This window comes from Rissa tridactyla, chromosome 9 (genome assembly GCF_028500815.1).
Source record: "Rissa tridactyla isolate bRisTri1 chromosome 9, bRisTri1.patW.cur.20221130, whole genome shotgun sequence".
NCBI classification, from domain to species: domain Eukaryota; kingdom Metazoa; phylum Chordata; class Aves; order Charadriiformes; family Laridae; genus Rissa; species Rissa tridactyla.
Genome location: NC_071474.1, coordinates 18,197,214 through 18,485,571, shown reverse-complemented (window position 1 = coordinate 18,485,571; position 288,358 = coordinate 18,197,214). Strand labels below are relative to the sequence as shown.

Genomic DNA, 288,358 nt, shown 5'->3' with positions numbered 1-288,358 from the left:
CTTGTGCGATTTGAGGATGCACGTTTGTATCGCAAGAGAGTTTCTTCTCCTGGGCTTCCTGACTGTGAAACATTAGAGCTCTAATGCACCTTGATTCTCCAGCCTCCTTTAAGTTTTAAATGTCTGTCTTTTGGGTATGGTCTTAATAGACTAGGGCTTTAGGACCAGTTTCTCTGAGAAGTGGTACTGTTCAAGAAGGGCCCTTGACACCATTCTGACTTAATGCTAGACACATCTGCCGCCACTTGGACAAAATTGACATTGTCTAGAGAGCAAAGCAATCACCTAGTGTAGCATTACAGAGCATTTACACTTGAGCCATGTTACCAGGCAGTAAATCTTGACCTTTAGGAGTTCAGAGATTAGATTTCTTTGCTACAAGCGCTCAAGATACTGTTGGGCATTTGTTGCTATTCAAAGCAGATTTCAGGGGTTACCTATGGGTTTAAATCATAGCATCAATCATTTTTGGAAGGTTCTTTTAAAGCTGAGATAGCTTCAAATGAAAACTAGGATTACTTTTACATTTATTGTTAGTAGTTGGCAAGAAGCAAAGGCAGGGGGAGGAAGGGGTTGTGGAGGCATAAGACATTGCTGTAAGTTTCAGTGTTTATTTCTATGCAAACAGTTATTTTACAGCGTTTAGAAGGAAATGGCTTCTTTTCAATGGTGTGAACTGATGCACTCACTCCAATGGGATAATAAACTGAAATTCGCATTCAAAATAGGACTGAAGACAAGCAGCGTTTAAAAGAAACATATTTTTGAAATAGCAGCCCCTCAAATTATCACTGACTTACAAGTAGGCACTGTGTTAATCATCTGTTAATACCAAGAAATGCTTGAAAGCTCATGCTTTATAATTGTGTACAAACCAAGCACTTCAGAAGGGGAGGTCAGGATGATGCTGAACCAGGGCAATGAGCCTCCACTACCGTCAGGAATCCTTCCTTCCCATAACAGAAAAGCACTGATGATCAAACCTGGGTAGGTGCATGTAGCATCTAACTGGGAATCTCATCTCCTTTTTCAGTGAGATGGAAGGATCAAACCTCATAAGACATTTTCACCTTTCTTTCTCCCCTTTTCTCAAACCATTGGAGTGGTCTCAAATCCATTTTCTGTCTTTTTATCCCAAGCTTATTGTTCCAAAATAGTGAGTTACAGCCATAAAAGAAGTCCAGGATTTCATCCAGAGTTTTGAAAAAAAAAAAATAAAAAAAAAAATTGTGAAATCTAACTGAAAAACCCAGATACAAAATGGAAGGCTAATGACTGAGAAGCAATAAATTAAGATCCTGTTGTAATTGTTAGCAAAAGCATGTTCTGCATAGGGCTGGAGTTAAAATATGGTGGTGATCCTGAAACTTATTTGGAAGAAAATCAGCCACAAGAGTTAAGGGATTTTTGCCCTTTGCCCAGGCCAATGTTCCAGTGTGGAACACGCTCTAACCCTCTGGGCATTGTGTTAGAGAAGGACTGGAGAGCGCTTGGAGAGTACACATAGGGAAACTTCTATTGAGGAAAGGAAGCACAATTAAAGTTATTAACTACCATAAAACAGTTCATTATAGAGTCCTTTAAAGTGCAAGTCTCCCAGCCCCAAGGGTTTCCCTTCCTTGCTTTTTTTAAACCTGTGAAGTAAAATAATAGTGATTTTTCTCTGAAGAAAGGAAGGGAAAGCTTGAAAAGTGGGAGGAGCTCAGAACAGGGCAGAACCTTTTGCTCTTTGAAATCTGTAACTGATATTATAAAACTGATGAAATATGCTCTTCCAGGCCTTTAGAGGGCAAAACCTCCAAAGTTATTTTGCTAACGTTTGGTTCCTAGGCAAGCCTCATAAATGTCAAGTGTAAGAATGTTCTAGAACTGTCTGTGCAACCTTCAGTTGAGCAGTTCCCACTCCTCTGTGCAGCTGATAAGCACCATCCTCATGACTCCTGGGTCTTGTTACCAATTCTGAGATAACCAGGCATTAAAAACAGCAGATGGAAGCTTAATTGGCTTTCTAGAATCTAGGTTTCTAGTCTAGGTTTCTTTGGGCACTTTAAACGTCTCACAAGGTATTGGAGTCTGGCCTTTCACAGTTCGTTCTGCAGACTTTGAAATCCTGGCCAGTGGAAACAGATTTGGGCCTTGGAAGGTAATAAAAGCTCTCAGCAAGTTCCATAGGAACATGAAGTGGTAGGAACATAAAGGTGATGGTGGCTGAGGTAGCTTAAGACAACTGAGCTATTACCAGTTTATCTCTACTTCTGTTTTTCACATTGTTGAAGATGTCTTGTCTAGACCTGAACTCCCCCACTTTGTTTTCTGTACAACTCTTTTGGCTCTGGTTCTGCATCAATCTTTATCATGCTGTTGTGTGATTCCACTGCTCTGAGCATCTGAGCATGTCACAGTCTAGTACGTTTGCAATAAAGCAGTTAGGGCAGTGCCGTTCCCATGTCTGTGGATGAGAAATTGCATTTTGTTTTCTGTGACTGGGTCCTCTAAGGTACTGGGACTCAGGCAACTAAATATCTTTTGAGTGTTTAGGTTAAAATGAGAGTTACATAGGAGTTCCGATACAGAGAGGACAAGACAAGACAAGACCAAACAACACCAAAAAACAAGGCCAGGCTCCTCAAGGCTTCAGCTAGCAGCCTAGCTTGCCTCTGCATCAGAAGTGAAATCAGGTGAATTGGAGTAAGCGTAGTGCTATTTTAAGTAAAAGCACTAAAGGGCTTTGGTACAGAGCTTTGTGAAATGTTGACACGCTTCGTCATATTTACAAATTCTGAAATGTTTGCTGCTTGATTGAAACAGTATACTTAATATAGGAAACATTCTTTTGATGAAAATAAAAGAAAAACAGGAAAACATAAACATTTGTGACTGACTATGCTAAACCTCTCTAGAAGTTTTTGTTTTGACTTGTTTCCCTCCCACTTCCTCCCCCAAGAAGACACACTGCTGTTTGTGCTAGCAAATGCATGGTGTGCAGTGGTTGCTATGGTAATTATTTCTTGTAATGAGTTAGTGTTATAAATGGCTAGGATTTAATGAAGAGTTCCCTCAGGATTATCTTGATCAGTTCAGATTGCCTTCTTTGGGCTATGCATCCCTGTGAGACGCGCCAGGGTGCTAGGCATTCATACATTGCAGCAGAACCAGGATAGCGGCGGTGTTTCATCACTCCTGAAATCTCCCATGCTTTTTGCAAGCTAATTCTGTAGGAAACACAAGTAAACGATGCAGAACTTCCTAATGAATTGGGCTGGGAATCTGCATGGTTCTGCTTCCCTGTACTGAGGGGAGTATTCGGTGTGGCTATGTGCCAAGTGCACTGCGGATTCGGAGTGGCAGTAAGATTTTCAGGTTTACAAAAGCTGAAAGAATACTTGGTTCTGTTTCAAATAGAACAATTCCCTTGTTGTGTATACAAGCGCTTTGTACCATCCTAAAGGGCCCATACACTGTGCAAAAGCAAGTGATATCTTAATGTGGGAAATCTGCAAACCTCAAAGCAAATTTAAAATTTGTGCTTTTATCAAAATTTTGTATTTTAGATTTTTATAGAAACTCATTAGACTATGCTATTAAAACAAGTGTCTCTTCAAAATTTGAATCTTTAAAAATCCTTAATTTCATTTTGAGACTGTGAAGAAACAGTTAACTTGGTCCAGCAGTCAGTAATGTACTCCTTTCTGAAAGTCCAGAGACTGAAATGAAGGCTGCCAAACACTAATGAGGCTGCTACCGAATATGTTAGGAACCAGCGTACAAGTGATTGTGATGGTTAGCTCCTGTCAAATGTATGAATAAAGGTTACAGCACTGGTCCTTTTATGAGGCCACATAGGGGTTCTCCTGCAGTTTTGCCATACAGAAAATGGCTTAGTCTGTTGAGCAGAGGAGATTCAATGTGGTGTTTATTTTTGGAAAATAGTAGACTTGAGAACTGGGGGAAAAAAAATAACATGGGGTTTAATGTGTCAAATACAGATATGGCTCTACTTCTATTTTCCTCAGGGCAGTTTCTGTAACGGTACTTTGTAAGCCGAGATTGGTTCATACCAAAATAAAAGATCCGAACAGCTGCTTCTCTCTGAAGACACGCTAATTATTAGGGGCGTGGCCTGGACTGAATCAATATCTCACTAGCTGCTGATTTTTGTGGTTGGAATTTTTTCCGACCAAGAGTTGAGACCAAAGGCACAAGCTGCAGGAGAAGTGATGTGTTGTGAGATGTTATGAGGCAATGGATAATTTCAGCACAGGTTACAAAACTGCACTCCGAACTTTCAGAGCAACCACATTGTAAGGAAGAAAAAAGCAGTAGTGGGGGGGGGATTTTCAATGTGTTGTATGTTAATTTACTTGAAATAAAAGCATCTGGGTCGTACTTAATACATTTTTGGTTATTCGACATGCCACATTTAATAGCTAAGCTGGTTAATTAGGAAAAGGGGTTTTTTTCCTAGACATAAAACCCTTTTCGGAAGTGATTTATTTTAAAGTGAGATTGTTTTAAAATTGACTTTGTCTGAACAGAAACATTTACATCTCAAGCATTTCAAAGAGAATCAGAGCCGCTCAAATTCTTCATCTGTCTCTAATTCAGCTAATCTCTGTGCTGCTCCCCTTTTACCAGAGGTACCAAGGGTTCTTTTGTGGAGAGCGTTGTTTTTCAGGCTGTGCTAATGCATCTTTAATCATTCTTCTTTATCTTTCTTATGCATTTGCTGTATAGTTCTAGGTGGAATTGCCTCTTCAGATTTTTTCTGTCTTGCACTGGCACATTCAGACTCAAATTGTTGTGCTCAGTAGTGCCATTGTCACATTATAACAAGGAAGATGCTTCATCATGTGTCATAAAATGAGTTGAAATCTTCAGTAAGGAGCTGAGGGATCATGTTGGAGAAAAACACTCATTTTTATGCACCAAGCCATTACACTGGAAAAGGACACATTAAAGCTGTCAAAGTATTTTCAATCTGTGATACCAGCGTATCATGTTAACAAGTTGTGGTGCATGAGGTTTTCAGTATTCTGGTTTATGAAGGTAGAAAATGTAGATGTTTCTAAATGGGCAGTTTGCTTCTGGATTATGAGTTTGGCAATCACTAACAGCAAAGTTTGGTTTCAAAGTATTAGTAAATTAGATGATATTATTTGTCTAGTCTAATTAATACAGTCAGGTCAGGCACTGTCTCTTTTACCGTTGCTCCTATGTAATTATGATGCTAATTTGTCTACATGTTCAAGTAATTCCATAAAAGGTGGCAAGTAATATAGATTGTTTCATTGTTAATCAGCAGCTCAATATTTTTGTTTACATGTTGGTCAGAAAAAGAAAAAGGGATTTAAGTGAAAGATGGTGTGGGGAAAAAATACATATATCCAGAGACAGAAAAGACTGTATTGATGTATGAAAAGAAAAAAGATGCTCAAGTGGAAGTTGAATTACAAAAGTGTCAGTTTGCATTAAAAAAAGCCCCATTAAATCTGTGAAAATATCTGCTTAAACCATCTTCCTATGCTTGTTAGTGCAAACAGTTTTGAAATATTAACACCATCACAGCATATCTCTGTCTCTGTAAGAACTAGTGTAAGCAGGAAAGTATCTGTTGTTTAAACCATTTCTGTGGTATCACGAGTGTATGCTTATGACTTTGCTGGGTAAGCAAAGAGATTAGGGTGTTTGCTTACAGTCCTCGTGTTTCAGTGCTCCGTGGCTGTCAGGGCTTTACAGTTGCCTTTAACTGTGGGTTACTGGGATCAGCTTCCAAAGTAAAGGCCTGTTTGAGATGAGTGTCATTGTCTTTTTGGAGTCTTGTGCTGTGAAGATTTTGAGAGCCTTTTAATAGCCAAAACATGGGTCAAAACCTTCATTTTTACTCATTTGAAAGTTCACCTAATTCCAAGAATGCCTTTTGCCATGTTAGGAGAATGAGCTGGGTTAGACACCTGGCCTTTAGGCTAGCGGTGCATTTTAAAAGGAAGCTGAAACCTTTGCTTTCACTTATTTTGTACTCCTCCTCCTTGTTTTGTGGGGAGAAAACTTTACTAGTTTCATGAGTGTCTTAAAGACCCCTTTTAATTTTGTGGGATAAAAGCTACTGTTTAACTATGGAATAGCATGTAGCATAGTTTATGCCTTGCCATACTACCTGCTGCTTCAGCTCTCCTTGGAGAGACAGCGGTGTGTTCTTCAGAGGTGGAGGGACTTCCTGCAAGGGACAGAAGAAAATTCACGGAAGCTCTTGGGCAGTAGTTATCTCTTCAGTTCCTTGAGTTTTACCAGCCTTCAGGATAAGTAAACGTACTTGGTATAGCTTTGTGTCACAGTACGGTCTCTTAGGGTTGTCTCTCGAGGCTATCTGATTCTTGTTAGTTCTACCCTTTCCAGTGAAACTGCCAGTAGTATAGCAATGTTTAATTTTTTTTTGAGAGGGAAGGGGCAGATACTCTGTTATGGACACTGCAGTAAAATACATAGACAGGCTTCTTCCCACAAATGCTGTTTAGTAAGCTGCTGCTCTTCCTCACCCCAGATATCGGAGAGCACTTCGGCTCTTTTCTAGGTAATTCCTAGGTATTTTTTCTAGCTTTTTGTTTTGTTTTGTTTTTCCTAGGTTATTTTCCTTAAGCTCTTTCACCTGATGATTTTTGGCTTTCCTCATCTGGCAAAGTGGGGCCACTTGGACTATAGATTCTCCTGTGTCTTGCTTGGGATTTTAGTTTGGGTTGTAGGCTCAAACCAATTGGACTGGAATGAACGATTTTCACTCTTAAGCAGGAAGTTGAAAATTGTTCTTGTATTTAAACCCCATTTTTTTCTCATCCATCCACTTCCGTTAAACTGCAGTTAAAATGGAGTAAGACTCTGCGATGAAAAGCTGAGCCAAGAAGAGAGTTCTGTAAAGAAAAAGCAAAATTTCACTTAAGTGCTAAAGGTAATACCCTGAGGGGTGTATTTGATTGATGTTAAAGGATGCAGAGTGCTTCTGAGGAGCAGAACTGTAGGTTGAAAACGACAATGTTGTTGCTAGGCTCAAGAATTTGAGAATATCTGCTTTTTAAATTTGTCTTTAGATATTCAGGCAATATTGCTGCAGTATTTTCTGTGTATCTAAATCAACTGATTGCAGGCATCATCTGATATGAGTGATGTTGTGCACCTGCATGTAATGGGGTCATCTCAAGAGGCTTTTATATTAGGACTTCTATACACATCATATAATTTCTTCAATGGTAAAAGCAAATACCAGAAGCTGTAAATATTTTTCATGTATCCATTTGATCTCATGTTCTTTTCCGCTACTCTAACAACTTAGAAGTCAGTAAAGCAGTTCCGTCAAATCTCATCATTTTAAACATATAACACAAAGAATATTGTTTAGCAGGTTGAGTATTACAGTCTTAATTTGAGATCTTGTGTGGTAGTCTAGAATGAGGTTTTTTATGTGTGTTGTTTTTTTGTTTTTTTTTTCTCTTTAGGATTGGCTCCTTTTATTCAGAAAAGAAACCCTAAACAGAATTTCATATGTTTACTCAGCAAACTAAGGAAAATATGTTCGTGTATACATACTTTCCAGATTTTAATACATAGAGGAATATCTTCAGTTGACCCATATGTGTTTCCACATCTGGCTCATCCCCTGTTGATACTTTGCTCGACACCTTTCTGTGTGATGTATAAGGAGCTCTGACCATGCAGTTGTAGAACTGAGGTAACAAGACCTCAGTCAGTGAAGAATGTTCATTTGAAAACTGGGATATTTCCAGCTGAACTACAATGCTGAAGTGCTTCAGCACAAAGCAGTTGGGACCTAACGTTGATTACAGAGCAGAGAACTGATGGTTTCTCTGTTTGAGACACCCTATAGATTAGCATTGTACACTTGCTTCCATCTTCCCGGTGTCCCACAGGACTCATTTTAGCCTTGTCTTCATATTACACAAGGCAGGTGTTACCTTATCTTCCAGAAACAGGTGCCCCCACTTTGGCTTACCGTTACATTTGAGCTGTCTGCCATGGCAAGCTACTCATTGTTAAAAAAAGCTTTTTTGTTAAGTGTACTATCTGACTAATACTCTGACCAAATAAGAGTAAGGTAACATCTGAAGAAAGACGAGGTTAAAGAATCCTGAGGACACCAACCAAATCTTTGATAGATGAAGATGACAAAAGGGACAATTTCTGAGGTGAGATACAGAGAAAATGCAGGCTTTTTACTGTGAGATTGGATTCCAGAATATCCTTCTAGCTGATTAATAAAAATTGAAAGCAAGGAAACAGGGTGTAAGGCACTGGAACTGAAAGCCTGTGATGTCTGTAGTTGTGAGATCAGAAAAGAGAAAGCAGGTTTCCTGTCAAGGTATAAATAGGCCTTTCCTTTGTACGCGCCAAGATACTTCTTCAGGGGGCAGGTGAGACACAAGTGGACCAGAATAAGGATAACAATTAAAGGAAGAGATCTAGGGTTCCTAGGAATACTGTAGGCACTAGTAGGGTGGAGAGAATTTCCTGAGGAAAGGATTGGATGTTGATGTCAGTGGCCACAATTCGGTCCAGTTTGACCAGCTAACAGATGAAGAATACAATCAGAACCATTAGAAGCAGTGAGATGACTGTGTTTAGTATTATGGGAAGAATAGCCAGAGGATTAAATGGCAGCGAATCTATACTGTAGAAAGTAAGCAGAAAAAACGGGGAATTCCTGTGGTGTTGTCAGAATGCGAGCTGGAAGTATGGGGAGAGCAGAGGTCATTTTTTTTAGATCATGTCCTGAAGAGACGTATGTGGTGATATAATATTAATTGCCTAAATGTAGTATAAAGAATCCCACCCTTGTACACTTATCTTCCAGGCAAAACTAGGTGCTATAGAGAATGTAGTACTGATGATAATGACGAGGGAATGTGCTACTGATCGGTGACTCACAAAGGACTTTTTTAGGGGGAGCAGAACTAGAGCCTACAGACTATTTGCTGCTTTTCTCTTTCCCATATTGTATCCCTTCTGTATGAGACATGTCAGAAGAGATCAATCAGCCAGCAAAGAATCCAGCTTGATAGCAAGCTAGACCATAAATAATGCCCTCTGCCAAAGCATAGACAATTCTCAAACTGATGAGAACAAAACAATACAGAAGTATTAATTGCCTCTTTAAGAGTATAAAACCACTCTGCTGCTTGGAGCAGTGCAGCTCTTTAGAATCTTTAGCTGCTAATGACCACTGGATTCTGAGGGGCTACAGTTGTCTTCCCAATTATTTAAGAACCTGAAGCAGTCTCCGAGTGGCGAGTATTAAAAAGGAAAATCAAAGCAATGTGCTATATTGTGCATTAAAATGATTGGTGTACGGTACTGTGTTTTTATATAATTTAACATTTAGAAAACTAAAGACAATTAAGTAAAAATAACCTGGTTTCCCCTATTTCCGAGTAAAAAATACTTTTATTATTATTTTGAACAAATCTTTAAGGAGATTTTTCTCCCAAATAGGGAATATACTATTCCTTTATTTCTCTTTGAGATATAAATTTTAAAAAGCTTGGCCTACCATGGAGAAAAGCAGTGCTGAAGGTCCTGTGCTGCTGTTTGTACAGACACATGAATGGAAATTCAAGCTGAGCAGAACCACTGTTGCTGCTGCCTTTCCTTTGCTGAATGTTAGCTGTGTGCTGGTTCAATAACAGCTGGTTGTTGAGTAGTTTCCCTGCCTTGGCCCTGGGTATTCCTGCTCACTCCTTCCTGCCCCCAGCAGTTAAGCTCTGGAAAAAGAGGCTTCTCACCTTCAACTGACTGGCTTGCTTATACCCATGCCTCAAGTAAAGGCAGGGGCACTTCCAGTAATACCAATACTTCCAATAAACACAAAAGACGACAGGATAATTCAAGTTGAGAGGAACCTTTGGATGCAAGGTTGATTTCAGAGCTGGATAGGGTTGCTCATGGCCTTGTCCAGTCAAGTTTTGAACATCTCTAGAGCTGGAGACTCCACAGCCCTCCTCTGGCACAGAGGGGAGAGGGAGGATTCCGTGTTCCAAGGCAACGAGGTGAGGGAAGAGGATCTTCTTTTGTTGTGGTTGCGTTGGATGGGTCTGTGAATTATGTGAGCATTCATTTCAGAGTCTGGATTCAATGTTGTGTCCACCAGAATTTAAGAACTTGGAAAAAGAAAATCTTCCCTCAAGACTAGTACCAAACATCACCTTTCAGAAATGAGTAGTAATCTTCATAAATACTTCTGTGGTTGGACTGAACTCTGTTTGGGTGTGGGTATAACAACCACCAACTCATCTGAAATGCTGCGAATTGGAAATTAGTAGCTGAGACAAATGAGTAGTCTCCAAACTAAAACATAGCTATATACTTCTACCCTGGCTGAAGGCTGAGAAACATTTGCTTGATATTTGCCTGGGTGGATAAAGGTAAAGCACTTATTGAAGACATAGCTTGTAGTAGAGGAGAAGCAGTCTGAGCTCTTCATCAGACCAAGAAAACAACTTGGGCTGGTTTTAGCATGTGGTTCCAAGAAGGGCCTGGAAAGGAGCTTTTTTCTGAAAGAGTTTTGGAGTCACAAAGAAAAGGCACTATCTTGGTATCTTTGTGCTCATAGAACTGAACTTGCCACGTTTTGCACTGCAGCAGAGCTGCACCAAAATGCCTCATTCCAGCACGTATTTGCTGTCTGATCATCACTAGTATTTGTGATTTGCAACCACCAGTGATTTAGAAAGAAAAAAGGCAAATTAAACCATATTAGGTAGACATCTGGTTCATATTTATAGAGGTAAAGGTGTTTCTGGCATGAGAAAAGGGTGGTTTGGGAATGGGGTATAATAAAAATACTCATCCAGAGAGGTACTGAACACTGAGATATTGCTGCATGTAATGAGGTTGAATGAAGTCAGTGATGTTTGACTGTAAAATGAATTGCTGAAGATTTGGGTTTAACCACTTGGCCAGGCTGTTCCACTGCACTACAGATTTTTAAATAGCACGGGAGTTCATCTTTCTGTAAGAAGGGGGAAACAGCAACTCTCCCGCTTTATGAAACATCAGCTAGAATAAAAGTGGCCAGTGTTGCACCTGAAGGAGCATTGGTAATCACCCCACATCCAAATGAGTAATTAGCTGAAATAATTACCAGCCTTGAGATGAATTCACACACTTTTTTGCCTGTGACAGTATCAAGGATAACAGGTGTTGAGAGTGCCTTGAAGGGACAGAGATTAAAGATTATTTCATTATCTGGATTCCTTTAGGCAGAGAAGTCTTGCATTTTATCCTGTCATGCACAGAAAGGTCTAAGCAGCACCTCTTTCGCCTCATGCTTTGGCAGTTTTGAAGCTGAGCTTTTGACAGAGAGTGAATATTGTTTAATCTGGGAGAATGGTCTGTCCTTGAGAATTCAGTAAACTACCTCTGTGTCTCTGCACACTCTGATTCCTGCTCAGGGGCCCAAGGAAAAAACTGCAAGTAAGGATGCCAAAGAGACACTGAGCAAAAGTCATCTTTTACTGAGGTTTTAGGTTAATTAGGAAAGAAAGTATTTGAACAGTTACTTTACTTGGAGACTTGCTGATGAAATACTGCGCATGTTCCCAACTCATTGTTTCAATATTTGCAAAGTAGCATGATAAGGAGTACTTTTAGATAGCTTTGTTTTGTTAGTTATACCCAGAGGCCAGACTGCATCAGGACAAATATCCATACGGTGTGTGCCCTAGAAAATGTCAACTTTTACTTCCTCACTGGAAGGCTGTGTCAGAACCAGCAAACTTTCCGAAGCAGAATAACCCCTTCTCAGCTAGACATTCTGCTATTCCAAATACTCTGCAACTATTATAATAATTTCCTTTTTTTTTTTCTACTTCACAGCAGTGACCTGCAGGAATAACGTCTCTCAAAACTGTCACTAGTTTGATATATTTTTTACAGTACTATATCCATGGCAGATCTGTGCAAGTTAGTGTTTGAATCCCAGTGGAACATGGGAGAGATGGGATGGGTGGAACTGGTGGAAACTGGCTGTTGCAATAGTTTGTCTGCATAAACGTTTTTCAACTTAAAGCTTTACTGTTTATAATTGTAATTTGAAGGACATTTTTGCCTGGCTGGTGCATGTTTGATTAATGATCTTTCTTTTATCTGCTCTCATTTTATTCCTCACCAGGATGCCAGTATTTGCCCATTTAGGTGTTATGCATTTTTCTGATTCGTGATCCTTTACTTTGTTTTCCACTAATCTGTTTGTTGCTGCTTTTTTTTTTTGTTGGTGTGTTTTGTTTTGTATTCTATATTTCTCAGTTACAATTTATGATTCCCCAGAGTTGAAGCAAGTTAGGAATAAGACGTGTCTTCAGCCCCAGCTAAATTATTCTTAATGGCAATCCCTAACATCCTGTAGTTCAAAGGCCCATAAGTAGTTCTAAGTGTCTTATGACTTTACTACTGTTCATGGAGCAAGGTACATCATGGCATTATATATTCAGCGTGCTATGTGTAATAGATCTGCTTTTAAGAAGAACATACTTCATGCTGATGATACAGCTGTGCAGCACTAAAGTACATGGATCTTTGTTACTATAAACTGCCCTCTCTGAAGTTAATCAGTGTTGCTTTAGGAGTTTTCCAGAAGAAACTATGGAAAGAAGTTCTTTTCAACGGTGAAGTTATCAATTCAACCTGGCCACAACCAAGGATTTTTGCTTAAGAATACTGTATAAATTTGTGGTGCATTCTGCTGCAGTACACTGGTTCTGTTAATGGTCCATATTCCTGCTGACTGCTCTAGTGCAGACCAGCATTTACACATGAAGAAATACTTTCTTTCCTTTTGTTTGGTTTCAGTTTTGAGAGCTGTCTCTGTTTTTTCTTTGCAAAACCCCTGCGTGTTTGATCACACTTTTTTTAAGCTAGCAGCTAGCCCCTTTCTTCCATTTGACATTCACCTGCAACTATCTTTGTCTTCAAGAATGGTCATGAATGCATATCCACTGGCATGGAATAGCAACAAACAGGAAGAGCTACACACACACAGTTACAGATGCAAAATTGGACTAAAGATTGCGTTGAGATGCTTTCCAGTGAGAGGAAGTGTTTCTACTTTCTGCCAAGGTGGCATCAGAAGACAGTGAAGATTAGTCAGATGCTTGTGAGCAGGTTAAGTCTGAAGAAAGTTCAGGATGGCTCCTCTTTTCCATTGAAAGCAGCTTCCTCATGTCTACTTGTGCTTCTCTCTGCATTTCATGTAGTACTGCTGCCATAGTTTTGAAGATGCTTTTTTCTTTTTTGTTTCTCTCCCTATGGTTACTTAAGAAAACCCCTAGATAATTAATTTGGAACATAAATATTCATCGTTAATTTATATTTTCAGTATGGATATGTAGTACACTTGCTGAGAAAAGCTAGCTACAATAAATAAATAAATAAAGCTAAGGATAAATTGAGCATGCAGAACTCCTGGATTTTACCAGGGAGTGACTTAAGTGCAAATGGATGGTTTGAAATTCCAGTACCCACAGGTCTTCGTAAACTGGAGTTCTTAGTAGTCTCTACGTTCAAGGAACCAGGCTGTAATGAAAATATTTTTATATTCAGTAAAAAAACTGAAAACTTCACAACATGTCAGCCAAAAAGATCAAAGTCTTGTTTGAATAAATGTTGCTGCATTTTGCCTTTCAGGGACTGAACTGATCTGTCTTCCCAGAGATAATTCCTCCACCTCTCGTGGGACTCTCCCTTTCGTGTTCATGGGTTGTGCTTGTAGACCATGAATTTTTTTCACTCTAACACTGTAGTCTGATGGCAATTGATGGCATGTTAAAGAAAGGACAGGTTGTGCAACGTTTTTTTGCAAACACTATGAACAGTCACAGTGACTGTCAATGAGTTGCTTGTTCAAGAGTTTGTAAGTTTTAACTGCTGTTTTAGTCCTAGAATTATGCTGTCTTGAACTAGGTCAACGTGACAGAAAAAAATAAACCTTTATAAACTTTTCCTGAATATCTAGGGAAGTGGAGAGTAGCCTGTGGAACTCCACCATTGATTGAGGAAAACAGAGGGAAAGACACTATATTTGAAATAAATATAAGATCTCATGCTGTTTATTTACAGAGGCTGCTATAAGAAAATGGAAGTACTTAATGTGTAGGTGGGATTAACCTGGATAATATTGAACATCTGTAATGCAGTTTATAAATCAAACAATTTAATACTGCTGGAGAAGTCAGAGATACTTCCCCAAAGGTAGAGAAGACAGATGTCTAACCTCCCCAAGGCTTCCCATAGAGCAGGGTACTTCAGGGTACTCAGCACAGTGCAATTTTCATGTCTACATGCCTTAAGGAAAAGTGGAAATATTTTTCCACTCTTATCTATTGAAGATAGTTACATGTTACTCAAAAAGTCCCAAACCCTCTTAGTGACCTCCCCAAATTCCTTTTCTTAAAGACTTATACACCCATAAAACAGACAGAGGATACTGAGGCAGATGGTCAAGGGAAAGCAAAACAATGGCAACTACGTTAAAACCTACTATTGGTGTTCAGGACCGATGAAGAGTAATCCGAGGCATCCCTGCAGGTTCCAGCATGGAACCCGCTCCTCTGCCTGCCAAGGCGTTCCCAGCAGACAGGATGTTACCAGGGAGCTTATTTGCTGGTCTCTGCTTTGTACTGCATTTCAAATCTAACACCTGCTTCGTAATCCATTTCAAAAACACACAATGCAGATATCTTTTAAGAAGGAAATTGAGCATGCAAAGAATTAAGGTAGCGCATTGATGAGACTGAAGCTATTTTGAATAAGAACAAACACCCTTAGGCTTTTGGGATTTTAGTACAGAATTTTGAAAAAACATCAAAGGGGGAAAAGTAAATACTGGTTTTGCAGCTATTGACACTTCAAATTCCATTTAACAACAGCAATATCAATTGGATGTTTCACACAGTGTGATTTCCTTAGCAAGATAAGCATTTGCTCTTGAATGTAGAATCAGACTTTTTGCATTGAACTCTAGAAAATGTAGGAAAGTTGGTCTCATTTCAGTAGTAGTAACCACAGTTCCAGAATGTTTGCCTTTACTGTACCTGATCTTAAACCTTCAGTTACACAAGAAATGTGTGAGCTAGGAACTCAAGATACTCCAGTCATACTCCATACTCCACTCCAGGTAAGGTGACTTAGGCTTAGAGTGCCTTATGCTTTTTGTGAAGTTTTTGTACTTCTGCATGTTTGTATAAATGCAGTGTAACAAACAAAACTTCAGCCACCTGTGATTTATGCATTTACTTTTTAAAAATATGCAGAATTTTTGATGGCAAATATTATCAGCTATTTTTCATCCTGATCACTAATAAAAGATTTTATGTATCTACTGTCAGAATTTGGCAAGGTTAATAATGTAGGGGTTTTTACAGGCTTTCAATGAAGAAAGTATTTTTCCTAGTAAGCGCCCTATTTGGGTCTTAGTGGGTTTACCTAATGTCATTTTCCTTCAATATATGAAGGCTTCCACTGACGGACATAAGCTGATTTTTCCATGCATTAGAAAATGTAGTATACAGACAGATGGTATTCTGTCTAATACTGTGTGTAGAACAATATATAACACAACCACAAAGATGGGCTTTCATACGACTGCAGTACATCTAGAGAATTTACCATCTCAGTAAGGAATCCACATGAAGCTATTCTTTTACGACTTGGCTCAAATAGAATCATAGAATGGTTTGGGTTGGAAGGGACCTTACTATTTTGATTTCATTTGATGTCTAGTAGTCATGATGTCACACAAAGTATAAAGACTTCACTATAATATTTCAAAATATGTGATTAGTACTTTTTTCTTATGTTCTTCAAGGTGCCTTGGAGTGCCTTTCAACTTTAGCTGGTTCAATCCTAGGGGCCAGGGAATAGAAAGAAGGGAAGAATATGGAAAACATTTTCTGTTTCAAGATGCTTTTGTTTCACCTTCCCATGTAAAATTCCCCTCAAAAAAACCCAAAGCCCTGGCACATCAATTCTAGTAATTCCTGTCTTTTTTCTTTTTCCTGTTTGTTTTTGTTGGTTTTTTTTTTAAGAGACTGATTGTTTGTCATTTTGCCTCCCCTTGTACCACCCCAGTCATTGTCCATACACAAATCACTATTCCTCCAGCATCTAGAACTCAGAACCCAGAAAAACAATGACATTGCTGGGAAATCCCATTCATGTCAGAGGCCTGTTACAATTTTAACTGTTGTCTCTGGTGTGGTTTGGAGAAGCAAACCACCAAAGATTTCCAAAACTCTATGGTGTAGTTTGGGAAATACTTCAAGCAATAGATGCTACTGAAAGAAGTTGTTCTGTGAACCTGCTGCTTCCAATTGGTTTTGTCCCTCATGTTTGTTTGTGCAGTCATGCAGTAAACAAGATCAAGAATCAGCCAGGCCCTTACTGCTCATTAACTTCTGATCATAAATCTTTTGAGTAGACCTAAATGCTATATAGTTCATTCTTGATCCCCACACCTCTCGGGATGCCTGTGCAGGCAGGTGTCATCTGAGGAGCCGGGATCTGAACGCTCACAAAGTCTAGGGAGTGGGGCTTAGATGTGTGTGAGCATTTGCATACATGATGGTGAGAGATTCTCCTGAATTTGTATGGTATTTTTGTATAAGGAATGGAATGAGTTGAAGGAAGTATGTATTGTCTACTTCAACTCGTCATTCAGTCTCAAAGTATGATGACTTTTTTGGACTTGGGCCCGGGATCTTGGGGTCCCATCACAGTAATTATCCTGCATGAATATCCTGACCTGGGCAGTGTGCTTGTTTGGGCTGTCTTTTTACATACATTTTGTAATACCATTATTAGTATTGTAATAGAGTACTATTATTTTATAATAAAGTACTCATTTTCATTACTGAAAGGGCCTATGGAAAAGCTAAGCATAGTTGGTGTAAATACTTTTAAAATCTAGGGAATAGTTAAGTTATGCAAAGCTTGGACATTTTAAAGAGAGGTATGAGTCTTTTGATGAATAGGAAATGTGTTAGAAAATTCTGATTAATTATTAATCTATTGAAAAAGGAGCTAGTAATATTAATATTTTATATCACAGAGATATATTTATATAAAATAATTTTGTAGTTGGTTAGTTAGCTGGTTAGAGTACTGCTTCAACCAATCCACAGAAACAAGTGAATCCTCCTTTATCTCAAATATAATTAGCCATTTAAACGTCTTGGGTCAATTTATTAACACTTTATTCATCGGGGTGTAACTTTTATTAGGCTTTATTGCTATCAGAAATTATATCCTACACAAATACAATAGAGATTTAAATGTTCTGTAGAATGAGCCAATGCTTCCTGACTTTATTGCACAGTATTGTAATGAACCTTGACCAGCTGTAGATTTGATAAGTGTAAAATATTACTGCTTGCTGCTAATTTTGTTCCTTTTTAATGACTGATAATCCATGTCGATTTAGTGTGATAGTCACAATCCAATACTGTTTTCCTGCTATAAATGTGATTGTAACAGGAGCTATTAAGTGTGTCTGCATAATAAAATTAGTCAGGGAAGCTCTGTATATTGTTTCCAGGTCTTTGGATTTTCATTATAGTAGTGGAACTTGTTAGACTGTAAAGCTTGATGGTTGCCAGCTCAGACAAGCTCTTTTCTACTTCTCTGCCAAGCAAAGGGGTAATGATGCTGCACTAAGAAGTCTGTTCTCACTGTTCTGGAAAATGCATCATATATAAACATAGGGTATCACTTTGGGGAGAGCGTGAAAGGTGTCACAAGGGAAGAAAGGGGAAACTCATCTGGGCAACAAAGTATTACAACTGTGTAAGAGTTGCTTAAAGAGACGAAGTTGGCAGCTGAATGTCTGTGTTGGGAAAAGGTAGCCGTGGTATCTCTTAGTAATCCCGCAACACCAACAAATCAAATGTTTGTGTTTGTCAGGACGCCAAAGCGTTTGAAAGGATGCTAGTGAAGAAACCTCGGTAGCAGCCTCTCCTTTCCTTTATCACTCTGTCCAGCAGCAGACTCCACCTTTAGATAATGAACTGTTGCATCAGAGCAATTCTAAGAAACACACAGTTCCTCATAGACTTGCTTTTGGTCTCATTTGATCTCACCTAACCTGAAGGCTTCTGTTTCAGTTCTTGGGCCTCTAGGTTTGAAGTGGAGATATTTTTATAAGAGTGGATGAAATGCCAACTGTGAGAATAATCAAAAAGCAGTTTCTGTAGCTTAATATAATTTTCTGGAGGGTTTTTTTTTTAAGTGAATATTATGTGATTTCTACTGATATCTTGGCAGAACAGTAACTAAAAACTTTACACATATCTGGGTAGTATCTCAAAAGAAACTACCGTGCAGTAAAGGAGATATTTAATGCCTGAGTTTTTCTTACTTAACTTATTAAAAAGGTAACAGAAATCTGTCATTGACATCCGTATAGGCAGTGGACCACGGTAATTTTTGGCTGGGAAAGCCACTGCTCCACTGGTGTGAGAACTTTGCTGTGCTCTCTTTAACTGTCCAGGTAGACTGAGCTGTACTGACCACTGGGGTAGGACATCAGAACTATTTTCACACACACACTGAGCATAGGCTTCTATTTAATTAGGAGTTTATAGGGGACAGTTTATAACTTTTCACTGACAAAATAATACTTCATAGCTTCCAATACAAGGTAGGAGTAAATCTAAGGATTCATAACCTTCTACAGTATTTATTTCCAATATTCCCTCCAACACTTGGAAAAGCTCCCCAAGAAAAAAAAAATGCAGAAAGCAAGCTGACAGGTATGTGCAGAGATAACTATTTTAGCCTAAGGTTTACTATAGCATCTTTGCATTTTGGTGGCTGCATGGTAGAAGCTGTGAGGCCCTTCTGACTTTGAGTTCATGCTTACAGGGATGTTTAAGTGTCATCACTCAGTCTCTGCATTATTCAGTCCTGCTAGACTAGGTCCCACATGCCTGCAATTTCTATGAAGGCTTTCAATGCATATGAAACACAACAAAACGGTGGTATAAAATAAATTTATTATCAGCCTTTCCGCAGAGATCTTTAGGCTGTCATTATGGCTGATATATACTCCTTTGTGGAGGATTTCTGCAAGTATCTCTAGGAGCCAAAGGGGTTTCTGCTTTGCTGGCTCAATCCTCTACCCAGCACTACTTGAATCAGGCTCTGGGCAATAGTTTTGGGGAATGCTGGCTGGTACAGGGCTGCTTCGTGCCAGAGGACAAAATGCCAAGAGACTAGTCAAAATGTAATAAGTATCCGAAATCTGGCCAACATCAGTGGGAGGTTAAGAGGGTAGTCAGTGCATCTGCAAATTAGTGCATCTATCCATAATTGGGGCTATTTCATCAGTATTCCTAGGGGACTTTGTGGGAGAAGTTCAGTAACTGGTTCCTTTATGCCTCTAGAGCAGAACATCTTTTGGGTGGGGAGAAGACATTCCCTGTGCTCAAAGACATAAAGAAAAGGGAACTATTCACTTCACCAATTTATAATTCAAGTTATTGGAATAAGTTCCTAGGGCCCGATTCAATTCTTTGGAGATGAAGATGTCCCATATAGATTTAACTCTGGTCTTTTGCTCCAGTTCAGCAAGAACACTAATACAAAAGGTATTCTTGCAAATAAACACTGGACAGATACAAAGAAACACCGTGCAAAACCTACGCCACGCAATGAGCTTCAGAAAGATCAGATCCACAGATGTGCTGACTGAAGTTTAAGAGGCAACTTAACAGATGTACAAAGCTGTAGATCAGAGGGGATATAAAACAGTTAAACTTGCTTAAAGGCACAATGTGTCACAATCTAACGATTACATGCATCCTAAGCCCGACAGAAGAGGGAACATACGCTCAGCTATGTGCTCTTGGCTGTAGGCATGCCAAGAAGATTATAAAAATGCCATGCTGTGATATGTTGCCCTCCTGCCTGAAAGGCTACCATTAAGCTGCTTATTTACTGCACCTATTCAGGCAGCAGTGCGGTTCAGAGTGCTACCTGTCTTCTTGCTGGATAAATTAGTTGTGGATATCACAGGATTATTGCTGCCTATTGTTCAGTCTGGTGAAGGTGGGAAGAGATGAAAGACGTTGATCTGACCTTGTAATGTTTTGTGTAAAATACGAGATGCTTTTTCTTCATAGTGAGTGTCATAGTTGATCTTGGTAGGACTGATTGCGATAGCAAGTTTAGAATCTAAATTAAAAAGGCTAACATACTAATGAAGGCAAAAATTTCATCTCGTTCATAGATATATAAATATATAAAGGGAGAAAGATGGAGGGGGGAAAGATATGGAGGTGTGGAGGAAAGTGCATGTCACTAGAGCTTTGTACTCTCTTTCCAGCTTTGTAAATCAGCACTGCTTGAAATGAAATCTTCAAGAGAACACACAGGAAAACTTAGCCACCCCCTCAACTCAAAACGTTTTTTTATATAAATTGTTTTGCCCTCATATTTTTATGATATATGGAGCTGTGAACTTTAAATTAGTGATAACAGAAATTGACAAGTACAGCATTAAAAAATAAACCATGCAGCCCTACAGGCTTAATTATGAAGTGAGCAGGAAGATAGACAGAGAAAATCCTGTTTCAAAATTTTACCTCACATAATATAAATAAAAGATTATGTCTTCCACTGGTAGCCTACAGATCAAAAGGATAATATAAAATTACTACCCTGGTATTTATTTTGCCTTTATTATGTGTATAGATAAACTATACATTTCTTATTTTCTTATGTATTTTAGCTATACACAGTTAGAGACACGTAGATATAATTATAGATACATAGCTATAAATGAGTACCTGTAATTATTTTTACATTTTTATATAATCATTAGAAAGACGTGCTTTTTCATTGTCAAAACATAAAAATAGGAAAAATTTTAAAAAGTATTCCAATCGATAATATGGCAAGTTGAATATAAATTAAGAAAATAATAAAATAACTATTGATTGGAATTTATTTTAGAAATTGTGATTCTGAAGATATCTTTAGGTAATCACTAAATATCAGACACTAGATATGATAGTATTTATTGCATAGATGTAAATATGTTATAATACAAACACGTCTTCACCATCAGGTACCATGTGTGCTGAACTGATAATTTTCATTGCTGTTCTAAAAAACTTCTACTTGTTAAGTTTGGATAAGGCACTGGAGAGGGTTTTCTTTTCCTGATGAACCATTACTAACTCAAACTGTTTTACATGGCTTCATCTTTTAGTGGCCAAAAGTTGAATTATAATGGCAGCAATCAGTAACTATAATGTCATTGATGGTTACACCAAAACATTCCTGAAGTCTGTGTCAGGATATCTGAAGTGAAGATCTGAAATGTTCTGAATTTCGAGCTATACGTTTTTTATTACTGGCAAAAAAAAGGAGCAGGAATGAATCTGAAAGTAGCAGGTGTAACTTTCTCCTTCCTTCCTCGAATGGCAGTATAAAACCTGCTAGAATAGCAACTGATGCTCAGCCAGTAACATTTGGTCACATTAAAAGTGGCTGCCTTGTGACAGGAAGTCAGGCTCAGAGTCAGGAAATACAGCACCTTTTAATAAGGGTTTACTAAAACTAAACATCAGTATTTTTCCTTGTTACGTCTCAGAATGCATGGTGCCCCTGGTGATGGGATTATTGTAAAAGTGTCAGGCTGTAATTTCTAATAAAGTAATTCCCCATTTCCGTATTTTTTTTCTCATGATTTAGGACCATTTCATGCAAAGCCTTAGTTTGTAAAAGTAGCCCTGTTAACATCAGTCGGGATTGGGGCTGAAGCTGAGCTTTTCTGATGCTGGCTTACAGCACTGAGCCCTCTTGGAGTGGTACTTTAACTGGCAATTATTGTATTTGATTATGATCAATCAGGATGAAAATTGACTTGACTCCTTAAAGTCTAAATCTCTTTATATCATTATTAGCCCTGCATTTTCTTCCTTGTCCCTCCCTCTCACTCTGCCTCCACCACACATGCTGGATAAAGATAGCCCTTTGCAGAAATTTAAAGGAAAATGTCATATCAGTCCTAAATTTAATTTAGTATAGAAGATATATTATAAAAATTTAGTAATGTTTTAATTTGTCATTTTCTGTTATGTTTGAAATTGATAATCTTTCAGAAACTTCTGTAAAGTTAATGCTGCATTGTCATGATAACTCATGAGAAAAAGAAGTAGAAGCAAAAGTCTGTCAACTGTACTAATATTTTTTCCTTAAAATACTGCTAGTCTGGGGCTAACACTAGCAGTTTTTATCTGCCAGCACAGCCAGACTGTGGTCTCCTCTCCCTTTTGGAGAGGTATCTCCTCTCTGCAGTTATTTTTTGCCATTTCCCAACTCCCCGATCTTTGGGGAAGATGATGTAGGAATACGCACAGCTACATCACAGCAGATTTCTGATTCCTACCTGTCTTTACAGTAATACAACCCCACAGCCAAGTTCTTAATTCCCTAAAACAGCTGCTGTACACCACACTTGCTTTGTGTGAACTGAAATGATGATGCACCTGTGAAATCAGCTCGTATCACTTTTTTTAGCTGCTCCAGGTAGAATGGTTCTAAGCGCTACGATATATCTCTAATGTAGTTCAGAAATTTATAAAATCTGCTTATTTCATGACAAGGTGACAGAGTGCAGAGAGCATCACCAGTATTGCCAATCTGAACAGTGCATAATTACATCTCTGGAATTCATAAGATTTAACAGCAGTAGCACAGCTGTGTCTTGAGACATTAGGGGTTTTGTTAGCTTTTTGGGAAACTATGAATTGAAGGAGGCATTTGGTTTAAATAAAAAGAAAAAAAGTAATGACGAAGAAGGCATATGCACTTATGCTAACTCTCATAGAAGGACCTAAATCACTGCAGTTGCAATTAATGGTAATCACTGGCAAATCTTCCTTAAATGTGTAATTAATCCTAAGCATGTAAGTAGTCTGACTGATGTAAATGGAACTGCTCAGGCACTCATGTACTCACATGCACAAAATTAGTCAGGCACTTGGCTTCTACACTAGGGCCGGATGGAAATGCAAAACTCTTCTGTTAAATCGCCATGGGCTCAAGAGAATCATGCAGTTTAATTATCTTCAACCAGGGTTAAAGAGGGATGGAAATATCCTTTTGTGCCAGAGAAATTCATCCAGATGTCATTTGTAATGGCAGGAACGACCAGCTCAAGGGAACAAGCATAGGTGAGGTTTTGTTGCATGGCAGTTACTGGTGATGCCAAGCTACTTTAGGATATTAATGCAAGCCCAGGGTAATCAGCCTAGGATGAGGTTGAGATTGTTCGTTCAAATTGAGAGATGTCTTTCTGTTTGAAAGTATTGAGGGGAAAATTAACTAGGTCATGTAAATGAGAGTAGGAATCATTTGGGGAGACTTCAAGTACTGCAGTACTAATAGGTAAGATTTCAGTAGACTTCTCATTTTTCACGTGTACCAGTCACCTGAAGCATCAACCAGCTGCACATCCCCAGAACAAAGGGGTGGTGGAGAAGGGGAAAGGTGGGAAAAATCCCAGAGCTGTAAAGACCAGAACAAAGTTAGAACTGGATCCTGTGAAAAAATCAGGGTAATAGGTGGGCAGAAGTATTAAAAAGCATGGCTAGAAGTTTGGCAGCACTGAGTAACGAAGTTGCTTTTTCCCAAACCTGCTAATAAATTGCGACAGCACAGACAGATGCCGATGCACTTTGACCCCTGTAACTGTCTGAGAAAGAGGCTTTTAGAAAGAATATAGTTCTTAAGAGCTTGGGGGGTGGGAATGGGAGGGAATATTGGTCAGAAATTAAAAACTGATTAAGAAAATTGGAAGTCATTGTGGGTTTGGTGTGTGATAATCCTACAAAAATTTGTGCCTAATTCTACCACCGCTAACATGGATAATTAAAAAATAAATGTATTGGACGGTTAAGCCTGGAGAATATTTTTGTGTTAGTTATATACTGTAATAGCCTTTATTGTCTATATAAATGTGTTCCATATATTTTACGATATAAAAATATAAGTGCATGCTGATCTTCAGTTAAATCTGCTAAATCTTCAGTTAAATCTTCAGTTATTGCTTCAAAAAGCATGTTTTTCTGGTTGAACAGCCAGTAGTTCTGATAGAGGACTAAACCACTGCCATGTAATGTACACTTGAAAAATAAGCAAAAATTGCTGTGATACTGAGCTGAAGAATATTTAAAGATTCATCTTCCTTTGAAGGGAAAGTCTATGAGGCTTTGCTCTACAGAACACCTTTCTCCAAAACGTAACATAATTCAGTGAACTAATGTATATACAGCATTTTTTACTTCATTTCTTTTTATCTGCATATTTCCAGAAGAAACCAGAAGTAACCTCAACAAAAGATGTTCAGCATAGTTAGATCTTCAGAATCCTGAAGATAACTGCAGTTGTTTAAGATAGCTTTATTTTGTCCTGCTTTGTGTTAACCAGGATTTGGCATAGAGTCCTGGGCCATACAGATTTTTTTGAGAACTTTGAGAAAGCAGATATTTTTGTTCAGAAATTTTGCAAAGCTTGTAAAGTTTTATGGTTCCTCCCACAATGCCCAATAGCTGGTAAATGGTGCCTGGGAGTGATTGGGAAGCCAACATCTTGTGCAGCTCTAGCCCGAATCCAGAAAAGTGTATATAAGTACAAAGAAAATATCTGGCTTTGACAGTCTTTCTGGCACCTAAACAGCGAGACAAAACAGTCTCATTTTTAAGTGACTTTTTTAGTATTTATCCAGTCAATGCAAGCTGGTCTAATAAGGTACTCCGAGAGCTTTGCCTTTCTGAAAACTGCAGTTCTGGGCGTGCTGTTACTCAGAGCGGTGCAGCGCAATGTTACATGTCCAGAAAGAAAAATGGTGATATGAGGTCAGCTTGGCTCCAGCCTAGTGATGCTTTGTCAATATTGTATTGGCAATCCAGTTACTATAAGAAACAAGGACATTATGTAGCTGTTAGGAGCTAGAAAATAGATTGTTTACTCTGTTACATGCCATCAATCAGGTTAGTGAGTAAACTTGAGCGCTGGCTGACTGGCATAATTTCTCTCAAAAAGCCCCAACTGTCGCTGTTGCTTAATATTTATTTAGATTAAATTAACAGCAAATTAAAGCTATTAGGGTTTTTTTTAATGTGAAAGCATTTAGAACATTAAAACAGCTTTGAAACTGACATTGTTTTAATTCTGATTGGAGTAATCAAATTGACACGATGATTACAAAAACAAGTATAGAAAAGTCAGTGCAGGAAAGCCATACACAATGAATGTGTAAATTTTGAGTTTAATTCAAATTGGAGATTAGTAATATAATTTGATTTCTTTAGTAAGGTATTTGTCAGTAATAATGCAACAGATAAATTAAATTTATAAAGGTTAGTTTCTTTGAAATATTCCTCTCTGTTTGCAGTGTATCTGCAGACAAAATCTTATTCAGCATTCTGCAATACTAGACCAAGTCTTTTACATTCGCAGTGTTTGCTTTGCTATGTAAATTCAAAGTTTGAAAAGCTGTTGCCTTCCAAGTCCTCTGTATAATTAAAGGAATCTAAGCAGCCCCACTCTCCAATAAGACTCCTTTCTGATCAGCTGTGTAGCATAAATATTGAAGGTGAGAGATTTAAAATTCATCCTAGAAAGAAAGCACTAACGTCTTAGGACTTAGAAAATGTCCTTTAAAAGCTCACTGTGTTGAATGACCTTAGTTAAGTGACATCCTCCATTTAGACAACAGAATAATTGCATCATATATCAAATGTTTGCATTCAAAACCAGCATATTTTAAGACAGGACCAAGGATCAGGTTGATGTGTCTCAGTAAGAAGGAAAAATGAGGCTTATAGTTTCTGCAAACCTTGCGTTCAGCCATGTTATTTTTCTTAAAGCCTAAAAGGTTTGATCATGGCCATTGGCTAATACAAGGTCTAGTGAAGTTGATCAAGTGCCTCCACCTGGAAAATAAAACCAATGAAAAAAAGAAAAAAAAAAAAAAGGGCAAAAAAAAAAAAGCTGATAATTGGTTAGCTTTCAGATGAAAATCTGTAATGGATTAGTAAATAAAAACAATGGTAGGAGTTAAATACCTTGCCTTCAATTAAGTCAGGAAATTTTATCTCTAAGTGCCACTTTATGGTGCCTTTTGGTATCCTGTGTGTTGGGCTGCTGACTTTGCATACAGTTTTTTAAACAAGTTAGTGTATCTGAAGCAATCAAACCACCAGAAGTTAGAGCTTAAATCTGGGGTTTTGTGCATGTCCAGCATGCTGGGTGGAAAACGGAGCCTTACGCATTTCCGTGCAGCGTGGCTGCCTCCTGAACCGTAGCTTCAAGTTGTCCAGGTGTGCTTAGATGAGCTACAGTTGTATTTCTGAACTGCACGGTCAACATTCCCCTAAGGAGATGAAGGTCGTCAAGAAAGGGTGGTGACAGCTTTTGTTAAGGACTCAAGTCTACTGTGTTAGAACATGGGGAAAGGAACTCGCTGTGGAGGTTGTTAAAAATCAAGATTTTTTTTCATCATTTCTGCTCCTCAAAAATATTAATCCAGTCAGTGTGAATGAAAAATTCCTCCAAGACTGTGATTGCGACAAGCTTTCCATCAGCCTATCAGGAATACTGAGGTTGTTGGATTCTCTCACCAGTTTAACAGGTTCCCTGACACTGGTTTGGTTTGTATCCTCAGGGAAGTGTGTTTACCTTTATTCTTTCCAGTTCCTCAGTTAAAAAGTCAGTTACGCACTGACAAATGCGCACCTTGTGCAGACTCTTTTGCAATGCTGAAGGAACTATATACACGCTAAGTGCAGCGCACCATCCTTCTTCCCAAGGGAAAAAATTCAGGTTACTTTATGCTAAATCTGCTTTGCATATAAGCGTAAATATCTAAAAAACATTGTCTTGGTCTTTGTTTTAATGAACATCCAAATCTGTGATGTTACTGCCAGTGAAATGTTTGTGTGCACATTGCATTTATATGTGTCTGTCTTTTAACATCAATCATCCTTTCTTCCCTGAGAGCTTTTGTGTAATAATACCATTAGGACCTCGGTGTAATAAAATTTTAACTTAAAATAGAGGTGTCTTATTTAGTAGACAATTTTGTACTCTGTAAATACCAAGAAAAGGAATATTGGGGTGAATGACCAGATTGTGGACTACTGAAAGGGCTGGTACATGGACCTGCCTGCAGATTAAGCAGTTACTCCCAGCAAGTCTGGAATGGGAGAGGCTGCAGGACACCCAAGCAAATCAGAACTGAAGAGGTAGGAATAAAATGCAGAGACAGGTGAAAAAGATCTTTACACACATTGGATTTGGAAGGTTGGATTTGCCGTGTTGATCAGTTAGCATTCTTCCTCTACCAGATCAATCACTCTTTATTTTCAGGTGTGATCATACAGTAAAACAAAAAGAAGGCATGACTAATTTTTGCATAATGTTCCATAGCTTGAAGTTTAGGTTTGGGATTTAATAGAAGTTGATCAAATGGGGACAGAAATGAACTCATGAAATACAGAGGTTGCTCTTCTGAGTTTTAGCTGCAGGGGAATGAATGAGGTAGAAAATTTGCTGTTATGGTCAGGGAAGCTTTTCTGAGCAAGCCTTTGTGGGTCTGGGATCTTTGGGGTTGGTGCATTTGATTGTCATATCTCAGGTTTATAACCGTTGACCAGTGTAGCCTTCCTCGTCATTTTAATTCTCATGTGGCATGATCTGTTCCTTAAAGTCTACCCAGCCTAATCCCTCTCTGTGAGCAGGCAGCAGGGCATGCAGATATTTTTTAGGGAAGACAATGCCTATGTGCATAGGTAACAACTGTCTGCTGTGAGTTGAGTGTCTATTCAGAGGTGTTCTTCAAACTACTTGACCTGGAAGCGGATATGAAAACTACCTTCTTAGTGGAGAGCCAAGTGTTCCCATGCTCTAAAGCTAGCCACACTTCCCTAAACACGTCCTTAATTGGTATTCAATCTTAAAAAATGTCTTTCATTAAAAATATAATTTGACGAAGTGGGTAATTGACTTGCATTTGATTAAGGCAGATTCTATTGGATTAACATGATTAATAGATAAAATTATAATCAAACAGAAAGCAGTACAAAAGGTGACTTAAGTCATGGGTCATATTAACATACTAAATTTAAAAAAGATTGATATGGTAGGAATATTCATTTCACAGTAGGTATCATGCTCTTCCCTTGCAGACAGTGATGTAATTCAAATGATTTTTGTAGTCAGAATCAGGGCTTGTTCCAAAGCCCTTTGAAGTTGATGAGAGTCGATATACCAGAGAAGTGTGTTTATCATAAAACTTTTTACCTACAATGTACATATTCACTGCTCCCATATCAATAGCAGCAAAATGCTGTGTTACTATTAGAAAAACCAGTTCTGAACTCTGGAGGGGAAAAAAATAGCTTAATGGTCTTACAATGAAAAAAAAACTTATCCAAAGAAGAACAGCTGTCTTCTAAGACTTTCTGTTACATAGCTCGGGAATACAATGTAGCATTTCATTGTAGACATCTATTAGGAAAATAAGTTAAAATTTGGAATGAAATTTGACCCAACAATACATAGGACACACTGACTCAGAAAAGGTTATTCAGAATAAAATAAAAAAATCCAGTATTAAAACTATAGTTTTCCTTTTAAGAGAAGAAGTAAAGATCATAGACAGCAGCCTCATCTTAAGATAGCTGTAAAGATGGAGGTAAACCATTAAAGATACACTGTCCCAAACTGGATGCATTGTCAGCATTGATGTATGTATCTGGCTTGTACTTTACTTTGAAACAGCAAGATTAATTAATTAATGTTTATGTAACAGCTAGAGTACTCCTTTGCTGAAGTTAAATTTTCCTTCCTTGCCAACCATGGAAAACAGATTTTATTGGCTCCTTAAGTGTGACAAGCCAATAGAGTGGTCCATGTGTGGTGGGTAAAAGTCATCATGACTTGAAATGCATGAGGTGGCCCACTGGATGGATTAGATCGGCAACGAGTTACATTCTGATATTGGAATATAATCTAAAGATAATGTTTTCCGTCAGCTTCTGTTGTATTTCAAAAGGATAGAACCAGAAGAAATAACTAAACGTACAGTTAACTAACCTTCCTAGATCAGCAGCTTGTTAGTAATTAGATCACTAATTAGATCAGATTAGTTAGTAATTAGATCAGCATTTTGTCTGCTAGTGGAGTTAGTGCGTGTGTGTTGCATCCACTAAGTTTTTTGAAACAAAAAAATTACTACTAAATTGCAGATACTGGTAAAACATAAGCAGTAAATTCTCACTATGGGATGAAAACTATTGGCTGTTTCAAGTTGCAATAGACGTGCTTTCATTGATGTGTCTGTAAGATAAGAAGAAACAGATGAATTAAAGACTTTATTATAAGCATTTGATCTCGGGAAGATGTAAAATCTTTAAGACATCTTCAGCATTATCTTGTGATTCACTAAAAAAGAATCTAAGTCTGGCAAAGTATATTGAGTATTTCTGCAAGTTCAAAGCACCCTGGGAGTTACGAGATCTGGTTGCCTACGAAACCCATCCAGGGGACCCACTTTGTATTTAAAATCATGATCATTTTAGACTAGTCAAGTGGGGGATGGTGATGCCAAAGTAATGTGGAAAAACTGTCATTGCAAGATAGCTTTCCATCAATTGGCTTACGGGATCCCAAATACATCAACAAATTAGAATCTCTTTGTTGCCTAAAGGAGAAGTTCTTGTACTCTGGTCTCATGCTCTAATAAAAAGGAGTACAAAAAGACCGCCACTTAGTTTCCTGAAGGTTCCAGTAGGCACCAAATGATTTAGAAGTGAAATATGGCTGTATTTAACATCCTGAAGATTGTTCCACAAGGAAAAAAAAGAGTTATTGTACCAGTGACACAGCATACCAGAAAATCTGTAGTAGGTTGGAAGTGATCATTATAACTCTAGAGAGATTACTTGGTCAAACGGCACAGGTCCCACTGCAAGAAATAGCACTTTTTTTTTTTTTTTTTAAATTAAAGATTCACCTCAAGTGCTGCTCTGAAAAGAAATGGGCTTGCTTATTTTTCTTAATTGAGGCTAAAGTAATGCCTGCCATTTAGTGACTGCTGCCTCTAATAGACTGGATTTATAAATTTAGAAAAGTGGCATTACAGAAATGGCATAAACAGTGCTACATTCCTTCAGAATAGCTTCTGCTGATGAGAGCTTACTTTCAGCATACTGAAATTTAGAGTTTAAAAGATCCACCAAAAGGAGAATAGCTACTATTGTTTGGGTCATTCTTGTTTAGCTTTAGACAGTGTGGCTCAGTCATATGTATAATATTTGCCTATTAGAAGGAAAAAAAAAAATCTCGTTTCACTTCCAAGCTTACTTGAAATCTCTTGAACTGCTGGCGCATGATATTGCTATTTTAGTGCCAGAGGTAATAAATTCTGTGGTCCTTGTGACATGTTTGGGAATAGCTTTAGCACTGGAGACAGAAGAGCTGAGCTGGACTCTTGTCTCTGTACTAGGACGATCAGTTAATAAAACCAAAGAAATTAATAAAATTCAGCAGATCTATTTTTCAGTCAGTTCATTGCTATTTTCTGGATACCCTGAATCTCAGTACGTGTTACCTCTGTGAGTCAGTCTTCACTGATGAACAGCACGCTTGTCAAGGCAAACTCTAAATTAAAAGCTATGCACAAATACACTTTGTTTAATGAAAATTGTAAGAAAACATAAGAAAGAAGGAAGAGTACGCCATTTTCAATGTCATTTAACTTAGGCAGAACACTTCACATAACTTTAAACCGTTAATTTGAAACCACTTGACTAGCTTACTGCAGAAAGGGTATTTTGTTATGAGTGAACTTAGCAATGACTGACTGGGGATCACTGTACGCAGATTTTCTATTTTATTTAAGAGTAAAGTCATATTTAGATGGATGGATGAATTTGGAACACTGTTGCTTCATCTTTATCTCTAATTGAGATACTACCATGGATTGTAAGGCTCTGGAGTATAATGATTTGTCAGCACAGGACACAGAGTGGACCAATTTAATAGTTGCTGGAGGGATTAGGATTCCAGCAGCCTTTGATGAAATCTTTTTTAGGTCAGTAACATTTAGAGATATAGAAAAAAAAAATCAAGTAATTGGAGAGAAACCAGATGGTTTGTGGCTAATTTGGAAAAGTACAGATTATATTGTTGTGCAGCATCTTATTCATTAAATGAAAAGGTCTTAAGATTTGATAAGGGATAGATTAATATTGATATCGTGTTATGATTCACACTGGTGTGCAAACATCAGCCATCCTTTATTTTTTTTCTGCACATGCCCAGTGCTATCGCTGAAACCACTGTATCAGGAATTACCATGGTGAGTCAGTAGATGACAGCCTTATACGTACATTTCTTGTTTATGTTTTTCGCTGCAGAAAAACATTTGCATGTCTGTAAAACGTGAATTCAAATATTACAGAAGTAGCTAAATTTATGCATATAAGGGAAATAACATGGGTGAGTGAAGTTTCATAAACATAAGCTGATCTCTCTGCATTCCCTACCATTTTTCAGAGCATCTTACTCTATTTGCATAGGCTCCTATTCATCGCAATTACATCTATTAAAGATGTGTACATTTTGAAGCTTATTTACTGTTACATTCTGAGTGAATATTGACACACTAGTTAAGAATTGAGCTGCGTTGTTTACTTTAAGGTGATAAAGGTAAAATATTTACCTGTATCTAACTGGGTAAATATTATTTTTTTCATGTTTATTACAGTAGTGCCCAGGGGCTCTGAATGAAATTGCTGAACATTTCATAGATACTGCAAGGGGCAACTCTTGCCTCACACAATTTGTAGCATAAATAAGCAAGACAGACAAAAGATAGGACTGCACACAGACTTGGGAAGTGACTGACTTAGAGTGACTTTGCAAGGGAGAGGCAGAACACAGAGTTGTGCCGTGAGATCACGCTATCTTACACAAGAAAGGGCTACGTGTCCCAGCAGTCTTATACATGTGTCATAAAATATATTTAGTACATTAATATATTTTGTATTTATTTGTTAATGTATATCTGGGTCTAATTTTACAGATATTTCAAGACGTCATTGTAAATCGTTCCTGGTACTTTGCAACTAGTACAGGGGATTTCTTGGCTCCCATTAGCTTACTTGGTGTTCTTAAGGCCTTAAGCTTCTGTTGTGGGATGAAGAGATTTAAACTTCACAGTACCTTGCTGTGGCTTGCTGGAATACTTGAGAATATTGCCTGAGAGTTTTGGAGAATCCTTCCATTTGGCAGAGATGTTTGGATACGCTTTTTAGGAACTGAACACTACAAAATAGATGGTCAGCTCTGGAGGGGATCCTTCAACGCGGGAATAGCTGTAGGAAAACAGTGCCAAACAAGCAACATTTTTCTGAGAGGTTTTCAGAATAACATTCTTGACTTAGAGCCCATTATCTAACAGATGTGTATTGATTTAATAAGCCTCCCTACTGTTTCACTGTAAGCACTTAGTTCTCTCATCTTCAGTGTGGAACGTGGAGCAGGAATCTATTAATAAAAAGTCTCTCATTCCAGCAAAACATGTTGATGCCCATATTTGCCAAGGACAGTGAATTATTTCAAAGCTAATTAAAGCTTCATTTTTTGATTGGGATGCTGAAGGCAAGTCCCTCAGCTGGGACAGTACCTGATACATATATTGATATCCTTTTGCTTGACCAAAGAATAACATTACAAATTATTTCATCTACTCTGTTTTTTCCCCAGTGTACCCCAAAATAATCTTACAAAATATTATGTCTTTCTGTGTCTACAGAAGTAAGGAATTGACACCCTGCTACTGTCATTTCCTTCTCTAGGTGATGTATTTACTAACTGTATTGGAGAGTGCCCTTCCTTTACGTTATTTTTAGTATCACAGGCTTCATTTGCCATCTAACAGTAATAACAGTAATGTTCTGGTGAAAACGAAAGTATGAACTAGTAAGGTAAATCCCTCTGCAGTCACAGAATAAATGACAGGACAGAATGACATCATTGTACAAACACAAGGTCTCTGTCTTTCCTGGGCTTTAGTTGCACTTTCTCTAACGCTGAGGCTGGCTGTAGACTCTGCCTGGACTGTCATAAAAACTCACAGGCAGCTGACAGTGAAGCTGAATATGGTCAGTCCGCAAACCAAGGCATTCGCTACGCCAGCACTGCAACAGCTGTGACAACTGCTTGCCTCTGCTGCCTCTGAAAGTGGTTCCCTTAGGAAGAAGGCAGTAGCCCAGCCAGTTTCCCTACCTTCCACCCTGTTTTATTTTAAACTACAGCAAGAGATAATAAACATGAGAGACTAAAATAGCGGGGATTTGGCACAAAATATGTTGTGACAATGCCTAAGTGCAGGAAGGAACAGGGAAAGCCAGCTCTGCTGTGGCTGCATAGTTCTGTCAGGTTGAGCAAATATTGCTGTGTTGGAATGCAGCTGTGAGGAATGGAGCCGGCTGCCACCGAGCTGGGGACGGCAAGTCATGCTCAGCACTATACAGCTTTCTCAACAGTTCACAACCTCTGTTGTACGCAGAGCCATCTTCTGTCCTACACGCCCACATACTCATGCTTAAAATGAAGGTGGTTACAGTAAGATGTGACTTTATATACAATGAGCATAGCCGTTGTAATACTCAAATTTTAAAAACTATGTAAATTATGAGTTAAGCTGTGCATTTATTCTGATACTTTGCATGTTCATTCATTGCTATCAAGAAGCTCAAATGAAAAATTGTGTGTTGAAAAGCAACTAACAATTTTACACTACGTTTTTTTGGTGCTGAGCTCAAAGTATTTTAGAAGTGTCTGCAAGTAGGAAAACTGATTGTCTGTGTCTCCTCAGCCTCTTGAAAAGGAGTATTCTTGATGTTTCTACATGCACGTCACCAGAGAGACATGCAAAAGTAACAAGTCACTTTTGAAAATCTTAGCCTTCAAGTGTTATATTCTTTCTTACAGCTGCATCAGTTAAAAACACTCGATTTGCATCTCCATATTCCCGTACTGCATATGTTGTAAAGTTCTGTAAGTCTAACACAGGAAGCATCCTATACAACACATCTTTTTTAAGGTAAGAAATGCTTGTGTGAGGAGTTCAGCAAGTGTTCTGAACGCAGGACCTCTTATTTCATAATCTATTACTATTTTCTGCAAAGTTTCAAGTAATTTGCTTTTCTGAATCAAGCTATAAAACTTTTAACTGTAAAATTGATCTTCTCATAAAGTACATGTGTTCTAATGCTGTAATTACCTGAGGCTTGATCTTCCAACCCTTGACAGCGTAAGTAATCTTTACCTATCTGTCTAATCTTATTGATTGAATATAGGAGGAGTCAAGTGACTCCAGCCTATCTGCTAGGTCTCTACTCAACTTTCCTAAATCACAATTTGTTTTCACATGGGTAAGTGATCTAAGTGAAGGGTTAACAGTGTTCTGTCTCTCTTAATTTGAGATTTGGAAGACAATTATAATTCAAAATGCTTCTTCTACTTGAGACTCCTTAGGAAAGACACATATGTAGCCTAGAGCTAGAAGTCCAACTTTGCTTTTAAATGCAAATATTTTAACAAGTATAACACACAGAAGCATGAACTATCAATTATTCCTACTAGGCATATGTAAAACATCTTGTTTATCACAAAGAGACCAAATTAGGCTAAAATGTAAAATAAAAATTTGTAATTGAAATGTTGCCTGTTCTCCTTTGAAACTGCCCATTGTTGTTATCAGAAGTAGCCTTCAGGTTGTCTTGATGCATCTGAATGGATCTTTCAATAAGAAAAGATGGGAACTACCAGTATTGGCAGTCTGTGGCATTTGTCATGCAATGACATCGGTCATGCAATGTGACTTCTTGAGAATGGTGTTAAAACAGTGCATTATTTACAGCACTAGACTGTCAGATAAGAGTAAAGACTTTGTTTCCTCTTGCTTTCATTCTCTAAATGTCTTACTGGTACATACAAAATGACAGGAAGAAAAGTTTCCAGTCAGGCAGCGGATTTCCCAGTTTACCTACACAATAATATAGCCAAAAATCCATGGAAATTTTGGAAGTGTTAACTTCAGTAGATTTTTTTTAATCCAGCTTCAACTGCATTAGACTGAAGGCAGATCAACTACAAGTTTCAACAAATGTTGGGTTTTATTTCCAGTATAGTATTGTCTCAGCCTAAGTCAAGTCAAATTCTACTGTTTATCTCCATTCCCCAGAAGATTTTGGTCTAAGACAGCAATACCTTGGACCTTTGGTTTGTTTGTGTTTTTTTTTTTTTTTTTTTCCAGGCTGGTACTACCTATCTTTCAGAGCTACAGCTGGATTGAGTCCTCAAGGTGATTTCGTTGCATTATTTTGTAGACGTAATAGCTGTCTTACCAAGACTTTCCCTTTCTCAAGGGTAATTAGTAGTTTTTGACCAGGAAATAATTGTCCTAACCACCCTCAGTGTGTTTTCAGTTTTTACACATGTGCATCCACACTAGCAGGATTAATGCAAATGTTGACTACATATATGGCACAGTCCTGTGACTCATATGCCCAGAAAACATGCCCTCGTGGTAGTTATCTCTGGGAAACTTTCAGTGAAGTTAATGTTACATCGCAGCAGCTTATATGTTATTCTCTCTGTCTCTTCCCATGTTCGGAGCTCTTTTGTAACTGAAGTCTCTAATCCCTGGTCGTTGGTGGAATGTTCTGTTTTGTCCCCTTTTGGTTTTGGTACAAATTTTTGTACACTGGTCTTACTGGCATGGGGCGATTTCAGAGCTCTATATGATCTTTGTTTCTGACACCACTGGGGTTTTGTATATCACCCAGCCCCCTGCATTTGCTTGTGATGTTTATAGATATTATTTCTATTATATCAGTTGCATTTTAACCTTGTAATTTATAGTGGTTCATAATTTAATCTATTTGATGTTGAGAGAATTGATAAAGATTGTTTTTTTACAAAAATATTTTACAAAAAAATATGTCCAGATGCTATTTTTTAAAGATCTGTTGTCTACATAGTTTCACAGTTTCATCTCTCTGTCCTCTTACTGATGGCTTCTCTGTTTTTTAAAGTTATGAGATTTAGGTGTCAGAACACATGCTTTTTTTTTCCTCCAGGCTTCTTGGAACGAAAGGAAGCCTACCTCTACCTAAGGGTGGTGTCAAAAAGTTCAAAAATCCTATTTTTTTTTAAACATACCACCATAAACATACCACCCCCCCTGCTACCATACAGCATACAATTAAGGACACTTGACTTAGCTGCAGCGACTCTTTCACTTCAACTCCTTAAGTGCATGACAACCCCAATAATATTTCCTTCTGTTAAAATAACAGGTTCTCTACTAGGTGGTGCTATGTATTTATGGTGGTGTTATATATTTAGATATTTATATATTTATCAGGCACCATGTATATATGGTGTCTGATTTAGCACTCAGTGAAGTCCAACAGTGGAAGTCAGACCATATCCTTTGTGTCACTCAGACTTCAAAAGGACACAGAATAGCCTTCACATCTTTGTATCTCTAGCCAAAATATCTCCTTTTTGTTTGGTTTCTTGCATTAGAGAGGAAGAAGTGTACCTGAAGCAGTCAGTTATTTCTTGTCTTTGTATTGTTTGATGTGTAATGAGCTTGGTTATCAGATCTCAGTGGGTTACTGAATTTGGCTTCATTTGCTACAAAAAGTGGCAAATACACAAATATAGGAAATCTGCTACAAGGAGGTAAACATGCCCTCTACTGACTTCATCTGTGGCTAGAGTTTAAAAGCTGCTGTCAGATAGTATACAATGGAACTGTTGTTTGCAAATAAAGCAAATTAAAGTAAACATCTTTTATCATAAGAAAGCAATTAGTGTTGATTCGCAGCTTCACTTGGGTTTTCTTTCCTGACCTTGACTATATTGTGATGGTTTTGTGCTTCCTTGGACAGTTTCTACTTGCATCTGCATCGATTAAACCTTGATCTCATTTATTATCTCAGGAAATGGTCTCAAGGTCACAGGGCTGGAAATTTAATTATGGTGGCAGTATATTAAGTGGCACATTTAAAGATGCTGAATCGTAGTAATTAATTTTTTGGATGGTGGTCTCTAGGGAAAAGGTTTTCTCTACACTGGGTGTTTAGACATCCATCATGGCCATTCAGCTTGGCAGCTGTCTTTTAGCTTTAAACTGCGTCATTATTCATCTTTTACGACTGACTTTAAAAACACTAGACAACTATATCCTTTTTTATTGTAATATATGTCAGATGCTTGTATTAAGCTATACTTCACCTTTGCTATAAAACATTAACAGAGGTTGCTAGTAGCTACCTGGGCTGGCCTCTAAATTGAGACAACAATTACCCTTCGCTGACATCTAGTGTCAAGACATGAGATATAGCTGGAGTGCTGAATCCATTGGCCTGGAAATCCTGCACTTCCCCAGCGATTCAGGCTCACCCAAGAAGCTGCAGCACCGGACATAATTAGTGGACACGAGGGATTAACTTGGCACTCAGTGTTGACTTTGTAGCAGCACTAGGTTATTGAATGAAATGCAGCACTGCCAAGGTCTTAAAAAGCTTGTAATGTTTAATGAAGGAATGGTCATTAAACTTGCTGGATCAAATATTAGGCAAGATGGAACTGGGAGGTATTTAATAAAGAGACCTGAAAATATGAACTAAATCACATATACTCATTTAAATTGCTGGCTAAAGCCCAGCATATTTCAAAATTGCTCTGTGCTGGTTTAAGCTAGATGGTATGAACTGGGAAGGAGAACAGTAAGCAGGTTTTAGCTTTCTGTGTAACTTCACAGAAAGTTTTTCTACTCTAGAATTATTTTTCTTAAATGAAACACTTCAAAATTCACACATTCTGCTGGGATTGCAAAGTGATGTTCTCTAGGGAGTGGGGGGGTATTGGAGTTCTCAAAGTGAACAATATCCACGGATTTTAAGTGATATCTTTCATACCCTTTGTCAAGCTGAATCTTCCAGAATGAAGACCAAAATATTAAACAGTGGGTTTTCAGAATATTATTACATGAGTTGATCCTCACACCACTTATTAGTAATACTATTTTTAGAGGCTGAGATAGAGAAGAAAATCTCTTAAAGCTGTTGGGATAGTCAGAGAATGGAATTAAATTTTAGGTACAGAATATTGGGTGTAGCATTCTTCCTGCACCTTGTCACCTCTCGGTCACTTTAGACATAGCTCTCCAGCAGTGAAAGCCTTTGTGCTTGCAGTATTTGATCTTCTCTTAAATTCTTGCCATGAGCCCATCTAGGTCTTTATGGTATTTGGCCTTTCTGTAACAGTAGTGTGTCTTCTACAGCAATCAGATCTCATTTTTGTACTGTGTTTTGTAATTAGAGTTTTGTGATTGTGGTTTAAATGCTATTCCTGTGCAGTGGAACTGATGAAGACTATTTTTCCTAGGTGTATGTGTCTTTTGCGTGCATCTTACTTCACTGAGCTAACTCAAGCAGCACGGTATGCTGTGGCTTAGAAAGTAACACCCTGTTGTTCATGTTAATTCAGAGGTTTTATAGGCAGTATTACTAAATGCTGAGCATGTAAATCCTTCACCCATGGTCTGTGTTCCCATAGTTTGAAAAGGAAAATAGCAAGTAGAACAGCAAGCACATAATGAGAGTAGTAGAAGAGGGATCTCTGAAGTCAGATGTACAAAGGCATATAGCGTTTCTTAGCTTTACTTTAGTTTGATTGCAAACTTACTGGTGTGAAGGACATCTGCCAGAAATGTCAAACATTGTAGCTGTTCTCAAGGCTGGAGCATGAAAACAGCAGATAATTTTGACCAGGGGAATTAAGTAGGCTTGCATGTGACTTAGAAATGGAAATGAATGATCACACAGTGGCTGCTTACAGAGCTGCATATAGAGCTTTGTAGCTGTCTAAATCTCATCTAATTTAACAGGTACTACAAAGGGAAACAAAATGGAGAAACAGGCTGGCCCTTCTCGTGAAGTAAGGAATGTTCAGGGTATCTGTGGTGGTGCATGGGGATAGTTTGGGTCCCTCTTTATGTCTCTCCTCACTTCCTAAAGATGCTTTTCTAGTCAGTAGGATTCTTGCGTGTCCTTTGTGATCTAGATCTGGTGGCTTCTCTGCATGTAGCCTGTAAGGTATGTTTTCCAGAATACGGGAATGATATTTAACCTGGCACATATGACATCAGAAAGGTTTAGAAGCAAGTGAAGTGGGAAGAGGGCTTCTGTCTGGCCAAGAGTCACTTCTAACATATCGTGTTTGCAAGTATAATGCTCAGTCTGGCCAGCTGATTTCCAGACAAGAGGAAATGGCCTCAAATTGTGCCAGGAGAGGTTTAGGATGGATATTAAGAAAAATTTCTTCACAGAAAGGGTTATCAAACATTGGAACAGGCTGCCCAGGGAAGTGGTGGAATCACCATCCCTGGAGGTATTTAAAAGACGGGGAGACGTGGTGCTGAGGGACATGGTTTAGTGGTGGTTTTGGCAGTGTTGGGTTGATGGTTGGACTCGATGATCTTAAAGGTCCCTTCCAACCTAGACAATTCTATGATTCTATGTGTGGTTGACAATTCCTTTGTCATTTCCTCTTGAAAACAGCCTATATGCTTGTAAATTAGCACACTCCTACTTTCAGATATTGCAATAGAATATAAAAATGGGAATACGGTATCCTGAACATTCATGATTATTTTCCAAGTGCCCTAGTCTACTCATATGGTATTAAAATTGGATAAACTGCATGTATATATGGTTGTACATCTATCCAGGCAAAGCAGAGCAAATCAGGGCTATCTACAGGTGCAAGAACAGGATAGTCAAAATGGTTAATTTTTCTCCCCACGAGTTTCTGAAGAAGCCCCTCTGTTCAGAATCCACTGTATTTTGTGAAGAAACAAACATCACAATATTAAGAAATAAGGTGGAATTGCAGTAGTTGATGGAGGATTATATTTGGAGCTTAATAAGTATCAAAAAAATTAAAGAGGACATATGGATATTCTTTTTGTCAAGCTTATGTTTTCTCACTTCCTGTACCCCATTCTAATGAGGAACATTTAGATGTTTGAGTTGTTATTCTCCATGTTATTGATGGATTCAAAAGTGATTTGAATATATCTGCTTGTAAATATTGCTATCAGTATGTATGTACATGAGTATTCACAATGGAATGGGTACTAGCCATGTAGAAAGTTTAAATTTTGGAACATGTAGAAGAGAGAAAATCAGTATAGCTTAGGTTACCACTGTAGGAAGAGTGATGGATGTATCATAAATAATCCAAAGGTTAAGATAAGTTTATGCAAGTGATTAGGTGAGCAGCTGTGCACAATAAACGGAGGAACAGAAGAAAAAATCATTAATGATAATTTCATAAGAGGCTAATGGTACCAAATTAAGTATTCGTCATGAACTGCTTCTTCAGCTGTAGTCATGATATACATTTTATTCATATTAGTTTACTGTTAGATTAAGTCACTCGCATTTTTGTTGAAACCAGGCTAGCAAACGTTCCTGTAATTCATGTGGAGTGATGTACTACACGAATGGCAAAATTAGTCTGTTTCATGTCTTTTTATGTCAACAAGCTCAACAAAACCACTTATTGTTCATGTCTGGAGGCTATTTTATCTAAAAAGCTACAGTAGAAGGGCAGCAATGATACAAAATGGTTGCACTTTACCTCCTTTTGTAACAGATTTGTATATGTTTGGTCAATCAGAATTTCTCTTACTGAAAGGCTGCATTTATAAAACCAAGCATGGGAAGTTTGGATCTGAGCCGTACATCATCAGAACCTTCAAATGATATATCAGGATTTTTTCCCCTGCTTTTGAACTATCTCTTATTAGCATTAAACACCATGTTATTCTTGTAATGTCTTATTGTAAATGTAAAATCTTGTTTGAGTAAAGATTTCCTTAAAACTTTATTTAAAATAGTGTTATTCAGTATACTTCCTTTATTTTTTTCCGGTTCTGAATGCCACAGTTTTAGCCCATATCAGCATAAGTTTCTTTCACGAGGTATGCAATAATTGAATTTCTACATATAAGAACTGTCTTTGAAAACTGTTTTAGTGCATACTCACATGACTGATACCCTCATAACCATCCACCCTGAACTACACTCAACTTTCCTAAATGAGATTTTATTGGAACTGATTATGATTAGATAAATGGGTGACTTCACTAATGTATAATACACTTTTCAATTATAGAGTATGTATGATAATTTACACTTCTTGTTTGATAGTATGATATTTATGTGACATATTCTGGATGAGGTCTGCTGCTGTTTATATAATGGCCTTACTTTTCTCTTAAATTAAATCTGCTTTCAAGTTCTTTCAATATATTTAAATTTTTCAGATAAACAAAGACGTTACTAATCCACCTTAATTTACCCTTCAGTGGAATGAAACCTAGTGGTGGATAAATTCTAGTCCCCAGATTTGTTGCCTAAGGAGACAAATTCTGTCATCAGATTAACAGATGAACATAATGTAGATTGGAATAGGACTTGTCCCCAGTTACGTGAGTGCAGAATCAAGCAGCCCTGATCAAATTGACAGCTGAGAGACTGTTAAAGAAAAATCGAATTTGACAAAGAAACAGTGTTTCTTCTTTCTTGCAGTGAATCTGATTTATGCCTCCTGGGTTAACAGTTTTCTTTACGTGTAGAGGTTTTGCAGGATGCATTGCTAATTTTGAGATATGTGAGAATTAGAGCATCTTCCCTGGCAAAGGACCTCTGGGCAGTGGAAGAAAGAAAAGTATTTAATGTACTTTTTTTTTTCTTCCTAATAACCTATATAACTTTTCATTTGGTGTCAACACCCAGAGAGACAGCACTCAGTCAGAAAACAGAAACTCTCTCTATATATATCAATAGATTGTATCACTAAATAGCTTTTAAACTTTATATTTTAAAAACAAAAAAAGCTAAAATGAAAATTGTGGGTCACATCTTTAAGGTCTAATAAATCACGAATTTTGAAAACTATCATGTTACAGAATTTAATTTCAAAGTGGGCAACATATTACAGGAATATATTTTTCTAATTTAACCTAAACTCTCTGAATGCCTCCAGAAGATCAAGAAGATTTCATCAAAGAAAACAACTCAGCATGTAATATAGTGTAAGAAAGTTCAAGATGGAGGTTGGTTCTGTTGGAAAATGCTCCGTAACAGTCTTCCCAAAAGGGTTTAATGAAAAAAGAAAACAAATGCAAAACCCCAAATAAGCCATGCAATTGTGGTGAGGTGTCCCCTTCATGTTCCATTGCTCAGTATTGGTCTCTTTTGGAAGTGTCTCCCTTTGGAAGTAGTAGTTTTCCCAGTCATGCACTATTTGCACGCCTTACATGTGGCAATACTGATATTGCTAATCTCTGTGTGTGTATATATATATATATACAATATACACTATATACAGTATATATAGTGTATATGTATTTACACACACACAATTGGCAGAATTCCAGCATCCCTACAACAACATGTATGATGAATTTATGCTTAGTCAGTATGGAGCTGACGTATGATACATTGATATTGGGCTTCTAATTCTTTGAAAGCTTTTTTTTTTAAAAAAATGTACCTGATGCTTCTGCAGAAGCCAAAATGCCCTGCAAAGAACAGAGGACTCAAAGCTGTGTTTTTAATAAACTTTGAAGACTGAGAAAACTTCCCCCCCCCTTTAATGGCAAACAACAGAGGCAAGTGGTAATATATCCACTTCACATTACAAATTTTCGGTTGTTTTGAGTATCCTTTTGCTTTAATCATTTCTGACACAACTCCACTGGACTTAGAAAAGGAATGAGGCCAGCTCTGGGGTTAGCTGAACAGTAACATTTTGGATATGGACACTGAAATTTTTAAGATCAAGAGTTTGTTAATAAAACGTAACTGTGTGTACTTTTTGCTTCCATAAAATGTTTCATAAAATGATCACTTTATTCCAGTTAATATTCTTGTTGTGCAGAGATTGCTGCCTTGGGTCTGTAATTTGTAAAACTATGTGAGTTGATGAGCAACTTGCATGGCCTTTGCTAAGTTTTACTGGGTTATATTTAATATCTGATCACAGCCTACTGTTTTATTAGGGTGGTATTTTATAAGCTATTGACAGATATATTAATGACATTGGCTGATGAATAAACTAGCAGTTTTAGACTGAAGTTAGGAATTACTTTTGTAGAGGAAATTCATTTTTTTCACAGTAAAAAGTTTATTAGCCCATAGGACAAAGGGTATTCTATGATTCTAACTCACTGTAATTAATTTGAATGAAGATATCCATGTAATGCTTTTCGTGAAAGAGGGAAGAATAAGATAAACAGTTGTGGACTTCTGTTGATTTAACTGGCACAGCTCTTTGGGGAGGAGCATCCTCCTCCTTCCCTTTCTTAAAGCTCCCAGAAGTGCGAGAGAAAGACACAGAGCCCAAGAAGTGTCGTTGTCCTGAAACTGCCGTAACACACTCAAGCTATGCAGTCGGAAGTCCTTGAGGTTTTTCGTTATGTAGGATTTGGATTGGGAAACAGGAGTCTACAAAATGTTAAGCTGGGGGGAAGCTATGCTATGAAACACTGTTGTGGAGGCAATCTGTATCTGAATTCTGGTGGCTTTCTGCAGCTCAGTGACAGGTTCTGTTCCTTCTGGTTTCTATAATAGGGAGAGGACAAAGACATGAACGAGAGATCATGTCAACAAGGCTTTTAAGGAAGATGCAGTGTCTGTGGAGAAATGCCATGCAGCACATATCAGTGAGTGGGGGGAAAAAAAAACTTAACTGGCATCAATCTGGAGATCGTGCTATTACATCTGCAAGTCCCTCACTTTAAGGTCAAAGATCGTCTTATAGGAGCAAGTAACTCCAAGCTCCTCTGGTATGACAGGTGGATGCTGCCCTTCAGAGAAAAAAGGGATGTAAAAATCTAGGCAGTGGTTTGAGAAGCCCTGAAGAAAGCTTGCAGAGCAGGCTGAATCTCATCTTTGTTCTCTTGCTATAAGAAAAATCAAATTACAGAAATGATGTAATTTTGGGCTTCGGTGAGTAAGCACAGAACATCTGCATATGTAGGCTTGAAATGATACATAGTTTCATGCATGCTGCAATTTGTACAGTTAGAAATGTTAGTTGGGAGGAGTGAAAGTGTTTTCACCTTTGATTGTGTTTGAAAGTATGAAAACTGCCCTGTGTTTGAAAGTATGAAAACAACCTGCCCAAGGATACCACGCAAAGGACCGAGTTGTGTGTGCTTTGTAATTACACTGTGCATCATAATTATACTGTGCACCATACTACAATGAAACACATAGTTTCTTCTGTATTAAGAAATAAAGTTAAAATACAGACAAAATGTCAAATGTATAGAGAACAAGAAAAAGGTTTGGGCATCAATGTACACAACGGACTGTTCGTTTCCTTGGAACGCTGAACAGCAGAGCTCCAGAGTGTGGATGGGCCCTCACATCCACGGCTTTTATCAGAAGCCTGAACAGGCTTACAGTTTCTGTCTGAACAGTGATTTGGAGTCATACTGTCATAGGATAACTCAGGCTGTAATGACTCTCTGGAGGTAGTCTGGTCTCCTCATCGAAGTAGGGTCAGCTGTGAGATTAGACCAGGTTACTCAGGGCTTTATCCAGCTTTGTCTTGAAAACCTCTAAGGAATTGCCGGATTCTTCTTTTCCCACACTTTCACATGTTTGTATTATTGCTCATTTTTCTTAAACTTCAGATGTTTTATTTGTAGATCTTAGGAATTCTATATGTCAAGTAGTGAAAGCTGAGGGAAGGAAGTCAAGGCACTTGCTGTATGAGGTAACTATAAATGTGCATGCTCTTGCACTCAAGATTTGTGACCTTAATCTGACTTCTCTCTCTAAACTAGTTCATTGCCTTTCAGTAGCAAACTACTGAAAATGCGGGTAATCTGATTATGAAAAATCAACCGCTGTGTAAAAGTAGACTATACACTTAAACCCCTATGAGGCAAAGCAGCTATATGAGTATTCAAAACATAACCGTAATTTCTTTCCACCTGCTATGTAAGTCACTAACTATTCTGATTATTTTAGACAAATTTCAGTGTGCATTTTCCTTGTGTCTCAGTATCAAGGAGTGTGTTTGTTCCAAAATCACTCTACTACAGCTAAATGTGAAAGCATGTGTATTTGATTCATATTGTGCTTGGAGTTTCTTGTACTAAAATAAAATGGGAATGCTCTCAAGAAGTAAATACTTACATAAACAATAAAGCTGATGCAAGTAAGAGGAATGCTGAGTCCACAAAATGCATTATTAACAGCATATTAGTACGCACATTGTCTGAGACACATAGGTGGTTGTGCATGCTGTAAATAATTCTCTGGGTGTCAAAGTAGTAGTGCGCAAGATAATTGAATACATTGCAGGCAAAATGGAATGACCCGTTTTCTTTTCTTTTAAAATCATGATTCATTCATGAATCAGTGGATAGCTGTTCTTAGATTTTAACAATCTATTAAAGCAGTTGGGCAAAATCCTTCTGACTGGAGGATTACTGATGACCTCTGTTCCTGTTGTCCTCATCTAAATTGGTGGTGGGAGTGTGTATGTACCTATATGAAGCCTTTACTATCCATTTAGATTTCCTTTCAGAAATTTCAATGCATGGTTGCTTTGCCCCATCGACTTCAGTTTTGTTCTTGTGCTTCTCCACAAAAATAACTTCTTATCTAGCCTATCTTCGACTCTATAAGAACTTCCCAAGGACCAGCCAAAAAGAAATCTGTTTCATATGCAAATTATTGAATTCAGGTATGATCATGCAACCAACCAGGCAGAATTTATTTAACCTTCAGCCAGCTGCTTAACCAAGTTGAAATTATTGATAGCCCATCAGCAATGATCAAGATGGAGAGACTAAATGAAGACGTGCCTTTGCTTTTTCTTCTCCAGTCGCCCCCCCCCCTTTTTTTTTTTTAATAAGAGAACCATTGAGCTGGTAACAAGACCAGCCGTCTTGAAATGCCATGTCAGCTCAGCTAGCATGGTCAAGGAGCTCAGCTGTAGAAGGGAAATAAAACTGTTAAGTTATGGCTGCCCTCCAATCAGTCACAGGGGTAATGATGTTTGGCTTTAGTCAGGTTATATGTCAGTAAATATACATCTCTCAGACAGCCTTTAAGACAGCCTTAAGCTCATGCTTATTGTTTTATATAGATAGGGGTCGGATGCTGATATATGGTGGTCATAGGCCACTGAAATAAATTTCACAACATTCAGCAGGTAAAGTTAATCTCAATAGAACAGAATGTGACTGCAGTTTTGATAGAATATTCATTCCATCAACAGTGATGGGGCATTTTTTCTCTGTTAGGTTTTGTGCAAATCACTCAATGCACATTTTTTTTTTTTTTACCCTGCCTTGATTCTAAATTTATCACTACCTGAAGTGACCAATTATATTCAGTCTTTAGTGTAGAGCCTTGGCAAATTCAAAATTCCAGTTTATAAACACACTGGAAGCTATATTCTGTTCACCCGCCCTGCTCACACATACATCTGAATTAAATTCAAAGGTAAGGAGAGCTCAGAATTCCAAGTTCTGCCAAGTACTGGAAAATCCACATGTCATCTCTTTCATGTGAGTGATAGTGTGAACTCTGTTTCAGGAGCAAAGGAATGAGACAAGACCACACCAAAACAGACATTCTAGTCTTACAGCACTATGAATTAAAATTTTTTAAAATTAATTAATTAAAATTCATTTAAAAAATTAATTAAAATCTTACTGTAGACTTAGACAAATATTTTTTACCATATTTTTTCTGATAATAATCTTTATGTTTCTACTTAAGCTTACTGCTAAGGAATTTGTATCTATTTGCAAATATTGGACCATGCCTTCCATCACTGTAGATTGATGTAAGTCATTAAATTCTGCAAAGTCTCTCAATAGCGTTTTAGAGTAAATATGCACCACTCAACTTCTTCAATAACATACACTGGGTTGTTATAAAAAGCAGAAGGTCCCATTATGCCAGGCTCTGCTCTTACTAGCATCCAGTATTACCATTCCACAGAGTTAGAAAATGTAGAAATACAGCTCACATGCACTTCATGTAACACCAATACAATTAGACTAGAATTTGATAAAGCTGTATGTGGTATTTATTCCGTAAATAAAACTTGCTTTGGGTCTTAGTGTATAATGTAGTGTTCATTTTTAATTTGGCAAAAATGTGGCTGTAAGTCTAGGGTTAAACTAAAGAACCAAGATGCCCTATGGTGTAGCAGCCTTTAATCCAGATCTAGAATAACAAAACTGGTTTAGTTTACTTTAGTAGGATTTATCAGAGCAATGGCTTAATCCTAGAGCTTTATTTTGTGTTTTAATTGTCAAATATGCATTGAATTCAGGGAGAATTTGTCTGGATGAAGACCAAGCATGGAAAAACAACAGGATTGCAGACAGAAATTGTTTGTAAATTGATTGTATATCTGGCTTTCAATGTTAAGCTTTGTTGACATTGTTTTGCTGCTGGTTTGTTGTTTTTTTTTTTTTTTTAAAGTTACTGTAGTCAGTGAACAGTCCTTTGACAACGAAAAAACCTAAACCCCTCCAGAGATCCGGGTAAGCCCAAGTTCATTACCAGTGAGAGCATGGCACAAACATTGTTTGTATGTTTAAGACTGATGGAAATTTAGGAAGTGGGTGTGAATTCAGTTTATATATGACGCTGAATTTATTCTTCATAATACTTCCATATGTCTGATTATAAGCATATATATACTGGTGATAATGTTTAGTTAACTAAGTGTTAAAATGTTTGTTTTTCTATTACTTGAATTCTGGATTGCTTCTCTGAGAGCCCCAGCATGCAGTCTATAGTCTAAGTGGACTTACTAAAGGATTTGCCTAATATTATTATCTTCCAAAAGAAAATTTTTTTCTGTGATCTAGTCAAGCTCCACAGCTTTCGTAGTGCTGGTTTTCTTATGCATTCCATCTCATGGATTCTAACACCTGAAAGCTTACTGCTTTAAGCCCCCAAGCACATGGTGTAGAAGGCATTGCACTCTGAGTTCCACCATGTCCTTACATGAGCATTTCCAGTGGGGTCCGTTGAAATACAGCCTAAAATTCCATTAAGAAAGAACTTCAGGTTCTGCATGCACAAAAATATCTTGGATTATTTGCCTTCTAAACACAATGTAGAATTATACATGTGAGCTGGCCCGCACGTAACACTAAGCTGACGTTTCCTAATGGAATAATGCCCCTTCTGAAAACTTTTGACAGACTGGTCCAAACTCCATATTAGCAACAAGCCTACCACCTTTCTTTCCCTTGGGCCAGTTATTGACTTCAATAGCAGAGAAGTCAGGCTAATGCTGAACAGTTTTGGAAACCCCAAACTAATTGTATAGTTATGGTCTCTGATATTTTTATTAAAGGAAATTCCTTTGTTTGCTTGGGATTTTATTTACCAGTGATTAAAATAATGTGTACAACAGTGGTTTGATTCTATAAATGCATGACCACCTTTTTTTTTCAGAAATTTCTTGATGGATTTTACTTATGGTGTTACGGTATTCTGTAGTGTTATCAGATCAGTGTGGAAAACAAATGTTTTCTCATAGATATCAGGATATCGAAGCAAAATTCTCACAAGTCTGATAAATTTGCCTTTAGGTAGCATTTATACAAGTAGGCATTTAACAAGCAGGCCTTATTCACAAGATTATTAATTGAAGAGTTTTAAAGAGTTTTTAGAAATGTTCTATGCTCATCTATCTAGCTGATGTTTTTTCACCCCCTGCCCCTTAATGTTATTAAGAGGCTCTTCAAAGGTAGACAACTAGAGTATATAGATGATACCAATTTGTAAAACCAAGACCACTGGATTTGCTTCATATTTCAGGGCACAGGAAACATGCAAACAAAAACAATTTACCTGGTCCACAGCCAATTTGTTTTTGAGAAAACATGCTACAGATTATGTAATCTATATTCTACAGCTATTTCATTTTTAAGATTTCGAGTTAAGCTCAGAGACTGTAATATTCATAGTACAGCTGTTATATTCGATAAATGCTGATCCAGGTCCTAAGAGAAAGTGGTTATATCATCAACATAAACATAACAGATTTTACCTTTTAAATATTCTAAAAGAATTTTTATGAGACTCTAAAATGTTGAAGAAGCTTTTTTTTTATCCTAGGTAGTATTAACTAGTCTATATTCACTACAAGAGGATTTTTAATTTTGTTCCCAATAGCTAATTTCCACTCAAAGAAGATGCTCTAGTATTCTGGGCTTGTATAGCACTTTTTAAGCTAAGGTTTTCTAAGATGTCACACATAGAGAATGATGTTTCATAAGCTTTTTGATGCAATGTCATAAGCTGAAAAATTCAAACTATTACCAGAACCCCAAAGTTAAATGAAATCGTTTACATGTGAAAACTGAGTAAGAAATGAGAGTTCATGTTTGTCTGGACTATAAATAGGCATGAAATTATTCAGATACTTCCCATATGATCATTGTATGTTAACTTTTACCTAGTAAGGCCTGTTTCAGGAAAGTGCTTAGACAGGTATTTCAAGCTATCGACTTCTGTAAGCATGTGATTAAGAGCTTTGCTGAAGAGCGACCCTAATTATCATTCTTATGACTTAAATAAGGTTGGCTATGTCTGCACACCTACTTAACTTGGGGAACAAAGATTCAGCTTTTCAAATTAACATATTAAAGGTTTGCAGTTTCCTCATTTAATATATTAAGTTCCTTCAGAGAAGGAGAAACATTTTAAACTATTTTTGAACAGTTTGTCAGGGACTGCTGTTTTTTAACTCCTCTTCCCCTCTTGGTCAGGTTTAAAAAGCATTAAGTTATAGGTCTGAATTTTCTATTACAGATTTTACTATCGGCCAATTCTGACTGTTCTTCTGTTTAATATTTGATTAGTGTCTGGAAAGACTTTCGTCTGAAGGGAACATATGATCAGTAATGACTTTGATATTTTTTGTCTTGCTGAAAGTTGTCTATCTTTTAGCAATGCTTTTAAGGCTACGCAATTGCTTCTGTGTTTTGCAGTAGTGTACCTTGTATTGAGTTTCAAAAGCTTTAAGTCCATACATGGCATCCCTAATGTCAATATTTCTTTATCTTTTTTTTTTCCACCTTTTCCTAATTACATGTATGCTAGCATCCAGTATTATAAGCAGTTCTCTTAAAAGCTCACTTTTCAGATTTTTTTTCCTATTTTCTTTTGCTGATTTAAAGAAAATGCGTTAAAACAATTCTGATGTAAAAAGCAGGTCTCATTTAGGGCTTGTCTCTAGCTTAGAAATATTTAAAAAAAGCTCCTACTGCTTTATAATGATTTCATGAAAAGTAAAAAAAAGTTCCCTTAATGTGGATGGGGATCTGTGTGAATTTTTTTACACTGATACAGTTTATTCCCATGAAGGAAACACAAGTCCTTTAAAGTCTTTAAAGGCACCTTTTAAAGCACTGTACACTTTAAAGCACAATGTATGCCAAAATGTTTGCTGGTGTGATAACGTCAGAAAAGAAACAAGTCACAGCCTTTCCTGTAACAACATTACTGTGACTGTTCAATATTGATTATTACTTCTGATTCTTCATTGCCACATGATGATCTGTAGAAGACCACGGAAATAAATATTTGGGTTTTCTTACTGATTATTTTTGAAGAAGAAAAAAAACTTCTGCAGCTTTTTTTTTTTAAATACAATCTGTTCCAACACAAAGATGTCTTCAAGAGCTACGAATATAGGTAATTGTTTAACATTTCATAATAGGCTACTCAAGAACTACACTGACGTCAAGACAATACAAGGCAACTAGTCAAGTAGTAGATTTCTAAGTCCACATAAATGATCTCATAGTATAGATTCAAATCTATGCAAAAATTATTAATTCAGCATTTTACTGAGGCTGATAAATGAGATCTTAGCAATATCTGTGTATGGGTTTTTGGATTACGCTTTTTCTACTTATGTTATATCTTCACTGAACAGATTTTCAACCCCTGTAGGTAAAGTATCTCTTATTTTTTCTTACTGGTGCTTAACAACGTACAGCTTATTCCAATAACAGGAAAAAAAAAATGAAAATGTTAGGGAAAAAAAATCATGAAAAGTACTTCATTAATGCATATCCAGAATTCAAACACCCTTTAAAATGTTGATCTATTTTTTTTTGTGTTTGTGCCTTGGCAGGCTTCATGCCAAGTTTGGAAGGTACTCTGGGAGGAATGAAACTTGGTAACTCTTTATATTATGTACTTCTAAACACTGAGTAGAAAGCAATTTATTAGCTACTTAACATGGAAGTTAATCAAATCAAAGCTGGCTAGAGCCAGGACAGATATGCCAAACAATCTTTTGCCAACCTGTCCATTTCAAATACAGCTAACTGATGTACAAAGTTATCTTATGACTATGAAGATGGTAAGTTTCAGCATTAAAAGGAGACATTTTCATGGGTTACTGGTACAAGTTCAATGTGACTGGTTTAAATGTAAAGTATTAACTGCAATGAATACTTTTGCCCAGTTATTCTTGAAGGTTTTACTATGAACATTAGTTGATGATTCTTCTCAGTAAGCACTTCCTAGGCTGTCTTTGCACGGTGGAAGACTAAAAGAGTCAAGTGTGTTACAAGACACAATTTCTGATTTTGCTTTTAATGTCTACTGGTTCCGTGGTGATTGGCAGATTTGGCTCTGAAAAACACACTATTTAAAGATTTCAAATTAAAAATATCTCATGGAGCACTGAAAAACACATCCAGAGATAAACTGCAGTCTTTAATCACATTAGGCATCATTGTGCACACAAGTGATCTTTTGGAATTTAGTGGGATACTCTCATGAATAAAGGTTTCTGGAACCGACCTCTATTTTTCTTGCACTTGATTGCTGAAACATAGAGGTATTTTTATTAATTAAGATTAATTATTCTGATATTTGCAATAGGCAAAGTTTCTGAAAGCAACTATAACATTATTTTCTGAGATATTTGTCTTGCCTTATAGGTGGTGTTTCATCACTGTCAGAAAAGCTCCCTGTGTAGTTCCCAATGAAGCCTCAAAAACATTTAAATCCCCTACTGGAGGAAAAGTTGATTTAATTGGGAGTCAACATACTTTTTAAACCTCACTACACACACAAAAAAAATTCCAAAAATCCACAATTTTTTTTTTTTAAATCAACTCTGGACCTGAGCATGATTAACAGGAAAATCTCTCTACAGCACTATAAGGAATAATTAAGCTGTAAATTTAGTCTCTGTTTGCCAAATGGGAAACAGTATTTTTTACCACAGGCTCCCCCCACCCCAACTTTATCCATCTAGATAAACATAATTAAGTAATGGGTGATGGTTTGTTAGCATTTTATTATACATGTTTGCAAGGGCATTAAGAATAATAATAAAATGCACAACAAATATTATATGTATTGAGGTTTTCAGCAGTGGAAACGTGACTTTTTCAAATCTGGGCTGGAAACATGTATTCCTACAAATTAACTATTCCTCTATGCAGAACAGCAATTGAGATATTGCTGTCTTAGTTGATTTACATACACTAATTGCTAGTTCCTACTAAGCACTGAGTGGTCCCCTGCCCAATAATATTCATAAATTAATATTTTCAGATAGCAGTTATTCACAAATAGTAGGAAACACTAAATTCACTTCAGACTTTGACAGTGAAATTGCATTATCCTTTCATTTAGGAACCTGTTTGCTGTTTTGCTATTCAAACAAAATGACCTAGTAAAGCTGTCAAAATTTGCAATACTTTGTATGTGTATATTATGTAAATGTATGTGTATGTATATATTTATATAATGGTAAAAGTTTCAAGCAGACAGGGATGGAAATATTTAATTTTTTCTGCACTTCAACTAAGTCACATGATCAAAATGTCTCTACTAAAGTGACTCATTTATCTGGCTGGGAAATAATTATGTTCATATTTTGCTGCTGAACCTTTAAAGCAGATTGAATTCTCCATATACAGGACCTACAGGAATAATCCATATTTATGGCTAATGCAGTTCAAAGGAGAATCTGAGCTGGCACTTGTAAAATTCCTTGCAGCTGAACTTCCCCAAAAATCCATTTAACAGCTTAGTTCACTAGCATATGGCTCATCTGTATCTTAATCAATGCACAGATGACAAATCAGAAGACAACATTATAGGCACAATATGCCTTCCCAGCCTGTGGCAAAGGGAAGCCATAGTCTTTACAGAAAACGAAGACTGGAAATGCTCAGCCATAGCACAGTTGACATAACCTATACAGGCTTCACAACATCATATGTAAATTCACATCACTGTGTTGGCCTCGATTCAGCAAGGAACTCGCAGCCAGTGAGACTAACGCACAGCAACGGCCCTTCTGCTTCTGACTGGATGGCTGCACTCAAAGAGTTGCGGTCAATGGCTCGATGTCCAAGTGGCAACCAGTGATGAGTGGTGTTCCTCAGGGATCAGTACTGGGACCAGTGCTGTTTAACATCTTTGTTGGTAACATGGACAGTGGGATCAAGTGCACCCTCAGCAAATTTACCAACGACACCAAGCTGTGTGGTGCGGTCGACATGCTGGAGGCAAGGGAAGCCATCCAGAGGGACCTGGACAGGCTTGAGAGGTTGGCCCATGAAAACCTCATGAAATTCAGCAAGACCAAGCGCAAGGTACTCCACGTGAGTCAGGGCAATCCCAAGCACAGATACAGGCTGGGCAGAGAATGGATGGAGAGCAGCCCTGAGGAGAAGGACTTGGGGGTGTTGGTTGATGAGAATCATAGAATGGTAGGGTTAGAAGGGACCTTCGGAGATTATCTAGTTCAACCCCCCTGCCAAAGCAGGTTCACCTGGAGCAGGCTGAACAGGAATGCATCCAGGTGGGTTTGGAATGTCTCCAGAGAAGGAGACTCCACAACCTCTCTGGGCAGCCTGTTCCAGTGCTCTGGCACCCTCAGAATAAAGAAGTTTTTCCTCATGTTGAGATGGAATTTTCCTGCGTGCCAGTTTGTGTCCATTGCCCCTTGTCCTGTTGACAGACAGGGGGCCTGCACCTAAAGGTAAAGAAGTAAAGGACAGGAAAGATGAGGAGGGACTCTTTATCAGGGAGTGTAGCAATAGGACAATGGGTAACGGTTTTAAACAGGAAGAGGGTAGATTTAGATTAGATGCTAGGAAGAAATTACTCCAAGAGTGGCGAGACTCTGGAAAAGGTTGCCCAGGGAAGCTGTGGATGCCCTGTCCCTGGAGGTGTCCAAGGCCAGGCTGGATGGGGCTTTGAGCAACCTGATCTAGTGGAAGATGTCCCCGCCCACGGCAGGGGGGTAGGGACTAGAGGATCTTTAAGGTCCCTTCCAACTCTAACCATTCTATGATTCCATGGATTACTCAGTTAAATATTACACTGAGTTGAGGCCTTTATATGGGACTACTTTGGGTCCTATTTACCAAATATATGTGCCAAATTATTAGTAGTCAACAGTGGTAAAAACCTCTCAGTTTTACAACAACAGTAACTGACAGGCTCTTTTTCTTTCTTCTAGGTTTGGTAAAAACACTTCAAGTCCAGTGCAGAAAATGCGGGAGATTCAAGTACAACTTTTGGTACATGCTGGAAAAACATACAGGAATTCCATATTCTGCTTCAATGACAGTGTGGAGGGATTGTTTTAGGAACAACAAGTTCCTCAATTTTAGAGACTCAGTTCTGTATCTGATGTCTGAAGATAAGATGGTTTTGTTGTTGTTATACTGATACTTGTCATTTAAGAATTTCTTGATTTTTCAAAACAAAAAAAACCCAACCCTGACAGTGTCTTTCCTTTCTTGAAGGAATTCTTGATTCTGTACATATGTAATTTTCTAGAAAACAAAAGATCTAGTAAAAGAAGTAGATTTTTACCTGTATTTAGTTCTTTGTGTTTTGAGGAGTATGTTCAGACGTAAGAGGGTCTCTGTGCTCTTGCCAAAGGTATGAACATGTAAGATATGATGGAAAGAAGCATTAATACCCTGCCATATGAAGGTGACAAATGTAGACCTTAGAAAATGCTTTTAAAGATAAGCATTATTTCTGTTATGCCAAGACACTTGCTCAAATGAAGTGGCACAAAAGCGCCACTACTGGAGCTTCAAGTGAAACGTCAATTTACTCCTAGAAGTTAGTGATTTTCAGAGTCTCATCTGTGGCCAAAGGGCCTGAATTCTGCTCCTGTTGTGTTTCTGTTGACTCCACTGAGAACAGACTGGAGTCCAAGAAGCCGTAATTAAGGAGGAAGGAAATGCAAATGACCCTACAGGATGACTCTGAATTTAGGACATTATTGTGGAGTATTTCTGTACAGTTTTGATGATAAACGTTGTCCTGCATAAAGCAAAATAGTTATAACTCAATCCGATGGATGTAATTAGTTCTCTTTTTACGTTGGGGGTGTGTGTGTGTTTGTAACTTTGTAATTTTGATACTTCTAATGTTAATTATTACTATTGATTAGCTTGACAGTACTTCATCTTGAAAAGGTGTGTAAAAAACGTGCATCAATCTTAAGCTTGAAAGCATTGATGCAAGGATTCTGAATTTCCTCCATCATAGAAACATAAAATTTCAAAGATTTTAAATTATTTCAACTAATAGGATAAAGACAGCAATTCATGATATCACTCAATTCTGGGCTGACCTTTCATAACTCAGTATGACTTAGCTTTTTTTTTTTCCCCCTTAAATGGATAGTACCTTCACGCTGCCTGAAATGTTTAGAACAGTGTAAATCTCACAAAGAACCTCCAAATGAAAGACGTCAAAGCCAAGTTCATGGTTCTTGCTGAAAATAGATAAGTTCTGATTCTGGTAAAGTTTAATTTTGAATTTGTTTAAACCCAACTCCCCAAGCAAAAACTATAGTGGCACAATTTATAAAGGACAAAACCTAAAAGACGTGTTCACTAGGAGCAGGTGTATTATTTTACATATGTCTTTATATGTCTTCATAATAATGGTGTCTAAACTCCAACAATTATAGCAGTTGATTCTCAAGATCTGTAATGAGAGATAGTTATGGCTGTCATGTTTTGTGTCTCCAGTTCTGAAAATACTTTGAGGTGGATACCTGGGGCTACTGAAGATGAGCACTAGCTTTCAGCATAGTTTCGATGCTATATATATATATATCTAAAATTTAGGCTTTATCTAATTTTTGGACTGCTAAAATCAGAAGCACTTTAAAAAACAAAACAAAACAACCAACAAAAACATAACTGTTTGTGTGTCATTGAAGGTACTATATGGGTTAAGTTCAGAAAATAACAAGAGGAGGAGAATTAAGGTACTTGTTTCTGATTTGCATAAACATTCAGATGATGTTTTCAATTTTTGTTCTTTTGAAATGCTCATGTGGTCGTATAAAGGCTATAAATCATTCTTGTGAGCCAAAATACCATTTGCTACTGTCAGAAGACAAGTTAACGGTATTACAGCTTTGGTGAAATTTGAATGTGTTCCACGTTCAATTTTTTTAATAAGAACTGTAAATAACAGACCATTTTGGAGCATAATAAACGATCCCTTCCAAAGTCTAATGATAGGTTACTTTAGTTATAGCCATTCTTTTATAGCAATAGACAGCTTTAAAAAAATCATTCTTACAGCATACACATAATTTTAAAGAGCTGGAATAAAGTTTTGGAGCAAGCCTATTCATTTAATTTATTCAAGTATGACAAGTACTAGGGATATCTTTGATGACCTAAATCTCATCTTACACAGGAAGCTGCCTTATCTTTTGGGATTTCAGTTTGCACATAGTATTCTCTTCACAGGTATTTCATATTCTGTAGGTTTCCTTTCTACTTGGAGTATTGCTTGTCCTCATTGATCAAACCTCATCAATCAGATGCTAAAGATTTATAATGTAGGTTTAAAAGCAATAAGATCTGTAAAATTAATGAAGTCTATATTAAAAATTTTCCTCTGAATTTGAAGTTTCTGAAGAATCACATTTTCCAGATTTTTACTGGAAACCTGAAGAGTAATGTTTAATTTTCTTTAATTAAGTAAAACACGAACTCCTACTTATCACACAGCTTTGGAAGTTGCAAATTTAAAAACACAGCAAGATTTATGATATAATTGAGAGGTCAAAATAATACAGCCATATTATTAGCACTAATTGCGGCATTGTAGTGTTCTTTACCTATATTCTAAGCAGATAACTATTTTCAAGCAAACTGAGCTTCAACTGTTCTGAAAAAAGATAGAGAAGAAGAAAAATCAAGTCCCCTTCAAAGAAATACATTCATCTTTCTGCCTCTGGTGAGGCTGTCATTTTGTGTTCAGCCTAACACATGGAAAGCAGTTGGATAAAAAATACCACACGTTAATGCTGTTCATCATGAAAAGAAATGAGAAGATGAACTTCAGTTTGAAACCACAAATATCTAGCTTGGAAAGAAAAAACAAATGCTCTTTTATTATAATGTTTTGCTTGCTTGTTGGTCCTGCTCTTGCTGTTAGTTATAACAGTGTCCCATCTCCACAATATGTGAGCATGTTATTCAGAGACTACAGCCACGCAAAAACTCACCAGTTAAGAGCTGTGTCCAAGGAAAAAAAAAAAGAAAATTACTTATTCTGGGTGGACATTTTTTTCCTCCAAAGTTTACTGTGTGGCCAGATCTATTCTTGAAGAGAAAGGTAAGACATTCTTGCTTCCCAGCTTCGTGCTACAGGCTAACCATCAACTGCTGCAGCCTATATTGTGCTTTATGCACCACTGTATTTTTTTACAGAGTTTAACTTTTCCTGATAGTTGAAAAGATGAAAAGCTATTTATGGAATAAATGGCAACAAAAGCTAGCCAACTCTGCATAGCATAATGGGATTTTAATGTATTCTTCTTGTCGGCATAGTGTATTTCTGTGATAATTTTATGTGACAGCATAATTAAACTGGAAAACAATTTCCATTTCCTATGTATTTTATCTATTTATCATCATTTATTTCTTTACTTTCTTGCTCTGCTATAAATATTATTGTAAGGAGAGTTAAATAAGTTAAACCAATGCAATTACTTTTACAGATTGAAATTAACTTCATGTATCAATTTATACTGGTTTGTATACCGCATCTACTATTTGCCCTGTACAAATAAATGCATTTGTTGCAGTATATTTATAGTGTCACTATGGTTTCCATGTTTGCACTCCTTTTGACTAATGTTCCATATGTTAAAACTTGACATTTTAACAGTATTTTCAAACAATTTCATTCATTATCAAATAACCATTTATTACATTGTGGCAATTTCAAACCGTTTACTGGACCCTCTAGATGTTGCTAAACAATGATTTATCAAGGAGTGTGCAAATTTTAGTGCTTATCACAGCAAATACAAAAAGTAACATTAAATAGTGACTTGACAACAGCTCTGACTAAATTATTTTCCCTTTTTCATCTTGATGAGTCATATTTAGTAATAGCACTTTGTAAATGCACTGGAAATTGAGGGCAATATTCTAGACTGCTCCATTGTAGAAGGTGCTCTTTGGTTTCTCAAATCTTTTGCATGCTTGGGGGATAAACTGAGGACTGTGGGACACCATCATGTCTCTTACTGCCTTTTTATTTTCTTATGGTGCCTACGATGCCCCAACATTGTTACTCATGACAGTGCTTTCACATTTTATTTTACCATGAATCTAACAAAATCCACCTCTAGCCAAATCCATATTGATTTTTGCTTCCCTCGAGCGAATAGCAGTGATGCAAAGGATTTTCAGTTCAGTTTTCAGGAAAAATCTTCTCCTTCACAATGTTCTAGCCAACAAATAGGACGGATTTAATTTTATATGCAACCGCTTGGCTGCAAAATGCTGTGCTTGTATCTCAATTCCGTATGTTCCCTAATTCTATTGAACTTGAGATCCACAGTATGTTTGTGAGAGAACAGACTGATACCCACAAATGATAATTAAGTCTCTGGAAGCACTCAGGTGCAAACTTTACACGGCAACAGTATTTGAGGGAGACATCCCCATTCTCAGGGATCTCATTAATCACTGCAGAGCTCACACATTCAACTCAACATTAAGTAAATTGAAAGGCTTAAATATTACAGAGGATATTCATAGGAGTTTCAATGACTTGGGGGGAATCCTCATTTGTGAGGTTCATACATGGACTATAGGTGAACAAGTATCATTAACACTGAATTTAAATGATCCCTAAATCAATCGGTTGGTATTGCTGATTTCTACTACAGTAACATTAGCTCCAGGTAAAGCCAAGGCCTCACTGTGCAAAACTAACAGCTTAACATCATCGTTGCTCAGAAGAATTTATAGGCTACACAGTTTGTTTATGAATTGGAGTAGTAAGGAACCACACCTTAGATTGTGATCTTCCTTGGCAAAGGGCACAAAAAGAGCAGAACTGGAAATTACACACAGATTTTCTATACGTCAGTCTCAATTTCAAAGGCATCCAAAAGGTTTTGATTAGTTATCTCCAATTCAGGCGTGGTTATCAGAATGACTTGTTCTGTTACTGCTTCCATGGTAGAGCCAGCAAAGACAGCATTTACTCATTAACCTAATAATGTAATAATTTAGTTTAAATTGCCACAGCTTTCAATTTGTGCTGGTAAAACAGGCTGTAAACTGTAGTAGAAAAGAAACACTGTTTTGTTCTACAGCCTGTGTCACAGCCTGGCAAGAAAGCTGCAACGAGGCCTGGTAACTTCAGCAGCAACAGCCGAGATGCATCACAAATTGGGGCCCTTGTACATGCAGAAAGGTAAAATCTTGTTTGCTTGCTGAAGGTCTCGCTATCCCTTAAGGACTTCAGTTCTTTAATTTTATCCATGAGTATCTTCTGTGTTTAATTCCTACGATCTCAAAAGTTTATGTGTTTACTTGTGATAGCAGTAGCTAATGTTTGGGGGTTTTTTTGGTGCTTGGTTTCTTGAGCTCTTTTGTTTGCTTTCTTTTTTTGTTGTTGATTTTTGTTACCCGGCTCTATTAGTATTCTGTGAGAATTTTGCTAGACTAGTAGGATGTCACCAAGCCCAAAGTACATCTACAGAGTATGTGAGGAAAGCTCATCCAAAACCAGTAAAAAATAACCAGTAAACAATAACAAAACAGAACTGTTTACTTATCTTCTCAAACTTCAGAGACGGTGTTCAGAAATTCTTCGTCTATTCCTGAATCACAGTAATTCTTAACACACTACTACTTTAAACAAAACTGTCACTGAAGTCAGGTAGGCCAGATCAGGCACAAAAAGAAGTTTTTGCTTAAACCAATCACATAAGTGATGCTATATGATGCCAGAACAAATGAACAATTACAGCCATGTTCCTCATTATTTAAAAAAAAAAAAAAAATCTTAGAAAATGAAAGCGACCAAGGGCCCAGTGCAGACAAGAGTAAGCATTTAATCATTGGAGAAAGTCAAGCTGACTTCAATCACAGGTCAGAGCTGAAGGTGTGCTCAGAATCAGGTACCTCAAATTAAAGCACTTTGGGCACAGATGTGTCTATAGCTAAACACTCAAATGAGCCTAACAGAAGTACCAGTGTGTTTGCTTCCTTTCGCTTTAATCAGTCTAAATTACAAAGTGTTAAGATACTGAGGTATGTTCAGACTCAAGTCTTGTTGATTCAGGAAGCGATCCTGAGATGACTGGTTTTGTTATCCCATTTTCAGCCTCCTTCTCTCCACTAGTCTGTCTACTGGAGATTACTATCCCTTGATTTCCACCAGTTAAACTGATCGTTTGGCTTCTTTTTCACCTATCTCTATTAAATCAAATACAAAAAAATATATTTGTGGTAGACTTTTTATGTTACAGTCCATGGAGGTTCAGCTATCAAGTGCCACAGATAAGGCCTGAAAATGGCAAAACATGTTTTTTAATACAATCAGGGTTAACAACACTCCCTCGCAGAATTCAGAAATGTAAAAAGAGATTTAGTTTTCCCCGTAATCAAAGATATTACTTCTATGTGACCAGCAGACTAGGTGTGAGGGAAGGAAGTCATCAAGGCGAGCTCTTTGCTCACTTAAGGAGATATTATACAAAACATTAAACCCAATGAGGGTATCTGTCAAAATCTAAGAGACTCCATCTCTGCCATTATCTACCTTCCATTATGGATTAATTTGACACTAATTGCAAAAATGATTTAATTTAGCTAATCTTCAAAAAATACTGTTTGAAAATTAAAATTAATGGCTAGGATAAAATCTAAGTATCATCCTAACTGAATAAAAGCTTAGAGATGAAGGGCCAGGGACTGACAGAGAAAGCTTACATGGGAATTACTTCAAAAAATTGCATTTAATACATAAAGCAACAGAGAACCACAAACGGATTTAAAGAAGAATGTGACCGGTATCAGTGGAGGAAATGTCAAAGAAATTGTGTACTGATGGAGAGGGATGGAAAAAACAAATTTGAAGCATTTTAGCTCTAAAAAGGACTTTGGGTCTATATTTTGTTATATCTAAAAAACCACAAGAAATTACACACTTTTTAAAGTTGTATTCAATTATCAGAACCTAGATAATGAACTATTTATCAGCTATGCATTGGACAAACTGGAGAATGTGAGTGTTGGAAGTTGTCAGCCTCTCCATATGAGGTTTGTAGTTCAAAAGTTAAATTTGCAGCAGCAAACTAATCATAGCTTTGTGATGTTCTTCCAAGTCCCCGTTTCTGATAAAGACACTGTGTAACATGATAGACTCTCATCTGTACCAGATGGTACAAGTCCCTGATGAATCATATGCCAGCTGTGCACAGCCGGAATTACAACACACTCCAATCACGCTTCCTCTTCCCTCTTGCTGCACACCCAGCACAGCAAGGCCACATTGACACTGGGGCTCATGAGCATTTAAAGCAGCCGAACGCGTGTCGGAGGCTCTCTGTATAGCAAGCATATGAAAGATGGCAGCTTCCAGAGCTGCGTGCTTTGTGCTCTACCTGCTAGTTTTTTCATTTGCCAAACCTAACAAGGGAAGGGAATGCAAAGACAGCCTCCTTTGTCTGTTGTGCCTGTTTTGTCCAGGAGGCTGGAAGGGTAATATTCTCCAGCATATAAACAGTATGGTTCCCCTTACCCTTATGTTTGCATTAAATGAAAGGGTGCTGTTTCAACATCACCCCAGTACCACCAGACTTGCTTTGCTATACAGTACAGTAGGAAACGTAACTGCCCCACCACAGCACTAATGCCTGCTTCCCTTGTGCTCTTGTGTGCTTACCTAATGTAATTAGCAATGTGTACAGCTTGCAAGGGAGAATAAGGTTGATTCTAACACATGGTTAATTAAGATATTACAGTTAGCTATTTGCTAGGCTGACTCAGGGGAGTAGTAATAGGATATGGAGTCTTTCACCTTAAGTTCAGCTGTTCTTACCCCCAAATTCCCAGGTAGTGATCAGTAATTTCTCATTAACCCTGGTACAAGATGAATCTGATTACACTCAGGCATGTGGATGAGTTTTGAGCACATGTCTGTCAACAAGGAGTGTCAGTGTCTCTGATAATTAAATTTCGAAGTGAAGACCCCACTGCTGTGAGTGAATAGCAGAAGTTGATGCCTCCCTGTGGCATTATTTTAACTCCTCTTTACTTTTTCCACCCCCCCCCCCCTCTCCAGACTCAACAAGCTATCATAAACTATCACAATATCAGCAGATAAGAGATTTAGGTTTTGAAGACTACAAATTGACTGTTGTCCTTAGGTTCCCCTGCAAGACAAACAATTAATAGTAATACAACCATAAAAGCTGGGAAAACAAAGTTTAAAAAATACCCAACCCAACACCTAAATTATAATGAATCTGCAAGAGGCCCCTTATTTCATGATCCTACCTGCACTGCCAAGAATGTAAAGAATCATTGGTTCTTGACATCATTCTCTTGCCAAAGGGCAACTACCTCTTCTGTATGCATTGCCTTAATCATGTCAAGTTGTGTCCCATAAATTTGCATGTCTCCCAAGGAAGCACAGTGCATTGCCAGCAGCCTGATGGGCCAGATCAAAACAATTTCCTAATGTATGTTTACATCAACTTTGGCTCCTGAGCTGCTTTTGCTCTAGTTGTTCCTCAAAACAGAGCAAATTCCCCTTCTCTAAATTGTGCGTTGCGCTGGGGATAGGAGGCAGAATAAGCGGAATATGGATGGATATGTTGTCCTTACCAGAACTGGGCAATGCTTTCTAGATTAATAAACTACAAATCAGCTACACAAATGAAACCACGTTAGGTACAAACACAGTCCTCTGAGATGGGCTTGTTGTCATAGTCAGAGAGGGGAAAAAGGGAAAGAGGGAGGGAGCGCACAGGCGTGTATGGTGGGGGGTGTAATGAATGCCAGCTCCCCTCCCGACTCTCTGGGATACGTGAGGATGACAAACTCTCTGAGGAACAATTCCTTTGACTGGTTCGTTGAGGAAAGGAAACTTGTCACGCTGCCAAGAATAAAACTGCTTCTGGGCTTAGTTTTGAATTTTATAAAGTGAATAAGTGAAAAACGTATACACATTCACTTCAGACCCAAGTCATGAATAATTAAAAGAATATATAATTGTACCCAGTTTTCCCCTCAAGCTCAACCAGCACAGATATCTTCTCTCCATGTAACAGGGTACTTCATGTTTTTTTCAGAAACTGTAAGAAGTGAGCTGAACCAAGTATCACTGAATTCATACTGCATGCAAGTATGAATAACAGCCTGGCCATCAGAACACACAGAAACACAAATTGAGAATTCAACAGTTCCATATGATGGAAGTTGCAAATTTTTTGATTATGCATAAATATTTTCCTGGTGTGATTCATCCACACTTGATATTGGATTCTGACCGCAATGTGATAAAAAATGATATTATTAACACAGCATTATGGTAGACATTAAGCTGATACAGCAAATGGCAAAGATCGGACGTTTTTTATGAGATACAGTAAGATAAGAACGTTTACCATGTCAAAAATACGTATGAAGAAAATACCCTCTGAAAATAGCAGTCATCTGTGACTATGTGTAACTATGTCCTTTTTCTGAGATAGGCAGACTTTCTTGTACAAATTAAGAAATGTGAGTTGATCGTATACAGCCACACGCTTGTCTGCAATTCTACTGGTGCACCTGGTGAGGCACTGGAACAGGTTGCCCGGGGAAGCTGTGGGTGCCCCATCCCTGGAGGTGTTCAAGGGAACATTACTTTTATTTTTCAATATTATTCCCACAGTTAATGGGTCCCTCAGTTTTCAACCAAAGTGAAATTTAGGATTGATACCTTTTTTTCTTGAGGGCATAGTATTTAGCAAATATGGTATAAATAGCAATGTATTTAGAACCTTTCACTTGCAGATACAGAAATCTTATTTAAATACTAATGAAGAACATAAAATCATAGAATGGTTTGCGTTGGAAGGGACCTTAAAGGCCATCTAGTTGCAACCCCCCTGCCCTGGGCAGGGACACCTCCCACTAGACCAGGCTGCTCAAAGCCCCATCCAGCCTGGCCTTGAACACCGCCAGGGATGGGGCACCCACAACTTCCCTGGGCAACCTGTTCCAGTGCCTCACCACCCTCACAGTAAAGAATTTCTTACTAATATCTCATCTAAATCTCTCCTTTTTCAGTTTAAAACCGTTACCTGTTGTCCTATCATTACACTCCCTGATAAAGAGTCCCTCCCCATGCTTCCTGTAGGCCCCCTTTAGGTACTGGAAGGCTGCTATAAGGTCTCCCCGGAGCCTTCTCTTCTCCAGGCTGAAAAACCCCAACTCTCTCAGCCTGCCCTCATAGCAGAGGTGCAACAACTTCCATAAACAAGATAGTCATAATATCCGCTCTGTGCACGCGTGCGCGTGCGCACACACACACACACAAGTGCAGACATGAAGACTCTCATGCCTAGCAAGCTGGCTCTTGCTTTCTCTCATACCAGTATGGCTGTTTGTACCCAACAAACTGCAATACTCTCTGATAGGAAAAATATATTAAAAAAACCCCAAAAATCATACACACAGAGGATAAACAGGTTCTCTTTTCTATGTAGATAATAGCTATATCCTGGAAATGGCAAAGGTCTGGGGTTTGGTTTGACTGTTATGAAAGATGCTCATTCTTTGTATTTTTGGACTTCCAAACATAAGATCTTCACTTAGACCTGACTTAGGCCTTGACTTCTTTTCAACAACTAGGTATTTGTTCAGATAGAAAAAGGTAAAATGTCAGGGAGGAGGGCTAGGAGGTGTGAAGTGTAAGTCTGCTCAAGAGGAACTAGTCCACTACAGCATCATGGGTTGTATGTGAAGCAGGTCAGAGAAGCTTGGGAGAAAGTACACAGAGACATAGAAGGACTGTGGTAAGGGTCACTTTCTGCGCAATAATTCACCCCATGGTATGCAAAGGCGATGCAACTATGAAACTCAGCTAGCTACAGTAGCGTGACAACTGATGCCAACAGAATGGCTTTAAAGAGGTAATGATGTAGCCAACAGGAATATCAGAAGTGAGGCAAAATATTCCACACTACCTACTTCCTGTCCACACATCTGAAAGCTACTACTCTATAATGCGTTGCTCTTGTCATTTTGTACCACAGTTGCCTGAGATAGGAGCCAAATTATGTGCATGCACTACAAAAGCAGAAGTAAACTGCAGCCCGAAGCCCTTATAATCAAAAAAGGGCAAGATAAAATTGGAAAAAAACACCAGTATTCGTACTTTCTGTATAGGGAAAATGGCAAGGAGGAATTTTATACAAATGTAGTATCTACACATAACCCCACAGAGACAGACTTTCAAATGAATGTTTTAAAATGCCAACATTTCTGAGCTGTTGCTTGAACCACTTGAGGGGGGGGGCATTTTTAATCTAGTTGTTTTTTGTTTTGTTTTGTTTTATATATTACTAGAAAGTTTGTTTACTAAGCAAAATGGGAAAAGAATGTTTTGGTATTCTGTTGCTTTTGATTACTATTTTCTATTTAAAGGTTAATTGTGAATTATTTCAGACACGAAATGGTGTATCAGTTGATTTTTCCCATGTACAGGACAAAATTCATGCGACAGTGCAATGCGACAGACGTTCCTTCAAGCCTGTTCTCTTTGGTAAAGCTTTCATGTGAGAATCTGCTTATATTTGCAATTGTCTGATGTTTAAAAATAGAATTATTCAACATTCTCTAGTAGTTGGCTCTGACCTCTTGTTTGCTTGTTTTCTAGGTTACATTTGAACACTTGATAGATTTCCAGCTATATTGTGCCACCCCGTGTAAGAGACGGGAAACTGCACAACTTTGCTGACCATCATGACGAGTTTGGCGCTGGTGTCCTGCAGATGACATTTGTGCATTTTGAAGAGAGTTTTGAGTTTATCAACAATTGAGGCACATTTAGAAAAGCATTAAAAGTATTTAATATGAGACTTAATTTTTCTTAAAACATTAATTTGCTGGAAAACTTTCAACCTTTTGCCTTAATAAATAAGTCGTGGTAGCCCTTTATTTATGACTGTTTTGTTGAAAGACAAGGAAGATTATCTATTGGGTATTAAAATGATTTATTACCATAATTAAATCTCATTTTCTACTTTTCCTAAGCCAGAACAGAACAGTCCTGATGCAAAATCTATACTCTGGCACTTTGTAAACGTACGCTTGCTTATAAAATAAGGGGTGTTTAGGCATAAAACTAATAGATAAGTTTTGATCCATGTTAACCGAGCAGCCCATAAAAGGGAACTTCTCTTTTCTGTAATGCAATGTGCCACTCTAGGAATCACAGACACCCTTGATCTTTAGAGCTCAGTTAGACCCATCTCATTCTGGACTAATTCCAACTGTTCACAGATAGTCCAAATCAGCAGGCTGAGAGCTCTTGCCACTCAGTCGCCAACACCTACGCAAGTACCTTACAAACTAATCACATAATCAGATCTTCACTAAAAGCTGGGGTGCCACAGGCATAGGAAGTTAAAAAGTAGGTACGCTAGTAACAGTAAGTTCGCTGTGCTGCTGGAAGCAGATAGAAAGATATAATGTCCTTAAGCATGGAGTATTTGGTCATCTTCTGTGGCATTCTTACTTCCACAGACAAAAAAAGGGTGACATAACAAAGGTGTCAGGATACCATATTTTTTCCCTTTTGCTGTTTCCCCTCGCTGGTGTACTGTATTTCTCCTACCAGTAGTCACACACCCTTTCTTTACATTTAAACTAGCTCTTGCTTTACATTTTTAACTATTAGCTGTGATGTTACAATAATGCCTAAAGGCCTCAGGCCATTTGCTGTGCTTGATGCTAATTGTTTATAAATATATTTTCAATGCTGTAATTAATTTACCTTAATAATTGGGGGATATTCGTGTTACTTGTAGATTTTTATCTTTGCTGGCTGGGGACGCCTGTGCATCCTGTTCTTCTCTGGTGGTATTTTTCTTTCTCGTGTTTTTCTCCATTCATTTTGTGTCCCCTTATATCACTTTTTAATTCTTTCCACACCTGCCACATTTATTCCAAGCTCCTTCAGTACTCTTCAATAACACCAACTTTGTTGCTATTGTTCCATTGTTCCCCTTTGGGCAATAGATCAGCTGTGAGTGATTAGCTGTGATCAAGTTAGCAGCTGCCTCTATATTATGGCAAATTCTAAACTGTAGCCAAAACCTTCCTTCCATCTTGATCTCCTCTCCTCTTAGTAACGTTGACTACCATTACCAGTATTAGGTATGTGAAAAAGGTGAAAACGGGATTTACCTAACTTCCTGCGCTTCTGTTGTGTAATATCACTGCATCATGTCATGAAGAAGGACTGTATTTTGGATGCCATATTCATACAGCCGAAGTTCTAATTTCAAATGATGTGCAGATTCAGGGGCTTTTGCTCAGTGACGCTGCTACCGCTGCCTCAACAGTATGTAATACTGATATTATCTGATCTCTTTTTCCTCCTGGAGAAGGTTCAGCTCTTATTCCTGGCACTGATGTCGTACTTCCCTGAGCACCTAAAGAATCACAGCGCACTGGTCCCGCACACAGAATTCAGTGACTGGACTCTAATTTCCATTCAGTGCCGCGTTCACCGCCGCCCAGGACTCGGCCCCTCGCTATCATTCCTCTGACAAGCCGCCGCCCCGGCCGGAAGGGCGGCGGGGGAGAGAGCCGTCGGTGCCTAGGGACAGCAGCGGCGCCGTTCGTCATCTCGACCCCAGGGCTGCACGGGCCGCGGGACTCAACCTGGCCGCGGCCCAGGGAAGAGAGGACAACGCGAGGGACGGCCACCAGGCAGGCCGGCCACCGCCTCTCCTCAGCGCGGCGCGAGCCCCGCCCCGCGCGCGGGGAGTGCGCATGCACCAACCGTACGGAGAGGAGGGGCGGTGCGGCAGCCGCGTCGTTTTGCGCATGTGCTTGAGCGCGAGGGGCTGTCACGTGAGTCCGGCGGCGGATGCGCTTCCGGGTGAGCCGGGGCGCGCAGCGGAGCGGGCCGTTTCCGCGGCGGCGCGGGCGAGGCCGCGGCCCGTCCCCCCGCCCCGTCCATCTCCCACCAGGTACGGCCGCGCAGGCGGCGGTAACGGCGAGCTGGCAGCCGCGGACAGGTTGAGCGGGCGCAGGGCGGGGCCGTGGCCCAGCCGCCCGCCGGTGCGCGAGTGGTGGCGGGGCCCAGTCAGGAGCCCTCCGGGGCCGCGCTCGGGCCTGAGAGCCGCTGCCAGGCCGCGGCGGGGACTGGCTCAGCGGTCGCGGGGGGGCGGCGAGCGCGGACCAGCTCAGGCCGCCCCGCCGGGAGCTGCGGCGCCGCTCGGCCGGGCGCGCCGCTTCCGCAGCCGGTCTCGCTGTGCAGCGCCTCTGGCTGGCGCTGGGAGCGGCGGAAGGAAGAGCTTGGAGCACGTAAATGTTAAACTTGAAAATCCTTCCCCTGCCCCCATAGGGTAGTCGTGCCAGAGCAGCACAAACCTCATCCTTGTTTTCGCTAATGAGGCAAGGGTTTGTCTGCGGTTACGGACACTCTTCCCCGCCTCCCCCCCCGCCCCCTTTCTCTTGTGTGGCTGAATAACGAGTAGGGGGGATGTGCGCGGAATTGCTTTTTCCCATGTAGGTTTAGCAAATGCAGAGTATAGAGTTCTGTCGTAGAACTTAGAGTTGCTTTCTAGTGCCTTTTATTTTAGTTCTGCCTTATTTCCAGCTACTAATGTAATACGCTAACTAGTAATTATTTCTGGTTAACTTATATGCGTATTTAAATCTTACGAAGGAATATTGATTGTATTTAGGTAAGGTATAAATTCGTTTTGGCTGTTGTCTGACAAGTTAGTATTTAGCTTTAAATGAATCTCAGTGATTCAGGAATGCAGATTCTTCTGTTGCTCCGAATGCGGAGTTTAAAGTAGTATCCTTGCAGATGAAAGCAAGAGTGTTTTCAAAAGTCCTCTTTCAGCTGACAGATTTCTCAGTGCTTTGATGCAGAGAGAGGAGAGTAAAAGGAGATGAAGAATTGATTTTTTTTATTAATTAAAGTCTTTGCATCGCATCATTATGCGAACTTGCAAGTGATAAAGTTTGGATGTCTGTCTTCAGATCTGGGAAATGTTTCCTGGGGTTGTGGCTAGCGTGGCCACATTCTAAAAGCCAATGAGGTTAGAAAAAGATTTATATGTATTTATAAAAACATTATAGTGAGCTGCACCATGTGAATGTGTGTACCAGAAAATATATCTATTCCTTACTTTTGGCTTGCTGTTAAATCAAACTTGAAAATATTCTTAGAGGTACCTCTTTAATGCCTGGAACCTGGAATTCATGTAACTAAGACACAGTTAATGTTTCTGTTGAAATAGTGAAGATGAAATGTAGAAAAAAGTAGACTGACCTTTTTTTGAATTCGATTTCAGCTTTCTGAGAGTGAAACAGTATGCTGTTCTTTGCCAGTCAGGTACATGGTTCACTAGCGTGCTCATCATTGCAGTTATCTTGCAGAATAAACTTTGTGCTTACTCTGTTTCAAATGCTGAGGAGCTGATCAAGGACTGAAAATAGGTCTTTGTATTGGATAGGCAGATATGACCATGTAAATGCGTAACTCTCATTTATCTGTGTATTATTCTGAGAACTCAAGGTTGAAAACCTAAAAAGTAATGTTTGCAAGGGGTTTTTAACTTCATGAATGAAATAATCTCATGTATTCTGTTGAGTTTTTTCCTTTTTAAGTATCTGGGACAGGCTAGAGTCTCTGTTCATCTGTAAACTATATTTTTTTTAAATGGCCATTTGTAATAGGCTTCTAAACGCTGTTGTATTTAGTATTCTGTCACCTGCCAACTCGGTATTAATGAGAGAACTCTGTAAATTATCTCTTTTTACAGGAAAAAGGATGAGAACCCTGATGTTTGACTTCTGGTACAAGCAGTAATACTCTTCAGATGAGAACTTAAGTAGGTTTAACCTGGTGTTCTGGAAATGGAGATCCCTTCATTATAGCTGTAGTGGAAGAGTAGTGGGTTTTAGTGACCTGTTCCCTTGTGATACTTTCTTTTCTTTTTGTAATATCATAATTTGGCTGTTGAGGTACTTAGAAGTATAAAAGGCATCGTTGAGCACCAAAGTCCAGTGGTTCCAGTAAGAGAGCAGAATCACGTGGCAATCCTGCATGAGGATGTTCTTTGATGTGCTGAAGTTTCTGATACTTCAGATAGCTCACGATTCCATTTCTTTAAATAAAATGGAAAGTAATGAGCAATGGAGAGTAAAAATGATCAGGCTTGCTGTTCTCAGAAACCATGACTTTTTGGGTTGGCCGTGAAGAGTGCTAGGATCAGGTAGAAATTAATTGCTTTTCTTCTGCATGACTAATAAATACTTGCATTATTAAAATATATTACATTTTTCAAGTTAAGTTTTTAGATCTTTGATTTACACCTTAATTTTAAAAAGAGACTTTGGCATAATAGAAACAGAAGCTGTCAGCACTACTACAGCAGCTGTAGGAAGACTACTCTAAACTCTGCTTTAGTTTGTATAAGCAGAAATAGTAGACTTTTCCCCCTGCTTTGTACGCATTTATATTAATGATGCAAAATTATTCAGTAGTTAACTTTAAAGTCAGCACTTTTCTAACTCTCCTGAGAAGATTACCCTTCCTCCTTAACTTCTCATTCTTCTAGTTGACAAATGATAGTGCTTTTGTACATGAGACACCTAAACATCCATCGAAACATCCAAAACAACTACTTAGTCTGCATGTTAAGTAGGATGCTGAAAATCTAAATTCAAGCTTATCTGATGTTGAACTTGGAACTTACCTTGTAAGTTGTTTGCAGTTGTACTATGCAGTATTTAGTGAATGACTGCTTTCAAATCTACCTTAATAAGTTGCTGATGAGGATTCTATAAGTAATGTGAGAAGTGTTTTGTACAAGTGTCTTAAACTTTGACTACAGCATGAGTAACCTTTTAAACTCTGTGCCTGTCGTAGTGTATCAGGTTTATCTCAATGCAGCAAAATACATGCAGGTCAGAATTGTTTCTGTACTGAAATGCTGTACTTCTGAAACTAATAGATGTTACTTGGTGTTTGGTATTCTTCAAAAGTGCGATGAGAATGCTGTTTGAGTCTTGGAGCAAAGCCCTACTTTAAACCGTCTTGTGAGAAGTGTATTGTGAACGCAGTGCAGGTGGGCTCAAGTGTAGGATCTTATAGCCACCAGCACAGTGATAGCGTTGGTTTGTGGTGGTATTTTGGTTTGGGTTTTTTTAACTGTCAGTTTTCTTCATTTCTTTGTCTGTCACTTAAGAGTAGTTTAGGGGTTTAGGTTTTCTTTTACGTTTAGTGTCTGTTTACAGCGAGCTGTGTGTTTGCATCAGATGGTCTGTTCCATCCTGATAATAACCACTGTATTCTCTGGACTATGTATGGTACCTTGTGAAATTTCTCCTGCTTCATCTCAGTGTTCTGACACAAGTGCATAAAGAACTATGCACATATTCACTGTTACTACTGATCACAATATGACTTTATCTCCAACCAAAGATTTAAATTTTGTTGTTGCAAACAGTCAGCAGGTTAGTACCCAGCAGAAACTGTATGGTGAGAATATCAACATCTTAATGAAAGAGAGGACGTGTTTTATGAGGAAAGATTCGAGCAGCAAATAACTACCCCAAACAGCATATTGATCAAAAAGGGCAAACAGAAAGAGGGGAGAGCTGGGAGGAGAATTGCTGGGGGCAACCTCTTGGAGACTTTGTGCACAGGCAGATGCTGCCAGCAGCTGAGCAGTGCAGAGGCTGATTGATTCAAACAAGGAGTCTGACTCTCAAGAGGAACCAGGTTGTTACCTGCTAGAAACTTTATTTCTGTTTCCTGGGTGAGGGAAGCAGGGAGATGTCAGTAAAATAAGCTTAAATTTTGGTCATTAGTGTTTAATTTTTCTCTGGTACTGCAGTTTTACAAAAAATCAGTCTTTTAAATTGTTTTCATTAATTGGCTTGTGTAGTGTAGCTTTAAGAATTGCAGGACATTTTAAAATCAGTCTGTGGTTGTAATCAGGTCAGGAGAAGAGAAACTGAGATTTGTTGTGAAAGGTGATCCTACAGAACAGTAAGTGTAACTTGTTTCTTTTTAGCCACATAAAAAATAAACTTTCTGTCTGAATTAACAGTATGATTGCATTCAAACTTTGTACATACTGGTGTTCTGTGTTGATTGCTTCTTTGTATTTAAAAATATCATTCAGTTTCCTGTTTGATTAGTCTGGATTTTCTTAACATTTTCATTGATAAGTTTACTTCTTCCTGCCAATCTTTAGAGCCAACGCAGCCAAGAGCTTCAACTGACTTGGACTTGTATGTCAGCAGAATGGTTTATTATGTTCCATTACTGGGGATTCCTTGTTGCTGGTGATGGGTGAGCCTGAAAAAACACAGCGTGACTTGCACATCACAGGGTGAGTTCTCTGAAAACACTTCCTGAAATAGTTATCTTTAAAGTGTTTGGTTTTTTTAAGAACTGGGTTGTATTTTAGATCTGACCGTCTGGGGGGTGGCGTTCTTGAAATATATACTTACTCAATATCTCCTATACAATCTAGAGAGCCGTCGGGTTTTTTACAGTTTGAATTGATTGTAATCCTAAATGAAAGATCAGGTTGCTCATGGCCTTGATTTTAACCAAGAGGTTGATCCTGCTTGAGCAGGGCATTGGACTACCTGAGATCCCTTCCAACCTAAATTATTGTATGATAAACCATTGCATAAGCAGCTTTGTATGGAAAAAAAAAAAAGTAAAGGAAACAACCCATAAACTTCCCTTTTTTTTTATTTCCTTTCTGCACTGATAAGTGATAAGTGAAGGATGTGTTGCGAGTATGGGAATTACAATAGTGTTGGACTAACATCTTCTGCTGTGTTCCTGCAGCTCCTCTTCAGCTCACTGGCCTAAAGACAAGAGGTTCTGGCTGATCAGGAGTACCCATTAGCAATTTAAGTTGGCTGGAGAATGGAAGGTGTTGAGTTTAAGGAGGAATGGCAAGATGAAGATTTTCCAAGGTTTTTATTTTTTTAAAGTAATTCAAATCAAATGCATAACACCTGGAATAAGCTACCTCTTTAACTAACACTCAATAATAATCTTGAAGTGATTTCCATTAATATAGTAGCCTTGAGCAGGTTTTGTAGCATGTTTCTTTGTGGTCTGGAAAGGGATCGCTTCGTGTTCATCTGTAAGTTAAGTAATACAGGAATGCCACTGGTGAAGTTGCCAGAGTTAATCAAGTGAAAATTTCTAAGTTTGGCTTTGTTTGCTTTCTGTGGTAATCTTCTGCAACTACATTGTTTGCATGTTATTACCAGTGTCTGAAGGCCCAAATATTTCATTAAGCAACATTTCTGAGCAAAATTTTTAACAGTTAAGACTGCTAGCGATGCTTGGGCCTACAAACTAAAACAGCTTACTTCAGAGGCATTATATAATAACATGACTAAACTCCTTCTGTAATGTATTTAATGTCAAATTTTCTACAGCAAGAATATGACAAGTTTTCTTAAGGCTGACATACACTAGTGGCAACCTGTATTTTGGCATTTGTCACGTTGACAGATGGTCACTTGAATGCTGTAAAGGAGTTTTCTGCTACTGTGGTGCTTTGTTTACTGGAATCTTGAACTTAGGCTATAAGTCAATTTAGTTCAGTACTATCCCACGGTAGTTTTTTTAAGCAGTACGTAAGTCTAAATATTTGGTATTTAGCTAGCTATTTTAAAAATTCCAAAAAAGTTTTGTAACAATAGTTTCTACTTTGTGCACCAGGCCCCTGCCAGAGGATGATCCAGTTGAGTCAGATATATTGGCTGCAGCCGGAACAGAATGTGAAGCTGGTAAGAACATTCCACTCCAGTCAAGCTGAATGCTTCCTACTAAGATGGCTGTTCTAAAGGTTCAATTCGTTTTGGGGTGATTTTTGGTGGCTTTTTTTTTTTATGTGGGGTGTTCATTTTATTTTATTCCCTGCTTTCAACTGCTGTCTAAATCACACAAGTATTTGCCTTCTGTCTCAAAAGTGTGCTGTGTATTCACCTAATAGTTTATTTAATTTTCTCTCCTCGCTGTTGTCTGTCAGCCACTTTGGTTTTTTTTGCAGCTTGTATATTATTTTTTATTTCATCAAAGATAGTTATGATGCTACCAATACCTAACAAGGGCTAGGGACATGAATTTATTGGATTATTTGCAAGACCTATTTCGTACAATACGTAGAACAACTCGTGGTGCACTTTGATTTAGCTAGCATGGCTTATAGTTGCTTAGGTGGTGGCAGCACTTCAGGTTTTTCTTCTGTAGGGAGTGTGGTGGTCAACTATTGTGATCATAGTGTGTATGCCATCGGGTTGACTTAGTCTTGAAGACTTGGACCTCCAAATGCTGATCTTTTCACCCTGTGTCTAATTTTTATTCCAGATACATTGCCTAAATTATGGTCGTTAATTTACAATGCATTCTGAGGAAGGACTGTGCTCTTGTGTCTTGTTAATATGCTTATCTAAACTCATTCTAGCTTTGAAAATAAATTATTTGCTTTTTTAAATAACAGAGGTTAATGGAACCAAAGTAAGGAAGAAACTAATGGCTCCAGATATTAGCTTAACTTTGGATCACAGTGGGGAATCTGTTTTGTCTGATGACTTGGATGAGAGTGGAGAGATTGATTTGGACAATTTAGACACTCCTTCAGAAAATAGCAATGAGTTTGAATGGGAAGGTAAGTATATTGTTACTTTGGTCTGATGCCTTAAAATATTTCTGTTTTCTTACGTGCAGATCAACAGTTTCTCAGGTGGGAAATGACTACGACTCAATATTACAAGAGGAAGAATATAAAGGGAGTGATTACATTAGAAATTAGAAATAGGCGCAATGAATTTTTAAAGAGCAAATCAGCTCAACTGATTAGTAAGCAGGCAACATAATAGCCATAAATCCAGATAAACTTAGGTGAATGTCATTAAACACCTATAAGACCCAAAGTTATGGAAAATCCTCTCCATTGCAGTATTGTTTTAAGAACCAACCTGGGGGAAAAAAAATCAGAGGTGTTTTACGTGTATTATAGATCAGTTTTAAATGGAGGTGAACCATATAAAGGGATATAGATTATAGATTAGCTAGTCAGAAATCGATGAATTGCAAGCCTTTGTATTTAAGGAGGACTGAATGGTATTTATTAAAATATTGAGTAATACCTGATCTCATATCTTACTGTGGTGAGAATGGCAAAAGTTCAGTAGCCTTAGAGTTTGCATGCTTTCCAGATGGACTGGAAGTGGCAGAAGAGCCTCTATTTTGTGTCAAGGGGCTCTGAAAGGACTTGATAGGAAGTTAACTTAGCTATAGCCACACTAGTAATGGTCTTACTTTTAAGAAATTAATAGATGCTTCATCTTATTCTTATAGGCTAAACCTGGAGATTCTAACAAATTTTATTTGAGGTAAAAAAGTTCTGTGTAGAAGTTAAAGCATAAGTTTTAAACTTGCAGTTTAATTATGTTTTAAGGCCCTTTTATGTCAGCCAAGAACTGTTGTGTTGGTCAAACAGTTGGAGTCTTGAACTTCTGTAAACTTCATGACTTAAGAATGTCTCTAATAAGTAAACATGTAAACTCAGTTGTTATTTTTTTATTTGTCCTGGAAATAAAATAATTTTAATTCCTGAGTAAACAGGAAGCTCTCTTTTCACTGTTAAGTATGAAACACTACCTGTTCTTCATTCCATGGTAGCTTGTAAATGGAGAAGGAAACACACTTCAGAATAAGGGGGTTTTGGGTTTGTTTTTTTCTTTTTTTAAAGTAGCTAAAGACATATTGCAGGTAAAGTTTTTGTAACAGAGACTCTGGTTTTACCTGTGTAAAAGGATTTTCATCATTTTAGTGAAGAAGAATTGGTATTTAGGGTTAGTTTTGCAATGATGTGAAGGAAATGTTCCGGATGTTTGTGCCTTGTTTTTAAAAGTGCTGAAAAGGGTTTCTGTCTTTTCTTCCTTTAATGCTGCTGCCTTCATTTTCCTGGAAGGATAGTTTCAATTAACAGCTTTGTCTTGGGAACAGACAACTAACTTGCAGTAGGTTTTTCTCGCTTTGGGTAAGGTCTACGCAACAAAATTAAGAATCGTAATTTAATTGGAGCAAATTGTTTTACAGATTGCTGTCAGCACAAATTTCATATGTATTGATTGCACACACATGAATTAGATTTAATTTCTAATAGATTTGCCTGCATGCCTGCTTGCAAGGTACTGTCAATGTTTGAAATCATGCTTTTATGTAAATCTGTGATCAAGCAACCTGTGTAATTATTGTTGGAGTTAACCACTTTGTCTATTTTAGTGAGATTCATCATGGTCTGTGTTCTAAAAGCCTACAATTAAATAGGCTTCCTATGTGAACTGAAATTTGTTATGTACTTCAACATAGAATATTACAGTCAATGGATAACTTCCAACATAGAGGATTTTGTTAAAACATATGATGCCCATAAGATCCTATTTTGTAATGACTGAAGGAACTAAGTCAGCTGGTATGTTTGACTGGCTAAAGAATGTTAAAATAGATTAAATAGCAAAGTGGTTAACCTGTGTTGTAATTGATTGTCACTATACATAGTATTCATAATGGATCTTGAACATGTTTTAACTTTGGCAGATGATCTTCCAAAACCAAAAACTACTGATGTAATTAGGAAAGGATCACTTACTGAATACACTGCAGCAGAGGACAAAGATGATGGTCGACGCTGGCGAATGTTTAGGATTGGAGAACAGGACCACAGGGTGGACATGAAGGCAATTGAACCCTATAAAAAAGTTATCAGTCATGGCGGTAAGAATTAGCGATGTGCTGAGGGGAACTGTTGAGATGCTACTTCTTTAAGCTGAGTTGGGGTGGCACGAGAAGAGCTTTGGGCATAAAGACTCACGTGATGATTCATTTATTGCAGAATTAAGGCATATGGTTGACTTAATATTTTTTCCCTATTAAAGTTCCAAAATGTATATGTTTTGATGAACCTGCTAAGATACACATAGGTGACAAGATGTACTTATCTGTTCTACAGTCTCCGTGCTACCGGTATAATTTTTTGGTTTTAAGAGCGTTGAAAGCGTTAACTGTAGACCTACTAAGGCATAAATTAATTTAATGACTCTTCCCAGCGTTCTGTGGAGTTAAGAAAGAAAAGTTGACTGTATAAAATGTTATTAAATATACTGAGATTCTGTACTGAGATGTTGATTGTAGGTACACCATTTGATTTACATCAACTTCAGCTATTTCTTTAGAAGTAGACAAACTTGAAAAAGAAATCTTAAGGTTTTCTGTAACTGTGAATCCATCCATATAGAATAGATATTTGTAAAACTTTTTAAGGTAAATAATGAAAAAGCTTACTGAATGTGCTTGACTTTCTGTAAATGTAATCAATGTGTAGTCACCTTTGTCACTGTTGCTGCTTTTTTCTTTGTTTCTAGGTTATTATGGCGATGGGCTAAATGCCATTGTTGTGTTTGCTGTTTGCTTTATGCCTGAAAGCAGCCAGCCTAACTACAGATACCTAATGGACAATCTATTTAAGTAAGTCGTCATCTGCCTCTGAATACTGTCTTAATTTCGCATTGGGAAACTTAGTGTTTTAATGTAAGGGCAATTACTTCTCTTTTTTTTTTTTTTTTTTTAAATGAAGCTTTTTATATTTCAGATGAGGGAAAGATAACAAATAGAAAAGCAACTAACCTGCTTCCAGGGGAAGGAAAAAAATTATTAGATGTTGCTCAACACTATTGCCAACCCTGTATTTTTAAATATATTGAGCACTACTAGGAATTATTTTAATATCCACAGATCTTCACTTGAAAGTTTTCTTTGCATGTCTCTGCAGGTATGTAATTGGCACTTTAGAGCTGTTAGTAGCAGAGAACTATATGATAGTTTACCTGAATGGTGCAACAACACGGAGAAAAATGCCAAGTTTAGGCTGGCTTAGGAAATGTTACCAGCAAATTGATAGAAGGTAAGCAGCTCTGCAGTGTTTTCTTACAACATTCATATGCTCGGTGATACGCATATTTAGGAAAAATTGCTGTTTAATGTGGTGTCTGGTACGTACTGGTTAAGATTCCATTAAACAAATTGCTTGCTGTATTGAAAACCTCTTCCTAAGCTAGGCCATGTGGAGTAATGCTGTAGGCATGCCTGGGTTTTTTTTTTTTTTTGTTGCCTTTTCTTTTTCTTTTTTTTTTTTTTGAAAGTAGTAATTAGAATACTGAATACTGTTACCATGTAGACCATCCTTAAAACTTCACATATTAATATGATAAGGTAATAGGAGGGGTTCCTTTGTGAACCACTTCATCATTAGTTGTGTATAAAGATCCAAAGAAGCTTCTCTTTGGAATGTTATTTCCTTGTCATTGTTGGCAAACGGATACTACATCTTAAATTTTGACTATAGAGTTGTGTGGGTGATTTTTTTTTTTTTCTTCTGGCAGCTGGTAATTTCTGATAATGGAACGCTGTGCTTGCAAAAACATACTTTTTATATATTAAAGAAACCTTGTCATGCTACCTTTTTGTTCTAGTAATTATGTCCACTTATGTTTGAATTCTCCAGGTTAAGGAAAAATCTGAAATCGTTGATCATAGTTCATCCTTCTTGGTTCATCAGAACACTTCTGGCCATCACAAAACCTTTTATTAGGTAATACTCTGGAAGCTATTCTTGCTATTCCTTTTTTCTTTTTTTTTTTTAAATAATCCTAACAACTGTTTACTTTAAATTTCAAAAACTGTTTTAATATTGAGCTACTGAAAAAAATTAAGTTGTAACTGTACCCTGCATTTGTTCTTCCACAGCTCAAAATTCAGCCAAAAAATTAGGTATGTCTTTACCCTGGCAGAACTAGCTGAACTCATCCCCATGGAATACGTTGGCATCCCAGAATGCATAAAACAGTACGTTTTATTATTCAAACATGTTCTACACTGATCATGTTTTAGAACCAGTATATATTGTATTCAATGATTGGTTTGAATGTAATACTTTGCATTTAATAAAATTGAACTTAATTCAGATCACTGTTATCTCTAGGAGGAGTATCCATATTTGATGACATTGCTAACTACAGTTCGGTATGCGGTTGGATAGTCAAAATGTAAATGTATAGGGATTTTCACAGATAGTGCCTTACGTAATTACGAAGTTATGGTGTGTGAATTAGTCTTCTAGAGATGAGGCCTCATTGCAGTTGATTTACCCCTTAGTATACTAAACTGGTTTGTGAGTGAGAAATTCTGCGCATGTTGATACTGAAGTTACAGTATCTTCAGTGTTCATGCTAAAATGCAGAACAAGTTGAGTTGTGAAATATTACTTGGGTTGGGATGTCATTTAAAAGAAGTGCTGTGGTGGAAAAATGCTAAATCCCTACCCGTAACAGTTCTAGAACTACTTTGGTGAAGAGGTGAGGGCAGCATCAATGTCCTTGGTTTTCTCTTCTTCCTTCCCTCCAGGTATAAATATCCATTTTAACCTCAGCACAACTCTGCTTTCAAATATTATGGTGATACTTTTGTCAATAGCATTTGTGGGTGCAGTAATAGAGTAGAAACCATAAACTTGGGTCTTAAAAAATCCAGATGAAAACACTAACAATTCTGATGATAAACTGATCAGACTATGAGAGGGTATAAGATACAAAACCTGTAGAGTATGCATCACAATATGGGACTGCAAACTGGGAGCTCCATAAGGAAAGATGGCATAGTCTCACTGTGTGGACAGAAGGGCACATACATGTTAGACAAATCTGCAAATCCCCCTCCCCCCCCCGCAAATCTATTGCAGTAAACATTCAGCTGGTATTGGTTGCACAATTTAACTTTTTATGAGATAGAGAAAACAGTTTTCTTGGGGTGGGGAGGAAGGACGTGACAATGCTGAAGCAGCCTTGTGCTGTCTTTAGAATATTTTTTTTTTTTTTACTGGGGCTTTTGAAGGATGTGTAATGAATATTCAGACTGTCGTTTCAAGTCTTGAAACTCCTTTCTGTACTGATGAACCTTTAACTGTTCCGCAAAGGCTGAACTTGACTGACTTACGGAGTTAATTCTCAGACTTCTGTGGAGGATTATATCTGTCTTCAAACTGTTACAAGTACAGATTGTTAATACTGTACAAGAAGTTGTATTGAATTCATATGTTATGTCATAGTAACTAAATCTTAATGCTTCTTGTTTAATGCTTATAAATGTTGGACGAATAATATATTTTTTCTTAATTACATCAGCTTCAAAAGTTGGTATGTTTCTACAAACTGTATTGACACTAATACCAGTTTGCAGCTTCTGTTGAATTTGGCCTTCATATGTTATATTTACTGAATCAAACTTTTCCTCACCAAGGTATGAAGAAGAAAAGTTTAGAAAGAAACAGAAAAGGTATATTCATATTTTGATTAGGGTTGCATTAGATAAGACGATTTGCACTGCAACTAACTCCCAGTTGATTGGCTTGCATAAAGGAATAAGCATTTGTAAATATAAACATGCACTAGTGACAAAGTTCTTGTACATTAAAGTAACTATACTGTCTGCAAGTACAGTTCATCTGTGTAGTATCATCTAAAAGAACTTGTCCTGGATGTTCAAAGTTATTTGTGAGTAGTCTCTATTACTCTTACATGAGTTGCTCACTTGTAAGGGGATACATGGATTCTCAACTAAATCTTCAAGAGGCAAAAGTGGTGCTTCTGTATGAATTGGTTAAATCAAGTTTCACTGTCTCTAACAAGAAGTGATACCTGAAGGAAGAGCTGGTTTTAGGTGCTAAGCTGTAGCTATGCATGAGCAGGGATGCAACTCTGGAAGAAAGTTCTAATGAATCTTGTATTAAGTATTTTTGGTATTTACTACTTTTTTAGTTATTAACTTGCACAGATGCGATCTGAATTAGTATTTTTAGTGCTGTTTGTATTTGCAGTGCCTATGTTCCTTGCTAATAAACATTGGATTTTCGTTTTTTTTAATTTTCAGTCTCCTGCTAACTATTCAAGCTATTCCAGCAGCTGATGAAACTTTTTGAATGGATATGTTATTTTTTCACTCTATCACTAACAAATGTACTGAAAGGTTTTGCTACTAACTTTGCTTTGTTTTTTTAATGATTTTTCCTGTGCGCGCATAACTATTGAGGGAGGTTTATTGTGTAAATTGGGTAATGGATGTACAGAGGAACACTGAGAGGTTAAAAGAAAAGGAATTTAAATTCCTTCTGAAAGCTAGCAGGTAAAGCTAGTGACATATGTTCAATATTTTCTAGGAATTCCAATTAAGTGATAATCTTGCAGTTTGTAACCTGAAGTAGTAAGCCTGTCAAATTTAAGAAGCCCTTTCAGTACATATTGAACAACAGCTCTGCTTGGGTTTTTTTTTCCCCCCCAGTGTGCATAATTTGGCCCAATTCTGTCGCAAGGCCCATTGTATTCAGGATGCAAACCTGAGACATTCAAACAAACAGTAATGTAAAAACTATTTAAAATCTCCAGTACAACAATCACAATAATACTACCATCACTTTTGTAAAAAGTAGCGTGTTCCTAAATGAAACTTCTGTATAGAGGAGAGGTCACAGGCGCTATTTGATACTGAGACTTTAATCGGGTTGAAAGCAGTTTTAGGCATTATTTATTATAATGGGGGGGAAAGGACCTGTTGAAGTTTAGTTATGAAATTTGTTGAGGGTGGCAGTGGGAGTTCTTTGGCTGTGTGTATGAGTCACCTTGGAAGCTGGAATATGATATACTTCTATGGAATTATATTGTCAGCTGTATGTTTATGCATAGCTTGTTTGCATTAGCTTACCATATTTTCTTAGCTTTCTGTGATTAGTCCTGTAAGTCATGTCAAAATGTGCTTTCCTAAGATACTGCAGTGAGGGCAGGGATGAGTTGCAGCTGCATACGGTGCAGGTGAACAGGTATTCGACCAGGACTGTTGCTTCTAGAGAACACTGCTCCAGACCTATTGGATCCTTATGTACTAGATTCAGTTCTTACAGCTGCAAAAAAAACCCTCAAAAACTTGCCTCCCTTTTCTTATGGGTTCATGGCCTTAGAAGAGCTGTCATTGTTTTTATAATTTTGAAAAACTGTCTGGTTATAGTTTGAGAGACTGGCCAGGTAGGTCAGACAATTAGGTTGTTAGGAGAGAAACTTGGCCTTAGCTTTCCCTCAATTTGGAACTGCTGTTGGTTTTAAAAGTAACTTACCTCCATGCAAAACTTATTTTCCAGAAGATACAGTTAAGACTGTAGCTTGTTCTTACTGTAAAGAGGAAAAGTACATCTCCTGCAGGACTATCAACCATCCACTGGTTTCTGCAAAGCAGCATTTTGTTTGCTAGTCCCAAGGCAGAGATAAAGGAAAAAAAAACAAAAACACAAAAATACAAAACCCTAAATCAAAAAGACCCACAAACAAATAAAAAACCGCTTTAGCAGCACGATGGTGATTTTTTTCCTGGGTAATTACAAGAGTCTTAGAAATTAAAGTATTATTAAGGAGCCACTTAACTTTTGTTGATTCATCTAGTGCTGTTACCTTCTTGGCTTAGCTACTATAACATGAAAGATAATTCTGTGCCTACTCTGCAGTGTATAACTTCATCAAAGTAGTAATGCTTGACAGTATTGTCATGTTACCTGTAAACTTGTATTCCTGCTTGCATTCATTAATAAAAGCCCAGAACCTGCTTTTTTTCTTCTGTGCAAAAGCACTTCCACTTTTCAAATGCTTCCTTTTGAATGCTATAGTAATTTAAATGGTTTCTTAACAATTTTAATTAATTTCTAGGGGGAAGTAGGAAAACAGATTTTTTCTTTTTTTAAAAAAAAAAGTATTGTTATGACTGCATTCAATAAAAATCTTAATTTAATATTTACTTACTAAAACTTTTTCCGTGTAAAACCTTTGTGTTTTCCTGTTAAGATTAATACTTTTTGCTTAATATATGAGCTATCAAACTAAACTACTTCTTAACATGGTTTTAATTTTTTTCTTTGCTAAGCAGAGTTGACCAAGAGCTGAATGGAAAACAAGAGCAGAAAAGTGAACAGTAAGTGCGGAGTCCAAACAAGACTGAAGAATATGCAGATGGAAGGATCCTGGTTTTGCTCCATTTACAAAGCATTCTCTGTGTGTGTATATATTATATAGCCTGTTGCAAAAGGTGCTTAATTTCGTTGGACTAGCACACAACGGACTGCTTACTGCTGTATTGGTTTGTCTTGACTTTAATAGCTATGTTTATGTAATCATTTTATACTGCTAAACGTCAAAGAACCCTACGTTGTCAGAGGATGTTCTTGCAGTTGTTTATCTAAATGATGCATGTTCTTCAGTAAAATATTTATATACCTAAATGTTAAAGGAAAGAGATAATATATATTTTTATGATTGAGCAATATATTGTGTGTACCTGCTGAAGGAATTCATTTGCAGGTAGACAAGGCCATAAGTTACTTGTTATTGTATAAATCCGTTTTGCTGTAAATGGTCAAGTGCATTTCTTTGTTGTCACAGAAGCCTTAATTTTTTTGGATATTAACAATCACATAATGTAGTGTTTCACAAGTGTGAAGATCCTTATTTTTGTTCACATACCTAATACAAGCAGTACTCATTTACCTCACTAGAGTGAGCTTGAGCTTTGGTGTCTTTTAGTCCACTTTTCAGAATGCAGAACTGCAGTTCTGTGAATTTCAGGCTGTTGGCCAAAGGGTTTAAGCCTAAGCTGCAATAGAAGCTGAACTGTTTCAATGACTAGTAAGATATCAAACCTTTCTCAGTTAAGTTGTGAATTTAGATTCTGCTTCAGTAAATCGAGGCTATCTCAGCTACCAGTAGGAAATGAGTTCATTGCAGTTCTTCCTGAATCAATATTGGTTGTCACCAGGAGGAACTCTGGTCATACTCAGTATAGCTTGGGAGTTAGATATTCTAGTCATAATATCCATTGTTTGCAGAGCTACGGGGAGTATTATGCTACCTGTGTCACCCTTTTAAGTAAATCATCCATTTCTAAAGCTCTTAGTTTGGCATATGACACCAGCGCTAATTTCACTTAACAACAACAATGAAAATTATTTAAAGGTTGGGGGGTTTTTTTATCCCTACAATGGTGGTAAACTTGTGTCTCTAAGAGGTGTTTTGGACACAGAGCTAGTTTTTATAGGTTTGTCAGGGCAACAACAATTCACTGGTTGATATGTTGTAAAAGTTTGTAACATCTTTTGATAATCATTGCTATTTCCTGGTAAGGACAGGTGTATACAAATAAATCCATTCAGGAGTTGAGCAATATAATATTGTAGCAAATATGTTAAATCTTCACTTCTGTTTTTTATTGTGCTCACAATTTTGTCTTAATGCCAAAAATATCAGTTCTTAATTGTATTAAAAGTTAGTGTTATACAGTTCTCTTATTTAAAAAAAAAAAAAAGGTGTTCAACCAGATTACTACCTGACACTGAGAAACAGCTGTCAAGAGAGTTCCATGATCAAGATTTACTATCAGTTAACAATTAATCTACTGTCTCTAATGACATGTGTATAGACTCTGAGAGCATATTCATGTCAGATGAGGGCAAATTGCCCATGTCTCTGGGAGTTTTAAGTCTGCAATTCAGAGACTCATCTCAAGATCTAGGTACTTTTGTTCTAGTAGCTTTGTATCGCAGTTTCAGAGAGATTAATGTGCAGGATGTTCTGTTTCAGCAGGCAATGCTGGTTTCGAGTTGCCTTGCATCCATTTCATCAGGTTTGGATCTTGCTCTGAAAGCAGAACACAAATGGGAACAGTTTCTTTGGGGCTATCTTATCTCCTGCTTCAGTTTCGATGTTGACCCAGGTTATTGTAAAGTTCTGGGCAGTGAATTGGACACTTACATCCTGTTTACTTCTGATACTTTCACAGTGCAGCGTGTATGAACATGCAAACCTGTAAACCTTCCTGACTCTCTGTGGATCCTAAGCTAGATACTGAGCATTCTGATCATCTCATTTCAAATTTTTACTAATTAAAAAAATTATTCTCAGTAAAAATCATATTCTTAGTGGAAGGATTGTAGTTCTATATGTCCTGTTGCTTCCTATGCATATAGTGCAGTATGGAGTAGCCGGTCCTCTGTATAGGCCATATTATCAAGTGATGGGATTGTTACTGTTGTCTTCCCTGTGGGCTGAGTGATTCTACCATTTCATGCTGCAGTAGCACTACTTCTTTTGGAAACATGTATGTGGTTACCTAATGGTTTATTTCTCTAGCATGAGTTTTTGTGAATGAATATACAGCACAACAGTTCTTCTTTCCCAGAGATAAGCAGCTTGAGAAACAGGTGTACTAAAGAATTAGTCCCCTCTGACCTTTTGCAGCTCATCATTTAATGGTGAGGTGGATGTTTACAAAAAGCAAAGAGGTCCCCCAAGTTATCTTGAACAAAAAGGGGTAACTTTTTGTCAAACGTCTGTTTTTCTAAATCTAAAAAAATAATTTATTTTAATATTTAAAACCATGAAAAGTTGGAATGTCATACTTTAATAAAAGTTATTTCAAAACCTGAATCACTTTGTGATAAGATAGAGTATGTAGGGAATTCGCCTTTCAATGGCACTTCCTTCTAAAAGTAAAGCTTATGTTGCTAGAATACGGTTTGAGCCCTGTCAAGAAAAGATAATTTAATGAGTCATTAATTTACCTTTGATTTGGAGGTCTCATTAGTTTATTTATATATGTGGTAATAAGTTGTTAGTTATCTTTTGTTACTGCTCTGTGCAACTGCAATAGAAATGTTTGGGCCAGTGGCCTCTCTGTGTGTGGATGTGACATTTTGTCAGTTGGATTTCTACAACAGGATAAGTGTTCCGAAGTGGCAAAGATATTTTGGAGAAAGTGTCATTAAAACTTGATGTGAGCATACTTTAGATTGCTTGAATGTTCTTGATGTGCTGTGTAGTACAGCAAAGCCATGTTCTGTTAGAAAGGAATGGAGAGGGGATGTATATGGATTTAGTGCTGAAGCGGATTGAAATCTTTGAGGTTCTGGGATGTTAAAATGGAGAATTTTTGGTTCCAAAAAGCCTAGAACTTGTTAGAATACTATGTAACCTTGTTCATAACAATTCAGATTAGCATTTTTTCCCCTTTTTTTCAGTGAAGGATAGCACTTCTACTGTGAGGAACTTTGTCCTGAGAAGCAGGAGTTATATTCCGAATTGCACACAATTAGTATATAGCCTGTGTTTGTCAGCGTGTTTCAGCAGGTTTGTTGCATCATACACTTAAATGCTCCAATGACAGTTTAAAACCTTTCAACAGTTAATTTGTGTCAGACTTCCAGATTAGATACATGTTGGTGGTAATGGAATCTTTTATGAAATGACCTTGAAGTGTGTCACAGGGAGGAGAGGGCAGCATTGGTGCCTTGTCATATGTCAGCTTCACTGGGGTCACCTACTGAAATGTCTGTAGTTAACAGAAAATAATGGAACTGCATTGTGAATGGGCACTTTCTAAACTAAATCTGTCACAAAGAAGTAAGTTTCTTGGTGAAAAGCGTATTTCTTCCAGTGCCAAATTTTTGTCTGTGTATCCTACGGATTTATACAATATTTATTAAGTAGAAAGATGGCTTAAATGCATCTCTTATCAAATGCTGTTGTCTTTGGAGATGACTTTAATTCTCGAGTCATTCCAGTCTCCCTCAGAAAAGTCCTCCTGTGAGGAAGAGAGGGGAGAGTGGTAATAGCTTGTCTGCTTCTTGCAGCTGCAGAAGTCTTACAAAGCTTTTGGTGAAAATTCTTATTCAGTCCTTGTGGATGCAGGTCATTCTCTAGAGGATTTGTTTCACCAACTGGTTGTCACAGACACTTGAAGTAAGTGCTTTAATTATACTTTTCAAGGATAGCTGGTTTTAGTCAGGGTAGCACTCTGAAATATAAGGAATATTTAAATATTGATATTCTGAAAGACAAATTTTGCAGCTTTCCTAGCTTCAAAATTTTAAGTTGAACTACATTGTTTCCCTTGTAGCATCTTGTTCCCTGTATTGCGCTAACAGGAAAAAAAGGGCATTTGTGAAGTGAAGAGGGTGCAGTCATGTTACAGTTTTTCATCATTCCCTTGAAGCATGATTGAGATCAGTAAAATTAAAGGCATTGCTCAACTAGATCTTTTTTCAGTTTTGTAATCTGGACTGCCCAGGTAACTCTGAAACATACTGATTTTTTTTTCTTTTTTCAGTATTGAAAATGTTCTGAGGAGAAGCTGCTGGAGTGTTTTCAGAAAGTCAGGTCCTTATCTTACTGTGCTCCTTACTCTAGCTTGCTCAGCTGCTAGTTAGTATTTATGACATGGAATTCCAGGTTAGTAATTACAAAAAATATTCATGGAAAGTTTACTTTCCCCATGGTTCTGCAGTGTTTCTTATTCACTCATCTGAACAAAGGCTTTTTATGGAGAAGAAGAGGCTGAGTCATAGGGTGCTCTACCAGTTGAGTGGTGGATGGAAGGGTTAAGGCATTGCCTGTTAGCACACATATTAACCTTTACTGATCCTATGTGAAAGGTGCAGTGTTTAACAAAACGAAGCTGCAGTACTCATGCAAAAACACGGGTTGTGAAACACAGATGATATAACTGGCTTAAAGTGACTACTCTTCACAGATGTGACTATTTTCCTTTGGCCCTTTACTATAAAGCTACGTAAGTACAAGACTTCACCTACCTCTTAAGAATGTTACGATCCTTTCTTTTTAAGTGAGCATGTTTTCTGTTTGCATTCCACTGTGTCATGGAGTAATGTGATAAACACGTCTCTGAATGTGCCAGCTGTTAATACTTACAGGAAACTTCTTAATTAGGAAAAAAAATAAATACTATATGCAATAAATACCTTTGGAAAAGGTCTTAATGTCTTATTTTCCTGCTTAGGAATACATGGACACTACGCGAGTCTGTTGTGGTTGTACGCACCGCCGACATGAGATCTGACTTTGGTTCCCGGAGCCCTGGAAGTGCCGGTTCCCCGATGGCAGTGAAATTCAGCGATTATTTCGAAGCCCCCGCAGCCCGGGACGGCAGCGGGCTCTGCCCCAGGGGCGGGGCGGGGCTAGGCCCTGTTGCCACCCTCGCCCTTCCGCTTCCGGGCCACAAGGGGCCGGAAGGGCCAGCCTCTTCCGGCGGCCGGGAGCGGGTGAGGCCGGGGACCGGCGGGGGCCGCCCCCAATGGGGGCTCCGGAGCCGGGGCTGCCCGCGGCTGGGGGGCGGCGGCCGGCATCTTCCCCTGGGTTTGCTGGGGCCGGGGAGGGGGGGCGGCGGGGCCCGGCCCGACGGGACGCAAGGCCGGTGGGTCCCGGCGCTGGCCGGCCGTCGCCGTAACGGCCTCCCGCGAGGGGCGGTTTGGACGCCGAGCGGGCGGCGAGCGCCCCGCTGGCCGGTCCTCCCCCGGTCATAGGTGCTTCGCGCTCCCGAGCCCTCTTAAGTGTCGGTCGGTGTTTGGGAGTGGTTTTTAAACACTGTTTGTTCTTGCTGTGCGTTGTACGTTAAGGGCTCTGTGGTGGTGTTAATATATATATTATATTTATATATATATATACTATTTTTTTTTTTAATGAGTGCGGGGACCTAGCCGACGTGCAGCGCGGTGGATGAGCAGGCAGGTGTCCAGCCATGGCCTATCAGCTGTACAGGAACACCACGCTGGGGAACAGTCTCCAGGAGAGTCTGGATGAGCTGATACAGGTGCCTGCGGGGTGAGGGTCTGGGGAATTCGCGTCAGAGAAAGAGAGGTTAGTTAGTTAGTAAAACGGGCTTGTGGTTGCTGTGTCGGGGTACTTATGGCCAATGTTTGGAAAACTTATTGATTTAAATCAAAAGCTATTGGTACTCCATGTGGGAAGTCTTTTTGTTAACGTTCTAGATGAAGGAAAATGTTTTATCTAAGTGACATAATCCCCTGTTGTGTGGCCCAGTAAATGAATCAATAAATAATAAATCAGTTAATCTGAAATGCTCTAATCGATTTCCTGCTCTTCTGTTGTTTCCATTGAATGTTTATCAGAAGAAATCTTTGTGTAGCACAAAAAAATTACATTAGCACATTGTTTCTTCTCTGAGAATTAATAGCAAAAAGGAAGTAAACACAGGAATGTAATACTTCTGTAAGTTGTTCTTGTGGAGATCTGCTTCCTGTGAACTTAGTTTTGATGTTTTTAATTTTTTTACTGCATTTTTGTGTTTACTTTGAAACAATGCAAAACTTTTTTTTTTTAAACTACTTTAGTCACAGCAAATCACACCTCAGCTGGCCCTTCAGGTGCTACTTCAGTTTGACAAAGCTATAAATTCGGCACTGGCACAACGAGTCAGGAACAGAGTCAATTTCAGGGTAAGATAACAATGTATAAAAGTTGTTCATTGAAGTACAGTAAGTGTTGATGCAGAAATGTCCTTAAAAGCTGTGCGTTCTAAGCAGAAACTTGCAAAGGTCCATTTTGAGTCTGAAATAATGACTGTTTATGTGTATATTCTGTATGCAGTTGTAAGGCTTACTATCTTTGTATTCTGCCGGGGATCTTTTCAACGAATGCAAAAATCAGAAATGGATTTGGTGGGTGGATGAAAGCAGGGGAAGAGGGAAATGCTTAGATAGGTAGCATTGCAATCCTCAGTGTCTTGCAGATGGGGAAGGAGACTTTTGCTTCTCTTCGTTGTACCCAGCAGAAGTGAGATGAGGCCAGATTCTCAGCCACACCTATAACGTGAAGAGAAACTAGAGAGTTGTAGATCTACCCCCTATGCAAGTCACTGGATCATTTTGTAGCTACTTTCTGTAGGTATCGTAGATAAAAAGTTTGGTGTTTTTTCCCAGCTAGCCATCCTAATTAATGTCAGGTAGCCAGAAAATTGTTAAATGTCAAATTGATTGTAATTTTGAGGAAAAAAACAAAACAACCCTTCCCTGTTAACTTAGGTCCTAATATTTCCTCTACAGTCTATGCAGAATGCATCAGTGAAGTGAGCTCTTAAGATTTGAGATTTTTAAACCATATAGATATGTTAAAAAGAACATAACTTCTTTAACACACATAACTTGCTTTGTGTATGTAACACAGCATAGAAAACTGTTCAGCATGTGTGTAGTGGATAAATTAAAAAAATGTTACTTGGGAGCTTCACTTCAAGAATAACAGATTAAAATATCTGAAGATGAAGGCTAAAAGGTTTAGATACCAACATCCTCAGTAATACATCAAACGTGAGGGATATCCCTTTATGTCACACAGGTCAGTTTTGTCATGATGTTTTATTTAAACTATCGATTTATTTAAACAGTTGCAGAATTCACATCTTGTTATGATCACTGCTATAACTGATTTTTCTTATGGCCTGTGTTTTAAGAAATCTTTTCTAATACTGATTCTTTATACATATTAGAAAAGTTAAAAAATTTCTTAGCGTACCTGTGAAGCTGCTCCTGGGATAGACTATAACATCACTACACGGTCTTGAAAATTTCAGCCACTGGAGGGCATTTAAACTACAGTTTTGTCAGAGTTGCTTGATTGCCGAGTTTATGTGCGTTCAGGTTCACAGTTGGCTTTATGGCAAATCTAGTTCTAGCAGGTATGTAGTTCAGTAAGTAGTAAACATCATATTTTCTGCTACTTTTGGGATGCATCCTATAGAAAATGTCTCTTGTCTTTTTAAAGGGGTCTCTGAATACATACCGGTTCTGTGACAACGTATGGACATTCGTACTGAATGATGTTGAATTTAGGGAGGTCACTGAACTTGTGAAAGTGGATAAAGTGAAAATTGTAGCATGTGATGGAAAAAGTAAGTACGGAATAGGATATAAATAAGCTGAGACACAAGACTTGAGCATTTATAAAAAGCTTTGACCAAATGTCTGATTAAAGCTAGATGGATTGTATTATTCAGACAAAAGCAGGGCCCTGTACTCCCTTGTACATATGATGAGAAATGAAACAAAAGCAAGCTAAATGCTTCCCTAACTCATAAGCACTGAAATAGGAAGGTGTTAGAGACCGCTGTACACCTGTTGTTGGGAAGTACATAATACTAGAGCAATTAGAAAGCCAGAAGTAATCTTAATTGAATTTCTGTATGGTAATTTTTCTAGTATTAACCTGTTTGTTAATACAAAGGAGTGATGGTAAAAGGAAGAACTGAGAACGGAAAAGGCTTTATTTAAATATACCCTAGACCTCTGAAACAGATTCTTCATGGCTTCCTGATCCTGGCATGATTACAGTAGTCACTTCAAGTTGTAGTTCTAAAGAGTTGACAGAACTTAGTGTTTGCTCAACTTTGGTAGTAGCCAAGCTTGCTCTGTTTGGTTTTTGTGTGCTTATTGTAGCTAGTAGAGGAAACCTTACTTTCCAAGTATTAAATCGTTTTCAGTCATGATAAGGTATGCAGATAAGATTTAAAAAACTGGGTGACTTAAAGTTGCTATTAACGTTACAGCCTTGTTATCCCACAGGAAGTTGACTTGCTAAAGGCATGTAGTAAGCAGTGACTTGTCTTTGTCCGTATCCAAGTTATGTATTTTTTCCATTGCTCTAAGAATAAGAAAGCAGTAATGGTAGTAATACCAGAAATTGCACTGGCGTTAATTGGCGCTTCTGACAAAAGCTCAGAACAGAGAATTGCTCTTAGTTGTTTTATAAAGATCATGCTCATTCTTGCGTCTATTTCAAAATGCATAATAAACTATAGACCATGCTCCATAGCAGCTTATGCTACTGTATGTGCAAAACTTTCTTTTTAGTGGATCCTGTGATTTAGCTAGATGTGCTTGTGGCTGACTGCAATAAAGTGTTTGTGTATCACTACAAGTCAGCAAAGCTGCTTATATTTTTAGTGCCTTAATAGAAAATGACGTTTATGCACAACCTTGTGGTTTTGTGCTGTCTCTTTTCAACGTTGCTAACTGAAGTGAAACAGCACAAGCAGTTCATGTATCGCATTGGTAGCAATGGAGGGAATTGAGTAGGTACAGAACATGTTCTAAAATGCTTGGGGAATGCTTCTGAGATTGGGGAAGGTATTAGATAATAGTAATGGTTCTCTTTAATTTATACTCACACTTTCTTTTTTCTTTCCTAGACACTGGTTCCAATACTGCAGAATGAATAGAACTGTGGTTTGTCTGCAATATTTTCTGTTAATATGCAGCACTTTCTGGAGAAAAGCACGGAAAGGACTGTGTTCATACTTAATTCTTGTGATGCAGATGTGAGTTAATCCATACAAGAAAGCATCACAAACAGCAGCGGAAGAAATAACTGTAGCATTTCTTCAGTTCACCTTACAGGGCATGAATACAAGTTACTTTTTTTTTTTAAACTACAAAAGATACTGTTGCCTTTTTTTGTTCAAAATAATTTCTTTAATAAACTTTTATTTAAAAACTTGTGAAAACTTTGTTTAAAACAATCATTAATATAATACGTTTCCCAATGTTGTTAAAGTATGTTTAGAGTAATGTGGCAAATGCACAGCTCTTTCAGCTACAGGTTTCTGAGTATGGTTGCACTGATTAGTATTGCAAGAAATGGCTGTTTTAGAATGAGGGAGGTGTCCATGACCAAAAACTTAGCAACTCATGCTGGACAGTGTAGTTTTCTGTTTGTTACTGCATCTTTCTCTATATAAATTTGTCTGTTTGGTAGCCTCTGCTAATAATACACTAACCCAAGTATTAAAGTTATTGCACATCTAATCAAATTGAAATAATGAAACTGAGTCTCATAAGATTGCACTACATCTCAACAAATGTTAGTGCTGCTTGTTTTAATGTTTTTCTATTTGTTTTTTGCATTTATGTTGGACGCCTGGGCAACAGGATTTCAGTGAAAGAGTAGAACTATGAATGTTGAGAGATCAAATCAAAAACTTTGTTCCTTTTAGACTTGCACATTCCACTAAATAACTCCAATCAAGAAACCCTTAAAATAGTTTCTTCACTAGAAGTATGAATATAATATACTGACAGCTCATTTTTCTGACTTAACAGCAGTGACTGTTGGAGTGTGGTCATAGAAATGCTGGCTGCCTCAGCTGTGTCAAATTATTTATTTTTGACAAGGGGCTACTTACAGATCACTAGAAACTGGAAACCGTATGGAAGAAAAGTTGCGGGTAACTGATTTCAGATCAATGTAAATCTTTAGTTTGTGCTGAAATGAACATAATTTACATGTTGAAACCTTTCTTTATGTGTCAGTGGCCCAGTCTATTAAAGTAATAAAGCTTTAGTATCTCTTCTAATACCTTTCCAGACTGATATGTTATGGTTCTCTAAATCCTACCTTTGGTCATCAAAGAACATATATTTGAGGTTTGGTTAACTTCTGCTTCCCTCACTTCAAGTGAGAAAGGAGTTCACAAACTTGCTTGCTAGGCTGTTCGAAGTATTATGCTTACCATTAATTTTTTTGCTCTTGTATCTATGCTAAATGTCCTTGGCTGCAAACTGCAGATTTGTAAGTAACCATTTTTGAAACCAGAAGAAAAGACTATTGCTCTCATTTGAACAGCACAACACAATAAGTATCTGTTGAGGTCATTATCTTAAAGGATGCAAATGTATATCAGTAATGTGTTTTTTTCTTTTTCTACACCAGACTCAAATCTTTTAGGTTTAAATGTTTTTTTGTTCTCTAATAATCATGTGGTAAACTGAATTTCAGCCCTTGCAAGTATAAAACTTTGCTGTCTCTACCTCCGAGGCTTTGCAGTCTCATCCTGTGTCTGGACAGAAACTTCTCAATCTCCAGTTCTCCGTGGCCTTTGCACTCCCTCCTAATGCAAATAATTATATATCTGATTTTGTTCCAATTAAGTGTGTATTAGCATATTTACTATAGTATTTTTCCATTATAAACCAATTTAATAGAGAAGCACAATTGTACTAATGACGTGAGATTACTGTGTGGAATGGATTTATGGTTACATTTCATTGATACTCAGCTCTGTCAGATTTCTCTTGTCTTTCAACAGTTGTATACTACTACTTTAGCACTCCCAGACTTAGTGCTACTTTAGCTGTTAATTGAAAGGAAAAGTAATATTTAACTGAAAAAGAAAATAATGTAACGAATGTATATACTAAGAAAAATTACAAATGAAAAGAGAAATAATTTTGTTGACAAAGATGTCTGCTACATAGTAATCAAATTCAAATAGAATGGGAAATTCTTTCAAATTTTATAAATTCAGGAAATTCAAATCAATGTGAGCAGGAACCAGAAAGGGCTTATGTTCATAATTCAAGACAACTTTACTGACTTGTTTAAAAAAAGTAGTAGCAATAGTCCCATTGAAGCACTAGACTTGGTCCTTTGCATGGAGAAGGTCATGGGATATTCCCTGTGCTGATGTGTAACAGTAGTACTTTGAATTGTATACCCTACTTATCAGGTGGGTCCTATTTGGCGTGAAAACTGAGATTTTAATGTTGCCTTGCCTTGTAAGGAAGCATTTTAAAAGGAAATGGACATTCTGAAATGAATTTGAATGCTCTGTACCGGAGTCTTCCTGTACCAAAAAAATATGCAAACTTAAGTGGCACCAATGTTCTTGATTAGCTTGTTGTTCAGCCTGAGTTAAGTGAGTGGCAAAAAGTGACATAGATGAAAAACACATTAAATGTTGTGTATGCTTCTGAACTCTTACAAGATTTTTCTCCTTTTGCTAATAATAATATCTTAAAAGAAACGCACAGCAGAGTTTCAAGATTTTTGGAGCAACTGGAATGGCTGTGGACAGGAAGCAATCTGTTCCTGGGCTCAGTGATAACAAAGGGACCATGCTGAGGGAATCTGTGTAATTTAGGCTGTGTGAAAGGCTAGAAAGCATGCGCGAATGGAGAGTAAGGGACCATTTAAGGTGAAACAGCAAAGAACTGAGTAGGAACAAGTGGGTGTTCATAACATATGTTTCTGTAATCTAGACATTCCTTTCCTCTCTCAAGCTGGAAGTCTGAGAAGGCCTTTCATACAGAACAGAAAGAAGAAGTTACCCAACAAAAATAAAAACTGAAGGAAAGGCAGGCAAGCACATACCCTGAACCTTCTGTATTGCTACTGCCTGGCTAATTACTAGTGGTATTTGAAATTTTATTTTGCATACGATTAATGTTTTAGTAACACTGTTTAAAATTTTCTGGTAACATAGGCTAGCTCAGTTTGGTTATGGCAAATGCATCGAGCTGTTGGTCTGCAAGCCACTTGTTTTCTGTTCTCATGGCAGAATCCTCCTTATTTTCTGTGTACTCCATATTTAATTTACAAAATAGATATTTTGTTACAAGTTTGACGACTTACTGTTCCTAAAATTAGCTTACATATGCATCTTCTGTCTCCTTCATGACTCTGCAGTGTTAGGCAATGCAGGTATCTGGTATTTTTATATCTGTGGGATGTTTCTAGGACATGGAATTTAAATCTGGATACATACAGACTACTGAGTTTACCTAGGCGCACAAAGAATACTTGAACTTTTATGATCAATGCTATTTTTTGCTCCTGTAGCCTGTTGTCTTTGAGAGCCAAAAGGCAATCTGCGCACATGCAACAGAGAAGCATTTGGCAGCCTTGCTCCTTGCACCGTTACGTTACAGTGCAGAAGCTCCAGGTACCACTTCTTCAGTGTTTGTTTGTTCAGTGAATATACTGTTGAAAAGTAAGAACATGAATAAGGGTTGCTTTATGGTTTCTAAAGCTTCTAAAGTAAACCTCACACAGGTCTGATGTTGCAACCTTATCTGACATTTTTCTGTATTGTGTTATTATGTTTGGAAATACTCTCTGTTCCCAGCTTACCCCTAGTTTTTCTCTCTCGCTTTTTTTTTTTGTTTGTTTGTTGTCGTTGCTGTTTCTAAACTATCCTTTTTTCTTAAACATCCCATTCAGCGTAAGGCATTTACCCTGTTAACTCTGCTGTCTCTTTAGAAAACAACTCTTGAGGCATACTGAGGTGTAAATAATTCTTGGGAATAACCTTTTTGATGTATAGAATTGCTCCAGTGGTGCCTCAGGGAGTATCTGCCTATAGGGTGAAGACTGCTGCCTGCACACTGCAGGAAAGAAGCTTGCCCATGCTTCTGGAGGAATTAATTCCTGCAAACTTCACAGCTGTCAACACAAGCTCTGACACTAGCTTGGCATCACACATTCTTTTTGGCTCTAACCATGTTTCTGGTATGGTGTTTGTCCAGGCCCCGGATCCGCTACATCTGTGGAGGCTGTTTCAGTTCACTGAAGGAGAGGGGAGCAAAGAGAAGGTATGGGGATCTGGTGCCAAATCCTGCTTTTTATCGCGTTACTCTCCATAACTTTCTTGCCCCTTGCTCTTTTTTGTGTTTGAATTTCAGCTAATCCCTCCATGCTCATATGATTAATGTGCTTTGTTATCTTAGAAAATTTGTTAACTTACACCTAAAAGTGTTAACTGCACTTTTGTTATACTAAGCTATTTTAATATCCAGCGGAGGACAAACCATCTCTCTTGCTACAGCATCAACATACTTGCTGCTGCCTATTTGGTTCTTCCTTGCCTGTAGTGTTATAGACCAATTCTTTTTTCTTTTTTTTTTTGTTGATTTTCTTCAGAAATGTCACGGTTGCTTCCACCTATCCGTAGCAGAGAGACAGTAAAAGATACCTTTGCACCTTGACCTTGAGCTGGAATGGATATTTCTATTTAGAAAGTGAATTAACTAAAAGAAAGTGAAGAAAAGGGAAGAATAAACGCCAATACAGAAGTGGCTGTGGGTGACTGCCTGCGCTTAAACGTGGCTTCCAAGAAAAAGGATTCTGTGAATTCCTTAAGTGTGCACAACAGGATGTTACCTGAAGTAAGCTGTTTCTTCACTCACGGATGTCAATACTTGACTTTAAATGTTATGAGAGAGACACAAATTAAAGGAAGGTGCGGAGCAGGAAGAATTTATGATGAATTCCCAGAAGACAAGTTTAATCAGGATCATATGTCAATTTACGCAATGACTAGGTACAGTGAGGTAGATGAGAGTTACTCAAAACACAGATATTTGCTTTTAAGGATCTCAGCAGCTTAGGAGGTAGTATTTCAGTTACTAGTAGTACTGAACTAGTACTTCAGGTACTAGTGACTTTTGCTTTTCTGTACTCTAAAAGTTCTTGGGAGTAGGGGGAAGAAAAGTAGGAGCATGGTAAAAAAGCATTTGAACTTTAATAAGACTGTACTGGGAGAAGTGGACTTTTCCTTCACTGTAACTTAAAGGGTGATCTTTGTTAGGAAAATAACTTTGCTCAAAGATAAATTTACTGCATAAATTACCCATTATGGCTTAATAGGTAGAAAGTCACAGATATATTAATATTTTGGTTTTTCAACTTGTGCTAAAAGAGCCTGCGCTCTCCAAGAAAGTGGAAAATAATTCACTGAGAGTCTAGTTAATGTTTCATGGTCACTGCTGTTGCAGTCAGAAGAAAAAGGACACCCTAACCCTGTTCCTTGAATCAGTTTTACTCATGACTGCAAATACTTTACTGATATTTTGTTCCTATAGGACATGTTTGCTTCTAGTTTATTCGGAATTTGTTACCTGGTTTCCTCAATTGGCCCATCTCTTTATTATAGAACATTTCAGAGATTATCATATAGAGTACGAAAGAAATGCAAAGCAAGAAGGAAACAGACTCTCCTAACTGGAGTTAAGGAGAGCTGTTCATGGACCCACTGTGTAAATATGTACTATGACAGTTCCAGTTTGCGTTAGGTTGTTCTTGTAAAAATAAAGTGAGAACCACTTGGAAATAAAATATAAATTAAAGCCATGTGAGTTTAAAAAAAATAAATCTGTTATTAGATTTCAGAATTACGGTTTCACCTTTTCCTGTGCATATCTTGAAAGGCAAATGGCATTTTGCAACATATTTCCTCCTTAAACAACTGGTGGTTTATTTAAAGTTCAGGATGTTATTTAACAGTTGATCATAGACAGAAGTGTCAGAAGTAGATTTTCATCCTCTCACTAGACAAAGTTAACACTAATATTTCTGATATGACTGTATTTCCAATTTGAATAGCTGAAGATTTTACCGATGAAGTTCATACAGGGTTTGACCTGTTTTTTGGAGGTGATCCTATATGCTGATATGCCAGTGCTACTTTGTGCACTGTGTGTGTCCTACTCTATTTGAAGTTTTTGCTTTTTTAAGTTCTTCACCTAACCTTGGCCAGTGACATCTTTTCATTGTGCCCTGTTGTCAGATGCTAGCTATTTCTAAGATACTTTAAGATCTCTGGAATACAAAGTTCTGTATTAGAATTGGGTGACACTTTTTATTGTTATTTTTAATGATAAGGAGACATAAATTTTGTGTGTGTGTGTCACTGCTTTGACATGTAACTACACTCATAAAAATGACATTTCTAATATCTTTGGAAGAGGAAATGCTGAAAACATTCCTTTGTAAGAATATTTTTGTCTTAGTTCACCTTCTGAACTTGGGAGTAGTCTCGTTCTTTCAGAATAAATTAAGTCACTACTAAAAGGAGAGGGTGAGTTGAAAATAAATTTGCACAAGATACGCCTTTGTATTTGGAACCAAATCATCTGAGATAAAGTGTGAGTAATAACGCCAACATAAACTGAAAAATTTCTTCGAATCAAGAGAATTGGATGTAGAAGTTTACAAGTTGCTTACATCTCCAAGATCATAATGCCAGAACATTTGTTTTGATACAAATCAGTGATCTCTCTGAAAGGGGAAGGTTGTGTGGGCTATGTTGTTAGGTAACTGCTGTCCCTCTTGGTGTGTCACCAAGCTGGGTTTTAGGTATGCTGGTTTCACTTGAGGCCTTCGTATTCGATGGGCAAGCTCTTTCAAATGTGGATAAATACTTTGATCCTGTCTCCAGGTCTAACCAGGAAGAGCATAGATTGCAACAAGTAACACTGAAAGAAAAATTATTTTGCCTTTGCTCAAAGACTTACTGTGGAACAGATTTGAAGTGGCACTTCCCCCTCAGGTCTAAATACTTGTCTCTGTCTCTCCATCTGTAACATTTTTTTGCCAGGGCAGTGCCTGTCAATGATAGATGAAGCACTGTTACTTAAATAGTGTATAGAAGCAATACTTCATATTTCTGCAAGAAGAAACAGCTGAAGAAGTTAAACATATTTACAGAGTGAAGGGGATAAAAATTACTGTTAACAAATCTGGAAGTATGTATCTTTCTTTACGGGTACATTTACAAAATAAGAGAGGTCCCTCTTTCAAAATCTTTCACTATTTCAGGCTGGGGTTCCTTCCACTCCCCAAACACCTTTTTGCTTTTTGTAGGTGCTCAGAAGGTTCTTTGAAAAAGAAATTATTTAGATCTCCTGCAGACATCTGTCTCATGGACGGGATTGGTTTTCATGCGATAGGGGTGTGTGTGTCTGTCTTTCTCTGTGAATATGCACCTTTTTCCTCCATTTTCCAAGGGAAAAAGACAACATCTTGCCATAGTCAGAAACACCAACCCTCCTCTGCCTGATTTAGTCCAGAAACTTGGACGTATCCCAGGCCCCCAGTGAACCACTGGCAGTAGTTTAGTACACATTAGCCCAAAACAGTAATTTAAAGTGAATGAAAGAGCTCCAAGCAGCAAAATCAGCTTAGGCAGCAGTGGTTAGAAGCAGTCTTCTATGTTGGGAGACTTAAGTTCTTACCCTGAGTCAGCAAAGAATTTTTGTTTTTCTACAAGAATATATTAGACATGGAGATATTTGCGATATTTGCTATTTAATGCTGAAACCATTTTTACATTTTCTATGTTACTATCAGGTTAGCATAAAGCTTTAATCTCTGTTGTAGCACATGTCTGTTTACGTAAGTTGGAAAGTTTCTCCCTGGGACCAGCAATCCTAGTACTTTATTTGCTCTTTTTGAATAAACAAATGCCCATACATTGGGTATTTGAGAGCTTTTCTTACCAGTAGTTGGGGGTTTTGCCTATAATGTTTGCTGTGAAATCACAGTGGCATTTTAAGAATCAGCATTTTACAACAAAGTTCATTTTAAAATGTCTAATAAAATTGCAATGACGCACCTTTGCAAGTCAGTTATTCCATCTTCTCATCCTATTTAAATCAATGTTTTAAAGATCTGTGTGATTGCAGTCATAACTTAACTTCATCTAAATGTAGCCTGGTGGTATGCATATAAATGCTAATCTTCCACCCGAGACCTTGAATTTATAAAGGTAAAAGAGTGTTTACTGAGAAAAGAACTACTTGAAGATTTTTTGGGTAGTACAAAGACAACTGAATTAATTCCTCAGCATTAAAGGTAGTGAAAAGCTGTTGGATCCATGGAAAGTGGCTGGCTTTAATGTGAGAAGGTGGGAAAAATACATTGGGCAAAATACAGAAGCTCACAAATCTTTCCTTCAGCTTTTAGAAACTTAAGAAAACACGTTGGATGATTGTTTTGTTCATCTGAAGGCAAAATAAACCATTAGATACAGCAATTATATTACCAAGAGCTCTCCCCACACAAATCTCTTTTCCGGGGCGAAGGGAAAAGAGAGGAAGATGCTATAAAAATGTAGGTTTGCACACCATGACATGAGCATCCCTCTCCCTGTGTTACAGATGGAGAAGTGGGGTGCAGAGGGGTTAATTGGTTTAATGGCTCTGCCCAGGAGCACAACCAGAAATACAAAATACCAAAGAGCCATCTATTTTAGTATACTTGATTTTATTGAAGGATTTTTTTTTTAACGGTTATTGATAGAAATTAAACTTTAGAGCGATGCAAATGCAGCAGACAGATGTTAAGCTGAGCAGTGCAGCAGGTGCCAGGAGCAGGTGGCCTGCCAGGTGCTTTGTAGAAAAGCAAATTAATTAGTTTCTGCTCTGCTTGTAGCAGGATGCAGAGTCACCGTGGCCCATGACCTGGCCCTGCCGCTCTATAACAAGAAGCCTTGGGGTCCATGTAAAAGGAGAATGGAAAAATACCCTACCCCCGTCTCTTCAAGAGAGTCTGTGAGGAAGCGGCCCGGGAGGGCCGGCGCTCGCACGGTGTCTCTGAGGAGCAGCCGGCGGGCGGGCCGGGGTGCGGTGTTCAACACTGGCCATTCCCTGAGGCGGCCGTTACGACCGTTAGTCCCTTCCCGCGCCCGGCGGCTTCTTCTGCTCGGGGGGGGCCGCTGCGGCGCCTTTCCCTGCCGCCCCGCGGAGGGATCCCTCCGCCAGCGCGGGTAACACGAATCCGCCCTCCACTCCGCTCCTCAGGGCGCGGATCTCCGGCCGCTTCCGCCGCCCCTGAGGCGACGCCGTGCCTGAATCACCTGAGGCTGGCGAGGGTCTCCGCCGCCTCCCCTCAGAGCCCCCGGCCGTAGAGGGCACTGTGGCGCAGATGCTCCTCGAGGCACTGGATGGCGACATCGTCCACCATAGGGTCGAACTTGTTGGCCAAGAGATGGTGCTGCTGGAGCATCCAGGGCAGGTCGCCCGCCCCGTAGATGCAGACGGAGCGCTGGTGCGTGCCGGTGCAGGGCGGGTATGGCGCATCTTTGCTGGTGTCGCCCTCCAGGTACTGCCACTTGACCAGTCGGGGCAGGGCGTTCATGTCTGAGAGCTGGTACTTGTCGTTCGGGGGTGTGGCACCCGGCACACCAGGCATGCGGTTGAGGGTGGCCCAGATGTGCTCGTCAGGGCTGTAGGTGTCCTTGGCCCACTCGAAGAACCGCTGCACCGTGGGGTTCTTGAAGATGTGCTGCACGAAGGCCCGTGTGACCACAATGTATGCGTTGCCTGTGAACATGGGAGAGCTGAGGGGTGGCGGCAGTTTCTGCACAGTTGTTCGAGAGATGGCCGTCCCCACTGTGTGGTGGTATTTCCAGCGCGCCTGCTTGAAGGCCGAGGGCTTCTCCGACTCCATGCTGTTCTGCCCCTGCAGCACCTTCAGGGCACGGATGATCTCGGCATTGGTCTTGATGGGGAAATCGGAGCCGCAGGTATTGAGGATGTAGCGCCATTGCACGGGGCTCTGCAACAGGTCCTGCATGCAGTTGAGGTCAGCCTGCACTCGGGACCAGGAGGCATAGACCACACTTTCCAGGCGGCTAGCCACAAAGACATTGGACAAGCAGGCTGCGATGGCCCGCACGGCCTCCTGGAAGTCAGCCGGGGACTTGCTGTCAACGTGGACGCAGTAGACGTTCTGGGGGGTGTAGATGGACCGCAGGAGCCGCTCGAACATCTCAATTTTGTTGTGGATGACCATGGAGTAGGCGATGGGGAACTCTGCCTCCTCCTGGCTCAGCGGGAACTCGATGAACCGCCGGGTCGCCCTGAAGTTGCTGCAGTCCTTCGTCATGTTCAGGTAGTCGCCGGGCAACAGGGGAGCCCTTTTGTTCGCCACCTCCAGGCGGCCGAGCTGGGCCTCCTGCATAGCCTTCTCATCCCCGTGGATGATCCCCGAGCAGTTGATCCTCCAGCCGGGGGAGAGCTCCAGCGCCCGGTAGAGGCGCTGGCGGCAGTGGGGTTGGTTTGGGGCGGCGGACTGGTGGCCGTCGGGGCAGGTCCGGCTGACGCTGCGGAGGCCTAGGGCGGCCACCAGCAGCAGTGCGGCCACCAGTAGCGGGCCGCGCCGCCGCCCCGGCGGGAGACTCCGCTGGCACAGCCGCATCCCACCCCCCGCGGCGGGCACAGCCGCCGGCGTCGCGCCCCGCGCCGCCACGTGCCGCCCGCCCGCCCCCCCCCGCCGCTCCCGCCGCTCCCGCCGGTCGGAGGGCGAAGCGTTGCCCGATCCCCACCCTACCCCGCGCCCCTTCCCCTCGACGGGCCCGGTCTTGCCTCTTCGGAGGGCGCCGGAGCCGGCGGTGCGCAGGGAGTGAGCAAGTGACCTGGCTGCCCGGGTGCCTGCTTCCTGGCTAGTGGTGAAACAGTGGCAGGGAGATCACAGCGTAACTGGCAGGTGAATAATAAGTGAATAAAAGGAAGTCTCCTCCCTTCCCGAGGCGTGACTGCATTCAGGTTTATCAACACTGGAGGTGGTTGTATATCTTGTATGGCTCTTTAAAAGAAGGTATTTTACCCTACCCCTGTCCAGTGTGTAACACAAGGAAAATCCCTCAACCCCATATAACATGCTTTTAAAAAAGACTTTACTAGACAGATAACTTTGGGATCTAACCTGCTTTTCCAGCGTTCAGATCATTCCACCTCACAGGTCAAGGGAGTGACAGCAATAGCGCTGTAGTGTAGAAGCCCCACTGCAGCAAGCTTTCTGCTGGCCTGGAGCATTTTGAGCTTTAGTAAAGGATTATTGCAAAAGATAACTGTGCAAAGTGCAATCTCTGCTTTTACAGTGGAAGCAGAGGGTGAAGGCAGAGGCCATGGTTCATGGTTCATAAATAATTTGCCACAAAGTATCCGCTTAAATGAAGGAGTGAGAGAATGTTGGTGGAGAGTGTCAGGGCCTCCTGTATGCGCCTACATGCACGGCCTAAGTATCACTTAATAGAAAAAGAGGGATAACTGCGAGTGACTAAAATGTGCCTTGAGCTGTGATGAACAAAATAATGTCTCCTAGGTTTTGCAGTCATCCTGAACCACTTTGTGGTTTGAACGAAACATGGGATTTGGTACCATGTTTATGAAAAAGGGCCAGTTTCAATGATGAGTCAAAATTTCCAAGAGGGGTTTTCTAAGATACAAAGGTGTCTTCCTTCCTCCCTCCCTTCCTCCCTCCCTTCCTCCCTCCCTTCCTCTTTCTCTTTCCTCCTTTCTTTCTCCAGATGTATCAAGGAACCAAACTTACAGAATCTGCAGCTGGACTGAGGACAGTTGGTGTAAGTGTAGTTTTACACAGGTTCTATAAAACAGCAGCAGTTACTTCCCCAATTTCAAAACTGAGATTCTTTGTTGAATTACTAGCTTTACCCAATTCAGTAAATAATTGTCTTAGACATCTGTGGTCCAGAAATTCTAACAGGCATTATGAAAGGCAATGATGTGATACCTATAGTATTTCCCATATGCACAGCTGTCAGTTTGCCTGTGCTAAGTACCAAAGCAAATGTGCATGGGAGAAACATGGTGAAAAAAGGCCAGGGGAACGTAAACAAGATGCTAGATGGGCCAGCTGCCTCTCAGTGCAAGGAAGACATTAGTCCCATTTATATGTATAGTTTGCTTCTGAAACTTGTTTCTAAGCTATGTTCAGTTTGCACCAGAGAGCTTGTTCACCTAGACAATTTCAAAGCGTCCCGAGGAAAGGTGCTTTCCAAGAAACTTTTGGAATAGGGCAATAATAATAAGTGCTTCTTCTGTACTTCCAAGCAGCTCTTCCCCTCCAGGTCATCTCTGCTAGACTGTATCCTTGTAGTATTGTATTGAGGGATGGCAAGTTCATGTAGTCTTGGGATTTTCTTTTTCAAAAGCAATGTCTTTATATCAATCCTCTACTGTGATTTCAGTATGCAGATATCCTCTCTTGTACAGCCACTGCTTGTGGACTAGGAAAACAACAGCATATTTTATATATTGTGTAGCATTGTAAACAATTGTTTCTACTTTAAGGTTCTAGCTGTTCTGTATGTGTTGTGCCTTGTAATGGTATGGTGGAAGAAATCCTCAAATTCTTAATCCCACAGGAAATGCTGAAAACGTGATGACTCCACGTAAGAGCTCTTAAATGGGCTATAGTTATTTCCAGTTATGTGCATTTTTGAGTAACTTTTCAAAAATTACGGTGATGTGATTCAGAAATGCCATGTTGGTTTTCCCAAAGGTGTTTTTCAGGAATTTGAAAAGAAACTGTAACTCATTAATCACATTTTTACCATCTGTAATTGTTTGTTAGGAGTCAATAATTGCTAAGTCTAACCCCAGACTTGAAAAATGTGTTTTCAGTGTTCTCAGTTATACTCTTAAAGACAACAGTGTATTCGGTCTCTGAGCAGTGCCAAAAGCTAAAAAACACCCCAAAACCATGCCAAAACTGTGTGAAATGACAGCAAATTGCTGCTGTTTTTCATTTTATGCTGGCCAATTGGCTGAAGTTACATGCATGGACAGATAGAGAGTAGGTTGTAGGAGTAATACACTTCTTGAAAATGATGTCATACACATGGATGAATATCAGCCACATGGAATATTATTTTTGGAAAAGTTATCTTTGTTGATAACTTTATCTGACAGTAAATGTTTTTTCAAGGAAAGCCCAATACTGAGTAAGGAAACAAATGATTTTGGATTAATTTGTCAACATTCTGTAAGTTTAGTCACAGGTTCATCAACATGAAACTCCTTTGGAAGAAGTGTGTCACTTAGCATTAACGTCTTGAACTTGTTCAGTGCAAGAAACTTGAAACTTTTGAATGTTTCTATGGTTGGCAGCGTGGCCATAGGACAACACATCATCTGCTCTGTGGTATGTAGCCCTTCATCTATACGGTCTTATCTCAAGTTAAGAAAAGCGCAGCAAACCCAAGTAGCCTGAAGTCCTCTACTGACGGAAATATCTTCCTTGCCTAGTTTCTGGGTGAATTTTGAAAATCGTCTCCTTTGGAAAGTATGACACGTAAATGTTCAGCTAAACAATTAGCTGAAAACCCTCCATAATAGTTATCAGCTGATCACACTATACGTACTGACCAACCCTCTCTGAATGACTTCTTTGTTATTTGGCATGACAATTTTTCCTGTGTTTTGATATTATTCTTTATGCATTCTCTTAAGAGCAAGTGGTAATCCACATGATAAACACAGGTAAACATTTGCTTTATTCTCTGCTAAGTGGGTCTGCTGCATAACCACAGCAGACGAGCTGTGGTTTATGGCTGCAGACTTTACAGTTTCTGTGAAGCTTGGTATCTAACTTGTCTGATATGAATATTATGTATTGCAGACAAGATATATACATCTAAAAAACTTAATGAAAATGATTTTGTGTCCTTAGTGACGGTTTAGAGAAATAGTTGCTATTTCAGTTCTGTAACAGAATACAGATGCTAACATCTCACTGTACAGGAATTTGGTTTTTTTCCTGTTTTTTTCTTTTCATGATGAAATAACTTAGTCCGTAAAGACACATGGAAAAGAATTAAATAAAACATGATTAACAGCATGCTTTCTGCAAAGCTGCTTTTTTCCATGAGAGAAGTGTTAGCCTACACAAAATATTTTATTGGTAAAGTTCAAGACTTGAGAACTTGTTTTTGTACTAAATAGGGATTAAAAACTATTTAATATTGATATTCTTTTGTGTAACCGTGACTTCCAAAATACTTCACTTTGAACTGTGGGCTCAAGTCATTGGCTTTGACTTTGTTTAATGATGATCGTGTCTCAGTGAATACAAAAGTAACTCTGTTTAAAAGTGAGTGTAAAACAACTGTCCTACGGTAAGGATGCTATAGTACAAGCACTGTCTACAGGGTAACGATAAAGAGATAATAGCCTGGAGATATGACAGTAAATTACAATGCAAGAGGAGGATGATTCAATCCTATTTAGATAATAATCTTTCAGAGCACTATACGCGAGAAGTTACATAATGTAAGATTCTTGTGGTGTGCTTTTTGCAGAAACATACCAGAGGCCGCAACCCTCTAAAGTTGTTTATATTTGAAATGGCAAAGGAATGGCATAGAGAGGAGTTCAGGGGCTTGGCAGGGATGCCTGTGGCTTAAAGATCACTGCGCTGTCATAAGACAGACTGGTGTTTCTGTTTGCTTCCAGAATTCCGCTGTTAAAGTCAAGCAATAAAGAGTCCTTCATCAGTGCGAAGACTCTCAGTTAAAACAATTTTGTGAAGTCTAAGTGCCACATCTCTTTAGTGCTTTTTTGTACCTGCTTCCATTTTAATAAGGCATATCAATCAGAAGTTCCTGCTTTTTTAGCTTTGCTGTTAAGGGTTAAAAGGAATCATCACAAGGTGACCTGTTACCTACTTGCCTAATTGCACAATTTTTAGGTTGTGGTTCAGATAAACGCATGGGAGAGTGGAGAAGAAACATGTATTCTACTTGTTTCTCCAAGGGGAAAAAAAAATGCCATGTGATTGTTTGCTGATGGTGCCACACCTGGTGAAGCACCTGGTAGAAATGTAGATTGTGATGGCGAGACTCATAGTCTCAGTGGGTTCACCTGTACACAGTTAGCTTGTAGAAGGAATAGGGTTTTCCCTAGGAAAGCATCATTAATAAAGAGGGACAAACGGAACTTACTCAGAGGAATGAGCCTGAAGTGCTGGTGACAAATGTGTAAGGAAAGGATTTTTATATATGTAGATACACTGTCAGCTTCTTTAGCATGACTTTTAAGAAATATGTGGAAGTAGTAAGTTCTGTAAACCTAATCAAATAGACATCTGAGACCTGGCTTGTATGTGCTACAAAAGCTCTTGTGTGTTATACTCCGTTGCTTGGGTGAGCTTAGAATTTTGTTTTTTAGCTTCTTATTCACAAATGGTTTGATGGTGGTGTTCTTTTTTTTTTTTTTTAAAGTTAGAATCTGTGCAGTCTGTTACAGACTAGCCTGCGGGGACTCCACTGCTAAGCTATAATTTTATAAATATAATTTAAATAAATATAAATATAATTTAAAAGGTACTTTTAAGCTTCTAGGGCATTGTTGTCTTTATTGTTTTGCTGCTTTTGTATTTTATGTCCCTTGGTTTTCAGAAGAGAGCCTTATTTCCTACTGATTCAGTTGGAGGCATAGTATGCATTGTGGTGCGGTTTCTCCGACGTTGGCTAACTGCTCTGTAGGCATTACTAGCTCGCAGCTAACTTCTGTGTTCTCCAGGATGTTTGTGTCAACAGGAGGAATCTTATAGTCACAGCACAATGACGTTCGTTTAACCTTTGTTTCTGATAGTTGTTTGTTTTTTATGTGTCATCTAGATAGTGAAGAGTTAAAATAGAAGGAAGTACATGCATGGGGTGCAATTGTAATCAGAAAGCAATGTACTTTCCTTCGCAAACTGTTCTAGTGTAGGTCCTCTGCACAGGCTATAGTCTTTGGGATAAATCTACCCCAGTGTGGGTCCTTCACAGGCACCAGTTTCTGTCAGAAAACCTGCTTCTGTGTGGGCTTCTCTCCACTGGCTGCACCTTCCTTCAGGGCATGCACCCCACACCACTCCCCCGCCTTCTTCATTGGCCTTGGGGTCTGCAAGATTGCTTCTCACGCTTTCTCCACTCCACCAACTGTTGAGCAGCTGCTTTTTTTTAATAAAAAAAACACTTTTCTGAAACATGTTTTCACAGAGGCACTACCAGCTTCACAGATTGGCTCAGCTTTTTATGTCTGGCATGGCGTAGCTTCTGGTCTTTTACCACAGAGGCCGCCTCTGCCTCCTTACCAAATCATTGCCATGCTAACCCAGTAGATGAACCTTTGTTCCTCTTATACTAATGGCAAGGAGGAAGTGTGCAGAGGTGAGTGATAAGGGTGTGACTTAAATAAGGAAAAGGTTATATATGACTTTTTTCTTGGTTTTGTCTTTCCCTTATTCCCCCTCTTACCTTCAGCTGGCTTACATACTTGCATAGAGAGGCTGACGGCTCTAGTCTTCTCAGTGTCCACTAGTATATTTTACAGCTATAAGATGATTTGTGATACAGTTAACATGTCAAAGACATGTAGATGAGTATCCAGGTTTACAGATAAGAGGTAGCCTAAACCTGTGGAGAATCAGCTTGCTGGTTCTTTCCAAGGTTACTTAGATTAGTTACGTGAGAAATACCTACTGGACTGAGGCCTGTAAAATTATTTTGTAGGCACACGCCTAAAAATACTTAGGGCTTGCTCTGATCTTCCTGTAATTTTTGGTTATGTAATAAGGTATCATTAAACAAAATCAGTGATATTCTCACTGACTGCTACTTAGGCAAAACTGGTCCTAAACATATTCTATGCATATTTGTTAAGTACACACCTTGTGTTTAAAATGCAGTATTCTGTTGTGAAGAGCTGCATTCCACTTTTTTCATGTGTGTTCACATAGGGCATTTTTTATTTGTGTCAAGTAGAAATGGATACTTTCCAAAAGAATTGTTCTTTTTTTCATCAATACTTCCTTTGAACTACCCTGACAAGAAATAAGATTTCTGTCATCTTGGCTTTTCAGACCTCCTTTTTTTACTGACTGTGCTGGTATACTTATCTACCAAATCGTAGAATCTTATTTGGCTTATAATTTTAAGATTTATAGGTTTAAAATTACTGACAAACATTTGGAAAACAGTATGATAACCTTCCCATTATATATCTTCGGAGACTAAAAGTTCAGTGTTCCTCTTGTATGGAGTCTTTGGCGCCTCTTGCTTTCCAGTGGCGGGGGTAGGGAGCGAACAAGGAAGTCGTGAGGTTTCAAAATAAATATAATAAACCTTTTGCAAATATTTATGCATTATATGTGTACACTTTATCTGTAAAACTTGAACATGATGAACATGGTCTTTTGCAGGTTTTACTTTTTGAAATTGAAAACTGTGTAATTACAGACTTTAGCTTTGGTTTTCTTTCCATTTAATTTCAACTGAATTCTGTGGCTCAGTCCTGTACTCTGTAACAGGTTGACCTGTATCTTTAGAAGCTACTAACACTGCATCCACACTAGCATCATCTTTGGTCATTTTGATGATTAATTAGAGATTAAGTCACTCTTTGAGGAAACTGTTGGATGTCAATTTTGGTTTTAGAGTTCTACTTCATTGCCAGTTTGTGACAAATGGTTTCAAAGCACTATGTGCAATACCTCTGGGTCTGCCACTACATGGACATCATTCAAAAAGAACATGAAAAATCAAAACACAATAATTTTTCTAGCCTGCATACCGGTTCCTGTTTTGTAACTGATCACTGCTTGATGCTAAATCACCTTACAGTTGCAGGCTCGGCTGTTTTAGAACCTCTGTGGAAATCTTACTGGAGGGGAGAAGGATTTCTACTTTTTCTACTTTCATCCAAGGCAAAATAGCGGGACTTTATGGAGTAACAGTGACTATGGCTTTGAAGAAAGCTTAAGCAGATAGTCATATCATAAATCGTAACATTTAGTCAGCAGGCTGTTATTTATTACCTGATGCTTTACACAAAAGCTGAACTCTGCTGATAAGGTATAATGAGTTTCCTAAATCACATTTTGCATAATACAGCAAAATAGGGGGATAAGGCATTACTCACCTTATGCAGCTTGCTGAAGAGACAGGCAAGTAAGTGGGACGATGCTGGTAAAGGTGTTTTTAAAAAAAAAAAAAAAAAAATTCCTTTAAACCACTCTTAAAACTGGCACTGTTTCTGACTGTGGTGCCCAACACTGGAAACTGGACTGTGTCCTGCGGGAAGAAAATAACCTGATTTTTCTTGAAGGATGTAACAAAGAAAACACAGTGATACTGGGGAAAATAAATACATTATCTCATGCCTCATTGTTCTAGAAAAGGATTGCTTCATTCAGCATGGGAAATGTAAACAAAACAGCAAACAAAACGCTTTTAGATAGATGATAGAGAGATGATAAAGAGTTCGGTGTCATAGGAATAAAGAACCAAAAAGAATGAAATTTAAATTTATATGTTTCTTACAATGAAGAACCCATGATAACTAGCCTATTGAAGAGATTATTTGTTAACAGATAAAGGACTTCCTGAAATAGACAGAAGTGTTACTGAGAGAGTTTTTGTCTGAACAAAAAATAACATTAAGAGCATGTTAGCTTTGTTCCTTGCCTTGTTGGCAGCTGTCTAAATAGCATTCTGAATGTTAGGTGTTTGTCTTGTGTGGCAGAACTGTATTGATTTATCAATGTTCTGTGCAGTTTGCTTTGGTCATAAATAAAGAGTCTGCCATCATGATATTTATGCACAGAGTGAAGGCTAATGTACAGATTGTGTCCAAAGCTTCTGTGTAAGGTAATACTTTTCTTTCATGTCTCTGTGGTTGCCCAGAAATGCATCTGTGTATATTTAGAGCTACAATTAATCTAATTGCCTTTGAACATCCCGCAGCTGGATAAGAATACTTTGGGCAGGGAGTTTATCCAGTTGCTGAATAGGTGTGTCCTAGGCTTAGTAAACCCAGTAAATTTTCCTTCAATGCCTGTAGGATTCATGCAGAACGCTTCTTACCTTCACGCTCATGAAATGCAATATAAGCAAAGCCACAAGAGGAATCAGCAGAGGAAAGGGGATTGTTACTCTAGAACTGTTGTTGTGGGCTGTTCAGCTCCATCTGAGGTTCCTGCAGCGTACTGTCCTTGTTTTGGCTGCTGTTCAGCAAAGAAACCCAAGTATTTCATAGTAGTTTGAGTGCCCCTGCCTTCTCTGCCATACAGGCTGCTACACAGCAACAGTCAAACATGAAATTGCTTTGGGGGTTGTGGGGGAGTGTTGTACTACTTTTTTCCTTATTGCAGGTGATCTATTTGCTTCCCGGTTTTCACCCTTTAATAATCTCTTGCACACTTGACGTTTTTCCTTCCTCTCATGCAAAGCTAGAAGAAATATTAGCTGCGCTTATTTCACGTCAGAGAAAAAGTCCTGAAGGTTTTTACTGGTTATTATTTCATTCCTTCCATGTTCATAGCATGTGTCCATAGTATTTCTCTGTCCGTGGACACTGTTCCACACCCCTGTGAACTAACTCCAGGCAAAAAGGTAGCAATAAACTTTCTGTACATTAGGTAAGCAACTGAGTTCTATAACCACTAAGGTATTTGAGCATTCCACTTGAAAATAATGAGAAGTGTCTGAATACATGGACCTGGATTGTGGGACTGTTCTGTACAAGTATTGCTACTGAGACAGGCAGCAATTTCATCCTTCTGGCATCTATTATGTGCTGGTGCGTCCTGCCCCAACAGAAGGGGCCCAAGGTGAAAGTGGTTTTTGAGGAGCAATTACTGTTGAAAGTCTGAGATGTTGATGGCTGCTGACTGAAGGTTGTGTTTGCTAGTGCTTGCAGGTGAGCATATCTTCATTTGAACAAATCAGTTTATGGTAGTGCTAGGGATCAGCATTTCCCAACTCATGAATCAAAGAATAGCATATGTATTTTTACTTAGTAAGCCTATTAAAAAAAAAAAAGGCACACACCCCCCCCAACCAACAACTAACATTCTAACTTTTATTTTCTGCTTAGAAGAAAATGCCCTTCCTTATGATTTTGGCACTTGATTTAGGTCAATAGTTAGCCCTGCAAAAATAGTAAACTGTAGGCCTATGGGAAACACCTAAATGGCAAATTCAGGGGTGGGGGAGCTGAGTAGTAGTTCATTCTCTAAAAGGTACAACACTGGCATGCTCCTGTATTCATGTTACTTTCAGTTCAAAACTTGAATGAAGTGTGTTTTCCTGCTTCTGTGTTCAGCAGTGATGGTGTTAGTCCAATATATGAAGCAGTGACAATAAATCTGAATTGAGGTATGTGAACCTAAGCACTTTTCCACTGAAGACAGGCAGAGAGGGGAGAGGAAGAACAGTGAAGTTGGTTTGTGTTTTACTTCAAACAGGGATGATTTCACTAGTTTATACCTGAACCTCTTAGTTCTAGCTTTCTCAGTCGTTAGCTAGCTAAAAAATGTGCAGTGTCTTAACTCCTCTTGTTGGAATAGACCATATACCTGAATGAGAGAGAATTTCAGCAATTAGCCATTTCTGCTGTTTTTTAGATGACGTTAATATTGTCTAATGGCAACAATGAACAGTATTTCCAGGTCATTTCACCTACCTATTTAAAACAATTGTGCTGCTGTCATGAGTAGCAATTAATCACTTTACCTTTGGACTGTGTTACAGCAACTGAAAGTCATAGAGCCAAAGTCTTTAAGGTTAGGGAATAAAAATATATACTTCAGTAGGTATTTGCATCTCTAGTTATTAGGCGGCTTGCAGAAGAGTGAGAGGGTACTATAAAATATATTTTCAGCTAAAAATTGATTCACATGAGTTAAATGAGCTAACTTATGTGGCCATTTTCTTAGTCGCAACTGAAATGAAATTTTGCAGGTTGTTTCAGAGAAGAGCTGCTAGAATTCTCACTAAAACCATAAAAACCACCACCACCCCCCCTTTTCCTCCGTCAAGATTCCTGAGGTACATATATAAAAAAAAGTTTAGGCTAGAAAGATTTTGACATGTGTAAGCACATAAAAGATGAGAATGTTTGGAAAAATGTGTGTTTGACTAATTGTAGAGCAATTCTCAGTCAGTAAAGGCTGGGTTCAACCAAGATGGTAAGTCTGAACTGTTCCTTCCCTCCCCTTCCCCAGTTAGACTTAGAAAAAACAATAACAAACCCCCCACGCTTTGCAAGGGTATATTTTAGCAAACAATAGATTACATACTGAAACAATGTGTTCTTTAAGAGTACTAATGTTCCTTTATTTCAGGAAGGTTATGGTTCATGATCTTCTAGAAACTACTGGAAAATAATACAGCAGAAAGTGCTACAGTGTTCTGCATTTAAAATGGTGAGATCCTAGCACTGATGTATAAATACTGACGGATGCTATGGCATGATGCCCTTTGCCATGCTGCTGCTGCAGGACAGAATTGCTATAATACTGATAACATTGTCCCTCTGCTGCTGACACACTGTGTTAGCCATTATTGCTAAAGCTAATAGACAAGAGAAAATGGAGGGTATCTGTACTGTAATCAAAAGTTTGGTGTTTTATTGTTTGTTCTGTTGGGGTTTTTTGTTGTTGTTCTGGTTTGGTGTTGTGTTTTGGTTTTTTTTTTTTTCTTAAATACATCGTTATATTGTTTCTTGTAAGGTTGTTTAATTGAAACCATAAGTCTGACTAGTGTTTTTTACTGCTGAGATTTGACAGGCATATTCGTCCTTACTAATGTGAATATTTAGCACATAGCAGAAAGTTGGATCAGTAAATGTGATGTTTGTGGTTGTGTTCGTTTGAATAAAAAATACACATCACAGACTAAACTCTCTTAACCAAAGAAGAGGAAAAAACGTCCTACCGTCTTTCACATACAGAAGGATATGAACTACGTTTTTTGTATCTGGGTAATTTTGTCATAATTTCACAGAATCATGGAATTTTCAGAGTTGTGAGGGACCTCTAGAGATCATCTAGTCCAACTCCTCTGCTAAAGCAGGATTGCCCAGAGCACGTTACTCAGGACTGCATCCAGGCGAGTCTTGAAAGTCTCCAGAGAAGGGGACTCCACAACCTCCCTGGGCAGCCTGTTCCAGTGCTCTGTCACCCTCTCCGTAAAGAGGTTTTTTCTCATATTTCATTGGATACTTCATCATCTTCGTCCTGGAGCATGTTGAAAATATAGTTGACTCTAACAGGACCTAAAACGACACAGTTTTTATCAGTCAGTGGGAGCTAACTCTTCTGGTTTTTGAAGTACCAGAAGTGACCAAATGTAACGTTAAAGCAAATGCTTGCCAACGTCTGAGATAAAAATGCAGCAAAACCACACACAGGGTTCCTAAAAGGTTTTGCGTGCCTGAGTGAAAAGGTTTTAGCTAGAAAATGATGGTGCATGCCTCTAGGCCTTAAGGAATTACATGTTTTTGATATGTATGTTCTCACCTCAGATTAGTAGAGAGCAATAGGTGACAGCAATGCACTTTCTCCTTTGTGATTGCCATATTTATACTGTTTATAGAGTTGCGAATGCTGGGGGTGTGTGAGGGAATGGACCACAGAAGATGGTGGGCTTGTGACCAGCGTTCACAGCTGAGCCTGTGATGAACACTTGAGAACCCTGTCCTTTCATAGAGGAGGCAGTGCTCAGTCTCTAGCCTAGCAGTAGGCAGGAAAACTTGCATTAGCAACTGCAGAAAAAGACCAAAAGAGTACGGGCAATTTGCAACAAACAATTGAGCTTTTGAGAAGGGAATAGTCCTTGACTCACAGTGAGTTTACAGTACTCTTCCAGTTGTGTAGTCTTGCCTAGCTTCCCTTTCACACGGTTCCTGTGGGTAAAATAGACTTCATTGGTGTTTGCTTGCAGTGTACATGTATGTCAAAGAGAGGAAGCAAGTCCTGCTTTTTTTTGTTGTTGTTGTTGAAACACATGCACAGTCTTTGTGATTGCAGTGCAGTCCAGTAGTATAATCTCTCTGAAAAGAGTTTTAAAGGAATAAGGAACTTGCTGTCATACAGGTATTTTTTTCTGACGTGCTATGTTTGGCCCCCCACCCTTTTGAATTAAACTTCAGCGTTAATATTGTATCACTGGATTTGATAACAGAATTTTCATGTGCAAGCTAAACTAGAGAAAAGTCTGCCATTCTCTAAACATTTTGCTTTAGGAGCAGCACTAGCTTGCTTAATCAAGCAAAGCCACTTCTCTCTGAGATGGGAAGTTTAGGTGACAAACGTTTATTCCTTAAAAAAGCTTTAGTCATGAATGAAGGAATAAATCAGAGCAAAGCCCTGAAGCAGATTGTATGTGTATGCCTTGATGTACACTTTATGTACGAGAGGGGGGCAGCTGAAGAAGTGAAGGATAAAACCATTGTGACTATGCAAACTAGTGGGGAAAATGAAAAGTTGTGTTTGGCTGCTTCTCAGATAGGTAGTATTTCTCTGGGAAATGTATTTGAGTGTGTTGCATCAATTCAATTTTTATTCAATGCAGACACCAAAATACATAATGTTCTTGATGTTTTTCATATGCTGTGACTGTTTATTTTTACCTTGCCTTTTAAATAATGTTCTGAGTGTCATTGTCTTAGAGAAATTAAATAGCTGATGGAGTGCAAGAAAAGAAACGGAAGCGTCAAGTGAGTCTAGATTAAGACCAGTGTCTTTGAATGTTTGAGTTGCATCAGGCTTTTATACTAGCATAGGAATGGAAAATATCTTGTCAGAAACCAAATGGTAAAAATGTCCAAGTACAGTTTTCCAAAAATCTCTGATCTCAATCAGGCTCATGGTTAACTTATGGAGAATGTTGGTGATTTTTTTTTTTTAACAACTGAGTGAGTGTGTCTCACCTGCAAGAGAAAAGATCAGTAGGCCTGCATGCTTTCTTTAACTTCTGTCAGTAATGGCGTTAGGCATGAGATTTTTCGTTAGATATTAGTGACTCCTGTGTTTTGAAGGAACAGATAAATACAGCATATCGAGAATACAGCACTGGAATTCAGGGCTACAGCATATTTTCGTACCTGTTTTTTTTGTTTGTTTTGGGTTTTTTTTTTTGTTTTTTTGGGGTTTGGTTTTTGTTTAGTTGGTTGGTTTGGGTTAGTGGGGTTTTGATTATTCCCCCCCCCCCCCCCCCCCCCCCCCGGTGTTTTTGGTGTGGGCTGTGGGTTTTTTGGTTTGGTTTGGGTTTTTTTTGGGTGGGGGCATGGAGATGCCTCCATAGACACAGAGAAAAGAGAGCCCCCTAGCTACTGGTAAAACACAGTTACAGAGTTGCCCTGGATTTCCCAGTGGGGAGATAAATCGGTGTGCTTAATATCCGATGAGGTCTTTGATTTGATAGGTATGTAGGTGAGGTGGATTCTCACTGACAGAGAACACACCCAGCTGGGCAACCCACAGCTGTGTATATTCTCTGTCAGTGAGAACTTAAACACTGGTTTTGGGTGGGTAGTCTTGTTGGACTTTGTGCATAAATGCAGTGATTCTACTCAAACTCTCTGTGCTTGAACACTGTTTCTGATACAGTCAGAATTGTAAGCTTCAATATTCTTATTTACGTTCAAAAATAAAGATATGGAGAGGCATTAATTAAAGAAGAGACATGAGAGGAACGCAACAGTGGTGCATGTGGAGAGATGAGCAGGTATTAATTGTCTATCACCTCCATAACAGGTGTGGTGACCTGCATGCTGGGTTAGAAAAATGGGTTATTTTTTGAAACAAGGTACTGAAATAACCCATAACAAATGCTAAATAGTCAGAATCTATAGAGTTTTCTCAGTAGGACTGAGCAAGAGATTTTCTTTTCACAGCTGACAGCAGAAGTCAGGTTTTCTTTCCTCCCTTCATAAGGGGACTGATCTAAATTGCTTGTCCAACTCTGGCTTCCAGTTGTGTTTGGGGCTTCCATTAATGGTTAACTTGGGATTATCTGTACTGCCATCAGTTTTCTGTTTGCTGCTAATTTTTTGCGCGTGTTTAAAACTGCATATGTGGTCAAAAGATTTTTAGATGGAGTGCCAAGTTACAAATGTAGATACGAATAATACCTTCAAAGTGCATATGTCCCACTTTACACCTGTTTCTCTATCATTTTTAGTGCAAGGTGAATAAAGATGAGGGGAGGATAGAAATCTTCAAAAAAAAAAAAAAAAAAAGTTGTTTTGTCTTTTTTTTTTTTTCCAAATCCCCCAGGGAAGCACGCTTGAACCATATCATACTTGTTAACAAGCAATTTCTGAGTCATCGTGATATTGTTTGCTTTTCCTTTCAACTTCAGGATCCATGAAAAATTGGCAGAGTTCCAGTGCTGGGGGATATCTCTGCAACCTCCAAGACCAAGTGAATGGGCTAAATAGCGGGACTAAATTAGACAAAGACCCATCTGAAGTAGATGTAGCATTTCCAACTTACTGGCTCTGTCATCAAGAGCTGCTGTGTGCCAGCTGAGTTAGAGGAATCTGGCAAATCCCGTATATATTGCAGGATCTACCTCTAATACTGTTCCGCTGTCAACCCATATTTCTAACTAAACTGAAGTTAATTTACAGCTCAGGGAACTGGCTATGTTCCCTGAACTAGCCCTGTTCTTCAATTGCAGGTGAAGAGTTCAACTCTAGTTGAAATTCTTCTATTGTTTCCAGCAGATGATTCAAATAATGAGTGTGAGACATTCTGCCAGTTGCTAATTTTGAACTTCAATTAAATAATTTTTATATTGTGTACATGTAAGTATACTTAACATAAAAAGCCTCTTCTGAGCAATGTCAGATGTGTGATAGTCAATAGTATTACATTCTTTAATGGTGAAAAAACTGTATGCATGTTATTCGTTAATATAAATGTAACCTAGTTATTCCCTACATTCCTTTGTAGCCTGTACGAGGTTTCTAATATGCTATTGAGTACCACCAGTACAAAAGTATTATGAGAGAGAACTTTCGTCCATAATCAACAAATCCTGTTCTGTCTCAATGAATATTTGAAATAGATACTGTCTCTAGCACTGAAGTTATGTATTTGCCTGTTATTTGCCTGTTAACATTTTTGTTCTCAGTATATATCCATGAATATTCTCCCTCAGGTAGGTATGACTTTGTTTTCTCTATACGCATGCTCTTATCTGTCCGTACCTCTACCCTATTGAGTCACAAGACTCTAGGTTCTTTTTAGTATGGGGTAATTTCTGAGTTTGAATAAGTTCTACTGGAAACAAAAGGAAAAAGAAGTTATTTTTTTCAACGGGGAAAAATAAATAATCCCTCACTAAAATAACTACCAAGACCAGTACTGCTGGTTAGAAAGGTAGAACAACTTTGTGTCAAAACTCTTCTCAAACATTACATATTGATTTATTTGCTTTGTGCAGCATTGTTTTTGAATCGAATCACAAAGTACTCTGACTATCTTTTTAAGATAAAAACTACTGTTGGCTGTATACATGTGCTCCAGGCAAAACCAGGTGTATTTTCTCTTGCAGATCTATAATTCATTCTGTGAAATGATTAGACAAAGTTAATTCGTTTTTGTCACCTTGCAGAATCATAAATTACTACAGAACAAGTTTTGTGTTTTTAAAATATGTGAATACAATGTTCTTGGGCAAGTGCCTGCTTAGTAATGCAGGAATAACTTAATGTCTCTCTTTTTCTTTTCTTTTTTCTTTTTTTTTTTTTTCTCCTAAAAAATGCCATGGGTTTTAGCATAGCACTTATCTGGATGAAATAAGCCCACTCACCTGTTGGTTAAAGGAAGTGGGTAGATCTGCTTGTTCCGTGTTCTCTTCTCTATGCTAGCACTGGAAAGGATGACTGTAATGATGGCAGTCATTCATACCAGAAAAGGAGTCAAGATTTCAACTTGATGAAGAAGCCAGTCAGCAGCTGCAGACTATATTCTTTATATATTTACTTATCTGTACCAGATTATTTTAGTGACCTAGAAGTCAGAGTTACATAAGCCCTTTTCTGGGAGGGAGGGACAGGGACAACAGACTGTTTTTCCTCTGCATTCCATGTGGTTTCTCCCACAAGTATTTGACTGAACTCCAGAAAGGAATACACTGGAAATGCTTTCTTTCGTATGAGTTCATCAGTTCATTCCTATACTTACTTAGAAAATCTTTCTTTTAATGTTATTGGAATAACTAAAATGAAGCTCTTTTTCAGATAGATTACACTTCGGTTCTTTCCGTCTTTTCTTATACTTTGCCGTCCTTTTTATTAGAAAACAAAACTTTTGGATTAAAAAGAAAAAGTGGGGGGAGGAAGAGATAGGGGAAGCCTTTCAGTTGCCGCCTCTTATGTCTATTTAGATAGCAGTTACAAGTCCGCATTCATGACCAGTTAAATACAAGTGTGCACATATACTGGGCTAAAGTCTGAACCTCTAACAGGCTGAAAGTTGTATATTTTTCAGTTAATAGAGAAAATGCTTTTCAGATTTCTCTTTATAGCTATGTTGACTAACCTTGCTCTATCCTAATTAATGACTGACATAAATTTTGGTCATGCCATCTTTCAATTAGGTATCCTACAGATTTCACAGAATACTAATCTGGAATCAAGAAAAGGTGCGGTTTGGGTACAATCTGTACATGTATTTCGGTATTCTTCCAGTGCTGTTACTCTCCTTATCAATAAAAAGATAAGGTAAGCAAAAAGAAAAGAGATGATTTCTAAGAGAAGACCAGGATGTTCAGAGTGCTAGAGTGCTTGGAGAGTAAGATTCAATTTCGTGTTTAGTGGCAGACTTTGCCATGGTGAAAAGCAATGTAATTTAATTTTTTGAAACTTTTGTGGAATTGATTTTTCCAAGTCTCACAGGGCTTTTCTGAGGTTAAATATTTTCACTATGTAATCTCTTTTACAGTATGAGGTGCAGTACAAGTATTTAGGCCTTAATTGTAAAGATAATCTTCCTCATTTAGATTGGCATTTTGGCTCATGAATATTCTTGGGTACCCACAGGGATCAGGTCTGCAAATGTTAAGTGATCTGCTGAAAAATGTGCAGTAGTATCTTCCCTGACTACGACCTATGAACTTAACTAGAACTTTGGAACAATACAATACAGGCTTTCAAATTCTCCGTCTCCTTCAAAACCTGTTGTAGTCTCTTTGTGACCCCTCTTCATTCTTTGCGGTCTTATGCAAAGCACAGACTCCCATGGAAATTGCGTCTCTCGTCTGGAGTTTCCTTGTTTGCTTTTGTGACAGCTGTGTATCAGCCAGCAGATTTCCTAAGAATGGCTTATATAAAATGAAGTTGACAGCTATTTTTCCTGCTATTCTCTGTGTGCTGCGAGGATGGGGGGGGTCCAGCAAAAGCGCAAGTGCCAGGCTCAGACCTCTATTTGTTCCAACGTGCTGTATGTAATTCCTTGTGGGTTGACCTGGGGTGCAGGTCACGCAATACTTTCTGATACAGCTTCTCTTTGGTTGCAAGACTGGGTCGCACCTGTATTCTTGCTGCTGTGCAGAATGGCCATAAGTGTCATCCTGCCTGCGGACAATTAAGCTAAAATTCTGTCAATTGGTGGCTGATCTTCAAAGCAACAGCCTGGCCTTGGAAGATAACTGCCACTAGTCATGCTCATGGGACAACAAAGATGACTTTCCCACAGCAGATATAGGGATTAGCTGAGCCTGGGATTCAGAGTGGTCTGGAGTCCCTCGTTCCTTGTATCTCTTCAACTGGTCCTCTACTCTGTGTAGTGCCCTGTCTACAGTAAGAATATGTTGCTGTGTGTGCAGCAGCATTAGAGCAAAGAGGATAGAGGCCAAATTCACAACCAAGTGGCAGGAGCCCTGTTAGGAAAGGAAAAGGGAGTAAGTAGAACAGGGTTCTCATCCAATTTGGATGTTAAGAGTATTACAAAGGACAGATCTTGCTGAAATGGCTTCATCCTCCATCTCAGAGGAAGTGAGGTGTGCTGAGCTAGGGAGGTGCCCTAGCAGTACTTTGGCCTGAAGATACTGAAGGTGGCACTTCATTAACCATAGTGAGTAGTTGCATTTGTGTGAACTTCAGTTTAGGCTTGGCCTGGCAAAATCCCCATCTTAAACCCTCCAGTGTAAACACAATTTTGCCAGCATAGAAGGATGTGATTAGATCATCTCTCCTTTTGGCATTTAAGGAGGTGTCATAATAGTTAATTTCAGGATAAACTGCCTCTCAGTACAGAAGTTGTCCAACAGCTATTCTGGTGTAGTGATACAGGCTGTTCTTTGTATAATACTAGTGGCATAGGTCACTTGCTATGCTAGTAAAGGCCTTGTAGTGTAGATGTGCCCTCAATATTTATTTGTTTTGTGTTTTGGTCATCCTTAAATGAAAAGGAGATTATCTTCTGCTTCCTATGGGAACAGTACTAACTAAAAGAGGCTACATCACTATTTCTGAACTTTATACAGTCAAGCTATTTAGTAACTATATAGCTGCATTACTCTATTGTATAAAGAATTTATACTGTGTATGAAAAAGGAATTGACTCTAATTTAATTATTATTATTATTATGTATTTTCCCTCATGAATAATCAAGCTTCTGGGTTATTGTTGGACTTTCATTCTATCTCTTTGCAGCTGTATTCATGTCTGTTGTTTATATTGTTGACGTATTTTTTACACACTTCTTGTTAGTGCAGTGCAGGGGGAAAAGGGTACACTTGCTATCCCTTTTGGGCAGTTTAATTCCTGATAAATCCTGTGGTACCTTTCTGAGGTTGCCAGTTCCCTTTCCCTTTGGCAATCTGTCAAAGAGTTACAGACTTGATTATTGATTTTTTTATTTTTTTTTTTTTAAAGCAGAGTAAATGTGTTCATGATGATACTTCCATCAAAGTTTTAGCTCAGCTTAGGGGAGGTTCTGTCGTCTTCTGGGGGAATTTTATCCCATGATGCATTCAGAGTGGGAAGAGTCTTCTGTTATCTTGGTTTTCAGGTCATAGTTATTAATGTATTAGGTGCCGCCTACTTTCCTTTTCAAACCTGTTTTCTAACCTAGTGTTCTTTCTCCCAGTTGTATGTGCTGTAGGGGGATTTCTCATAGTTCCTGTAGCAGTTCCTGGTCTATTTCATACGTTTATATGTTACTCAGCCTTTTTTTTTTTCTTCTCCTAATGTTCATGCTGAGGGTAGCTATGGCTGGGTGGAGGTTTCTTCCCTGTGAAATGAGGGAGTGTACTTTCTGTGTGTTATCTCACATACTTGATTAATCAAATAGTCTGTCTGACGTCTACTAGCTAATAGAAAATTTACCTTGTCTACATGACAGACTTCTAATGTTACCTACACAACACTTTCCTTTTTCTTATAGGCTTAAACACACGTTACTCAAACTTTGGTTATAATCTGTTTACTGACGTTCATTAAAAAACGTGTTTTGGAATAACATACACTTGAGACTTCTAGATCTGCTGGTTGTGAACAAAGTAAGCCCAGAACTTCTAGAACTGGAGAAGACATTTTGTTTTATTTATTGGTTTAATTTAATTTATAATAAATAATTCCTGGCACTCTTGATAAATATTTAAACAAAATTACTAAAATTAAAATCCAGTCATACTTGACCACCAGGATAGGCATACCTAACCTTTTTAGTTGCATAGTACTACATTTGACCCACCGTGCTTCCTTCAAAATCCAGAGCTTCAGGAGATGAAATAGTAGGCCCTACTATTCCTAGAGGTAAGGGCACAGTAAAAGCATTTCCAGAGTAACTGTGTCCGATCCCCTGCAGTAGCAGGTAAGAGACTTCTGAAAGTCATCATAGTTCATTTTAAAACTAATCAAAATGCACCTGTTTCAGAGTAGTGTAGGCCAAGGGAAAGTGAATGCCAAAGCTGTTACGTGCCTCTCATACATATATTAAACTACTTCACAGTTCTGTAATATGGCATAATTTAAAAATGTATTTGTCCTTTCAGCATCTATCTGACGTTGCAAGCAATAAACAAACAGCTTCGTAATTTTTACTTCCAGATGAGAACTGAGGCGCAGTGCAGTTAATGAGACTTGCTTTTGTGTTTGTTTAGTTAGTCTGTCCAGCAGAAGAGGGAGCTGAATTTGCGTTTCTCAAGTCCAAGAACAGCATTCTGGGTACCCTGATCTGCAGTGGTTACTCACTTCCCTCCTCCTGTAGCTCTCAGTCAGAGAGCCATAGGCAGTCATAGTGATTTCATTACCATTCCATTTTCCCTCAGGTGAGCAACTCTTGTTCCCTCCTGTTTAAAAGAAATGCCAAAGAAGGAAGTGAATTATTATATCTAGGGGAAAGCTAGTTTTGACTGCTATTTTGACAAATACAAATTACAAAAGGTAGGTCCGTTTCCTTCCCAGGTGTGTGTTGTCTCCCGCTGTTGCTGAGTGCTCTTTATTGGGGTCGGGGAAGGAAGAGACATGAGGAAGTGCTGTAGATTTGTGAATTATTTAAGTTATTGCACCATCTAGTGGTAGCTTTTTTAAAAAAAATCTCAATTACATAGTAAGTTAAAAGCAGATAATTATTTAACTTTTTCTTTCAAATTCCAACTGCATGTATAAATAAAAGCATGTAGCTATGTAAAAGCATCATCTTTCCCCTAAGGAAGTCTGATGTTATATTCCTTCTTAACATGTGTTTACACCTTTCTTGCAGGTAACATAACTCTTAGTTTTATCTTCTCATGCAAGATGCTCTTCGTTGCAGAAGTTAGCTTTTCAGAGAAGGAAAAGAAAATTATCTTGTTGTAAACCAAAAATAGTTTGTGCATTAAATAATATTCATTCTTAGTTCACAAGGTCAAGTGTTCTTTTTAAAAGTATGACTGTAAGAGAAGCTGGACTAGCATTCTGAAGAGTAAGAATATCCATGGCATAGAAAGAGCAGTGAAAGTGGTATTGCATATTTTTTCCATGCAAAACTGTGTGCAGGGATGTGCCTTACATCTGCCCTGTAGAGATTCCAGTGGACAGTCGGCTGTGAGGAGTTGACGCATTACCTAGTTCCTGACACTCTAAGGAATCAGCTTAGAAATCACGAGGTTTTTCTAAAACAAAACTCACCATGAATTTCTTGTATTCTAGTTTTTCAGCCTGTAGGCTACACTGGTTTCCCACTTTCAAGCTTTTCTCAGGATGCAGGGGAGTGGAAATCTTTTCTTTTAAAATTAATGCTAAGGCTCTCAGGCATGATTCCAGCAGCAGAGGCTCTAAGAAAAGCACTAAAAGTAGTGAGAGTCATGATAAAATTGAGAGAGCAGGAAGTGTTGCCTCTGAGAGGAGTGGGGAGGAATCTCAATTTGTATGCATTCATTAACTTGGCTTCTGAAGTTACAACTTCTTTTTCTAGGATGCTGATTCTTGCATTGCTGAAAGAATTATAAAAACTGTTCAGAAACCAACTCCTGGCTGAGTGCTCTGAGGTAGTTTATAATCATTACAATAACTTGCTATTTACAACTCATTATTGCAGATCTAACATATAATCTAGATTATTTCTAATTTCCTGTATGGCTTTGTTTTTGCAGGTAGACTGAAGCTGTTTGCATGCTTAATTTTTTGGATAAAATGTCATGGGTGCTAATCTCTGGTTAGTGGTAATGATCTGGAGCGTGTTGGAAAGATATCTGCATGCTAGGCACAATGCTATCACTGAAATTAATGATTGTGCTACTTTGTCTCCTATGGCTTAAAAAGATGTTATAATAGTACTTCTGCATAGAGTATACTGGCTTTGTATCTGGCAAGAACATTCTACTGACATGCAGCTATCTGTGCTTGTAATATTTTTGTTATCATTAAGGTATAAATGCTTTATGATCGCTGCCAGGTGTAATGCAAATAAAATGCAGTTACATCTCACTTCAAAGGAAGGAGGGCACGAGGGTGCTCATAATTCTACAAAACAACATGGAAGAAGATATGGAAACAAATTTGGCCAGCAACTTGGTTTGGGGATTTGTTCCACCCAGGGACCTTAGATGTGTAAGGCCAAGGACTGAATCAAGTCCTTTTTACTTGCAAATTGGAATGCTTCGTTATGACACCTTCTACCCCAGGTAAACAGGTAGAGTATGTGAATTTTAACAGTTGTACCTTATAAAGGAAATGCCCTTGAAAGCGGAAATGGCTATGCCAAAGGTTATGAAAGTAGGTACTGCAACAAGAACATCTAATCTGCTTTCCCATTACTGCCAGATGTTTAGTAACCACAGAAAGAAGCTTTTCCGGTTGTAATGCATAGAAACTTCTCCTCCAGATCAAAACCATACTTGTCACAACAGCAAAAAATCTCAGAATTTAAGTTTTTGAAGAGTGAGTTGTGTGATGTCTATAGGAAGGTAGGTAAGTTTACTTACTATATAAATTTGTTGTTAACAAAGAAAGTGTATTTAACTCTGTCCAAGGTAATACAGTAAAATAAGAATGTGAAAGGTCATGTATTACACTTGTAAGATGGTTCCCATGGATATTTTTATGGTCCATTTTTTATTCAATTAACTTGTTACGGTTTTTTTTTTGTACCCTCATTTTGCTCGGTACTTCCATACTCCCATTGCCTTGGTGATTGTTGTGCATAAAATGCTACCATTTGTCTTAAAGTTCACTAAGATTATGACACTGAACTATGATGAGGCCATTATGTAAGTAATGGGTTTTTCCTGTTCGCCATATTTTAATCTTTCTTAGCAAGTGATCTGTTTTTTCTAGACTTTGTAGTGCAGCGGCATGTTAGTGGTAAGGTTTTCAAGGGAGCTGAAGCCTTTTCCCACAGGTCCATCCTTGTATTAGTACACAGGGCAATTCTGAAGTAAGTAATAATCACATTCCTTTCTGCACATCAGAATTATTTTTGTGGAAATGCTCTTTTAAGTGTTGCTGAACCGATTGATTATGGTTGTTATTTTTCAACATGTACAGGAGTGAAATACAAGCAAGGTCAAAATGAAATCTAACCAATCACTTTTTAAATCTCAAAGTAATACATAAGTATAGTGTCAAAATTATATTCGGCGTTCTTGAGTTATGATTAATTATATAACCAGCTGATGAAATATTGTCTGTTATTACCTTTTCATTCCTTCTTGGTACTAATTTGGAATTTGAAACGTTATTTATTTGAGTGCTTAAGCAGATGAAAATCCTGTTGTAGTTTGGAAAATTTCTAGCTGTTGCAGTTTTAAAGCAATTCTTGGAAATAAGGCAATGCCTCTCTCCTAATGTGATGTCCATTTTTAGTAAAGTTCAGCTCCTAATACAAGTAATGACATGTATCATAAACATCTTTACAGCCCTTCTATTTGCATTTCTTTGGACGAATTGGAATATTCTATCTATTTCTTTATTTTCATAGATTTTTTTTTTTTTAATTCCACACTAGCTGTTTAAATAACATTTAAATAACATTGACTAAATATGTTAGCTGGCTAGTGGCATTCATGTTCCTGAAATAGCATGACAATCTAATTTCAATAGACTTCGAGCTACATAAATGATTTGATGTAGTAACCAAAATTCTACGTTTGCTTTTGTAGGGATTTTGGAGGAGGGAGAAAAGGAGCTAGGGATGCAAATACTCCTGAAATTAATTAAGAATTGGTTAGCAAGATTCAGTTTTTGCTTAGTTCTCAGGAATTCAAGCAACCCTGACAGTAAAACTATGTTATTGAGTAGAGAAATGAAAGAAACAAAGATTTAGTATAACCATGGGTTTTTTTTTTCCAAAATGCCCAATATTACATATAGTTTTCTTGTCCTTTATATCTTCCATTTTCAGAGTCAAACGTGTGCTTCTACAGCTTCTACTAATGATGGCAACCCCATAGCAATACCATCTGTTTATTCAAAGGATGTTTCCTCATAAGTGAAACACGGTAGTTAAATATAGCTTGACAGTTACCTGACACTTTCGGAGTTTAAGCTGATTTTCATTGCAACATAGTAAAAAACAAAACTGGAATTTATTTGACTGTCATAAGCTAATTACGTTGTAAATAATCTTTTGCAAAACCAAACCCCCCAATTTTCTGTGACGAAATGCTGATCTTATGTCAAGTTCACTGATGTCCTGGTTACCGTAGGTGGCTGTATGATATAGATCATTGAGTTAAGCATGTAGAGTAGAAAGTATACTATATTCATAAATGTCAAAGTGCCTAGAGCAGCTAGCTTTGGTTTGCTTTTGGAAAACAGGTACTATATGCTAGTATGTCACGTACTCGCTTTTCCTCTCTCACGTTTTTTTGGATGCATGAGAAGAGAACTTGGTTCATGTTACCACTGTAGACTTGCATGTTTGTAAGTGTAAGTCCACAAATGTCAAAGAATATGAAAGAGTATGAGAGTAAATTTTTTAGATCCCACCGTCTTTTAAACAACTAGTTCTGAAAGAAGTACCAGAATTTTCCAGGAACTTTCTGGTTTTTTGGTTGTATTGTTTTTTTTTAAAGAAGACTAGATGTTTTGGAGGCCTGCCTCCACACTGGAGTTCATGTGGCTGTGTTTAAGTATCTAAACCTAATCTAAGTCAGAGGCAGCTGCAGATGCTTAATGGAAATACATAACATGGACAGATAAAAGATATTTCTGTTGAGTTCCAGTCTCTACCAAAACACGACAACATTAAACTGGTCTGACCTTTAAATGACTAATGAAAAAACAAACTGGTATGGCTATCTGAAATAACATAAATGACAGAGCAGCCTTAATCATGGCCGCATATAAGTGTAGTCATTCTGTTGGAGCAGGAAAGTAAAAAGAACCCCTCAATATCAAGCACTCAGGTCTTAGATTTGAATGTCTGTTTTCGTTCTGTTTAATGCACAGCTTAAAACGGGAATTCCCATTGGAACTGTGGCTATTCCTCTAGTTTCTACAGACTTCAGCATCATAGGGAAGGAAGCAAGAGGAAAGAGGAAACAAGATACTTCCTTTTTAAACCTTACTACTCTCTGGCAAGCAAAGTGCATTACTGACAGTTGTAAATTGTTAAATCCTGCTATCGCAATAGCACAAATGCTGTTACTGACAGCCAGTATGGGCTTTTCCTACTTGTTCCTACTTAGTTTTAGGCATATAAGAGCAGGCTATAATGAAACTGTAAAATTTCAGGTCCTCAACATGAAAGGAGATTAAAGTGGAATAAAACACGTGAGCAATCAAACTGACATGCACCGTTTGATTTAGCAGTCAGTATCAGTTGGGTTTTCTGTAGGAAAACCTGTGGTGTTTTTGGCTATTGCTGTCCATAGCTGTCAGAAGAGTTGGACCGAGCAAAATGAGATAAAAAGGAAGACTATAATATGGAAGGGAAGTTTAAAAAAGCAAAGAATCTGCCTAATTATTTGTGGCCTACTTATATATTCATTAACTGCTATTATGAGTCAATCTTTCTCTCCTTCAGATTTCCATTTTGGAGGTATAAGATAGATAGCAAAGCAACTGTTCTCCAGTCACTTCCTAATACTGTTTTACATTTTGTATCACGTTTTTCTGCCTCTGATTTAAATAGTATAATACAATTTTAAGTGCTTAAGAAAAAAAATCTTATGGGAGAAATATGACTGGTATTTATACAAGAAGAGTAAGTGCTATAGTTGAGAATCGTGCAGTCATGATGACATGGACTCTCTGATCATGCTTTTAAATAAGCAACTATCCATTCATTATGAACTCCATTAGAAAATATTAGCACTAGAATTGTGTGTGTGCACGTGTGAGAAATAAGACTTGAAAAAATTCTGCAAACTTTCTTTTTAATTGAGAAATGCCATTTTAATTTTTTTCCCCAAATTTTGAAATAGTTGATTCTAAAAATTCTGCTCACTTTTTGCTGTTAAGGATGACCCTAAAAAAAAAAAAAAAAATAAAGGTCTATCATGGATTGTGTCAGATGGAGTTAAAGTTCAGATAGCATTTTAGCCTGTCCTTGCAAGTTGTACCACAAGCTTTTCACATGAAATAAGAAAAATACTATGTTAGTAAACTTCCTTTGGATAAAGATCTCTCTTCTATCTTTTTTTTTCTTCAAATGCAGTTGCTCTAGACAGTTTGTTGTGTTCTTACAAAACATGTTTAAGAAGCTAGCGTAGTATCCAGTAAAGGTCTATATTGTAAATTCCTTAAAGCTTTTTTTTTCTTTAGGATAAATATAATTATTTTATGCTTTAACAAAAATAATATGATAAAGTATCTGAGTAACAGAGGTCCCCCTCTTTCCAAGGAAGGCAGATCAAGTCTTTACTTTACTTCATGTAGTGCTGTGCACATGAAGCAGAGCAGGCCTATTGAAAGATCCACAAATGTAGAGGCATGAAGAAAAAGTTTTGTCTGGGAAGGGCATTTGGGGCCCCAAATGTAGCACGTTTAGCAAATGTCAGGATCTTAAGTCAGTTCATACCAACACTGGCTGTAATCTTTTGGTTCTACAAAATGCAGCGATCGTGATCCTTCATTGCGAAAATAGTCACGAGCCATGTACCTTTTAAAATATTTCTCTTCAACACCAGTGGCTCTCTATTTGCTAGTGATAGGTTCCCTCATAGTGCTTTCAGCTGAACCATCCTTACAAATGACACAGGACTCTCCCTCACTGTTGAATATGCAGTTGTTGGCTTGTTACAGAACAGCATGTGCCAAACTGGCAGAGCACCTTTCTACTTTTCTTTCTTCTGCTTCGTGGAAGTCCTTGATTCTGGCAGAGAGTTGTATTTCTGATCACTCATTCTCAAAGCTCTAGTGGCTGCCCCTGGTGAGCATGAAATGACCTGGACATTGTTGTCTACTGAGCAAAATCAGCTCCTGCCTATGTGAACTTCCCTCTCAGTTTGTTAAATACCTCTTCTTTCTTTCCTCAGCTGCAGCGTTGTTGGCTACCTAACTACTGTTTTTGACTTAAGAGGTGTTTGCATGTGGTACTGAGAACATATGGGTAGGTACGATATGATGGTCCCCATCCAGTTGTCTGCATAGGAATAACTTTCTTCCTAAACTCTTTCCTGTTGTGTCTTTGTATTATCCTGTGCAAGGTACAAGCAGCTTAAAAAAAAACGGTGGGAAATGTATTTCAAGCTAGAATAATGGATATGCTAAGGGACTGCAGGCACATCACTGAACAGAAATGACTGAATGGAGACTTAATTAGTATTATTTCCTTTGTAGCTTTTGTCTAGAGTTACAGAAAAATAAATTTAAAATAAACCAAAGAATGACACACACTCTTTTTTCTTTTTTTTTTTCACTGAGGCAAGCAAAACAACATGGCAGGTATCTAGGCTGTGACTGAGAATGGGATTGAGGTGAAAGATTGCCCCTTTTCTCAAACACACAGAAGTCATGAAAATGGCTTTCTTTTTTCTGTATTAAAAAGCAAACTATTTTTAATCAACATCATTGCCTAATGAAATGCATGGTATTTCTAGTAAATCTGCTGGAAGCCTATGAAATACTAGGTTGAGACACTGATAATCTGCAGGTCATATAAGGCTGGGTTGGAGTTGTAGTGGTGGAGGGTCAGGGAAAGAGCTTGACAATACCAAATCCAGGTCTTTCGCAAACACCCAGAAAACAAAGCTCAGGGCTGTGCAGGTCAAGAGACCTGGGTGTCCCCCCCTCCAAGGGGCAAAAATAAAAACATAAACATCAGAAAATTGTATATCCTAGGAAGAGTAGGGAGATCATGGAATCATAGAATCATAGGGTTGGAAGGGACCTCTGGAGATCATCTAGTCCAACCCCCCTGCCAGAGCAGGGTCACCCAGAGCAGGTTGCACAGGAACGCGTCCAGGCGGGTTTGGAATGTCTCCAGAGAAGGAGACTCCACCCAGGAGACTCTCTGGGCAGCCTGTGCCAGGGCTCTGCCACCCTCAAAGGAAAGGAGTTCCTCCTCATGTTTAGGTGGAACTTCCTATGCTCAAGCTTGTGCCCATTACCTCTTGTCCTGTCCCCGGGCACCACTGAAAAGAGCCCGGCCCCATCCTCCTGACACCCACCCTTTAAGTATTTGTAAGCGTTGATAAGATCCCCCCCTCAGTCATCATTTTTCCAGACTGAAGAGACCCAATTCCCTCAGCCTTTCTTCATAAGAGAGGTGTTCCAGTCCCCTAATCATCTTGGTAGCCCTTTGCTGTCCCCTCTCCGGCAGTTCCCTGTCCTTCTTGAACTGGGGAGCCCAGAACTGGACACAGTACTCCAGGTGTGGCCTCCCCCGGGCAGAGTAGAGGGGGAGGATGACCTCTCTCGACCTGCTGGCCACACTCTTCTTGATGCACCCCAGGATGCCATTGGCCTTCCTGGCCATGAGGACACATTGCTGGCTTATGGTCATCCTGTTGTCCACCAGGACTCCCAGGTCTCTTTCCACAGAGCTGCTCTCCAGCAGGTCAGCCCCCAACCTGTGCTGGTGCATGGGGTTATTCCTCCCCAGGTACAGCACCCTACACTTGCCCTTATTGAATTTCATAAGGTTCCTTTTTGCCCAACTCTCCAGCCTGTCCAGGTCTCTCTGTATGGCAGCACAGCCTTCTGGTATGTCAGCCACTCCCCCCAGCTTTGTGTCATCAGCAAACTTGCTGAGGGTGCACGCTATCCCCTCTATCTGAAGATTTGCCATTTGTTTGTATTAATAACCTAGTAAAGAGGTTGAAGAAATAGGAAAATAATTTAGAAAAAAAAAGGGTGTGTGGAAGTCTGATGCTTTTAAAATGAGTTCCAGGCAGTTCAATTTATCAGGCTTCATCTGAGCCCATATTACTTCTAGAATGTTTCCAAGGGTTGTCATGCTATTGTATATCTTTCTTCTTGGTGATATTTATAACAAGGTTTACCCTGAAGTTGTTGCTTTGAAATGTGATCTGAATTGCCTGGTATTGGCAGAGTTCTGTCTTTCTAATGATCATATATACAGTCTAATTACCTGCTTTAAAACTCAAACCTTACTTTGGTGAAGTAGCTTTATGTTTTGTTCTATGCCTCTCTAGTTTAAACACCAAGAGGTGACCAACCTTGCTGATAATGTGGAATAGGCTAAGTATGTTCTGAGTTGGTGTTTCTTACCTATATTAAAATTTTAAGATCACTGAGTCACATGGATATATATACAAATCATATATTCTGTACAATTCTAGCAAAATTATTACCTTTGGTTTAACAGTGGGTTTATTGCATACCAGATATACATATGTAGATTAATGAGGTTTCTTTTCTATTTGAATCTTCACAACAGTAAAAAAGAAAGACATTGCAGCATGTGAAGGCCTAATTCTTACCTTGATATAATCTGTAGTTTTTAGCAGTTCACACGGTGCAAAGGTAGGCCTGTTGCAGTACCACAATTTGAATATCTCACTAGGAATTTGTGTCTAAAAATATAAAAATACCGTAAATTGCTGCAATAAATTCATTATCAGGACCTATTTCAGATTGGAATAGTGGTGAAAAGAGCTATTATCAAAATTTTACTCCTTAACAATTAACTGCAGCAAACAAACTCCCCGTAGGGATATTGCACCACTTCTGGTTTAAGGGCATGAGATACACAGAGAATGGAAGCTTCTTATAGGAAGCTCACAGGGGATGTGCTGGAGATAATTAGTACATCTGTTTTCTCTTCCCAAGTACATCTGTGGTACAAAACTAGTTGACAGTTCTATCTTGCTTGATAATTGTAAGTGAAGTAGGTTATTTGACTAATGAAAAAGTTCAATCTTTCTCATTCAGAAAGGTAAATTCATGTTACATAGAGAAATGTAATGTGGACAGTAGGAAACAGATTGCTATAAAATATTATTGCTTCCTAATGCTTTGCTTTGAATGAAGTCTTATAAAATGTGTGAGATGGAGTTATCAGTGATGATCCCTGTGGGCGCAGAGGGAGGTTCTTGAGAAACAGTGCAGCTGCCATTCCCAGGATGTTGCAATTTTTTTGAAATGATGAGCTGTAATCGGTGAACACTGTTTCATTGACTCGTAAAAAGCTTTGTTTAATGAGTCAGAATAAATTCTGTGCAAGTCTGATTTCTCTCTTGCTCTTTTAGTAACTGTCAGAATGAGGAGGCAGAACACATTTTATAATATTTTGCTTTGAGAGTAGAATTTCAGATAAGTTACATAATATCCATCAAAACTGAGAGTGAAATGTACTGTTTTGACCTTTACAGTCATCTGGTAAGTGTTTTGCATCCATTCCAATTTTCTGTTCTTCTCAGTATCATTAAATTGCAGAGAACTAAGTCTGCCCACTAAATTAATTTTAAATGTAGTTTTGGAAAAACTTGGGATGTTTTAATACTGCATTTATTGTCCCATTTATTATCAGGGTAGGGAAGATTTGTAGCTCTATTTCCCCTCCCAAAGGATATACTCTTTAAGACTCTCTTCCTTGAGAGGGCATTCCCTTGGATGCCTATCATAAACTACTCCACCTTTTGTAAATAATACTTGGGTTTGATTTTATCTTGATCATGGCATTCCTGAAAGTGAGTATCATTTCATTTGTAAGGTTCTCATTGCTAACTGGTTTCAAAGAAACAACTTGAAGACCTTTTAGCAATTTGCTAGTCTATTAATTTACTTCTTTGCAATATTTTGGCAGGAGGCAAATGGTAAAATCAAGCATTTGGGGCTCTCTCTCACCTAGACTAGTTTCTAGCATTTTCAGCTAAGAAAACCAAGGTGTATCATCTGACATAACTAAGGCTAAAATACCCAAAATCAGTGGTGCATCCATGAACGTAATTTCAACTCTTAGTATTGACCGGAGACAGATTTCTTCAATTCAGAACCCACAGCTATCAGCAGGGAATGTTTTGGATCGGGAAGGAAGGAGGAAGTATATAAGCGCTTTCCCGATCCCTGAAGTTAACTTATAAACTTCCATAGGAATTGCTAACAGTGAAACATCTCACTTCATGGTTTTGCGCAAGAAATGAAAAGCATGGGTGTAAGCACATGCTTTAGTTGCCTTAAGGTCTCTGGTAACTTTATTATAAAATAAAGCTACGTTATGCTAACTTGAAAATTAGACCTGCTTTGATCAGCAAACTGGACTAGCGACCTTCCTTCCAATCTACATTTTTCTGTGATTTCTAAAACACTGTCTGTGAGTTGGCATGTGTAAAATGGACTAAGGATAATAGAAGCAGTTATCTGTATTTATGTTCAGTTAGGCTTTCATTTTAGTGTCACAGAGGAATATAGTTTTTCGCAAAGATGGTTGTTGTGAAACTGCTATTAGAAGGGCCAATGCTTATCTGAAGCTGTGGGCCACTTCTTCTGTTAAGATATGCCTTCTCTCCTTAAGGAAATTCAAATCAAGAACTCGAGTAAAAGTATTGAAGGGAGATTTTACTCTACCATCAGTTTTTCTATTATTGAATAGCTATTACTCCACAGTGGAGGCCTGAGAGGTGCCTGGAAGCATCATATTTAACTTACCACAGGCTAAAAGTAGTATGGTCAAATACAGATTTTTTTTTGGCTATTTACCAGCAGAGTTTTAAACCCATTAAAAAAACTAATAGAAGGACAGTGCACATTCATCTTTGAGTTTACAAATTTAGAGGCAATTTTTATTTTTTTAATGCTTTTTTAGAGGCAGAAGGAGGATGGAGAATCAATATGAGTCAACTCTAAGGAGTGTTGAGTTGGAAGGGTTAAGGGCTGTCATTTTAACAGAGATGGTTCACCCAAGCCAAATAACTTTCTCTTATTTAGTAAAATAGCTATTCTAAACTTGTTAAATATACATTAATGGTATTTTCATTGCTGCTGTTATAAACATCAAAATATAGGCAAAATGGATCAAAATACTTTTTATATATACTCTGGTGTTCTTAACCTTAGTAGTCTTAAGAGATTTCTGTTTTGGTGAGAAGCAATTTGCACTTAATTGTCAGCATCAAAGCAATGAAATATAGAATGTTACTGTCCAGTGCCTTAGCTCTATAGAACAGATTGCTTGCATGCCTTCTGTAGAACTTGATGTTCATGCTTCCTTTTTTACCTCTGAGGTGAACAGTTAAAGAGACAGACCTTATGACACTTACTGCCTGTGCTTAATTAGGCCATTTGAAGCACTTTGGAGCAAAGTGAGAAAAGAACCTGTTATTGTGGGTCAAATTTCTCAGTCCCTAAGGCCAGTGGTACACTTTCTGTAGATTTCTGTGAGAATTACAGAGTATTATAATTTTATAGGTTATCTTTTCTTTCCTTACAAGAAAGCCTTAAAGCCTTGTTTGTAATCTTCTTGTTGAGAGTGAGGGAATAAAGGATGGTGGTTCAGAAATAAAACTCTCATTGAAGGTAGTGGTGTGTAACGACTGCATCTCATGGGCTGATGTCGATCTTCCTAACATCTTGATATGAAAACTATATTGTGATTAAAAACTGGCTGTAAGCCCCGCTGTTTTATTTTCCTTTGTTTAAAAGTAAGATGAGAATGCCTCTGACCTGTCTACTAGAACAATGTGTAAGGTGTGTTTGGTTATTTCTCTTATGCTGTGTGTGTATTGCTCATCAGACTATGAGCAATGTGCTAGTAATTCTCGGAGGAGTATGGTAGCAATCCTAGAACCAGAAAAACCAAATTCAGGAAAGGCAAGCTATAAAGCAAGTTGATTTCATTCTATTCTTTTGTATGCTAACTGTAGCAGACTAATGATCTCGGAAAATAATTGTGTCCATGTGGATAGCTATTACCTAAATCTCAAGATCGGTGTTCGTGACAGTGGTATGTTTGGAACAGTTCTGCAACGTTGTGGCTGAGTACGTTGTTACATTTTGTTAGTATTCTGCTCTATGTTCTGGGATTTGTGTGATAGTCTCTGTAAGGCAATAGAATTTTAGGGTGTTTTAAACACCTGTGATTTATCTTGCATGGAGTCACTCTAGAAACCCGGATGTGCGTATGTGGAAGCCTGACTGGAGATGGAGCCTGCGTTGTGCCATGTTTAGCAGTATCGTACCTATCAAGTGTACGTGTGCAAGTAAGGCCCACAGCTTTCAGAGCAGCGGCTCCAAGAAGCATCTAGCCTACTAAATATGTGCTTGGCAAAGTCCTGTACATTTCAAACTCTTAAGCTGCTGCATGGGAGCTTTTCCTCCTGTCATTAAATCCTGGACTGATGTGTGGCATCTACCATCTGCCCAGGGAGTGCTGGTTCGCTCAGCAGTGCCAGTGTAGCACAATTACTATGATGAGTCATAGCTAAGTGTCCTGGGGAAAATTCAAGCCCTACAGTGTACCCTGTGCTCCCTTCAAATTAAAAAAAAAAAAAAAAAACAAAAACAAAAACAAAACCAAAACCAAAAAACAAACCACCGACCCAAAATCACTGCATAAATGGGTAACTGTTGAAAAGTCATTTCTTCAGAGGCTTTAGAGGATAAAATCTTATCTCAGATTCACAGACCCTCTAGTGCTCTTAGTTAAGAATGTCTGCATTATGGATATAAGCAAACTAGATGAATTCTATGGTGTTATCATTAAACATTCTTTCTATCAGCAAACCTCTGATGGGACCTAACTCAGCTCTTTGCCTGGAGAGAGAGGAAAAAAATAAATCAACTATTTAATTAGGTCTTCTGTAATGTCAGCCAAAGCTGGATTTTTTTTTTCTAGCATTTTTGTCTAGGTAACACTTCCAGTAAATTCTGTTGGCAAAAGCTGCCCTTTTTTCATAGTCTGTACATGGGGGCCGAGTTCTGCTGGATATGGTTGTACAGGACAGCGTGGGAAACCAGCCTGACATAGGGGATTGGGCCAATGCTGTAGAATCTTTAGATGAAATATACTCTGAGGTTGCTTTTAGTCAGCATATAGACTGTTCCTGCTTGAGGAGAAGGGATTAAGAACTGAGAAATGTAAGAAAAGCAATAAAGACTAAGGATTTTCCCGCTTATTGCCCAGTTTCTGAATTCAGGCAGAGAACTGAGTATGAGGAGTAGTTAAATTTTCAGCCTTGAGTAAACCCTATAGTGAAGACTAGCATTAGAAAGCATCCTGCCCTTTTGTGTTTTGAGATGCCTGTCAGCATTTTTTTTTTTTTTTGAAAAAGTTTTGCCTCCTTTGATATAAAGAACTTCCTGCGTGCTGTTTCTGTCCTTAAATTCTTCCTTTCCTCTCCAGGAGTGAGCAATAGCCCTGTGCTGAGTTGAAGGGGAAGGTGGTGTTTGGTAAAGCATGGAATCATAATCAAGGAGCTGTCAGGAACTGAATACTGGTGTATTAGCTGCCTGTTAGTACTGAGTAACTTGTTTGTAATTTTTTTTTAAAAAGGTCTGGGAGCAGCAGGGGAGTGATAATTTTTATTTTCTGTTCTATATTGGGGAGGGAATTGAGCAGGAATTTGGGTTGGGACAGTAACCCTTCCAATAGCCTGTAACTAGACACAAAGACAAACTAAAGCACCCACGACATCAGGTTATGCATTGCCAAATGGTAGTTCTCATGCCACTGCCTCTCTGGGCAGCAGGCAGGTAATAAACTTCTCCAGGTTTTTTTAGTGATAATTTTTGGTTGTCAGGGTATTTCAGCTCAATGTGATAATAAAAAGGGAACAAAGAAGCAAAACAAGTGACCAGAGAGACACTTTATTCCTAATTCAGGAAATAAACTAAGATGATCCGTTATTTTCTGTCAAACTGTGAAGAGGAAAAAGATGGAGGGAACCAGAAAGAACAGCCCCCTGGTTCTTTAGTTCCATATCCTGCTGAAGGCACAAGTATTGCTGGTCTAGATAGCAGCTGGATGTGGCACAGGACAGCAGCTCAGACAAAGAACAATACAGTGTCCTCGCATTGAAAAGGTTTTCTCATTAGATAGGCACATTTTAACCAAATCCAGCCATATACAAAGAAAGCTAAACTTGAAAAGAAATACTTCACTATCACTAAGCTCGGAGCGTTAATGCTTGGATAAAAGCAATAGTAGCTGCCTGTTCCTTTTGACTGTTTTGGCAATTGGGATTTCCTTTGTTGTTTTTGTGGTTTGTTTTTTTTTTTTTTTTTCCCCAAAACCAACTTTGACTTTAATCATTTCTTACCACAAATTACTGGATGCTTAATCAACCTACTGGACACAATTTAACCTTTCAGCAATGCTGCATATTTTGTAACTAGATTTAACAGTAAAGGTCTCTCTGATTATTGGCTTTGTAGCTTGCCCTGAATAAAAAGTAAAGACAGAATTTGGAAAATACCTGTACTTAGTCTGTTGGTTCAACATAGCCAAATTGTTTATCAAGTAATACCTGGTCTCTTCTGTGAGTCACTAATGAGGAGTTTAATACTGAATCTGATCTATTTTTATTGCTCTGTTGTTACCACAGTATGGTCTGATCTTGCTTTGACAAACTCATTGGTTTGAATCAGAGTGCTAATGGCCATGATTATGACTTAACTGTTGGCTACAGAGATTCATCAAACTGGCACTGCTGTTGAACAGATAAGATAATGTAGCCCTAGTATCTAGTTTGGGTTGAATGTGTTTTGTTTTTTCAGTCTGGTTAATTGGCAACCTTTGATAATCCACTCATCAATTTGTAAGCTGAGATACAGTAAAATCTGAGAACATGAAAAATAATTTGCTTGAAGATCCTCCGATTTTGAATCCCAGGTTTAAGTTTTCTCTTTTACTGTCTAAACCATTGTATATAGGAATCAGATTTTTTGCAGATAGCCTCGTGTGTTAATTAGCCCTTTAATTATTGTAGTAGGATTATAAATTTGGTTAGGTCCTTATTATCCAATTCATTATTATATCAGACTAGATGAACTATTACAACTAAATAATGAAGATAAAGACTGATTTAGGGACTGATTACCCCTGAACAGTGGTTTTACAGCATCTCTTATGTGAATTAGGGAAATATTATTTTTTGTGGTTTTGAGTTGCTACCTTTAATGGGGAAAATTTATGTAAAATATGGGTTTTTTTCTATCCTTGCATTTTTATAGTTACTGTAAAAGTCACTGCTGTTCATGTGACATGGGACTGCGATATTTCATCATTGTTGAATGCACACAAGTTAGAAATTCTCAGTCGCTACAGTTGTCACAAATCTGCATAGGACAGGTTTTCTATGCTGTTCCTTAGAAGGCTCTTTCAGAAATGCCATCCTCTTCCGTGCTCCACTGACACACTTGTATCACACACAGTGTACTGTACTTCTTGGGTTCTTCTGCCCTGCAACGCCGTGCTTCTAGAGGGTCACATTCCGCCTCTTAAAGGTGCCCATGGATGTTGATGAGATGTGTGGCAGATGCTCCAGGAAGGGAGAGTGCATATGTATGTCTTCTGGCATTCAGTCCTTCAGACTTCTCAATCTTATGACCTTACTTTAACTCTTTGCTACAAATTCTGGTGATGAGATATCCCTGCAGGTAATAATTTTTCTCATTTTCAGTTTTATTGACTAGGAAGGGTGACCCTGGGTAGCCTTGACATCTGTATGTACGGTGCTGTTGTGGCATTACGCAAATGAGAGGCATTCTGTGCTTTTTCATTTGATACTTCCTCAGTCTTTTTTCCTCCTGTAGTCTTGAAAAAATAGTCTGTATTTTACTGTTAGTGGAAATGTAACCATTTATATTTAAGCATCTGCAGCAGCAGTCTGGGCTTCTTTAACATTCAACAGAGAGCGGTAAAGTTAGGTTTACGGGTTCCTCTGAAGGCTCTATTGACTATACGAGGAGTGCAGGCTTTTAATTTGGACACCTATATTAGGCGGCTCCTGTATTAGATGGCTGTAATCTTCCCTGAAGAGATTAAGTTGTGTGTGTGTGGTTAATCATACATGCATCCATGGCAGAAACCTGGATGAAGTCCATGTAGTCTCATTCCCAGACCTGTAGTTTGTCCAGACTCTGAAGGAGAGGATTCCTAGGATCTGGTATTTATCTTAGTAGCCCCTTGTTTCCAAAGGAAGGCTTTCAGTCCTTTTCTGGGCCATGCATTCATTTAATAGCAGTGTGTGCTCTTATATTCTTCAGTGAATCAGTGTTGAAAACTTCCATTCCATCCATCTAGCATGAGAAATCAGTTAATCTTTTTCAACAATGTTCACATAATGGGGCCAGCTTTCCTCTCAATGTGTTTGGTAACCCCATTAATGTTAGTAGGAGTTACATGTGCACACAGGGAATAATGGTCTCCAACATCCCTATGACAACTGCTAATTCAGTGTGACCGATGTATAATTTCTGCTTCAAGCCTGAAGCAGTCTCTGGACCATTAAGTTAGTCTTACAGCCATGTTCAGGAATTGCTTTGTTGCCGATTCAAATAATGATGTAGGAATTTTAGCAGGATTGTGTTTAGTTGTTTAAGAATTTAAAAAATTAAGATAATAGTAATAAACTCTTCAGATTCATTTTCCATTTGTTACAATTGAATATGTGAGCTGAGTATGTTAATCTTAAATAAAATTACTAAAGACAGATGAAAATTTCAAGCTTTTATGACTAAAGGCTGATGAACACCTTTAAAGAATTCTGAGTGATGAAAACTTAGGTTTTTGTTCAAAACTGTATCATAGAGAAGACATCACCTTTTATTAGATGCTTAACTTTGGTGTGCAGCGAGATGGGAGCAAGAAACTTTTTCTTGGCAGGAATAACCACAACTAGTCTTTTAACAGTTCATAGTGTTTTTCTTTTATGGATTAGTGAAATAACTTCTCTTATGAGCCAATAGATGAAAATATTCCTTAATAATTTTCTTTCTATGTAGGTTTTGGGCACCTGATGTCATTAGGCAATTTTGAGAATTCCAGAGCTGCCTGGCTGCCCAGTCTTTGTTTTAATCTCTTGGTCTCAGATGTGTTGTGCATTTGAGTTCCAGTGGCAGTTAATGCATTGAAAGGAAGGGGAGTATTGTAGTTTCAATCACTGGGCCTCATTTTAATGGCATGTTCCTTTGGATTTCCACTGTGAGGGTAATAATAGAAGCCCACAGCTGTTTTCATACTCACTACATATCTTGTAGTGTCTCCTCACCTAGAAGTCTTTTTGTGTCTTTACATGTTTCTAAATCTCTTCAGTTCCTGCTCTTCGATAGCATTCTAAGGCTGAATCATCCAGAAGAAAATTTAACTTTCTGTAGCAAAATATTTGACATCACCGTCACGTTTGAAAGACAGTGTTTTGTTTGCTATTTCAAAGGCTCCCGCAAACTGAGCAGAATGTATCTCCCACTTTTAATTCCTATGACTTTGTAAAAGATTTTAGTTATTAAAAGTAGTGGTTTATTTCTTTTCAAGCCAGTTGAAAAGGCTCAAGTCTGCTAATTGGCTCTCTGTTTTTTGGAACAGTATTGTTGTGCCTTTACATAGATGTGAAAAATATATTAGCAGCTTGCAGTTCAGTGGAAGTCAGGGATGCAGACAGGTATTCTTTCACTGCTGTTTCTTTATCTAGTAAATGAACAAGTCCCATGTCTCTCAGTAATAATGATAATGCAAGGGTAATTCCCCCTTAAAGAAAGCTGAGATGGCCCTTACTGCTAGATTATTGCCCATGTCTAGATTTGACTGTTCCAGGTGCTCACTAGCATTGCATGTAGACAGTTATCTTCTTCCACAAATCCTAAATTTTGTACTGAAAGACTTTTCTCTGTTCATTGAGATCCCATAGACTAGGTAGGTTTGCCTTGGCATTTTTTAAAAAAAAAACCCAAACATTTACTCTGCTAATCAGACAACTCTTCGAATGTCAGAAAAAAGTATGGTCACTATTGAAAAGCAAAACTTTCCCTCGAGGAACGCTGAGTATTTTTAAATCAGGAACACTTAACTGTGTCCCCTAGGTATAATAGTGCTGACTCTTCAGCCATTCAAGTGGATTTAAAAAAAAATAAAAAAAAAATAATTGGAAAGTCCTGTCACCTTCACCTGTCACAAACAACTTCTAGACCCTCTGCCCATGCCAGGAGGGTTATTTAGATGTGGGATATTTTGCTCCTCTTCACAACTCTGTAAATAGAGGTCTATGAAGTATGTGCAACTGTATTGGTAACACTATGTGCTTAATTACAGGTGTAGGCGTTTCATTAGCAGCATATACCTTTGCAGTATTCTGTAATGCCTAACCTTGTTAATACTAAGAGCATTTTGTTAGTGAAGTACAGCTGTAGGCATGTACTCGTGAAGTGTCCCAAGTCAGATATCCTGAGGGATATTTGAAGTGATCCTGTTTCTCACCAGGAAGCAGCAAAGGCATTGCAGACTTACTGTAGAGAAGTGTCATGCCTTAGTGCATTAGTGATTCTGTTCTGTGCCAGATTTTGCTGCAGAATTAACTCCAAAACATCTGTAGAACAAATCTTGTTGCTTGCTGTGTATTAAAGAAAAAAAAAAAAGTGTTGCTAATTGTGTGGGTGGCATTTCTCAGTCTGCTTCGGAGTGCCAGGAACCATATTGTATTATTTTTAAAGCCTCTGAAGGCTGATAACAATCTGTCTGTAACTGTAAAATAATAATCTGATGTAATGACAGAACAAATAAACTTCCCAGCTGACTTGATAGAAAAATGTGTTCTTGTTGAGCAGATATCTCCAGAGTTAATAAGTAATAAAAGCAATTGGCTGGCAAGAAATGCTGCTAATTTCAGTGGCATTTAGTAATAAGAACAACTTTAAAATTCAAATTACTTAAGAAAGAGCTAACCTCTTCTGGGTTCGAGTCTCACAGGTCAGAAGGAGGAGGAGGAGGAGGTAGCCAGCCTGATTTCAGCTGCCCTGCTGTTCTGTCTTGGCCGGCAGCGTGTGTATTTCAAACAGCCTAGGGGTCAGCACTGAAAATGCTTATGTAGATCCGTACAAACACAAGGGGGAGAAGCAACAACTCACAGGAACACTAACTTTAAGTACTATTAGCTATGATTACTCAAAACACTTTAAAAATAGAAGCTATTTCCCCTCATTTCTAATTCAAGTTAAATCTTCTGAGGTATTCATAACTGAAGTATGTCCTCCTTGCTTTTTCAGCTGGCCTCTCTGTGTGTGGTTTTATTTCTTTCTTTTAAGCTTTCACTTATATCTAAAGTTAAAGAAGATTTTCCTAGGTCTTTGAGGAAATCGTTTTCTGTGGATCCTGTAGGTTAAGTTACTTTGTCCAGATACAATAACAAAAAGAGGTTTTTCATTGGAAACCCGTCCAGGTGCTACAGAGCTAGCATCAAGTATCGTTAAGGGCTATTGCTCATGTAGCAATCTTAAAAGACGACTAGAGCAGTTCTTCTTAGGGATAACTGACTGTGCTTTTGCTTATTTTCCTAGACAGAGTTTCTGAAAAACTTTGTTGATATATAAGCATAAGTGTCTCATTACATTTGTATGCAAGATGTAACTCAGTATTGTCTGTCCATTCATATCTAGTCTCTAATGATCTTGCAGACTGATATTCGTAGTAATAAGAACACTGGAAGTTCTGCTTACCATTTATATTCAAGATCAGTCATAATTCATTTTATTCTAAATGACGTTTCTTAGAAGGAACCCAGTTTGTGTTTCTGTTGTATATGGTTTAAGTTGTGGTATATGACGTGTTTTTACCAGCTTTGCCCCAGTTTCCATGTTTTCTGAAGTGGGAGTTTAAGGTGGATGCTTCATTGTATTAAAGATGAAAGACATGGAATAGAAATAAAGTTGTTTTATAAAGGTGATATATCTAACATAGACCAATGAAGGCTGATTAGATGTCTGTGGTCCACTAAGGAACTTCCTGCAATCAGTGAGGTGCAGAAATGTGGATAGGCTGAGGGGAAAAAGCATGACAGATGAAGAAAACATCAAATTAATCCAAGGAGATGTACATACAGAAAATGTTGCACAGGAAACTATTCATTTCCAAAGTTAAGGTTTCAGCAGATTTTCATTTAGGCTCATTTTGTCCACTAAATTTTATGAATTATGTGTTTTGTTCATTCTCTATGCAATAGCTCTTTTCCACCAAAATTTGGAAGCATGTTGTTTGGGATGGACTTACATGACCAGACATGAGACAGAACTGTGCATTATTCTGCACGTTGCACCCATAAAGAGATACTAGAGAAAACATCAGAAGAAATTGATTGCATGTGTGGTGGGGCTTCATTAGGAAGTTTAACCTAGAGCCTTCTTTTATTCAGCAATCACCGGCTCTTCATACAACTAGAATGAAAATGCTTGGGAGTTTGTTGGACTTCGGTACATCATTCCTTTAATGGCTAATTAACTGCACCAGGTCCTTGCACCCTTCATGAGCTTCCGAAGGATGAGTTGGACTGCAAATTGTCTTGCAGAATTTATTTGCTGTTTAAATATGGTTGTCTTCTACAAGCTTTTCCTTATAGAGCTTTGAGGACCAAACTGAAGTTTGGAAACTTTAGATATCTCTACAAATTCATAGATGTAACATTTTATTTCTATGAAGGTTTTCACCGAAGTGTTAAAAAAAAAAAAACCCAAAAAAAAAACCAAACCAAAAAAACCAAACCCAACCAACCCCCGAAACCAAAACAAAATGCCAACCAAACAAAAAACCCACCCCTACTATAGTCTGATGCTCTTCTATGGAGTTTCACAGAAGAGAATTTTCTGCATACTTACTGTATGGGAGAGAGAAATTATTAGAGTTTCATCTGCCAAAGTTGTTTATCTAGCCCTCTTAAAAAAGGTCCAGAAGGATAAAATCTAGTGTTCTTATCTTTTGGGGAATATAACTGCAAGCTCACCTTCACTTTCCCTAAGCTTTCCATCCAGAACTCACTACATGTCCCCTGTGGAATCTCTGTAACTCGTTGGAGGCTCAGGATGGATGGGAGTGGTAGAACTGCAATTGGAGAGGATAATATGCATTGTAGATGGCTACAGTATAGCATAAATAGCTTTGTGCCATAGGAAGCATGAGAGGATAGAAGCATGAGAGCTGGTGGAAGAGAAGGAAAGAAGGACTCGAGGTGGGCTGTGAGGCTGATGAGAAACGCCCAAAGAGACTGGCTATCTGGGCAAGGAGACTTGGATTCATGCAGCTAATGTCTATAATGGCTGTAAGTGACTGAAGCAGGTGTTCGTAACTTCATCACTGACTTGTGGTTTTTTTTTTTGTTTTTTTTTTTTTTTTTAAAAAACTCTAGGCAGATCACACTAACTGTGACAGATACTTTTTTGCCTGTCGGAACCAACAGAAGAATATCTTAGAGGTCACGAAATGCTTATGGTAGATAATGATACTTACTCGTTTGGATAAGATTTTGTTGAAAAACTTCTTAAGAATTGTGAGCAGGCCTGCACTTAGATTCCATCTCTCCTTCACACAGCCTGGTAATGAATCTCCTCTTGTGCAAATTATTTAACCTCTGTGTAATTGCTGCATTTGTAAAATGGGAATTATAGGGCTCTGCGGGATACAGTCTGCATACATATGGTTGCTGTTACTGTTGCAGTGCTGTGGGAAAGCAAAATGCTGCATTCTATAGAAGCCCTGCTGAGAAAAAGCAACCTGGAGGCTTGTTCAGTGGCATCCTACAAGGGGAAACAAACATCTTTCCCTCTTTATGGAACTCTGAATTTTGAGAGCCAAGGATACGTAGCCAAGGTGAAACAACTGTGCCTTGAACAAGGGAATAAAGCAAGGCAAGAGAATCTGGAACTAAACTAGTAAAATGAACTTTCTTTACAGCTGAACACTGGTGACTTTAGCCCTATTTCTAGTTCAAATGTCCCCTAGACTCTTTCTTTAAGTATATGCATAGTTCCTGAGTAATTATTAATTTTTTTTGTCCCCAAACTTTTGTTTTCTTGGGTGGTGGAGGTAAAACCAGTGCTGTTACCATGCATATATAATACTTAAGTTCAAAGTATATACATAAAAGTACATATAGTATAAAAAGAAAAAAGGCAAACTTAGAAAAAGTGAAAAATATAGGGTTCATAAATTGTGTTGACTATTTATTTTATGACTGCTATATACTTCATAATAAATCCAAGTTTATGAATTGGAATATATAAAATGTTGTCAAATGGTTTGTAATGATTCATGTCAGCACATTTGTGTAGTAAATATTTGCTATTATATAGAGGCTGCTCCTTTTAAACTATTTCTCCTTCAGTTACTGTGATTATTTCAGTGTGTGTGTGTGTGCCTATTGGAAATACAATTTGTCATATCACTTTAATGATTAACAAAAATCTCTTTAGCAGTAATTTTGATCAATGTTAAATACATGTCATTATTGAACTGTATACTCGCTTTATTATTCCATAATGCCAGGGACAATGAAACTGAAAAGTAAATTAAATGCGCAACCCAAATATTGTTTCCATGGAAGAAAATGGAGTTTTCCTGCCTTAACATTAATGGAAACTGCATGTGTGGTTTCTGTGCTTTTTAGAGGATATTATGACAAAATGGCGTATCTGTGTAAACTCCATGCAACTCCTGGGAAAAACTGTCATTCTAGATACCAGCTTTTCAAAGTCCAGGGTCCTCAGAAGTATAGCGCAGCACTTCATTAAGAGTGTATGGATATTGAGGTTCCGCTCTGGCTATCCCTGTTAGGCAGATTAAAGCCAACTTGGGTATGTCTGCAAATGCTGCGATAGCCACAATTACTATAAACTTCCCATGAGAGAGTGAAAACAGCAGGAGAAAATATATTTTTGTTGCTTTGGATGTTTGTATCTGTGCAAGGTTGACATTTTAGTAGTATTTTGTTACCATCTTGAAAAGTTGTAATGATGCCAATCCTACCTCACCATTTATTTTTGAATTACAAAGACTACCCACAGGATTTGTTTTCTGCTTAGATTCAGCTAACCAAATCACAGCTCTCTTGCTTTTAGCTCTCCCTCTGTTTAGCCGAGTGTTCAATTTAGTATATACCTGGAAAGTTCAGCGTTCTTTCTAAGGTCTTGTGGACTCAAATCAGCTCTCACTATATTTTAGTAGCACGCATTTTGTGGAGCCGTATCTGGGTTTTCTCCCCTGCCCCCACCACTAACAGCTCCAACTGTTGGAATTCAAACCATGCTGTAGAATGCTCACTGCATTACTACTGCAGTCTGTTTTCTTCTGACAGAATTTCAATCAAAATCTATATTATTAGGAACACTTGTCTCTTCCTGCTACATGGAAGAGGAAAGGGAAGAGCCAGCCTTCCTTCTTGCTTTCCTCCTTTTATTTATTAACTACAAAAAGCTCCTTGTTGCTTCATTTCTGCCTCTCTACCCTGAGAGGCTTTTTGTTATAAATTCTTATTTAACTTGCAGTAGCTTTCAGTGCAGCTTTTAATGTCTGTGCAAGGTGAGAGTGTGGAATCTAGTTTCCGTAAATTTACGTTAGGTCCATGGGGGTGCTTTGAGCCTTCCAACCCCCAGTACAAGTATCTCCAAAGTGCACAGGACATGCCTGGAATGCTTACTAAGGTTATGACATGTCCAGTATGGATTTTTTCATTACAATTGTCAGTTGCAACAATTGGTGAAAAGCCTTCACCATCTGCCTTCTGATTACAGCAAAGTTCTCAAGGAATCAAGCTGACACAACAAGCTTATTTAGGGTTCTGTTCTTTATCAGATTATGAACAACAGCTCTTATTCCCTCCTTATACGTTCATTTAACTGGGGCTCAGTATAATTAAACAAGCATCCTTTTTCACGCCATCCCCAAAGACAGGGGTTTTGAAGACATTTCCAAAGTGTACAAAACCATACTTGGGCACATCACATGAGATTATAAGTAATGTAAAGGGGTAGATCAATACAGCACTCCCTTGCATAGCCAGCAGGCAGCCGAAGGCCAAAGTACATCTTTTTCCAAACAAATGTCTAAAAGTGTTCACAGGGGAACATCACCAATGCGACGTTTTGCCAGCGTTAAATGAGCAGAAGAAGAATCGCCACCACACTGGCAGAGATGTTCTGCTTCTGTCTTTGCCTGCCTATAAAGACAAGAGGATACCCGCTTTCATCCTTGGATGCTGAGAATACGGATGGTGAGTGCGGTGTTTTGGTTTGGTGGTAGTCAAGTAATGAGTTTGGTCTTACCAGGGTATTTTTGAGGTCAAAGCAATGTGCTGCCTCTGACCCAGAGCGATGCAAGACAGGTGATGAGAGACACCACAGTGGCAATGCTTTATGCGAACAGACAGGGAGAAACTGGATCGTTTTCACCATGACAGGAACTTGTCTACTTATGGACTCGTGTTATGCTGACATCCACTCAACTGCCAGGATTAATGAACGATGTAGAACATCAGTTGTGAAGATACTTCTTTTCTTTCTTCCTGCTGCAGTCTTGTATGGTCACAGAAAAGATACGATAGATTCTGCAGGGAATGCCAGTCACATCCATGTTTCCCTTCTCTAAAAGCCTGGAGATTTCAGATTTCTGAATGGCTTTGTGATCTCTGGGTTCCTGATCTTTGTGGACTTGGCGTAGCTGCTTTCTAATTTGAAGAGGGGGAAGATGTTCAGATGAGAGATTGCAGTATTCATTGCGTATCTTTGGACTAAAGAACTTTCATTTTTGAGTCTGTTAAGACTGATGTTAGTTGAGATACTACCACTTCCATGAAGGCGGGGGGGGGGGGGGTTGGGCTAGGTGACCTTTAAAGGTCCCTTACAACCCAACACATTCTATGATAGCATCCCCAAAGTATACAAACACTTCACCTAGATCCGGCCTCTCTGCATTTTCACAATTCACCTGGGACTTTGTTTGAAACATATTTGCTTTCCTATAATGGTGGCATAAAAGAAAGTTTTGCTAGTGGCAAGAAAAGATGAAGAATGAGGAAACTTCAAACCTCAGTAGGAGAGCCTTTCCCTGCATGGCTCTAGGCACCCTTTCCTTTGCTAAGCCCTTCAGACTTCTGCGAAAATTCTGTATGAATCTTTTCTGCCACTTCTTTTGCAGCAGTGATCTAAATGAATCTCTGACTCTGTATCACCAGTTGGCCAATTAGAGCTTTCTCATCAACCTGGGCTTTGATGCTGGGGCCTATATAGCTTCTGTGAGGACTTCTAGATCATCTTCAGTGCTGAGAGCTCTGGAGTAGCCACCTGAGGGTCTTCTATTTTGCAAGGCAAATAAGCTAGAGCTCTTTTGGCAAAACTCTGCCAAACTGTTCCATCATTTCTAGAACTCTGACTATCTGGGAATCACCTGCAGGACAATCTGTACAGACAGTTGCCTCAAGGAGAAAAAGAAGTATCTCTTTCTGTAATTATGGTTCTTTTTGAGTGTGTACATTTCACAATTTATTTTTCTTTGCCACACTTAAAGAATGCTGGACTTTGCATTGGTGAAGAAACCAAGAAACTGTTCGGCTCATTACTTTTTTGCTTTTGGGAGGAACTTGAGACCACAGCAGAGCGCTCTGCTTGCTCAAGGAATCTTCAATCATGAGCGTAAAGAATTTCTCTAAGGAGAGCAGGGGATGGGAGAGGCAAACGATGAGAGTTCATTTTATGCAGGCCTAAAACAGTGTGGGACAAAGCTGTTGTGTTTTTTGCCTGTCGTGATTTGCCTGCCAAAAGCTAGTAGCTCATTGCATTTGCAGCAAAAGGTTATATATGGAACAGCTGGGAACTTTTTCAAATGTTTTCACTTCTGTCATTAGCTGCAAAAGGTAACATTTTTCAAAGGTAAAGTGAGATTCTTTTGGGGGTTTCGACAATATTCTAAATTCATGTTGGGGTTCTAGCAGAGAACTAGAATGTAAGTAACTGATCTGGTTTTATTCCCTCGCTTGTGGTATGAAAATGCATATCTGCAAAACTGTCTTCACACATCACCAGATGTTCTTCAGATGTGCTCTGTTGGTGCAAAACATTATGACATTTTGTTTACATGGGGTGTTGGTGTATCTGTCACTAGCCGCGTGTCCGTCTGTAGTAGGCTGATTTCAGGTGAGAATTCTCAGTGTTTCTAGATGAAGAAGCTTTTCTTGTACAGGTACTCCTGTACCTGTGATTATTTTATTTTTTCCTTCTCTCCCTCATCTATTTTTGCCTAGTTCTTGGTCTTGCGCGTTTCTATTTTTGTCATAGTCAGCGGAAAAAGGGAATGTTCAATTCTAGAGGTGTATTCCTCAATTCTTTCCCGGGCTGGCATGGACCCGGCGGCGGGGCCCGGCGGGGGCGGGCCGGGGGCGGGGCTGCCGGGGCGCTGCGGGCAGCCGGGGGGCGGGCCCTGCGGCCGGTGACTTCACGGGCGGGCGGTGGCGGGCGGTGGGTCTGTCTGTCCGTCTGCCGGTGCCGGCTGCGGGGCGGGGGGGCCGCGGTGACGGAAGGCGGCAGCTGCGGCGGGCGGGCGGACGGACGGGCAGGCGGCGGCGGGGCTGGCTCCCCCTTCCCCGGCCAGAGGAAGATGGAGCTCGGTTAGCGAGGGCTGCGGGAGGAGCAGCGGGGGCAGGTAAGGGCTGCTTCTCCCTCCTCTTTCTCCTCTCCCTTCCCCTGACCGGGAGCACGGCGGGGCCGCGCCGGCCCGTGCGGCGGGTGGCCGGTGCCGTCCAGCGACCGGTGGCCCGGGGAGCCCGGCCCGCAGCGCTATCCTTGCCCGCTCCGCCCGGCGGCGGGGGCTGCGGGCAGTCGCGGGGCAGAGCCCGCAGGCGGTGCGGGCGAGGCCGGGCGGCGGGACCCCCCCCGCTTTGCGGCGGGGATGCGGGCAGGGCCTCCGGCGCTGCCCCCGCCCGGCCCCGCGCCGGGCTCCGGGAAGGGCTCTGCATTGCGGGCGCTCGCCCCGCTCCGCGCCCGCGGCGCTCCCGGCTCGGAGGAGCCGGGCCCGGGGGAGCTGCTCGGGTGAGGGGGCCGCTTTGGGCACGGGGACACCCCCCCCCACCGGCGGCTCCCCCGGCGGGGGGCCGGGGGGACTGACCTCATTCCGAGAAATGTTAGATGTACCCGTGGTATTTGTTCTCGCTCTGAAAGAGGGATCTGTCAGGATCTGTGTGAATAACGATCATCTGGAGTTCACAGGGTGCTGTACAGTGCAGTGAGGTAAAACGTGCATATAAAACATAATGCAGTGAGGCACGCGACCTTACATAATCTAAATTTAAAAAGCTCCCTACCCTTACCCCGGAGATTGTAGGAATGTGTCTGTTGTAAGCTCTTTCTGGAGGCTCATTAAATACCTCGTTGGCATGAAGATGCAGAGCCCTTCGTGAGCCAGTACTGAAAATAAAAGAATAAATCGTTGACTACTTTTGCTGTAGTTCTGTCACAGTAAGTTCCTCATCCCTGGTCAGCCTCATGCACACACAGTGATACTCGTGGCTACCTGGGCATACGTCGCTCTGCACTGCAAGTCTTCTGCCGGCCCTTAGATGTGCCTTTAAATTGACAAGCTATAACACTGTCATATGTTAACAAACTCTGAGGTTTCTCTCCCTAGGCCTGAGTAGTGCTGCAGTTTCTAGCATACAGATATAAATTTAGTGTAAACAGGAAGAAACCTTTCACACTTTTCATTTGACCTTCAGCATCTCAAATACTTGAAACTGATGATCAGGGCAAGTATTTTGTAATGGACTGGTTTAAAATATGTTGCTGGATGCAACATATAAAACTCAAATCACATCTAGGATGACACATAGTGTTCTGAGCTCTGTATCCAAATGAAACTAACATCTGATAAATTTGGCCCACATTTTATTTTAACTCAGTCCTTACAGATGACATTGACTTTAAAAAAGGTTGCTATGGCACAGATTTAAAGCAAAGTATATTAAGATTCTGGAATTGAACGTGCTGTTAGTGGGAAAAGTGTTGTTTTGTTACTGTTATTAAAATATGAGTGTGATAGCTGTTGAGGCTGGATCTGGCTCTGTTTTCTGCTGTTGATGCAAATTGACTAAATGGTCTCCCTTCTATGGATGAAGGCCAGATTTTGCCCAGGTGTGTCTGTGCTGCTCGCACAGGGACAAGCTAGAGTTTCCCCACTTGAATCTGGAATATACCTGAATATCAATGCCTACCTTCATCTGTGATACTTTCTGTTACAAGCCCGTATGCTTTTGATAAAGCTGTAAGATTGATTGTGGTGTGGATTATAGAACCAACGTGGGCTGTGTATGCCCACACAGCAGAAATGATGGTATGACGTGGAATAGAAATGACGTTTTTGTGAACCTTGTTCTTTTGTGGTATTACATTTTTATGTTTGCACCTTATAAGAAGCTCAGTCATCTTTCGGACAGCTTAATTCATGTATAATATAAGAACTGTTAGGAGTATGAGGCTGGGTAGGAATCAGGTCTAATAGACGACTAATGTGCTATATTTATAGCGCAAAAATAACCAGTTGTTTGCTTAATCATAACGTATCTATTTTTGAAAAGGGTAGGTTTTTGCAAATGGGTTCTAGAAGATTTTGGTCTTGGTTTACCATTACAAATTCAAATAAGGGTGATAATGGCTGGATGTCATAGACTCCAATTAAGTGTGGAATGAATCGATGGAAAGGTACTTATTCCTTCTGTAGTAAGCCTGCCTCTGCACCTTTCCTTGTCCCTGGCATATCTCCCTTATTGTCACGTTGGCAGGCTTGGCAAAAAGGCCACAGACAGAAGAGACTTTTGGTGAATGGGACTCCAGATCAGGAATTCTGTAGAGCTGTACACATGCAGGCCTATGAACGTTGACCAATGCAACCATTGTGCTAATCGTTGCCATAGGTGCCCTTCATGTTACTCATTAAAAACTTAGGGAATCTGTGTTTTAATCAGCTAAGCTACTATATGTAGAACATCTAATTTTAATTTAAAGCTATATGTTTTAAATCTAATCAATATGATGTTTTCATGTCATTTAGAGTCTTGTATGAGTTCATTGGTATCGTATCTGTGTTATTTGGGGGAAAAAATGTTATTTTATTAAATTTTTTATTTACTGCATAGACACATAAGAACTTTAAAAACGCGTATGTCATCCTGTTGTCACATATTGCTATTTAGCTCATTATTGCCTTTAGACACAGTAACTTCTGTAGTCTTAACAGGAGGAGAACAGCACTGGCAAGGCCTTCCCACATAGTTACATATTGCTGGAGAGCAAGTTGGAGTTGAAAGAGGGAAAGGACTAAGGGAACCAGCAGAATAGTTGTCACAAGATAGTCTTGACCTCAGATCTTACAGTGTTTAATGCAGTCTCCTTCTGCTTAATATATTCTGCATTGCCCAAAACATCGTGAAATCTGAATTTCCTTTTGACTTGAATTTAATAAAAATCTTGGGACTCATATTAAGCAAAAATTAAACATAAACTTTTAATTAAGAAAATGGGAAGCCCTCTAAATATCAAGTGCAACTGTTATTAAATTGGGGACTGAAAGAAATAGAAAAGGCTTTGTTGTTATTGTCATTTGCTGAAGACTTTGTAGTCTACCGGTTCGTTTACAGTTGACAGGCCCTGTGCAACCATGCAAATGCATTTATAGATATTTAGACTGAAGCATGGAGCTAAATGGTATTTGGACCTTCTGAACAAATTAATTGGTGGGAGATTAACCTGACTGCTTAGATGGTCTGAAAATTCAGCAGTGTAAGTACTACTTAGCAAGAGTAGAACTTTACCAGGGCAAGTGCGATATAAATGTTGCATAGATGTTACACTGCATCTTCCTGTGTTTCTTTATTGTTGGCTTCCTAAGACAAAGTATGACACAAAACTGAGGAAGCTGAGTGTCCCCAGATAAGATGACAGAACTGCCCTCAAATCCTTGATGGTAATTAATTGGTTTTATTTTAAAGGCAGACTGATTAGTGTATGCATGTAAATGTAACAATATAACTATTTCACCATCAAATATTTTCCAGTCTTTTTGTTTAGCTGCCCTTTCCCAATTTCTGACCAAAGGAGGAAAAATTGGAGATTAAAAGCAGTGAGATACTGGACATAAGAAGGACTTGACTTACAGTCCTGTTTTTACATTGTTCTAGCATAACTGCTGCTTCTGTGATGGGTTTTTCTGATTTTAAGTAGTTTGAAGAGACAAAGCTAATTGTGATGCATTTCAAGTCTCATTCTCGGTTTACTTCAGATTTTTGTTCTCCTCCTGTTTGAGGTCAATGCTGTCTATTTTAGGATACAGTTATACCAGTGATTTTTAGTCATAGTGCTTTGCTGTAGTGTTTTACTGCAGAATGTTATTGACATTATCTGTACTTATCTTATTTAATATCTCTTGGATGGACCCTTGGCAAAGCTTTGGACTTGAAATAAATTGTTGGATTTGCTTATTAGCTTTTATTAAGAGGGTTTATAAATTCACTTAGTATTTTAGAGTCCCTCAGCTTTATGAAATACACTTTAATTTGAAAAAAAAAAATTAATCAGAAATCCCAGAACAAGATCATGAATTTGCTCTAAATAGTTTGAAAATGTAATTTCTTATGTAATTTATAGAAGAAATGGAGGAGTGCTATTGCTGAAAGTATTTTCGAATACTTCCAGTTTTTTTCAGAATTAGCATATCTGCAAATACTTCATGATACATTTAGTATAATAGTATGTTTCACATTGTATGTTGAAAATTTCATTAGTCAGAACACCGAGTTATGCTCTCTGATCATGATTACAACCTTGTATGTGATGCTTCAATACCATTTAACCTGTAGAGAGAACAAAGTATGCTTTTTATTAATACAAGGGTAAAGTAGCCATTTTTATCTGTCAGTGTTTTGCAGATACTCAGTGCTCTACAGGGATTTTTTTTTTTTTTCACTTGCACATTCTCTTAGGATCTGCTGAGTAATCGTATGCATTGACGAGTTAATCAAAGAAGGGGCAAAACCCCTGTAGAAACTGAGAGCTGTGAAAGAATTTTGATTCTCGTTTTTGTCACAATGGTTATATTTCCACTATTGTTTTCAGAATTAGAGTAAGGAACACTGAGAACTTGTTCTTTAATTATAGGCTTGAAATATCATGTTTCTAATCCTGATGTCTGCTGCTGCCATTAGTGACCTCTGTCATATGGAAATTTACAAAGTTGTTACTGCTGCATATGGCCAGGAGATGTAATATATTTCTAAGTTATTGCTATGATGTTATCAGAAACGTGTTCTAATGCCTGTGATTAAAATGGCTAGCTGCCATGGTGATAGTTCCATAGAAACTGGTAAAATAATCATTATCTATTAGGAAATCTGAATGAAAAAAAAATCTCTATTTTTCTGTCATTTATGTTTCAGCACCTCAGCAGGTATGAAACTCTGCTGATGTTATATTCCCGATGGAAAAAATTATTGAACAAATTCCTTTGCTCTGTGTTACGCAGCAGAGCAGGCTAAGGTTCTTGTATTGATGCTGCTGAAACATTAAATGTGTGAGCGTCTGATAGCTCAGTCATTCCACGGACTGCTTCTAGTCTCAAGAACCAAGGGCATTGGAGTAGAGGCCTTTCCTACAGTACAGCATTGATCTTTGTTATTAAGTCACTTTACTCTCTTCTACTGTTATTACTTTCTAAATAGTGCAGTCAGTATAATTTTCTTCAAAAGCACTCCTCCAGCACAGAAGGGCTATGGCTGTGTCCCACAGGCAGTGTCTGCATAGACACTCCAAGCACAGTAAAGACAGAACTTCAATCTGGGAGCCTGACTTTGTGCAGGGTTTTGTCTATCTCAAACTATGCAAATTGTGAACACAAGAATGCCAAAGAAGATCATATAGCAGGTAATCTACTTGATTAGCTTTTCCCATCTCTTTTGAGATCTATTACAAGAAACAAAGTGTGAGAAACAGTCCTCAACTTGGATTGCTGTGTCTCTTGGTTGGGATGAGTCATTTCTCTATTACTGGTAAGTGACTCTATCAGGTACTTATATCCAATTGGAAATGGTTAAGCAAGAACATGGAGGGAGTGATCCCACATGTATCTGTCTAGGTATATACTCATTAAATTTCTGTGCAAACACTTATGTTGCCTTCAAAGTTTCTGAGATACTGCAAAGGAGCTTTTATCCTATGTTAAATAGTTTTCCCTGTTAGCACTGAGATCAGTGTAAAGGACAGGTTCTTGGTGGTAAACTTGAGTTTATTAGTTAGATTCAGTCTATACTAAGCAGCAATCAGTAGAAATAAATGCAGGCTATCAAACTCTATGCTTAAATACAGATATGACAGCACGCTTGCTCTAATCAGAATAACATACTTATCTGAGAACAGAAGCCCGACCAAGGTGTTGCAGGTGGGTATGTCAGGGACACTTGGTCTCAGATCCTTACCAGAATACCTCACCATCCCTTACCAGAAGCCTGCCCATATCTTACCTCAGAATATTTAATATCCTGTTAGATTCTATTTTAAGTCTTAGAGCTGTTACATTGTGAATTCCAGAGAAAAGGAGGACATACAGGTGCATTAAATAACATTGTGGTAATGGGAAAAGATTATTTTAGTGTAAAGAAAGCATTGATTTAGCAAACTATAATTAAGCGTGAAACAATGAAATCACCTCCCATGTCTGTCTAAATAACTCTTTATATCTTTGTCTTGGGAAGATACAGGTGAATCAAAGGAGAGTACAAAGGGAAGGCAGATTTATGTAATTCCAACAGAAATAATGACAGAATATACAACCTGTAGATAAAGTTCACATGTGGGAGAGAGTCAGGGAGTATCATGTGTTCATCAGTTCTACAAGTACAGCTGAGCAAGGGCTGGAGAGAAACTTCCTTTCAGCACAAATTACCAGTAACGTAGTAGTCTCCAAGAGAAGGCCACCAGGATAATATTAAATAAAGTCAGGTTGATACAGTGTCTGCTGTTTGATAAGTTGAGGCTGTTTGCTGTTAAGAAATTGCCATTGAAAAGCAGTAACCTTTTCATTAACCGTGAGTACTGGGATGCCCAAGCATTTACAAGCTGAGAATTAAATTCCGAGATTGTGATGTTAACCTGAAAATTGGAATTTAAAACAAAAATCACAACAGCTGAACAGCTGAGATGCTTTATATCAATTTCATTTTTTCTCAGGAAGTGTTTCATGTTTGGTTTTTCAATAATCGTGAAAGCAAGGCTTGAAACAAATCCATGTGAGGACACATCAATGCCAAGTCATTTAGGGGAAGCTCCAGGTCTGAGTGAGAGTTTGCCACAAGGATCTGAGGTCCTATGAGTTATTCTCACAGCTATTATCATGTATAGTTTTGATATCCTGGGAGGCAGGAAAGAAATCAGATATTCTAATATTCGGCTTTATACCATGTCTCTTCTGTGTTGAAAGACCTGCACGAAACAATGAACTTTTGAGCCATGTAGTTGGGGATGACTTTTAGTGGATGAGGCACACTTGGAATGACAGGTTCTGTAGAAGCTAACTGTTTCTTAGCAATAGAGAGTTTGTTCCTTCAGGCTTCTTCATATGAATGCAATATTTTAGAACCTCAGATATACAGAACTCGCATCTATCTGTTTATAATTGAAGTTTTCTTGCATGTCTGTGTTATGGTGGAGGTCCTGTGTTCTGTTCATTGCTAAATACTTGGAGGCAGAGTTTCAAATAAGCTAAGAAAAGTTGTTTGCACTCATATAAATAAGCGTCTTCTTGGAGGCACCCAGGAGTGCGTTAGTGATTTTGGTTCGTCTCTCATATTTTTCTGTCTATAGTCATATTTGTATCTCTCTGCTCTAACATTACCAACTGAGGATGCTTAATGGATAATTGGCCCATGTGAACCTCATAAAGTTGAACCAGGCCAAGTGCAAGGTCCTGCACCTGGGCCACAGCAATTCCAGGCACGAATACAGGAACTCCTGGTATCAATACAGGCTGGGGGATGAAGGGATGGAGAGCAGCCCTGAGGAGAAGGACTTGGGGGTGCTGGTGGATGAGAAGCTCAACATGAGCCGGCAATGAGTGCTTGCAGCCCAGAAAGCCAACCACATCCTGGGCTGCATCAAAAGAGTTACGGCATCAAAAAAGTTATGGCCAGCAGATTGAGGGAGGTAATTCTATCCCTCTACTCCGCTCTGGTGAGACCCCACCTGGAGTACTGCGTGCAGCTCTGGAGTCCTTAGCACAAGAAAGACATGGACCTGTTGGAATGGGTGCAGTGGAGGGCTGCAAAGATGATCATAGGGCTGGAGCACCTCTGCTATGAGGACAAGCTGAGAAAGTTGGGGTTGTTCAGCCTGGAGAAGAGAAGGCTCTGGGAAGACCTTATAGCGGCTTTCCAGTACCTAAAGGGGGCTTACAGGATAGATGGGGAGGGACTCTTTATCAGGGCCTGTTCTGATAGGACGAGGGGTAATGGCTTTAAACTGAAAGAGGGTAGATTTAGATTAGATATTGGGAAGAACATCTTTACTGTGAGGGTGGTGAGGCACTGGAACAGGTTGCCCAGGGAAGCTGTGGAAGCCCCATCCCTGGAAGTGTTAAAGACCAGGCTGGATGCGGCTTTGAGCAGCCTGGTCTAGTGGGAGGTGTCCCTGCCCAGGGCAGGGGGTTGGACTAGATGATCTTTAAGGTCCCTTCCAACCTGAACCACTCTATGATTCTATAAGGACTGTATAACAGTTTTTGGTCAGGAAATAAAAAGATAGATATTCATTAGTGTATAGGCAGACTGTAAATGCTAAAAGCAGAATTTAGAATCTTCCTTATATCTAGTCTAAATCCTCCCTCTTTTAGCTTAAAGCCACTACCCCTTGTCATATTGCAACAGGCCCTGCTAAAAAGTTTCTCCCTGCTTTTCCTGTAGGCCCCCCTTAGGTACTGGAAGGGGCTATAAGGTCTCCCCGGAGCCTCCTCTTCTGCAGGCTGAACAACCCCAACTCTATCAGCGTGTCCTCTCAGCAGAGGTGCTCCCGCCCTCTGATCAGCTTCGTGGCCCTCCTCAGCACTCGCTCCAACAGGTCCATGTCTTTCCTGTGCTGAGGACCGCAGAGCTGGATGCAGCACTGCAAGGGGGTCTGACCAGAACGGAGCAGAGGGGCACAATCACCTCCCTCGACCTGCTGGCCAGGCTGCTGGGGATGCAGCTCAGGATGCAGTTGGCTTTCTGGGCTGCCAGTGCACATTGCTGGCTCACATCCAGCTTTTCATCTACCAGAACTGTATGTCAGAAGATGACAGAAGTCCAGATAGATGATATCCATAGCTCTTCCCTTGTCCACTGATGTTGTCACTCCATCATAGAAGGCCACTAGGTTTAACAGGCAGGACTTGCCCTGTCCTCCATGTGCCTTAGCATATCTTCTAGGATGGTCTGTTCCACGATCTTCCCAGGTACAGAGGTGAGGCTGACAGGTCGATAGTTCCCAGGGTCCTCCAAAATACTGTTTTTAAAAATGGGTGCAATGTTTCCCTTTTTCCAGTCACTGGGAACTTCACCTGACTGCCATGACTTCTCAAATATCATAGAGAGTGGCTTGGCAACTACATCAGCCAATTCCCTCCGCACTCTGGGATGCATCTCTCAGGTCCCATAGACTTCTATATGTTCAGGTTCCTCAGGTGTTCCTGATCTTCTCTTACGTGGGGAGGGACTTTGCTTCCCCAGTCCCTGCCTTATGGTCCATCCACTCGAGAGGTGTGGGAAATGAGGCTGCCAATGAAGACTGAGGCAAAAAATTGTTGAGTACCTCAGCCTTCTCCTTGTCCATTGTTACCAGTTTGCAAGTCTTGCTGATGTGGAGTGGGGTGGGGTGGAGGGTGATACGCTTTCTTTGACCTTCCTTTTCTGGCTGACGTACCTGTAGAAGCCCTTTTTACTACTCTTTGCATCCCTTGCCAAGATCAGCTCCAGCTGTGCCTTGCCCTTCCTGACCCCATCCCTACACAACCGGGCAGTGTCCCCGTACTCTTCCCAGGACACCTGTCCGTGCTTCCAATGCCTATTCATCTCTTTCTTGCCCTTTAGTTTGACCAGCAGGTCTTGACTCAGCAGCGCTGGTCTCTTTCCCTCCTTTCCTAATTTCTTACACCTGGGGATCAAGAGCTCTTGCACTTTATGGAAAGTGTCCTTAAAGATCTGCCACCTCTGTTCTGTTCCCTTGTCCCTGAGGGCAGTTTCCCAGGGGGTCCTATTGGCCAACTGCTTGAAGAACTGGAAGTTTCCTTTCTTAAAATTCAGGGTCCTGACTTCACTCTTGCTCAACCATATCCCTCAGGAAATATTTCATCAGGATTAATAAAAGGATACCTATTCTTGGTGAGAATAGAAGGGAACTAAAGGCTGTGAAAATGCATGTTCTATGAAGGTTACATCTTTTTTTTCGTCCTCCTTCAATAGATAAGATTCTCTTGAAGAAGCTCCATGTAGAGGTCTGTAATGTCTTCTGGGCAACACAGTTTACATTTATCATTCTGCATCGTTCAAAATTTCGCCTGATACTGACAGATAAAAGCATGTGCAGAAGAAAGAGTAGCACCATAAAGTCCAGAGCGGTGTTGTTTGTAATAATAATCGCTATCATGTGGTCTCTCTCTGGTCTATGTCATCTTTGTAACAGGAAATACCCGTTTTCCATTGCTTAATCCATCCCAAATACTTTTCTCAGTTCCTTTACCCTTCAAAGGGAGAACCCCTGCAATTGGCAGAGGAGGATGGGTCAAACAGAGGCTAGTAGGTTGGAAATTGAATCTCAGGACTTGTGACTGGGAGAATTAACAACTTCACAATGAGGTCCAAGTCTGTTTGAACTGCCTTTGTTTGTGATTATAAACACATGCTACAAACTATTCATTACTTAAAGTAAGCCTGAAGGCGCTGATTTACTGGCAGACGCCTTACTGATATGATGTATTGCCTACCTGCAGGCCTGGTAGTCCTCTGACCGCACAGAGATGATGCGCTTGTTTCAGCAGACGAGCAACACGCAGTCGTACTGGAAAACCTGATGAATGTGCAGCCAGCTGAGGTATTGCCAGCCTGGCTGCTCTCCCTCAGTGCTAATGCAGATCAGGTGCTTGAGAGAAGCTCCTAGGAGCACCAAATGTTGCACTAGTGAGGTGTAGACCTCAATTAACATGGAAATATAAATCATTGCCTTTTGCTACCACAGGAGATGAATATTCATGCCTGAGCAGCTCAGTTGTGAGTATCTGGAGTTGATGAGATGGTTGCATCTAGCTGATAATCTCTTGACTTTCTTTGATATGGAATTTGAGAAACAGAGCCATTATCATTTTCCTTCCTCCAATTTTGTCTCCTAAAATATGCTTTTCATGAAAACAGGAGAAACGGTTCATTCAGGAGCTATTCAGTTGTTAGCTTTCATTCACATGCCTCTCATACTTAATATAAAATATTTTCCTATCCAGTATAGAGGGATATGTACTCTTGAGAGAAGATATCTCTGAAGCCAGTTGGTTGTCATTAAATGTATGTTTACAGCTATCAAAGAAAAATATGAAATACCCTTATTTGGATTTCATAATAAAGTTTACCTCCATAAAAAGATGCTTTATTTTTGTGCGGAAAAGGTTGGAAGAGCACATAATTTTACTCTGAGTGTTCTGTGTCAGTGTGGGTAGAAATAACCCTATGACTGGTTTTACCCCAATTATTATCTTATAGAAATTATAGTAACATATGCATACATATGTTTTCTGTGAACCATTTTTCTTCTACAAATCTGAGACTTATAAATGGAGGAGAAAATTAGTCTGTCAGTAACAAATTCCTTGAGAGCCACGCTGCCACGGTCCTTGGGAACTGGAGAAAAAGAGGTCCAGAGCTTTAAAAATGCAAAACCAAACAATCCACCTCCCCCAAACCACAGAAATAAATCTTCTTTCCTAGTAAAATAATGCTAGAAAATAGCCTTTGAGTTGTGGAGTTCTGAGTCTCTTTGGCGGAAGATGACCTTAGAGGGGATAGTCGTGGCAGTAAAATACACTTTAAGCTGAAATGCTGCAACAGTGAATAGCCAACAGTTGGGTTTAGCTCACTACTATTACTGTTACTCTGTTCACACCTGGAAAACAGAGTCTTCTGCTGTTGGAGAGCTTCAGATTAAGTCCCAGATGTTTAGAATGCTTCTCATGACTGGTATCTATGGAAAAAAAGTCTATTTTGTGCTGCTTGAAGTGATGCCATGTCAGCATATTCACTTTTAAAGTGGGGCAAAATGTAACTGTATAAAATAGTTTGCCAGATAGATGTGATTTCTTGGTGATGTTTTATCCACAAGCTGTAGCTTTCTTGGATATGGAAAAAAAAAAAGAGAAGAATAGATTTCCAGGAAACCTGTACCCTCCCAGTATTGTAGAGTATATTTCATGGTCTTAAGAGGAGGTAATTTTATAACCAATTCAATGCTGTGCAGTAAAATCCTGGGATCTAGATGAAAAAAGTCCCTAGTAAGTGAAACTCTAATTATAGTAGCTTGTGCTTATCTTATTTGTTTTTATCACCATACCATGAGAAATTTAATGTAGTGTTAATTATAATTGTGTAATTTGAGATAATGAGCACTACACACAATCCGATTCATTTTTTCTTCTTTAAATGCAACAGTGAGAAGGGGGTTTGCTAGTGTTATGAAGGTAAAAACGCCAAAGCAGAACTTAACTTTCTGTACAGATCTTTATGCAAAATGTGACCTTTACTTGATCTTGCATTTGCTTGCAAAGCAAATGAAATGCGGTACCTGTATATCTAAAACTATATATATGTATATAGTTATAAGGGGCTACCAGTTGTTTTTGAAACAAAAGAAAAAGGTTGTTGAAAACGTGGCAAAAGACTTAGAGGCAGGTGTTTTAGAAGAATGTTATTGACAAATAGCAAAATTATTTATTAAAAAAATCTGTAGAAATCTTTAAACCTCGTAGAGTTATTTTGAAGTAGGGAAGTAGCTAATCCTACAGTATTCTGCCAGAAAAGTTGGCTTTTTTTTTTTTTTAAATTTTTGTAGGTTCCTGAGCAGCAAGGTAAGATAAAAGCTTATTGCCCATTTAATAAAATATCTGGATGGAGAGAGCTGCTAATAATATGCAGTGTTCCTTCTGTGTTGCTTCTGGATGTTCCCACTGTTTATTTGCCTGGAACGTAGAGATGTTATATATTTGTAGATCTAACAGCTCGGCTTTTCTTCAAGCCTGGCACTGTTAAATTGGGTCACTGCATATAATGCATGTTAAATAAGACAAGAGGGTTTTTTGTATTTACAGAACAAGTTAGTAGCAGGATTTCATAGTATTACGGGAAACATATATTACAGTTAAGAATTAAGCACATTTCCTTTGAATACATTACTATCAGTTCCCAAACAAAGTAATGTGTTCTTCTGTAGTGCATCTGCTTATGTATGTAAATTTGATAAACTTGACCAAACGGAACAGAAAGCAGACTGTGGCTCTGAGGTTCAATGGCTTGGTAGATCTTTGATTAGTGTTTTGCAACAGGACGCTTAATTTTTGTGTTTTAATATTTGAGATAATTGTACTTTTTTTGAGAGACAGAGAGAGAGGCTGAAGTGAATTATTTTATAGTATCAGTAGCGTCTGCAGAGAGAATTGTTTTAAAATTTTCCAAAGCTCCTTGACTCACTTGAAAAGCTGACTACAGGTCCTTAAGAGATCACAGAACTTCTGATAATGGGATTTAGGCTTCTAGGTCATATGAAGTATTTTTTAAAAGTTTATTCTTGTCCCGATGATTAAACTGACAGATAAAGTTGTAACTTCATTAATAGTCAATCTGTAAAACCCCAATTCAAAATTTTGATTTTACACCTGAAAAAGTGGAGCTGTGTATCAGCCCAAACCCTTGTGCTTTCTCTGTTCTTCTGTAATTTGTAAAAATAAACAGTTTCCTAGTCCTTAGACAAGTCTCTTTAAAACCGAACCTGCAGTTATATAGTCTTTCCTAAACTATGGCAAATATGTTTCATACTGTCATGTCTCTGCTAGGCATTCCTTCTACTGCTTTTTTGCTGTAACAATAGGAATTGAGTATGTGAGAAAATACTTGTTGATTTTAGGGCATTCAAGCAAACATTGGTGTTCATAAACACAATATTTTTGGAGAGAATTCGTCAGTTGGAAGATAGTATTTCATGTCAGCTCAGATGGTAGCCTAAAAGCATGGTTTTTTTTTTAACTGAGAGCTCACACACTCTTTCTGCTTTTTTTTTTCTGGGTATGTTTCTGTATGTCTTTACTAGCTTTGAAAACACAATTGGGGTTCTGCGGAAATCCACAAATGTCCTGAATCTGGCATTAGTTAATATTTTCATTACTGACTGGGATGAGAACACCTGCATTTTTTATCTGTGAAAACAAGATAAGGAGATATTGCAAGAACTTTAGAGGGTAGGAACAGAATGAAACATGGCCTTGACAATTTTTTCTGTGGGGAAAAAAAGTCTTTCTTAGCATCCTAAGCTAAGACAATTGTTAAATGTCATGCTCAGCTTCAGAGCTTATATGCGATCACTGAAGATGAGCATCTGCCTTAAATAAAGGAGTAGGTCATTAATCTTTTGAGAGCTGTTCGTGCCATCTTTGCAAACAGAGAGGCCTTGAGGATAACATATTTCAACAGCAGAGCCTGCTAGGTCTTGTGTGTCAGTGTGTTGTTAATTGGAAGAGAATGATAGTATATTAATAAACGTGTATGCTTGTGAGATGAGTTGTCACCAATCTGTTTAAAATATTTTAGTTGCATTTCTCAAATCTTTACTGTTAATGAAATTACCTTGTAAGATCTTGTATATCCGAAAAGATGCAGTAACAGTGCCAGAAACTAAATTAATATGCCATGGGAGCTTTCCTAATGAAATTAATATGGCATTTATAACCTTTTTAGAGAGGCTTTTCACCAATTACAGCATAAAATGAACTCCCAAGGGACTAAGATGCTCTTTTTTTGCCCAAGCTTTTATACTTCTGCCTGCTTCCTTTCACGGTATGTGAAATGGAAATTGTGAAACAAAATGTATTTCTTTGATACTGTTCCGTGGATTCATAACTTTTTAATTATTATTGTGAACTTCAATTTTAGATTAGCGTTTAATTTTTTTAAACTTGGTAGGCTGTGTTTTTTCATGAGGTAGCAGCAACTAGCAGTATGACATTCATTTTTCTTTTGAAAGAATGTGTTTTCCACTTTCTACCAAAATGCTTCTATGATGGCAATGCAAAACTTCAACTTGAGGCCTGCAGTTATAAAGTTGAATTGTGTAAATATTTTTCCAGTTTGGGGGAGCTTGATTTTGTCTTTTCTTCATATGGCTTTTGTTTTATAAATGGTGAATAAAATGTGCTTAAACTTTTGTAAATGGATCGTTTTCTTCCTAAGGTAGGCCAGAGCGTGCTGAGGAGAACTAGCAGGAAACTGAGCATTACAGCTGTCCAAGGTGAGACAGGGCTAAAACCAGCCTGTAGTGGAGCTACGTACTGGGTTTTATTTAAGAACCAACAAGTTTTAAGCTTTTGCCACACTTGATTCCCTTTGCATACTCACCCGTTCTGCTGCCAGTGCTGCCTTCACTCAGTCTGGACGTCCCATCCCAGCCGGGCGATCATGGCTTGCTTGGGAAGGCTGGCTAGAAAGTTATGTTGGTTTATGCTGTGCATCTCCTTGTAGTTACTGATCCTGGACATGGCTGGCCAGAGTCCCTGGGCATCCCCAGCATTCGCTTGTCTCCATGCAACTCTGATTTCCGGGATTTTCCCTCGCTTCCAGAGTCTCCTGTCCAGTCACAATGTGTTGCCTTCTTTCCTCGCCCCTTCTTTCTGAGACTGCTGCTTGTTTCTGGGAACCCTTATTTTTGGCACCCAAACTCCTATTTTCCCCCAGTCTAAATAGTCGGTGTGCAGAACCGTGATGTGTGAGCAGCCTTTGAATTGCCCGTTCTGCCACTGTGTTAATTGGAGGATTCAGAATGTGACCTTTCGGTTTAGTCCAGGTGTTACCAAATTTACAAGCAGCCCGCACAGATGGCAAGTACCAGTCTTCTGCTTGAGAGTTCAAAATTCAGTTTCAGACATTCGCCCACAGATGCACACGTATGCCCAATTATCTGCTGCCTGTTAGCATTTGCAATCGAAGCTATTCTTTTCACTATGACAGCAGCTAATGTACTTGCACCAAAAGCTATGTTCGGTGCCACCAGCAAAACCTTCATTCACCTTGTCATAGTCTCTGATCTTGACTAACACGAATATCTAGCTTTTGCATCTTTCTTATAGGAACTGAGTTTCTGAGATCACTTGGTAGGGAAAGAATCCAAATGTGGACTGGTGCTGAAACAGGAGGGACAGCGTGTGACTGTCAGTTTACAATCTTGTATGACCATTTCAGGGTTTACTCTATTTGGAGGTCTTGTATAATACGAGAACTTTCACGTGCTGCAGTACTTCACGTGACAAATTCCAGGTAGCTTTACAGTCCTTCAATCATGCAAAAGACTCTCCTATTGACTACGTGTGTAGAAACACACAGGTAAAACATAAAAAAAGGAAGGTGGCCTAATAGTAGCAAGAAAATGATTTTGTTCTTAGTGTGAATTTTGTTTATTTCTTTTCAAATTTCCATCTAACTTTTTGTTGATGACCTTTTCTTTGGTGCTTCCTGCCTAGTTAATGTGAGGGTGTTCCTTGCTGGGCTGGGGAAGGGTCAAGTTCCCCCTTGCTTCTCTGAGTCACCGATCTAGCTGGCTGTCACGTCTGGAGGGAGCTGGCCTCAGAAAGCATTTTGGGGCGTTCAAGGTCCAGAAGTATTTCCAGTCCGGTGTGCATCTCACTGTTAGCATTCCCAAAACTTTTTTCTATGATTAAAACACTGGTATATTTGAAATAAATGGACTAATGGACTTTCTTACATTGCCTTATAGAAGCAACACAGTTATTTCTGCATTTCAGGATATGTAGAGGAGAAAACATTTGGCATATGAAGAACAACTTCAGAGATGAGGAAACGTCTTCATTTTTCTCATGCCGCCCTCCATTTGAGGAGCAGATATTCATCTCTTGCTCTTCCCTTGCATTCTTTCTGCAGCTTTTGGTTCTGCTGATTTATTTGAGTCAGTGGTTTATCTACACCTTCAGTGTTCCCAAGACAAAACAATACGGAGTCTGGTTGTTTCTTCTGTTGGTTTAGCATCCTTTCTGCTGCTGAGTATCAAATTTTATTGAGAATGTTTTGGCCAGCTCCAAGACTTGTGCTACTGACTGAAACCAAAGGAATAGTTGCAGAATGTGTGCTGGTCAAAAGCACCTCTGCCATTCCATCTGGAAGGAAATCACAAAGTGCTTCTCAGGCAGTATGCACTCCGTAAGAGAGATGTCTTCGTATTTTTTTACTTTTAATTTAATCAATTAGAGGAAAGGGGTCAGGAACCCTTGGAGAAGGAAAATACCACCCTTTATGCAAAGATCAAACAAACATTCTAGACAACAGGCCTTCTCTGTATCTGTGTGTATATATATATATATACACACACACACATACGTCTGTATATGCGTATATTTATATGGACATGTGCACACCTCTGTGTGTGCATGTACATCTAGAACAGGGTAGCGTGCCGTTCCTGGTGTTCAGTGTAAGCTTTGTCCACAGGCCCTTCCTTCCTCTCCCAGATGGTTTTTGTGTGTTTTTTTCCCCACAAAAGCATAATATACTCGTAGAACCACTGCAGTGTTTCTAGTATGAGTGCCATAATCCTCTTCCAGTTTCTCCCGAAAATCTCGAGCCATTTTTCATGTGAGATATTTTCAGTTTGGATTATCAGACAACCAAGGAACGTACGGGCTATTTATTGTTCCAAATAAACAGTATCATGACTGTTAGCAAAATGCAGCTTTAGCAGCTATTGTACATTGTTTGTCTTGGTTGTGGTGAAGCATCTAAAAGCCAGGGTTTTTAAAATTTTTTGGTGCCAGTGACTTTTTGCTTAGGATTCATGTACAATCTTAGAAATAAAGAAATAGCCAGCATCTGTCAAAAGTTACAGCTGTACCAAAATGTTTTATTGATTTGTTGTTCAGTCGCAGGAAATCTGAAAGCTGTGAGATACAGTAGTAGCTTGTCTGGACTACTTCCTCAGTTAAAATGAGAGAATGTGTTTACAGTAGCTACTTACTAATGGTGAGTTGAATGATTTCTAGATGTTTGTCATAATTTGTGCATTAAACAAAATGCTTGATGAAAATCAAGCCCCGTAATTTTACACTTTCAATAAAAGCTTCATTCTGTCATCCTGGAAAGACAAAGAAATTAGCCTACGTGTAACTATATCCACTGTAAAACTACTTGCTTTTTCCTCAGGTGATGGGGAAGGGCCTTTGCATAATACAAGCATAGTGCTCTCGAGTTGCCTTTTTTTTTTTCTTTTCCTTTTTGAGGTTTTTTTCCCCCCTGTGGGGGAAAGAAAATCCTTGAGAAGCAAGAAAGCTGTATTCTTACAAAGGTGAATTTTGCATTCTTTTGAATAGGGAAATACGCTGTTTGAGATAAAGATCATTAGCACCAAGGACTGGCAATTTAATTGACCAACCCCCCCTCCCCCCTCATTATTTTGTTCATATGTATGACCTGGGCTGAAAACAACCTCACAGTTGCAAGATGCGATTGAATCGTAAGAGGCAGTCTCTCTTTATACAGATGGTGAATGTCATATACAAAACTACATGACGTTTCTTGTAGCAAACCTGGCACTGGAAGGGGAATTAGGTTCCTGCTGAGTGGCTATGTGGTTATTGGCTTATCATCTAAGATCTCTTATTATTAAAATGTTTCCTGCCTCATAAAGAATATTTGTAAAATGATATTATGATAATCACCATCTTGACTGATACATGAGTGCTGAAGTGCAGACATGGAATACCAACAGCACATCTCTCCTCCGCTTGAGCTACAGAGTCAGGTGCCATAGCCAGAATATGTAATAGCTCAGCATCTTCTAACAGCAGGTAAAACACACGGTGAGCCAGTGGATCATGTTTTGATGTGCGTAGCAGAGACGGGATAGAAATGAAGTCCCCAATAGATTTCTCACCTAATCATGGATGTCATCTTTCTAATCTGTCTCTGAGGCTGTTTCTTGCTTGGGAAAGGCAAGAAAATGCTTTCTATTTTGTGGTTCTATTAAAAATTTCTCAAAAGACTGAGCAGAAAGAAGCGTTTGGTTTGTTTTATTTTGTTTTTTTTTTTTGTTTTTTTTAAAAAAAGATTCTTTAACATTTTCTTTAAAAACCCTTTGGAACTGGATGCTTTGTAAATGTCCACATCCTATTAACCTGTCTATGCACCTTCCAGCAGCGGCTGTTGCAACTTCCAGTCATTCTTAACTGTAGTTTACTGAATATTTGGAGGATTAACACTCGGATTCGGAATTGTACCTTATTCTTCCCTTGATAGATCACTTCACTGGGGAGTAAGGGAGTGCGTAGGGGGTAATTGCCAAACTTATAAAAACTGGAAGGGAACAGCTACTTAATACGTGTGTTAATCAGCTGTACTACTGTCCATGATAAACGAAGAATCTAACTTGATTAGCCTGAACAAGCATGCCCTGTTATTTCTGGAAGAACATTTTTGATATTGAGAATACTATGAGCCAGGAGACCCCTGTGACTGAGGCAAAATTTTTAACTTTGGGAAAATGGATGCATGGAGTTCAGAAAATGATTATATGTTACATCTGTGCCCTTAAACTTAGGACACGAGTTCTGTATGTAAACAGTGATTTGTTTTTTCACACAACTGAGTAACTATACTGTCTGTTAAATTAACTGGGAGCTACAGATGGTTGACCCCTTAGATAGTACACTTTAATTTTAGACACCTAAATTTAGACTTTGGACTCTCATTTATGGTATTGGGTTTGAAAGATTTGGCCTGGAACCCAAGAGCTTCACCCTGTCCCTACTTACATTATGGTCATCTCGCTGAGCCTCTCCTTCCCACTGACATTAATAGCACTTCTCTCTGTCTTGAGATGTTCTTGAATTGCTTTATTCATTTTTCACTCACTTTGCTTCAGAAAGTACATATGTTGCAGTTCCTGTTATTAAAAGCAGAATCTGGATCAAATACGGAATGCAGAGAGTTTCCTCTTTTATAATCAGAAATTTACAACTGGCTGCCGTAGGTGAAGCTTACTGTGGGTCTCTTTATTTAGCTGTGCCAACATTTCTAATCCTAAAATGGATTAATAGATAAAGCTCATGGGGGAAATGGGAAAGGGAAAACAGGAATGGGACATTTTGAGTAAAAATGGAACTCTTAGTTCAGGTAAACTAAAGCAGCTTATTTTATTTGATTGTTTTAACTTAAAGAGTTACTCTTCCAAGTGAAGTGTTCTTTTTTTCGGAACTTGTTTATGAAATCTAATTCATGACTAACAGGTTTACTGTGTGATGACCATTGCCCAGTCTTGGAAGGAAATTGGTCAAAGTGCTGCAACTAGGTCTGAGGGGACACTGCATAAAAGCCATTAAAATCTTCAAAAATCAACCAAGCTGTAAAATTGAATGGATAAATATCTTTAGATGGGGCAGTTTATTAGGTATATATCAAGCTGGATGTTACAGAAGGGATTTTGAGGTAAAAGTCTGAACAATGTATGATGCAGCAAGATGTGAAGATTTTTGTATCAAAAAGAACATGGTTAATAAAAATTAAAAATATATTGTTACATTCTCTATTGTTGATATTCTCCAAAATTTTGAAATTATGCAAAGAAAGGTTGCTTATTAGGTCTGTTTTGGAGTCAACTTGTGTGTTCCTATCATTGCCTGGATTGCAAGGTAAAAGTTACAGTATGTCGTGAATCTTTTCGATTTCATAATCAAGAAAACATCTTCAAATAAAAGAGGGAGTTTACTACATGTATCCAGAGTAGAGACTGACAGAGAGGGATACTTGTGTTGGAAGGAAAAATAGTCTTCGATAGATTCATTTTTACCTGATTGCCTGGCACAATTGCATATTCAACCTGTTAACTGCAATTCCACACTGGACATCAGATGCAGCACGTTCTGTGCTGGACGGTATTTAAATCGGACCAATGCAGCTTTATATGAAAGCAGTAGTCTTCAACTAGATAGACAAATGTAGACAACAGTCTGCCAGCCCGTTTCTGGGGTAGGGTATACTGCAGCCACATACTGGAATTCCAAAATACATCAGGGATGCTAATCTGTGACATTGTTCCTAGTATACCACAAAAATAGTGTTTGAAGTGGCACTGTATTCCTTTAATCACTGTCCTTTATTCTCAGCAGCTCAGTGGAATTAAGCTTTGGACCAGACAGTGACGGCTAGAAACCATTTGTATGAGCTTTGTGGAAAGCAGCTATCGTGACGCGTCCTTTTATTTTTATGTGTAATTTGGGAAGAGTTATTTTCCAGTGCTGTGGAGAAAGTAATATACGTTTCACGAACCATTGCTGTTTCATGTTTCAATGCTATCCATGAGCAAATGTCAGCAAAACCTGTCATCCCCCGCCTCCCCGAAGCCATAAACAAGCTCAGGAGTCCTAGTCCTCTCAGAAATTCCTGTTACTAATACGGTCTTTTTTTTTATTGTACGTATCAAAGGCTGTACAGCAACTCTGCATAGTCATTAAGACCCAAAATACAAAGATCAAAGTATGCGACGTTTCACGAGCCTTCTCTTGGGCAAGGCCCCCAAATGGAGCAGCCGTCTTGTACCAGGAAAATGAAAGCATAAGCAAGCGTATCGCTGTGGGCCTGTAGGCATATTCTGATGAACACAGTCGCTGTGCATTTCTCAAATCCGTAGAGAAGGCAGGTAGTAAAAAACATGCTAGCAGCTCATGAGGAATAAAAACTTTCTTTTTTGTTTTTTTTAATCACTGGTATAATTTTCATTTTTTCCAGAGTATGAGAAGGAGTAGAGTTGTTAAAAGTTCCAGCTGCTGCTTTTTTTAATTTTTATTTTATCATAGTTCTGATGAATATTTTCTTTTTGGCAAAAATATTTCACTTTTCTACCTCTTGGAAAGTCCAAAGGAGCTGGACTTGCATGACTGGGTGTAAGTGTTTATCTAAGGAATATGTACTTCTGTCTAATCAGAAATACCGGGAATGGCTACAGCTATTAGATGGCGGATGGAATATCCAATTTGGGGTTGTAGTTCAGATAACAGAATAAATAGATTATGTAGAAACTTGTTTAGGACAAGATAAACAAAGGTTCACGGTGTACGTTTCTTATGTACTTCACATTTTCTTATATACTTCACATTTTCAAAACCCGCCTGGACACGTTCTTGTGCAACCTGCTCTAGGTGACCCTGCTCTGGCAGGGGAGTTGGACTAGATGATCTCCAGAGGTCCCTTCTAACCCTACGATTCTGTGATTCTGTGATTTTTTTGTGGGTACATTAAGACTCCGTTTGAATTGTTTATCTCTTTCAGTATTTCAGATTGTATATAAGGAATTCTTATATAAGGTAACCTTATATAAGAATATAAGGTTTTTTAATTGGTTGGTGTGGTTTTACTTTAGGAAGAGCTGTTGAGTTTGATGAGATGTCTTTCTGAAAAACAATCAACTTCAATATAGGAGATTCCATGTAATAGAGAACAAAATCTGATAGTTAAGGCTCAGATTTTGAAATGCTGTAGGCTAAAATAAGAGTCTAATTCAACAGATATCCAAGTGAAAAATCTCTAAAACAAAGCAACTACAAAATGTGAATCCAACTACGATATTTTGTACTGTAGCTTTCTGAAAGGGTGCCATACAAAAGTAAAATGTATTCGTGACAAGGGGAAACAGATACTTCAAATCTAGAAGCATCAATGTATGATTGAATACTTTACCATCTTTTTTTCTATAGGTTTCAAAAACTGTCATAGCTTTTGAAAATGAGTTCTTCCTTGGTATGTCATCCAGTTCGTTTGAAAATTAATTTTATTATTCAAACAAACATCATATTGTAATGTGACAGTCTAGGCTGTGAATTTGAGACTGAGTCTCCACTAAATTATATTTGGTGTCTATACAGCAATCTGTGCAACCGGGTAGTTAAAGATGGTGTACAAAACTGATAATTAAATGATAACAGACCTATTTTGCTAAAAAGATTGTTGTTCATCTGTCAGAAATTATTGTTTTATTATTCTCTTGGTACACACACACGCAATTTGCCCACAGTGTTTGGGGGTGGTTTTGCTGTGGGTGTCTAAGAATGTTTTTTTTTTTTATTGATGAGCTAAGCTGTTTCTTCAGGTACTGAAGCAAATAGCTGTTGATGCAATACTCTAGAAATTGCCGTTCCTGGAGAGGCAGGCAGGGAGAGATGGTGCTCCTGCTCTTTGACGGTGGGGTTTGCTTTTCCTTGGGAGCTGGTGTTGAAAAAAACATGTACGTCTTTTGGCTGCTGGGTCTGAACTTGGAATTGTCTCTCTACAAAAGCTGAGCTACAGCTGTGGTCAGTCAAAGATGTACCTAATGCAAAAGTAAAAGTACTGAGCTTTGGAGACTTTAAAATGGGATCTTTTAGCAGGGAAAGGAATTTAGCAACTTGCTACCTGGTGAAATATTTACATTACTGCAGTAGTTATTAATTTATTTTATTAAATTGATTTAAGTAGCTGCTGCGTTGCAGGAATTTTTTCTATTTGTTTTGAATGGAAGATTTCCCATAAATAATAGAGTTATTTCTGATAACTTTTCATGTAACTTGACATTTTCTTCTCCTCTTCCCTGCTCTTTTGCTTCCTGTATCTCAGAAGGATTATCTGTCTTCTCAATAATTTGATTGATTGAAGAAAGGCCAAGAGGCTTTTGGGACTGTATGTTGTTAACTTGGTTTGCCAGCTGTCTTACAGTAATCTTTGCACCTCTGGCAATATATTCTCTGGCTGATTCTGTATGAATTACTGGTTCAGCAGGGCAGCAACTTTATTTCTTTCTCTAGCTATTTTAGTGTTAATTTCAGAAGGTGTTTTCTTATCTTCAAGCTTGAAACATATTTTGGCAGCTAATACCTCTCTAAATGAAAAAGCAGGAACAATTAGAACATGGCAAAGAACACTGCTGTAGCCTGGTGTGTTATTTTGTGGAATATCGAAGTCTAAACAGCTTTTGACATGTTTGCTTCCTGAAGGGGAGGAAAAAAAGGCTTCTGTGGAGGGGTTAAATAACTAATGCTGTATGTTTCTAGGGTTTTGAACAAAGAATCAAATTAGGTATTTGAGTAGCTAGAAGAGTCCCTGTTAATTCCTTTCCCATCATGCCATGTGTACCTGTACACAGCCTTCTTGGGCTACAGTCCACTTGTTCTTTACTGGGCACTTCACTATTTATGCAAGTTTTATCAGAGCTAGTTTTCCTTGCAATCATTAACATGTTCATATTTGTGGAATATTTATCACTTGGTCCAATTATAATTTAAAGGAAAATAATTTAAATAATCCCTTTTATGAGCTACAATCATGGAATACTAAACCACAGGTTTCCCTCCAGGCTTAGTTAACTTTGCTGCTTTCCCAGCCAGCCTTGTCCACTGTTAGAGAAACAACTGATTCTGTCAGATACTGTATGATATGCTAAATATTTTGTTATTGTTTAGACACTGGAAAAATCCTGTTGAACTGAAGTGCTTGGTTCACTAAGAGGTTCCTTACCTCTTAGTGCAAGAGTGCTTACCTCTAGAGCAAAAACTCTCATTGCTTCTACAGTGTCTGTGGCGTCACTCAGAATAGCAGTTATTTGCCCCATCAAAACCTTGCAGTAAGACAGACCTCTGCAAAAGAGGCGTAAGCTGCTATGCCTTTCATATTGTTGATATCTAGAGCACTGTGGTTTTCTTTCCTCTTTAGCCTGTATCTCTGTTCTTGTCCTTTTTTTGTCTTGTTTTGTTTGCTAGCAGTCTTGAGCTTCTCATTCTTTTCAGCCAGATACATCTTGAAAATCCGTGGGATAGATGATCAAAGTGTTTCTAGCTGAAGTTGAGATAATTGCTTTCACTAGTTACTTTAAAAAAAAAAAAAAAAAAAAGAGGGTGCCGCAGTAAAGGGTAGCCAAGAATAGCTGATGGCTGCAGCCTGGTTTTCTGGAGTGAAGTCGGACCAGCTGTGATAGGGACTCCCTGTTAGGCGTATACACAGTGTCAGTGTCTTCAGTGAGTGAAATTCTCCTTCTGTTCTTGTCATTCGTCAATATTTGAAAGCCAAGTAACTTGCAGAGCCATGATATCTTACTTACGCCTTCTGGGTGCCAAAGCCTTTCTTTGCAAGATCAGTGTTACAGCAACGGTGCAGTTGTCCAAAGACCTTTGCTTCTGACATTGAAGTATCTTCTAATGAGCTCTCAAATTCTTCCGAGAAGTGGCCAGGAGATATTACATTCTGTAGAGGGAATTAGTCATTATCTTCTTCTTTGCAGAAGATGGTGGACAAAATACCTAGGCTGATTTTGTGAGATGGGAGGATGCGTGTCTGCTAGGATGCATCTGTGATGACAGCTAGCATAGAGCAGGTTTTGTTGTTGCTGCTTTGACTTCAGAGAGAGAAAACCACACTAGGATCCATTTAATTATTTGCTGGATGCCATGACAATGAAGATACTAATCCTTGTGGGATTTAAAACCCATTAACTGTACCCCACTATTGGGTTACCTGCTATTATCAATAGTTCCTAAATACACCATTTGAAATAAGACAAACTTCTTAGGGGCTTGGTAGAATCCTTTGAGAGACCTAAATGTCAAGATATGGATTTTTTTCATGCAGTTTTCTTGGTGTTTATTCTAATAACACAATGAAAACTAGTTTATGTAGTTTCAGAACATGCTCAATAATGAAAATTCATCTTAGGTTTTGCAGCAGTTTGACTGAAAAAGGTGTTCCCTGTTACCCACACAAGACAGTAAAAACTGTTCTGTTCTGTAATCTATAGATGAAAGGCTGCAGTTTATATATTCTTACAATAAACAAACAGTACAAAAATCCATACTTTGATCTGTGTTAGCGGAAGATTATGGTTGGAAATCCAAGAACTGAGATGTTAGGGAGTCATAAAAGAAAATTTGTAAGTAGTTTCATAGCTCAGTGCCTTGTGTGTACTTATTACCGTGCAGTCTTTTGTAATAAAGTCACTTATTAGGTCCCAGTTTCAAGGTTCTAACTTGAGCATTTCTGACATCTCTGGAAAGAGCGTCTGCAGAAGATTTTTCTATATCTAAAGTGTTTTTGAAGATTAATTGACTTTCTGTTTATCAGTTCCTCTTCCATTTCAGTAGACGTGTTTGTTTCTGTTTTGCAGATACTATTTGAAAGTTTTCCCTGTTGTACTGGGTTCAATAGGAAGCCCCTTCACAAAACTGTGGAGGGGTTTGTTTTGGAAAGGTATGTGTGAGATCTGAGACCTGGGAAGGCTCACACCTAAGAGCCATGCGAGCGTGAGGGACAATATTCTGCCGTTTGGACAAGTCCGTATTTCAAACTGAAATACTTTCCCATCAGCCTCTGGCTGCCCTTTATGAATGAAAGAGAAATTGTGCCTTCTTATGAGATGTACTAATTACTTCGCAACAAAGAGAATGTCTTAAAATAAAAATCTATTACTATGCCTGACAGTCCACAAGTTAAAACAGGCCAGGCGAAATGTAACTCTGTTTAATGGCATCCCCAGCTGCCAGTGCAAACTGCCATTGAGCACATTGGAAGGAGAAGGACCTTGTGGTGACTGTCAGATGTGACCACCAGGGTCCATGTGCCGGATGCCCAAATGCCCTGCACTGTCACGCATAATCCTGCTGGCTGCTTGCAGCATCAAGGTATGACTCTTACCAGGCTGTAAAAGTGTGTTTTTAAAACCTAAGGGCAAATCTTTTATTATTTATTTTTTGAGAGCAGTTTTTCAGTGCTGTAGGAGCATTGATCTGCATATATGTGAGATAAGAGCTGAAACAATGAGTTTCTATAATCCCTTCTTACAAGACAAGCTCTCCAAAACTCAAAATAAACTATTTACTTTATGTAAAAGAAGGATAAGAGGAGATTTAATTATTGTCTAAAATTACCAGAACAGAGAGAAAGACTTCTGATAGTAGAAGTATATTTTGCAGTCTAGCACAGGGATGGTATAATGAGATCCAGCACTTGGAAGCTGGAGCTAGATAAAACAGACTGGAAGCAAGGTCCCCAAATTTTCAGTGGCAGGTCTAATTAACCATCTGGAATCTGATGGGTTTTCCATCAGCTGAAGTCTTTAAATCAGTGCTGATTGTCTTCCTAAAATTAATTATGTAGCTCAAATGAAAGTCATGGACTTGATACAGAAATTTCAGAATGAACTTCTTTGGCTTGTTTTATACAGGATCTAGATGATCAGAGGGCCTGAATTACAATACTGTCCTCTGAATCACTTCTTGTGAATGACTCGAGTATTATTCTGAAATTTATAAGGGGATAAAATAGCAATTTTTATGATGATGATACAGGTCGGGAAAATGTAATTGGTTGAAACTCTGGCTTTAAAAATGCCGTGTTTAATTTTTCTCCTTAATTTGTTACAAAACTATGATAAATCTTTTATTAGTAATTTTCCCACAATTTTGACTTTTATGAAGGAATTTCAATAGAATTAAAAAAAATTATATTTTTGCTTGCCCACAGAATAACAGAAACTCCTCAGTTGTTGCAAGAGCAATGCCGCGACAGTAAACACCTGTTAAATTTTTTAACAGTACAGGGAGCTGAAGAAACAGTAAATATTTGAGTGTATTTTTGATATGAGTTCAGCTGTAACTTTAATTTTTCTGGTTCATGTTCAGCGAAATTTCAAAATAAGAATTCATTGTCGGTTCAGGTTAAAAAAAACAATTATTTGACCAAGTTTTCAGTATGGATTCAGTGCTAAAATTCATAAGTAGGGAGCTGCATTACAGACCTTGAGAACTGAAAAAACAGTTTTGCCGGTTCATAGTAACTCGGTATTCCTGTGGTCTATGCATTTAATGAAAAAACAAGACTGACTAAGAACAAAAGCTTTCTCAGTATTCACATCATTCAGTGTGACTAATTGGGTGAATAAGGAAATTTGTGGACCTTTTTTTCAGAGGAAATATTTTATAGTGTGAGTCTGTACATGATGTAAATCATAAGGGACTGTCCTTCAAGTCCGTCTTAATAAAAACCTGTGATCAGTGTAAGCCTGTCACAGGACATATTACAGGCTTTTGTTGTGTGCATCTCTGGTAATTGTTGACTCCCTTTCTTTTTTTTTTTTTTCTTCATTTTTGTGTAGCATGGTATAAATACGTTTCACTGCTTACATGTTTCACCTTCCTTTATCAATATAGCCAATTATGGCTGTAATTGAAGTAGACAAAAGAAGAAAAATCTCTTTCCATATCGTGCCTTAAAAAAATATATTATAAAAGCATATGGGAATATACTAATACATGTTTGCTTTATATATACATGATTGTAAACATACTTGCTTTTCCTAGGAGCTCATGGTTCTAGGATAATGTGAGCGGCTATTCCTAATTTCTTGATATAAATCTGGATACAATGGAAAAATATCCAAGTTCCTTATCATGCAGCTCATCCATGTCCATTACGTGTTTTGCACCTTGCTGCCATCTGTCCGCTGGCACACTGCATAGATATAATAATAGGGGAAAATTTCCAGTAAACTAGGAACAGCATACAGTAGATGATGGTGGTTTTCTGATGCACAGAACAGCATCAGGTGCTCCTAGACTTGCTAAAGATCTTTTGACCCCCCTTTTTTCATTTGATAATGTATTAGTTCTTTAAATCTGTTGCAATAACTAAGCATTGTTTTAAACTGAGTTTAAGGAATCTAGAGATTCTGGAGCATGTAGAAAGAAAACTTGAGAAATTAATATAAAAATATAGAGAAGGTATTAGGTTACATATAGCTATATATAAAGTACCTGTATTATGCTAATTATCTGGTTTTGAAAAATAGTTCAAGGGTTCAGCTGAGATCATCGCTGAAAACCTTACTCCAGCAGGACTCTTCCATAGGAAATCTTACATGCTCGCAAGCAGCTGGCTCAACTTCACATTATCTGACTGAGGAACTTCACTATCCATTTAGATAAAAACTCCATCCTTTTTTGTTATGTTTTCATGGGGTGTGCGAAGCCAACAGAAGGAAGGAAATGCAGGGTTGAGGGAAATTCCATTCTCATGTTTTGTTTCTATGCTTTTCTACTTAGTTGTTCAAGACTTGTTGTCCTTGTTGCAGCATATGCATTTCTTTAATAGTGGCTTTAGCTTAACCACCTAGTGATGGATCAGCGGTTGCCAGCAAGTCGCTCCGGGTGACCTGTCCCAGTCAGGCAGCCCTGCCTGTTTCTGGGTACCAGAGCTCGCAGCCTCCGCCGGGTCTGACCAGTGCCTGCACACTCAGGAGAAGCACCGCTCGGGTGGACCCTGGGTCTGCAAGCTGTTCTGCTTGGCTCCAGTTGTCTGCCCGTTTGGAAGAGTCCATGGGGGATAGGATTACCAAGGGAGTAAATCGTGTCCGTCTCCGAGCACAAATATCTATGTAATTTATATTAATTCAGGGGAAGATGTCTTCATTGTGCTGCCAGACAATTCTTTGCCATTTTGTGTTTGGAAATAATTTTAAAACCTTTACTTGTTAGGAAAGCAAACAGTACATAAATGCACATAAATATACTGATTGTATGTAAAATGATGGAGGTGCACATGCTAGGGTGGCTCGTAAAAGCCTTGCTTAGACAGCTGCCCTGGTGGAAATCTGTAAGAATCACACAAATTCAGCAAAAATCTTGTTTCAGGTTAGGTTTTTAAAGTTTCTTTCTGGTCATCTGGAGACATTCATATATTCTAGGGAAGAACTGATTACAATTTCTTTAACTTTCTCCCCAGACATCTCTTCAATGTTTGTTTCCAAGATCAGACCTTTGTTTGAGTGACAACAGCATGAGTCGATAATTTGGTGTCTTTGCTTGGCTAGTATGATCCGTAATGTTTGTTTTGCCCCTATAAACAGGTCTTAGAATTGGATTTTTGTTTTCTTTTTGATGTCTTAGATGTAACACACTATTGCAGAAGCAGGATTTTCTTTTTACTGTGCCACTGCCAGTAATTATAAAGTCTGTGGTACACAGATATACACAAACACCTAAAGCTAATCTATGCAAGAAATTCCTTGGAAAAGATGGTAGAGATTGGTTGGTTTTTTTTTTTTTTCCTCCTTCTCCAGCAAGAAGTGCCTTCCTGTGGTTACGAAATGTTCTTATAAGGGAGATGGAGATAATCTGAACAGGGAGCTCACTCTTTCTTTGTTAGAATATATTGGTTAATATCTTCTTCAGCAATAAAAATATTTGTCTAGAGTGAGAATTTCCAAAGGATCCAGAGAATATTGGCTGCATGGCATCATCTATTTTTGAGGATGAAGCTATGCAAGAAGAGCTATTTTTATTTTCTGCTCATAGGTAGACACAGACAAAGGCTTTAAAGTTCCAGGTAAATTAAACGCCAATAAAAGCGGCATTATAATGTATCAAATTTTTCCATCTGTGTTCTGAAGACTTTGAAGTTCCTACAGAGACCATTCTTCCCTCCTGAAGCCAATGTCAGAATGATGAATTCTCATAAAGCTCAGCTTCTACCTAAAAAGGGCGTTCTGTCCCATTCCAGTGATTTGTCGTCTGGGATATTGTGTGTCGGACGGCTGGTGAGATTGGTTCTTGTCTGGGTGCTTTTGAGGCCTTTGGATGATTGCCTGGGAATTCCTGCAGTGGCTCCAGTCAGGCCATGGGACATTCAGTTGGAGTCATAGTTCTTCTGGAGCTATAGAGGCAAAGAAACCCTAGATGTTTTGACAGCACACGTTCAGATCAGATGTACCGTGTGCGTGTGATAGAGTAATTTGCACATGGCTGGTAAATCCAGTTTGCGTGAGACAGAGAACTTTGTGTCCCATCTGACCTAAATACCGGGTTTGATTTTATGCTGGGGAAAATCCAAAATGGCAATGTAAGACATAATTAAAGGTTTCTTCCCATCCTCAATTTCCAATGCAGCAGCTTCTAGACAATGTAACTAGAAATAATGGGTGTGGGAAGGGACAGTGTTGCAGTAGGCAGCATATGGACTAAGTGAGTCCAATGCTTGGTTCTGGCTGGAGCAGTACACCAAACGTTAAAGAGATGATCAGGTAGCTGTGTGGATGTGCAAGGCAGCAGTGTGGCTGGATCTGCTTGCAGAGCCGTGTCATTATTGGTGGCCATCCCTACATGCCACCCTGGACCAATGTCTGTTTTCAGCAAGACACTCCATTCTTCTAGTCTGTGAGGTTGTTTGAGTGGTGGCTTTTCAGGCTTTGAATTCTCATTTGGCTCATGCTAAACGTCGTTGTTCTTATTTGCTCCCTTGAGCTTTTATAATGATTATTCTCCTTTTTTTAACTGTTTTGTAAACACAGGGTTTTTTGTACATTTGTCTAGTTGGGATTTTTAAAGCTTTAGGTGTGACAGTGTTCTGTGAAAACAATAGTGACTAGGAACTGATGAGGCAATGGGCATAAACTGAAACGCAGGAGATGCGCTCTGAACATGAGGAAACACTTTCTCACTGTGAGGGTGGCCAAGCACTGGCACAGGTTGCCCAGAGAGGTCGTGGACTCTCTGTCCTTGGAGATACTCAAAAGCTGGATGTGGGCCTGGGCAACTGACTCTAGGTGGCCCTGCTTGAGCAGGGGCTTGGACAGGGCGACCTCCAGAGCTCCCTGCCAACCTTGACCATTTTGTGCTGCTGATTCTGTGAAATCATTTGAGTATGAGCCTTCTCCCTTTGCCCCTCCCCCCACCCCTCCAAACACTTCACCCTGTTAAGTGAGTAATTGCAGAGATTGCATTTCAGAGATGGAAAAAATACATATTAATCTAGAAACCTGTTTTCTCTGGAAAAACTTCCACAGATTCTTGAGAAGCACAGTGCAAATTGTGTGCCCAATTTGGGATTCCTGTTCTTGGGTTTTATTCTGAAATACTTTGTGCTGAGCAGCACCAGCCATGTGGAAAATCTGACTGTCCTACATGAAGTACGTCTCTCCTAGGGCTCTGCTGAAGCTACTTATGACTTTTGTATCCCAGTGATGATCTACGATGTGTCCTGAAGTCTGCTTGAGTGTTAAGTGGTTTATTGTTTGCGTAGTATATTAAAAGCTTTTCTGTCCAAAGTTTGGACTGTAATTCAATCCATGGGATGCCCCACATGTGAAGCAGAGTTACAAAGCAGGAGGTTGGGATGCAGTAGCCCTTTTCTGCTATGTTGTTGCCCTGGCATGTTACCTGTTTCATTCCTTTGATAGATGGACATGTGAAAAAAGGGAGTGAAAGACAAGCAATTCTTCCGTATTAGGTATCTCATCCTCTTCTTATGCTGTATTTTTCTGTTTCAGTTTGTGTGTCAGCGGGAAATATTACAATTAACTTATGTCACAGATGTACCTAGCTGAAGATCAGGGCTCACTTTGACAGGCATTGCTATTTTGTTATACAGGAAGTATTTTTAAAACAGCATTGCGGGCTCTTTTGTGCTATTCGGTATGATCGTACTGTAACTCTGTAATACTTGAAACTCTCTCTGTGGTCAATTAGACTGTTCTCCCTCCAGCCTATAGCTTAATTCACTTCCAGTTGCAAGCCCCATTATGTTTTGTGACTGCTAAAATTGGATCTGTGTTTTCCTGTGCTGCCCAGTGTCCTCTTCAGTACCACAGTTGCTCAGCTGGGGATTTTAGGCAGAGACTCTGGTCTATTCTTGAACAGCTTTTTACTTCTGCAGGATGACAGTCTCTGAACATTTGGCTGTGTGCGCTCTGGATGCGTTTTCATTTTATTCACGTGTAAAGGTGCTCTGCCAGTATCATTATGGAACACCTTTGTCTTTTCTGGAAGGATGATAACATTTTGCTGAAGTGTATGAATGATAAGTTGCTGTACATGTGATACTTCATTAGTCAACAGACGATGTAAAAGGTTAGTCTTCTAACTAATGTGCAAGATTAGCTTTCTTTCAATAAAAAAGTAGAGTTGATGAAGCTTTGCTAGGTAAACTTGGGGAATATTTTGTCCTTGTATAGAATTCAGTCACTTTTAGCCAGAGTAAAGATATTTTATTTTGCTCTAGATGATGATAATATCTATCTTATCAGGCAATAGTGGGTTTATATCATGCTTTCTATTATTTCTAAGCAGCCCATAACTCGTCATTCTCCAACTGTCTTGCTTACACCATGCATTTCAGACAGAAAGGATAAACAAAATGAAATCTTTAGCAAACTGAAATGCAATAAAAGCTTAAATACTTATATTTAAAACTAATACATGCCATCATACTCAATTTAGTTTCTGATAGATTTCTGCTATTGGCCAAGTTGTTATGTTGAAAAGTGGAGCTTACTTAAATTGCATGTTTATTATATCTTCTCAATGTTTTTGAATCACTTTCATCTGCACTTCTACCAGTTTTCAGAGGTCTTTTGTTCTCTAATTTGGCCTTTGTACAGCAGTTTGTAGCTCACTGCTTTGTCTATCAATACAGCAGGTGACTGTGTTTTGAAATGTTGCATTTGGTTTTTCAGAAGACTTCATTGCTACAGCCTTGGGCACTTCAGAAGTCGTTCTGTCAATGTCTGGTTCACCTGATGGTAATAACACACATTTTGGGTGCAGCTGGCAAGGAGCAAACCTGAGTCGGATCAAGTTCAAGAGACCTGGCAGAGTGGGATCTTTCTCCACGCTGCCAACGGGACATGTGATGGATTCCTCTGAACTCTGTGAAGAGCTGGGGAAAGTGTGACTTTGTTAGAAACTCTTGCCTTTTGCTATCTCCACCTCTGTTGCAGGTTAAGTAAAGGCATGACATCAGTGGTGCTGGAAGGCTTTCGAAATGAAATGAAACAGAATTACCTTACAATATATTTTATGGATTATTGTAATTTTTTCAAGCTGCATTTTATTATATACTGCTTAATGCATGTGACATAAAACTAGAGATACATGTCTTCCTTTGTAATTTGACTTCTTTCTGCCAGAGAAAGAAGAGAAGAATTGGTAAGTTGGTCAGTGGGAAGAAGGCTTGATGGCTAATGTGAAATGTCCTCTAGAAAATTTCTTACTGGTTTCTGCAACACATGGTACCTTAACATACACATTAAAAAAAAAAAATAAAAAGGCAAGGAAGATAATGAATCAAGAATGGTTTACGACTTAAGAAGATAATTTTTTGTTTGTTTTAAATTAATGCCTCATAATTTTTTGGTAAAAATTAATAAAGCAAGGGCCATTTGTTATAAACAGGCTTCCCATCCCCCACGCTAAAACTGTGGAACTTCTTTTCTCTATCTTGTGCTAAAATGTCTGGGGCTCAGTGGAATAAGCCTATGGATAAGTTAAATGAGATGTTGCATTTCTGCGTTGTCAGATGTCTGTCAGCTGCTAGTAAGAAGAATCTTAAATAAATCCTTTAGGCTCTAACTGCATGGCTTACAGTAGGGTTAATGACTAATGTATATCAAGTTCTGTATTTTGAATTGACAGCTTATCCCAAATTAAAAAAAAAGTTATGTTAGTTAAGATATCTATATTACCTATACATAAAAGTATGTATATTTATATCTATATATCAATAATATACAGACATATAGATAACAGGTGCAGTATAGATATAATGTATCTATATATTACATATATTATATAAACATATGCCTATATACATTTCAACACGTACATAACGTTCTCTGTCCATAAAAATGCGTACTTGTATTTTTTATATTTATAATACCTCTTTTCTAATGCATTTGACTTCTAGTTATTAAAATGTTTGTTTGGTTCTTTGCATGTTATTTGGTAAGCTGCTCAACAGTAATGGCAGATATAGGGGGATTGTGCCCTTTTTATATTAATGTGAAGGACAACTGGCAAATCGAAATAATCAGTTTTAGGGATTGAAGCAGGCAATTCGGCTCTAGAGAATCATATTTTTCTTATTGTCTATATTATAAAAAATTGTATCTATGGAAAATATTTATCTGACTTCAGCTGAAGAATATATGAGATGGAAAATAGAAGAAATATGTGATAATCTTATGTACATAATTATCTAGCATGACATTTTTTTCAGTCTGTGGCAAGGTTACTTTTATTGTAGTTCAGGTGCTTCATAATTTTCCCTTCCTTAAACGTTGCAAAAGATCTAATTCAGTGAAGAAGACAAAAAAAAAAATCTAGAAAATGGAATATCTAACATACTGCTATTTTCTCTTTATTAATTTCTCCAAATAGTTTGAGACATGGAGGAAGAGGTGGGGATAGGGGGGTTGTTTGGTTAATAGGTTGCTTGGTTTGATGGTGGATTTTTTTTTTTTTTTTTAGGATGAGTTGTGATACCAGCTACTGTGCAGAGATATGTTTGTGTGCTATACAGCAGGGAACATTCAAGAAATCTCTTAGTGGGAGAACTTAAAAAATATACTGTGTGTATACTGATAGGTTTCAGTAACAGATTACATTTGTCATTAGGTTTTACAGTATTTTCCATGTGGAAATATATTTTCTTTAATATATTCGGTTGAAGTTTCTTTCTAGATGATAAGGCTGTGTAAGAACTCACTCAGTGGAGAAAATGTTTTTCCCCTAGTGGCAGAATATGAAAGTTGCTCACAAATGCTCTGCAGTACAAATGAGAACTGCAAAATATACTTTTTAGAGGTGTTGCAGTACCTTTTGTGTGTTTTGGATTCTATAATAGCTATAGCTTATTTCAGAGCAGAATATAGATGTGTCTGGCCTAGAGATTGTGTCTGAGATGAGAGGATTAATTAGATGAGGAATTCCAGGGCTGGATTATGTGAACAGAAAGTGAATCAGCTTCTCTTCAGTTGATGTATTAAGTTCTTTTTAAGATTAGTATAATTATTCCCATTTTACAGGTGTAGAAACTGATACAGAAAAGTGAAGTTTCTTATCTAAATTTGTAGGAGCCTTTTGAAACACACACAGGGGCCCATGCAAACCAGAAAGCGAAGGGCACCAAGCCTATTAATGTAAGTGCCGGTTGGGTGTCTGTGGGGCTGGAGAACCAGTTCAGCATCTCCCTGTTCTGTCAGGCAGACAAACAGCTTCATAGTCTTTCCAGGTCAGCTCTGTGCGTGGATAAATATCTGCTACACTTAAAATACAATCATTATTTGAACAGTGTGTGTTCCATTATGTAAATCCATGACCTGCTTTATAGTGTTAAGATGTGATTTGTTAAATCCCCGAGATTTCTTCTTCCACCTTTCCACTTTCTAAAGTTTTGACTTTGCCTGCAGTAGCTGGAAACACTGAGAGAAAGGAGGAGGGGAGATAGAGGCAGAGATTTGAGGTGAATGTTGTTTCGTGTCCCACGGAATTGTGAGCTGACTCCTAATCTGTCAGGATGTGCAAGCAGGAGGAAAAGAATCGAGAAGAGTGTGAGCAGAGGTGGAGAATTGTTGTTGTCCTCCCCTGCTAAATAGGCAGAGTAATCTGATGTCATTGTGACCATAGGAACATAAAAACCCCACAGAGATGCTGGGCTTGATTACATCAGTTCATAAAATTGTCTTTGCTTTCCTCTCTGCACTAACAGCTTTGATGCAAAAGCTGATGTAATGCAAACACACTTAGTAAAAGTGCAAAACAACCATGTTGTATTTTTTTTTTTAGCCTCAGAAAGGATTCTTTATTATTGAAGGCAATGGTGATTTTGCTGCTGATTTCAGTAAGTACCTTTAGTAACAGTTAACTAGATGACATTCAGCTGGACTGGCAGAGACACATTTCCATCTTTTGATGCTGCTTCTAGCACAACCCATAGCTGAAATGGAAAATTTTACTTCTTCATCCTCTTTTACATATAGACAGGAACTCAAATAGAGAAGAATGGAAGTCCTGCATTATTTTAATGCATTGAAATGTGCAAATACATTTCCTTTTTTCTTGTTGTTGAACTTCCTGCTTATTCTGCCAGCATATATGAGAATTTGAATAGGTTGCATTAAGAATGCTCATTGAAGCAGGATACCCAGCTTGCTTCAGTCAGGGGCTTTGGCTCAGTTAGGGCACCTAGACTGGCCGATACTGAAACACCTGCTATTTATCTTTGCAATGTGTTTCAGGAACATAGGTAAAAAAAGGTGCATTCCTGCAGAGCTACTTGCAAAATGAGAGCTTGAATCTGTTTTGGTGTAGGTTAGTCATACATGAAAATATATATATATTTGTATATATATAAAAAGTTATCTTGGGATTTACTAAACATTTGTGTTGCAAAATTTTTAGACTGTTTCTGTCAAATAGTAGCTATCAATGTAGGTTTGGTTATCCTGTACATTAAAGCTGAATTTCATACTTTACCAGCATAGTTTGGGAAATGTTGAGGAGAATGTGGGTTTGGAGAGTACTGAGGTGGTGTACACTGAGTAATGTTCGTAATAAACATGAACCATTAAGGATGTTGTGAAGAGAGTATACATTTAGCACATGAGAAATGGCAGTAACTATTCTCCATTATTGTAAGCTATTTGTTTAGTATAATGACAAATGTGGAGGAGGAGGGTCAGTCATGGAGAGGAACTTAGCATTGTGAAGAAGTGAGTGCATGCTGGGTCATTTTGCCAGCAAAAAGCTATAACCATAAAACATCAGATTGCAACACTTATCTGAATTGTTGGGCATTTCTCCTTTAAAACTCTGTCTCACCTGCTTTTGAAAAAGTAGAGTTAAATGGTTTAAAATTTTGCTTCTTACGCTATAGAAACAGTTAAGAACCTTCTGTTAATACCATACTAAAATCATCAGACAGTTCTGTCATTTACAACAGGAAATAATTGTGTTGTAGTTCATTCTCAAATTAGGAAAAAAAAAAAAAACCACCAACAAAAACCTGAGCTGCCCACAAAAGGCGGTGGGGGATAGAAATTTACAGGTTTTTAAAGTATATAGGAAATTTATATTAAAAAAAAAAAAGGGGGGGGGGGAGGGGGGGAAGAAGCAAGCATTCAAATTCCCGTGGAAGCTGTGTTTGTGTCAGGCAGAGCAGCTGCGCTGCAGCCTCCCCTCTCTGGATGACCTCAGTCCCGAGCGAGACAGAGCGTTCCGGGTGCAGGTGTGACTGCTGAATTATTTGTTCTGTTTTAGTGTCAGTCAGTTACAGTGAGGTATTCTGGGTAAAATTTGTATCCACTGAATAAAGTGAATTGGTATATTTGGTATTCCACAGTTCACGATGTGCCTTCCTGCTGTTGCGGCAGTAGTTTATTTTATTCTGTTGAATTACATCAGTTAAATAGGACGGGCGAGGGGAAGTGACTCCAGCAACAACCTCTGAATGCATCAGGCAGGCAGACAGAAAGGCAGGATTGGACTGAAGATGGTGCAGGACATAAAAGATAGTTTTGACAGCTGAGTTGTGATCTTTTTGACGAGGTTTGTATATGCTGTTTGAGTTGGGAATTTTAAGTTTCTTCTCCATGTTCCATGAGAAATAGAGCTGTGAAAAATGCTCATTTTTATGCACACATATCCAGTCAGCCTTGTTTGAATTTGTCTATTCCTGTGATGCTGTCAGTGTTAGTTAACCTGCCCTAGATCGCATCAGTCTTTGCCAGGTGTCAATACCTAGTTATGTTCTGTGTGTCTTCTATCTCTTACCAGTTTATGAAGCTTTATAGAAAGATCCTGTTCCTTCATTTGTGTTTGGTGTAGACTGCCAGTGAGTACGACTTCATGTCCTGATACATGGCTACTTTTCTGATGCTTGTTTCCAACCAAACAAGTCTAGTCAGACTATGGGAAAGCCAGGTTCTTGATTATCTGATTATATTTTTTTTCCCCATGTTTGTAAGATGTAGGCTTTTCAGTGTCTTGGAAGAATCAGCACAGATCTAGAACCCACAAAAGCAAGTCCTTCTAGGAAGATGGGTGTAGTTTTCTCCAAATAATTAATAAGAAATTCAATGCCTGCTTTGGCAATCATTAAAGAGAGAGCTCCTTATTCACCACCAGATGTATGACTTCAGCAGCTAAGTCCACATAATGCTTTTAGGAGATTCTCCCTTTTATCACTTGAAGTGCAATAGAGGGATATAGTGTTCCAGATGAGTTGTAATCCTATATGGGTTACAGAGAATGGTGGCAATAGTATTACTCTGCATTTGAGATCTCAGTCTTCTGTAGATCCATTATCCTGTTACTTCTCTGTACAAACATAGGAGTGGCATGACTGTTGGCTTCCTGTGAGGCACAGAGTATTGGCATACAAATGTGTTTGAGAATTTGATAAAATTTATTTTAAAAGGAAAATGAATTAACATTAGGATTCCTATACAAATAGCAATGTACTCATAAACATTTTTTTGTTATGTTAAATGAGCCTGCTATTGCACTGTGTGCTTTATTAAGTAAGAAGTGGATGAAAAATGGAAGGGAGTTTGCTGAGACTGGCTGATTTTAAATACTGGTTCTTGTTTTTGATCCGGGGCAGTTTCTTTAAGTGATCTGACTCTAACTGAAGATATATAGCGAATAGATCAGATATCTCTGAGGATTTAAGACGGGTTTTCGGTGACTTATGAATGATAAGCTAGCTTGATTAGCTGGTACAAGTCACATGAACATGTAATCCAGTGTATTCATAGCATAGTATGGTTCTCTTGAGCATAAGAATTGTCTGCTAGCTATTTTTCTTTTAAACCATCTGAAGCAGACAGATCTTTCGCATGAAATCAGTAACGCATTCGTGGTTGGACTTGGAAACACATCAGTGTTTCTAATGGTGGGAAGTAGTTGAAGAGGGATTTGGTAGGGTCAAGAACAGCTCAACCACCACCCACTGCTGCTGGTGTTGGGAGTAGTGAGACACCGTGGTAAACAGCTGGTATTTCTGAGTCATTCCTTCTGCTGTTCCCACCTCATCCCTCTGTCTAGGGTGTGGGGGCGGCCAGGTACGTTTCTAGGCAGGGAAGTCATTAAAATTGATGTCACAAATCACAGTCATGTTACGGGGAGGAGGGGACATACGGTTACGTGGTACCCCGTACCCCTTTTAAAGCCTTTATGCACTTATCTACCTATGATGTATGTAAAAAGGTTGAGGGAGCAACATGTAGAGGGCCAGTTATTGTGCCTCACAAGGATATGACAGCTTGTATCCTTAGTCTCACCTGTCTGTTGGTATGTCAAGCGCTAGACTACAGACCCATATTAAGGTGTAGGAAGGATCTTTCCCAGAAACATAACTATTAATGTATTTGTGTATTTATTTGCCTGTCTGCTTTCTGGGGGGTAGATGCTGGTTTTAGGTTAATGGAGGTTGATAGGATGCATAAAGGTTAGGTGTGATACATTAGGGGCATGGTGAATATAGCTCGTGATATAGCTTGTATATAGCAGGTAATATAGCCTGTGAATATAGCAGGTATTATAGCTTGTTCTGGAATCACTTCTGCCTCCCATTGAGAAAACCGGGGTGCAATAATATGGTATCTAGGTGGTATCTTTTGGACCTTGATGAAGATCACAAGTTAGCTTAGAGTTCATGGTGTGCTATTCTGCACTAGTAGATTGCGTGTATGTTCTTAACACCAGCATTGGACATTCTGCTTCAGAAAAGGCATCTCCATGTAGAAGCTTAGGGCAAGGTTGCTACCTTAGCATGAACTTAGAGTAACCTGGAATAGTGTTCTGAATACGTGTTCTTTTGTTAGATTGTGTAAGGTAGAGCAGAGAGTCATCCTGCTTATCTTAATAACAAAATCTGACACATCTGAGTCCATGGTGGCCCACTGAAAAAAGACATTGAAATACCCCAGTGAGTGGGGTAGTGCTGTTCAGACAAGTTGTGTATAACTTGAGACAAATAAGAATTGTTTCTTTATGAACTCTGAATTTGTTTGCATGCCTGTCTTAATTATGTTCTTTCAGGTAAGACAGGGAAGTCTCTAACTGCTCCAGAAGGAAAGGGCCTGGAAAGAAAATCAACTCTGTCTTTGGCAAATAGGTATCAGGTAACAGTGGCAATCGGGGAGCTGCTTCTTTTTCATGATATTTATCTGAACCAGTCTTGATGAACTGAGTTACACCTGAATTGCGAGCTACAGTTTCAGAGGAAGGAAATTCTTTTCATGTCTTAAGCTCTTAGTCACTGAAACCAGAAAAGTGGCTGCTTTTCATTTTTGTGTAAAGTGCTGTTGCTTTTGATATGCAAATGATGCACTGTACCATATAACCTCAGTCTTCTAGAGAGCAAAAGGAAGGGCAGAGGAAAGTGTGTGTGGTGCAAGAATTCAAATGATATGGAAGCAGGGTTCCTGCTCTCTTTCACAATTCAGTCCTAAATTCAAAAAAAACAAAAAGAGATCAAATCAGTCTGGACTCTGAGGGCAAGGATTGCCCTGTGTGATAAGGGACACTTGGGAATTTCTGCATGTGATGAATATACACGGTAACTGAGCTGACTGTTAAAGCAGCTGTAGTGAGCAGTAATAGAACTGAGTGGGCTGTAGCTGAGCGACAGCTCATCATATAATCATCATGTTTTCCACTTACAGCATTTCTGAAAAACAAGAAAGATGGTTTAATTCTTTTTTGTCTTCCTCTAACAAGAGATTTTGAGTAATTATTTTTTAGAAAACCTTCATTGACATCTGGGCCATAGATACATATTTTGAGTGATAGAAGAGTTATCGTGTGTGATTCAAAATACATTCTCCCTCCTCCATCTCATTAAATCAGACGGAGAATTTTCTGTAGTCACTTTTCTTTTTCCTTAATCGTCTTCCCCTGTGCAGAGGTCAGATTTGCTCTGCTGGCATTTCATGATGCAGAAGCAACCACTTGGCAAAGCACAGACCTTTACTTGTTTCGGTGTCTCTGATGCTCTCTGTCGTTTCCCCACTGACCGCTGACCCTTGAAGCTGCCCATGAGACATGCAGTGGCGAACCGAGCAGCTCTGAACGCAGCCCGCTGCAATTAGCACAGCTTAGCCATGCCACACCGATGAGGCAGGTCATTGTCTGCCTGTCTTCTCTCAGTGCTTGGTTCTAAGCGGCTGATTGTGCAGAAACAACACTCCTGTGATAAGACAGAGTAGGAGCAGGTTCCCTGTTTTTACAGGGAGGTCTCACTAACTGCCAAGTCAATCTTTTTTTTTTTTTTTTTTTTGCATTATCGGGAGAGTAGCAACTGGAGAATGGCTTTATTTGGTGAAGTAGGACTTAAAGGAAAATAGGTCTTATGAAGCTAAAACTAGTAGGAGACCATGCTTTATGCTATGAGTCTTTAGGCATCAGTGCGTACTGTGTGCTCTAGTTTTGCATCATATTTTCTCATCCAGTATTGACCGTAAAAGTCCTATCGCACCTGGTCAGATACTTTCAGATACGGTATAGTGCTAATCTTCATTAGTGGGCTTTGGAGCTTGTCAGGTTTTGTATCTAGAGGTGTGTTTTATAGTTAATAAAGTATAATTATTTTAAAAGAAGTGAAATTTGCGTTTATTATTTGTAAATTTGAAGCTGTCCCTATGAAGTTGATGAAGTGTTGTAAAGAAGACTTGGTGTCTATGGCTGCATTTTTCCTGCAAAGTTAGCAAACTGGGTGGTTGGAGTAGAGGGCAAGAAAGTAACTTCAATTGTTTGCATTTTATATTCTTTTAGAAGAAGGTAGCTTAGTTTGCAATTGTGATGCACTCCATTTATTTACTAAAGTTTGTACAGCTCTCTAGCAACAGGTTTTCCTAATGTAGGTCACCACTGAAGTGTCTGTATGCGTGTAAGTTGCTTTGCTGATAGCTTTCAGAGAAAGTTCATAATGTACCTTTTTTCAGTTACTGTTTTATGCATGTGTATAAAATTTAGAAATAGCTTTTTCTCAGAAATTTATTGCAGATAAGAATGAGAAATCATCAGAAATTAAGAAGATACATTTCAAGTAAAAGTCATTCATCATCTATCACCTAGGAATGAATAAGGACATACTTTTAGATTAGTAAAAGGTATAACTTTGTATATGCCCGTAATGGAGTATGACAGAAAAAAGTTATGATTAGAAACTTTGATTAGTGACTTTGATCAGTGAAAATAACTAGCGATTAGGCACTAGTTCAAGATCTGTCTTCTTGTACAAAGTATGAGGGGCTCATGGGAAATTATAATGAACAAGGAAGGCAGATTTTATATATGTATATATGTGCACATATATACACGTATATAAAAATCTATTTTATATATGTATTTTAAACTGAAACATATTCTAATATGAAAGGTATCAAACCACAAAAAATGAGAATACACAGTTAGTTAGAATCCGCAGTTACTGTTAGCATTGGTTAAAGATGAGACATATCGATTGATCTTCCCCTGAGATTTTTGTTTGTTTGCTTAGAGGTCACAGTATTTAAAGGATGTTTATGGGTGAAGTTCATGGAAAACTTTCTCTGGCTTTACTAAGTTAGGATTTCTTCCCATGTATTCCAAGAGATCTCAGATCACGTTTGTGATTTAGGGTACAGTACAATTCTTGAGAGACTGTAAGAAAAAAGGGAATTCATGTGCTGCTAAAAAGCCAGGACACACCATACTAAATATTCTTTACAAGATTCGTATTTTAGTTTACAGACAATCTTTATTTGATCACTTTATGTGGTTTTTGTTTCAATTTTCTGACTGTAAAAGGAGAAAAAAAGTTATTTGGAAATCCGATGACTGGTTTACATAGGGAAAAATACTTAAGATTTTATTAACATGCCTCAGGGTTTTTGTATATGTGTATATGTATATGTGGAAATGAGACATCATTTTTATTCCCCGAAACTTAGTCCTTCAATGAAAGCAAGGCTGCAGGATGAGCTTTTATTGAGCTAAGAAGTGAAACCAGACAACTTTGTTTTAAAACCAGAACTATTTTCTTCATATAAAGTTAAACAGAAGTAGTATGAGTTTATTGGGCTAAGCATTTTAAGTATAAAATGTAATCCTTTTTTCAAAGGTATTTTCCTAGTATTGGAGTTCCTCTGGTTCTTATTTCTTAAGATGTTTTAATGCAAGTATATAGATAGTTATGTAGTCAAGATCTACTTCTGGAGTTCAATTTAGATCCACACTATTTTTAACTTACAAAAAAACCCTTAGAACTCGTTTAATTGAGAATTTTGAGCTTTCAATGGCCAGGAAAAATAGAGCTACTTCTTTGATGGCATTTATTAAAAAAAAAAAAAAGAATATGTACAATACAGTCTAGGTCTTCACAGTATTGGGGAGATTAAAATAAATTTTGTGATCTTGTATTTCTCAGTCCTGTTTATAGAGACTTGGTAAGAGTAGCTGGCTGCACTGCTGACAGCACAGAAGAGTCATATTAATTTGACCAGTCAAACAATGACTGTTTTCCATGACCTCATGCTGTTACTACAGGTGCTAAAAGTCAGCAGTAATAAACACAACCGAGAGGTTTATCATGTCTTAAATTAGAGCTTTGGGCAGAAAGACTGCTGCCTCAGTGACACACGCTAGCGAGAGCTAAAGGGAACATACAGAAAACTTTCCAAGATCATGGTGGTACTGTTTCTGTAAGTGTTCAAATACAGTAACTTTTGCAAAATCTCCTTTAGAAGCCTAATCATGGCAAAACCTGAGGTCTGCTATAAAGCTCGAACACGGGCACTGCAATACACCTGTGCTGTCCCGTTACAGCCTTTCCTGGTGGGACTGATGAGAATAAAATTGTTCACAAAGGTCCTTGTTTGCAGTTTGAAATTGAAAATCTTCAGTACGTATGTTTCTTTGGGCTAATGAAAAAACACATGTAACTATCATCTGCGTGACTGGAAGTGCCTGTATTTTATTTTCAGAGATAGAATTATAAATCTGAGCTCAAGCAGTAATATAATCAATATATTGATACTAAGTATGACATAATCAAATGTGAGAACATGCAGTAGTTATCAGTAATCATATCAAGGTGTTACTACACCAAAACCTTCGTGAATCATTAGTGAGAGTGTCACATTTCGGTTATGCCATAAACAAGACACAGTTTGAATTTTGAAAGCATTAATTATCTTTATAGGAACTTACTGGAAATGTTTGATGTTCTTTCCATAAAAACTTTCTTCTGATTGTTTCTGTTTTAATCTGCTGTCATTTGTTTTTCTTTCATTACGTATGAATCATTTTGATAGTCTCATCAAATTACTGAGTATAGAATTTAATACTGAGGTCAAATTAATTGCTTGTATTGGCAATTACAATTCCATTTTAATCCGTAGCTCACAATCATAGATAACCATGGTTTTGATACGGCCTCTGCATTGAAAGACAAGTTTTGTGTCTCCTTGTCTGTTGCCTGTGCTGTTGCATGAATTTCACCCAATTAAGATGAAACCAATATACTTCCTCTCATCCTCCTAACCTCTGTTTTATTATCCAATGGATGCATGCAAGTGTCCAGGGATGGTGTTAGCAGGAGGCAAAGTAAGCAGGAGAGACTGTTCATGAGTAGAAAGGGACTAAATATACTGGATCAGCTGATTAATTTACTGAGTTCTGCCATTGACATGGAATGTACAGTGAAACTGGTGGAAAACCAACCCTCCAAACTGGATTTGAGGTGTATTGCCTTTGTTTCTCTGAACCAAACAATAAGGGGGGCTGCATTCCTAAGAAGACGTCTCACCTAAGCAAACTCAGTCTTAAGGCATACCAATTGGGTTTATTGAACCCTTAGAATCCTTATGTCTAGGTTAATGTGTGCCAGCGGTGAGACAGCATTTCCCTCCAGAAAGTTTCCTTTCTGTTTCTCTACTTGATAATGAATGTTTCTTTTGTTTAATCTGTATTGAATTGGGCTCTGTCTGAAGTTCTTGATGGAAAAGCTATTGTGATATCAACAGTGAGATACTCAAGTGCTTGTAGCAATCTTGGGAATGGTCAAAGGTGGAAGAAAGGAAGAAATTCTTTCTCCATAATAGTGCTGCAGATTCAGATTACAGGGCCAGGGTGTGTACTGGGAATGATAAATGTACTTTACAGAGTGGCTTTTGGAGTAAAACATGTTCTGGTCTCTCCATTCTCACAGGCACATGATACTACAGAGCTTCAAAAAATCAGAAGTAAAATCAGCTGGACAGTTGCCTCCTGCCTTCCTAAATAGGTAAACACATTACAAACACAACCAGGGTCCTTACCTACCTCATTCCTGTAAGTAGCTATAAACATCCCCTCCACCCCCCAAATTAGCATCTGTCACTTGGTTGTTTTGAAATGCTGAGCATAAGGGCCTTGCAAAGAAAACAAGAATTTAATTTGTTTTCTGGTTGACAACAATTAAGTGTAGCCAACCAAAGAAACCAACTAAAATTATTAACAAGCTAACAGCATGCCTATTGCCTGTGGCAACACAGAGCTGATGGATGATGCAGTGTTACTCATTAAATGAATCTTTATCTGTGCTTCCTAAAGCTTGGATGCTAAATAAGTTCCTAAAACCATCCATATCATTGCCATGTTAAACTGTTGCAGCAGTTGATCTGTCACTGCAGAAGCTCTGTTTTGGTCTCAGTTCTTTGCTTTTGTATTTATTATCAGTTCATTCTATAATAACATGGTGCAACCCATTGTGAGACTTATACGTAAGATCACCATAGTAATAAACTTGGTAAGGCCGGTGAACTGAACAACACGTTTGCTCAGTAAGTGGGGTTCAGCTGATTATCAGCTGCTGTAAATTGCCATTTACTTGCTGATGACTTTGTCCTTTTTCTAGGGACAAAGTGGGTTTACTGGTGTGGATGCCTGCCTCATTGCTTCACCAAAATGAGATAGGGCGTGCAGGAGAGAAGGGAGATTGTTGCAAGTAGAACCCACCATGGTGAGTTGGATTTTGTCCCTACTTCTGATACAGAATATCCCAGTGACGCTAAATACATTGCTTAAACCAAACTTTTCACGCAAGTGTTTTTCCTTCTCTGGAAGTATATTATGCCTAACACTTGCTTGGCAGCAGTGCTGGATTGAGAAGTTCTTCCCTACTGTTTTTTCCTCCCATGCCACATGAGGTCCGCAGAACTGCTTGAGGGGACCTTCAATAAATTAAAGCAGCAAACTAAATGGAGCTGAAAATAATTACTTTCTATCGTGTACATGAGAAAAGTATGAGAAACTGTGGCTTGTATTCTTGATTTGACACCACAGAGTCTGTCTTGAACGTTATGCTGAAAAATAAGTACATAGAAAATAGATTTTTAATTTTGAATTGCTGAATACCCTCTAGAATTGTAATAAAGTGCAGGGATTCAAAATTAATAATACTTCTTAAACTAAACTGCCTTTCTTGGCTTTGTTTTTAAAATAGTATAGTAATTGCACACCTTACAGGCACATTCTTAACTAAGCTCATTAATGTTTTGTAAGACACGTATGTACTGAACAGATGAGCACAGAAGGAAAGAAAAAATCCTGAACCTCCCTTCAAGAGGTTCAAAAGGTTACAGTAAGGAAATTCCTGGGGCCATGCTTGCATGGTCGTGTTCAACTGAACATCTGAAAAAATTGCTGATTAAGTAAGCCCTGTTGATTCTGCAAAATGTTTAAAAGTAGGGATCTTTAATGAAAATACCAGATTGAGGATATAATTAAAGACACTATTATAACGCTTACACACAAGAGAACTGAATGAAAATTCTGCATTCTTGCATTTACTGAATTTGACCTGCAGGGAGTTACAGACAGGATATTATTCTAGCACCTTTGGCTGTGCATGCTGTTGGGGAACCAAGGCCTTGAGGCCATGCAAGGTTCAAATTTTAAATCTGTCTACTTTTTGTGCTAGAATGAGCAATGTTTTATAATATCCTTATACAGAGATAGAAGACTTCTGTGCATATTTGTGACTTTGGAAGCCGTAGGGTTTTTTTGTGATTTGTTGTTATTATATTTGACATCCATGCAGTGTTTTATAACGTTTTCATAAAGAGCAGCAGTAATGCTATTGTGAGATTTACACACACACACACACACATACACACACACCCATGTTGGAGTCTGGGTCTTGTTTATTTCACTGCTATGAATCCTAATAATTTTTTGATCATAAAATGAAAGTTCAGTACTTAAGGATGTCAGGATAACAAAATACCTGGTAGAGATCAATTTTCCATTACTGCAAATGTGTGTTTCCTGTCATTGTTCCCTGTGGTGGTAAAGGAGTCCTAACAGAACTTCTGTCAGTCCACAGCACTGCAGCATGGAAAATGTATCTGCCTTGGTGTCTTCATTTAATGGATTTAATTTGTTTCTAATTTTGAAGCTTAACCTTGGGTTTGAAATTCACTGTGAACAACTCTTTCAACTGCAATGGGGACTAATGAAACCCATAGTTTGCTGTAGGTGTATCGCCTTTGTCCTCACTCCTCATGACAATAATCCCGTCTCCCTCATGGCTTCCCTTCTTTGTTGCCTTCACTTCTTCAGGTTTTCCTAGACTCCCGCTTGTATGTTATCCCAGTTCTGACACGTGTCTTCTCAGTGCCTTGTAAGGATGCACCAGGTCAAGCTGCTGAGCAGAGGCTTCCCACATATTGTGCACAGAGATAGGCCTGAGCACTTGTGCATCTACAAATACGACAGTTTTGAGTTAATTCAGAACTAATTTAAACAAAAGCAAATACGATATCTTCTTTTATTATTGTTGTAAATTCTAGGAGTGATTCTTGGAATTGTAAGGGAAATGCTTCTTAACCTGTATCAGTGTGAAATTTGATGACTTTACCAAGACCAAATTCCATGAAACATGTCAGCTTTTTCTATAGCAGTCTATAGCACCTTGTGAGATGATTTGGTCCTTATGACCTACTAATGTTATTGGATCCGTTGCAAACCCAAACCTATCCAGCATTTGCGAGCTTCTCAAAAGGTGTTCGTATAAACAAAGATTTGACTATATTTTTACCCATGTATTCCTTTAGCTGGAGCAATGAGGAAAGCCTTATTTAATATTAAGCGGACTCAGGCATGCTTCCTGCTCTAGTGTAAGCACCTAAATCAGCTGAAAGTTATGAAATACATGAGGTGGTTTAGAGCCAGCTAGAATCGGGCCTGGAGTGGAAGAAGGAGGAACAATTTTTAAAAATATCTAAATGTTTTTATTCATAAACTGGTTAGTTGTGATGAGGATCTAGGAAGCTGCGGGGAATATTATTGGAATGTGATGCTGTTCTGGAAACAAGGAAACACGTTGAGCAGAAGAGAGGGAGTGCCAAATCTATGAAAAGGTATGCAGTTCAATTTTTGTTAAAATCTACAGCATGGTAGGAGGCACGTGTTCTGAAGACACTCAGAGGAATAATGCTTGTTCCCCCAGTGTCTCTAATGACCAGCTGGTCATAGGGCCGGTCTGCAGAGCATCCTTCAAGAGTTACATGGATTTGTGATGGTCTGATGGTGGTCAAGGTGTGGCTGGGTGTTAATGCCCTTCAGAATGGCTTTAATAAGTGCTATGCAGATTTTTGCATAAATACTTTGTGATGTTAGATATAGATTATTAAAAGAAAGTGCAAGTGTGAGGAGAGGAGGTTTTTAGCTCACTCCAGTGTCAGGAATAGGGTTTGGAAGATGAGACAGGACTTCCTAATTAGGACTCTTCGCTTTAAAGTAGATGTACTTCAGTGTTTTTTTAGGTGTCTTCATTAACATGATGCCTTATTGAGAGTTTCTCATAGCTATTTTTTCTACATCAGCCAGTATTGAAACTTCAGCCATATAGATGTCAGGGAATTCAGCAGTGTTTCTCATGGTTAAATTCATAGCATCTGTTTTCTGGTTTGCTTTACAGAAGGACCTTTTCATTACTGGATAATAAAGAGATATGAACCTAGCCACTTGCAGTGATATGAGAAAATAAATCTTTCTATTGGATTATTTCTATGTTTATTTTTTTATTATTCATGATTATGTGAGCGCGAATCATGAGATAAGTTGACCATGAGGAATGGATGAATGAGGGAGGCAGAGCACAAAAGCTCTTCTAGCAAAACTTGGGGAACATAATGGTATTCGTGGTATTTTGAGTAGAAAGGAATCAGGAAAAAAAAAAGGGAAATTCAAACAGAAGAAACCTCTAAGCTAGCTAACTCTAATTCAACCTTCTCTTGCTTGAAAAGAATTATTTTTAATACTTTTGATATTTCCCAATCTGTTCTAAATGTAAGAAATTTGTGTAGCAAAAACAGTGAATAGTCATCACTGATCATAGGGTTTAGGGCAGACTATTGGGTGGCAAATTGTACTGTCGTCTTGGAGGTGCCCGTTTTACCTGCCTCTGAAATATAGTGTATTTTTCTACTAGACTTTTCTGTTTAAATTGGAGATTGTGCTTTTGAAGTCCAAGGCATAACCTTGTAGTGACAAACCTTAAAACAGATTTTGAAAATAAGCTGGGTGGAAAAATGTCATTAACTTGCAGGTCGTGTGAAGCTTGGAAAAAAACATGAAAAAATAATAGTATACATGGATTTTATTTGGGTTAAAAATAAATAAATCAGTCTCTCAATTCCAGGCATTATAAAGTAAAGCCTGCACTGTTCTTTGCTAATGTATTTATTAAGTTATGCTATTGCAATTTCAAGGGAAACTCCTACAGAACTTAGTAAACCATGAGTGAAGTTATGTATTTCTTGATTTGCGTTTGGTCATCTTAGCTGTCATCAAGCTTCAGGGAGGAATTTAAATCAACATTTTAATTGAATTAAGTATTTTTGAACAAAGGATGGGGATTCCTCAGTATTTCATTATTTTGAAGTATTTATAGTATCTCAGTTATGAAGTTAGTTCAGCAATAGGTCTGGGGTAAAGGAAAAAAATATTTAAGTAATCAAATAACAAATTATACCAGTGCAGGTGTGCTTCTCTTTTGTAGAACAGAGTGCTGGAAAGACATGTGTTTTCTTTTTGTCTCCTTATAAGTCTTTTTGTAGCTCATTTGAAATGAGAGAAACATTGATTTGTTCAAATTCATTGCAAAGCAATGATAAACATATTTGTGTTTAAAAAAAGGTTGGAAGGTCTCTGGCAGAAGATGGCAGAAGAGCCATGGCACAAAAGAATATTGTCTTATAATATGGAGTTCTGAAATGAGAGAGAGCTAGCTGCTAGCAAGAAAATGCACGTTACCAAAAAAAAGGAGCACTTGTGAGCTAACCTGTTTATACAACAACAATAGCCAATGCAAATGTTTGAAGTGATGTCAACTGTGAAATTTCTCTCAAAGAGATGAAAAAGGTATCCTTGACCAATACTGCTTTCCTTTTTCTGTCCTAAGTATAACAACTGAACAGTCTGAAGTACATTCTGCTGTTAGTGTCATGCTCTCCTGTTTTTTGGCATAGGCGGTCCTGTTCTGCTAAGCTGTTCTATGGAGTCAATACACAGTCATTCAGAAACAGCTGGATTTCTACATCTGATAGCTGTGAAGTTTGTTGAACATACTGTATTGATCTGGGGCCTGAAATTATTTTTGTCCGTTCTTCTGTTTTCTTTACTTGTTGACCTGTAATTATCCAAATATTATCTGATACAGTTTGAAGAGAAAATAATTTATTTCAGTACTTTCAGGGGATGGAGTAAGTACGTAAATGTAGACCTGGGTCATACCAAATACAAAATATAGACCTTGGTTCCATACCAAAGAGTGTTCTTTCTGTCCACACAGTCTAGAAAAAGGGAGATGACAAAAATGTTTCCTTACAAGCAAACCTTCATGCCAAATATATGTAAACAGACTGAATTGTGTGTGGATGAAGTCAAACAAAGAAGCAAAGTTAGAATTCACAAATCTTTCTTTCCTACTTTCAAGTCTGAATTGTGTTCAGATCCTGGTGGGGTTTTTTTTGTCTTTGACTACTAAAGGTCTCTTCTTGAATATAGATTCTTTGTCTCTCTTCCTTTCAGAAGTGGGACTTGATGTACCAAACTGTCTTAAGGCTCCTGGACTATTGCTGAGCTCATCAGTTCTCTCTATAGCTGATGCACAAATCTTTTCGGAACTCCACCCTCCTCTGTGGGAACTATTTTTTTATTTAAACTGTTGGGGATTAAGAATTATATCAGCGAAACCTCGGGGATTCTGGCTCAAAATTTTTTAAGTATGCAGTTTGATCACGGAGAAGAAGCTGTATACCCAAGTGTTGCATATCGAATGTTTCCTCTGGAACCATTGTCGCTTCAAAAGCCCTTGTGAGTCTGGACGCTGCACTCAGCATCCACAAGTCCCTGTCTTTCTACTCGGGTGTCAGACTAATTTTATTTGTCCTTGCCAGATCACCAGCGCTGAACAGATTGCATTGCTCTGTTCTGCTGGGGCAAAGTCAATCCCCGTTAATGGCTTCTTTAATCTTTTAAAAGTGATTATTTTATTTGGGGCAGTGCCTCCAGCCAATTCCAGTCTCTTGCTAGTGACAGTGGTCAAATAGAGATAAGCAGTGCCTGCATAAGACAGGTTAGACTCTAATCTTTCCACATTTTGGGCCTGATTTAACTGAAAAAAATTTCTAAACTTGGTTCTCAGGAGTCATAACATCGCATGGCTCACGTGGTTTACCTTCTCCAACCTTGATTTCAGGTAATACCAGTTATCACTCTATGTGCTATTAGCTGTTATGTATCTAATCTAAACCAAGTCTATCTGATGTGTCTCATCTATGCATCTGAAGTATCTAATTGTACAGTATACTTTTGTTAGATTTTGCCTTTCAAGGACTAGAAGAGCAGGAAATTAGAGTAGACCAGGGAACCTGCAGATCTGAGGAAAAAAGAGGAAAAGAAATGTTCTGTTATTCCGCCTTACATTGCCAATCTAAACATCTTGTGATGGCAAAATTCACTTCTAAGCATTTAGTAGTTTCTTGCAAAAATTGATCTGTCTTGAATATTAATTTTGCCAACTTTACAGAATTTATTTCTCTGTGTCCCCCCTGATGCATGACTTGGAAAAGAAAACCCTGGCTTAGATGGCTAAAGGTTAAAGTCACAGATGCTGTGGTGTTGCTGGCTTGAAGCCAGCACCTTGTGCTGTGTAAGCCCTTCAGTTCCTGGAAGAGCTACAGATGTCTTCTATCTGGAATTCTGTAAGGCTTTTGACATGGTCCCCCACAACATCCTTCTCTCTAAACCGAAGAGAGATGGATTTGATGGGTGGACTGTTCGTTTGATGTGGAATTGGTTAGATAGTTGCATCCAGAGGGGTAGTGGTCAGTGGCTCAATGTCCAGATGGAGATTGGTGATGAGTGGTGTCCCTCAGGGGCCCGTACTGGGACCACTACTGTTAAATATCTTCATCAATGACACAGTGGGATTGAGTGCACCCTCAGCAAGTTTGTGGATGACACCAAGCTGAGTGGTGCGGTTGACACATCTGAGGGATGGGATGCCAACCAGAGGGACCTGGACAGGCTTGAGAAGTGGGCCCATATGAACCTCCTGAGGTTCAACAAAGCCAAGTACAGTGTCCTGCACCTAGGTTGGGGTAACCCCTGGTATCAATACAGGCTGGGGGATGAAGGGATGGAGAGCAGCCCTGCCGAGAAGGACTTGGGGATATTGGTGGATGAAAATCTGGAAATGAGCTGGCATTCTGCACTGGCAACCCAGAAAGCCAACTATATCCTGGGCTACATCCCCAGCAGCATGGCCAGCAGGTTGAGGGAGGTGATTCTGCCCCTCTACTCTACTCTGAGACTCCCCTGCAGTGCTGCATCCGGCTCTGAGGCCCCCAACATAAGAAGGACATGGACCTGTTGGAACGAGTGCTGAGGAGGGCCACGAAGCTGATCAGAGGGTGGGAGCACCTCTGCTATGAGGACACGCTGATAGAGTTGGGGTTGTTCAGCCTGGAGAAGAGGAGGCTCGGGGGAGACCTTATTGTGACCTTTCAGTACCTAAAGGGGGCACACAGCAAAGATGGGGACAAAGTTTTTAGCAGGGCCTGTTGCAATATGACAAGGGGTAATGGCTTTAAACTAAAAGAGAGAGGATTTAGACTAGATAAAAGGAAGAATTTTTTTACGCTGAGGGTGGTGAGACACTGGCCCAGGTTGCCTAGAGAGATGGTAGATGCCCCATCCCTGGAAACATTCCGGGTCACATTGGACGGGGCTCTGAGCAACCTGATTTAGTTGAAGGTGTCCCTGCTTATGGCTGGGGAGGTTGGACTAGATGGCCTTTAAAGGCCCTTCCAACCCAAACGATTCTATGTTTCCTACTAAGCTCAATGTCTGCTTTGGAAAGGGCGTTTTCCTGTTTGTAAATAAGTCCAAGTGTCTCTCACCCTCCCCCCAGCGCCTGCTCTGGGCTCGTCCTCTGCACAGAATTCTGATAACTTCTAGTTTGTTTTACACATCTTCATCAGACGTCTGTTGTCTCTCGCAGGGCTGGTGATGGCAACACCCCAAGCGCAGCAAACTACCGCTTACAGGTTTTTTAGGAAACTGCTTAGATCCCAGAACTTTCCTGTAATGAGAAGGTGGTTATCAACAGAAAACAGATCTCACTTTTAGTTTTCTGATGCAGTTAATATAACTTGTAGTCAGAGTGATAAGACAGAAATGTTATTCCGTTTTATTTAGGTGTCATCTTGGCTATTGCTGTGGCAGTATTTTTACAGAAGTATGTTGGCTTATTATAGAGCAGTGGCATTTGGTTTTGCAAAGAACTAGGACACATTACCTGTCACTACAGGCAGCTTACTCTTGAATTCATCATTTGGCAGTTACTGCTAATTTTCAGCTAATTTAAGACTATGTACTGTTTGATTGTAGTCTGTTTGAATTTCAATATTGAATTTGTCTTAGGAATCCTCATTAAGATACAATTAATAAAGACTAACTGCTGTATTAGGATACTCAGGCTGCTTGGCCTAACGTGGGTTGATGTACAAGTGTGTTTTAATTACAGGCAATGCTCTGTCATTTTGAGATTTAATTGCTAGGTTGATTTGTTGTTTTAATAACTGTCTATTATGAGACAATTTTGTTACATTGTAACAACAATATTGTTGTATGAGGTACGTATTGTCAGTGAGTGCAAACATGTAGCTTTGCTTTTTCAAATGTAGAAAACATAAACGTTTTAGTTCGTGCTCTTTACCTCTGGTATATGCCTTTACAGGTTTCATTAATTATTTTAACAGTGTGAACTAGACTAATTTTTTACTCAGTCCTCATGAAATGAAAATATTTTTGCTAACTGCCAGGAGTAAAATACTTCTAGGCCCTATTCCACAGTGAGAAATGAGGTTCATCCTCTTTTTTACAAACTTTATAAATCATGTTTTTCTCCACTGAAAGAAGTCATGTCTGTGAGGCACAGACTTCACACAGCTTTTCAGGCCAGTGTATCCAAAAAAAATTAATGTCTTGGTCAATTCTGTCCAAGGTAGGTTCTCATGGAATTCCAGGAAATTTTTGTTTGTCTTGAAGATTCCTTTTTGACAGTAAAGCTGTGTGTTTTCCAAGGTAGGTAGTTCTAGGCCTGGATGAAAAGAATTAAATGTATGCTTGTAAAAAAAAAAAAATAAAGTGTTCTCACTGGACAGTCCAACAATCAGGATGTATTTTTAAGGAAAAAATACTGACTGCTTCAGTTTAGAGCAAGAGTCTGTCACTCTAAAAAGAAATCCAAGAAGGCCTTAACGTATTGTAACATGAAAATAATCAATATAGAGCAGTAGAAAGATACAGTTTAAACCTTTCATGCAGTATAAATACTTCTATAGTACTTAAATGCTCCTTTTATAATTATTTAGCATGAAGTCCACGAGAATTTCTGTTCCATTGTTTTTACTGTTAATAATATGATGTGCACATTGGCATAGTGTCTACAGGCTAAGCTGGTAGACGGTGGCTACTTGATGAAAATATGATCTTTGTCTCTCTTGAAGTATTACCATTTTAGATAAGGTGATTAGAAACTCCAAATTTCCAATGTATAAACCTAAATATGTCATCTTTTCCAGGTGCTGCATGGGCTCTGTAATAAATTTTTAGCATTGCAAAACCAAACTATAGCCCAACCTAAGTTCATTCAGATTCATATACTTATAAGTAAATTAATGTAGTTTTGAATTGCCTCTCTTGTGAAGACAAAAAGAACGTCAGTAAAATTACCCAAAAACTATCGTTACCTGATCTCTCAGTTTTATTAATGTATATAAGGGCAGAGAGCATATGGGTGGAGAAGTTGGTACTGTTTGCATAGCTAAAGGAAGAAGCCAGTGGATACGTAGAGAAGACAGAAGTAACTCCTTTCCGAGTAAATCATCTCTCATATTTCTTCTTGAACTACCTCCATATATTTCAAGCATGAAAAGCTGACACTGGTTTCACATGGGTGTTAAAAATCTGTGGAAACTTCATCTAGAGAGATTAAAATGCTTTTGAGTAACTAAAGTAAGTTTCAGTGTAAATTAGACCAGTAAGATTCTAAAAAAAATCTCTTTGTGGAGCTGTTCATTCTTTACAGAGGACTAGAGGATCTTTAATACACTTTTAAGCTGAAATGACATTTGGCAAACAGTAGATTTCTAGACTGAAAAGGGTCAAAAACACACTGCGTTTCAGTTCCAGACATTTATTTCCTGGTCATGTTTTGCTAAATTTGGGACTGAGTCAACATCCTTTGCAGAATGTGTACCACATGTAATTATGTTCCATATATCGTTTCACTGGAGGCTATGAGGTTTGGCTGTTTCATTTGTGTTCTTAAGTTATTTATTGTTGCTGTATCATAGAAATGAATTGTGCACTGGTGGTGTAATAAACTAAGAAATGTCTTATATGTCTTATTAAACAGGCAGGGATTAAAAGGATGTCTTATTAAAACATTTTGGTTGAAAGGTTGCCTAAGTAATTAGATAAATTCTTATGGTGACGTAGTTTATTTTGTGAGGGAATGATCTTTATGCAGAAATTAAGAAAGATTTGCACTCTTTTGAGTGGTGGTTGTTAACAGATATTTTAATACATACAAAGAAATCGTTTCAATAATTTTTTTTCACTGATTGTGAAAGCATCTGCTGAATTGCTCGATACTATGATGGAGCGAGACAGTTTGTTAAATAAACTGCTGATTCTTGTGATGATGAAAAGGGGAGATGCCACCCAAGAGGAAGCCAGTTGTCTCTTCTCTGTATCTCTTACAGGGTTAAGCCATGCTAGTCACTACCCCTGGTTCTCAAGAACAGATTTTGTCGTAGGAAATGGCAGGACCTTAACACTACTAAGGGATGCTTGTGTGTTCTTGAATGCCATCTGACTTATCTACTATACTTCTTGTGAAACAGGGATGCTCTGTAAGTTGCTGAGGTTGGGACCACTCATGAGAGCCATAAAAATAACGAAGTCGATGACTGTCTACTTACTTTATTTGTTGTATGAAATCTTTTGCAGTATAGGAAGGACAGGCACGGGGGGAATTCCCAGTGTGCCGTGTATTTTTCTGTTATTTTAAGTCTTATTCATTAGAAAGAAATAAGGGCATAACACATTCTAGTATTTATGCAGATGACGTTTATTTGAAAGCTGGAGCTAAGCAGAGCTGTATGCAAAATAGCTTTCTTCTCCCAAAAAAATCAGCTTCTAAAAGCCCAGCAATTAAAAAAAGGGATTATAAGTGATTAAATTGGTTTGATAAACAGTGTTATAGTGAAAATTGAAATGCACTGTGCCTCTTAATTTCCAGGCCATGTTCTTGGACCAGTGAGACAAAATCTTCCATTTCTCTTGCAGTTACTGATAAATAGGTATAACGGTCAGCTTCTTCAAAGAAAGGTATGTGATAAAATTACTTCTGCTGCACAGGAATAAAACCCTAAATATCTCCCTGTCCTGAAGTATAAGGAAACATGAATATATGTATATTTAGTATTTAATTGTTGGTACAGATACTTAAATATTACACTGCTATTTCTTGTAATGTCTGGATTCATCCAACGTTGGAAAACTGATTGCAATTTTTAAGTAATATATATAACAGAGTATTTATATGATGTGACTTTAACCATCTTCCTGGAATTAAGAACCTAGACTCCCAAAATAGTTAATGGAGACTCCAAAGCACAGCTAGAACACTTTAGTAGAGCCTGTCTACATCTATTAACTGTCCAGGGAGAACTTCACATCTCCATTTGCGGATTGACTTGTTGGCTACAGACTAGGGGTTCTGAAATTCTTGCACTGTGTTTTCTCCATCTCTTGGTAAGAAGAAAGGCCGATTAAATGGGTAAACCTTCAACTCTGTCATTAGGATCTACTAATTGGTGTTATGCTGAGCTGGAAATGAAGTTCTGAGCTCAGACATCACTGGATAATGTCATGCTAGCAAACTCACAGGCACGCGGTCCTGAACCGATATCAAGTGTCATGGAAAGGGGAATTCTTTTCTAACAGCCTCTCTAATGAGACTTATGCCCATCCATCTGTGTATCGTTCTTCCCAGTTCCCCTGAAACCATTGTACAATTTGAAAAATAGTTAGAATTGTCAAAGTTCATAAAATTCTTAAAAAATTTGTGAAAGTCTGTGGCTGGTGGAGAAGAAAGACAAACTAGATGCATACTGTTTTCTGCGCTGTTGGACAGCAGTTGTCTGGGCAGTCTAGTGCACACATGGTTCTGGACTGACTCTGGGGTGTGCTGATGGCTGCAGAAGTTTAGGCATTAAAGGACAGAAATCCAAAGAAAATGAGGCTTCATTCTTTCTGCTGCTCACAGAACAGTTTCCTGCAAAGCTGACAGGATTTTTCAAATAAGATTTTTACATGTGGAATTAATTTATTGATTCTGTGAATTCAGAGATGTCAACTGTGCCTCCAAGCATGCTGGTATTTGTGTGCTGTTATTAACTAAAGATAGATGGATGGGTCCAGACATAACTGAAGGGATTGGCATCTGCAGCGTTGAGAGGTGCCTCCTGTTTCTGAAAATGTTGGAGCTATTTGTAAATCCAGGAGGTCACAGGACTGTATGTTGCTTATCACGCTTATGCTTGTTAGTGCTGGTTGGTTTTATAGTCAGCTTAGTCACGTCCAGGAGAAAGTTGCCAAGCTTAGAAGTGAGAGCAAAAGTGCTGTAAAAACTAAACACCAAATTTCATCTTTACGCCTCTACATAAAGTAAGCAGGGTCGCTGAAAAAGATCTCAGTATTTTTTCAGACTGCTTGGAGTATAGATGCAGGAGAAGAGAAATGGCTGCCTTTCCTCCCTGCTTTTCCTCACCCCACTTCGCACTCTCTAGAGCAATACATACTCTGCATTTTTCCTGCGCTCAGCCAAGGTAAGGTGAGCCTGTTGACCTACCTGCAGTCGTTTCATTACGAACATTACTTAGTTACTGCTTTTCCATGTCAGGAAGCCAAAATGATATAATTCTAGCAGTTCAGGTTCTTTACTCAGCCAGGTTCTCCAGTAAGAAACTTAACGCGCTTCAGCTATACTAATCCTTAATTTTTTGTCTCCCTATGGAAAAAAAGGCCCTTGCTGAAGTCTTGGCTTCCACAGATGCATGCGTCTTCATCTGAGTATTGTTTAATGGACAGATTAGTTCATGGAAAGAATAGAGAACAATGTAAGGAAATCTGTCACTGAGTAAATTCTTCTTGTGCTTTGGGCAAGGACTGATAGGACAGGAAGACTTCCAAGGTCAGCTTTCGATGGTGACACCAACTGGGGTGATGTTCCATAAAGTGTCTGACTTTCAAGAGGTAAAGCATTATGGGAAAGTTTACTGCTTCTCTGTAAGTAGCAATGGCAATTGTAATGTAAGTTCTCTGAATGTCTTTCTGGTTGAGGGCATGCTACTCAGCTTTTAATTCTATCATTTGAGTTATAGAGAAAATACAGAGCCACGTTTTCAACCTTCTGCTGGAGGCTGTTTACATAATTTTGGGCCTTTTGGCTATGGCTTTACTTGAGGAGACTGACAGTCTAATTTAATCAAGCAGATGTGGATTTGTATATGTGGAGTACATAGTCAGTCACATAAAGCTGTGTTTAAAAAAAAATAAAAAATCACAGGTCAGGTTCAGGACTGTTTGAAGTTGCCTGAGATGTTCTTTGCAGCTAAATCTCTTTTGGATTAAATCTATTTGTGAAAGTGGTGTTTTTTCTTCCTTTAGTTAAAACCCCTAGTTTTAGAGATCATTGTCATAGAAAATATTGATGTTATACGTAAGAAACTAGTAGCTGCTGTGTAGTTTGAGTTGCATACATTATGTTGCATATAACCAGTTCCATTTGTATATTAATTAAAACACAAATACTGGTGGCATGAGCTTAGTTCAGATCCAAGTTTAAATATTTGACTAGTTGACGGGAGTGACTACCTTCTTTTCCTGACACCACCGCTTTTACTTTGATGCTAGTGCTTGAAAAAACAAATTATTATCAACTAGATAAAGTTCAGCTTCTACCTTCATACATTTTAAAGTATTATGAACTCCCCATAGATGGTTTGTTTTTTAATGTCTACCAACTGCAGCTCCAAGAAATTACCTCATTGTCTCTGTCATGAAATGGAGAGTACGGCTGGTTAATTGACTGGTTCAGCAAACTGTAAAGCAAGAGGTTTTTCAAAACACATGTAAATAAGAGAAAAGCTGACTCAAATGAGCAAATATTGCACGTATTCACTGTCTGGCAAACTGACTGATTTAGTGGAAAGTAACTGACATAAGCAATAAAAACATACTTTTTCAAATAGGTTTCTGCAAAACTGAACTGGGAGATCTGTTGTTGTGGGACCAGCTCCCTGCATCAAATAATAGATTCTCTCTCATTCCCTCCCCTAGCCGTTTGTGTTTCATATAACACCTAACTGAAATTATAGATCACTGTTGAAATCAATTCCTGCTTCACCTCCGGATCTTTTTATTTTGAACCAACATCAGGATTCTTTCTTTCATCCTTGCTTTTCTGGCTAATAAGCAGATCTGCTAGTCAGGAGGAGCAATTTTCTGCCATGCTGCTTTGAAAAATTTCTAATAAATTGACAGTGTGCATTGTCCAAAGTGATGATACATATTTTCTAAAAATAATCAGCAACGACTCCCAGTCAGCTTTACTATGCATTTAGCTTCAGATCAGCAGCAAAGCAGCTGATCATTGCGTCTTTAAAATAAAGACAAAAAAATTAATTGTGTGAAAGAGCATGTCACTTTGGATAGGTTCAAGGAATTTTTGTTTTATGGATCTGTCTACTTCCAGTGCTTTTATTTTTATAAAAATCAGAGAAAAATACAGGTATTTCTGAAATCCATGTTTGAGATGTTTAAAAAAATACATAATTCCTTCTGTAGTAGATTGAACTGAAAGATATTTATGTGCTGAAGCTTGCAGTAAGCTCTGCAAAACATGTTCTAATTCCCTAGAGTGATGTTGTCATCGCGTTTGTCAACTAAGACTCAAGGAGAATACAAAACCTTTTGTATTTTCCCCTCTTTTTCCTGTCTAGTAGTCTATGATGAGCATCTTGTTTCAGAAGAGATGGTTCTTCATCTAGTTTACAGAGGCTGTCTTCATAGGTGAATTTGGTGTGTCATTTAAAAAAACCCAGGCACCGTTATTATTCTTTAGTTGTTGCCTGCAGACATTAATATTCAGTGTGGTGAAGGATTTTATTCCCCCACCCCCAGGCTTATTTTGCAATCAGTAGCAATTTCCATTTTTTTTTCTGGCTTTCTAGATTTCCTGTTTTGCACACTGATATTTAACTCCGACTGTGTCCTGCTTTTCATAGAACGTAATAATAGATGATGACGACAGTGGCAATTAGAACTAATGGTCTATTTCTTGGAGAAGCTGAATATCCATTAATCCTGTTGAAGTTGGTCAGAACTGATCAAAAGCTCTCAAAAAATCAGACTGCACTATTTTAACATCAAACTTCAAATATCTGTTTGTTGCTAATGCTTTTTTGTGTGTGTACAATTCTTCTGTGTGTTTCCTTATAACACTTTCCTTGATTTGTCAGCTTCCAGTTCTCTTCCTTGAGCCTAGTGCCTGCTAATTATTATTACTGCCTGAATTATAGGAAAAACTATAAGTTTATAATTATAGATAAAAATTATAGATTATATATAACTTTATAATTATAAATGATAAAATCATATAGATTATAAATTTTTACAACTGTAGGGGTAGCTATAGCTTATTTGTGATGAGAGAAAATGTACAGATTGTTACCAAATTGATTTGACTAAATGAAGAAGGGATTTTCTTGCTGCTTAGGGCACCTTATATCTTCTTTAAGTTTTGATGAACTTAATACCAAATAATTTCACACTAGACATTTTGTTTGAAAAAGTTAAAGTTTGCTAATATGCATAAACATAAATCTGAAAAGGAGTTGTCACACAAACCAGAAAAGATTCCAAGAAAACTGCAAAGAAATAGTACAGTACTACTTTTGCCTTTATTTTTAAAAACGATCTGCATGTTTTGTGTTGTCATTTGACAAAAAAAAAATAAACAAAAAAACCCCAAAAAAACCAAACCAAAAAACCCCAACTCTTTGATAAGCCAGGACAAAGGCACAAATGACCAAACTCGTTGTTTTGTTATTTCACTGAAGAAAATAGTTTTCACCTCTTCGTCCCCCCAGGATACCTCTAATTGGAGTGTGAGAGGTCTCTCTCTGACTAGTTTTGAAAAATATAATTAGCATATGTCTTGTCTTCTCTAATCACTTCTATACTGGTAATTCACAGCAGCATATAAATTAATGTTTGCTCCTCATCTGAACTGGACTAATACTGCCAACATCCTCAGGGGCTGCCACACCCCAATGGGGTGAGTTTCAGTCAGTTTTAGAACAGGTCATAGTCAAATCAGCGACATGGAAGTAACCCCAGATGTATGGCGTGAGATGGCCTGGCAGGGGGGACTCCAGTCCCTCCTTCTGGCAAGACTGGTTCCACAACAGCACTTATAGCTGAAAAAAACCGGCCAGAATCAGTCAATCTGAAGCTTTGCCTCTGCTTGGAGTTTGCTGTCAGAGGTAGCTTCGCAAACCCACCTTCTGTAGGTCAACCCTGATTTGATTCTTTCAATTAGAGCACTCCTCCAAACAAATTAATTTATACCATCAGGCACACTTTTTATCCAGTGCAGCTGTAGCTGCATGTGGTTGTTAGTCACGGAGAAATCCCCCCTCCTCTTTAAGAAACACATTGTGTATCAATAGAAGTCTCTCATGCAGACCAACCTGAGGTGTTCGGCCTATTGCAAAATGTTCTCAGATGTCGCTCCTCACTCTGTACAGATATCTATTATTTCTTTCTCTAGGACTCAAAAGAGAGACCTTGTCAACTGCAGTAGGATGTCTCTCAGCAATTTCTTCAGGACTTAATTCAGAGTTGGTACTTTTCTGCTTAGACAGTTGAAAAAAAACTTGCCACGTTTTCCCCTTTCCACCATGAAAAGTGATCTGTTGAGTTGGCATTGAAAATAATGTGCTTACACCTTCCTGTCCTCCCCTACCCTGGCAGAAAGTTTTAGAAATAACCCATGATTGAAAAAAACATGGTGTTTTTCCCTAACCCTGATACTAACTTGCAGATTTTTAACATAGGCAAAGATTCCAACAATTGAATGTGATTTAGAAGAATTGTGCTTTAATCTTGCTGTAGTGACTGTAGAAATGAGTGTCTTCAGAGTACTTAAAACAGGTTAGTGGCCGTTATAAGTGATTATAGTCATATTTCAGTTCTCTCTCAGTATGAAATGTGACGCATGACCTTCACTGCATGATCCTACAGCTTGGCACCCCAAGCTGAGGAGTTGTTCAAGTCTGAGGTTCTGACCCAGCTACATGACAAAGCTGTGGCTGCTCAGTTGCCAGCATCGCTATGGAGTTGTTCAATGGCCTTTAATGCTGCATCTGTGATATGTTGCTCCGTACTACTCGAATGGGAGGAGGAGTGCTTTCTCTCTAGATCTGTCTGATGCATGGGTTTCAGTTTTTCTAATGGGTTCTTCACAGACTGTCAATTACTTACGTAGTTTAAATGAAACACATGGTTGCAATACTTAAATTATTCATCTTCAGAATGTTGTGAAATGAATCATTCCAGATTCCATGTCTCATACCTTTATTTTCTCCTTTGCTTCTCTAGTTCTAAAAATCTTGGAGATGATGTTAAAGCATAGTTTTCTGTAAGAAAAAGAAATAAGCCTTCTATTCTTTTTGGTTTAGTTTTCCAAACTAAATGCAATAACTGAGGAACTTCATGTTTCACAGAAATGAGGATGGCAGTCACAGGGTTGGGGGAAATTACCAGTTCTGCTTTGCTGAATAGCATGTGAGCTCTTTCCTCCTGCAGCTTATCTAGCTGCTGTCTACACTGAGCTGATGTGCTTACTGTGGAATTCCAGCATGTTATATGAATGCCTGGCAAGCTAGTGACTTGCTATCCTTTCTACATTATATACATCTAAGCACTTGCTTTTTGTACATAATCTGAATCTCAGAAGTTCAATTCTGCCATTATTTTTAGAGTACTTGCAAGAGAGGGAGCTTTCCCATCAGTCTGTCACTGCAGCTGTTGGATGAACCAATTGGTGGGATCAGTATTTTTAAGGGGAATGTGGAAAAAATCACCATTTTGTGTTTTCCCTTGATGTGAGGAGCAATGCGAAGTGAAGAGTAACAGATAGTCAAGCCTTATTTTTAAAATAGCAGCTGAATTGCCTACCTCAAGGCATGAATATGCTGAAGAGTCCTTTTTAAAAGACTATACTGAACTCTTAATGTGTTGATAGTGCACTTGACATACAAGTAAGCATTCAAACCTTTCTTTCATCTTTGTGTACAAGAAGATGAAGGATGCTTGGAGAATTGTATCTGTAAAACTATTTATAAAAAGCTCATAATGCTAACACTTTTGATGTCCTTTAAGCTTCTGCCTTCATGTCCCTGTCAGCTAAATCCACTGCACCCGTTTTCTGAGTCAAACTAGCATAAGCCAAGGAGGGGAAAAATGTGCTCACGTGGCAGAACCGCTGGTCAGGGTAAATAAGAATTCCTCTAGCTAGAGGACAAGTCTTTTCCTTCATCAGTAACTTGTGACAGGCTGTAGAGATTTAGGAAATAGATAAAGCGATAGATGTTTCTCATACAGTGGTTACAAAGAGGTTTCACGTGATGAAGGTTCAGTACAAAGAGAAAGTCTGTTTGTGCTAGCACTTCAGACCGTGCTCCAAGAATGGGTCATTAAAAAGTTAGATCATCAAAGTGTTGCTTTACTCTGGGGAATAATGTAACTGTGAAAGGTGCCTGCAAGAATACGGAACATCAGCCAGTCCTAGACCTTCTGTAGGTGAGCTCTGGACCGATGCTGTGTGTCAAACGTCACAGCCTCCCCCAACAGCGTTCAACACGGACATCTGTAGGACACAGCAGAGCCACTAGCCATAGCTAATAATTTCTTCGATGCTTTTCACTTCTCTTTAAGAGGACCTACATACTGATAGTGGCCATCTTTAACATAAAAACCTCTTCCTTCAGGTGATCCTGTTATTACTTCTTAAATGTTACTGCTTGCTTATTATTAGAGACAGTTCTTCCTTCATATGTTGCTTGAGCTAAATGAATTCTTTGCAAAGAACCGCTGCGCAATGTAACCGTAGGTAAGGGCTCGTTCTGAATGTAGAATGCACTGAAGAAGCCTGGTCTTAACAGAAACTAAGCACAAAGCTGATGTTATACAAGATAATGCTTTTGTCTTGTCCTAGAACTACTTCAGGCTGCATGCATGAAACAAAAACCATGGAAGTGAGCACACACTTGAGATGTTGTGGGGAGATGCTGGTCCAGGTTCCACAGAACATCATCAGAGAAGGCTCTCAGTGCTGTGCGGCTGGTCCCAAGCTGCTGGAGAGATTGTAGGAGCTATTTCAGTCCTGTGTCAGAAGTGGAGGTGGAAAATGGGATCCCTTTGGAGTTCAGGATGAGGATTGCATGACAGTCTCGGGAGAGAATTGAGGTACTTCTAAAAACTGAGTAGAGGAAGCTTCTTCAGCTCCTTATCAGTGTTTACTTTGAAAGGTCAGACAAAAATAGGGAACAACTGAGAAAGTTACTGTGAATATTCATTCTTAATGAAGAACTACTCTGGCATCTGGCCTCAGCTGATTTTCCTAAGACTCCTTCTTACTCTCAAGAGACCTGTTTGCTCTCAAGTTCTTTGTTTTTGAAATATATATGTAGCATCTTTAATCTGTGTTTCCTCATTTTCTTTGCTAACTTCACATCGAAAGTATTGCAGGGACCATGCAAATGTAAAAAGATAAATGCAAGATTTGTCCCCAGAATTATAAAGGAATTGCAGCTGACATTACTCTGCACGTTAATCTTTTGATACCTAATGTTAATTTTATGCTATATATTTACATCTCTGTATAATTTGTCATGCACCAAGTTGTGGTCGTATGGGGAGCATTCTTCAGTTCATTGTCCCACTGTTTAGGGGAACACAAGATTCTCAAGGTTGATCTTGAACTGGGTATTTGCAGCAGCTAACCTTAGCCTGAGCTTACACTGTGTTCAGGGGGTGAAGAGAAGGGACAAGGCTCCTTCAGAAGGACTATTCATAATAACAAAATCAAGTTCTTAAGATCTGAATTTAGCCTTAGTGTATCTCCCATACACTAGTCAGGTGTACAGCCGTTTGTGTGGAAGAACTTGCATTTCACAGTGACTGAAGAAATTATTGGCAGGGATAGCAGTAACTGCTGTAAACCTCTCTGCAAGTTATGTACAAGCTTGAGGTTTTGCATACTGTACTATCAAGTTAGTCTTCAGTAAACCAGATAAAAACTATAAAAAAGCTCCCAAACACCCAGAACACTAAATAAGTTCTTGAAGCTGCTGTGTGTGTGAGAGAGATGCCAAAAAGGGCTGAGCTACATGCATTTGCTGGTGCCCTAAAAATATAGTATCCATGGTAATCTTTCAGATCACTTATTTACGACAGCAAACTAAATGGAATAATGTTTAGCATAGTTTACGTGGTACATTGTGATTTACTAAAAAAAAAAAAAGAATGTACTGGAAGCACATACATTAAGTCCTCTTTCGACTGAAGAAGCAGGTTGAGTTTTGGATGGAAAGGGTTTATTTTTCTCTGCAGCTGATGCATTGAACAAAACTATAAAAATATTTCAATCGTTGTTTGTTAATACGTAGCTGAGAAAAGGGATATACATTTAATGCTTGTTTATTTCCTGGGCAGTGCTAAAAGATATGTCTCCTTAGCAGAAATACTGTCATTTGATTTTGAAGGCTGCATAACAGAGTCTTTAGTTATTTCCCCACAGCTAACAGGAGTTCCGTAGTGTAGCTATTTCAGTTTGTTAACATGGTATTCATGGACATGTTGAGGCTTATTCACGCTTGATGTTATTTCTATCCCTTGCAGTTGAAGTATCTTTGAAAGTGTTAGAGCTATTAAAAGTTACTTCTGTAAGTTGATGAGGGTTTTACAGTTTGTTTTTTTTTTTTTAAAGTTCTGTGAGAGTGATAATGATGAGGGTCATAGGCAGATGTGGTTTGACTGCTGCTTGTATTTCCTTTGCAGTGTATGAAATTATTCTTTTTATGTTATTCTGAACTTTAAAATAATCTACTCCTGTACGAGGATTTTTGTGATGTGGTTCATTCAAAAGTAAGTTCCAACAAAGGATTGAAGATAATTCTTTGGTCAGATGTACGATTCTTGCATGAAAATATATCATGGTGAAGAGAAAAAAAAAAGCTAGGAATCTTATAAAATACTATATATTAGCTCACAAACCCTTCATGTTACAGTTGAGTTGTTATACAGACAACTGGCATGTTTTGCATGAGGGCTATTATTAACTGAGATTTGGTTATTTCCATATGTATTCTAGGAATTAATGAGAAATAATATAATGTTCTGTTTTCCTATCAGAGTTCTCACAAATCCATAAAAATGGGGACCTTGTTATGTTTCTGCCTGGTTTAAAACTATTATTGGAAGGAATGTTTTCCATGATGAACGGGGTTTGGGCAGGTATCTGTTAAATCCTGGGTCTGATAAAGCTGGGCTCAGTTACAAGTGTTTTCAGTTTTTTGAATGGATTAAAAAAACAGAAACAGTAAAACTGATTCTAACTACCTTTTAAAATAATAATGTGAAGCTTATAGTAATTGGACTATGTGTTTGCAAGCAGCAGGACTTAGACTTAAGAGATAGGAGTAGATTATATATGAAGAGAAATGCTGTTTCTTTTAAAAATAAATAAAACCCATGAAATAAAGCAGTGTTCCTTCTTTCTTCATGTGTTTGTCCCTTTTTTCCATGAAAGAAAAGGGCTATCCTAATTGAGTCTTCTCCTGGTTAACTCTTCATTAGTTCATTGCCTTAGATTTCGATAGCTTCTGAGAAGAAAAACTTCCAAAGGTGTATTTGATGAATCTTAAGAGAGAGAACTGTTAGAAGAATTTTTAAGCCTGAATTACCATTTTCATGTAGGATAGCCATAAGGATATTTTTGTACATTCATAATTCATATTTTCTTTCTTAATTGCCTGGGTTGTGCCTAAGTAATCTTCTTAATGCAAATTGTTGTATATGGTAATTTAGCTGCACTGAGAGTAGCATCCATTAGTCTCCTAAGGTCAAAGGTAAAGTTGATTTTTGCCCCTTATTATTATTATTCAAATAGCATAGAGTAAGTACAATGATTAAAATACTACTTCTTCTTTTTCCAGATTTCTCAGGGGACAAAATTTTGCTTATTCATACCTTCTACTGTGGCAAAAATGGATTCTTTTCCTCAGCAAAAGCCAGCAGCATAACACCCATCTGACACATGCTCAAGGAACTCTTCTTTAAAGTCTGTTGTAAGTAAGTCGAATTAAAAACTTGCTTAGAGGCAGCTTTAATCAGCTGAGTATCTACTTACAGCTCAAGAATAAGCAGCCTTAGCAGGAGAACTAACCTTAGCAGTCTGGCTCTCCAGCAGTGGCTGTTTGTTCTGAAAGGAAAGCATAGGAGGACGGGGCAGAGCGGGGGCCATGGCACCTCCCACCGCTGGACACCAGGGCGTCCCACCCGCTGGCTCCAGCCAAAGCTGACCCCCATAGGGGGCAAACCAGAAGCTATGGGGCTGCGCAGGAATAGTGCGATCAGCAAGATTATCTGCATTGTAAATGAAGACGTAGGCTCCTGTTGCTATGACAATGAAATTTAGAATCCGCAGTGTCGAAATAGGGGGCTAAATAACTGGAAACGTAAGAAACGGCAAGTGGTTAAGCTGGTCTTTGCTGTGTTGGTGGCTGAGCTGCGTGTTTGTCATGGGGCCTGCAGGCTCAGGTGTTTCATTTTTAACACAACGCAAACTTGAAAAAATGAATGAAACTCCACGTTATATTTATCCAATAACGGTTACTCAGACATCTTGCTTTTAATGTACTGAAGTAAATTTTATGCACGGGGAGTATATGATATATATTTTTGTGAGAGAAAACTGTGTTAAGAGTAGAGTTTTGGCCAGCATACCTTCTTTATTTGAAAGAAGGATGGTGTTTGGAGGAATTTGTGCAATATTTGGAAACTATCTTCTTGCAGCGTCAGAAAAAAATCTATAAACGAGGAAAATGAGGGGAAAAAATAAGGAAAAAATTCTGAATGAGGAAAAACGATCTAGCTTGTTTATGTTTCTTCCATAGCAATATATTCTAGTGGAAGAGATGCACGTTACTTAATGAAACTCTGCATTTAATAAGAGGCCTCAGAGAAACATTTGAAACTCTAATTGTTATATTTCCAGTACAGTATAATACTACCTATGTCTTTATCACTCTCCCAGATAAGAGAATAATTGATACTTAAATTTGATTTAAAACAAAGATCTTTGTTTAGAGAAAATGAATTTTATCAGTAGCGTTACATTTATCTCTTGCAGTGCTGCTTTCTGCCAGAACACAATTAACATGCTCTGAGGGCCCTTGTGAATAAAAGGAGGGAAACACTTTAATTGCCTTACGTTCATTCTTTATAACTGTTGTCCTGTATGAAAGCAAAAAGAGTATAGCAATGGTGGGGTTTTATCTGGAAAAAATATTGATGAAGGGATGTAGAGGATCCTTACCTGGAAAGGCTCTGTCTCCTGCTTGGCACTGTGTCTCAGTTCTGGACCCCTATTTCTGTGGGCTTCTACTTTATTTGTGACATTTTCCCCTCTGAGAATGTAATAATTCTTGAGTAAGAACAATAGTGTTACAAAAACACTCTGAGGCTCCATGAAAATGCAGTTGTAAAAATGCTCTAGCAGAACATCTGGGCAGACGAACGAACCCCCCTGCGCACGTGTTCGAGGCACGGCTGGTGCCATGCTTTTCGCTGGGCTGCTGTCAGCGGTGGGGTGCGAGTGGGGGACACCTCGATTGTTATTGGTGACTGTGGATGTTTCAGAACGTTTTATGTGGGCTTGGGTGTTTTCAAGTGTCTCTAGCTTTCCATAATGTTTCTCCAGTGGGAGTGTGCCATAGCTCTTAAACGCAGTGTGATCTTTTCAGTTTTTCTCTTCTACTTTCTTTTGTCTTAGCCTCTAATAATAGGTTATAACCTCTAATTCTTAATTAAATCGCCTCAAAAGATGATTTAGTAGTGTTCTCTATCGATAGTTCTAGCTTAAAATAATTCAAATAAAAAATCAAATAGTAGATGTTTTAAATAAATAGCACCTCTGCAGCATATCTGCATTTTTAAAATGCTTCTCAGTTGGTCTCTGAACTTTGGTGGTATTCTTCCTAGAACTGAACTTAAAATAGTTAAACAATTCTCTTCTCTTGGATAATAGCTCTTCTTCAGTGGTTCCCCCAGGGGTTTAGTGTGTTGACTGAGGATTCTCCAGCGTAGCTTCCCTCATTCTCTATTTTTTCAATTCTGTGTCTGATGTATCAGTTCAGGGCTTGTCTACACAGGATACTGAGGAAATTTGATGCAAGTCAACTAAATGTAGTAATATAAAGAGGGCAGCTTAAATCCCCCCAAGTCTCTGTGCGTGCTCTCCCATTCATAATTGAAGTGCCTTCAGTGAATTTAGTTTAATTCACTTCGAAGCTAGACCAAATTAAGGCCACATTTTATTCCCAGATAGAAGTGTTTGCAGAGGAATTTAATGGACACGGACAAATCCAGTTAAATTAATTTGGGTTAATTTTCCTGAGTTCCATTGTGTAGACAAAACCTTAGTAATTACGCCTGATGGGGAGCTTTTATTTTTCTTCTTTCTTCTTCTTCGCCTTTTGTTCTTGTAACTCTGATGTTTTATACTTGGGAAGGTAGATGGCCCACAACTGTGCTGGTCACTAAATGTTGTCGTGCTATCTTACGTGTGTTTGAGAGTCCATGTTTTATAAATAACATATAAATACCCCACTTTGCCATCTGGCCTAGTGTGTGTTACCTTTTGTTAGGTAGTTATTGTCCTATCCATCCAGCAACTTCCTCAAGTTTCTAAACCCTGTACTGTCAGTGAGAGAGGACCGTTGTGATGATGTAGCAGAATCATTAGTCTTGATGAAACATGCTAGATTAAAGTGCATCAGACAACTTTGAAGTGTTAAGACAGTGTTATCTTCCATACTTCTGCATCTCTTTCGCTAGTGCGTGATCCTAAGTGGTATTTTCTGGCTGAAGGGGGTCAGCAGTTACAAGTGAAACATGGAAGGCCAGGATTTGCAAGGTTCTCAAGCCTAAATATGTTCTAATGCTTCAAAAGAAGATAAGGTGACAGGACAGCTCTGGTCATCCATACCAAAAAATTTAACTCTGATAGATGGTACCAGCAAGATGTCATCCTAGTGCAAAATAAAGATAAATTACAAGCCAGATAGTAGTGTGTTGGAACATGCCTGTGCAGTTTATTGAGGTGCTAATTTAAGACCGTGGAATGGGGTTTTTTTGTTGTTGGGGTTTTTTTGCTTGTTTTTTTTTATATTTGCATTTATGTATGGGGCATTGATATTACTAGTAGACCTGTCTTCTGCACCTTACTAACTAATAGAAATAAAATGTTCTTCTTATCTTCAACTGTCATTCTCTGAGCACAGCCTAAGATGAAAAAGAATTGATTTATGCTATTCCATGTGAATCTGAGAGGAAAAAGTACATTTCAGATCAGTAAGCAAATCTTACAGTTAGCAAAAAATACCCTGTCTCCACTTTCTTAAATGACTATGCTGTGGTCTGTCAGCAGAACACTTCTACCCCCAGCTGTCCCCCTGTTGTGTAAGAGAAGTTTTGGTTTTTGAAAGTTTTGGGGGTTTTTTTTTGTAAGTCAAAATTGCAGAAAAGGCTCTAAAGACCAAGGATAATGCTAAGTACTATGGCAAACAAAGGAAAAATGATCATGTCACAAGCTGTATTGCTTCTACAAGTGAATGGCTACAATTGTCTTCCAGCAGTTGGCGATACTGCCGGAGTTGCAGAGAGCAGTTCCGCTGGGCCCCAGCTGTGGAATCCAGGTAGAAACTGGGACTGAATGGTAGTGATGCAGGCTGGGGCAGAACAGGGCTAGTTTAATTACTAGGGGGCAATAAAAACAAAAGAAAGAAACTCTTCAATCCTCTCCTAGGATACTTGGGACTTTTAAAATTCTTGGAGAAGTGCTAAGGCCGAAGTGGTTCGGGTCAGTCACAATTAGTCCGTGGTGCTGCCTGGTGCGCTGAAGCAGCATGGGCTTCTTATCTCTGATTTGGGTGGGATTTCTTCATGTGCTTAAAACTAAGTGCATGGTTCTGTGGGTTTTTGAACTGCTGCTACAATGATTTGTATAGAAGTGCTTTAAATGAATGTGACTCAACGTACACTTACAGTTTACACCATGCTGTTACAATTTTATAAAACGTCAATGAAATTTTCTCATTGCATGTACTTTGCTTAGCTCTTTGGGAATTCTTCCATTTTTCTTCAGTGTTTGGTATCTTGAACTGGTATTTCTGTTAGAATTTGGGGTCTAATATTTTAACGGTTATTCTTATCCCTGTAAAAACTATTACTTTTTCCTTTCCTGCCAAAAAATAATAGCAGTCTAGTTGACAGGGAACAAAACAAGACTGTTTTGTTCTGGAAAATAATATTGACTTGCCATTAAGATCTGTAGATGGAGACAATAATGTTACCTTTATGTGAGTTAACACTTTAACAGGTATCCAGTTGCAATACTTGCTCCACACCAAAAAACCTAAATGTGGTTACATTTTCAGCGACACAGTCATGTACTAGTGGTTGTTTTGGTTGTGTTTTGTTGTTTGGTTTTTTTTGTGTTTTTTTTTTTTTTAATTAAACCACCTATCAGCTGTATAGTTACCATCAGCTTAGTAAAGATGCGTGACTTCCTATAGCTAGTGCTTACGTGTAAGTTTAAAAAAACAAAACGGGTCAAATTGTACAGAGGAAAAAACCTGTCAACTAAGGTTAGTATGTTGTTTAGGCAGTCGTGTATCTTTTTACCGATACAATGTATTTTATATATATAAATATTTACAACATAATCCATATTGTAATGTACACTACATGTTTGTTTATTGGAAAACCAGAAACTACAGAGAAGACTTTTTCCCAAAGCAACAATTTGTTCTTATGCCAATTCTTCATGTATAATCACTATGACCTTTGAAAAGGGGTTATAAAATACTGCTGTGAATTTAAAGTGTTGTTTTTTATCAATGCAAATTACTGTATGAACTCATTTTCTGGAAGAATCTCACTTTTAACCTGCTGATATTTTCTTTGCATTTGTATGTAAACGCCATCCATATGTGTACATCCTATTACAGAAGTAATCAAATTGTGTGTAGATTGCTTATATAGTTTTCCAGGTGGAAATTACAGAGAGAAAGGGAAAAGGTTGAATACAGATTGTTGTCATATAGAAACTGTTTTAATGTCGCAATGGGGACCATCTTATTCCATTGCCCGGCAAGAATAATCCCTGAAAAAGTTTCCTAGAGAAACTCAGCTTATTCAGTAGTGTTAAAAAACAGGTCACAGTATTGCAAGAAAACCACCTGTTTTTTTAAGTCTGGTTTCCTATCACTGCGGGACGTTGTATTGTACTTTACATGTACTTATGTAGCTCTGTTTTTTTAAAATAATTCAGTGTTTTCTCCCCGGCTTCTAAGGAAAGATTGTTCCCAGTACTTGTGTCACTGGGAGCCTTGTATTTTATTTCCAGACTATATTTACTTGTGACTTGGTGCATTTATGAAGAGCAGTCTCAGTCCAGTTCTCAGCCTTGTTTCATTGGCTCTGCAATCCAGGCTCTTTTAGTGATTTGTCCAAAGATAAAATGCTGAACTTCTGATTATCTGTAGCCTTTCATTTCACCTGTTTCAGTCTGAGGTGATTTCTCTGAAACGTTGGTTATTGAACTGGCTCCCAGTATTCCAGAAAAGGCTTTGCCAACGTCTTTCTTCTGTTTTAACCTTCTAGATCCACTTTGAATACGGGAAAACAGAAACATGTTTGTAGAGCGATTGTTTCTGTTTTTTCCAACTGTATCTTGGATGCAGACCTGACTATTTCTGTACAGAAATAAAAATACATGTATCTAATTGTAGAGATAAAAGTCCCCAGCTATTCAGGGGAACGCTGAAACAAAGCACGATTGAAGTGTTACTCCAAATACAAAGAGTTTACTGATTGAGGTTGTAGTGTGGTAAATAATATTGAAGTTAACCCAAATAAAGGGTAGGGAAAAGTTTCGTGTTGGAAATGAGGTAGCCTTCCTGTAGGTGAACCACAGCATTCACAAGATTGTGTCTTCATTGGTGCAAAACCATTAGAAATTTTATGTCATTCCTTTCAGCTACTCTTGGCAGAGCGTTATCTTTCTATATTGCAGATTGGTCCTGAATCTTAATATTTAATCACCTTTTAACCCAGGCAACAAATGCTCTGAACAATTAACTGCTTTCACATATACATGGTATTCCTACTAGGCAATCTGAAAAGCTGGGTGCCTACATTAACTACCATTTCCCTTAAAGCTGATGTTCCTCTCCGAAACAAATCTTCTCTAATGGACTTGACTGTTTAATTACAGTTTTTCCTTAATAGTTTTAATCTTGTATATGAACATTTGGCAAAGTGTTGTCTAACGAAGAGTGGAGCGGCTTTAGAAATGTAATAACTAAATAAAAACTCTTTGGCTTACTAAAAAATTAAAGTCTCTGTGAAACTGTAAGTAGATACATTTTGCATGCAGAAAAGAATGAGAAATTGCAAAGCCTGAGCTCAAAAAATTTAAATGTTTCACTAGGATGAAATGGTCTTATTTGGTGCATTGGTTCAATTTCATTATATTGTCAAGACTGTAGAGTTATGACGCTCACCATCAAATATGGCATCTCAGAAAGAATGACTTTCAGAGTCTGGAGCTGTGCACAAACAGGGTCTTTCTGCCTTCCCCGCCAAAAATGCAAGCAGCATGAACGTTCCACACAGCAGTGGACTGTGCTTAGCCTCTGTATTGCCAAGGCAGCTGAGAGGAATCAGTGATGTTACCGGGCGTTTACGCTGCAGGGAAGTCAAATAAAGTCTGGAGGGAACTGGTGTAATGCAGTTGGTGAGTGTCTGTCCACTGGCTTCCTAGAGCACTGAGACTGGGCATTCTGCCGATAGTGCTTATTTCATCCTTTCTTTGAAAATTATGAAAGATCAAAGTTGTGGTTTCATCACTGTGTCTTTCTGAGGGTTTGTCCTCCGTGCGCTGTTTGTGTGTGGTTTTCTTTCTGTTCTTCACTTCTGTTTTGTCAGCTGTTTGTATTCTGGAGGCATGGGATTTGTTATAACACACTTGCTTTTGCTTCATTAGTTAGCCCTATGCATCTCTTTCCGCCTATTTGGAAAAAAGTATCTTCATATTGTTTAACTGGATGAAGCCATTTGATTTTGAAGAAGTCAAATTTACATTCAGATGAAGAATGTTTACTTCTAAGTATGGCTCAGTTTTAAGAGACAGGTACTTAAAGGAGTAGAAAAGATCAAATATAACTGAGATTGTATTAAATTGATTTCAAGTCCTGTTAACCCATCTTAACAATTAGAAGCAATCAGTATCTCTTCTTTAAATACTTTAAACGTGCTTTTTCTTACAGTATACAACAAATAATCCCCTTTCACTGCCTCTTTTTGCATTGTATAAATGACAAATTATTTAGGGAAGAAATTTGGCTAGAAAGTGAGTGGAAACCAAGATCTTCATCGTGTTTTGAGGGTCAAGATGTTTCCACTTACATTCAGTTCAAAGTGCCATTTGTGTATCACGCGTGACGCATTTGAAAGGAAAACTGCAAGTATGCATGTGTGCCTATGCTGTTAACCACAAGAGGAGCAATGCTTCTGGGCAGGTGGGTATAACGTGGATGATGGTGTTACATCTCCTCCAAGTCTGTATATTTAAAGTGTAAGTTGTGTTAATGCTTTGACTAGCCGTCAGAGCAGAGGTGGTGGTTTTGTAGTGAGGAGAGACTATGCTTATCTGGTGAGAACAGTAAGTCTGGTAGCCATATGGCTTCTGAGTCACTGCCTCCTCCTTTATAATTTATTTTCTTTTCTTGCTTAGTAGTTTTTACTATTTCATCCGGGTGAGTTTTCACAGTTAATAGTAGTTTTCTTGCAAATACATTGCTTTTTTAAAAAAACATTTTTCTTTTTGTATTATTGTTGTTGGGTTTTGGTTTGTTTGGTTCTTTCCCTCCTCTAAATTCTAGAGAGCTGAGAAAACAACTCCCTCTGGGGGAAAAAAATAGTGCTAGTTCAAATGTGTATACAGGGCGGTATATACGGTATCCTGGGGTGCGTTAAAAAGAGTGCGGCCAGCAAGGTGAGGGAGGTCATCCTCCCCCTCTACTCTGCCCCGGTGAGGCCACATCTGGAGTACTGTGTCCAGTTCTGGGCTCCCCAGTTCGAGACAGACAAGGAACTACTGGAGAGAGTCCAGCAGAGGGGACTGGAGCATCTCTTATGAGGAAAAGCTGAGAGACCTGGGGCTGTTTAGCCTGGAGAAGACTGAGAGGGGATCTTATCAATGCTTATCAATATTTAAAGGGCGGGTGGCAAGAGAATGGGAGCAGACTCTTTTCAGTGGTGCCTGGCAAGAGGCACAAACGAACACAGTACATTCCACCTGAACATGAGGAGGAACTTCTTTACTTTGAGGGTGGCAGAGCCCTGGCACAGGCTGCCCAGAGAGGTGGTGGAGTCTCCTGCTCTGGAGACATTCCAAACCTGCCTGGACGCATTCCTGTGCAGCCTGCTCTGGGTGACCCTGCTCTGGCAGGGGGTTTGGACTAGATGATCTCCAGAGGCCCCTTCCAACCCCTGCCATTCTGTGATTGTGAGGATCCTACCAACTCTGCTCCTTGCTTTCAGAGTGCAGAGCGTGCATAGTTCAGGCTTTTTATAAAGGATTTTCTTCAGGGTGAGGTAATAGAAGTAACAGCCAGACCACCTGTGAGAATTAGGGTTATAAATTGGGGTAGAGAGGTGATGTTTGCTGTGTGAGTAAAAGAAAAATAGTTAGTACACGATTAGTAGTTAGTAAACAGTTAGTAAAATACTGTTATAGTAGGAAACCTAGTATTTGAGGTTTTGAGGGGGTTGGGGGGTGGTTCTTTGAGACGTTTTTGTGTTTTCTTGTTTGGTTTGCTTTTTTACAAGAGCTGTTAATATTTGTGGGTTCGGTAGCACCACGTTCAGTTTATAAAGTTTTAGGGACTTTGTGAGGCCTTACCAATATATATGGAATGAGTTTCCACAGCAGCTCGCTCCTCAGCTGCGTGTGTAGCGGAGATTAGTTGCCTCTTACAGCACTGGATGAGCTTAATTCAGCACTGCTAAAATTTGGAGTTTGTGTGGAAACTGTGCAGGAGTCCTGCTCCAGTCAGCACAGTCCTGTAGATCTTGTTTCATTTTTAAGTAATCCAACACAGTGAACCAGTGTTACTTCAGGTAATCACTGGTGGTTTTGTTCTGTTTGCTTTAATTTTTAATGTTCGTTAACATAGAATCATAGAAAGGTTCGGGTTGGAAGGGACCTTAAAGATCATCCAGTTTCAACCCCCTGCCCTGGGCAGGGACACCTCCCACTGGACCAGGCTGCTCAAAGCCCCATCCAGCCTGGTCTTGAACACCTCCAGGGATGGGGCAGCCACAACTTCCCTGTGCAGCATGTTTCATCATTGATTCTTCCATCTTTTCAGACACATCTGTCTGAATAAACGCTATTAATATATGTTGTCCTGTTAATTTAGGTCTGATGAGTACCAGGAAGAATGAAATGATGAGAGGCTCTGAGCAACCTGATCTAATTGAAGAAGTCCCTGCTTACTGCAGGGGGGTTGGACTTGATGACCGTTAACAGTTCCTTCCAACCCAACATATTCTATGATTCTATGAAATAGCATGGATATTTTGTGCAGGTGTTCTAAGCACAATTGCAGGACCCAGAGCCTAGAGAATAATATAGGTGCAGAGATGCAGAGGGAGCATTGGACTAGAAAATGTTTTCCTCACACTGCCCTGGATTTGGAGGGTCTGGATTGGTTGTTCTTCCTTGGCACCCAGCACAAGGTGGTGCTTTCTACCTGTAGAGCCATTTATCATTATATAATGGAACCTGGGTAATATTTCATTTTAAGTTACTGTTTTTCAGTAAAACAATGGCTAGCCTTATCTCTGGCTCTGTTGCACATGAGCTGTGTTTTCATCAGCTGTCAATGCACAGATACTACCAGTTTTATATATACAGACAGAAAACTTTCTGCATTACCAGAAAGAACCTCTTGTAGAAAAGATCTTCATTGGCAGCTTACACAACCTTTGCTGGGATGAGTTAAGAATGAAATGTGTCTGTTGACATTGTTACTGTATGGTTCTGATGATCATGTAATCCAGAGGCAATTCTGAGGTGATGGTGGTCTTGTCTTCTGCTGTTAAAAGGGTATCTTTTCAATACCACTGTTAAAAATACTGAAGTAATGCTGATACTGAGACAACTCATGAATTGACTTCTTCAGACTGATATGCACTTCAGTTTTCTGAATTTATGAGCAGTCTAGCCCCCGCACATACTGACTGTACTTGAGTGCCCAGCTGGTGCATTTTAAATTAGCAGTCATTATACTACTGAGTCACTTCTGATTGTTATCTGAGATTCACTAATGCTTTGTATCATTCACCTGTGGCAGGTTCTTGTAGCTTGATCCATATGCTTCCATCCTGCTGGTTAAGATATATTTCATTATTTCTCCAACTCACTAAAGAAATGAATTGTATTCAGTTTCTTGTGATCTTTTTGTATGGATGTTAGTGCTGTTTAGTACAGTGTATGAGTGTTATTATCAAAAAAAAAAAAAAACCAAGAATTTTTGTTCTGCATTTGCATTGAAACAGATTTAGTTGCTACAAAGCTTAGATGCCAAATTGGGCCATAATCCACTAAGGTAGCTCTCTTCCAGAAGTGTCTGCATTGCTTTTTTAACTAGCCTCCTCACTATTTCCAGCTTTCCTTCTGTTACTACATCTTTATTACGTTACATTTTAGAAGTGTTTCCCTTGTCTGACGGTGATGCAGATGGGCAGTTTGTGGTCCTTCAATGACTTGCTCCAGTGTGCCCATGTCTGTCCTGTGCTGGGGAGCCAGAAATGGACGTAACGCTCCAGATGAGCCTCACCAGGGCCGACCAGGGGGGAAAGGATCACCTCCCCTGCTATCCTAATGTGGCCTCAACATAATGATACAGTTGTATAAATAGTATAAGAGCATAAATGTAGAAGGGGTATAAAAGAGAAAGCAGTACAGCATAGGGGCCAGAAGGCTGTGAAGTGGGTAGGTTTAGCGTAATGTGCTTTGGCACTGAAAACCATGTAATTGTGTAACCATACCCCCCACACTTCCAATTTGTTGGAGTAAGTTGGGTTTTGCAGGCAGTGCTGGTGGATGAGGCTGGGAAGGAGCCCACCCTCCTGGGGCAGGAAGTAAGTGATGTTTGTGTGCTACCTGGGATATGTGTGTGCGGAAAGAAGCAATTTCTAAGAAAGCAAAGGCATTCAATTTTTAAGGTTAAATATAACCAGGAGTAGGAAAGGACTGTGTACTGTCTTTCATTGGGGAACAGTGAAATCAACCGCTTTCCAATTTCTTTCACAGTTTATTTCTCTGTAGCTGTGGTACAAGCAAGAGCCAACGAATATCATCTGCAACCAGTAGGAGATCTCCATGCTAGTCCTTACCCTTGGCACATGCTGAAGTTGCAACTCAGCCTGTGAGGAGGAATTAACAGGAAAAATCTAATTCATGTTCAAAGGTAAACTTTGTTTGATACATGCTGTGTATCATTTAACTTCATCCTGTTTTCTTTGCTTTGCGCTATTTCTGCAGCAGTGCAGGCAGGGTAGAAGTTTGGAGATACCTTAGCATAACTGTGTTTTGAATGCCACCCGTTTTATAGCTTGTCTAGCACCAACTACTCTTGAAATGCCTGCTTTAATTTTTATTTGATATTTGTAGAGAACATTGCCTAGAAGGATGGGTTACACTTTTTCAGGAATAAAAAAGTAAGTACAAAATGTAGTAATGCAGATGTATTTTTATTAGCCATGGATTTGGCAAGAAAAACTCCCATGCTGGACATTGTGTCACATTTCACTTGAGGCAAGAAAAACGTTGGTGCTTTTCTCTTATGGTTAGCTGGTATTACTTAATAACTACTTTGGAAAGCTCTGGAAAGATGGTTGGGTTGGGTGGGGTTTTGGGGGGACACGGGGAATTAGATATCAAAACAGAGACCTTTGCGTGCCCTGATTGTATTAGCCAGTGCTCTTATTGCATCTCTTGGAAGAACAATAGGGATGAAATCCTGCCCAACCCTTCCTTTCTGCCCCTCCAAGGTGGGCCTTGGTCGGTCCAAGTGTTTATACTGGTGGCAGGTGCTCCTGATACTGTTTCTGGAGGTGGCTTCTCCACTGAACTATAGAAATACTGCAATAGAGGAAGCTACAAACATACCCAATACCCTGGATCCTCTGTACCCTTGGCTCCAAAACCTTAGAGCCTGACCTTGAGTCTGTCTGAGTGCTTTCTACCATAGGCTTTAGTTGAGGCCAAGGGCTCGACTGTCCCAAGGGCTACCACACATACTGTCTCCTGTTTGATCTGTTCAAAGGCTTATCAGTACTCAGGATCCCAGTTGAGATAGTTCTTCTTTCATGTCACTTGATACAGAGGACTTGCAATCTGACTGTAACCCGGAATATGTGTTCTCCAGAAAACCACAATTCCTAGGAAAGCTTGTCTTTCTCATTTGTTAACTGGTGGGAATATGGCTGTTCTATTACTGATCACATCCACTGGGATATGATGTCCATCTTACCATTCTATTCCCCCAAACTGGATCTCTTGTGCAGATCCTTTGACCTTGCTTTAACCTCAAAGTCCCATCCAACCTGGCCTTGAACACCTCCAGGAATGGGGCAGCCACAGCTTCCCCGTGCATCCTGTTCCAGTGCCTCACCACCCTCATAGTGAAAAATTTCTTCCTGATATCTGATCTAAATCTACCCTCTTCCAGTTTGAAGCTATTACTGTTTGTCCTATCACTACGTGCCCTTGTAAAAAGTCCCTCCCCAGCTTTCTTGTAGGCCCCCTTCAGATACTGGAAGGCTGCTATAAGGTCTCCCCAGAGCCTTCTCTTCTCCAGGCTGAACAACCCCAACTCTCTCAGCCTGCCCTCATAGCAGAGGTGCTCTGACCTCCTCTGGACCCGCTCCAACAGGTCCATATCCTTCTTGCGCTGAGGACTCCAAAGCTGAACTACTGCAGGTGATGTCTCACCAGCAGAGTTGAAATGGTAGTGCTGTGTTTCCATACCTGGGGCAGTCAATTCCAGGTGTACTGGACACCCCTCCATGTGAAAGGGAGCTGTGGCTTGAAGTCTGCTGCCAAAGGAATCAAAACACACAGGTAGCATCATTTGTAGCGTGACATTTGATGACTGCCTTTGACTCCAGTTCATATCGGAGTTCTAGCATGGCCGGTACACCAGCACATAATGATGGCATGAGTGTTCAGACTGTGGTAGTCCACTGTTAGCCTCTACTCACCATCAGACTTTTGTGCTGGCCATGGGACGATTACAGGGTGAGCAAGTCTTGCTGATCACTTCTTGTCTCTCTCGTCAATTAATTAGCTCATGTGTGAGAACCAGGAATTCTCAGCTGATGTGATACTGTTGACCATGCACCTTCATGGTAGCAATCAACGCCTGCTGTTCTTCAGCACACACTCCACAACAAAGGATCCTCTGAGAGGCAGGACAAGGTAGACAGCACAAGGTAGACACAGGCCCAAGGATCTGGGGAGGAAGAGAGATTCTCTTCAAACTGCAGGAGCTGACAGGCCAGTCTATCTATAGTTGGTACCTTGACCTGTTATCACCAGGGTGCTTCATGTAGTATTGGTCTGTTCCATACAAACTTCCGCCACATGGACCACATGCACTGGATTTTGGCCAGATCTTTGGAGGATTGGTTGTCGTCCAGGTTGCTGTAAATCACCCCCACCACCAATAATTCACTCAGATACAGGATACCTTCCTCAATGGTGGTCTCACTTGCCTGAGTAGCTTGCACATCTTCCTTGAGGGGATACCTTGCCTTCACACTCAACAGGAACTGCCTCTGGAGGCTGTGGATTGTTGCCCCTTTTCCAGTCCTTTTGCTGATTTCCTGGTCTTTTGTTAAGGATCCCAGCTTCCTTACCCTCTAATTTCTGACTATGGGCCTCAGTATCCCAGTGGCAGAGCAACCATGTGATTATCTGCTTTCCTGGCTGACAGCTGTTATCTTTCCACATAGTGGGAGCATTCTGATTACGCACGGAAGTTTGAGAAACTGAAGGGCCATTGCAACAAGGCAGGAAGCATCTACCCTGGAGGAGGAGCTACCATTCTTAATTTCTCTACTGGAGGACAAGAGGAGAAAGGTGAAGTTGTTAATTGACTCCATGAGATGATTCCCAGAGTATTGGGATAGCAGCAATCCATGGGCCAGACACCAGATTAGGCTCAAGGCTAGTGCATTTTTCACAGCTCCCACAGGCAAAGAAGAAACAAGTGATAAACAAGACAGCAAACAGCAAAGGCTGAAAGTGGCCATTAACAAACCCTGGAGCTGGATGTACAAAGCCCTGGAGTTTGCTGACCCCAGCCAGCAACGAAGCACCTACCATCTGCTCACTCACTGTCCTCACCCCTCAGTGGGATGGGAGAAAGAATCGGAACAGCAAAAGCAAGAAAAAACCCTCGTGGATCAAGACAAAGACAGTTTCACTAAAGTGAAGGAAAAAGGGTGAAAAAAGCAAGTGACACCAAGACAATCACTCACCACCTCTCACAACTAGACTGATGCTCAGCCTGTCTCTGAGCGACAGCTACTTTGGAAAGATGCTATTCCAGTGTTACTGTTGAGCATGATGTTGGACAGTGTGGAAGATCCCTTCGGTCTGCTGGGTCAGCTGTCCTGGCTCTGTCCCCCCCAGCCTCCTGCCCTCCCCAGCCTGCTCGCTGCGGGGACAAACAGAGAAAGAAAGCCTTGATGCTGTGGAAGTGCTGCTTAGCAACAACTAAAATATTGATGTGTTAGCAACGCTGGTTTAGCCACAATTCTAGAAAAATGAATGAAGAATCATAGAAAATTAACTTCATCCCAGCCAGACCCAGTACAGTGAAGAAACTATAAATTACAGAAGTGGTATTGACAAGGCAAATATAAGAACCAAATGCTAAGCTCTGTTGTATGTATGTTACTATTAGTAAGCAAGACAAAAGAGCTCCTGGCTAGTCAAACATTTAAATACTTGCTGAACTTCAGTGTATGTGCAGTGACAATGATAGGATTATGCTTTGAATGAGCAGTGCCTGTGTTTGGCTGGATCGGAGTCTTCAAGTTGCAGAATTATTTACAAGATGCACATAAGAAAAATCAATAAAAAGATGAAATGTTAAGAAAGAGAAAACCTTCCAGTGTGAGTGATCAACAGCTTCTAGGCTAAGGCAGAGTTGGATGACAAATGCTGTTTATTTTAATATGTAACTTGGATGTTTTAGCATTTTTAATAGCCTTGTTTGGGGAAGAGAGGAAAAATGTGGTTTACATCACTTTGGAGTATATTCTAAAATCCTGTTTCTTTTTCTCCTTGGCAGATGGATGCCTTCTAGCCAAGCTGCGAGTCCTGCTGCTGCTGCATGTCTGGCAGCATCTCTGAATGATCTCATGACTCTTGATATGGATGCAGTCCTGTCAGACTTTGTTCGGTCCACGGGGGCAGAACCGGGTCTGGCAAGAGACTTACTGGAAGGTAAGCTTTCAAGATACCAATATTTCCTGTGTTCACTGCTTGCTTAAAGCAAGACCCAGTCATAAAAAGAGAATTCAGGTCTTTGGAAACAAACGTTTCTTAGTACTTTGACTAGTAAGTCAACTCTTGTAATAAGCTTACCACAGATTGTACTTAAGGTAGGCGTTGTCAGCAAAAGCCTTAAAAAGTAGATTGCTGTATTTTAGGTTATTAACAGTCATGCCTTAAAAGTATATATGCCAGGGGGAGAGTGGAGGGGGCTTTAGCTGAATTTTGTCATTTTCAGCTGCCTGAAAGTAGTTGTAAGTGTTTCGGCTCACTGTGCAAAGCAGCTAAGTTTAATCTGAAATGTCAGTCACTAAAAGCGATAGAGAAACTAGAGATATTTTTGGGGCCCAGCGACTAATTTGCATACCTGAACTTCATGGTATGGGAGTCAAATGGCTGGGCTGAAAAACATCTAAGAAGCAGTATCAGAAAAATAACCGGGTCTTTTTGTTTATTTTGTTGTAGTTGTTTTAAGTTTATAAGCTTAAAAGTGGAAAGACACCTTTGATATTCAAAGGCATTTTGTAAAAGTTGGGTTTGTTCACGTCTTCTGATGCGGGCTGGCAACAACCGTGAAGATGGGAAGTTAGAAATGAGTAGGTGAGATCTATGTAAATTGCAGGTGGTTCTCACACTGGACTTTTTCCCTGGAAGTTTTTTTTAATCTTAATATTCTTTAAGAAATCGTGCGTTTTAATCGAAGTAACTACTGAACAGCCACAGCAGACTTAAAAGTATACATCAGGGTATATATCTCCCTTTTGCAAGAGCAATGTCACTTTATTGTATTTATGCTGGAAGTTTTAAATTTTGCTGTAAGTTCTTTTTTTATCCGTTTTTTTCAGTAATAAGGAATGATATATTATTAACACAGAGATGCACACAATTTTGCAGCATTTCCCAAGTCATCTGTGTTACACGTAATAAAACTTTAGAATACCTGCCTATGAATGTCATCATTGGCTTGCTATATTTGAGACTTCTGTTTTGTCTGACTGATGTGCACAACCTGTCGTTCTAGCCTAGAATCTGTCTTGGTTTGTTGGTCTTTTTGAAAAAGAATACGAGAAGGTTTTTCTCGGCAATATCAGGACAGATTGTCACTTATTGTGGTGATAGAGCACTGCCAAAATTTGAAAAAGTGTTCTTACATATCATAGGTGATTCAGAAGAGTTACTTATCTTGTTTTCCTTGCCGTATGTTTCCCTTGCTATAAAGGATAATGCTTCCAAATAAATATAGAATAGTATTCTTTTGTGTTATACTTCTCATTTCTGTAGATAATAAATTCAAACCATACATATTAACAACGAAATAAGCAATAAACAATTTAATTATTTTGAACAGGCTAATAGACATATGCATTTAGCCCAAATTATTTCCTCCCGCACGGGAATTTTTCAAAGTAAAATGAACTGTTGCTACTCTGGACAAGATGTGCTCACAGGAACATTTCAGCACTTGTGGGTGCGTTTGGTCTAACCGTTTCTAATGCTGTCCATATCTGGTGCTGGGGGACAGTAATTGATCCAGTGGTTTCTCATTTGTTTAAAAAAAACCCTAGAAGGGATGCCACCCTTACACCATTATGACTGTCTTTCGTGGTTGCCACAGTGTGTAGATGCTCTGGGCTCTGTGAGCAGCACCGAAACCCGGGGAGTAACTTCTTACAGATAAGCAATATTCAGAAGAGCAGCCCCCCACACCGTGGTGCACAAGGCTATAGCAAATGTATGGCACCTGGTCTTGCAGTGATGATGTATGTATAATATTTTCAATTGAAAATTTGAAAACAGGTGTGCACAAGTATTTTTGAGAAATGTCAAGATTTGGTTGTAGTTTGTGGCTCCAAAATGACTGTCATGGAGAACTTTGAGGCAAAAAATCTTGCTTGTACAGACTCTCATTTCCATGTAATCACAAGTTTTGGTCAGTTCTTCTAGGGTCCCATTGTCCTTCTCTCTTTCTGATCTGCTCACAGTTTCTGTTGTTATAACTTACTCAGACTGAACATGCTTCTATGGAGCGTACACATCTTTTTCAGATAAGTTTCTAATACTGTTTCCTTTGTTCATCTTTTGGGGGAAATTTCTTTAATTTCACTATCCTGTAGACAATCAAGGATACCAAGGATGATGCTTCCTTATACAATTATTTTAATATATTAATTGTTTTGCTTTGATCGTACTGTGGATGCATCATGACAGTGGTGTGCACAATACGTGGTGTTCCCCCCAGCAACATATAGGCAAGTTAAATACACACTGACTGTTGTAAAAACGGCAAAAAATTCTATACATTACCTGTGGATTGCATATAGATTTTCTAAATTGCCAAAAGCCATCCTAAATATTGGCTCTGTTGATGTTTCTATACTCTGCCTGTCCTGCTGGTAAAATCCCTGCAGTTTCTTTCTGTTGAATTTTGTATTGAGCACAGCTACTGGTCTCACTAAAACATTCCACTTGTTGTGCTTGACGGGTGTCTCCCAGAAAGTGTCCATTCTTGATTTGATATGAAGATAGGAAGAGATTTAAAAATGTGTGTGTGTGTATATATGTACACACACACACACACTCATATATTGGTTCTAATTTATTTGTCTCTGGTTCTTTTTGTCAGCCATGAGCATCCTAAATAATACTATTAAACCAATTGCTTTTCCATCTAATTTTCATAAGCTAAACATGCTGAGCTCCCAGTCTCACTTCCTGTCTCTATATCTTCTCTGTCATTCAAAAGAATGTATACAGAAATGGTTTGGCTATTTTGGTATATATCTTTCTAGTGCAAAGATTGCCTCTTTGCAATTACATCGCATATGCTGCTGTTTGTATCTTTGGCCAAGTTTGCTGTAGTGTTGCACAGGGAGCTTGTGGTCAAGTCCATGCTCAGTTTGACATTTCAAAGTTAGCAGTTTTAGAGTTCTCTGCACTTGCTTAACTGTTAAGGAATTCAGATTTCACACACTTAAAATCTTAAAGGCATTATATCAATGGTATGAGAACTTTGTTGTGCACTTATGAAAATGGATGTGAGTGCAGACTTTTAAAGCTGCCTCAAAATTAAAAATGGGTTTGTTTTTCTTAGTTCTGCCTAAGAAATTACTTTTATTTCCATGACATTGTTATGTCTACATTTAGAAAAGCCTTATATCTGTCTAATCAGCCATTCATTGGTAGAAAAAAATTGCTTTAGAAATTGCTTAGTTTATGTTTGTCCAATACACAATTTGTGTTTCATTCCTGCTTTTCAAACACTACTTATTGAGTCTGAAAGGCCAGTTGTAGGTTACTCGCTATTTGCTATTTATGTGATACAGCTATGGGAATTTACATGTACAGACTTGGAGAAAGTAGAAGGAAAGGGATGTGCAGGCAGAAGGGGCTTAGCACATATACCTACACTATAGTAAGGCATCTGCCTCACTGTTTGAGTTTTCTTGAGGCTTTCTTGATTTTTCTTGAGTATTGTAAAGAACCTTTCTTCCATTACAGTTTATTCTGATAATTTGGTAGATTTATAAACAGCCCATTTCTGCTGTTAAAGAAAACTTTTGAAACCTGAGATTACAATGTGATACATCATAGAGCTATGTGTTATGATTGATTCAGTGATTCTATTTTTTTTTTTCATTTAACTGTATATAAATATTTCAAAACTAAGGCCTTTTCTCAACTGTTCATTATAACAGTGGTGCTATTTCTGGCTGGATGTATACTGTAAATGTACACTATTTGTGTTAAATAATAACTAAGATAGCAAAGAATATTAGATTTATTGTCATGTAGAGTCCCATAACTGGCATATTGTCAAGGACAGATTATGCATTGTCTTCAAGCAGAGGTTTTGATAGCACAAGATTGTTTACCTTATTACTGATATGCATCTATTAAAGATACACAGCCAAATGAGTAATCAAAGTTTGTTCCGCTCTCTGATGTGCTATGGATGCTTAGTAACTCAGTTTGAGAGCTCAGAATGACTTTATAGCTTTAAAGTGTGAATACTCTTCTCTCCCCTTTCTGCTCTCAGGTTTTTAGTTTTTTGTTTCCTTGCTTTTGAGCATCCCAATAACTGCGTGCTCACTTCTGGGGTGAGAACCCAAGGTAGCTGAGATCATGAGAAAAATCCTTTTGTGGGGCTTATGTACAGCTAACCCAAACAGCATCTTCTCTCTCTCAGTTCTGGAGGCTTTCATCTACCCTTCGCTGCACTAGTATAAATTTTGTCTTGTGCCCGCAGTGTGCCTGCATGCCTGAGCAATAGCTGAGTGGGCTATTTCTGGGCTGAATTCTCCAGATGATCTCTCTCCACATCAGAATCTGCCCTCTATCAGAAGCTGCAGTACTCTTTGTCTGCTCTGTTAGTTGCTGGCAGTGTCTTGTGCATAGAACACTTCATGCTTGGTTTTGGTTGCTTGTTCTTCTTGGTACCTCTCCATATGTTTTATACCGACAAGCTTTTTCTTCCTCTACTCCGCACTCATTGCTTTCTCGTCTGAATGCTGTCCTGGACCACCCGGACTGCTTCCATCATTCTTTTCAGTTGAAAGAACAGCTCTCTACCAGCCCTGCCAAATTTCCTAGCTACTGTTATGGCTGAATTATTAAAATGGGAAGCACAGTTCTTTCAGCTTGGTTATGATTACAAGATTTTGCAATGTTCATCCTTGTTGCTTAGGTCTCCAGGGAGGGCACTCGGTTCATAGCTGTTTACACCTTCGGCTTTAGTCTTGCAAAGACTTTAAAGTAAATGCCCAGCAGTAATTTTGAGCACCTTTTGAGAGCCTGCACATCTACAGATAAGTGTCCTCAAACTCATGGCTTCTCCAAGACATCATAAATCCTGATGGGTTTATGTTAATAATTAAGAGTCAACCAAATAATGATATGTCCCTATACAAATAAAAGGACACTAAAAGCTATTTGCTGACTGTACCAGATAATAAATAAAATCATGGGATGGGGAGAATATATGAGCACCACATACGTCAGCAAATTATAGCGTGGAGAGAGCGACTGTGACAGTTGCTTGGCTCTCTGAGTAGCATTTGACTCAGGAGACATGGAAACTGGATCTGGTATTACACAGTGTTATGCTTCAGGAATCAGATATGCTTGTAGCAGATCCCTTTGTATCAAAAACATCTGCTGCAGACCTGAGATCTTGTCTCTGTGCACTTTCCTGAGATCTTGTCTCTGTGCACTTTCCTTCAGGAGGAAGGAGGACTGTAGAACTTTGTTACAAAAAAACCCACAACAGATTTACTCAATCAGCCTGCCTGAAAACAAGAGCGTTCCCATCACTGTAAATCTTACTCCAACAGCCTTTCACGTAATTCCTTGAGACAAAGGCTTCATTTTGAACTAGCTGTATCCAAGTTTAAAAACATTTTTTAAAATTGCATTCAAATCTCACATTGAATCTTGTGCACCACAACAAGATTATTACTAATTCTTTTCCTCTGCATATTCTTCCAAAATATATTACCCCCTATTTTTAAACTTATGGTTGTTGGTGGTATTATCCTGTCTTTCATGAGGAACTTACTAGCTATAGGAAGCTAGGTGGTTGAAAGGCACTCAGATGCTTTAAAAAAAGGATGCAGTTTGGGGCATAGAAGGACACAGTTCATCCCCTGTTATTGTAAAAGAGTGTTTCCATTAAATGGAACCATTCTGTGTTTTCATTAGATGAGCCTGATTTTTGAAAACAGGAACTCCAGAAAAGCAGGAGACTCTATTAGAATCCACTTGTATGTTTAAGGTTGTAGCAAAACTCCACATCAGAAGGAGTTTGTTCAACTCAGTCTTCGCTACCTGGGAGATCTGCTTCTGACACTGTTTGATTGTATAGGTCACCCGTACCACTGTTTCAGGTCTCTCTGCTTTTGATACTCATTTTCTTTTCCCTCCATTTTATTTTTCAGTGATTAATTTTTTAGCTCTTATTGCTGAAAATATATACTCAGTCTTTAATCTCATTCATAGATATGTTCTTCATAATAAATATTCATAAATTTCAATTATGTATCATTAGCTCTGCCAATGATATGTTAGTGCATTGTACACATTTGCTAAATCATTTGTTTCTTAGAAATGTTATTTTTCAGCTTCACTTTCATTTTTGGATTATTACTTCCCGAGCTTTTCATCTGTTTCATTTCATATCTCTCTGAGATATTGTTCACCACTTTCTCAGGTTTTTACCTTGTGTGCTTCCTAGAACCGAAAGCATACTTCTGTATGTGACACTATGTAGAGTAGGTATTACATTTTGTGAAACTCCATTTTAAGATTATTTTTCTTTTGCTAACCAGCTTTTCAGATTCCCTTTTGATCTTTTTCCTGTTCACTAATACATGTTCTTTCGTTTATTTACTTTTCCTAATAAGGTGATTATAGATGAAGATACTATTTCCAATATATTTTTTAAACTACTCCTTTACTGAAAAAGTTGGCACCTGTATCTCTCAACCTTCTCTGGTCTTTACTCCTGTTTTTCTTTAAATTTTTTTATTTCTTTGAATTGGTGTCTTATAAATCATCAAATGTCAAAAGAAGCTTAAAAAAACCTCAGTAGTTTTCCATTCCACAACTGAATCGCATCCACATAGTTAAGTCCAAGGGAGGTAGGCGCCTATTGTTTTGGCCGTGATTGCAAATTCTTGTGAGATCACTGGCTGGGACAGTTGTTTATCAGTCCCCTTGTGGAAATAAAGACAGCATGAACCTCTACAATTCTTCTGGAGTACTTGAAACTGTTACTTCATTTGCTCTTTGTGACCTGACCTCTTGAGTGCTGCATATGCCACTTGTATGGTTTTTGTAACTTCGCTTTTATGCTATGTGTTCAGTAAATGCTTTTCCTGAGATTAGGTCTGATTGTTCTCGGAAGCATTTGTCATTATTCTTTTATTTGCTGATGTCAGTGCCTCAATTTTCAAAAAGGTGAACAGATCATAAATTTCCAAATTTAACGCATTGAAAGGAGGTGAGTCTAAAATGAGCCCATTTACAAACTTTTAAAGATAAGTTAATTTTTCACTTTAAAACTAACCTATCAATTGCTGTGCCAAAGAACTGAAAGAAGTGTGACATGAGTACTGTCATTATAAATTATATACCAAACCCCAACCTTTTCCTCCCCCGACCTGTGATAGAAAAACTGGAGATGTTTCAGACATGAGAACTAGGTGAACGTAGCAGAAGGTGGGGAGAGGTGAGTGGAAAGTTTAGTATTGCTTTTTGCCTTCCTTTTAGTTTGATGGAATGAAAATGTGCTAAGTTAGGGCCATCTAGATGCTACAAGATTTCCATTAATTACCCAGAGATTTGGATTTCAGCCCTCACTTAATTTTGAGGCTAAGAGGGGAAGAAAGAAGCGAACACACAAAAAATCCTAATTTTTTTGAAAACCAGGCTAAAACAAAAGCCCATGCTCAAGTGGTTAAAATTGACAAAGTAATTTCACAATAAATGTGACCCAGGTGAAAGAAACAACGATCTCAGCAAAATAGTTTGAAAAGCAGCCCGTGCCGGTCGGCGTGTGCACCGCTGCTTTGTGCGGGATTGAATCGGTGGGTGTACTAGATTAGCGTCACAGGAAAACATGAAATATGGGAAAATTCTTCAGCATATCTAGACAGTCTGCATGGAAGAGAATTGATTTCTCTTCAGCTGTGTTTGATCTCCAACTTCCTTGCTGTCCAGGAATGAAGACGGCATGTCCGTTTCCCTCTGGATAGTCTAGGCTGGCACCTTCAGTCTGCCATGCATAGAGTAGCACTAATGCTTGCGGTGTTGAGTATAACCTACTTAAAATGTGGCCTAAGGCCGAAAGAAAACTAGTAAAGACAATAGTTTAGCCTTTAAAACAAGTTACGCTGTATGTGTTTTACAGTGCCAGAGCTGTAGGTGTGGACGAACTTGGAGATTAGTAATAAATCAGAAAACAGCTTAGTTTTCAGGAAGCAGCGGGTGTGCGGGCAATGACCACTTGAATATAGAGGGAAGGCATAGGATGAAATATTTTAAAATGCCAACAGTATAGACAACCATCAGGAACTGCAGGATTTGTGAAATTCACTGGCAATAATAATAAATATTATAATAATTAAAAAATTAATAAAAAACATTAAAAATAATCTAAACTGCATAAAAATAAAGGTATTTAACTGAAATCTCGCCCTTTTACTTGTATAAACAGCTTAATTTATTTATATAAATGATGTAGTATTTTGCCATTATATGAAAGTAATTGCTGCCTATTCCTAGCTTTATATAGCACTCAATCGAGGTACACGTAGTTCACCAGTAACTCGGAAATCAGGAGATTGGCTTTCCAGTCATGAAATGTATGCGGTAAAGGAGACGGACCCCGTGGAAAACGGCAGAGATGCAGTAGATAGACGTCTCCTCAAAGAATAGTGTACATAAGTGGAATTCAAAGAAAAGTATGTAATTAATGGAGAGGGAGAGAGAAATTTACAGTACTGTCATGTGACCGAGCGTACAAAGCTGACTCCCCAAAATAGTCTCTTATTCTCCTCTCCCTCAGACAGCTCCTTTTTTAGCTCTCTTGTGGCAAGCTTGGCAAAGGGAAGAGGAAGCTGAGCTGCTACCGATGTCTCGTTACACAGAGATCAAAATTGTCATTTCCAGCTGTCTGTTCAGCTTTGAGTGACTCTGCATTCTAGCAGAAATTGAGGCGAATGTTAACAAAATGTCCTTGCTACGTTATTTTCCTTTGAGAACATGGATGAAAATTAAAGCTTGTTTTAAAAACTGGGGTCTAATTTTATCCTAGTTTTGCATATAAGTTTTTCAGGCAGATAAAAGCCGGTCTTGAGTTCCTCTTCTTAACTTATGCCTGTTAATATTTGTTAATCTACTTCATGCCAAATAGGAAGAAGTGACTGCATTTAAACTGAACTTGTGGGTTGCTTTATTAGCAATCCATATTAGGTTTGTAAGAAGAGACTTCCTTACATGGGAAAGAAGTTGATGATAGACTTCATACATTAACAGATTGTCAAGTTTGGGGGATTTAAATTCATATATACATATATATATATAAAAATAATAGTAATAATCATTGTGCACTGTCCTAGTGGCACAAAATGAGGATCATTTTATGTTGGTGAAAGCTAACAATCGATAGCCTTGAAAGACAGAAGCTGTTAATCATTTCTCCAAATTCGTGTGCCTGTTTAATTGATTCATTACTGATCCACAGGACAGTCTCACGTAAAATGCTGTTTCCGCTAAAGGGGCTAAAAGGGGAGATGATGTGCCTCCCGCCTAACAGCTGATGCTCTGTATTCGTGGGACAGCTGCTGTGCCAAGAACACCTTTCCATACGCTGGCATGGAGTACTGGAGTCTCAGCGGCGTGTTCCCTGCAGTAGGTTTGAAGGCGTTCTAATGACTGGGATGGTATTGAGAACAAAAGTTTTGTCTGCCAGCAAGACTTTTACTGTTCTGTGGGCAGGGAACGCTTTGTTGAATTTTTAATTAATTTTTTTTTAATAAGGAGGTTTGGGTTTTTTTCCCTGTGGATGCTTTGCATTAGCTTTAGTAATAGTGAGATAGTAATATTTTTTTCCAATTCACTAGTAAAAAATGCAGACAATGATAGTAAAATATTTAAGAAATGGTGGCGAAAACCTGGAAAGTGACATTGCTGGTACTGGTTCTTTGGTAGTCTCCCTCTTTTTAAAAAAGGTGTTTTCTAAATGGTGTTTCATTACAAGAAAAATGGCATTAAATGTAAAGTAGACAGGCAGATATTGTACCCGATAAGAATGGTTAAGAATTCCAAAAGGTGCGTCTGTTGTAGTTTTACTGCCATCTCAACAAAATACCTTTTTTTACTTTCACGTATTTGTGGCATTGAAAGATGACATGCTCCCTTCCTTTCAGCTTAGTTTCTTGTTCAGTTTCATCATCTTTTTGTGCTTCTGTAGACCTCATTTTTATTTTCTGAAACACATCATTCTGTAATCTTGTCCAAGTTGCTTCTTCTGTGAGCTGCATAGCATTTTGGCTTCTTTTTTTCCTTTATTGTTTTGTGAAAGTTTCACCTTAATTCTTACTGGCTGCTTTTATTGCTTCTGCTTCTTAGATAAGTGCACCAGCAGTTCATGAACTGTTGTAAACACAGGCTGCATCGTAATTTGTTTGATTATGTCTAACATTTACCCTTCTGCATCCTTTTTCTTACATGTCTTTGGTCTTGTTCAGCTTTAGGCAGCATTTTCTGCCCCTTTTAACATTTTCTTTGCTGAAGTCTTGTGTATATGTTGTTGCTGCAAGTTGCCCTTCGTTGTGGTCCTTACTATTTAGATCTTTCCTGGTTCCTCATCTCAAATTGCACCCCTTCTAGCATTTTGTTTATCTTTAAATCAAGTATCGCTGGTGACCTTTCAAATGTTCTTTTTAACATATTGGAGTAGGTGGATATTTGAAAGCTTGGCGGGGGGGAGTGCTTTGTACTTGCATACTTGTTATTCCTACTAATTAATGATAAATGTCCTCTAGTTTTATTATATCTGTTTTAAGAAGTGAAAGACAATAGATTTATTAACTGTTACAAACAAAAAAATGCAAAAAACTCAAAGACCAAATAATAGCATGTCGCTCGCGCCTTGCTGCCTGAATGTTATCTGCCTGAAATACGTAAAATCTAGTATCGGTACAATGAGCGTAGGCTGCTTCATGGGGGCTTCATTTTTGTTATTAGAGAGCGCGAGTTGTGATCTGACAAAGCACGTGCTTAACATGGAGCAAGCAAGGATTACTCATGTGCTGCAGGGCACGAAGAAGTCACTTTCTCCTCACAGCAAAATCAAGTTGAAGACCTGACTAGAGGGAGACTCGGTTAAAAAAAAGATGGACCCTTCTTCTCCAGAAAAACAAGGGTGAATGCTGCTGTCTAAGCACTGTGAAAACTGCTGTGAACCCTGAGTGGTGCAAACCGTACTGCCTTTATGAAGGCAGAGTGTATTTCTCATCTAAAAATATACAATATGTGATGGTCTTGAAGCAAATGGTTTAAAGCCAAAGTTTCTAGTGCTCTTCTGCTTACAGATTTCAGGATTTTGTCAGGAGGTCTCTCTGAAACTTTTCCAAGAGAGCTTCTAATAGACAACACTATATAGCTGTATTGGTTTGGGTATTTTCAAACTGTGCGATATATTATTTTATGAATATTTATTTATTAGTTTATAAAACTCAACAAAGTGGTGATATTTTAAAATAATACCTGGGCAAACAAAACTCTTGGCTGTCTGATAGTACAACATTTCTGGTTTTGCTCAGGGAAAAGTAAATTACGTAAATGTTCTACATTTGTAGTGCTGTACCATGTATATGCACAGAGCGCATGGATCCAATGTGGTGAATGGTGCAGCCTTCATGCAGCTTGGGGCAGAACCTGATATGCCAAAAAAAACCAGCTACAGCGGTATTTTGTGTCCTGTGAAATTTACTCTGGTTTATTTGACCTCTTAATTGGCATACACTCAATTTCCTTGCTGCAGAGTCTTGAGGAAAATCACAGTCTTTCAGTCTAAATTTCTGACTAACCTATTGGCTCAGTAGTTTGTCCATCTAATTCCCAGGGCTGGTTTTCTTGCTAGTGTGCCTCAAGAGGACAACAGTAGTAGTCAAGGGTAAATATAAAAATTTAGGCCTTGGTCTCTGGTTTCTTTTATCAAATGTTTTCTAAGGAGAGGAGGGTGTCCAGAGGTTGAGAGGACAAGAAGGCAGGGTGGAAGGGCTGGGAAAGGTGAAGGAATGAAGTGTCTTCTCTGATCGCATTGTGGTCAGTCCTAATGAGGTCACCTCAACCTTTCCTTCCCTCAAAAACTCGATTTAATAGCAAACAGTTTTCCCCAGCATTCGCTAAAGCTGTGATGCCCGACGAGCGGTGTGCCAGAGTGAGAACGTGCCCTCTGTGGATCCTGCAGTAGTACTCTTGCATGGAGAATGCTCTTGATCGCTGCCTCCTTTTCAGCTTCTTTCTAGCCTGGGATTTGGAGTCCAGTGACCTTACCATAGAAAGTACCACCTGGCACTAGACTCTCGGCTCTCATCCCTTGCCCCTTTCTTCTACTGTTGATGCTTTTGTGTCATCCCTGGTTGAGGCGCCCTAAGGAAAGCTAGGCTTTTTGGATCCAGGACCAAGGCCTTTATATACTGAGCATGATGCCATATGATCTGGAACATCCCTTTGGTCAGTTCGGGTCAGCTGTGCCGGCTCAGTCCCCTCCCAACTCTCTGTGCCCCCCCCCCAGCCCCTGCTGGTGGTGAGGTTGGGGGGGGGGGAGGGATGTTGCAGAAAAGGTCTTGATTGCCCAGCAACAACCAAACCCACCAATGCGCTATCACACTATTCCCATCCCAAACCACAGCACTGTACCAGCTGCTAATAAGAAAGTTAACTCTATCCCAGCTGAATTCACAACATCAGGAAAAAACTGAATCATCTGGAATGCTTCCAAGGTGAGACCTGCTCTTGCTGTTCTTTAGCATCTTTTATTAACTCTTTACTAACCCAGTTTAAGGTGGTAAGGCAAGAATGGGTAAGAGGCTGCTTAAATTAGATATAGTTTTGTCTAAGTTATTGTTTTTTCTTCAGTCTGACAATGCCTCCTGTTGTTATTCAAGCAACTATTATTTAGAACAGAAACTTCACAGTGTAACTGAGTTTATTTTTGGCTTTCCCTTTCATGTATGTGCCTGCTGTCTCTGACACTAAAGCATCAGCACCAGCCTTCTGTCAGAGCACATCTTCCATTCCTTGCTCAGCTGCACTCTTTTTGTGTGTTTTGTTGTTTTTCCTGCACACTAGAAACACTCGGTTTCAAAGCAGAGACCTTTCAGTCCTGTTACATTTTACACCTGCTGACTCACACAGCACATGCAGCTGTTATGGAAGTAATTGTTCAGTAAGAGTATTCTTTTTGTTGAGTTAGTGAATTAATTTGATTCCAGCATCCTGATCATGATTCACTGTGTGTTTTCTATCCAGCTTTGTGCTGTTCCAGCTTTTTGCTGACTCATGTTCCCTGACTATTGGAAACTCAAAGCCTTTCATGCAAACCCACTGTGTCAGTGCTGCTCTGGAGCAATTCAGTTGCTCCAATATGGTGCTACCAGTGACTTGTCATCTGATGTGAGTGTGTGTACTGAAATAACGTTGTCATGCCTGTGAAATACTTTTTTAAATACAATAATATGTCATAGAAACAAAGAAGTTAGCACTAAGTGAACAGTAGGGAACATCAGATAAGTAACAGAAAATAAAACAGCAGGCAATCTGAAAAATAGTCTTGTTTTGTTTTTATCCTTCAGATTACAACGAAAGGTTTTACTTGACTTAATTGAGTTTATGAAGCTATGCAAAATAAATGAATTACCTGTTGTTTCTCCTTCAGCCTTGCGATGGAGGGCATGTCAGCGCCTGTGTCAGGTGTAACCGCTGTGGGATAGGAAAGATTGTTCCTTTCTGTTGAGGGCCTGTGCAGGAGATGACAATTAAAGAAAATAAAAGGGCTGTGATAGAGTAGGGACTTGTGTGAGGAGCAGGGTCTAGGAGATTTCGGAGATGAACAGGGAACAGACATGCAAACTGAACTTAGGTAATAGAAAGAGTGAGTCTTTTCCCAGGGAGCCAGGGGCACTGTGTGCCATCTGCTCCAAAGCAGGAGGCTGCTGAAACTTGTTGGACAAGTGGCAAGACTGGAAGGAGGGACCTGCCCTCTGAGGCACTGGAGGAGATATGTTTGATTTCAGTGTTACATGAATTTATTTTTGTTGTTTCTGACCCAGCATACCTCAGGTTTTTTCCTTCTTTCAAAACTTAGTTTGGAATGTAATGAGATACAGGTTTAGAAATTCAGAAGCTTTTGGCATGCAAAGTTTAAAAGAGGAGAGCTAGGCAGAGTTAGCTCTATTCATCTCCACAGTCATAAGCCCCACTAGTTTCTTCAGTAATTTCCAGCTGAAACTTTCTCACCTGCTGTGTCACACTGCTGGAAATCCTTGTTCAGATCATCTGCCTGCTCTGGACATCTCTGAATTTAATAACCTTTCTGATTTGTTCCAGCTTGTCCATTGCTTCTGCAGGCTGTTTCTCTGGTCCAAATCACATCACACTTTTTATTGGATATTTACTTTTTTTTTTTAATTTTACAATGCATTAAGTTTTTGTACTTATTTTTATTTCTTCACACAGTGTCTTTTATAAATGTCTCAGGTTTTTTTTCCTCTCTTCCTTTCCCCTAATTCTCTTTGCTGCCCCCAGTTTCTGTATGAAATTTTTTCTTTAATCCTACCAAACTGATGAATTCTCCTTTCTTTTTTATAGGCAATGGGAAAAACAAAAGGTCTGTCATTATATTTACTTGTGAAAATATAAACCAAAACGAGAGGAGGCCTTGGCAATGGGGCAAGTTTACATGTTTCTGGCACAGAGAGTAGCTGCAAACACTTGTGCTGGTCAGTTAGGGTGCTAATATTCAAAACCACTATTTCACAGAGATGGGAAGGTGCTTAATATGTTCTCTAATTTGGTTGAATTTTTTTCTTGCGTTGCTATGCTTGGAGGCTCCAGGAGATTTGGGGGAAGCAAGTCTAGTAATCATTTCCTGTGTTGGCTCTCTGAAGTTTAAGGCTTTGGTGCTGATTGATGCTTTTGTCCAGGAGATGGGAAACAACTCCAGGGGGATGGAGCGATTTAAAAATACAGTATTTCTATCTAAGTGTCCTGGTTTCCGCTACCTGGTTTCAACTTAAACGTGAATATATCTTGAGTGAGTGACCTGTAAGGAATGCCCTGACACTAGAGAAATGCTGTCTGTGTTCCATTAATGTGGATCTGTACTGAATAAACCCAGGTTGCTGCTGGGAGTCACGTAATGCTGGACTTGCAGCTGGACTTGTACCTCAAAACCTGAGATAGTTGAGCTCAACCCTGTAGGTAACAGCTGTTTGTGCTGTTTCTCCCCTGCTTCAGTTAAGTTTTTGTTCTTCACAGAAATGACTGTAACAATAAAAGACTTTCTTTTATCTGTTTAAAACTGCTTTGTACTATTTTTAGCTCATTCTGCTTTGTGTAAGCAAATAAGCTATATTTAACTGCTTCTCAAGTAATGTAGCTTCTCAGAGTACATGAAGTGACAACCTTTTATGGTGTAATAAATCATGTATTAGTCAGAATCAGGTTACTTTTGAATTCCCAGAAAAAGTGCACATGGAATGCTGTGAAAGTCTCATGTAATTAGTGAGATCTTTTTCTTGCTATTACATATTTGTAATTTTCAGATTAAAAACAAGTACTTGGAGAATGCTGGGACATCTATGTATTTTAACGTAGCAGGTTTGTTTTGAAAATAACATAGAAACATTTCAAGATTTTTTCATTATTATTTTCTGAGAGTGACAAGAGCTTTCCTAAAGTCTTCGCCGATTATGATATAAAGAAAACAAAAATATAAATTTAAAAAAAAAAAAGGAAATAAAAAGATTTCTCTCTTTGTCCTTGTAGTGTCTATCTTGCTGTGTACTAGCTTGCTATCTTGTCTATCTTGCTGGGTACTTTCCTGGTGTTTGTCAACTCTGCATTTTTGTTGAGGGAGGACTGGTTGTAAATGTTTCACCCAAAGAACCTCTGTTTCCTTGCTGATGCTTTAAGAGTGATTTCTCTATTTAAGTTTATATTTTAAGTGCATATGAAGATGTTTTCCAGGTTATCAATCTGGTCACATCCAGATGTGAGTGGAATATCTTTTTGCTCTTTGGCAGGCAAAAACTGGGACTTGACAGCAGCTTTGAGCGACTATGAGCAGCTCCGGCAGGTACACACCGCCAACCTGCCACAGGTCTTCAACGAGGGCAAATACTACAAGCAGCAGGAGCCGGAGCAGCCTCCCCAGGTGACAAAGGCCGAGCGGCCCTGCCTGCAAAGGCAGGATGACATTGCTCAAGGTAAGAGCTCTTCGCCAGGGTTTCCGTGGTCAAGCAGCTTTCTAGCTTGTCGTCTTGCAGGTTGTGCTTGTCTGCAGGGAGTGGGAGGTCATTTGCCGTCAGCCTGTGAACTGTACCATTGTGGTGGGGTTCACAGCTGCTGCTGGACCCTACCTGGCACGTGTTTCGGTAGCCGTGAGCTTTGCCTCAGTTCTGCAAATTATTTTTTCAATGTGTGATTAAAGTACAAAAATATGTTGCCCCCAAGCAGTCCTGTGGTACATCTAAAACCAATTAATTAGAGGGTGTCACAGACCACTATTGTATGTAGCTTTCTATCCTTATTGAGACCAAAAAAAGATTAAAGAAAATCCATATTTCAGTCTTTGCATTCTTACTCACAGTATGTGATTAGGGAGTATGAAATCTATTAATAACTTTCAGCTTTAAAATATTGTTCTCTTCTGGTTCCACAGAAGAAAGGACAACCTCCTGTCCCCTGTCAAATAGAAATTGAAACCTGAAGAAAAATGAGTCAGCTACCTTTAGCAGTTGGCTTCCAGTACAGGATGATAAGCATTAGAATTGACTTTTTTTTATTTGCAGATCGTATGTTTTATTTCACATCTCTCTCTCAGACTGTTGGAATCCTTTTTATATATATATATGTATTTATCAAGGAACTGTAGCGTGCACCAAAATAAATCTACACGTCTGACAGCTTGTCAGGTGGAGAGGTAATAGCACTAGTGTGGTGATGGCTTTCTGTGCAATCATTAGAAGGAACAGAAGGTCTTCCCTTCTCCTGTTGGCTCTTCCCTCCTATTAAGCAGGAAATGGCATCGGTGCTTCTGAGTGTCAGTAACGCTTTTTGAAAATTGGTAACTTCCATCAGTAGAAAAGGAACTGTAGCGCTTGTTATGACTTCTTAAAAGCACTGACTACAAATAAAGGGAGGAAGAGTAGCACACTGTAGTTGATGAAACTGTGTCCCTTCATCGTCATTAGGATATAGCTCACACTAAAATTCCATGTTATTAAACCACCCAGTTTACACTGGATGTCCATTTGATATTTTAGAGGGTGTAGTAGGCAGTGGGGAGTAAGTCTGGCTTTAAATGCCTGGACTGATGGTAACTTTGCTATCAATTCAATGCATGATTGATTTCTTCATGATCCAAGAGCCATCTCTGACCAAACAGTGAGACTGGAGAGAGGAGGATGTTGAGGGAGGAGCAGAGAGGGGAAAGGAGGATCTTGTCATGGACCACGTACTCAGAGCAGAGGATGCAGCCAACAGGATGGGGAGGGCTGTGGTGGGAAGGGGTGATGGAGTGGAGGCAAGAGGATATCAAATGGAGATACTGTCCTATACTTCAGTTCCCCTGTTTGAAAGTGATTTAGCTGAGATGTACAGGGAGAAGAAAGAAATGCCGATGTAATCAAGCGTTCTCCCACTCCCACACACCCCACACCCCCCCCGTTTAGGATTTTTTAGGGAGTGCAGTTTAGCTCTTAAAACTGAAAGATGTTGATCCATTAGAGAAACAAAAGTTCACAGACTCCAGGAAAATTAGTTTTTTAGTATCCATTAGTCAGTTTGAGGTGTTTTAAAAACACTATCATCTACGCTGTATTTAAGTGAGCTGCTTTGTTAATTTCTGAAGGTACAGGAACTTGTTTTATTTTGATATAGCATTGTACATGTTTGAGAGTTGATCAATAAAGACTACTTTATGGTAGTATTTATAGAGCTACAGAGGTGAAGTTGCACCAAATAGTTTTTTACAAAGGCTTCCAGTACAATAAGGTATCCCTTTCCAAGGAAAATCAATGAAAATATTATCTAATTAACATTATGTAAATCCCACCAGGAAGCTTTCTGCCTATTAAAAAAAGTTAAGACATTCCATAAACTTAATGTCAGCTCACTAATAAAACTCAGCAAAATGCCCAGGAGGCTTTCTAGTATTAATTTAAGATAATCCCCGTTGGGAAGGCTGGCTAGAGAGAGTGCAGCTCGGTCGAAGACGCGAGGTCAGTCCATCTGTCTGAAGCCCAGAGCAGCAGTGGTACCACGGCTCCGAGGAGGGCCACTGCGCGGGTGCAGAAAGAAACTTTATGCTGAATGTTAAACTTTTGAGGGAGGACTAATAACATTTGACGAGCATAAATTTTAAGCAGCTGCAAAAAACTCAACTCAGTTTTTAACAATATAAACAGTACAGGGCAGAAACTAAACAGGGGGAAAGCACCTCTGTCAGTTTTGACTGAACGATTCATGGTTTAAGCACTCGAAGAGTCTCTCTCTTACCCATTTGCTGATACCAGAAATGAGGCCAAACAGTGAAGTGAAATGATATGATAGTAATATTTTATCCCTTCCTTAACATTCTAATGCTTATCTTGCTTTAATGACCCTTTACTGTTCCTTATACAACATTTGTCCACAGAGACATTCAATAAATTATATTAGCTCATAGTTGTTTTGATAAAACGATGCATTCTTTTGTACCAGGCTTGTTCACTTAACATCATTGTTTTCGAACTATGTGTTGTTTCTTCTGTCAGGATTTTAGAAAACGTATGTGCATAAAAACTGAGTTCCTCTTAAATTCAGCATAATGACGTTAAAATTGCTTTCAGGTAGATTGTTCTGAGATTAAAACAGTATGACGTGTTCAATATGAAGTGATTGTAGAATGCTGGATTTTTTGATTCACAATAATCGATTTAAATTAAGAGCTCAAAATGTTAATTGATTATCATCTCTCTGCCAATAAATGTTTCTTCCAGTGCATATTTGGAAACTTAGGATACGTTAAAAAATTTTTTATAGAAATACTTTTCTTTCGTATCTTGTCACTTGTACTGGTTGTCTGTTTTGCTAGAAGTGAAGTGAAGTTCCTATGACTTGCAGTAGGGATCCATAGTAAGAAGTACGCAATCTTTTATGGCAGGGAAATAACCCAAGAAAGATAACAAACAAGAAGTGGCATAAATTCCTAAGTGAGATGAAGGGGCATTCGCCAGACATGGTGTTGATTCGCCTTTTATGTAGTGTTATAGGCTGCAATATGTCTTTGGTTTCTCCGCAGAGAAGCGTCTTTCCAGAGGTATTTCTCACGCCAGCTCTGCCATAGTCTCCCTTGCTCGATCACATGTAGCAAACGAGTGCAGCAATGAGCAGTTCCCTTTGGAGATGCCCATTTACACATTCCAGCTACCAGACCTCAGCGTGTACAGCGAAGATTTCCGAAGCTTCATTGAACGTGACTTAATTGAGCAGGCAACAATGGTTGCTTTGGAGCAAGCAGGTGGGTCAGTACTTTGGATGTCAGCAGCTGGGCAATCTGACATTTGGGTTGGCATCTCTCATCACGCTTCATTTCTGGAGCTTGCGCATCCTGCGTGGGAGATAAATGCCAGAGAGTAAAAGCAAATACTGCGCTCTTTGCAAAATGACACATACCCCGATCCTCTTATTTGTTTTAAAACGTTATAGAGAAAACTGTCAAATTTACTTAATAAAACAAAGACATTGAAGGGAGGAAAGGAGGACTGATGGGGAGGTCAGGCAGTAGAGAAGGACGTGAGTGTGGATAGTCAGAGGGAATTGGTACTTCCAGTTCTCATGAGGAAATTACATTGCAATGACTAACAAAGGAAACATCTTCAAGTTCAGTTGCAGCTTGAGAAAATAGTTTTTAAATATGTATTTTATGTATTGATTATTATTTTTTAATAAGAAACTAAATAATTTTAAAGTAATGCTTCTTTATTGCCATGGGGAAAAAAGTAAAGAAATTAAAAATTAGTTTCAATTAAGATTTATTAGTAGTTTGAAGTTTTAAGTCAGTTCTGAAAGATATGGAGAAATGTATCTGTGCCTTATGAAATAGTGTATTAATGAACTATGAAACAAACACATCTATATAGTGAAATGCCCAACTCTGATGGTATAAAGGAGTTATAAAATCAGATTTCATGCCTGCCTGTGGAATATCAAATAGCCAGTTGCTTTTTTGCCAGTTGATTGCTCTACTGGCTTGTGTAACGCTATGTATTCACCTGAGAGTTCAGCCTCAAAACTTGGTGTGTAGTCGTACCGTGTGTGTTCAAACTGCTTGTTATTGCTCAAAGAACTGCAGCATAGTATTTGGGCAGGACATCTGCTAATCTGGTGTTACAATTGAGTATTTTCATACGTGCATTTCTTGGCTTTGGTATTTGAAAATCAAGACATACTTAGATAATAGCATCAAACAGTAAATACTGAAGAAGAGGAAAAAAAAACAACAAACCAGCCAAAAAACCCCTGCCCCCAAACCCAAACAGCATTCAGAAGGCCACCTTCTGGAAAAAAAAAGCAGTATAAAATAACATGAAAACGCTACCAGGCAACTATGAATTATGAAAACTGTCAGTCACCTATCAAGAAAATATATCTAGTACCAGGTAACACAAGAAGGATGGGGGGGAAAAAAGAGGATGGCCCTTCCTCTTCTTTTCCTCTGACAGCTCTGCCAAACACCTGAACTGCGTAGGGCTATCAGAAAATCCCTGCTGTAGTATCACTGTTGACCTGCCCACTGCAGTGGAATTGCAACCTTTAGAGCCAGTTAATGGAAGAGTACAAAATAGAGGATCACAGTGGTTTTCCAGCCTTAAAATCAGGGGATATGTGAATTTAGAGCTGAAATCTTCTAATTCATACAGAGCTGGCTGGCTTTGGGCTTGAAACAGGGCTGCAAAAACTACTGGATTTTCTGCCTCAGCATTCCTCTCTCAAATCTCTCTGAAAATTAAAATAAATCATTTAGTCTTTTCTTCGTGTTCCTTTAATTAGGGCAATAACTTGACTCACACTGGAGAAGTCCCTTCCTCCCCAGAGCCCCTTGCCTGCTGGAAAGGAGGGCGTTTTGAGCATTTGAAGTGCTTGTGGTTGTGATGGTAGGTGTTCTTGTAGCCTCTGTAGACTTAGTTTACTTCTGTGAGCATTTCATTCAGATAAACTGGGACTTCCTGGGAAACAGTTCTTCAGTTCACCTTAAACAGTGAATGTCTAAGAAAACCTTGTAAGGCTTTGTGTAAACTGACCTTTTTGTCTCTATTTAAGACATAAAGATACTCAGTTTCCTTTTATTTCCTGCCTGTTTTATTTATTGTTGTCTGAAATGAAGAGTGAATCAATAGGGAAGTCCCTTAGCATTAGGCATTTTATTGTCTCCTACCAACAGAGGGCCCAGTTTGACTATGGTTTGGTCAATGACATGAAAAAAATTAACAGCTAAGGCACATTCCCTGCAAAGGGCCAGAAATCTAGTTCAAAATAAAACCAACCCCACAAAGGACGGTAGCATCTGTCCCTGAGGCTGGGGATATCATTTCAGGAGAGAGGGAGGTGTGTGCTGCCGTTTAAGGGTATGAATTTCAAGAGAAAGGAATGAAAAAAAAAAAAAAAAAAAAAAAAAGCAGCTGGTTAGGCAAAGGAGGAGGAACTTTGTTAGGAGCACAGAGTAGCTTACTACTCTCAAAGCATAGATCGGGAGAGCAAAATCACTGTTAACAGACTGTTGCAGGTGTTGTCTGAAGGGCCGTATGAGCTGGATGTCTATAACAGCCTGTAAGGTGTACTTATATTCTCTTTTTATACACTGAGGCAGTTGCTGCCGTTATATCTATATGTGAAAGGATGTTGGGGTTACATCCCACCCGTACAGGGACTCAGCACTGTCCGATTCGCTCGCAGTGCTGTGTGAGGGTAGGCAGGAAAGGCACGGACAACGGCAGTGTGACTCACTCACTCGCTGCCGCTGCGATCTGTCCTCTACTCTCTGTGTCATTGCTGTCTGAATATTTCTCTTGGAGGATAGAATTCACCACATTGATAACAGCATTTTGTGGTTATTAACTCAGCTGTTCGTTATGGCCTGAATCGGAATGAGGTCGGCTTGTAAGTCATGTGCAGCCTGATCTCCCTGCTCCTGCGGCAATCAGTGTGGCTCTTCAGTGGGGGATGGCTCAGGTAGTGTAACATTAAATGAGGTCTATGTGAAAGGAATACTCTAATTTTAAATATTTTGCTGCAACAAGTTGGTTTTCATTATATACACGTGTTCCCTAGCGTGTTGTTATGTGTAGGCTGCTACAAAGAGAGAGAATATGAAAGCTGCTTCTGCAGTATCGATGAGTTCAAAAAACTCATATATATATATATAGGCAGAAGAATGGTTGGTCTAACACTGTGTTTTTAATGAAAAGAAAAAAAGTTTCCATTGCAGTGCCGAAATGTATTTCAATACAAAAAAAAAAAAGTAAACTGTATGAACCTTCAAGAATATTGCTTTCCTACACTTTTCTTTCTGTGCTCAGGTCTTTGTTTTCTATGAAGCATTTCATACAGCTACAGGCAAAATAAACAGTAATATGTTGTTAAGCCTGAGTTTCACATCCCCCAAAACAAATCCACCAACATTCTGGAAGTGTTTGATTTCAGACTTTTAAAAATTAAGTTTTGTTAAAGAAAAATTGGTGCCTTTTCAGGTTGTAGAAACATTTTCTTATCCCAGAATTCTTAACAGATTTTTCACACAGTATATGCAGGGTGCTGGGATAGCAACCATCATAATCAAGAGAGAACTGTATTAATTTCCTGATTTCCAAGCTTTGAAATGCATGCTTGTGTAATTCAGTTCTAATACGAATGACAAATACTGTATCACAGAGTAGGATGAAATGCAATAATGTCATAGAAAAATGTCTGTCTCGGGTTATGAAAGAAACAAATGAAGAAAACAGGTAATAGTGGCTCTGCAGTTCCCTGCAGATAACAGCTCGCTATCAGGTAGCAGCAGCCAGTTAGGCCTAGCCATATATCTCTGTGCCATCTCATTTTAGGATCTTTGATTTGCATTCTGCTCTGTAGCGTCTGTGACAGCCTGTGTTGCTTAAGCATGAGGCTAAAAGAGAAGCATTTACTTGATTGCTCAGTTTTACTTACTTCTACATGCACAGCTCAACATGCATTTCAAGGACATCAGTAAATAAGAACAGCCTTGCAGATGCTACTGCGAAGCTGATTGCATCATCTAGACTAAAAGAGAGAGCTCCTACATGAAGGTCCTTTGTTTGAAGTACAGACAGCGTATTGGTAAATGCTTTATTTTTTCACTTGTTCAAAAACTAAGCGGTCACTGAATGAGTAATATAAGCCCATGTAGAAAATCTGTTCTTGTAATTTTCTCCACACCAGTACTTTCACATATTCATTTACTGTATGGAAGGACTAAAACTAAAAAGAAACAAACAAATCCTCTTAGCTGGTCATGTAAGAAACACACAAAGCGTAGTAGCAGCTCTGCTGAAATCTGGATTTGAGGTTCCGCACCCATTGCTAACGGAGTGTTCTGTGCCGGCCGAGCAATCCTTTGCTGACTCGGCCCGCCGGTCCCGTGTGCCCCGGAGCGCGTATTGCTGGGGGGTTCCAGAGGGGAGCCAGGAGGGGCGTAGGGTGAGCCCTTACTTTTGAGAATACATGGGGTGTCAGAATTAGACTTGCTTTGGAAGTTGAAAATGCTATTTTGTGACTTGCTCGTCTTGGGGGATGGATTTCTGGAAATACGATGTGCTGGAGAAATGAAAGAAAGGCCGGGTTTGGCCTAGTTTCTGAAGGGAGCTGAGCTTGTGTCAGCAAGCTGTCTCTTAAGATTGTACCACTGGTTATTTTTTAAATTTAACTCTGCCAATTTCAAACATGTTTGTGAGTAAGCTTTTACAAGTTTTATGAAAATAAGCTGCTAGCTTATTTTTAGTATTTCCATAGAAGAAAAACTTGCAGCAAGAATATTTTTTATTAAATGCTACAGAATCCACATGGGAAAGACTCCCAGAATGCCCAACCCCAAACAAAAGAAAAGCATCAGAAGTTCACCTTTAGCCACGCGTAGGACAAGGGCAGGAAACCAGAGATTGGGTCCCAGCGTGCACAGACCAACTCACTTCACTCAGTGAGCTGTCTGCTCTGTCAGTGGATGGAGGAGCTGGCCTAACTGCTTTGCTAAGCTGTGGGGCAGGGAACTGCTCACAGCACAGTGAAGTGCGTTAAAAGACAATCGCACCCGATCTGAGGTATAATTGTACAAGCTGTGACATGACACTTCACACTCGCTCCCATCTGTAACCATGCCTGTTCTTCTCTCAACGTGTATTCTATGTTTTCTGTAAGAATTCTGTCTTATTTTTGATACAATAAATGCACAGTGGCACTGCAGGCAAGAAAGTGACTGTTTGCCTTGGAGGCAGCGATACCCAACCTGGCTTTGCAGAGAAACTTCAGCCACGCTCAGAGCTCGTCCTATGTGGCCTCTCCTTTTACTCTGTCGAGAGAGAGTTATTTTAAGTTGCTGTTTACTAAGTCCTTGGAACTTTTTGGTGCTTAATTCTACCAGAAAAATCCCAAGTCGGTAAAGCCATTTAATTTTTAGTAGCTTAAACCAGAAAAAAAAAGAAAAAAGAAAATACAGACGGGAGAAACTGCAGAGGAGCAAAGGATTTATGCAGAGTTTCTACAAAGGTTCTTTACTATTATATAAGCTCATGTTTGATTTGAATTTGGTTGGTTTGTATGTGTACCACCAGCCTTGTGCATGTCTGGGCAATGAACACTTTTTAATGGACCTTAGTAAACTGGAGGGCAGCTCTGTGTGAGCATCTTTATGGGATTGTCATAAACTACAATAATTTCTGTGGCATATTTTTATCTTCTTGTTTATACTGTTAATGGAGTTTTGCGTAGAGGACATCATGATGAATGCTTTCTTACCTTCTGTAGTAGCAGTACATAAGGCAGCAAGGGCTGATAGCGAAAGCCAAGCCTGGCCCCTGTCAAAACGCATTCTCTCTGTTCTGCTGCTTTCTTTTTGAGCCACTCGGGTCATGTAACCATCTAGAATTCTCTTTGGCAGTTTTCTCTTATAAATCCTGCAGCAAGAAACAATACACCTGTGGCTTCTAATACAATATAGAGGCTTATGAAAATAACACTTAACCCTTTCTAGTGTCTATTGATAATAATTCAACATTATGAATATTGTTGGGTAAAACCCATGTTTTAAAATATTTCTTATTTCCTTTTCCTCAAATACTGACTTTTTCAACAAAACAGTCACGTAAGATCAGCTTATATTCATGCCTACAGTTGTAGGGGGTTTACAGTAGGGTAGCTTTTGAAGTTTGCGTCTTGTCCTGGGAATCATCAGCTAGTAGATTTGAAGGTAGGAATATTGTCTGTTTTCTGAAGTTTACAAAACTTTCTCTGAGATTCAGCTTACCTTCTTTGCATGGAATACAAGATACATCTGGTTCTGTATTGGAATGATTGATTCTTGTTGGGGCCTGCAAATAAGGGAGCAGGAGGAGACAATATGTGCTTTGTGTGGTGTGCAGTGTGATACGCACTATGTAGTGCAGGACCAGGATAATATCAGAATACAGGAGTAGTTGGCAACCCTTGGGCAGGGGGGCATACTGGGTTCTGTTAACGTTTCTATTGAGTTTGCACCTGATGTCTTAAGTGTTATGCAAAGAATGAGCAGTATTGTCTGCTTGTGTCTGCCTCCCTGATGGTACGTTGCTAGATCATAGACCTGGACAGGACTTTTAATCTTGATCTAAAATTAAAATCAAATTTTAATTTACTAGAATATGGCTATATTAATTCTCAGTATTTTTGCTGTAAAACAGATCGGTTTCTTGAAATTGTGTTTTTTAAGATTAAATTAATTTTGTGAGAAAGTAAGAAGCAAGATCAAGTAGGAGAACAACAGAGTGAGAACCGGGTCTAGTTTGTCCATAAATATTATCTTATCAAAGCAGACAGAAATATGCCTGAGGCAGGACCGTTTCCAGTTTTTCTTTAAGCTCCACTTTCCTGTTGTTTCCCTAAGGAATCCACCAGAGCCACTAGATTTGAAAAATGAAAATGCACCACTTTTTTTTTTTTTGTTATAATCCACTGCATTTCTGCTGATTTTTTAGCCAGCCATAAGCTTTGTGATGTTAACCAAGCCCACAAATGTTTTTTGCATAATCTGCTTGAAAGCAGATCACTTTTATAGAAACCTCCTGTTATTTAAAAGATTCGTAAACACCAGACTTTGACATTTATTACCAATAGCTGCCAGTTAATTTGCAAAGCAATACCACTCATGATTCCTTTACGTCCTAAGGTCTGCCTGTTTCAGGTCTTGTAACTGTGGTTTAAGCAGCACCTTGGTAGAACTCAGTTACTGAATATGATCCCACCAAAACAGTCTGCAAAAAACAGGTGGCAAGTTGTTATTTCACAGCCCACAGACACAGGAGTTGCTAAAAATTATAACTTGTTATTTCAGATTTGACTTTCCGAAAGGCTGTCCAATAGTGCTTTAAATTAAGCTTCTTTAATGCATATTTAATTTAGAACTCAATAAGCCTAGTCTGAGATGTTGGGCATTTACAAATTAGCTGCTAAAATCATACAAGCATTACCAAATATTCTCAGTTATTGGTCTGCTGTGCATCTTTACAGTATAGGAACTCTCAACCCATACTAACTGAAATTTAATTGCATAGTTCTTAGTACCCGGAACAAGTCATCAGGGGCACATGTTAAAACATTGTTATACTATTTTTTTGCACAATATGTATTACCTGCCATTACAAATAATCTTCGTACAATTTTGTAATGAAAACATATTAATGGAGAAAAGTTGGGTTTTTATTGCTTGAACTTATTTCTGTTTTGTGGATTTGACCTTACATGCAAGGCTGACTGTACAAATATATAGACGCTATTTCCTCTCAGCTTGCAAGTAAAGGAATTGGAGGAGAAAGTGTCTGCAGAAGAGGACAAACAAAGAAATGGGAGTCACCACAGGCTGCCTATTGTGTTATTCATTCAATTATTCTATATTGTGCATTACCCACAGACTTTCCAAAAGTCTTGGGAAATATAGCAGTGCTACTTATCATTGTTAATCATCTGCTCTTCCTTATACCCAAAGATGTTATTCAATTAGTCACGTTCTCTTTATATTAGAAATGCTCACATGACCATTTAACCATTGACACTCCAGTGAGCTACTGTACGGCAGCCTGTGTGCCAGGAATGATGTTCTTCCAGTGTTGGCTTTGGCACTGATACTCTTCGTGGCTGTATTTGCTTCATCTAGATATATCAAATATCTGTCTTCTTGTTAGTCTTTTTCATCATCCATCTCTAGTTTATAATCTGTAAAACATGCTTTGTGTAGCAATGGTGGGTAAGTGGTTCTCCAAATGTCATCAGAGAGAAAAGCCATGTGCTGTCCTAGACCTTGGGCTATGCATTTGGTCTCATTGCAGTTCTCTGGTAGCGTAGCTGTTGATTTCAGTGGGTCTAATCATGATTTACACTATGGTAATTGAGAGGAGAATCAGCTGTTGAAACAATCCCCCTGATTGAAACAGTAGTACTTAATAAACTTAACAGTAACATATCTTGATTAGCACACATGTATTGCTTTTGTCTTTTGAGACTGTATTACTGTAACATAATCTGTCTTCTGTGATGGGAAGCCAATGTCGATTATGTTTGGGAACTGATACCAAGACTGATAATGGCATTTAGGCAATGAACTCATTGGAGATCCATCCCTGAATGCAGCGTATGAGAATGGAAGATGCAAATTAATTAAAGGTGCTCTGTTCTTATTCCAAATATATTTAGAGAATAGTTAAAGTTTATCTGCCTCTTATTTCTAATATTTCCAGTTTTCACATCTGACATTACATTTGAGTTTATTTGGCAGAAAGGATGTTCATGATCAACCCTCAACATTACACATCGTCGCTGTACACAGTACGCATGCTCTTTTAGTATCCACTCTGCCATTTTAACAGATGCTTTCTTTCCAGGACGACTAAATTGGTGGTCCACAGTCTGCACAAGCTGCAAACGTCTTCTTCCATTGGCTACAACAGGTGATGGAAACTGCCTCTTGCATGCTGCATCTTTAGGTAAGGGAGAGTCTGTACATGAAACCTTCTGCCAAAAATATTTACCATTTTTCTCTATCCCCAGCAAAAGTGCAGAAAGGCACAGGATGCAAAGACTTTAATTAAAAGCGTGGTTCTGGAGCAATATGTTCTTCACATTTCACTTCGGCATTGTTTGCTTTAGGCATGCTTGAGGGATGAGGGTAAAAGTTTTATGAGGTTATAGAAGTAGTATAATTAGAAAAGTATCAAAACCCATATATCATAAACACCATTGATTTGCATTTTCCTTACAGAGCCCAAACTAACAGCTCTGGAACAGGCAAATTCCAGGTGCTTCTGCAGGATCATGGGCAAGGAATTGCATTAATTCGCTGGCTTTTGTTAAACAGTTCTCTTCCTGTCTTCAAGAATACAATATCTAGCTATTATCTCTGTTGGTTCCTTGTAGAGTTTAAGTATGTGGAAAAAAAGAGTTTGGGGTGAATTAAAATAATTCCCAATTGATTAATTAATTGTTAATACAAGATCTTTGAAGCCTTTCTTCAAATCAAATAAATAGAAACCTGTGAAGCTGAAAGTCTTTGATACACTTTCTATATCCTAACCTATTATGAGGAAACTTATATTTCTGTTGCAGTTGCTAAAATCTTCCACCTCCAAAAGGTGACTTTTTAAAACCACTAGGATTTTCAATATTTTGAAGAGACTCTTCTTTTTGAAAGTATTAAGAAAAGAGCTTATGCTGTTTCCGAGGATCCTTTTATCTTCATCCATTTTTAATTAGGAGGAATTGTATATTATTTACAGCAAATGTTTGGAGTATTTTGACTTGCAAAGTCTTAAATAAACATATTTTATGCCAGCAGCTGACAATATGGTAATTGAAACGTGGCTGTCTATGGGCACATGTCTTGGTGAGAGCTCTGCTCTCTTTTGTTGTAGGTTATTATTCTCAACTACATGAAGACGTTTTATTATCTTTAAATGAGCTTGAAAGCCTGTGGCTGGTTGTATTTTTAGACTTCCAATCATCTTGAATGCTCGTCTCTTTATTTGGATGTTGAAGCCAAAGGAAATTTACTGTCATGCTGTGTAAAAGAGTTGGAGGCCTTTGGGTGTCTGTATCATCTGTCGAGTTACTCACAGAAGTACCTGCAGTTGTCATTAGCATTCCTGTGGCTGCAGGCTCCATTGGCAACTACAGCTAAAACCAACCTGAGCAGTGAATAGTCCGTTGCTTACAGCAAAGTTGAAGTTGCCTGCAAGCAAACACCGAAACAACTCAAATCCTTAGTCATTCCTTAATCAAAGTTTAAACTCTTAGAATTCCCTCTTGTTGTTCATTAGCTTATCTATATTGACTGTTTCTTTAGGAAACCTAAAAAATGATGAGTGAATTATTTGCCAAGGAGAACTTAAATAATGTAAAAGCTATGCTTTTGCTAATAGAGCAATATTAATTGTATTAATACTTACTATTTCTATTTCACTGTCACTTCTTTAAAAGTGAATGTTGTCTTTTGCTAGGGATGTGGGGATTCCATGACCGGGACCTTGTTTTACGTAAAGCACTCTATACCATGATGAGAAGCGGAGCTGAAAGGGAAGCACTGAAACGCAGATGGAGATGGCAACAGACCCAGCAGAATAAGGAGGTCTGTATGGCCTGAAGACAGCCTTGTTAATATAATTTAGGGTCAAAAGCACTTTTCTGAAGTTTGGTGTGAAAGTTTTAGCTGCTGTCAAATTCCTTGTGCTTCCATTTTTGCATGGGGAAAGGAATACTTGTATTTAGAATTTTTCTGTCAGAATGCAAATGTGTTTGTAGCTTTTTGTGCCTACAGAAGTCTGAGTTTGGAACCTGGAAAATTTTGGGCTGCAAAATTAAATGTATAATTTAGCTGTCTCTAGCATTATAAAATGAGTGGATGAAATGCAGAAAAGAAAGAAAACTCCATTTAGGAAAGATTCACAAGAACGGCGAATTAGGATTCTTAGAGCTGTGACCAAATATTGAGAGATTGTTTCTTAACTAAAATCATCAGTTTGGTTTGACTGTTAATTAAAAGCTGTACTTCTGCATGTATTATTTTCTGAAGATGTGCCTAAACAGTGGCTAGAAAAGCCAATTTCAGAAGTAATCCTGAATGCAATCAAGTAGATGTGCCTGAACGTTTCTGACTTACTTGTAATCTGCTTTTTGCTGGCAGCAGTCAGTGAGAGTAGAGCTGAGCTGTGACTGACTCAGCTACTTCAGGCTACCTGAAAACACAGGGGGGCAGAAGCACTTGTATACCCTGCCTGCTTTTGAACAGAGGGAGAGCATCACCTGTCTGCCAAGGAGCGCGTTCCTAGTAGTTCCATGTACTGGGGAAGACAGCAAACCTCCAGAAATGGGCAGTAAAGCGTGCTAACCATGCTTGCGAGGAATTCACCTGGGTATGAATAACTGGATCTCCAGTGGTGGAGCACTGCATTAGCAGCAGTAGACACACATCTAGAAATGCAATCCAGTATACAGCTAGCGGTTTAGATAGTTTTTTAATAAGTTAATATTCTTTCACCTGAATAGAGATATTGAACCGATAATGGTCCAAGATATTAAACTGTATCATGTATGAAGCTCAAAATAAGTTAGTCGTAAATACTGCTACAGGCTCTGCGTACGTTTTGTACCAGCCTAATGGTAAAGGTATTTCATTCTCTCCCATAGTCAGGTTTAGTGTATACAGAAGAGGAATGGGAACGGGAGTGGAATGAACTGCTTAAACTGGCATCGAGTGAGCCGCGTACACATTTCAGCAAAAATGGAGGCACTGGTGGTGGGTAAGTCTAGAGCATGACAAAATCTTTTTGGTTTTGTTGTCATGAGGAAAACAATACAGTACAAATGAATGAAGATGTTTATAGGACCATCAGACTGCCTTTTCAACTGGTTGCGATTTTTTTTACAAATTAGATACAATTATCTAAACGTCTTACTATAGTTAGCATTTTGATTAAGTGTCCTTGTACAGTTACCACACTAACTTGAGGTTACTTTGCATCCGAAAGAGTCTGGATTTTATAAATCCTAATTTCTTGGTTTCTGGAACAAGCATGTTGTCAGTAGCGTTTAGTTTCAAGGAGATAAGTGCCTCGTCTCACTGAAGATACGTATCTTTTTGTTTGAGGAAGATGTAGCAGCAAGATAGCCGCTGCTCAGATATTTTCACTAAAACATGGAATGACAAAATAACATCACATCTTCTAATAGCATTCTAGTAGAAAGTAGTTTTTGCCCTGATATCACCTTTTCTGTGCTTTAGCAGAGCTTTAATGCCATCTTCTCACATTCATATATTAATTTCAGTCCTTTTTTGCTTTGTGGTTCAAACACAAAATCTTCAGAGATCTTTTCTGAGGGCAAGTCACCAAGTAACTCTTCACATTTTCTTCTTTTAAAATTCTGTTAACCCTAAACATATAGGAGAAAAAAAAAAGTAATATTATTGGTATTAAGTATTTGGATACAGTGCCTTTTTAAACAGAAAGTGGAATATCAAGTCATACTTTGTACTCTCATTAAATCCTTCTGAAAAATTAATACGCTACTTCAATCTTTGAACAGTTATAAAAAACTTAAACTAAAAAATATGGTAATTAATATTGCACTGATAGGAACAGTTGCCCTTTCTTTGACTATTCAAGCTTTTATTAAGCCCATGTAACAAAAATAGTGCTCTCAAATGCAAGAATTATTTAAAGATTGTAGAGGTCTTTATTTCAAATTAAACTGAGTCACTGTCATCCTAGTAAAGTTTGATGTTGCTGGAAGGTTCTGCATAGGGTATGTCTATATTTCTAAGAACCACATCAAATTTTTTTCTTACCTAATTTCATATCTGCTTATTTAGATTGATTCCATAAGAGTATGGCTGATTGCAGCTACTTTGATTACACTCTGCAAAGTTGCAGTGTTTGCCAGTTCCTACCCAGTGCTAACAGGCAAACAAGAAAAGAGTGTCTTTTCTTGAAGACCGGCTTAGCATGTGTGTTTGATTTTTGTATAATACTCAATTAGTAGGATTTTAGTCAATTAGCTTATTATAAGCAGTACCAGAAAATTTGATGGTCGCAGGGAAAAACCCAGTACTGTCTACCTTGCTGCCAGCATGCATTTAGTTTAGATGTTTAGAAGCTATTGGAAAAAAAGGATAGAAAGATATTTGTGAAAGTTTGGGATGAAATAGCATCTTCAACATTTAAATACCCCCGATGAACATAAATAGCTGGTATGATAAACCATCGCTTGCTTTCAGCACGGTTCTTCTCAAAGTATAGGATTATTGACCAGCCTTAAGAATGCAGAAGCTTTAGGGTTTGTGTCTAGTGTTTATCACTAAAAATACTTCGTGTTTGTTTGTTCGGTGCATGTTTTTCTCCAGCTGCTGTTTTCCCTGGAGACAACTGCATGTGGTGATAAGTAAATTGACAAATTAGGGCATACAACACAATGAGAGTAATAAAATCTTGAGAAAATATTCTCTGAGCTTTGAAAGTATATTTTCCTTTTAACCCCGTGATGTCAAGGATAGATAATTCTACTAATACAGGAGGATATTGTTTAGAAAATTGTCAGCCATAATGTGTCTCGTTTCCTTCAATTTTGAGGCTAAAAAAAATAGATTTGTTTTCATTTTACTCTCTAGTTTGTTTCCTATGTTTGTAGATATTTTGCTGTTGACATGCTTTAGTCTTCTAATGCAGTTCAATTCACGTTTCTATTAAATTTGGCCATTCACCACCAATTTTCTCTGGCCTTATTCTGTCTGTTTCATGTGCTGTGTAGTTTCAGTAGCTACCAGTCAGAGATGACCTCAAATGTTGCGTTTGCCAGTCGATCAACCATCTTTACCTTTAGTTCCCAGACACTTAAACACAGAGTATTACTATTATGTAAATAATTAATTTCAATTGGGTTTAGTGTTCTTATTGTGGTTTGCATTTATCTTTTTGCAAATCAAAATAAAGTAAGGATAAATAGACAACTGTTAATGTTTCCTTTAAAACAGTGAAAGAGGAATCAGGCAAGAAACTTAGCCTATTAAATATGTGAATATGTATTTCTCTTTATAATCATTCCAAAGGCAGAATGTGACAGAATGAATTATTTCCTCAGTTTAATGTACCCATGTTCAAAATAGAGCCCTCGAGAAGTAAAAGGAATATCAAAATAGTATTTTTGAGATGGGGTATATTACGTTCTCTAGTTAGGTGCTGTATTAAAAAAGCCTGCAAATTAGCCTTTGAATTGTAGATGAGACATTCTCCTTTGGTGTCAGAATTAGCTAAAGCATCAGAAGTTGTATCTGCTTCAAAAGAATTCAGTGACCAGCCTAAGTCGGGAATTCTGCTGCCTCATTCACCTGCAAGTTCCCTCTAGTTATTTTTCAGTGTGAGCTACGTGCAATGGAGATCAGCAATTGTCGCTAAATCTTCAAAGATTTCTTCTTTGAGAGCACTCTCATTCTGAGGCTTGGAAGTTGGAAAAAAAGAGAAAGATAAATGGAACACAGAAAAACCTTTTTCTTAAGTTCTTGTTTCCAGCACATAAAATCCTTCAAGCACTCAAGCAGGGCAAACTAATTAACTATGAAGCAGATTCGTGTTTTGAAACAGATTTGCACATCTTTCTGTAAATGTAAAAAATGAATTTCAGATTAACATAATTGTTTCATTTATCTTCATTTACAAGCCAAACCAGGGGTGCTGAATTGAAGCAACTGCTTTGAAAATGTCGTGTACCCTCTGTTTTTGTTAAGAACCGGACTATCACAATCCTGCTAAACAGAAAATTCCAGCTCATTCCTTCATTTTGCAGACTATTGTCAGTGAGAGATTTCCGATCCTGTTCTAGCGCTAGATTGACTATCACTGTTGTTATTCATGGCTTGAAAACCTAGTAGAGCTGAAAGCTAGGCTTTGTGATGTGAGCTGATACAGGTTTTGAAAGGGGATGCTATTCTTATTTAGTATTAACTGTCACCTTATTAATAAAGTCAAGTGATTTTAAATGGGGAAGAAGGGAGGGAATATTGCTGTAATCTTCCTCTGTGTCATTAGGGTTTTATTTAAGGCAGAAAACCAGACCATTTAGCTAGGAAGCGCCTCTCAAATGCGTGCGAGGTTTCGGGCTTGGTTAGGTATTCAGAGTATTTCAACATACAGTTCTTCATACAAAACTACTTCGTCCATCATACACCCTCATCTTGTAGAGAATTTAGTTTAGATCATTTAACAAAGACATTGCTTTAAAACTATTTTTATTTGATCAGTTCCTTTTTAACCGTTCAGTATATGCAGCAATTATAGGGTGCAGATAGAAAAAGGTTCATTATAGTAGTATATCTTTTGCTGATTAGCTGAAGTTTCCGATGGCTAATAAATCTTTTCATCTGGCCTGTTTTCAGTTGATGTAAATTGTACTTAAGCCAAACACAGGCTGGAATAATCAAATTGCCGTGGTGATTCAAATATGCTAGTTCAGGCAGCCCTTCAGATGTGAAAACAGTGGCTATCCCACAGGCTCTAGGAAAGAGATAACACTCAAGGCAAAGGAAGGATCAGAATTATGGTATATTAAAATTAAGTACTAGCACCTATGTAGTGCTTGGGTTTTCCCTTATTTAACAAGCTTTTGTTGAATTCAGGGTGTCCTATTTGACAGATGGTTGCATCTCACCCGGCACAAAGATGCTTTACACAAAAGCATGCGTTCCCACACAATTAAATACAAAATAACATTCAAACCAAAATAACCTAGGGAAAGGTTTTCTCTTTTATTATGTGCCTTGAAAACAGCTTACTATGTATTGGTTTTGCCTGAGAAAAAAAGTACTGATGTTTTTAAAGACTAAGAAATAAAAATTGGAATTTAAAACATTTACATTGTGTATCTCCTTTAGTCAAAGCAGTATATCATTTTATTTTTTTTTCCCCTGAAGAAAAGAAGGGAAATGTCCCACTAATGTCCGATTTTTTATGTTTGAGTTGAAGCTCGTTGCTGAAATAGCGTGTGGGGAAATCAATGGATAGGTTCCTTCAGCTGCCTAACGGAGAAATTTGTACTTGCTAGTAAGCTGTGGCTGTATTCTATGTTCGTTTAAATTTTGGGATTCTTAAGCAGGGAAAGAAGAGGTTTCAGGAATGGGATGGTGGCAGATCAAGATATGAACTCAGATTTCATTCTGGTCTCGTGCTTGTACCTAAGCACCAGGTTGAAGAACTTGATGCTTGTCATGTTGTTCCAGCACATCTCAGCTGTCCGCAGGCATTGGTCTCTTGCTCTGCGGGAATCCTGAAACGTTATCTAAACTTGGAATATCTGTTAGGAGTCTGTTAGACAAACTGGGAATCTGGAGCGTATGCATGAGAAAAACAGCTCCCTGTGGTAACCTTGCTTGTCTAGAAGGAAATCCAAGGACATGAAAACAGATCTTGCTCAGAGCTTACAGGCAGAAGAGAGGAGCAGACTACAGAGGCCAGGTGGGACAGCAGGGTAGGTCGTTTTCCTGATTCAGCTTTTTGAGGTTTTTCTCATTACTGGCTGCAGTACAAATTAGTTTTTCCATAGGAAAGAAAATCTCTTTGGAGTAGATGTCCACTCTGTTTGGATTTGAGATATCAGTGGTCTTGTAGGACAGACTGAGATTCTTTAATTTTTTTTTCTTTCTTTGTTAATTTGTTCTTACAATCAAGACAAATTGATTAGTCAAAGTGCCCTGCTTGAGCAGGATTCTGCAATGCAGATTTATATGCTCTTATATATGTGGATTTCATTATTTAAAAATTAACTTTACATAAACAGAGGAATTAATTGCAGTTTCTTAAATTTCCTTTGCTTACATGTTATATTGACAAAATTATTTTGTCCACAGTTCTCATGGCCATGTAATGTAGTTAGCATAAAAAAAGGTCCATGAAAAAAAGTGGAATGATAAGTGGATCAAAGGACATGCCAGGTTGCTATGGATACTGGTTAATGATGATTTTTCGTTCTCATTAATCTTTAGGAAAATTCGTACTGAATCCTCAGCAGTGGCACTGAAATCATACAAGGTGGCCCACGTGAATTACTAGCAATGATGAAATAAAATTGAACACTGAAAAGGTTTCCCAGAGAGGCTTTGAAGTCTTCCTCCCTGGAGATACTCAATAGCTGTCTGGACAGCCTCCTGGGGAACTGGCTGGAGGTGGTCCTGCTTGAACGGGGCGTTGGGCAAGGTGACCTCCTGAGGTCCCTGCCACCCTCAACCACTCCGTGATTCTGTGAAACTGAGCAATGGAAAACAGATGTGTAATATAGAAGAAGGATTTGAGATGTGTGAATATGATCATAAATATTTAATCATAAATAATTAAGCAACTTGGTGATGTCATATTGAAGAGTAAAAAAGCCCAGTGGAGTTTTCGACTTGGTGTGCAGTCAGGCTTGACATCAGCTGACTAAAGGGATAAAGGTCCTTTGGGTACAGCTGCATCTGGAATATGCCTTTTACTTCTAGGAGATGAGGAAAATTAGAGGATGTGAAGAAAAACTTTGGGACTGATAGTCTGGAAATACTAATGTGAGAAAATAGCTGGAAATCTTCGTAGCGTATTGTCTTGCCAATAACATGATTCTTCTAACTTCCTTTTGGCTAAAAAATTACTCTGAGGGTGACATAATGAACTGCAAATGCTGAAAAGTTGTCGCAGCCAACAACAGGGAAGAATTTAGTAAGGAATACGAGAGGAAATTGCAAGATGGGGAATTTAGTTTGAACATCAGGAAAAATTTCCTGATGAGTTTGAGTAACGGGAGGAGGGCTACAGGGAAGGAGAGGTGTCTCCCTGCTTGATCAGAGAATTGTACCCTGCATCAGCCTACTGCTAATAACTTCCATCGTGCTGTCATGGGCCGGATGCCGTCAGACCTGTGCAAAGGTCATTTGTATTTGTCCCACGTGTTCTACAGCAGTGCCCATACGGTTGTGTTCAGTTACCATTTTCCCCATATAATGAAAATTAATGACAGTTAATTATGGAAGTTCTCTGCACACCTAACAATAAGAGGACAATCGCTGCCTTCATTTAAGAGTATGTGTAGGTTCTGTTGCCCACCTTCATTTGTCGCGTCTCACAGAAGCGGTGCTCTGACCGTATTATATTTTTAAGTAGCACTCAGATGTAAAATATCTTTACTTTTGCCTGCTTCCCACAACCCTACCATTTTTCAGTCGTCTTCCATCTAGTGCGTTTCTTTCTGTTTTCTAGGCAGAGGCAAAGCTTTAAAATGTGATAGTGACATTAATGACATTAAACTAGGAAAAAAGGAAGGAAGATAACCAAAACCAAAAATTCTAAAAAACATGCTTACGAAGTCATAGAAAGGCTTGGAAGTGTTCAGCTGGACAAGTTGGGAATTTAACAAATTTATTCTTGCAGTCCAGATAAAAGCATGATCTGTTTCATAATTGATTGACTTTATAGGTTAGCTTTCCAAAGGTGTTGGGCATTTCCGTTTCCTGGAGGATTGTGGGGCTGATCCAAAGCATACTGATGCTAGTTGGAAAACCATTTTTATTAATTTTGTCACTCAATTTTGTCAGGTTTTCAGTCTTCCTTTTTTTGTGGAAAAGTACCGCATTGCATTTAGTGATCAGCTGCATATCCCTAGAAGTTAGTAGCACATGTTCTGTAACATAAAGTTTCTCTCTTCTTGCTGTCAAAAGTTTTGAGCCATGAAGCGTGTAACTGCGCATTTTGTAAGCTTTTAAAAAAAAGAGAACATTTAAAACAAATTTAGCAATTGAATTTGTCCTTTCATATGTGAAGAAAATTTTTTTGAAAATTTTATAGGTTGAGAAAATAAGATTAATATCTTCAGATGAACAGAATAGCAGAGGTGTATTTTAAGGTGTGTTTTCTGAAGCACAGAACTCCACTGGCAAAGATACTTGCCTTGTCTCACCTGCCTGCATCTTGTTCTAGATTCCTTCCATATTCTGTAAAGAGAAATGAGAATTTTCATCTCACCTTTGGGCAAATGCTTAAGAGGCGAGGGATGATCCTACTTCCAGATGTGCTTATCTTTTTTTTGTTATCTGTAGAGGCGGTCAAGGTGAAATGCTTAGACTTCTGATTTTAGATGTCTGAAAGTAGTTGAAATTAATCTCTTTAGAAAACGTAACAGGAAAATGCATCTCCGGTTGCTTACACAGGTACCCCTCCCCATCTTAAAAAAGTATGTTTTGGTAATAACCAAAGAAAAAAAGCTGACAACTTTGTAAGTTAAATTCCTCCTGCTCAAGCTGATACCAACGTTTCTTACATCTCACCTGCATTTTGTTTAGAAGAACTAGAAAATCACCTTTCATTGTAGAGTCTATGTGCATGGGTGTCACATGAAATCATGATTTTTGTGACAAACACAGATTTACACTAGGAGTTTGGCTAAGAGTTACCTTTTTTTATTCCCATTAGGCTACGAAATAATATCAGAAAGTAATGAATTTTGCTGACTAAACTAGTGTGGAGTCTGCAAGTGAAAACATTTTCTCTGTTGCTATTATTTTATTTTTCCAAAAATATATTTTCCTTTCCAATTTCTTACACTACCTGTTTCAATAATTGGAATATGTGTTTCAGAAGAGTGTGAATATGAGCGACAAGGAAAAAGAAATAGCTGCTGCAATGTGTTGGTTCACTAAAATTTCAATGATTGGTTCAAGTTGTTTCAAAAAGTTTCCATGCCGTGTCTTACAGAGTCGATAATTCAGAAGATCCAGTGTATGAAAGCTTAGAAGAGTTCCATGTTTTTGTCTTAGCCCATATTTTGAGAAGACCAATTGTTGTAGTAGCAGACACCATGTTACGAGACTCAGGGGGAGAAGGTAAGAGTTTTTCATTAGAAATTTATGCACCTATGTAAATTGAATCAATCGTAAACTATCACAAACAAAAGTCCCAGCTGTAACATATCTGAGTCTTTATGGGATAAATGCTGCCTTTTTCTGAGAGGAAAAAAAAAAAGAGCAAAATGATACTTAACCATTTCTATTAGATAAAAGTAAAAAAATGCAGGATAATTATGTAAGTCTCGATGAAAATCTGTTTATCCTAGATATTTAGTATTAACTTAATAGCCACCAAATTACAGAACACATTACATTTCTTACTGGTTGTCTGGGTTTCAGCTGGCAAAGTTCATTTTCTTTCTAGTGATTGCTGTGAAAGGGATGTCACTAATGCATATTGGTTTTAGGCGTTGCTAAGTTATATTTATACTATTCAAGGCCTTTTTTCAGCTTCCCATAGAAGAATAGACAGATCAAGAGAATGGCATATTCCATACCACAGATGTCATGCTCAGTGTATAAATGGGAGTTGGCTGGGGGGGCGGGAATCCGCGATGACTGCTCGGGATGGTGCCAATTCCTGGGGCAGTGAGAGTGACCCATCTCATGGTTATTATTGTTATTTTTCCTTTTCTGTTATTGTTTCTATTAAACTGTCTTTATATCAAGCCATGAGGGTTTTTTTTTTTTTCCTCCCTTTACCCTCCTTCCCCTCCCCCCCACCCTCTCCACCCCCACCCTTCTTGCCGGCGGGAAAGGGGAGAGGTGAGCGAGCGGCTGCCCAGTTCTAGTTGCCGGCCAGGGTAGCCACAACACTGCTCTAGGTTAACAAGGTTCTAATTTTGCTGTGTTATTTCGGTGACCCTTAAAACTCTGCATAAATCAATCTAATCTGACTTTGGAAAAACTGAATTTTGAATGTGTATACCTTGGCTTTTTGTTGTCGTGAGCTCCTTTGCAGCCTCTCACTCAAAAGTTTCCAGAATGTTTTATTCAGTTTGTATGTGTGAGCGCACAAATGTTAGACCCGTATGTGTAGCCAGCTGGACAGCTGTCTGAGCAGGACTTGAATGGTTAAATTAATCTCTCTCCCTTTTTACTATGAACTGATAGAATACTAACTAATCATAGTATGTTGCTTAACTAAAGGGGAATGCTTGGTTGATTAAAGGGGGATGTTAAACACATGATGCAATCTACAGAAATTTACTTCCACAGGAAAATGTTTCCATTCAAATTGTGAGCTACAAGTAACGGTTGCGTGAGAGCTATCTGCTCTGACAGACTCCATCACTATTGCTTCATTTCCTCATAACTTTTCCTATCCCAAATTGCCCTCCCCCCACATTATCTTCTCCTTGACCCGATCTGATTCTGTGACGATATCAGTGTTTTTCTCACTGCTGGCCTTATGGACCAGCATGATCAATTTACCCCAGTTTAAATGTTGCATGTAGAAACTACAGGTTTTCAAAAAGACTAATAACTCATAAAATTTGGATAGACTCACCAAAATGCAGATTTATGCCTCAAAACCAATACTGTTCTCCGTCCCAAAGTCTGGATGCAGCATTCCTCTTCAAAGAAACAGCCTCTAGTAAAAACAGTGCATTCTTTGGATCTACTTTTTCCTTGTGCTCATTTTGGAAATATTTTAGCAATAAGGATTCATATTTTCACAGCAAAATGAAAAATAATTGGTTGGAAGCAAACATATTGAGAGAATTTTCCTGCCCAAACGTGCTGCGTCCCATAATTGTATATAAACAAGTGTAAAATCTTTCAAAGAATCTTTCCTTATCACTATTATATCTACATACATATACACATTCAGACATATATGATGTGTTTGGTGACGTGTGTGTGGACTATAAACATGTTTGTAGTGTTTCTTATAGAAATCTGTTAATGCAAAGCGTGAGCAGAGTACGTTACCAAGAGAACTGATAGTGTATTTACTGCTGATTGTTAGAAAATATCCTTCTACCTAGAAGTATTACAGGAAGGCACAAATCCGCATACACGTGCGAGGGTCATCAAGATTTTGTTATAAGACCTTAATATCTTTACAGGTAAACAATTAGATCAAGTGAAATATAAGTAAGAGCAGAACGTTTTCCTTATTGTATACAGTATATTTCCTGAGGTTTTTATAATGAAATTTTACCTGTTGTTATGACTGTTTTCTGCATTGATTACTCCAGGCTGCTCTCCTGGAGTGCTGAAAATGTTGTAGCACAATTGTTACATACAATAGAACCAACATTATTGTCTGTTCTTTGACATAGTTAAAAAAAATAATCTCATTTTTCTTACAGCGTTTGCACCTATACCCTTTGGAGGAATTTATTTGCCACTTGAAGTTCTACCTAACAGATGCCATTGCTCACCTCTTGTGCTTGCCTATGATCAGGCCCATTTCTCTGCTCTTGTTTCCATGGAACAAAAAGATCAACAGAGAGAACAAGGTATGCTATAAACACAGCAACCCACGGGTATTTAGTGAATACAATGCACAAAGTACTTTCTTCTACCTGTAGGAGTGTTTATCTATTGGAAAGGAAACAATATCCGCTAAATTTTATTGCTGCGTTCTTAGGAGTCTGAGTGGTCTGATCACAAGACCAGGAGCCAAGAACTAATCCTCGGGCTGTCACTCTCTGTTTTGGGCACTTCAACCTTTTCTATCAGTTCCATATATGTAATTAGGTATAATCATAATTACCTACTGTGCTTCTGGGTTCTTGAAGGCCATTGTTAACTTGGGTTAGCAAAGTGTTCAGAAGATTAAGTATAAGTCAGATTGAAAACACTATTGAGAACAGATGTAATGTAAAAAATCTCTCTACTAGTGTGCTAAATGCACTTTTCTCATTTAAAAACATTTAGTTGAAATGTTTTTGTTATCATCGTGCTGTTTTCTGTTGTACTTCACAACAGTGACAGCAAAGTCTGACCAGCTATTTCTGTGTCAAGTTTGAGCCCCTGGATATGGGATTGGGGGAGACAAGAGCTTCAGGGCTGGGTTTGTTCCTGCACCAGTAAGCGAGGAGCTAGCTATAACCACCTTTATTTGGAAGACCTATTTGCTTAATAATGGAAGTCTGAGAGATGAACTCCTATCTGTCTTTGCTTCTCTTGTGGGGAAGGGAAAATGTTTTGCCAAAAACATGGTGAGGCTTTAGAAAATTTCAGTGGAGTTTTGCTGTTAGGTATGAGTCCTCCTTTTTTTTTTTTTCTTTTTTTTTCCTGCTGGCACTGCAGAGGTGTTTTAAACCCTTTATGAATGCACATTACCTGTAAAGTAAACACGGGTTGCGTGCTGGTTGTTGAGATCTCCTGAGTGAAGTTCATTCGGTCCTCCTTCCTAAAGATTAGTTTAGAGACAACTAAATATCCTCCATTTAGTTCCCTAACCCCATGTGAATTTCATCTCATTTTGGATGTATTAGGCATTTTCCACACTTATGAGACCATCAGCATGCTGCAGCTGTGCAAAGTAGAAAGACAGACATTCGTTAAAATGATGCAAAGGAGGAAAAAACCTCTTGAATGACAGATTTTGTTGTAGACATCTTCATGCAAGAATTTGGTATCAAGTCATCCTTCTTGGAAGGAGCGGAGAGTTTTTTACATGAGGCTGTTTGAGATGGGAAGGACTCTACAAAGGGTTGCCTGTGCTATTGGCAAACACTGTGTTGGTGAAGAGGAGACTGACTCGTAAGATAGTAATAGGAAAAAAGGTTGATCTAGATGTCAGATATTCAATGGGAAAATTAATTCAGTCCAACTGTTCATCCCGGGGTGGCACATGGCTATTTCAGGTACCTGTAGGTAGGTGCTTGGCCCTAGGTCTGGCCTTTGCACTGTACCCTGGGACACTGCAGCTGCCTTCCAGCCCTCGGTCCGTAGAGGAGCGGGCCTTAGGAAAGTGCTTTTCACACAGGAACTGTTTCCAAAGCAGTACACCGAGGTATGATGTGAAACACCTTGTGAGAAATGAAAGCCTGCAAAGCAAGTTCATACCATTTGAATGCAGTAATGTGATATGAATGTGAAGGTAAGAGTTTTGGAAAGCCTTTTTAAGGATACTGTTTCACTGCTGGTAGTTGCTGATGAAACACTGCAGCCAGGACTGTAACGTCAACATGCTATTAAGTTAGCAGCTCCTGCGCATATGTCTATGTTACAAATTGTAGAGCTGTCTTGTTGTACAACATGCCTCCATGCCTTTGGTCTTGATCCTTTTTAGGTCCGAGTTCCGTTGGTGGTGGAACAAGACAATTTCTGGAGTAGGCAGAGTGATTTTTTCCTTTCTAACCTTTGGGATCAGAATAATATCAGTAGACTGACAGTAACCTCACTTATTTCAGGCACATCTATCTGCCTTCATAGAGTACTTCATCATCAGGGGTCTTACAAGAGCCTATGTGTATAAATATTAAATACAGAGAACTTAACTGTATCTACAATAACTCCGCAGATAGAGTAGCTGCCACCCACCAAACCTTTTGCTGTTGTGGCATCCTCCAAGTGACAGGGCTGACAAAAGGCAGTGAGGGACACTCAGCTTCAGCTCCTCTGACCCTGCCGCTCAGTATGTGTTAAAGCATTCAGTGATACACCTTGATGCCACCTACTGAAATACTCCTAATATTACAAGCCATATATTACTGCTAAGGACACACTGCGAGATCTTGGGTTTGATGACAAGGTCGCATATTTGATTTCTCCCACAAGTGCTAGCAACAATGTTAAATATACTTCTTGTGGTCAGAAACTGTCTTTATGGAAGATTTTCCTACACCTGGAGTCACACAGGAAAGATGTTGGGAGAGAAAAAACTACCAAGTATCCAACATAGCATCGGTAACATTTAGTATTGGCTTTGTTCATGTATAAGTTCATCCAGGCTAATTATCAGGGCTGTTGAATTAAAATAGTATTTGTTTTGTATGATCCGATTTTACATGTTTTACTGCAGGGCCTTGAATACACGGGCTTCAGTTCCGTGGAGCAGCACAGAGCACTTGGCATTAAGTCTGGGATGAAGTGAATGCTTCAGCCTCCAGCTGCCAAGCTGGCTGCCGTTAGAGGCTGCAGCAGCCCAACAGCTCACACAGCACTGCTATTGTCCTTCAAATGCTGTGGCAGGAAGTAGATTGGCACAAGGATGCTCTAATAATGCTTATTTTTTGTACCTTGTCAGCATAGAGATGCTGGCAGCTTTGGCAGAGAGGAAGGGAGAGCCACAGTTGTACGAGTTGGAAGACAACGGCACAGGTGCCACAGTACGTGGCCAGATTTTGAACTATCGGAATGCAGCTGGGAGCTCAGAGCTACAGCTCCTTAAAAGGAGCATCTCTGATAGCCAGGCCATTCATAACTTGTAGTCATAGTATTTGTAGCCACGTAACTGGGTGTCGGGAGCAGCACCTGAAGCTGTCTGAAGTTCTGCGTGTACATACGCACAGGTTTAAGCTGCCAAGAAGCTGTTTTGTGGAGGAGACAGTACGTCTTATATTTGTGAAATATGTGTGGTCAAATAAATGCTGATGAGAACGCTTGGAGTTCTGCTTTGGCATATAGTTGTTTACGAGATCATTTCGAGCATTAATATAAAATGTATACAAAGAGAGAAAACATGCTAATACCCTCTTGTCTGGAGAGGATTTAAAATACATTTTGACCTGTCTTCTCTTTACCAGCACACAGCTGGCATTCCGATGGACACTGAAGGCCCTCTTGTTTTGAAATTCACAATGTCTGATCACAGACCTATAAATACTTTTGTATTCATGCAGGCTATACTTATGCAGGTGTTTTGTATCTTTGTTTATGGAAAATAAAGACCAGTTCTCAACCTCCCCTGAGACCGCTTCATTGAACTGGGAGCTTCCCACGCTCCCGTGCTTTGTCAGGCGACCAGAGGCGATACAGCTGCCCACCATCAGTTTGAACAAGTGTGAGAGATGTGACGGTGGGTTTTAACAGCAGTATGTCAGTGTCCGTGTCAGCACTTTCTTTTACTAGTATTTTCAGAAATAGTTAAAGTGGTGTTCTTCATAGAATATTAATAGCGACACTTGAGCGCTGGGAAGCACTGTGACTTTGCCACACAGAAGGCAATACACCCAACTGAGGAACGGCATGAACGTCCTCGCTGTGTGTCTTAAAACTGCCACGGATGAAATAGCTGCTGTCACTTTTGACGTATCCCATGTGTGGCATTAGGACCTGTAGGATGTTTCAAATAGTGCGGTTTCAGCTAGTGAGCATCCAAACCCCAGTGCACCCAAAGTACCGCACCGAAGTTGCCAGTTCTCTGATGTGGCTGGGCACCAGGAAGATGCTGCATTGGGTTTGCTTTAGAAATGAATGGGATGGATCCTGCTTGCAGTCCTAACGTTAAAATACTTTTCTGTCAGGAATGTGGGGAAATTCCACAAGAAAGCCCAGCTACGAAACAGAATTCCCTGAGAGAGAGGAAACTCCACTACTTTAGCAGATACGTTTTGCATGAAGCTGGTATTGCTTCATACCAACCTCAGACTACCCCTTAGAATGTGTGTACATTCGACTCAGAGTTTGAAAAATAATAATTAACAAATTTCTGTTTGAAGATGGAGACGGTACGTTTTACGGTGTGTATATTGGTTAAGACAAGAGTGACATGCTATAGACGATCAGCTCTAAGCTTTGTTTTGTACTTAGATATTAAGATTTTAAAATCTTTTTTAATCAGTTTTAAAATTGAGTATCACTAAACATTTTAATAGATGGATTTTCAGTATCACTAGAAACGGCAAGCTTTAAAAAGGATTCCTTTAAAATTTGTTTCTAAAAATGATTATTTATTGAACTATGTGAAAACCAGTTAGTTCTAAGCTGTCCATAGAAAAGAAACTCAAATTTATTTTTTGAGGTTTACCTCCCAAAGAGAGCGATTCATCTCTGACAGTTCGTTAGTCCAGGCTTCCCAATATCAGGATCACATTCCCGTTCTCTACCAGGCTGTACCTGTGTGTCAGGTGCTACCAGAAGTGGAAGTGCTGTGTTGTGAACTGCTCTCTTCTAAGTTGCCGTCTTCCTTTAAAAGGCTGAGATACTGCATTGTAAGGTCAGTTGCAAATCCAGTCAGCACCTGCTAGTACTTCAGTTAATTGGCAGAACATGTCTTCTTCTTGGGAAAAACAATCAGTTAATGGTGTTATCAGTTATGCCACCCCCTTTGTTGCAATAATTCCATTGAATGGAGCAGAGTATTACACCACTGAGTGTTAAAAAGTTTATTCAGTTGTCACCTCTCCTGTATGTTTCTTATGTTCTTGTCCTTTGGGAGCTCTCACTTTACCGTGTATTTTGAACCGTGGAGTTAGACTCCCTGCTATTTATTCACCTTGATGGTTTTTTTTAAGGAGCTAAACCCTCTTACAATATTCATTTCTGTGCTTGCATCTTAACAGTGGTATCTGCAACTAAAGTTGATTAGACTCCAGCTGTTCTATATTATATTTGCAGTTAATATGGGGAAAATATTTCAAGAATTACCTATTATAAGCAGCAGGGGGCAACGTTTCCATGAAATTTTTAGAGGTTTGACCTTTTTATTTCCAGTCTGCAAAGATGAAAAAATATATATACATTCTGCAGTTGCTGTCAAATTGTCGGAACCAAATAATGACTTCACCGTGTTACTCTAAAATGTTGATTAAATTTCCTGCATCCTGCTTGGTGAGGAACAATATTTAACCAAAAAAATGCTGTACCTCTGTTGTGACAACATATGTTTTCTGAACTGCAGAAAAGATTATAAACAGCATATAACCAATAAGCGCAATCAGTTTTCAACAATTCAGTGCCATGATGTTTGGGTGATTTCTCCAGGTTTCTTTGCCCCCTGGCTTTGCTGGAATGAATACCTACACAAAGCCCTTAAGGTTTCTGGTATAGAAAATTAAATTCCTTGATTGGTTGTCAGAGAAGCAGCCCTGACCTACACCATGCTGAGGATCCCACCCAGTGCCTCAACAGCTTTTACTTTTTTTTTTTTTTTTCCCCCTAATGAAATGGAACCAAATTGTTGGCTTTAATTAAAGCTGGCAGTGTTTTTCTCTTAGTTTCTTGCGGGCGATGAATGATAGGCACTCTGTAAAAGCAGAGAGCAGTCCCTGCATGCAGAGCATAGGGCAGAGTCACCAGGACGTGTGTCAGAAGGCAGAGCCCCAGCAGCAAGGGGAAGGGGCAGAAGGGCCAGAGCAGGTAGACGGTAGTGCTGGGATGTAACAGCAGTAACGGCCTTTCCACTACAGGCAAGCCAGGCCTCAAATGGTATCTATGTTGATCTGTGCTCCTCAATTATGTTAGTTCACAGTTTGAGTCCCAAATCCCTGTAACTGCGTTTTGCTTTGTTTCTTAATGCTATTCTCAAGATATTTTTGTTTCTTTGACAGTGGAAAACAAAAAGGTACTAAACTGAAAAGACAAAATAATTAATTATGTGCATCTGTGTGAGAGATAGAGGCAGGAGTATTTCAACTTTTTACTGCTTTCTGCTATTCTAATGGTCTGTCTCCAGGAACTGTTAATTGCGCATTACAAAATGGCAGTGTTGTTCTCCCAGAGGTCTCCCCTCCTCCACAGGTGGCAATCTTTCACTCAAGGAGCAATCAGTGTATTAACCTGTCCTCTCCTATTGCACAAACATCAAAATAGGGAAATGGAGCCTGGTATAAATCATTTGTGGTGCGCTGGATGAGACAATTCTGCAGCACACTGAAATTCTGCCCTTCTTCAACCAGTTATGCTGCTTTTCCCAGCTAATTCATTTTTTTGTCGTTTTTGTTCTCCCCCACCCCAATCCTTGTTTCTTCTCTGCTTCAGCGGTGATCCCCCTGACTGACTCTGAACACAAGTTACTGCCTTTGCACTTTGCGGTCGATCCCGGGAAAGACTGGGAGTGGGGAAAAGATGACAATGATAACACCAGGCTGGCCAAGTAAGACCTTTTTGTAACCTTAGTGTTAAGCAGTAAAATGTCTTGAGCCATACCTGATTGAAGCATTGGGAGAACTGTGGACAGAGAGGGCTTTGTTCATGCTCTCTGGTGACATGGGAGAAGACCTGGGTGGGTATCCATCTGGCGGTCACAATTCGGGCTGCTGTTGCATCTCTCCCTGTTAAGAAATACTGCTTTTTCTTTCAGGCTGTTTTTGACTCTTTGTTCCCTTCTTTTTTTCATCCTTAGTTTGATTCTGTCTCTTGAGGCAAAACTTAATCTTCTACACAGCTATATGAATGTAACATGGATACGAATACCATCCGAGACACGGGTAAGGTAACTTCCCCTTTGGTCTAACCAAGACGAAAGATGCCGGGCACGGCAGGGTGCCGTGTGGGGCCATGCCTGGACTGGCCGGCTGCCTGGAACCACCAGAGTGTCCTGGCAGCAGGGACAAGGCACTCATGGCTCACTGTCATTGCAATCAGGCTTATACATTTTTCTAGTTGTTTTTTTTTGGTTATTTTTTGGTTTTTTTTGTTTTTTTTAAATAACAGAGTTGCTTGCATATTTTGGCAACTCGAACTCTGTTCTGAAACGTATTTTCTAGCTTAATCTTTCTGTCAGTTATTTTGGTAGGCCGTGTAGTTCAGAAAAACCTTAAAATAGACCTTTTCTCACCATAGTTTTCTGAGAACTTTGGCTTGCTGTCCTAATGCCACTGTGAGGTCACCAGTCTCGAGTCCTTTCGCTTTCTGGGAATACATTCGCCCCCCTGCACAGCTCCCAGTTTAGAGTGGCTGACAAAAGGGCACAGACGGGCGCTGAACGGGAGCCTGGCTCTTTCAGAAAGCTATTTTAGAACCGTGCTCAGCTGCCCCCTAGTCAGCTGCAAATTTCTCTGCAAATTACATGGAATAGATTGAGGGGTTAGTCTTGAAGGCAAAGGGTTGCTAGGAGAGGTTGGAGGTGATTTAGACAGCCTACACAGATGGGGTTTGAAAAGAGGAACAGAACACAAAAGGAGAAAGCATTTAACAAGCTGCAAGAGGGGAAAAATGCATTTTTCTACAGTTTCTACAGTGGTAGCTACCGTATCAGGAAAAAAAAGAGGTAAAATGGTCTCCTGTAGTTGTAAACTGTGAGCCTGAAGCTTGTGGGACCTGAGTTACCTCTCCCTGCTTTGCACTTGCCAGGCGAGTGTGGTCAGGTCACTTCTGCGCTCATCTCCTCCTTTGCCAAGTGGGGTAACAGCTCTGCTCCCAATGGGGTGATGGGGGATCAGAGATTCCAGAGAGAGAGAGGACACTGGAGGACCCAGGGACAAGAAGCAGGCATGCATTTCTACACTGGAAGTATATACATCTCCAGAGCTTTTTTTTTTTTTCTGAATCATTATGGTTAGTTAAATGTTTCATATTTATCTCTAGCAGTAGATATTAGCTTCATGATGCCTGAAAGCAAGACTAAGTTTTGCAGGAGTAAATGAACACAGCCACATTTTAAAGTATCCTAGGATCCTCATTATTGCATTTTCAAGAAAGATGTTTTATCACCTTACCTAAAATATAAGTTGGAACTTGGACTTCTGGCAGCAGTTTTATCTGTATTTTATTTCCAATAAGAATGAATACACCTCATTGTATTCTTCATTCTGCTTGCTGAAGTTTAATGTTTAATATTTCAGGCAAGATGTTTAGCTCTGGTGCATCGTACCTTTGGTTTTATGCACCAGAGACCTGAACAATGAAGAAACGAATGTAAATAAGTTGGGGTTCAAACATGATGACTTTTGAAATATTGCTACCTACAGGTTTGTGTGGTGCATCCCCCTCACAGCTTTCAACAGAACCTCATTTCCCTTCCATCACAGTATTAGTTTCTCTGTCTGCCCCTGGCTGAGAGGCAGAATTGTGTTGAGGGGCCGGTCTCTGTACGCCGGCCAGCCGCTGCGCAGCAGGGAGGTTGTGCTGCAGCCCTGCCCTCAACAGCAGCACTAACTTCCATCTCCCCATTATTCTGACACTGATTTTCACAGAAACTCTGAGTGAATGACCTCCGTTCTGCAAATGTGGTTGAAATGAGCCAAAAGCTACCGTAGAAACAAGCAAGATACATAGTCAGCACAACCAAATAAGCTTTATTTGGTGAAGAAACCAGTTGAAAGTGTCAGGGCATAAATAAAGAAGTATCTTTAAAATCAGTGTCAAAACCCGTATTGGATTTGGGGTCTTTTTGCACCAAGTCCCTGTATGAAAGTGATTTTGCTGTATCTAATTATAATTACTTTTCCATAGCAGGCCCCTTTGGCTCAACCAGAATCCCCTACAGCTTCAGCCGGGGAAGACGTTCAGTCTCTGGCTGACTCAATGGACTCGGACCGAGATTCCATCTGCAGTAATTCCAACGGCAATAATGGCAAAAACAGTAAAGAAAAAGAAAAGGACAAACAGAGGAAAGATAAAGACAAAAACAGGACGGATTCGGTTGCCAATAAAATAGGAAGCCTCAGTAAAACCCTGGGGATTAAACTGAAAAAGAATATGGGTGGCCTCGGAGGCCTGGTGCATGGCAAAATGAGCAGAGCCAATTCAGGGAATGGAAAAAATGGTGATGCGGTAGAGAAAGTCAAAGAGAAGAAGTCTAAGTCTCGAAAAGGCAGCAAAGAGGAATCTGGACAGTCTGCGAGCACTTCTCCATCTGAGAAGACCACTCCATCCCCGACTGACAGAGCTAGCAACTCACCCGTTGAAAAGATGAACACTAAGTCCTTCTCTGACAAGCAGTCTGACCCATGGAAGTACAGCACTGACGTGAAACTCAGCCTAAATATTTTGAGAGCTGCCATGCAGGGTGAACGAAAGTTTATTTTTGCTGGCCTTCTTTTGACCAGTCACAGGCATCAGTTCCATGAGGAGATGATAGGCTATTACCTGACCAGCGCGCAGGAGCGCTTCAACGCAGAGCAGGAACAGAAAAGAAAGGATGCCGAGAAAAAGGCTGCACAGAATGGGTCGTCTAATAGGAAACTGGAGCCAGAAGCATATTCAAAAGAAAAATTAGAAACATCTCCTCAGGATAGGGCATCACCCGTCTTGCCTCAAAGCCATACAACTCAACTGGTTTTAAAATTTAAGGATCGCACTAGTCCCACTCCTGGGTCATTTTCTTCACCTACTAATGGTGCTAAGAAAAGCGGACCCATTCCGGTATCTGCCCACTATAGCCATACGCCACCCGTTCAAAGGCAAAGTGTCATCCATTTGCATGATGTCAACTCCAAGCCATCGAGCTTCCAAGATGATACCTACAAGCCAGTGGTTGGCACCTTAAAAACCTGTGCCACCTATCCCCAACAAAACAGATCACTGTCTTCTCAAAGCTATAGCCCAGCCCGGATATCCGGCATCCGTACCGTGAACACAGTGGAATCGCTCAGCTATGCCATGCCTACAGAACACAAGTCTCAGACATACACAAATGGATTCAATACTGGCGATATCAGAGACTGCTTAGAATATGCTGATGAGGATGCTCCTCAGACCTGGTTGAACAATGATAAAAATCAAGGCAGAAGCACAGTTTGCCCAATATATTCCATCCAGCAGAACCGCTGTAAGAAGGAGAACTGTTCCTTTTATGGTCGTCCTGAGACTGAAAATTACTGTTCATACTGCTACAAAGAAGAGTTAAAGCGCAGGGAGAGAGAAAGCAAGGGACACAGGCATTGAGGATTCTTCCGTGACTACTTAGTTTTACCATTTTCTTACTTACAAAGTAAACAGTGTTGGGTTGCAGTAAAAAAAATTCTTAAAAAAAGAATAAAGGATTGATGAGTAAATAGTGTCTAGCTTTTCGCTTTACCGGGGCAATGAGGAAATAATAGAATTAATTTATCATAAAAAAAAAAAATATTATTTTCCATTTTGTCAGTGTCTTTTTTACATATACTGGTAAGCTGAAGGCTTGTTTACTCCTTTGTCAGTGCTGTGTATATGTTTGGTCAAAAATTTACTAATGGTGCCTGAATTTACACTGACATCACTCAGGTAGTAGAATGATAGGGGAAAGTCATAATACCGGAGATGTGGTGTTGTAGTAGGGTAGTATCTGCCTTGTAGACATTTGAAATTCTATAGCTATTATGAGAGTATTTTTTCCTCAGTAAAACCTAAATTTTTCATAGCCTTTTTTTTCAGGAGGGTAGTGATTTTGCATACTGCACATTTTTAACATGGCAGCATATTGCATTATTACTGATGTTTATACTCATTTTAGTCTGAAGTTGAATGATTCTGGGAAAATGAGAGTGAAAGGTCTGAATTCATGAGGTCTGCAGCTCTTCCTAATTTTAAGTTCTTACCAGTTATTTCTACATTTCCATAAAATAGTAGATGAGCCACTTTTATTTGTTCTGAATTTTTAAACAGGTTTTATAAAAAATACATTATGACTGGAAAGACTTCACATCACAAAAAAAACACCACATAGTACAGTTTTGAGCACCTGAATTTCACTATTATTTTCATTGCTGTTAAATTTGAGAGAAACGTTAAAATAAAATACAAAAATCTTATTAGATTTGGAAAATCTTATGAGCAGCTGGGAAATTCAGGATCATTTTAGAGCTGAATGAACTGCTTGTCAAAACAAATGCATTGCATCAATTGATTCCCTTAGCCATTGCATGAATTTAATCATTATTTATTTATTCCTTTCTCAACATTATCAAGTGACAGTTGTTGCAGACATAACTACTTCTGAGCCTTTCTTGAAGGCTGCTGATTCCGCTTACTTTTGAGTCTTCTGGAGTGAGTGATGTACCCACCAGGAGGTTGCAAGGTGGCTATAAAATACCTCCAGTATGAACGGCAACTCCTAGCACAGATTGGCGCAAGCCTGATATCCAAATATTTATGTAACTATTTGCAATAGTTTTGGAAATAAAACTTGGCTCGTAGAAACATTTCTGAAAGCAGACATAGCAAATACTGTTCAAGGAGATGTATGACATTAGGAAGTTTTCTTTAATATAGTGCTTGCTGTTTTTGCACCCCTCTGCCATCAGCTGGCATAACGTAGTAAGAATAGATCTTTAGTGTTGTTAC

At 38.8% G+C, this 288,358-nt stretch overlaps 4 protein-coding genes and 2 long non-coding RNA genes across 23 annotated transcripts; 3 read left to right on the top strand and 3 right to left on the bottom strand.

Annotated features, from left to right (window-relative positions):
- Positions 1-73,613: 73,613 nt before the first annotated feature.
- Positions 73,614-90,092, top strand: BNIP2 (BCL2 interacting protein 2). 10 transcript variants are annotated; one of them, XM_054213464.1, is made up of 13 exons: positions 73,614-73,744; positions 74,505-74,572; positions 75,286-75,453; positions 77,391-77,567; positions 78,215-78,317; positions 78,622-78,753; positions 79,354-79,440; positions 79,596-79,694; positions 81,144-81,179; positions 83,808-83,852; positions 88,728-88,989; positions 89,412-89,537; positions 90,079-90,092. In XM_054213464.1, exons 1-12 carry the CDS (start codon positions 73,695-73,697, stop codon positions 89,445-89,447), a joined length of 1,263 nt encoding a protein of 420 aa, XP_054069439.1. In that variant the 5' UTR covers positions 73,614-73,694; the 3' UTR covers positions 89,448-89,537; positions 90,079-90,092. The 10 variants fall into 10 exon arrangements, with proteins under 10 accessions (XP_054069439.1, XP_054069440.1, XP_054069448.1 ...); XM_054213465.1 differs by lacking the exon at positions 81,144-81,179; XM_054213473.1 differs by lacking the exons at positions 88,728-88,989; positions 89,412-89,537; positions 90,079-90,092 and adding exons at positions 86,950-87,058; positions 87,562-88,528.
- On the bottom strand, positions 73,727-83,510 carry LOC128914478 (uncharacterized). 2 transcript variants are annotated; one of them, XR_008468313.1, is made up of 5 exons: positions 83,008-83,510; positions 80,443-80,511; positions 77,443-77,541; positions 76,593-76,754; positions 73,727-73,915 (listed from the first exon to the last, which is right to left on the bottom strand). It is a non-coding gene; the product is annotated as an uncharacterized LOC128914478 (long non-coding RNA). The 2 variants fall into 2 exon arrangements; XR_008468312.1 differs by lacking the exon at positions 73,727-73,915 and having other exon boundaries at positions 75,448-76,754; positions 83,008-83,509.
- Positions 87,543-88,892, bottom strand: LOC128914477 (uncharacterized). The gene is made up of 3 exons (XR_008468311.1): positions 88,770-88,892; positions 88,522-88,648; positions 87,543-87,725 (listed from the first exon to the last, which is right to left on the bottom strand). It is a non-coding gene; the product is annotated as an uncharacterized LOC128914477 (long non-coding RNA).
- On the top strand, positions 89,412-93,245 carry GTF2A2 (general transcription factor IIA subunit 2). The gene is made up of 4 exons (XM_054213475.1): positions 89,412-89,537; positions 90,079-90,183; positions 91,508-91,634; positions 92,931-93,245. Exons 1-4 carry the CDS (start codon positions 89,466-89,468, stop codon positions 92,954-92,956), a joined length of 330 nt encoding a protein of 109 aa, XP_054069450.1. The 5' UTR covers positions 89,412-89,465; the 3' UTR covers positions 92,957-93,245.
- Positions 93,246-102,184: 8,939 nt separating this feature from the next.
- Positions 102,185-103,495, bottom strand: GCNT3 (glucosaminyl (N-acetyl) transferase 3, mucin type). The gene has a single exon (XM_054213463.1). It carries the CDS (start codon positions 103,493-103,495, stop codon positions 102,185-102,187), a length of 1,311 nt encoding a protein of 436 aa, XP_054069438.1.
- A 47,715-nt stretch (positions 103,496-151,210) lies between these two features.
- OTUD7A (OTU deubiquitinase 7A) lies at positions 151,211-287,091 on the top strand. 8 transcript variants are annotated; one of them, XM_054214806.1, is made up of 17 exons: positions 151,211-151,322; positions 196,969-197,043; positions 197,656-197,760; positions 216,667-216,917; positions 219,668-219,799; positions 231,121-231,277; positions 235,172-235,326; positions 251,187-251,369; positions 254,447-254,665; positions 263,286-263,387; positions 264,897-265,024; positions 266,083-266,195; positions 274,158-274,285; positions 276,568-276,717; positions 283,133-283,247; positions 283,497-283,581; positions 285,548-287,091. In XM_054214806.1, exons 7-17 carry the CDS (start codon positions 235,176-235,178, stop codon positions 286,979-286,981), a joined length of 2,808 nt encoding a protein of 935 aa, XP_054070781.1. In that variant the 5' UTR covers positions 151,211-151,322; positions 196,969-197,043; positions 197,656-197,760; positions 216,667-216,917; positions 219,668-219,799; positions 231,121-231,277; positions 235,172-235,175; the 3' UTR covers positions 286,982-287,091. The 8 variants fall into 8 exon arrangements, with proteins under 8 accessions (XP_054070781.1, XP_054070786.1, XP_054070779.1 ...); XM_054214811.1 differs by lacking the exon at positions 216,667-216,917 and having other exon boundaries at positions 285,551-287,091; XM_054214804.1 differs by lacking the exon at positions 216,667-216,917.
- Positions 287,092-288,358: the final 1,267 nt, after the last annotated feature.

Bases quoted from the DNA above. Each gene is read 5' to 3' on its own strand.
- BNIP2 (XM_054213464.1), top strand. From the start codon at position 73,695: ATGGAAGGTGTTGAGTTTAAGGAGGAATGGCAAGATGAAGATTTTCCA. The intron at 77,568-78,214 runs GTAAGAATTAGC...CTTTGTTTCTAG, and splicing joins AAAAGTTATCAGTCATGGCG to GTTATTATGGCGATGGGCTA. The intron at 79,441-79,595 runs GTAATACTCTGG...GTTCTTCCACAG, and splicing joins ATCACAAAACCTTTTATTAG to CTCAAAATTCAGCCAAAAAA.
- GTF2A2 (XM_054213475.1), top strand. From the start codon at position 89,466: ATGGCCTATCAGCTGTACAGGAACACCACGCTGGGGAACAGTCTCCAG. The intron at 90,184-91,507 runs GTAAGATAACAA...GTCTTTTTAAAG, and splicing joins GGAACAGAGTCAATTTCAGG to GGGTCTCTGAATACATACCG. The intron at 91,635-92,930 runs GTAAGTACGGAA...TTTCTTTCCTAG, and splicing joins TGTAGCATGTGATGGAAAAA to ACACTGGTTCCAATACTGCA.
- GCNT3 (XM_054213463.1), bottom strand. From the start codon at position 103,495: ATGCGGCTGTGCCAGCGGAGTCTCCCGCCGGGGCGGCGGCGCGGCCCG.
- OTUD7A (XM_054214809.1), top strand. From the start codon at position 235,176: ATGCCTTCTAGCCAAGCTGCGAGTCCTGCTGCTGCTGCATGTCTGGCA. The intron at 263,388-264,896 runs GTAAGGGAGAGT...GTCTTTTGCTAG, and splicing joins CTTGCATGCTGCATCTTTAG to GGATGTGGGGATTCCATGAC. The intron at 274,286-276,567 runs GTAAGAGTTTTT...TTTTTCTTACAG, and splicing joins ACGAGACTCAGGGGGAGAAG to CGTTTGCACCTATACCCTTT.